The sequence below is a fragment of the Acipenser ruthenus genome, chromosome 7 (genome assembly GCF_902713425.1).
Source record: "Acipenser ruthenus chromosome 7, fAciRut3.2 maternal haplotype, whole genome shotgun sequence".
Taxonomy (NCBI): Eukaryota; Metazoa; Chordata; class Actinopteri; order Acipenseriformes; family Acipenseridae; genus Acipenser; species Acipenser ruthenus.
In genome coordinates this window covers 2684726-2967500 of record NC_081195.1, presented here as the reverse complement: position 1 = coordinate 2967500, position 282775 = coordinate 2684726, and the positions used below count along the sequence as shown (strand labels likewise).

The window sequence follows — 282775 nt, the reverse complement described above, 5'->3', positions numbered from 1 at the left end:
CCACTCCTCCTATTTTTGTGTTGTCTGCAAATTTAACAAGTTTGCTTACTATACCAGAATCTAAATCATTAATGTAGATTAGGAATAGCAGAGGACCTAAAACTGATCCCTGTGGTACACCACTGGTTACCTTGCTCCATTTTGAGGTTTCTTCTCTAATCAGTACTTTCTGTTTTCTACATGTTAACCACTCCCTAATCCATGTGTATGCATTTCCTTGAATCCCTACTGCGTTCAGTTTGAGAATTAATCTTTTATGCGGGACTTTGTCAAAAGCTTTTTGGAAATCTAAATAAACCATGTCGTATGCTTTGCAATTATCAATTGTCGATGTTGCATCCTCAAAAAAATCAAGCAAGTTAGTTAGACACGATCTCCCTTTCCTAAAACCATGCTGTACTGTGGGTGTTTTCAGCACATTTTCAACCAAAGAATTTCCATTTTTTTTAACAATAGTACTGATTAGGTTGTTCTGTTAAGTAACCAGTACAGTAAATCCACAGGCAGTTGGTAAATTATTGGTATTAGATGCCTAGGTCTATCTACAATGTTTCACTGATTGCTTTAAAACAATTCCTGCCTAAGTGCATTGATTTAAAAGTAGGGCCCCCTTAAATGGTCTTTAATGGCAATCAAATGGCACTATAATGAAAACACAATGGTTCTGTACCAAAGGGCCATAGGTAATATGTTCATATTTTGACATACCAATGGTATGCCGATGCTATGAACACTGGTATAAGTGTGCATCATTGCACATACAGACCCTTCTTTTAAAGTTCAAAGCACCATAACATGGTATGAAAAATAAAAAAAAAGTTAAAGGAAATAAATCTAAATGAACATTTTGGCAAAAAAAGTCAAACATATTTCAACATGCATGAACAAAATGTGCTTAGAACCGATAGTTACTTTAAAGTATAAACAGTTATATACAGTTATATACACATAATGGAAATGTTCATTGGATGTCTCCTCCAAAAAAATTATATTTGATTAAAACAAATGGTATGAAAACTAAATCTAGACCGTTTATGTCAGCAGATGCTGGATATTGTCTAAGTATATCTGGCCAAATGGAATAACATATAGGCCCCAGATCCATAGCTCAGAACCTTCATGACTTTAACTGTATGTACAATACATCTATGGTTGTGCCAACTGTGATCAGAGCTGCGTGCCATATTGTTCATGTGCAGGGTTGTACAGGTTTGTGTAAGAGTGGCAAGTTGCTTGTGGCGATTTGAAACATCAGGTGGTACCATTTCCCCTATTGTCGTGGAAACTACAGTACTGCCATTGACATCCAGTGCATTAAGTAAATTGCTTAAATGATTTATTGGGTGTGAGTTTCACTGGGAGAGGCTTCCTGGGGAAAAAACCCTGCCCTAAATCCATCATGACAACATCAGATAAGACTGATAAGACGTCAGATAAGACTATCAGAAACGAAACTCATTAACTTCCATTGGAAAACGTTCATACAACTCATGTGAGCTCCAGCTGCACATGTTTGCAGCTAAACTCATTATTCATCATTGTTTTCCCAAATGAGCTTTTAAAAACCCAAATCCCTGTTTTGGCATTTCTGATGCAGATTACTATAAAAAAAAATAATAATAATTAAAAAAAATACAGACTAAATTGGATGCAAACCTGCATTCATATTAAAAGAACTGCATAGGAGTTTAACAATGAATCAGCATCTGAAATGTGAATGCAGTCTGAAAAGCTACATTCAAGTTATATTATTATTATTATTACTATTTATTTCTTAGCAGACGCCCTTATCCAGGGCGACTTACAATCGTAAGCATTTTATATCATCAAGATGGTGGTATCTTAGTTGTATTTGTGTTCAGATCCAAAATGCATACAGCTACAGCAGTTCTCTCTCTTATTGTCTCATTATCCCAAAACATTTTCAAGAACTATATGCTTTCTCATTATAAGTAATCCATGTTTTACTGATTTTTTTTTTTTTTTTACTGAGTCTACTGATTGAAATTAACAAATTGAGTTTTCAATGATTTCTTTTAGGAAAGCAGTGATGCTGCTGAACCAACATTTTGACATTGGATTGATACTGTGGTCAACAAAAATGTGAACTGTAACTTAAGCATACAATTCAGCTAAAAGTAGAAGAGTGGGGAAAACATCCTGAAGTCTCCAAGCTGTTTGTTTGAAATGTTCACTGTAGTCCACTGAAAGAGCAGTGAACGAGTGTCGCTGTGAAGTAAACTGTGGTTTTAGACAGGTGTCATCAATTAGGGTTAACTTCTCCATTACTGAGTTAGAACAGCTGACCTCGAAAGAAAACAGTGAGAGAGCAGTGTCTGCTTGTGTATAATACAATTTATAAAACTGAGCTATATATATATACAAATACAAATAAACTAAAAACCAATTTGACTTTAAAATAAAGATGACTGTATACAATTACCCAGCAGTATAATATGATTTTTTTTTTCAAGAACAATGTAGAAATACTGAGGATTATAATTAACACAAACACACTACAGTAAAAGATGCTGAATTTCTATAATGATAGATATTTAATATCTTGTGCTTAGGACATATTAACTTACAGATCAATATTACTTTGCCTCCAGCGAGAACAGCAAGCTGGTTTTTACCATGTAAGTAAGTTAACAAGCCTGAAACACAATTTGGTCCTAGTGACATATACAAAAAAAAACTAAACAATGATACATTTAACCCATTAAAACATTACAGCACATACTCCTACCATGGCAATTATTATTTAAGTTTTAAATATTTAGATATGCTGGTATGTGTTTGGAAAGTACCTCCAAAAGAAGTCAAAAATTAAATATATTCGCTTGGTATTATATTTGTACGTAGTTAAAATGACCAACCAATGAAAGAGAGTCATGCTGGGAACAAAGCTGCTCTGGCTGACTGTACCTTAAGGATTTGCGTAAATAACATTTTCATTTAAAGTTTCTTTGGTATCTGCACTGGAAGCACCCAGCTACCTATGTCCTTGTTAATTACTCTGCATCACTGAGTGAAACACTGTAGAGACTATTTAGAGAGCCTTCTAAAGGCGAGTCTTGTTTCATGCAAATGGTTTGTAACTGCTATACTGAAACTAAAGCAGTATGGTCGGGTTACAGCTGACACTTTTAAACTGGAGCTGCTGAGGTAACGTGAAATACAATTCATTGCACTGTATTGTACATTAAACCAGTAGGTGAGCGACCTGAAGCAGTACCACCTCTATATTTAACAGCACTCACAGTTTAACAATGATCATGTAAAGGATTTCAAACTTAAAACGCAGCAATCCAACCAGATTCTTTACAATACAATACATATACCATAACAATGAAAATGCAGGAGGGATGTCGAGGTATTTTGGCAGGATTACATCAGCTAAAAAGATGATTTAAAGACGGGTATTACTGTATAAGAGTATTCTGTGCTACATAGAAAAGGAGCAAACTTGTACACTTCTCAGATTTATAACTATGTGATAGACAAAGAGAAGGAGATGTAATACATTTTATTGGACTAACTAAACAATAAACTTTCATGCCGTTTAACAGTAGATCTCTTCAAATCCATGAATGATACATAAACTTCCATAGCTTTAACCATGTGAAACACAGCATGCGTTTTAAAAAAGGAACCGCGCGTTATTGTCATGGTTTATAACTGTCAGGCAGTGTGTCGCGTTGATTGCTAAAGGCGCCGTCCTTTCAGTACCACAGCCAGGCCTTCTGTCAGTATAGAGGGGATTTAATTACCGCAACACAATATAATGTACAACTCCCCATTATTCAACCTTAAAGGGAAAACAAGTGTTGTACATCTAGAATATCAATGTCCTTTTATGACCTGCCTTGGTTTCACATATCTTACTGGCTAAAGGAAGGAGCAAAACGAATGGGTCGGCCTGCAGTATTCAAAAATGACAGAACAAGTGTAGTAATGCTTTTTCACTTTTAGAAAGGTAACCTAGCTATGTCATACAGATTACAGCATCTAAACAACAGTTGAAAATCTATTCATGCGCTGTTTATTTGTTAATGTAAACCGCATCCGTCTGCGCTTCAATCTTATGAACTGTTATTATAATATTAACAATAAAGACGCACCGTTCCAAAATACATATATCCTGGGCTCCAATCATGACCAGCAAACGCGCCAGACACGTGCACGTATAATGTTAAAAGCCCTTAGTACATGTATAAAAAGTGTATTGCTATAGAATTATGCATGGTAATTTTTGATCAAACAAGGAATTATTGAAGTGAGGTTATTAACACTTGTTGAATACAAAACTGTACTGCATAGAACATAATATTATATTTGTCAAAATTGCTAAAATAAAGTAGGATATTGATAGTGCCAATGACTTAGTGAACACATCTGTAAATACATAAATACATAAATAAATAAATAAATAAATAACCTTTCTGCTGATTCGATAGCCTGTGGAATCTGTTCTGGTGCCCTCTTTGCAAAGTCGGGATGCTCGAGACGCTGTTGCCCATGACTTCACTGGAAGATGTTTCAGATGCTCGATCTCCTTAGACAGCTGCTCGTATTCTCCTCGCTCGCAGACTTGCGCTTTGGTTCTGTTCGCTCCTAATCCCTGATTTCGTAATTATATCAGTGCTGTTCTCTGGCAGGTCCTTTTTCTCTTTCTCGTCCCTGTGTCTATTCCAGATAACCTCCCCTCGAACTTTATCACAACCTGTTCGAGCATCAGTGTTCTAAATGACGAAAAAACTAAACTATTACATATGCTCTGTTTTTTTTCAGTGCATGCAAACACAGCAGCACACACCGCAGACTCACTTTATTTTCTCGCTTATGTATTTTCTAATTGCATTTTAAACACCTAAACCAAATTTATGCTGCCACTCAGTGTGACATTTATTTTTTATTTGCCTTGTTTATTTTATTTTATTTTTGCAATTATGATTATGTTCTTGCACACACAACTATCCAGTGCAGGGATAACATCTAAAACTGCTTGCTTTGCTTAACTAACTCACTTTCTTGAGCAGCTGTTACATCTTCAAGTACCCCACCCTACGGTAACTGTCTGAATTCAAAAGACTCGTTTTGCCTTTGCCTAATAATATTGAGGCTCCTGATTATGCTATCTCATCTGTCTCTTACGTAGTCATTTTAGTTGCTATGGTGACAGTTGACTGTTAATTATTTAACCCAGCCCGAGCCACGTGAGCTTGCGGTGAGGGGGTGTGCAAAATGTGTTGAATTACTGTGTGTGTTGATCCATTTTGATTTACAGCATGCGTAGTCATTTTAATAACACAAAACTTACGACATAAGACAGAACAGGGCAATATAACTTTACACCCTCATTGTGAGAAATTAGTGGTTATTAAATTCCCACCAAGTTTGGGGTTAAAGATGCAATGTTTATCTGCCTTTTCCCTACAAACAATTCCAATTTGAACTGGCTCCCTGAGCACACAGCCAAACACAGCAATAGGTTGCCAGGAGACGCTGCTCATCTCTCAAACATGATGTCAAGCATTCAACAGTATGCAATAATTTACTGCTATGTGTATGGCTTTTATTAGCTTTGTTCCTGTTAATCATTTTAAATGTTGTCTCCATATTTACACTATACATTCAAGCAAGGACAACATGAAAGGCACAGTTCAAATGTTCATCAACACGTGAGCCAGAGGAAGATTACATTTAAAACACAATTAATGCGCCCTCTAGCGATTTAAAAAAAATATTGAAAGCAGTAACACCAGCGCAAGAAGACCCCAGAGCTCCCTCCCTCCATTCGATTTCTACAGACTCACTTATCCACACAAATATTTTGGCCAGCTCAAGAAACGTATGGATAATGTGACTGTGTTGGAATGATATGATCTTCCACATGCTGGGAACTGGACTAATGGTGATTTTAAGCAAATAACTTCCTATATTTAGCTGCCAACAATGCCAAGCATAGTATTGGGGAATTAGCACAGAGCTGGCAAATGCTGTAGACTGTCACTTTGGACTATGGAGTGAAGCTACACTAATGTGAGACTGCAGGGAGTAAAGCACTTTGAAAAGGAGAGGAAGTCAATTGGTATAAAGCTCCAGTACACGGCTGCCTAGGCTACATGCTGCTAAAGGCCCCCACCCTCCTCTTTCTTGTTTCCAAGTTCATTTTACTGCAAATCCGTCTCAAAAGGTTGCAGCAGATAAGCATGCATTATTATGATGCATACTGGACAAATCTGCATTCATTTAAAACCTGCCTACTGTAACTTCCAGTTATTCAGTATCATAATAAAGTTGGGTATTCATGTCCTCCGTTGTTCTTTTCTTTTCTTATCATTTATTTACATTTGATTTATACTTACCAGGCAATTCATTCCAGTTATGTAAGTCAGAGTACACAATAGCCCTTCTGCCAATCTTTTTAAGAGCAGTTGCGTTACACAAAATAATGAAAGCTAACCGTGCATTTTATATAAACCTGAGTGATTTGTTTCAGTATAGGTATTGGTAATAAATGATATAATAGAGTATATATTCTGCCATCATCATCCACACGAGTAAAAGAAGCTGCTGGATTGTAGCTCGAGAATTAAAGCGAGTTTAACTTTTTGCAGTGCTTCCCATTTAGTAAGCATTTAGTCTAATTTACCATATTGCATCCCAAGAGCTTATGAAGGTGCAATTTGCCTACAATTTAGTTCAAATCTCAATGTAGTTGATATCAGATACTGAGGGAAGATGCCTATTGTTTTCTAAAAATACCCCCAAATGCCCCGGGGGTGATTAAGAATTGGGATATCAGACTCTCTGAGTGCTTCCTATCAGAAAGTGTTGTCAGAAGTGAGGCTGAAAGAGGAACTATTTCGGTGACAAATGCTGAAAGGTCATGAGATTCCTGAGGGTTATCTTGGACTTCAGCAGATTTCCAAATGGAAGAGCAATAATGATGTCATGCATTGGATATTAAACCCTCCTGTGTTAATGTGTGTCTTCTACAGATGAGACTGCTATAGATCAGTGCAAAATACCAGCATAAAATCTGTAGCAGCGTAATAGCTTAGCCAACTGAACCCATATATTGACTTAATTTAATAAAACACATTTGAGACTCTGGTACAGAAATGATAAATGCTGCTATGCAATGTGTTGCAGGAATGACCTGAATGATTTCTGATTCCACATCCAATTAAGAGATTTTAGAGGTCTTGAAAGCTAGTGATTTTAAATCACGTAGGAATGTACTACTATCCTAAATATATTATTCAATACAAAATAATAATTCAGTAATTTTCCTAAATATTTTAGTATCTCTGCTATATTCCAAACCACATGTATCTTTCTTCAGCTACAAAGCCATAACTAGTTTACTTTCAAAACCTGTCTTTATTATGTGTTACCATGGGTTGAGAGAGAGAGAGAGAGAGGGAGAGAGAGATGGATACCTGACAGACCCGCTGTGTTTTTTGTAGTCCACACCAACAACCCAACGAGGAAACTCATACATTGTGTGAGAACGCTATATTTTATTTGAACAGATGGCTAGAGTTTGCAGAGCAGTCTGGTGAATTTTAAAGACATTTAACCAACCAGTATACTTTCACTGTACCGTCACCGTGCAGTGTTTTTTTTTATATATATATATATTTTTTTTTTTTTGACACTGTGTGGCCTTTTTTTTTTTTTTTTTTAAACATGGAATTAGAAACCAACAAAGAAAAAAGAACGACGGAGGGAGGGTCTTTAAAAAAAAAGGAAAGTACATGACTAGTTAGTTTGACAACTAACTATTTCATTATATTGCAGAAATATTATTACTACCTTGTGCACTAACTATGCACTAAATAATGTTGATGTTAACTGTTTAGGAAATTGTATTTGAAAGAGAAAACAAATTAAATAATAATAATAATAATAATAATAATAATAATAATAATAATAATAATAATAATAATAATAATATTATAAGAATATGTTACTGTACCTGCCTAGTCATCCAGAGATTTACTCTACTCATAAGATATGGATTAATAAGATATTGATATAATGCAGATGTATATATGAATTTGTCTGCTCGCAGGAAAAGGCCCAAAAGACAGATATTGAAGAAAATGCTTTTGAAACCCTGGAAAGGGATTTCCAGGAAGTTCTCCACAAGCTCATGGGAGATAAAAGCCTGGAGAAGTTTTGGGTTGAGTATGAGAAGCTCCACAAAGCCTTGAAGCGAAAAAAGACTCATGTCAAAATGTAGGGAACTGAATTCCGAAATAGTATCTAATTCTGTCAAAGTAGCAACAGAGTTGAAATCATTAATGTAGATTAGGAATAGCAGAGGACCTAATACTGATCCCTGTGGTACACCACTGGTTACCTCGCTCCATTTTGAGGTTTCTCCTCTAATCAGAAATTTCTGTTTTCTACATGTTAACCACTCCCTAATCCATGTGCATGCATTTCCTTGAATCCCTACTGCGTTCAGTTTGAGAATTAATCTTTTATGCAGAACTTTGTCAAAAGCTTTCTGGAAATCTAAATAAACCATGTCATATGCTTTGCAGTTATCCATTGTCGATGTTGCATCCTCAAAAAAATCAAGCAGGTTAGTTAGACACGATCCCCCTTTCCTAAAACCATGCTGACTGTCTCCCAGGATACTGTTACCATATAGGTAATTTTCCATTTTGGATTTTATTATAGTTTCCATAAGTTTACATATAATAGAAGTCAGGCTTATTGGTCTGTAGTTACCTGGTTCGGTTTTGTTTCCCTTTTTGTGGATCGATATTACATTTCCAATTCTCCAGTCCGTCGGTACAACCCCTGTGTCAAGAGACTGTTGCATGATCTTGGTTAGCGGTTTGTAAAGTACATTGTGTAATGTTTGCAAAATAATTATGAATACGCCTGAATTGAATCCTGATATTTTAACAGGAGATAGAAAAAGCTTGGAAAATGGTGGATGCAGCTCATGAAAAGGAACAACGTGCTAAAGATGCCATTCTGCCCTGAAACAGGAGATTGCTAACCTGACAAAGCTGGTTGAGCAGGGGGCTGGCTTGTCTATGGGCCAAGAACACAGGTAAATCCACTGTTCCTCCCAGCCAATAAAGACGCCTGCTTAACAAGGATTCTGACTGTATAACAAAATGAGGACAAACATAAAATAATTAACAAAATGTAAATGTTCTACTCTTTTACCCGAAGATGCTTTTCATTAAGTTAATAATGTACAGCTTATGTTGTCTCTAATTGTATCAATCCTCTTGACTAGCGTATCACAGTCAACTTGCCCGCCAAAGTTGGGCAGTTGTATCACCTGTGGTATAGGACATGATTTCTGGGGTGAATCATATTCACTCAATATGTGTCCATATCTATATCTATCTCTATATTTATATCTGTCTTTTACAAGTAACATTAAACTCTGTTTTCAAGTGTGAAGGACTTTCTGAAAATACAATCTAACAAAGGAAGGAGATGAGCTACTGACGGTCGGTCTAACCCAGGCTACAGCAAAGCAACAAGAGATTCACTGGAAAGAAGACGTGTCTGAGAATATGACCCAGAGTAATACTGAACAAACCAAAACTGTATAGACCAGTAAAAATGCAGTATATGTCTACTGTGTCACAATACAATACCACACAGCAGGGCATACTTGAGCGATTTTTTTTTTTTAAATGTTGTGTGCGAGGAGATAAACATTCCGAATTCTAATAAAGCTGTGTTCTTTATTGTAGACTGTGTTTATCTCCATCATCACACAGTTACTTTAAATGAGCTATTCTCCACTCAGATACTCAGATAACTCTTTTAACTTGCTCTTTTCTGCAGTAGTGTACTTTTTTCAACTCAGACAAGATTAATTTTACTCTATTAAAAAGAGTAGTGCATCGTGACATAACATACTACAACTAAGCTTGGTTAAATGGTTGTCATAGTGTATAATACAATATATTTTTCAGTTAGCTTTCTTGTTTTAGGATAGGGCTAGTGTTAACAGACAGCACACCCACCATGTTGTAAGTAATAAATGGCACGTTCCCATTGTAAACTTTATTTTGTAATTGAGTGTTTAATGTATCTCAGACGCTCCACAGTTCAATTTGTCTGTCTTTTCCTTTCTGCAGCTCCAGCAGGACATCCAGGTAAGCCAAAATGAATGCTCCCGTGAGGCTTGAAGAAAGGAAAAACTGGAAAAGGAGATAAAGCAGATGCAAGCTGAACTGGACATTAAAAGCAGCAGAGGATGGAGCAGCAGCTGCGGGAACAAAAAGTACACTGGGAACCCAAGACCCTGGTCTTACTGTGCACAGCACCTCCGTGGGGTCCCAAGTACTTCTGAAAATAATAATACTGTACCAACAAAACCAATACAGTACATCTAAATGGAAGCATACTTATTTTAAAACACAGTCCTTTCAGATATGTATTTTTGATATTGTCTGTTTTTCAGGGAACACAAAAAAGATACAAGAGTTGGAACGGGTCACAATTAAATAATCAGATATGCATCACATGCGTTTAACCGTCACTGAAGTCAAAATTGTATAGGGTCGGATATGTGAGTGCTGACTATATACCTTTCATTGTATAAAGTTACACTGCAGTATGTATGAATAAATAACATTTTATTCGACTGCAACAGTTTTTATGTCCACTAGGGGGCAGTAGATGAACACGGGAGCATTGACAGACAAAATGTTCAATATTATTTAGTTTTTCCTTAGCACAATTGTATTCAAAAGCAGGTGCAGAGGACTTAATCTACCATCTGTGCTGTCATGATCAAAGGTGGACAAAATTAAACTCTGTATTAGTAAAATTAATTTAGCTAAACTGAATCACACTGTTTGCAATTGCATTTTGAAAAGAAAGTTTTGCACCTCATTCAGGTTAAAATTTATCATAAGAAATTCATAACCCCTGTTTTTAAAATGTATACCACGGGTCTAGTCTATAAACATACAAAAAAGTTCATGTTTCTTAGTAGTTCAGGATTCTATTATACAAGTATAATAGATTGCAAAGAAGAAAAAAATTAGCTTAAACAAACGTACCATTAATTTCGAACAGAAGAGGAGGTGACTCACATGCGGCATGAGATATCCAAACTAACCAAGATGAGAGAGGGCACCCAAAGGAAGTTACATCAGATAGAAGATCAAAAATTAGATGTGGAACAGCTAAGGGACATGCTGAAAAACCAGAACACTGGGCTGGAGAGAGGCAAGGAGATCTGTATTTATTCCATGCCGCTTTTCCACCAAAACTCTGAAAAGAGTTCATTTATCTGAACCAATTTCACCTTAGAAACTGCTTAAAATGAACACAGACATGTTCAAATTAGCACAATGGGGTCTATTTAATTGATCTGAGAAGCGTCAAAGCTAAATATCATCACTGTTTAGATAATTCAAATAGAGCTCTTTGGATTCTAAGGCTGTGCAATTCAAATATCAAAGAAGTGCATGAGAACTCTTCAGTGGTTAATGTCTGTCAAAATTAGTAAATGCTGGTAAGGGTCGTCTAATGATTGACATGATGATAATAAGCCATTCGTCACTGGGCTAAAAATAAAAATCTCTTTAAAGCATGCTTTATGTTTTAGAATTGGAATCCAAGAAGAAACAAGCAGAGACTGATAAGAAAGCAATAGAAGAACTGGTGCGAGAAAGAGACATCTTAAACAAGGTAGGCTTGTGGTATTTGTCTTTTTAGATACTAGTAGATGTATCTTTACAATATTGCACATTTATGTTTCTGTTATAATATGAAATGGACCCTGCAATATTTCTAATTTTTATTTATTTATTTATTTATTTATTTATGTATTTATTTATTTTACCTTATTACAGAAAAAAAAAAACCTCCAATGTTTTGCTTGGAGACTAAGATGTATATTTAGTACAATATCTGTCACCTTTATTTTTAATTCACAGACACAGATTTCTTAGTCAATTACAGTATGTTCAGATACTTTTAAATGTGTACTATCCATTTGTTTAACTGTTCTCTCCCTCTGGGATTCATCCCTCTATAGAACATGATGAAGGCTGCAGGTGCCACCCAGAAGCAGTTAAACCTAGTGAAGCTCCACGAGCAAAGTAAGAAGAACCTGGACCAGGAGATCCAGAACTACAAGGAGGAGGCCCAGAAACAGAGAAAGATAATTTACCAGCTAGAGAAGGAGAGGGACCGCTACCTTGTTACAAAAAGGATATTGCTGCTCTAGAAAGAGTGCAAAGAAGAGCAACCTGAAAAAAGAAACAAGGACCAGAGGTCACAAATGGAGATTAGATAAAGGGGCATTCAGAACAGAAAATAGGAGGCACTTTTTTACACAGAGAATTGTGAGGGTCTGGAACCAACTCCCCAGTAATGTTGTTGAAGCTGACACCCTGGGATCCTTCAAGAAGCTGCTTGATGAGATTCAGGGATCAATAAGCTACTAACAACCAAATGAGCAAGATGGGCTGAATGGCCTCCTCTCGTTTGTAAACTTTCTTATGTTCTTATCAAATGAAGCGAGTGAACTAACACAGAAGGTAAGGCAGGCAGTCCACGAAAGATTTCATTATCAGAATACATTGAATAAAAGTTGCTACTGAGGTGGCTTAAGTGACCTAAAACCATATCAAGTTGCTAAAACAATTTGCAGACTTTTTGGGGCAAAAGAACAGCTAATTCTGGAGGTAGTGATAGTGCTAACTAAAACCAGATCCCCTAATACATTACAAGGAAGCTATCACTGGTCGCTGAAGCTAAATTCATTTTTTCACTTTCATGGTTTAAATATTAGTTTGCTTGTCTGAAAGTGGTGCTGAATCTGGGCCACTGTTTTGTTTTGGTTTCTGTCAGGATGAGATTACAGAAATGAAGAGGAAGCTGAAGATAATGAACCACCAGATTGACCAGATGAAAGAGGAGATTAGCTGGAAAGAGGCAGCCCTGGTGAAGGAACATATGGAGCACCAGCGTGTGGAGAAGGAGAAAGAGGCACTCAAAGTACACATTAATATCTAGGTTCTTTTTGCAAAAAAAATGAAATATCATGAAAAGCGGTTTATTTGGATAAACAGAATAAATGCTTAATTTGGGATGAATATATATATATACAGCCAAGAGTGCTCTGGAAAGATACATGTAGTGGTTTCAAAATAATGACACATTGAATACAAAATAAGTAGACCAGCATAATTACAGTACCCTACAGTTCATTATGCAGAATACTACAGGCAAACTATCCTCAGCTGATTTTCCACACTAACCCTACAGTGGTGCAGTGGCCATTGATGCGCTCCCTGCTCATTCCCAGCCAAGATGAACAACCTGGCACAAGCAGAATTCAAGCTTGCATGGCTCAACCTGATCTCCAAGCAGATATGCATTTACTAGGCAATCCACCAGGGAACCGTCCAAAACATTATCTTATTAATGAGCAGTCTGTATCCTACATGCCCCCTCCAACTACCCATCTATTTTTTTAATACTGTTGTTTTTATGAAATTACACTACAGGATAATTAAGTGGTAGCCACATATGGTGGGACTTGCCTGGTGAAATATCAATCAGGGATTTGTCCTTCCAAATTTATTTTTAACTGATCATTGATGAATACAAAATGAACTGGATACATTTTTAAAATACTGTTAACTGTGACTCTGAAGTTCAACAATTCTTGGAAACGTCTGCTTTTAGAGCATACACAGCGACATGCACTGAGCTGTCCCCAGAGCAAGGCACTCAGCAGAGCTTTTTGAAAAATATGGTTGCATGCAAAAAACTTACAGAAAATCAGGCCCCTGAGATGTACACGAAAATGCCCTCACTATGCCAGTGTTTGGACTTTCCCTGATAAATAGTCCTGAGACTGAGATTCATGATGGTTATCAATCACAAGATTTAAGTTTAAGTTATTTTAAGGGTGCTCTGTTGAAAAGTATCTGCAGCAATTAATATATTGTGAAGAACTGTAATCAAGTAAAAAGTGTAGAAAATGTATTTTTGTAAATATCTTTGAGGGAAATGCTTGTGTGTAGACATCTGCAAGCCTGATATATTTGGGTCCCATGCCATCTATGAAATGCACAAATATATATATATATATATATATATATATATATATATATATATATATATATATATATATATATATATATATATATATATATACAGTGCTCCCTCGCTATAAGGGTCTCGGGGGACACACAATATGAGTGTTGTAACCGAAGAGCGTTATAAGTGGGGGAGGGGGTGGGAGGCGTCGCGGGACACATAACAACACAGATCTGACTAAAATACTAAATAAATTAACTTTATATAAATTAACAACGCTATATGTTTTACAAAAAAAAAAAAATGGTAACATTCCCACTCATGGTATCATTTTAATTAGCAATTTTTAAACTATAAATATCCTGACTAAACGAGTTCAGTTTGAAGCAGCAGACAAGCAAACCAAGTGAGAGAAGGAGAAGGTCGGGCGAGGGGAAGAGGGAATGGGCTCACCCCAGGTTCGGCTACCGGAGCGGGGCTGAAGCGAAGTTGAAACGTCTCGTCTCCCAGAGAAAGCTGCAGCTCCTCTCGCAGCAAAAAAAGTAAATACATTAGGAAAGATAACCACTTAATATATATATATAAAACTGCAGTGTGAAAATATTTTTTCTTTTTAAACAGCTGAAGAAGTGCTTTTGGCTGAAACATCCTGAAAATAAATGATTTTTTTTAACTTTTAAACCTTTTCTTTCATGTGCCTATATATACTCTGTGTGTGTGTGTGTGTGTGTGTGTGTGTGTGTATATATATATATATATATACTGTATATATAGTACACACACAATGTATATATGTAGTACCACATCACTATCTACAGGCAAAAATAACTCCCTTTCCTGATTTCTAGAGCAATAACATCTACCCACTCTTCTGGAGTAAGCCCCAAAAAAGCATAGAGTATGACAAAAACAGTGCCTCCCCTGAGTAGATATATAGACATATAGAGTAACCATACCACGAGGCATCTAAAATTACCTTTGCTGTGTTTTTGAGCACACATTCCTTTGAGAAAGCACCATACCAAAATGCTGGAAAGTATTTAGTATATGGAGTTTATGGATTTCCTTATGGAGAATATTGCCTTTCCCTAATGCGCTTTCTTATTCAATGTTCAGCCATGTATTTACAAATGAGTGTTGGGTGAAATCAAATCTATTCATGAAGTGAGTAGTAAATAAGACCAATAACTGAAAAATTGCCAGTGTTGACGTGAGCCCATAGTACTTGGGTAGCAGTGCCTGGAGCCATAGCTGCAATGTTTATTGTCATTTCACTTTGGCATTGAGTCAGTGGAAGCTCCAGTTAACGAGATTATGTCTCCATTTAAAGAAGAAAAAAAACTTATTTCCAATTAAGGCTTTATTTTAAAACACTGGAACATGATACACCAAACAATTTTAAGGGCATTCATCCATCTCTTCCTAAAACATAATTTAGTCAAACACTATATCCTGAATATTACACTATACGCTGTATTTAATGCTTTGGTTTTACTGCCCATAATTTCAAGTTAATTAGACTTCTTTGACTCTCCTGATAATGACAGTAATGAGTTTCCTTTCCCCTAGAAAGAGAGAGTGGTTGCTTTCAATTCATGATGATTTAAATCTGAATGACCTCTTAAAGATCGGACAAGCTATGTTCAAAGTCCTTTGTTTTCTTTTTTCTTTTTTTTTATTTTGTTTAACATTTTCAGGGAATTTATCAGTGTTTTTTTTTTTTTTTTTTTTTTTAAAGAAAATGAGTGCAAATAATTAATTCCACAGTTTTATGGGTAAATATCAGGGATACTATTGGGGGACAAGAGGATTATTAGAGAAAAAGGGAATTAAATAAAGGCAAAGGTAAAATCAGCTTAAAGCTGTGGTGCTTTTCATCAGCTGTATTTAGTTGCTTTAATACATAGCATTACTAGATGGAACCCAGACCTAAGGGAGCCGAAAGACGATAAACGGAATGTAATGTGGTTCACTGTTGAACTTAAATTGAACCCAAAAACAGCTACTGTATGTGAGTTTATGAAAGAATTTCTCTCAACAGTTTATGTAAAATGTTGGCTTTTCTAAATATATTTGGTATTTCCTCATACTTGAGTGGTCCTTAAAAACAAATATTGTCTTTTGTAAAACCCACACATGTTTTTTGGTATACAGTCGTAAAAAAGGGCCTTGACAAGTTGATGAGTTAATTCTGGTAGCCATGTATTTTAGTTTTTTAGCACACTCTTATTTTGGAGTTTAAAGAAATCTAAGTTTAATGTTCCAGGAAGATAGAAGGCATCACATTTTAAAGAACGTTCAGCACTGGACTACATAGACCAGCTTCTCTTTCTTTTGTTGTTAATTCTCCTTTGTTAAAATGCTTTAATATGTTTGTGTCAAGGGCATCAATTTTCCTTTCTTGTGTTTTTGTCGCCTGCCAGATCGAGTCACTCTATATCTATCCTGTCACTGCACCTTTGAGTAACTGTATCTTTGTGTGCAGGCTTAAGTTCTTTATCAGTTGTACCTCAAGGCAGGACATCCCGGTTAATGGGAAGGTCAACTTATGTATTTTATCTTGTATATATATATATATATATATATATATATATTAGTCTTAATGGCACATAACTAAATATCCTATATACCCTCTTCAACTACCCATCCATTTTCGTAATATGCTATTTAGCCCCAACACTCATAACCTAGCTGGTTATATAAATGCATGAAACAGAGCAGATTCACTGTACCAATTTACTTAAACAGGCCACTTTTGTACTTTCTTTTAACACATATTTTTTCTCTCGGCTTGCCTCGTACAAACACTATTGGCACACATATGCCTTACTAAACCTTGAAGCTAATCTAATAGCTCTCATATCCTACAATACATTTCTTATTTCAGCCATGAGATGGGCTACATGCATCTCTCTCATTTAACACATATCCCTCCATCTGTCTCTCTTGGTTGAAGAGCTAATTGAATGTCTTCATCTATTACAGAAACAGTAATCTTGCGTAACACAAGACATCCCTTCTGCATGACCACTACTGTACTGAACCCATATTTTGGCTTTACAAACCATGCAATTTCTTCATGGATTTCATGAGGATTACTCAAAAATGCACTTGGTAGATTGTTGATATATGATGCTGTCCTAAATTTGCTGCAGAATACCATGGTAAGTTTAGTAAAGCACAGTGAAAGTAAATCTCAAAGAGGTATAGTAAAAACCAGTATCACAGTACATACACAAAATAAGAATGGTAAAAAGCCTTGTAAACAGTAAAATGTTGCTGTACATATTCACCATGGTAAACTTTTATCTGGATGCCAAGAAAGCATGTCATCATGAAAACCAGGGCGTGAGAGATTTATGGAAAGCATTGGCTTTGAGTGCCACTGAAGAAGAACTTCTAAGGCATCCCACTCTGGCAAGCCCACCCAACACTTGCTGTTTAGTGAATTTGAAATGCAGCTAAGAAGGACAGAGTGGAGACAATTGGAAAACAAAGTATGAAAAATATTGTCTTTAAAAGGTCATCCCTCTCTTGAATGAGCATTAAAGAAAAATGACTGTTTCATGCATTTATATAACCAGCTAGGTTATGACAGCCGTTTCCATTAATTTTCTAGATATGCTCTGTCAACTTCTCTAGTATTTAGCCATTGTCAGCATATTAGGATATGCCAGGATATCAATAGCTCCTTGGGAAAATGGTGACAAATGTGTGCTCGTCTACTGACCTGATGCAAAGCTGTCATATCATCCTTAGACGATCCTCTTGCTGCCTGATTTTCAGTGTACTACCTTCATTCTGTCATATTCCTTTAGCATCATCCACTCTCATTCTGATGTCAGCTTTGAACGCTTCACTGCTGTACCTACTCAATTATTCCGCAGCAAGGTTACCCCACAGGTTGAAGTGATACTAGTCACACCATATTGTAGCATGACAGCCTTCTACTCAAACAATTGCATTTTGACTGATTGCTGGAAAGATTTTTGATATTTTTGTGATTTAATTTGGTGCTCTTGACTTTGAACTAGCTATTGCATACTGCATGAGATGTTTTTCTTTGTAAATTTTGAGTACTGTATATTTTAAGATCTCATTGACAAGCGTTATCTGTCAGCAGTAACAGGTACAAACATGAAGTCAACACAATACAGATATTCTATTAAAAACAGTCTGAATTATTCCCTAAACGGGGGGACCAGGAGTTACACGCTAGCTTTAAGCCTAAAAAGAGCCAAATTTATTACACTTTGAATAAGGATGAACCTCCCCTCTATTAATGGCAATACAGGATTAACCACTCACTAGATGAATGCGAAATCTGTCAGGAACTGTAGATCTTACATTCTCTGGCAATAATTTAATAAATGTACTATTCATAGTTAGTCTCTCACTGTTTTATCATATTCTTCATTGCAGGGCATCTAGCTGGAACACCACTACCTAATAAAGGTATATTCTGAGAGAATCATTAATTAATAGCATGTATATTCACTCACAGCCACTGCTTATGTAATTTTTGAGCTTTTAGTGAAGGTTTAGTTTAGGTTTAATCTGGATGTACCCACTCTCCCTGTCAACAAAAAAGATTTACTCCCATTTACAATTTTCCAAACCATTTTAAATTTTTCAAACTTCTGTGCTCAGCAGATGTTCATGTGCGGACTATATTAATATCACAATCAAACTGTACACAGTATATGCATGTATACTGATATGTCATATACAGCTGATGATTAGCGATTATTATTGCCACCTACCCATTACATTCATTGTTTTGATCTGAAGGGAAATGGTCCGTTTTAAAAAAAAATTCAAAGTATATTAACAGCAGGTATCACCTCTTGAAAGGGGGCAGAATGTTGGCTGACAAGAAACTGGTGAAAATATAACAGAATTGATAAATGTTAGCACAGTAGAAGCTTGATAATGATGTTCCTTTTGGTGTCTTACATAGTTTATTTCCTATGAGCTAGAAATGTGTTAACAGTACAGGCTATCACAGTAACCTTATGTAAAATAAAATAAGCATCAAATTAGTTTGCTGATGGTGCTGAAAGTGAATTCAGTAGCAGCTACTAATATAGCTATTCTGTAGATAGGATAGTACATGCACTACTGTTTTCTAGATGTAACAAGGCCTCACTTATTGCAAAAACAGTAGCACACTCTTTTTAACTACTACTGTCTTGTGGTTTTAATACAGAAATGTACTGTATTTGCAATGACAAAAACTTAGAACACAGAAGTGGATTTTTGATAGGGCAATGTAGATTCTCAAAACCTAGAGGGCAAGATTCTCAAAGAATGCTACTTCAAATTAAAAACAAATAAATAAATACATCTGAATGGGAAAACACCAATTTCAAATAAAAAAAAAAATGTTCAAGCCCATAAATAAAATGCCTTGTTCTGGCTTGGAGTTGTTCTTTTGTAAAACAAAACCAAAAACAAAAAAAATCGAATTGTTTTCTCAATCATCATTTTTGCTTTTTTAATAAATACAATACAAACCCCAATTATACAAAACATGACCATGGATAATAATAACAGTTTCTTTGGTTTCTTCCGGTTCCCATCATAGAGGTTTGGCTGATTATTACAGGGCAACAAACCACCATTGATTCTGACAAAATCTTATTACATGCTTCATTGCTTGCCTTGATGGGTTTGTTATTGAATAAATACAATCTTGCTTTAGGACACAAATGAACTTCCCCTATAGGGATTAAAAACATGTAGGAACTCTCTCTTAGCACAGAGCACAATGTGCTGTCTTTTGTTCTGCTTTAGTTGGCTGTGGTTTCCTGTTTAAGATGGAGAAAAGTAAAGGTTCATATCAGTACTAATTCATGCTTTATTACAGCGGTAAATAGTTGAAAAGAAGAGCATGCTGTTAACATTACAATATGCTTAGTGAGGAAAAAACCCACCCACTTATTTCATACTATACAGAAGAAAAAGTGCTTCCTCATAGTTTTGTTTAGTAAATAAACAACATGGGGATGTAGTGACACATTTTTTTTTCTGAAATATCAGTTACCAGTAAATACATTATGTGTGGATTTCATTTTGTTAAAATGTCAACAAACCCATAATAGTAGAGCATTATGGGGTATTCTGGGAGTAAAGCTAGCTTGGATGTATCTGACCAGTATGTAGATGAAAAACTTCAGCCTCCAGTTATTATCAATGTGACACATTTCACCAGTCTTTAAACCGACTGTAACCACATAGAAAGGATCAAATAAACTGGCCATGCACAATTATAGACATTATGCCTATGAGCTTTCAAAGTAAGCGCTACAGGACGTATTCTCCCTGCAGAGAAAAAAAAGTGCTCTCCTCCTTTGCTCCTGTTATGCACATTAGGCCACATGTATTTTCTTTCTGTACGCTGAGCTGCAGAAGATGAAACAGCAGGCTCAGGAGACAAAGCAGTTCATTGACAATCAGGAGGTAGAGGAGAGAAAGCTGCTCAAGATCATCGCTGATGCTGATACTGAAAGACTCAGACAGAAGAAGGGATTGGATCAGGTACGGAAGTGGGTTCCTGTTTTAATTAGCTCACTGTTTACAGGAAGACAAAAGGGCACAGCTTGGTTTGATTCCAAGTTCATTAAACCCAAAGGGCAAGCTTGCCTTCAGATGAAACAGGGATCATTTGCCTCTTAAAAGTTACATACACATTCAGTTGATGTCTTCAAGACACTTAACTTTAACTGGGACCATATTCACTAAGCATTTTCTGTGAGCGTACATTATTTTGATTCTTATGAATCTGTTTTGGTCCAAATAATTCAGTTGTAGTTTGATCCACTACCCTATAACATATTTGGAAAGCAATGGTGTAGCTTGATGCATTAACAAGATTGCAGTGTAGTGTGGTGATTTTAATGTGAAGTGACAGCAATTCTCTGATATTAAGATAATGTTCTTGGCATTATCCCCTGCCATGCAACTAAAAAGTAATAAGGCTTTTAAATAATCATTGCAGTTTTCAGCTCATTGATATGGTGGATCATCAGAACAGGTCATACTTATATGGCTATAACACTGGCTAGGTCACTTGTACTCCATAAGTTTGGGGCATAAATTGACCACAGCATAAAGAGATTCTGTCAGAGGGTAATGAGGCAGATTGAGCCTATAGATGAGGAGCCGTGCTACCATCCAGGAAATGTGCAAATGGCAATAGCAGTTTGAGAGCTTGGTTATGTTCTCTTTGTAGGTCATTAGTGAGTGGGACATTCTAGGCACAAAGCTGGTGCGTCGCAATGATGAGCTGCCCCTGCTCTACGAGAGGATTAAAATCCAGCAGTCCATGCTGAACAAGGGGGAGATCGAGTATAACCAGAGGGTAGAGGACTTTCACCTGCTCTAGTTTGAGATCAAGAAGTTGAGGCAAGAGAAGGGCATCTTGACCAAGACTGTGGCTAATGTGGAGGATCTCAGGTAACAATTTGCTTCTGCTCCTATTACCTATACATACAGCCTTGTTCAGTCATTTTAGTTCACACATCAATTTTTAAGGCTTGAAGATTTTAACCAGGAATTACAATATCATTATTACCAAGGTTTCTGGCATGTGGATATTACACAAAGAATAGCCTACATGCCCTTGAATGGCACACTTCTACTAGAAAGCTTTATGATTATAATTAAGGTTTTTTTTTATTATTCATTTTTTGTAAATACTGTAGTTCTATTAATAACCATCTAACACAGTTTCTAACGTATTTTATACCACACTGTTTCTTAGGTACTTGGTATTAAGTAAATGTTTGTGACCCTTACAGTTTCCCAACTTAGTTAGAAATAAGAATAGTCAATATATAATGACTAAAGTTTTTAAAGTCCTGAAAAAGTGAATTTAGGGAAACATTCAATATGATAAACAGACACAACATTTAAAATCTAATTTTTCTGATTTGACAAATATTATTATTATTATTATTATTATTATTATTATTATTATTATTATTATTATTATTATTATTATTGCCAAGAAAAAAACCTTTGAATTGCTTGTTAATACAGTCATTTTGAAATATATGCTTGATTTTGTGCAATGCCTTCCACTGAATTTTAATGCATAAAACCTGAATGGAAAAAAGGTAGTTTGTGAGATTTTGCATTTATTTTTTGGGACGCCAGAATCACCGTCAAGCCCTCTTGAGGTGTCGTGGGCAAGTCGACGAAACACCAAGGATGGAAGGTGCCCACTTGAAGACCCCAGAGATGTACCCTACTAAGCTCAATCCAGACGGTTGTCATGCTGATGCGCTGGGGAGACCGCACTGTGGTTGATCCCCGGAGCCAGCATCGCAGCCGTTGTGTGTGCTGATGCGCTAGGGAGGCAATAAGCTGATCCCTGGAGCCAGCATTACACTTCAGCCATCAGCACCAGACAGAAGGATATCTACATCATCATATGGAAGAAAGCGCAAATGGATGGAGACACATATGGATCTCATTAGTTTACTGTAAAGCTATGTCTTAGTTGGTGCTTATCTTGGCGAGAGCCGAGTTCAAATCAGCATGAAGTTTTAACACCTACTCTCATTATACTACTACTTTGATCTCAAAGTAGAAATTGTACTGTATAGATCATTTAAAACTTGTGACACTCCCTGTAAAATGTAAGGATGCACCATCCCGGAGTAAGGTAAACCATCCCGGAGTATTTATTGCGTTGCAATAAATAAACATGTATCATGAGATTCTGTAGAAGGCAAGTAAGGAGGTAAGGTGTTATTTTTGTATTTGAGTGTTACACTTATTTTAAAGTAATTAACCTATATTGTCTCTGTTCCTGTTTCACACACCATATATGCACATCAATGTTTTACTTACTTTAAATAAAGTATAAGCTAAGAGATGTGCATTGAAATGCTTTAATTATGTGTTTTCCTTATGTGCTTAAGGCTAATGAGATTTAATCATTGGTATCTGATTGTCCTTGGCACAAACACATTTAGGAAGAATTGTCTTTATCAGCCTTTTCTTTGTGTTTATTATATTTCACCCTGCTCAGAAGTAGCAAAATTTGCTATCCTGCAAAGAACATCTGCAAATCACAATGTGAGCCTTGAGGGTCAGCAAGTAGATTTTCCCTCCCTCACGTGTATTAACAACTTTAAATTACTTTAGGCCAGTGACCCGAGCACTTACGAGCTGATCCAAAAGATTCACGAGCTGATCCAAAAGATTCACTTACAGAAGAGACTGATTACAAAGACTAAGGAGGTTGTGGAAAAAGAGTTACTATTACAGGTAAACACTATACTGAGTTACATTTGTCTAGAGCTATATGCAGTATAAGACTTGTTTCCCCTGGGGTTGTCTCAGCTCAGCAATCTGTAATATTTCTGGTTCTTTCAACCCCAGACCATTTTTCCATTCCACATACTGTTTAAAATTAAGTGCATTTTTTGTTTTTGTTTTTTAAGGCAAGGGAGACTTAGACTATGATTGGTGCATCCCAGGGTTGATGGTTTGTTTCTCGGTGTAGTTAGTTAGGAATTGTTTAATCATAGAGTTTTCAATGAGGCTTTGTGTCAGGATGGCTTGAGTGGTAATGTTAGACCCGGAAGAAACTCACAGTACTGAGGTTGAAATGTGAATGCACTTGCTTGCGAAGGTTAAACAGAAAATAAAAGGTTGAACAGACAAAACACAGCACTTTGGGCCAAAATAAATAGACAAACAAAACGAACACACACTAACAAATAGACCGTGGACGAACAGTGAACAAGTATCGTGCTGGCCCTGCAGCACAGTAGCAGTTATTATACTTTCAATTATTATTATTTTTTTAATTTAGTAGTTGCCAGTTGTTTTTATCATTTTCTCCCCAATTTGGAATTGCCATTTATTTTTAGGCTCAGCTCAATGCTACCACCCCCGTGTTGACTCGGGAGGGGTGAAGATGAACACACGCTGTCCTCCGAAGCGTCTGCCGTCAGCTGACTGCTTCTTTTACACACTGCAAGCCCACCATGCAGCCACCTCAGAGCTACAGCGACAGAGGACAACACAGCTCTGGGCAGCTTACAGGCAAACCCGCAGGCACCCGGTCAGACTACAGATGTCGCTAGTGAGCTGAGGACACCCTGGCCGACCAAAGCCCTCCTCCCCCCAGGCGGTGTTCGGCCAATTGTGCGCCACCACCTGGGAGCTCCCGTCGACGGTCGGCAGTGGACCGGCGACGTCCAGGCTATAGGGCGCATTCTGCACTCCACGAGGAGCGCCTATACCGGATACGCCACTCGGGAGCCCCAATTCTTATTTTAATCTCCTCTCCACACCCGTTCTCCATTCACGAACACACGACCCTTATTTATACAGCTGTGCTGGGATTCAATTACTAATTAATTATTCACTTGAACCCCAGCACGTGGACTAATTTGTGCATTCCCTGTGCTCACATATTAATACGCGTTATCTGCACGTGAAGTGATTGTGCAATCCCCGTGCCTAAATACATATTTTAACAAGACTGCTAAATATCCCACATTATATCCTGTGCACCAATATATATACACCAACATTAACATCACATGCAACAGATAACACATAATACACACATGGGCGGGGCACACTTCTACAGGCTTTTAAAATGATTAGTGCCTCTCGCACTATGCAGAGAGTTCCATAGCAGTACTATGACTCTGTGCTTATAACGTTGTTCAAAGCATAGGATTTGTTCTGCAAAATGAATATGCTGTTCCTAAACTGCTTCTCCTTTTGACATTAATGCTTCAGAACATTAAAAAATACTGTTCTGTAAATAATACATCACAGCAGCACTTACTGTAGCTAGAATTATAAAGACTCACTGTACAGAAGTTGTTGCAGACCAATTTCTTAATGATCTTGGGTTGATTTTCATTCTTTCTTTTTTTTTGCAGTACACAAACTATCTAGAATTGCTTAACCTAACACGTTAAGAAAACCAATTTTTTCATTGTCAGTCATGATTTAAGATCTTCTAGAAGTGCTTTGTGGCTTGTTAAATGTGTTTCACTGATCTATATTCCCTGGGGATGGGTTGCTTGTTCAAAATACTCAAGTAGGCAAGTAGGACAAGGTGTACGATTAGAAAAAAATCCTGCTCCATAATAGGATGGGAATATTTTTTGGGTCTATATTGACTCCCCCCACCACTTCACCCCAGGGTATTTATTGCATCTGAATACTTAGTTACCATCTTCCCTCAAATGTCTTGATGCGACTCCCTATTACTCACCCACTCCCTCCCTCCCACCATCTGCCCTACCATGTTGGCCCAAGGTATTCTTAGATGTCATCTAAATATCTGATTTGTCTGCCTGCCCCTAGTCCAGAGAACTGTATTTAAAAAAAACAAAAAAACAAAAAAAAAACTTTTTTATTTTGATTTGTATTTTTCTGATAAACATTAAAAACAGATAAATGGCATAATGAAAACCTTTGCAAATCGTGTTTTTGAAAGTTATCCATACATATATACTGCTAAATAAGGTCTGTAGATGGCGCCAGATAATCGGACTGCAGGAACTAAGAGTTGTTTTCTTGAGCACCAAATTACAATTTTAGTGTAAGTAGGCTATATGGCTTTTTTCTCAACAAATTAAAAAAAAAAAAAAAAAAAGCAGTAAAAACATTGAAATGCCCCATATTTCTTTCTGTGATCCAGCAATGAATCAAATCTGACTAGAGGAATACATTGTTAAGTATGCATACTGGTTTTTTTTGTGGGTTTTTTTTTTGTGCTATGTAACCTTCAGCATGATTTAAAACTGTTCAGCGGGATGCTCGTCTCCAGGAAGGGGGTCATACGCATCATACACATGGGAGGAGTCATACGCAAAAAACACTTATTATCATATAACAGACGTATCCCCCTCAACTCAACACGACATGACCATCATGACAGTAAAAATAGACATAATGAAGCGTTCTTACCTTTGTATAAGTCAGTGATCAGCAGATGTCTCAGCCGCACGAAGAGAACTGGGTTTGATTTTCACTAACTCTACTGTGCAGAATAAATGAGATTTTTTTCTATGGGTAAATATCAGGACTTTCTTCCTATGCATCGGGACGCGGGACATTTACTAGGAAATCAGGACTGTCCAGAGCATATAGGGACTGTTGGCATGTATGAACAAAAAAGAAAACATTGAACAAATAGAAATGTATTCTGTAGATCTTTTAAGGGGTAAATTGCATTTTTAGTTGGCAGATAAGTACTTTGTCCTACCTTTTAGGCCGTGTTGGGAAGCTAAACATTTTCCATAGTTTCATTTGGTTCAGGGGTTTACAGAGTGCACCTGGTTAGGTGTAATATAATATCTTTATCCAGGCCTCCCTTTGGGTGTTAGTAGTCTGACTGGAAACGGTTGTTGGTATGTTACAAGCAATGTAGAGCTTTTGTTACATCCTGATTAATATATTATTATGTACTGTCCTTAATTACACTCTCCCTTTCAATGTTTAAATCATTAACTATAATTACTTTATGTTTTAAGTAAACCACCAACTCGATATATCGTGGGTGTCGGGTTCCAATATAAACCCTCTATATATCGAGGGCCGCGATATAGCGAGAGACCCACAGAAAAACAAATAGGCTAACAAATACTGTACACCACACCATTTAAATTCATACAGCAGAGGGTAATTGCTTCTCATCAACTTCAGTCTCCAATTAATTTCAGGAGTCTTCCTCTTCTTTTTCAAATTCACAAACCCGCTGCATTGAAAGAATCCATTCCCAACATAGGAGGCTTGTTGCTAGGGAGCTGACGTCACTGCCTTGTGACTTTTGCTAGTGCATTGCTGCCACACGTGAACACCTCGTTGACTAAAATAAAAAAAACACTTCAGCAAGTAGATATTTAATTTGCTTTGTGTTATTGTGCAATACGTGTGTATATGATAACAGCCGATATTAATGCTTTGTTTTTAATTGTTTTGTATATTGTTTGTGATGTGCAGTACAAAATAAAACAAACAGTAATTTTGTAAGTGCTTATGTATATTGCAGCTAAGGCATACGCAGTTAGACCGTAAAAATTGGGAGCCAACTCCAGGACCACGATATATTTGAATCTGCAGTGTAGCGATGGGCGATATAACGAGGGGTGGGTGTATTTACTAGAAAAAGGCTAATTAGAATACAAAGGGGATACTCGTGACTTTTACGATAATTGCTGTTCTCAACTGATTCAGACTTTTAAAAGGGGCATTAAGGCTTTGACTCAAGTGTTCATACTGCTCTCAAGTTAATCACAGCCTCCCCAACACTCACTTATAACATAAGCAGTAAAGATCATGTAACGAGCAAAGCATCATCATCACCATCATGTGTCCATAAGAGAAATACATTGTTGAAGAAAGTGTTTTCAGTCGAAGAAGCGCCTTATCTGACTCCAGGCAAAAGCATGTAAATGGATTATCGAGTCATAGAACAGATTTCAAGCACTGAATATCCTCTGTAGAACAGTTTACCTCTTACTGAACCTGCAGGCAATTGCATTATACCTCAAACAAAGACACTGTTCTGAGTGATGAATCATTTCAGATGCTGCTGAACAGAAGATTTAGTTTAAAAATTAGGATACAATTGAAGGTAAGACCACTCTGAGGGGCGCTTTCGTCTAGCCATTAAAACAACAGCACTGGGGGAGACTACTGCACCATGGTATGGATGTACATTTTCTGACCATGCACCATGGAATTCCAGAGATGAATAACACAACCTCTCAGTAGACGTTGATAACTCCGGCATTAGATCAGGCTAAATGACAAATTATTCCACAATTAAAACTGCTAGGACAATGTTGATAATGTGTTTGCATAAGAGTTGCACAGTCTTACAAGTGCTTAAGGCTAATGAGATGTAACCATTGGTATCTGATTGTCCTTGGCAAGAACACATTCAGAAAGAAGAGGGAATTTATCTCATATTTCTTTGTATGATGTATGATGTATGATTCAGTTTTAAGTACAGTTATGGCCAAAAGTTTTGCAGCACCTAATTTTAGAATTGAGACATAATTAAATAAAAAAAAATATATGAACATAATTGATATATTTTATTTATCATGTAACTTTTGGCCATAGCTGTATGTCAATGCCTAAGGTTTAAACGTTCATAAAACGTAACCAAAATGCATGTCCCCATATTAACTTATTAAATAGCTAATATTAAAATACGTTCTCATATCGTACATGAATGTTCTCATATCTTACATGAATATAGACTCATATTCATTAACCAAGGTGTATTCTTTATTTTTTTTCCTGAAAACATCCAGATGGAAAACTATAATCATTGGTTTAAATAAAGCTTAACAGTTTTATTTATTAGAGCGGGGCAATGTGGAATAACACTATTTGTCAACTATTCATACCTTACAAGTTACAAGAACAAAGTTTCACAAGTTTGGATGCTTTATCTTGTTTACAGATCACCACTTTTTGCAGTCTGGTCTTGGAAGCTATGTGTCTGTCAGCTTTCTTTGGATTTCTGAGAGGTGCAGAATTCACAGTACCATCACTATCCAGTTTCCCAGCCATAGGTATTCGTTCTTGTGACCATTCAATAATTCCTGAAAATCATTTCATTCTGTTCCTTTGCTCATCCAAGACTGACCAGCTTCGTCAAGGACAATTTATTCAATTATCCAAGGTAAACTTCCATCTCTGCCCTTATGCTTCTTTGTCCAGGTTCCTATTTCCCAAAAAACCCTTCAGTCCCTTAGATCCCCTGTTTATTGATTGTTCCCGTAATGTCATTACAAGACACAAGACTCATCCTGATGTGGCAACAGCCCCAGTCGGCCACAGTGTAGCTGCACTAGTGATCATGAGCTACATTGGTAAATATTGAGTAGCTCTTTTTATCAATCACCATTTATTTCTACATCTTTTAGCCATTCAGGGACATAACATACCTAAATGTTTATTATTAAACGGATGTGAGTTTAAATTATTAGTAAGTGCACACGTTTCGATATGAAAGCTGAACATTAATATCAGCAAAGAACAACTAAGTTACACGTTTTTAATGAAAAACCAATTGTAGCCAACGTTTTCACTAAAGTAAAATCAGGCTTGTGTGATTGTAAAGTGCCACTTTTTGATATATTTACTACTGCTTAATCTAAGTTAAAAATAAAAGATTTTGGTGGGAATTTAACTTGTTCATGGCCCCGCGGCAACATTACTTTATTTTTGATTCTAAAACCCTACATTATTTAATTTTTAATAACAGTCTGATACTCTCTCTTCCTTACCTTTTTTCTTTTAATAATGGTCTTATTCTCTCTTTTCCTTTAGATAGACGGCTATGTAGTATATAGTTTACAGTCATAAATGTGACATACATATTGTATTTTGTAATATACAGTAACTTTAGTTCAATAACGTGTTATAAATATAAACTTATGTTTAATTTTTTGTTTTTATCTGCTGCATTCATAGTGAGAAAATGGCCATCTGTCACCTAGAAACTGGAATGATTGGCAATAGACTGAGGGCTATATGTATGGATTATACCTGGGGGAGTGGGTGTACATACATACATCGCTAATGCTATGTCTTTTGCACTTGCTGTTTTTTTGTTTTTTTAGGTTTTATCATCAGAGCTGAACATGCATGAGTCTCAAACGTAGTATTATAAATATGAAATTGAGAGATTGGCCCAGGAGCTACAAAATGTCAAGAAGACGTATCTCATTCAAAAACGCAAGGAGCAGCAGGAAAGGTGAGAGCGCTTTAACGCGAACTGAATTCTGTTCTTTGGCTAACCTTATTGGTGTCTGCTTAGGGGTTGCAGGGAGTTTATATAGATAACATTACTTAGTATCAGTAACCAGCATCTATCAACCAGGAGTTAAACGTAACTGTACCAGACCATTGCTTGCGGGCCCTTTTAGTAGTAACATTTTGGGGGTTGAAAATCTTACATTTAGTGAGACAGTGTATATCCAAGAATTAGTAAGTAGTCTGTTTCTACAGTTTTTAATTCTTCCTGCTTAAGGCACAACGCTGCCTAACCACAAGGTGTTGGAAGTGAAAAACTGGTGAGGGCAGCTAGAAAGGTAATGACTTTGAACCCTGTCCAAGTAAAACATTGCCTACTGAAAAATCATGCCTCTAGTTCCTTTCCATATGGGCAAGCTTCCTAAAAATACTGCAACTTATTGTAAAATAAATAATGCAGGCCCATTTAATATATTCCACTTATGACTTTATAATGAACTGTCATTGATGTGGGATTCTGGAATAATATTTTACAATTCCATTACAAAACAATGGGAGCCTGTAGAGCAGGATCATGCATTACAGGCGGGGTACACTCTGTGCTGCCTGTATTATTATTATTATTATTATTATTATTATTATTATTATTATTATTATTATTATTATTATTATTTTACTTACTGTTATGTATTTATTTAGACATAATAGAACCCATTACTGTTTCTCACAGTAAAGAAGTAGTTCATTTACCTAAACTGCCCGTTTATATAGAAATGGAATTGAAAAGCTCTAAACCCTCTCTCCATTAAGCCAAAGCGCTCAGAAACCATTTGTATTCTTTTTTTTTTTTGGTAACTTCTGAAAAAAAAAGTCAATTTGTTATGGGTACAGCGCCTTTTGAAAGCAAAAACAAACAAAAAAAAAATCAATAAACTATATAGTACATTTAGTCATTGAAACAAAAGTTACTGATTTCATTTAAAAGACTTGCAGATAAAATAAAATATATTGTATCAGCTTTTAAAATATGAGCCACAGAAAACTCCTCGATTTCCATGGATCCTTTGAGTGAAAGATGACGATTGTTCAAGTAGCACTACATATACAGTATTAGCTTCTCTGCTGATACTGGAGTGAATTAAAATCCTTTCAGAGAATGTACTTCCCATAAATATTACTTTTTGGGGGGTTTAGCACACCTATGGTATAAATATAATTTATCATTAAAGGAACCCAAAGCTCTGGTGGAAGCTTAGACTTACACTCAGGGGAAAATGCTAAGTGGTTTGCAAGTTTAATTATATGTGCCTGATTAACATAAGTTGGTTGAATGTCATTCTTACTAGATTCTTAATCACTGGGTCATTTGAAGGGCCAATTCCAGCAAAATCAATGGCAAATTACAAGTTTTAGATGAGACTGAATAAGTGTAATGAATTAAAAAGGAGGATGTATATAATGCAGGATTTAGATGGATAATGACATTGCAAAAATGCACTATTCAGGAATTTTTCTTATTCCTAAGAGCACCGGGTGTTCATTGATGCTCATTCTAGTCAGCATGGCATGGAGAAGCAGCTATTTGTTTATGGCTACTTAAACATGTGAATTCAAGGGTGTGGGCAAACTTGATAATTCCTTGTGGTACCATAAGCAGAGAGAAGGAGATGGGGAGACAGTTCAATAAACTGTATGTAAATTAGGCCATGGATTACTGCATCTGGCATTAACTGAAGCTCTAGCCATTTCTGCAAGCTTTGCTGCAAAACAAATGTAACAAGAGGTGACCAAGCGTAACTTGATTCACAGCTCTGTGCAGAAGGATCGTTTTTGCTACATGTACCTGTCATCTTTAGACAGTGTACTTTAAACAACATGGTCAGGAGTGAATGTGATCAAGCCAGCCAACTACACATAAATTTACTGTATGTTAAACACAGAGACTTAATCTACGAATCTAAGTGCCAAATATCAAGAACTATGATAACTGTGCAATTATTTACTGCTAATGTTTCATGAAATGCCCATAACTACCTTTATTGTTTGTTCTGTTATTTAAAAATAAATAAAATATATATATATTGTATATATATTGTATGCGCTTCAGTTGATTTAAATATTAAATACCTTACGTAATACATTTTTAAATAACTTAAAAATATAAAAGATTCTTGAATGTTATAGCTTACAAAATGAGTACTAAGAACTGTATTAGCAATGTACAATATAATCATAGAATTTCTGAATGAGCAGGGATCTAATACCTGACCATTAAAAAGAATTAGGCTTTTCTGATTTGTCTAAACTTGACATTCCCTGTCCTTCCTACAGTAGGTATTTAAATAGGCTTAAAGGTTTTATCCCACCTACTGGGAAAGACTGTTCAGCAATTGATTCTGGATCACATACCCTTGAATAATTCACTGAAAAGTAAGGATCATTTCACAGATAAAGTTAAGAGTTATAAAGTGAGTTTAAGAAGTGTAAATGAAAAGATGCATGAGTGTATCCCATGTTTAAGTCCCTTTTATTGGGTGATTGATTGCCTGCCTCTACTGATCTGACATGCCAAGTGAGTTGACAGGACATTTATAGATCTGAGGGCTGTCATCTTTTTCTGTCTGATAAGGAGTATCAGTGTATGGCAAAGCAATGAAGGTAGTCTGTTTCATTTCTAGAATGAAAGAAGGACACATTTCTTGGTTCTAATGCTTTGTATGAGGGCTTTCTTTCTCCCTCTATGCTGACTCTGACAGCAAACTTTCATGAGCAATACTGTAGCATGGAGACAGCAACTCGATCACAAACATTGGCTACATTTGCCATGTAAACATTTTGAAGTTCAAATTAAAGACACTATTTAATGATTGAGTTAGTATGCCTGTATAATGCTTTTCATTAGCCTTTTCATTTTTATAATTGCAGTTACATTTATAGTAGTGCAGTGTATTAATGCTGTAGCACAATGTGGCATTGGTGTAGTGGATACGCTCCATAAACATATTGTCCACCACATCTTACATTTGCACTTGTCTTTACCCATGAGGATGGTTATACTCATGGGCTAACATTTGAAATCAAAGGCGTAACTACATGTTCACAATAAAACAGCATGCACCCAATTATATTCTAATGAGGCTGTTTACGTAATTATACAGTAAACAGTAGCCTTTTAAACAAACAAACAAACAAACAAACAAATAAACAAAAAAGTAATTTACTTGCCCTTCAACATCAAACAGAATGTTTTAATTTGTGCAGTAATCAGGAACACAGCTTTTACTCCTGAGCATCTAAAGAATAGTTTGGTTTGATGCTGAAGAGGGTAGAAGAAGTTACTAAAATGTTAGTCTAATTAATGATTAGTTGGAAGTGGTTGGGTGGCTGTTAATATTCGAGAGGTACTGTCTTACATTGCCACCTTAAAATATGTATAACTATTTTTACTGCAGGCTGATTCCAAGGTTGTCAAAAGCCATTAGTTTGAATTGATGATGGTGTCAAAAGTAATTTAAATGGAGGGAGATCAAAGTATAGTTCACACATCTCTGGACTCAGCATATTGGAGATCTTGGAGTCAGCATATTTAGTGCCTTACTCAAAATGTGTTTAGTAACTAACTATGATTTCAGTAGTTTTGTGTCACTTATTGTATTTGCAACAACTTTACAAGCTGCTAAAATTGTTTTGTTATCAAACTGTACTTTATAAATAAAAAACTAAAAAAATAAGAAACATCAATGTTTCTAAAGCTGTTAGAAAATAAAAAGCCACATTTTTCTATCATTGTGTTTCTACAGGGAGAAAGAGAGGGGCCTGACTCAAGTGGGACCACCTTTAATTCAACCTCAGCAGACAGACGGACCACACTTTACAGGGGGAGGTTTCAGCCTCAAGCATAGCAGGAAGATACCAGCACAAAGCCCTCCCTGTCATCCAGCTGTGTCTGTCAAATTAAATTAATCTCTGTTGTAGTTATCAGAATGATTTTAGCATAAAAAAGTTTAAATTAGATTTACAGCGGACGTGCTGATGTGATATATTTTACACTAAAGGGACTGTAAAAACATGGTTATCAAGATGCTTTGGCTAAATCGGAAACAGCATGCCAGCCTCCAAGTATCTGGAAATGTTAACGCTCTTCTGCTCAGGGCAGCAGTGTGGAGTAGTGGTTAGGGCTCTGGACTCTTGACCGGAGGGTTGTGGGTTTAATCCCAGGTGGGGGACACTGCTGCTGTACCCTTTAGCAAGGTATTTTACCTAGATTGCTCCAGTAAAAAACCCAACTGTATAAATGGGTAATTGTATGTAAAAATAATGTGATATCTTGTAACAATTGTAAGTCACCCTGGAGAAGGGCATCTGCTAAGAAATAAATAATGATATTCATAGAGGATTGTCTCTCACAGTCTAGGAATTTAGATTTTTCACACATCTCACTGATAAGCTTTGGAAAGAAAAGCTGGGTGTTCCTGTACAATGGCATGGCAACTCAGCTGATGTTGCTCTTTCTTTCTTTCTTTCTTTGGGTTTAAAGTGAATTAATAAATTAATTTCTCAGAATGTTAGACCCTTCCATTGTTATCTAGCAGCATGCAGTGCAGAGTTGTTTGGCATATAGCCAACAAAGATGATAGCAGATCAGACAATACCTTTGATGGTGCTGCAGTTACTCCTACTGAAAGTACAGTGTATTCAACCCCAGTGAATAACATACTTTTGGAATTCATTGACCCTTCTTCAGACAAAGTATAAGCAAGACAATCCTCAATTCAAAGGATGTCACTACAATCCACGGTTTGGCTTTTAAAATGGCTGGTAATGTATTAATTCCTATATGGAATGTGAACTTTAACCCTAAGGAAATAGCATCCACTGGAGAAACATGCTACATGGCATCATATGTCAAATGAACAGTGACAAATAAATAGGCTATTCAAAGAAAATACAATTGTAACAATATACAACTATCAAGTTACAACTTATTGTAGTTGCAAGAAGGGACAGTTAAATATTCTGAATAGTTTCTTGCTAGTTTTACAGTGTTCAAATTTGTCTTTTATTTACCATCATCTTCAAAAACAGGTCCCACTCTGATTATCTCTTTTTAATGATAAACACATTATTAACTTAACAAAAATAGAACATATCTAAATAATATAATTTAGTGTTTCGTCAGGTCTATTTCTCATTTTATACCTTTATGAAGAAATAGTATCCATTGAAATTTAAGTTGCTTAAAAACCATACGTAGCCTTGAGTGTCCAGCAAAAAATAGAAATAAACATGCATGGAGGATAGCATACAGCTTAATGCTGTTATTTTAGTAGCCAATGTGATTTTTTAAAATATTTGTAATAATTCCCGTCCAAATGACTCATGCTTGCTAAACAAAATGTACGTAAGTGTCTGTGACCACTCCTGAGACAAATGATACATTCACAAACTAGGTATTAAAAAACCAAGGTGCTCCAGGCCTGATTTGAACCCCATTGAGAGGAAAGGAAGTTTAAACAGAGACTTGTTCCGTATAGCAGGCTGCAGCTTTGAGTGAATTAGTATTGTACCATGAGTGAAGTTTCATTTACTTTTTTTACTTGAATTAGATTTCCTTCAGTATACCAGTAATTTAGTATTGAATATTACAAATAATTGTCAGGTATACTGCTTTTCTAATACCTAATTATGAATGTCCTAATTTATAATTAGGTATTAGTTTCTAATGTTCTCATATAAAATTAGCTAGGTAGTCCAATATTAGTGCAATTTTTGGGGTATGTGTGAAACCAGACGATTGTGTTACTGTTGTGTTTAATCCTCAGTAAAACCTCACCCCTCAAAAACCCAAATCATACCAAATGTGTCTGTCCAGATGCTGGTTGTTGGCTAAACTCACTGCAGCCCTGTCCTGGCTGACATGATTCCTGCTCTATCTGCGTGCTTGGGAGGGCCAGTCCATTAAAAAGTGTGATCTTTTCCTAGCAGTGGTGTGAGATGGCTGTCAGCACTATGGAATGACTTGCCTGAAGAGCAGACATTGCTTTCAGCATTACCTGAAAAGACAGGCTGGGCCCACTGCCAGAGCACTGCTTTAAAATAGGATCTGCAACAGTGAAGCCAAAGGTACAAAATTATTGATTTTTTGTTTGTTAAAGGGAATGGACAGGTTCCAAAGGGAGTATTCTATGTGATACAAAGCTAAAAGATCACACCTTGAGCTGAAAGCAGATCCCAAAGTGAAGCAATGGCCCAGTCCCAGGGGACTGCAAGATAACCATGTATTAATGCCGCTCCTTTTTGATGGTCAGTCTTTGCTTTACTGTAATGAGCTCTGCTGTAGTTCAGCAAACCTTAATTTACTGTTACAGTTTCTTACACTTCTGTGTTCACCTGTATTTATAAGGGCAAGTCCATTAGGTATGAAATAAAAAAAATCTCATAACAATACACAAGCTACCTTGATTCCCGGTGCATATGCTGTACTATCACATTCACAGGCAGTCTTGAATTCCCTTCTGACACTTGTGTGCATTTGTCATTGAAGAGCCTGGTATTTCAAGCTTTTAAACCCTCAGGATAGAAAGAAACCAGAAAATGTGTAGTCAAACCGTACAATCTCAGCGCTTTCTTGATGTAAAAATTACTCAGTCACTTTCAGTGCTAAATGGCCTATTTGAGGCTCTACATATTTTTAAACCTAATCCTCAATGCTCTAAACCAAATCTTTCTTATTCTTTTGAACAGCGGTACAATGCATGTTTGAACAGTATCTTTGATGTCCAGCATTCCAAGGCAGGCACTTTAACCTTATTGTAAATCTCATTTCACTATCAAAGAGAAATCTTTTGTTTCTTGATGAAACAGTCCCCATCGATATCGCCAAGCATGCCGAATCTCAACATGTGTCAACTGGACCAGTGCACCATAGTGAGTTTTAGTGACCAGAAAATGGGGTCCACAGCTAAAACTGCTACTAATGCTGGTTGTGACATGCAAAGGGACTGAAGATCCCAGATATTCATTCCCTCTGCACAACACAGAAAGGGGATGCATGCACTTTCCCAGATGGTGCGAGTGGCTTCTTTCTCTTGGTGTCAGGAAGCAAGAATGATATGTTTGATTAATCTGCCTTGACTTCTAATGTCTCGTTCAGGTCCTGTTTTATTCAAAAGATTAAGTTAGCTGTAGTATTAGGTCTGCTGAAGAGTGGCACCAAAAAGATCCTGCACTTTGGCTTGATTGACTAGTTTTCATTAATGAACTATTTTACAACACTCAGCTATATGTAACATTCTAAAAGTGTGTAGGGCCATGGAGGAACACCACCTACGCATGTGTGTTAAAAATAGATCCTCAAATGAAACTTCAAAAGAAATAATCAAACATGTGGAATTGGTTGGTAATTAATGTGGTTTTCAAAAAGATGCAGATTTTTTGGTTTATTTAGCTCTTAATTAATCTTTAATTATCACTAACACCTGCATGGGATTCTCGCCAAGAAAAAATTAGGATTTGCAATAGTAATTCTAGGCATCATCTTGATAAATTGCAATCAGTAAAGGACCCTTAGCCAGCTGTTGTCCCTTCAGCTGGTAGCATTAGAAACTTTTACAGAACTGGTGTTACAGAAACAGCGGGTTTTACAGACCTGTTAACTCATGTAATAGTTAACGTCTGCTCAATTGGGATTAACTGAGACACATTTATATTTCAATACTTCTATCGTCTTTTTAAAGTTACTTAATAAAAACAAACAGCCTTTTATTTTCATGGCCAATTATAATATTGTGGATAGTAAATACAGCAAAATGATATTTATTCTGTACAAAAACCCTTGAAAATGTGAACCTTTCTGCCCTCTTAAATTGTAGCTCCTGTCTCCTTCGACTGTTAAAGCTGTGCAACAGACAGGCAGACCCTTTTTATTTTTAAGTGACATCTCATGTGCCCCTGCCTCTAGTTTCTGTCTTTTCCTTTCTATCTGATGGTCATTAAAGTCATTGGCACTGCCAAGTGGATTTCCTTTGGCGGTTCACTGAAGTGTGGAAGCTAACAAGCTCTGGTTCAGACAGTTCACTGAACACTTGGGATCCGATGTGAATGCCCTGCAACTGCTACACATGTGCAAGCGGGGTTCATAGCAATATTAACGTTGTTTTCATGTTCTTGAGCTGATGAGGGTCTTAATTTCATCAGTACCTTGCTTGAATTCTGAAGCCCAAGTCAAGTCTAAAAAAAAAAAAAAAACAGTCTCAATAAAAGGTGTTTCCCAAGATGTCAGTTGTACCTATGCAGATACGTGGAACAAGAACAGAGGACTAGATGCTAATTTTAGAACCTTAAACAGGTTATCCTACATGTGTTACAAAACGTTATTTCTGTTTGCACTAGTTTGCATTGAAAATAAACAATTTCACGTGTAGAAGCCAGCAATAAAGAACTGTGGTGTAGGAAGCAGATTTTAAATTACCATTAGAAAATGGATCAGAGATTTCCTTCAGCCCGATTGGTCAATATGATGTCCCTGATCGTAAATGACCTTGAATGTTATTTTTCAAACTATGTTTAATCAGTGTTCCAAATCAATCTGTTGGAAAATACCTACATATAGTATGAATTTATGCAATTTACCTAGCTGTTTTTTAATAGTTTTTTTTAAGTGTCAGGGGTTCTAAAACTGGAATCCGGGTTCTAAACCTGGAACCTGGGTTCCAGCGCTATATGCTTCAGTGGAGTAGTGGTTAGGGCTCTGGACTCTTGACCGGAGGGTTGTGGGTTCAATCTCAGGTGGAGGACACTGCTGCTGTACCCTTGAGCAAAGTACTTTACCTAGATTGCTCCAGTAAAAATCCAACTGTATAAATGGGTAATTGTATGTAAAAATAATGTGCTATCTTGTAAGTCGCCCTGGATAAAGACGTCTGCTAAGAAATAAATAATAATAATATACTGAATGAGACTATGCAGGCAGTGCAGTCCACCCACATGGTACTGTACCTTCTGAACCCCTGCCACATTTCCTTCTAACAGCATGACATAGTCCCCATCATGCTTCAGTAGATGGGACAATGGTACAGGTACGCATGGCTGCACTCACTATTTGATGTATAAAAGTGAAAATGTAATTTGTATATGTTCCTTTGTCCATGAAAATCATTCCTAATATCAAATGTATTCTTCGTATAGGGTAAGAAAACAAAGACTTATACCAGGGACGGTAGTAGAAACACTAATCCATTTTTGCCTGTCTGGAAAACTGGATTAAAAGAGAATAAAACTGCTTTTCACTCCTCACAATAACAGCCATTACATTTAGCCTAAGGTATTTTTTTTTATCAATCATGAAAAACATAACATTTTGCTATAAATTGCTGTCAACCAAGGCACACAGTATGTCTTCCTACAAATAATTAGAAAGCCTTCTGTGTTTGTCTCCCTTGTGTTTACAGAACCTCTCACCAAGTGCTGTTTGTGACAAGGGGTAGGTGTCCATCTGTAACACTTCAGCAAACGGTTATAATTGTACTGGTTTTGCCTATCTCTATACACCCAAGTATTTTATGGTGGACTGTCCAATAAGAATTGTAATTATCTATCTGTAATAAACTTATTGCTTTTTAATACGGTATCAACTGGCATTTGTTCTATGGAGAGGACTTGCACTGAAACCCCCCAATTAAAATAACTTGTGTGATTATATATATATATATATATATATATATATATATATATATATATATATATATATATATATATATATATAACCCTTATCAATGTGTGTTTAATAATTCTGGGACTAAAACCCCAATCGCGCAGTCGGCTACAAAGCACTGTGAATAGTTTATTATAACTTTCTCTAAGTGTTACACATCACAAAACATCTTCACTTACAAAGTAAGCCTTCCCACATTACTAAAGAGTACAATCCACAAGACTTGAGTTGAATCAAAGTCCTCAACATATTGGAAATCTAGGGCTTCTGTATAGGAGATTGAAGCAAGCCTTAGTTTTGCACTTATTCAAATCAGCAGACACCTTTTTTTCTTAAAGTGTTCCCAGAGATTCTTCAAAAAGGTTTAGGCTCATTGGTGTGTCCAGGGTTATCACTGTTACTGTGCAAGTGAAGTGACAACAAGATGTTACAGCAAGTAAGAACATATTTTGTTAAATAAAATATGAATTTAGACTTTTGTAACAACTGAAGTTTTTTTATTTTATTTTTAATTTTTAGCCTGAAAAAAGGCAACAATGTTTTTGATCATAATCTCTTTTTTGTTTTCACCTTTTAGAACTCTTCTTTGCTGGTCTTATCCAGAACCTGCTGCTTTGTCCTCCTGCTGAAACATAAAAATGAGTTGTTTTCGCTGTGAAAGCTCTCTGCAAGCAGTAATGACTTCTTTGTAAAAAGCGGGATACACCCAGATGCTCACTATCTGCTGTGTGGAGCCTTTTTACTCCCCTTGCTCTCTTCTTCCTGCTATTTAGCTGTGCCACTATCCCAGAAGAATGAAAGATGTGTTTAATATTAGTCTACCAAGGCAGTCTGACAAATGGAAATAATAGTTTGTTTTTGCCTTTAAGCATATTATTGAAGTTGATTTCCTGGAATATGCATATAGAGAAGGCATGCTTTGCTATAATAAATGTTTAGCATACAAAGCAGAAGGTGCACCTCACAAAAAAAAAAAAAAAAATCAGCATGGTCATTGTTATCATTTATAATATTTCAGTCACTGGGTGATGTAATGTTTTTACAGAGTTGAGGAATGAATAAATACATAACATATATAGATTTATAAAATCTCTTATACTTTAAAACACTTAGGGCACAATTTACAGAGCATAAATGTTTGTCAGTTTCATTTATGTTAAGTGTCAGTTGTGTCTTCATTTTCCTGTTGGCATACGTGTTCATTCATAAAGGTTTTACAACTTAAAAGACTCGCTTTACTGTTGTGGTCATAACCTCCTATTGGTGTTTAATGCATCTTTCAATGCCACGTTATAAAAACATATAACAGCCTACCTGGTTAATACACCTGCAAAACAGGTACGATTTATGGAAATATTTTGTTAGCTACACTTACTAGTTACCAGTCGGTTGCACCACAGTCATCTACTATTGAGGAAGAAAACTCTTTAAAAGAACAAAAATATAATGTTAGATTATATTTAATATACTTAAAGATGGATTGTCTCTGCTATTATGTACCTGAAAGCTGGAGCTATTGAGCAACTTAGAAAACAAGAAATAAAGAGTGCACCAGAGATTTGAGGACTTGTGACCTGACATACTCCCATTGAGTCGAGCTTCGTTTCAACTTCTGTGTGAAATCAAAAAAATAAATACAAAAACACCAAGCTTTCTCCATTATAAAGTGTTATTGAGCCAGCACTGGAAAACTAATCTAAAAGTTTTAAAAGGTTGCCTTACCCAATTAAGGGGATGGTGAAAAGGCCACCATGTTGTAGTGATGTTGTGAAGGCTTCCAGGCACCAGCACTTCTGGGACTTCAATTTAAGCGGGTATCTTCCACCTCAATTAAGTCACTGACACTGTGTTACCATTTATCACTGTCCACAAAAAGACTAATGGGGCTGTGGTGTTAAATATAGTCTCCCCATCCCCCATTTGTTTTGTACAAAAAAACAATAAAACCTGCTAAGAGTACCCTGAGAAGACTCTTACTTTCTATGACAAATCATTTACTCTCCTTCCCCTGTCACTTTATGTTAAATTAGCCATGGTGGGGTGCAATCAATTTAAATACAATAAACATTATTCCCCACAACCTACCCAAACTGATAGCAGTATTAAGCAATAAACTGCATTAATCGCAGTACCACAGGTTTACATATTTGCTTAGCTACCTGCATAAAGCTAGTAATTCCAGGATATCTACATCAATACACCACTCTTAAATCACATACATACTAGTCCTTTAATTCCACTTGGGATAAATCCACCACTTAATCCCAGCAGTGTTCCTCATTATGGTAAAAGGCAGTTATTGCTTTCAATACAGTATCTGACCTGTACAGAAGCCTGTAAAAAAATGCAGCTGCGGGGTAAATAGTGTTAATTTATTTGAACACCATTAAGGCCAGCAAATGATCAAGAATGATTGTACAGTTAGGATACCGTTCTACAGTTACATTGCCAGTGTGTTTCATGCATGACTCAATACATTAAAGTGTATTAAAGTTTAAACAGGATTCTCTGCCAAGTGCAGGTTTCAGTACTGTACTGTACATAACCAAAGATCCATGTCTCAATGATCAAAAATCACAAGATTTGAAGTGTGACACATTACAGTTATTCAGCTTTTATACTGTCATCATCTACAATACAGTCAAGGTAGTTAAACAGCACTGTGCTGCTATATAATTAACATATAATAAAACAAAGCTGACGTACCATGAAAGCATACACAATAGTATATTGAAACCAGATACACAAACACACACGTAAAAATTGCACAGTTCAGTGTTTTGCTGGGGGTTTTGGTAACACTTTAGTTTAGGGATCCATCATAAGTGGTTATAAACAACAGCAAAAACAAAACAATGGCAAAAGTGTATAATAACTGTATTGCAAAAACAAAACAACCCCATACAGTTGGTGAGACAGACGTATAAAAGCAGACAGAGAGACAGACAGACAGACTGCCTAGTACTTGTAGCACTCAGAATATGTGTGAAGAATATAGTGTACCTCTAAGATTTGATACGGCTTCAAGGCTGAGTGCTGTCAGGTAGGAAGACAGGAGTTGAGCAGTGTAATTTATAATACTATGGACTGCATCATTGTAGATCCACACACAGGGATGTCTCAAGGCCAACCAACTGCATTCCATGCTCCTTATGGGTTCCTAGCCAAAATCAGCAACTCGGCACCACCGGGATTTGAACAAGCAAGCTCCCAATTGCATGACCTATATTTCCTTGACTATCAGAAACTAAGTTTCTATAATCAAAAGTATAGATTATACAGCTGATTTTTTCTACAGTTGTTATTCAACGACCTGAAAAAAAAGAAGCTTCTGATGACAAAGCATTCTGAAATGACATCTGAAACTCCTTCCATTAAACATTTCTATATCAAAAGCTTTCGTGTTGGGATCTAAAAGGGAAGAGCTAATCTTTTTCAGCACAAAAACATGAGAAAATGTACAGTATAAATATAAATGAAAAACAAAGCCATTCAAGTAATGCCTAGAAAAAATAAATACAGTTGGATATTGGTTAAATGGATATTGGTATCATAAAGATGCCTGCCAGCCTCTGGCAAGGAAACCTGTTAAAAGAACAATGTTTGAGTCAGCTTGGACCAACTCCAACTACCCCTAAGACTGCCTGTGTTCAGAAATCATATAATAATCAACAGACCTGCTACTCACCAAGCTTCTCTTTCCTTCTCTTGTGCAAACCTGATTTAGTTTAAGTGTGGCTTAATTATGATATTACTTTGACCACTCTGCCTTGCTGTATGCAGCAGGGGGTAATAGTGATGGTGGTAAATGCAATCTGCGATGGTGTTTATTCCTGGGGTTTTAGTAATAACTTCAAAACCACTGTATAAAATTTGAAAAGGAGAAATAAATCAATGGATACAGTGACAAGGTTGCCTCGCAGTATGTGATTTAATACATCACAGCTAAGGGATCCAGATTAGTTTTTGAGTTTGTTTCCAAAGAACACTTGTTTTAAAAAAAAGCACAACCATGCAACTGCAATATAAATAGACTATGGTCCAAACAAACAACTTTATTAACCAATACACTAACCTCCCCCCTTTCATTTGTGTGCCACGGCTAACTGTCAACAGAAATCGCTGGGAAGGAATTTACAATGAAAATGCAAATAAAATTACACTATATTAATAATAGGCGTATGCCAGAGGGTGAGGCAAGACCTCTCTCAGAAGCAATATGCTTTAAACAGTCTAGGTTTGAATTTGATTGAGAAATGATCATCAGATTGTTGTAGGCAATAAGAATGACATTTTACCTGTAACACATACAGTACAGCAGGTGCCCAAAAATGTATTACCTTAAGTATATTACTTACGCTTTTTAAGTGGCTTTAATTTAACCATTTTTACTCCAAATAAAAAGTAATTCGCCATTCATCTCACAGCCATTTCTATCAGGCTTATACTTTGTTCCATTTATATAGTGATGTAACTTTAGTAACTATTAGCTGAAATCATAATGAAAATTAAATTTCTGGTAAAACTAAATTATTACACAAGGCTGTAAAATATAACACATGGCCCCATTACAGAAACCTGACACCTCAGTGCAATTAGACCTCCATTTGATCATCTCCTCAAGTTCTGTATGAATACAAACTTATGAAAAGGAAACAGGGACAATGCATGGCAGTAGCTTGAGAGACATTATACTAATGTCTACCAAATGACTGGACTAGACAGGCACTCTGTCCAACAGAAACACATTCAAGGTTTAACAACCCATTTGTCTTGCCTACATTGTGGTTTTCAAGGGTTTCTATTTTTATTGCCAGCATGTACATGTACAATGAAACATGTCCCTGTAACAAATGGCTTTCAAATTAAGAATGGTACTTCACAAATTCAGTATTTACATGACAATGACAGACATTGATTTCATGGGTTACATGGGTTACAAAAGACCATTGTTTCCACATTGCATTTCGTGGAGTTAAATTGATTTACATTGATATTACCAGTAAAATAGTCAAATTATGATAAATGACAAGTAAATACGATATTCATGTGAAAGACTAAACAGCTGAACCATTCATTATTTGCTTGTTTCCTTTACAGATTTCTATATTCATTTAAAAGTACTATTTGGCAAGAAGCATTTACTTACTTTGGAAAAATACACCTACAGTTACAGAACTGCCCGTCTGACTTTCTCACTGCGGCACAGAATTCTTGGAGGAGTCCGTTGAGTTAGTGAACATCATATTTATTTACATCGTCGAGTTGGATTTGTTTGAATTTTAGTCAGAAAACAATAAAAGCCATTTTGCTTTGTTGTGTGAAGAGAGGAAGGACGTTCAGTGTGACGATGTAATTTGAGATAGTTCGTGTAAAAAAAAACAACTATTGACCGTAAGCAGTGTCATGGGGGGCAATGGTTGGATCTATTTACGATCATGTGACGAGATTTTAACCAATCACATGCCATAATTTCTAAGGCCTGATTATATATATATATATATATATATATATATAGCTGGTCAATAAATAACTGAAACCGCACATCTTTGAACAATATGTAGCCTACCAATCTGTAGTGGATGTCTACTGCAAATTCAAGGCACCATTTCTTTCAGCTCACTTTACACAATATAAATCAATAATAATTAAGCGTTTTTGAAAATGATGCACCTCTTGTGAAGGTTTGGTAAGTGGTTTGTAGACAGTGGTGCTCATAAGTACAGACATGATATGGTTTCAGACACTATGTGGTTGCAGACACTCAATTCATTATTTCTAGCTTAATTAAATATGTAATTTCCTTTCAATGACAATGTATATCAATATTAAAGCAAAGTAAAAATGAACAATATTATGTAATGGAAGTCGTGCTCTTAAGTACTGATACCCATTCTATGTATCTTTATTAGGCTCTGGAATTGTCACAGCTTCTAGATGTCTTGTCATGGCGTCTACAGGCTTTTTTCACAAAGCGGGAGACTCTTGCTACTCTTCTCAGCAGATATGTTTCAACAGTTCAAGACTCTCTTCTCTTTAACTCAGGCCCGCACTGTGTGCACCTGTTACCTTATGATGCTTAGTGCAGCAAACACCATGCGCGCTGAGTGCACCAAGCACAGTGCCCAGGTAGTGTATGTCACCGCGTGCACCGAGTACTGATCACCGCGTGCACCTGGTGTACCAAGCACCAAGGGCACTACTCGCAGGGAGGTGCGTGCACTGTGCACAGTGCGCACCACGTGCACCGAGCACCGAGGGCGCTGAGGTACTTAACACCGCGTGCACTGTGCGCACCACGTGCCAACTGCACATAAGTAGCTGGCGGAATCGCTCAACGGCGGGGTTACAGAGCCTAGCCCCGCGGAGGAACTGGGTTCTCCCCAAGAGTGTAGGCTGAAAAGACACACACACACACACACACACACACACACACACTCCTCTAAATCAATACTGCACAGGCAGTCGCACACAAACAACACAAGAAAGCCTGCAACGCAAGCGAGGCAGGCTGCTGAAGAAAGGAGAATTTAATTTTTTAGACTCACTGATTCCACAAAAGCGGCAAGCCAGCTTTCAGCATGAATGCTGGGGAACTGCAGTCGACCCAGAAAAGTTATTGTAGTATACGCTCAGTTGTCAACACCGAAGGTCTTACCTTACCCTCTTGAGAGGCAAAGAGGAACGGCTTCCGTGGGTTGACTATTTTGATCCCTCGGTAGACGGGACCGAGGATGTCACCCCAGGAAGGGGCCTATGGGCAGCTGTGATACAGAGAGCTCAGTAATACCTACCAATAGGCAGGCATGTCCCATAAGTATGTTGTTGGTCGTCTTCGAATTGAAAGGAAACTAAAACGTTTACTCCCAGCTCCTTTATCTTACTTGAAAAATCTCTGCTGCAGTAAAGTGTGTAAAAAAGCATCTAATGAGTATTCCTAACAAGATTGCAGCCGACAGACATTAACCATTTCACTGCTCACACCGAGTGCATTGTGAATACTATCTCTATACAATAAAGGATAGCCTACCTAGTCATCATTTCTAATCTGTTTTTAACTGACTGCTGCTGTGTATCTGTGTTTAACTACGTTAACGTACACAACTACCTAGCCTATTATCTGTTATCAATACGCATCCAATATCGTAAAATAAATAAATATAATAAAATTAATACTCTTGTTTACTAGCACAAATATCTAGTATCTACGTATCTGTGCAATTTAGGGAGCTGTTGGGATTATTATTATTATTATTATTATTATTATTATTATTATTATTATTATTATTATTATTATTATTTGTAGTTTAGAGTAGCCTACATGTAGTCTATACAGTTACCAGACTGTGACATTCGCCCTAAGTAATGCTTTGCAGTTGGCATCAAGCTGGCACAACTTTAATGAATAGGGGTATTTATTATTCGTAAGAAAATAGTATTAACCAGGCAATTATTGTTCAAATGCAGCATCGATGCGCGCTTAGTTACAAAACTGCTCCTGCATTGTCTCTGCTCCGTCTCTCTCCCTCTGTCTTTGGCAGCTTGGCATCCCCTCAGCTCCTCCCCCGTGTGGTAGCTCACTTGATCAAATCCTTGAACGTGAACAGTTTCGCTGAAAAGCACTTTTTTAAAGCCAAGACTACAGCAGCAACGACAACACTCTCCCTAACTTCCAAGGAGTCGTGGGCTCCCTAAACGTTAAGTGGGAATTGCAAAGAATAAACCCCAATTCCTAGTAAGCGATGGAGAGGGGGGCTGGCTCCTGCCCAGGCTGGCACTCCGCTCTGTGGATCTGCTTTCTGATCTCCGCTTGTTTTCTGATTATTGCCAAGGGTGAGATAACTTGCACATCGTGCCCATCGCCGGCGACACAGCACCGGAGGGGTGTGTTACTGGACCTGCAGATGGACGCGGGGAAGTCGGGGACAAGATTTCTAAAGAAGCATTTGAAAAGGTCCGTGGAGCCATATTATTCTGGGCTAGGGGTTGCGATTGCTTCGGATGTAACGGGTGTTGCCGGGGATGTAAAGGCAATGGGCAGTGGCGTGATAATACCCCAGTCCATAGCCGAAGCAGCTAGTTCCAAAGTGACAGGTCCTGGTATAGAAGAGGCCGGGGGCAAGGAAAATATGGTGCGGGGGCAAGAGATGATCGTGGATGTGGAGAAACCGGGTGATTTAGGGCAGGATGGTGGGGAAGCAGTTTCAGATAGGGGCAAATTTGTACATAAAGACGTCAAAAATCTGATATACGGTGACAACTTGCTGAGAGCAAAGCGGAGCAGATCCAGCACCCCACTGGATGGAGAGCAGTCTGGAGAGAGGAAAACCGCTCTCCCATCACAGGACGGACAAAGACTGAGCAGAGCTGAGCTGAAATGGACCAGAGATGACGGGAAAGTGACCAACTCCAGGCAGGAAGAGTTGAAACTTACCAGCACCACATTCGCACTGACAGGGGATTCTGCTCATAACCAAGCCATGGTGCACTGGTCAGGACACAACAGCAGTGTAAGTTCAACCATTTAGTACTGCACATAAAATGTACTATTTCCATAGCATGGAGCACTTCTGTTATCAATTCATGAAATACCTCATTTCATCGCAGTCGTTTTTCCTCTTGCAAAGTGCGTGTGTTTTCTTAACATCCTATTGAAACGACACACTACTGTACCTTAAAAAACATTGTGTTGTTGCTGGCAGTTTGGAACTGGTGATGGTTTATGCACTTTTTTTTACACTATTTTTATGCAATGCGTTCTGTGTTTGCTACGACCAAGCAAAGCTTATTTATTGCAGTATAGTTGGCTCTGATGGCGGCCCCTTTTCCAACTAATTCAACAATCAAATTATGCTCATTAACATCAGAATACCAGGATAAGGCCAAATGTCATTTCTATAAACAGGGCAGTTTGTTAGTATGCTTTAGCGAGATTCACTGGCAAATAATAAAATGGTTTAAATGGTAAGGATATTGTTATTTTTATTTATTTATTTATTTATTTATTTATTTATTTATTTATTTATTTGTACAACGTGCGACTTTATATCATAAACTAAAAACTGAAATAACTCCTTTAAATTTTCCATTCACGAGAAAAACGAATGACTTTATTTATTTTAAAACGGAGTCAATTGAAATCTTCTTTAATGTACTCCCTGACAGATTGGCTCTGTTAAAAATCAACAATTCTATCCACAAACTTGTAAAGATCCTCCATTTTCCATTAAACTGTTTGATTGAAGAGCACTCGGTCTCCCAGTCTCAAGCCAGGTAATGGTCAAACAGGGAATAGAAAATGAGTAATGCGTTGTTGACCAATGACTGGTGTTTTAGCAATTCTTGTGTGACTCATTATAATGACGAGAATAAGACAACAGCTACACAAAAGCAATAGCCTTGTGTATGGGCTATCAAACTGATCATGACAGACATACATTTAATGCAGTATCCTAATACATGTACCAGACTAGTAATCAGTATTCAATAGCATATTGGTACGTTTTTTAGACCCCAATACACACCAAAAAACTTTCTCGCTTTTATTTTCAAAGAATAAGGAGGAAGGACTAAAGGAGAAATCGACCAGTTACCAAAAAAACGCACCTTTCGATTACCACTATTTTCTGACAAATAGGTGCTAGAGTATACAGTAAGGTCGTTATCAAAAGTTAAAACGTCTTTCTGCTGTATAAATAATGTTCACTATACTTGCTTAAAAGTGTTCAGTTCACACACACACACACACACACACACACACACACACATATATATGTTGTTGACCCAAAATAATTGGTTGCATTGCTGTGTTAATGGCGAAATTTAAAGACAAATTACTTTCGATTAAAACGAATGTTTAAAGATGAATCACTTTAATGTTGCTTCTGTTCAATGTTGTTTCTCCAAGTGGCTACTGGTATACAATTAAAAGCGTGTTCCACATCTCTGCGATGATTTCACCAGGCATGATAGTACATTAAAGATAATAGACGCCACTTTCAATAGAAGTTTTTGGGGCTTTTGTAGCCATTCTAAAATTGTACAGTACAGCAGCATAGTCCTAAAACAGCTGTAATTTGTTTCAAATACATTTTGAGTGATCTACAGAACAAATGCAATTTCTGAAAAGCAAACCCGGAAGGTTAATTCTGACTGCTTTGTTTTTAACGTTTCTCAAGCAGGAATGGCGTAATTGCAATAAACAATGAATACCAATGCTACACAGCATATATAGTCCCCCTGTTTGTTATTGACATGGTTTTGCATTGTAAATACGCTGTTTTACCAAAAGGTGGAGCATTTTTGTAATCTTCAGCAACCTATGGATGATATTTAAATAAAAGGGCTTGGCATTAGGAGATTTACAATATGAAGCGCTTTGCGAGAGAAATACCCCAAGCGCGCCTACAACAATGCTCTAGTTCAATCCAATGTCGTTGTTTTTTTTATTGGTATTTTTTTCTTATAAATTAAATTACATCACATTGCTATTGGTTGAATTGATGCCCGCAGTGTTTTTTCACATTGCGTTTTTAAAACATATTCCAATGTTCTCATTTACAATAACAAGCTCAAATGAATGTGTTGCAGTGATTTGGGGTTGCCCGGTACTTTTCAAGCAAGATGTGTTGGTTTTTAAATGCATTCTTTTATTTCTTGCAACATATTATTGACAACATGGTTGGAATCAGGAAGGAATACGTACTATAAGGAAATTTGAACTTATTAAATCAATTTGAATAAAATGTACAGAAAAGGTTTCAGCCACAAAACTCTTCTTTTTTATTATTACTACAACATCTATTCCTTTGAAATAGTTAATTAATGAAAAGTTTAAAAAGCAATTTATGGATGTCTGGCTCCTGATTTACTGTAATATGCTTGACATTTCTTGCTATTGAACAATAATATGAATACATTTCAGAAATCCTACATTTAAAAAAACAAACAAACAATTGCCAGTCCTCTTGCCTTTCATGTGAAACAGCCTTATTCAACTGTTTATCTATCTTCACTGAACTGTCACATTTGCACGGTGGGCTGCCTTATGTCTTATGATGAGTTACAAATTTACTTCCAAAACTTCATTTGAAATGGTCTCACTCAGTTGTTTGGCACGTTAACTCGTTATACTTTTTTTGGGGGCTTCTGTGGTGCGGCACTGATCATCTCTGGATACTTAACAAGAATCACAAGGCAGCAAGACACACATGCATCAGCCATTAGATCTGTGCTTTAGTCTCACAAGGAGCTTGCAGACCAAGCTGACCCCTCTCTTTGTTCCTGATGCAGTACTTTATCTTCATTGCATTTGTGATTTATTAATTGCTTGTGAATGGTGCGATGGACCCTGAAAGTCCTCTTTTTATCTGAGAGGAATCAGGGAATAGAGTAGCTTTCCTGCACACTGCCGTGCAAATGGATCTCTACGGCTGGCTGGAGGGACCACTCTCCTGGGGGAACAAGAAGATGGGTTTAGCTGCCGTTCCCATCCAGTCATTGACCTCTCTTGTGTGACTGCTTTCAGAAAGGCCAATCAGTGTCAATAGTGATAGTGGTGTTGTGATGTCTTACAATAGGAAGCAGAGCCAACTCATTTAATATAGGGTTCCAAAGCTGTTGTAAGATGGTATTGACCAGCCTGGCTGCAGTTGAATTGGTGACACAGGGGTCGCATCCAAAGAGACACCTCCTCTTATTGCTTTGAAAGATCTAACAGTATACATCAAAGAAGATGGGGGTTGATTTCATCAGTTTATATCCCAACGGAATGTCTCCCCACGATTTTATTAGAGGTTGTTACAGCACTGGAAAATCCCCCCCGGATTTCATCTTCCACCTATTTTTATGGGTAATCCAAGGATAACTGAGGATACATTTAGTTGGTTTATGTGATCCAGGATTTCTTTTTAGTACTTCTATGTAACACTGATATAAGCCATAAATACAAACCATTGCCCTCCCGGAATCTAAATGGAACCATAAAGAAATACAAGAACTGTCACAGATCAGGAAGACTTCTGAAATCAGTCCTGAATCATTTGCCATGTTTAATATAAAATGGATTCCACTGTTTATGTTGTTATATGATTGTATGACAGCTGTTGCCAATACCTAGTCCTGCACTAAGCATCCAGGAACATCTACTGTACCAGATACCAAAAGATCCCTACCAACTTATCAATTACACTGCAAGGTTCTTTACTAAGAGCCCAAGGTTCAAATAGCAGCCATTGAGCACCATCTTTGAAAGGATAAACTGACAAGCCCTTTGTCTGTCTCTGTCTTTTCACATTTAACTGCAGGGAGCTGAGACTCAACTAAATCTACGAGTATTGGGAAAGCAGTCTGGCAGTGTACAGAGAAAAAAAAAACTCTAGAGACTTCTTGTATTAAAGAAAAATGGAGCTGTTTGTCATCAGCATCCAGTATGGCATCTAAAATCAGAGCTTCTAAGCTCTGATACATTTTCCTTGGTCAGCCACCCAAGATTAGAAAAGAATAATCTATAGGCAAATCAGAAACCAATTAAAATAAAAAGGCATTGAGTGGAAGACAAGATATTCAACTAATATATGGCCCCAGAAAAGGCAAGTCAAAATATGTTATAAGTCAAAGCATAGGCGTTCCTGAGGGGCTCATTGTGTAATAGCATGGCGGTGCAAAGTCGCTGGTCTTCACTTAGGATTCCGGAAGGAGCGTTGCATTGGTGGATTCCTAGACTCAAAAAAATGATGTTCCAGTATGTTCATTTAACAAGCACTGTTTATTATGTATATGCAATTCCCTCAACTTACCCCCCCCCCCTTCCATAGACAAAACTACTGTGTAAGCAACTTTATTTTAATCCTACTATACTTTCCAGAGAATAGCAAATTGGTGCCTGTGGCAGTCCACTCCTTGTACCTACACTGTGTTTACTCCTTAAATTTGTTTACAGTAGAACTCTGAACACACAGCATGGCACAGTCTCCTGAAATACATTTTAAATAAGGGCATGGTCATTTCTGCCAGATTGAAATGTTTAAATATATTCAGTTACTAAGCAAACACATTGTTTTTGTTCAATTGCATTTTAATTATTGATGCCATTGTCAAGGATTTTAAGAATGCTCTACTTAAGCAGAATGATACAATGAGGAGCACAAAAACCAGGATGGCTTTACATAGAGCCTTCTGAATTATTAAAACAACCTGTCTGTAAAAGACCTGCAGTGCAGTGCAGTAGACTGTATATCTAAAATATGCTTTTCTGTGATTTATATGGTGTAAGCTACCAGCGCAGAATATTTGGTTGGTTTAAATGGAGAATGTATTATGTGCTGAAATTGTGTGTAAGGAATATGGTATAGGTTACAGACAATTAACTTGTTTATTGAAATACTCAATAATACATTTTGAGGTCAAACTTAGAAGAACTTCCAAAAGATGCCCCTTAGTTTCTTATAAGTTATTATTATTATTATTGATGATGATGATGAAAATGTGATTCTTGTGCAGCAGGTCTTTCTTGTTTATTTCTGTGAGCTGTAATGTTTTAAAGATCCAGTGTAATAATGTAACCTTTATTGTGTTGCACATGCATTCTTTTTCAATTCTAAACACTTCTACCTTACCTGAACAAGCTGCGTTTTCCCGTTGTCTTGTTTTCCTATTTTGGAGAGACCCACCTGGTATACCTGAGCGAATCCTTCATGCATTTTCAATTAAGCTCCCTCAAATCATGCTGGAATTTCGTTAGAATGCTGCTAAGTAGTATACGCAATAGCAGATGCCACCATGTTCATTTTTAACCAATGAGAATGCAGCATTTGGTTTTGATCAATGTATAAAATGTATTGAGTTGAAAAATAAAATACGTTTTGAAAATAAAATTAGCAGTAAAATGTTAAAAACAAGGTTACAATGCGTGTACTTAAAAATGAAAAACAGTTAAAAAGCAGAGAAATGTTAAAACCTGCAGAGAACAGAGAACGGGAATTGCAGTAATCACACACCAGACATTTAATTCTATAGACATTAAAGGTTTGCTGACATAAGGGGGTTTAACAGTAGAATACGGGAGAAAATCTGTCCCGGGAGATGTCCTGGAGAAGGGTCCAAAATACGGGAGACTCCCGGTGAATACGGTAGAGTTGACAAGTCTGGTAATTACGTGCCCTTCTCTTGAAAAACATATCCACCATAGATTGCTTCATATTTTTTGTGCTTTTCTCAATGCATGCTGCTTCAATCTTTTTACCGCCTCACGCCTGTTGCCATGGTTGCAGTTTGTGTGAAGATAGCAACAGTTGCATACGTCACACATGATTCACATTACAGTAGGTTCTTGCTGCTTGGATCGTTAAAAAAGGGGGTTCGTTATAAGAAGGCTTCGTTATAGTGACGTTAGACTGTATAACCTATTACTGATTGCATATTGATTTAACTAACAGCTTCTTTCTCTGTGCTTAAACCACCAAAGCAATTATAAGGACACGCTTTGCCTTCTAAACCTGTGCTTATACATGTCACATCTATATGCTGTGCTGTATGAATGAGAAATGGATAGGACTGCCCCATAAAAGGGCCAATTGAAAATTAATTTATTATCTGACAGAGGAAACCTGAGGTCAATATTAGTATCTAAGGTGGCAGCGTGCCTTCATATGCTTACAGTAAGTTACTTTTGGCATAAGCCTTTTCTAAACACTAGAGGGAGTCTTGCGATTAAGAAACACATTGAAAATGAGGAGAAAACTATGCTTCTTGGAGAAGCGTGTTGCTGTTAGCTTGTCGAACTTCCCATTTTATCTTTTGGGAGTATTCTCAACAGAGTAACACAGTTATCATTTAAAAAAAAAAAACAAAGAACAATAAAGTGGTGATATTTGTTTCACAATCTTTTTTATACAACTTAATTTGAAAACTGTGTTTCCTATACGTTTAAAGTTTGTGTGGTTTTGAGTGTGTTTTCTATACGTTTAAAGTTTGTGTGGTTTTGAGTGTGTGTCCTATACATTTAAAGTTTGTGTGGTTTTGAGTGTGTGTCCTATACGTTTAAAGTTTGTGTGGTTTTGAGTGTGTATGCAGAGGACGGTTTAACAGTGTAGATATAGATATAGTGCAGATGGGTACTTCAAGTGTTGCATGTTCTGGTGTCTGGATAATTGCTTTTACATGTGTGATAAAGCTTGCTAAGGACCTTCTTTAGTATATGTTAATATTTGTAGGTATATGGAGGCTGTCATTTTAACATCTAGAGAACTTCTTATATAATTGTAATGAACAATTATATAAGCAGTACATGTACACCCCCCATTCTTAATCGGGGGGGTGTACTCGTCCTGTCTGTCTGTCTAACTGCCTCTGTCCAATATTCCATAACCGTAATCTGGGAGGATCATATGAATGCAATATCTCTGGATGTGAAGGCGCGAGAGATTTCTGTTTGAACATCCTGCTCTTCAACATATTGATGAATCGTGCTGGCTCGTGCTCCTTTAAATTGAAATGAAAGTGCATTAACCCAAGGTACATCATTGATAGTAGTTAGACTGCAGTTGAAGTTCGCTGAAAAAATGCATAACGTTAACATTCCTGAAGTACTGAACAATGCAATGGCAACTAAAGACCTGGGCAGGAGTATAGCTTAACATCGCTAGCATTGCATTCTTTAAAGCCAGTCTGGGAACAGAACGATAACAAAACAGTACTGAACCGACCTCCTGCTACCAGCTGTCTCAACCAAAGGGAACAATCAGAAAGAAGTGGAGACAAGCTGGCAAGAGGCAGATGAATACATTTTAAACATTTGAATACACTGGGGCCTGGGAGCATCATTGCTTGCTCTGCTGCTCTGCAACAGTGTGGCAGAGGTTATCCAATGGTGTGTGAATTGTTCCATCTGGAAACAGATGGAGCTCACTGTAACAGGGCGAGGAGCTCTGTTCAGTTATTGTTTATTTATTTTTAGAATGGGGTCTCCCCCTCCACCCCTTATTTTGTATTTGTGTTTTATGATTTATTATTGTATTTATGTGTACTTGGCGGTGAAGTGCCGCGGGTTTTGTTATTGTTTTGTTATTTATAAATGTGTCGGCGTAGCCATGTGTTTTGTTATTGTATTGTTTAGTAGCATGGATGGGTAGCCCCATCCACAGTAATTAAAAAACTTGTGCAGATTGTGGCCGAGAGGTAATAGAGTAATTATTAGTAATTACTAGCCAGTTAAACCCGATATATAAACCTGCAGCTGCCTGCATTCCGGGTGGGTGTTCAGAGGAGGAACGAGAGCGAGCGGAGAGAAACAAAACAAAACTAAAATCTAGGAACAGTGAAGGCGATTTGCCCAGCCTGACCTGGATTATTTGTTATTTATTTGTGTTTGTGATTGTTTTGTTTAAATATTTATTTTGCTCTGTGAGCACTGTGTTTTGTGTTTGAACCTTTTATTTTATTTTTGCATTATAAAAATAAAACGGCGCAAGCGCCTTTGCATCGTATCTGCAGTACTGGTGTCAGTTTTTTCGGTTCCTGCTTCTGACCTGACGTCACCACTCGTCCACCCTGCCACACTCACCAACTCAGATTCTTCTGTACATAGTAATCTCTTGAATATCAGTAGTGAGCTTGAGGGGCAATTACCGTTTCAGGTTTGAAAAATCTTTTTAGAAAATCCAATAAATATTTAAATATACTTTTAGAATAAACCTCATACATCATAAAATGACCTATAACAAAGCAGAGGAACTATTTTTTCATTTGAAATGCAATGTATTCCTTTTTTTCTGTTTTTGATCCAGTTTCTACCTAATTCAAACTTTAAAACGAACGTCACATTGCTATTTACTCTGTTTAAACAGTGTGGTTCTACATTCTATACTTGTCATGAAAAGCAGCACAGTGGACAGGCAATACATATGATTGTTATTTAGAAGCTGGCCTCGTGGGTTTGAATTTAACTGCTGGGCTCCCTTAGTGGAGACAAACTTCTACAGCAAAAAGATGAGATGTTTGTGCGTGTTTAGATAGGGACTGTATCTGTGTGTCGCTGAGGGTCAAACGATTGAACAGCAATACGTATCACCACAGTGCTCATTAGGTGGGATCTGAGGGCATCGAAAGACATCGAAGGAATTGCAGTCTCGTCCCACAGTGCTCTTTACAATCCTCAAATCATCATGTAATGTTTTATTGCTCAAATGAATGACAATCCTCCATTCTGCCACATGTCTTTTCACTCCAAGGTTTCTATATGTGTCTAGTTTCCTTTGTAACTTCTTTGTTGATTTTGTTTTATCACAATCTCCTGCTGATCGAAACAAACAGTAGCAACATATCATTATACTGGACAATACTACCTGGGGCACACAGTCTGAATGCAAAGCCACTTAATCAGTCTGCTGCTGGTTATAAAATAAGGGTCTGACTTCGGATGAAAAAGGTGTTACTGCCCCCCCTCTCAAATAAATCCCTATGAATGATAAACTCAATTCGATTCAAGGTTTACCATAGAGAGGAGTGGTGTGTGTGTGTCATGAATACATGTTCTTATTTGAATTGAATAAGTATTTCGAAGGGCCTTAGCATGTGAATTGTTCACAAACTTTTTCTTTGTCATGTTAGTTTATTATATACACAGTGCTGTGGATTTTCTATTTCCAGAAGTGCTTTAGAGACTGCATTAGCTGCTTCTTATAAATTCTATAAATTATACAAATAGAAAGCAGGGCACTGCGAATGACCCGTCCCATTACTATTGATTTACAGGGCAATGCTTTGCTTTGACCCTGAGCGTCACTGCTGTTCATCCCCAGAGCTCCACATCTGGGCAAGCTCTTCAACCCCTGGTTTAAATATTTACCCAAGCTTAAATAGACCGTCTCCCTTTATGAACTTCACTGCACTGTGGTATCCGTGGGTCTGAACAGCTGAGCTGAATTGTTCACATGCAAATAGAAATAATTAATGACAACAAAATGTCAGTACAGTAATTTAAGGCTTTTGGTGTAGCACACAGAAATGAAGTGAATGATGTCATGTCAATTAATAGTGTGGTGCCCAGCATGATACCTTGAGGACCACTTATTGATTCAGCTTGATGCTACAGTACAGATTTAAAGTTGTGTTCTTTCATCTCAGTCCGATCTTCAGCTAACAGTTTTCAATGTCACACGGCTACCACATAGCTTGCTCAGCTTGTCGTCAGTCCAGGCTCAGAAGAGGCTCAATAGATAAGATAAACCATTTCCATAGCCTCTTAGCCTGCTTGACGCTCCTTGGAAAAGCCATGTGGGAACACGTATCACTGCACACACTGCTGTTGCGGGGCTTGGCATGCTGAGAGAGGTCCTAGTGAACAGTACATGATGCTTAGAGACATGCTTTGCAGAAAATCAGGAACACTTTCACACCAATCATGTAATTAATCAATGATCTGGCCTGACACCACACTTGTTTAACTTTTCTTGGAAGCTGCTAGTGGTTCACCAAGGTTGTCATTTTTTATACAAATGAGGTGAAGATAAAAAAGAGCTTTGTTTTTAATTAATAATAAGGGTTCCAGGATGTCTTTGGCAGCTGACACAGTTTGCCTGCAATTTAATTAATTTCTCTACACCAAGAGGAGTACAATTACTTGGATGGCTTTTTTATATTGTATATATTATAGATAAATGGAGGTTATTAGCTCACCGTGTATTAATTATACCATACACAAACTGGAAGCTGGCTGTGATATTTACTGAGATTTATTTTAACCTAGCATTGTTGTCCTAAAAATCGTAATCATGCTTAAAGATATAACACTAGACACCCTTCACGTATTAGAAATAACTGAAACAAAGAGTGTACCCAGGAACTACCAATAAACATTCAAAAGTGCTGTTTCTTTAACTAGCATTGTGCCGAGTGTTCTATGCATCTTTGACATTGACAAATCCTTAACGATGATTAATTGATTTTCTCATAAGTTCCACTATACGACTTCCACTGATAGTGAAATAATGAGGGAGCACTATAGTGAAGGACCCTTACGCACTGCATGTAGAGTTTGCTGTCACTGTGGCATTCACTGCTCAACAAGGGGAAATGTATTGATATGTTATGTTAAGTACAATAACAAATTAAATTAAATAAAAACTGCTGATATGTTTTGCTGTAATGTCAGGTTTGAAACATAGGTGGCTGATATTAAAATGTATTCTCCATAACATTTCCTTTGTCTCATCCATCTGTTTTTGTTTCTTTTTTTTATTTAAGAAGATCAATTGCCCATATTCTTCAAATATAATCCATTAATATGTAACAATGTCATATTGTTAAGCCAACCACAATGTTCGTATTTATATATGGATACCAACATGCCAAAGTGAATACGTGTTGTAATTCTATATTTACTGATTATATATCGGAGTACATTTTCAAATCAGTATATATATATATATGGTTGACTAAATATGGGGTTAAAACCCTGGCAGCATCAACAACATGTTTTTTTATTTATTGTCTGGGGCGCTTTCCTCTCCCCTACTAAAAAAAAAAAAAAAAACAACATCTGTAGAAAAGGTTGCCAGCTGGGAAATTATATTGAGAAGTATTAAGCATAAAGAATAACCTATAAGCTATTTGAAATAGTAATTACAAATGGGCATTTACAACCTTTCTTTAAATTGTATAAAGCCTGTATTGCTGTATATTCAAGTATGACCGTCTTTAATAATCAATCTGCAGGCTGGCACAAAAAGCAGCCCTTTATTTACAACTTCTATACCGTTTCTTTAAAAAATGTACCTGAATATTTCATACTGTGAATACAGAACACACCACAATCTATTTACAAGTTCAAAGATATGTAGAAAGAAAAGATAAAACCAATATGGGGATTTAGGCAAGATTAGACAATTATTAATTATTAGTTTAATCAGTTTTTTAGTTTAACTATTTGAGCTCGCTGAATATTATTAAAGTTAAACTTGTGTGCATAGTTGGGAAGACAACATATTCTAGATCGATTGGATACATACCCTTGTGACAGCAGCTTCTACCATACTTTCAAGTGTTTCCATTTGTTTTCTTTTTCTCCCTACAAAAGCCATTACTTTATTCAAATGTCTTTCCCTTTTATATTGAATATCCAAGGCTGGTTAATAAGGCTTTGGCAAGCAAAACTATCTTAGAACTCAGCCGAGTGGCTTGAATCTCACGAGACTGTGATTAGAGGCTCAGCAAGAACGGAGCACAGATCTCCCTGCGACTGTAACGAAGGGATGCTAGTCTTGCTTCTCTGAAACAGTAATAAATAATCATTCTCAGGGGCGCCCTGAGGCTGTCATCTAGATTAACAATCCTCAAACTCTGCCCTTGGTAATTGGCATCAGCTGATATTTTGAAATATGGTAGCTGGTTAACAGAAAGGGTGTTTGTAAAAGACTGAACACAGTTTTCTGTTGAAGAGTTTCAGCATCATTTGCTTCAGAGCGTTCTTTTGTGTGTTTATGGTTCAGCTATGAGGAGAGGGGGGCTTTTATTTAAAGGAAATCATTACCCTGCTGGGTATTTTAAGGCTAGCTGGAACTGGACTAGACCCAGTACCCCACTGATGTATAGAAAATAAATAAAGCTTTACAACAACCAACAGTATATTTTGAAAAAAAATGGCTGTAGATTCAGCAGGCAGCGCTCTGCTGTGTGACAGATGTACTGCTATAATGGTACTGCTGCCCTCTAAAGAAGAGGTGAGGTAATGAGATATACCACCGCTGTTGTACCAGGGTTTAAGTGCTTGCGTTGGGAGTGTGAGATAGCCAGTTACCACCCATGCTCTTTGACGCATATGAAAATGAACCAGCTTTAATGTTAAAGGAACACATTTGCCATATTGCTCCCTGAGTGAAAATCAGAATAACTAGTTTCATTTCTGAAAATGTATGGTCTTTCTTACAATTCATTATTATCAAATATATTGCTCCATTTACAGTAGTGTAAAATATAACTACAGAAGTAAAAGCACTACTTTTTGTATACAAAATGAATACATAGCACATGCTACAAAATCCGATTACATTGCAGCCATAAACACATTCATCATCTGTTATAGGATTTTGATTGTATTATGCATAGATTACTGGATTACAAATACATGTATTTTGAATAGCTGGAATAATGCATGGATTACGCTTTCCTGTGCTTACCTGGTAGGCTCACACTAATTCTAATGAAATCCTTTCCCAAAACATAATCCTAACATCGATTCAAATGAAGATAAGCCCAGTCAATTATTACTGAGTATTTTATCAAGGTGGATTTGGATGACATAAATGTAAGCAGACACATTCAACTAGGGACATTTTATTTATCATTAAGAGCATAATGCAGTCCATTGTTAATCCTAAAAAAAATAAGATTTGTTTTGATGATGAAGAAAGAAAAGAAACCTGTCGATTTATGGTTATAAAAGTTACCATGTGCTCCACTCCCTGCTCTCTAGATAAACCCTATAGGGTGGAATTGTAAGGAATCACCAGTTATCACATACAGGGACAAGAGAGGCAGCATCTATACATGTGGGGAGGTGGGTGGGGCGGTCAAATTCCCCAATTGCCCAGGTTCAAGGGGCATTTAAATGATCTTATTTCCTGTTTCAAAAACGATTAATCAGAGTGAAAGTAGAAACAAGTAGTTTGCCTTCATTTCTTAACCATCAGTCCAGCACTGCCTGCCTCACAGAACTACTTTTGCATCCCCCATCTGCAATTCATGTTTTCTTGCCCGGCAAGTGTACTAATTATAGCTATTATAATGTGGATCGTTAAGGCACTTTTGACATGATCATTCACCAGAAAGATAATATGCCACTCGTTACAACATGAATACATAGGAAAAGGCCAGCAACATTATTTCTAGTTTCTACTGAAATTTACGCGCATGCTGACTGCATTGCATTCGCCATCAGCTAGCCGCAGCCATAATAGCACATTTTAATTCCCTTGACACCACTACTGCTTGGGTGCCTGTTTTGTAATGTGCTAATGTGCAGTTTCCTGTAGGAAGTGCTACAGCTAACAGGTCATTAGTGTTCCTAACAGCTACACCATTTTTAACCCTACCTGCTAATACGTTTAGTAGATAAGACCTTCCACGTGGGATGATGACTGGAATTGTGATCTTGTTAAAAGAGGCCCCACACAAGATATTAGGGATCACCCCCCCCCCCCCCCCCCTCCCCCCTCCCCCAAAACACACACACTACAATTCTCTCTATCACTGAGCTCCAGGTTTGTTAGCTGTCTGTGTATTAGATAGATGCTCTTGAGAATACTGTTTGCAATTTAAACTTCCGTTGTGGCACCTATGGCAGGGGTATTCAATTACATTCACTGGAGGGCCAGATAAGGCAATGATATGATTTATGATTGCCATTTAATAATACAAAGCAAATATTTAGCACTGTAATGCTATTAAAACTGCATGCTAGTAATCTTAATTTTATTAAAACTATTAACTAAATTCCTTTTTGTCTAAAATTTTGACATTTGCTCACACCGTCTTTGTTTTTCGAAAAATGACTGCACAACAAGCTTGCAAGTTCAGTAATGAAAGCACGTCGATCAGTGGCGGGGGCAGATTTGCCATGACAGCAGCACCAGACTTTCCATGATGAGGTGGAAGGGGGGGGGGGGCAGACAAAAAAATGGAGGGGGCTGCACCCCACTGTGTGCGGGCATGCATAAAATACATTACAATATTGTTCAGTGTCAGAAGAGGACCAGGGTGAAAAATAGAAGCTACAGGAGAGTCATTATCTGAAGAAGTGAAATAATAATAATAGTAAACAGTAAAGTGTTGTAAACAAGGAAGGAGAAGGGTTATTACCAGGTAAAGTGCAGAGATAATTTGTTGCTGTATTATTGCGTGTTGTCAATAAATATCGCTTGTTAGGGGACACAAGCACCCTGTAGATAGCAGCGACCTTTCAACCGTGTGGATCAGCAACTAGCATTTGTAATGAAGGACAACTACTTTTAAAAAAACCTGTCTACTTCTTCCCAAAAGAAACCATAATAAAAAATTAAAAAATTAAAAAGCATGGCCCAAGGACTGAATTTATCATTGCTGTGCACCAAGTTCTGTGCAGTTGGATGTCTTTGAGATCAGTGCAGTTTGTCGATCTGTCGTCTTTGACGATCTCAGACAATAATCCACAGTGGAAATGGCCGTGTGATTTGCCACTAGAAACGCTAGTTTGAAGTGGTAATTTATTATCTGTGAACAAGCAGCTTTCTAATATATTAAATATTAACTTTTTACAGGTTAGTAAATATAACTTGACTATTATTATAATATTTAGGATTGTTGTTTTTCTGTGTTTTTCCATGACGTTTTCTTCCCCTTTAAGAATTTGTTTGATCCCTGCTAGCCCTTTAGTAGTGGAATTGGTTTAATGTACTTGTTTTGGTGCATGCAGAACAAAGAAACTGCATGCAAATGTGGGTGCAACATTTTAATAAGCGATTCATTTATAATTTAAAAAAGAATAAATGCAGGACACACTTTATTACAATCACTATTCGTAATTGTATTAACATTAATACAGACTAGTCATTTATTAAAATGTTGCGCTCTCATTTTAGCGTTCTTCATTCTGCGTTTAATGAGAAAGTAAAGACTTGGACGATTTAAAAGCCTATTTAGTTGTTTTACATTAAACCCCCATAAATGAAAGTGATTTTCTCGCAAAACTTAATTAAAAACAGCCACATTTTGCGGAAAGACCGCACAGTTGGCAGTACTGCAGCTGACATCCGATGGGCCAGACGGAAGGCTCTTGGGGGCAGCCAATTGAAGAACACTGACCTATGGAAAGCATGGCTGCACAGGTACATTTTCTATTCATAAAAGGGCTTGGAAAAAGCAAGTCATTTTCACGTCTTGTTGGAAAGAATGAGCAGATGCACAACTTGGATGCTAACAAGCCACTTCTCACTACATCACAGCACTCTCTAATCCACAGTCTCCGACGAGCACCATTGTTTAAATAACACTGGGATGGGCTATTTCAAATGCATTAACATTAACAGCAAACAAACATAATGACAGAAGATTTTTTTGGTACTTGTAGTTTTTTCCTTGTATTTTCGATCTTTTAGGGTTAGGGTTAAGGTTAGGTTCAGAGAACAAGCCCTGCACTGGGGCCAGCACTTCACTGCCACTGTCCTTTGAATTTACTGTCTAAACGACAACCAACTTTGAACTTTTAACAAGTAAGGCAGCAATGTGTGTGTGTGTGGGGGGGGGGATTTGATTTTGCCCTGCAGTCAAGACAATAAGCCATTTCAAAGGGACAGGTGGCACAGCCGAATAGTAAGCTGTCCTAAGCAGCTCCTAGTTATCAATTACCAAACAAGGTAGATGTGTCTCAACACCATTCTGCGTTAATCGCTCTAATATGTCATCATTACATTTACAAAGCTTAAAACAGTGCTGGATAAAGTGAGTTCTACTCTGTGCTTTGATTTAGAATAATCTGCATTGATTATGTTGGGATATAAAATGGCATAAAAATAACAACCCCTGATTGGTTAAACAGCATCACATGACTGTGCATATAGCGTATACACACGGCTCGCATACTAATGAACTGCTTCACACTGTATAAATCAATAGGCACAACGTTATAAAAATTCCATGACAAACTTCCATGACCAACTATCATTTTATTTATTAGCTATAAAACCACTGCCACAAAATGGGTGACATTCCACCTATTTTATTTAATATATTTGGGGATGAAACTCCAGAGAACTGATACAGCACCAACTTTCCTAGTAAAGACAGTAATCCACCTGAAAAAAGTAAGTGCTACAGAAACTGTCAACAGTAGACACATAAGATTACGAGGCACAGCTAAATGAAATAGAAGAAAACAAAGATAAAAAAAACTAAAAAGACTACAACATGGGCTGTTAATGTCTTAAAGAAAAAAAATATGGACATTCATTTTAAGGAAATAAGTCCAGAAAACCCCAGCAACATTTTGAGGGAATTTTATGCCAGTCTAAGAAGTTCAACCAGCGAAAAGTATTCAAGTCTCCAGTTTTTTAACACTGAGACCCCAGTTGTTCGGCGCAGAGCTTTAAAAAATATTTATCAAAATGCCCTCCCGATGTAACAGCCTTTTACCTGCACCCACTCAGAGCTCCTCAGCAAATCCTGAACACTAGACTCTACTGGCACTCCCATGAACCGATGGGGATACATTTACTCAGCGAAATGATGCCTAAACTAAGCAACAAAGCCAGTCTCTCACAACGCTGCTTGAGAAGTACAGCGGTACACCTACTTTTAGAAGACAGGCTGGCATCAAGGGAAATAATGTTTGTAAACGAACATCGATCTGAAAGCAGTTTGCCAAGCAACTGGAGTCCAACAACAGAAAAAGTTCAATTTTAAACTCACCTCTAGTCCGACTCCAGCCTCCATTGCAGCCGCGCCATTTTCTTCCTTAGTTTTGAGAAACTCTGCCCAGAAAAACACTTTACCATCTTGTACTCTGCCCTCTACTTATGAAATGCCGCTTTCAATGCAGAAATTCACAGTAAATGGAAATGTTATTTTAACAACTTAAAACGAAGTTGTAAGTACAACTTAAAACGAATTATTGAATACAAATTAAATGTTTTGTCCTTTGGGACTATATAACACAGCGGATGTACACATAATGAAAATGTATTGTTTTATTTAAAAAGGGTTTTAATTATTTTTCATCCCTCAATGTCAATTAACTTTGAAATAGCCATTTTACAAGCGTTATAAACCAGGCATGTGTGTATTTCATGGGAACTGCCCATCGTGGTTTATACCTTACATAAGTCACAGCTGGATTCTTTATAGCATTTTACAGTACCAGAGAATCCACTTATTTTTAGGGGTTAATCCAAGGATAACCACAAAGAGCTGGTTGATGCAATCCAGGGTGATTCCCCTGTGCTTCAACCCCTTAAGGTACACAAGGGGTGAGTCAGGTATTACGAGGAAACTGACAATTTGGATGACCAGATCCAACCTGTCAGTAAATTTGAAACCCTGTTTCGCGCACCTCATTGCAAAAATAAGAAAGTTAGCATAATTTGTATTTGTTGGACACATACTGTATGTCCCTTGTAAAGGGTTAAACAAAGCAACTGTGGTTAACCTGATAAATATAAATTCCAATAACTTATAGTCTGACATGATAAAACAATAAGTACATTTTATTCAAAATGGCTAGAAGCACACCCAGAGGAACACATAAAAACCTGTCTGAGCAGGCTAAAAATAAAATAAACGTAGGAGAGAAATGACTGCAGATGAATCCAAGCATACAGCATGGGAGTGTGATCTAAGAGGTGAACTCATTTAATAATACTGCTGTAAGATAAACACATACATATTGGAGAAGAGAGGAGGAGGAGAGATTTCAAGCAGTTTTGCAGGAAATTAATTTATTCAGTTAAGATGCAATGCACAAAGATAAAAAACATTTGAAAAAATGATAATTAGAAATGAGAAAGAAAGGGACCTGTGGCCTAGCGTGACTCCCAGAAGTTTCAAGCACTTAGATGTCTAAAATAATACCTGATCAGCTAATAAACAAAATCATTGCATTTATATAAAATTTAAACTTTCAACTCCTCAGTAATGTTGTTGAAGCTGACACCCCGGGATCCTTCATAAAGCTGCTTGATGAGATTCTTGGTGTGTTCATTATCTGGGATGGCAGGCATTATCATCCTCACTGGGGATGCATATCCCAGGTCAAGATGCCCATATCTAACTCACACACATTCAGATAGAGCTGCTTATACAGGTGTGATTAAACTTGTTAAGGATGTGCCATGCCCATCATATGATTAAGGTGGATTTGTGTTCTGATGATTGCGGTTTCCATCATACTACCTGGTGGCTCTCATTCGGTTTTTGTAGCTGTGGCGGGGTGGGCGGGGTGGGCGGGGTGGGCGAGGTGGGCGGGGTGGGGGTGGGGGTGGGGGTGGGGGTGGGTGGGATTATTATGAACAGCTGTGCTTCTTACAGTGCTTTGAAACAATTCTAGCTCATAGGGTTCCATTAAGGATGTTTTACAAATGTAATCGTATGTGAAGCTGTATTTTTACAATAACAAGTGCTATTTGACCAAATACAAACAGTGAACCCCATTTGCCATTTGTGATGTGAAATGGGATTTTTAAAAACACCCAGTCCATTTAAAAGACCACACTGATCCCTCATCAATTCCCAAATCCAGACGATTGCTTTTTTTAGGAAATGGATATAGAATTGTTATGGCCTTACTTCTTTCTTATCTGTGGGAACAAAAAAGCCAGTGCTGAGAAGATGGCCAGCTATATGAAGATTATATTTACAAGGCTGCTTTTTATTTCAACTAATGGTTCTATTAATTGACTGAAGGTGTAATTTCAGTACAATTGTAAAAAAATGTTAGTATAAAGTTGTAACATTACTGTAAAATACAACTAGAAAGCAGTAATTGTTATCTCCCACTAGTGTTGCATATCCACAGAGAGCTAGTGTATAGATGGGCTTGTGTACTGTGCATACTGCACACATGTTACACTTTAGAGTTTTGCATATATCTGGTCCAATTGTGATGAAACTTGCTAATTACTTTATTTGGCACACTCTAGCTAACCTAAACAGAACACCTAATGCATACCAATTCTAATTTGGGACTCCACACAAATGTCCTTTCTAGTAGGTGCCTTCAAATCTGGGCTGGATGCTCTGGTTGATGAAGTATTACCAGAAACACAATCCATCAAATTACAGTTCCTTCTTTGTTAATAAGAAACAACATCTTAATGTTAATGTGTATTCTGCTCACATGCCTGTAATAAAGAAATGCGATATACAAAATGCATTCAAAACCTTCTATAAAAACAAATGTGTTATATAATAATACTATTAACAATAATAATAATAATAATAATAATAATAATAATAATAATAATAATAATAATAATAATAATAATAATAATAGTTATTATTATTATTATTATTATTATTATTATTATTATTATTACTATTATTATTATTATTATTATTATTATTATTATTATTATTATTATTATTATTAATAACAGTAAGATGTTTGGGTTGAAACCTAGCTGCAACCAAGGTATAAAGTTAATCAGCCCATAATTTGCATCCTGATCAGAAATGTGAAAGCTTATAAAACCTGTGGTTTAGAATAAAGCTTTCACAAAGTTAAATTTGTGTATGGCCATGAGGAGGGTAGGTTTTCCAGCTTGTCCTAAATTAAATGTAAATTTGGGCCTCTTTAAGCATTAAAAAAGATGCCAATTTATTACTAGAGTTGGAATCAGGTTGGAATCAGATTGTAAACTCCATGCTTTGAAAGTGAACTTGGCATGACTTTGTGAATGAGATGTTACAGCTCTGCAGTGCTTTATCCTGGTTACCAAACTCAATAAATACATTGTCTTGTGAGCCCGCACAAGGACACAGCAGGCTTTGGTTACCAAACTCAATAAATACATTGTCTTGTGAGCCCGCACAAGGACACAGCAGACTAGTCTGTATTAATGTACAGATACAGATACAGCCAGTAAGGGCATGCTCTTCATTGTATGTTCTAGTTCTTGTGCTCTTGTCTGTAATTTAGGAATACAATAACAGGGCAGTTTTCTAGCAATAGTTTCATGCCCATATCTGCTACGCATTGCATTCTGGGTAGGAATCTTGAAGAACAGAGTACCTGAACATGGGTGCAGAAAATACATAGCATGACGCTTTGGATTTAAATATTGAGTAGGTGGCAACTGTGTCTACTTAACATGGACAGTCAGCTCCTCATTTTAACCTCCCCGTGTTCCTGTATCAGCTATTATAGTTTACCGTGAGGAAGAGTTGGGATGGCCTTCATTTTTTGGTTTTGCTTTAAAATTGATTCAGAAGAAATTTTTACCAACAGTAAATAATAATAATAATAATAATAATAATAATAATAATAAAAGTCCCTACTATTTGACCTTTAACCCCAGCTGCCATTATAGGAGAAGTGGGTATTGTCCCTGGCATATAATACTATATTACCACAAACTCAAGTCCACATAAAGCCCCCTAAATAACACATATAGTATGCTATAACTATATTTTGGTTAGTAATTTAAAATGTGCTTTTAAGCCATTACAGAATATGTTTGGGAAAAAAATAAATAAAATCCTTAGCATCCTTACAAGGTCAAAGCTTTGAGAAGCACTGTTTCCAAGTCGTTGAAGCATGAAGAAAAGTACTAACAGCTTTGCCTAGGGCCAACTTCGACCTTTTTTTCACACAGACAGGAGATTTCTCTATATTACTTGTGGTTTATCAGCCCCTTAGGAAAATATATTAACAGCAAGCATCCCACTTTGAGCTTGCCTAAGTAAAAGGGGAAGCATACATAAAGGGATTAACATTATTTTTTAACTAAAATAAATTAAGAAAATAATTATTAGCTAACTAATTAACAGTGCTTCATTTTTGTACAAAATAATACTATTTCAAAGCATAATCTGTTTTAGCCTTTGACTTTTGACTTCACGCTCCTCACAGAAAACAAAAATAAAAGTACTGTAGCATTGTGATGGGCAAACTTGACAAGAGAGTGTGGCTTTACCCACCCACTTGCCTGCAAATGAAAACCTCATAAAAAGACAAATTGTTGCTAAAGACAGCCCTGAGTTTGGTGTGCAACTACCCAAAAATGAATTATTTGCATATATTTGTACAATATTTACTGCATTCTAAATATGAACAGGCATGATTTACATTAATTATGCTTGTTATTTATTTTATTTATTGGTTTTCATTATAGTTAGGAATTGCACTTTGTATGAGAGTGATTCTGCTTCACAAACCAAGGAAACCCTTTCCTTTATTTCACTGCATCTTTTCAGCTGTTAAGTTCAGCAGTAAAGTTCCATACGTACCTAGCCAGGCTTAGCACCAGAGAGTTTTTATTGATGTTTAATTTGACTGGCGTTCTTTAAAGGAATCTCTGTAAGAACATGGGTTTTTCAAACTTAAGTTGAACCTTCATGTCTGGCAATAAACCCATAAAACAAAACACCACCAAAATGTTTTACATTTGAAAGACTAATTGCATCACAGAGTTATGTTACTCTTATGTGATAGCAATATACACATATAATAATGAAAAATGAGGGCGCTAAGTACCTCCATATATAAATTCTCCTCTTAGTCTAGGACTCACCTAAACAACATTCCAAAGCCGTACTTCTGTTACACAAGACTTTTTCAGGGCCTACTAAAGATAGCTGCCTCAAATCACCCTGAAGGACATATATCCTTGTTTAGTAATAATGCCACCTACCCTATATTCTGGATAAAATTGGTTAATTGCATTAAAACTAACATTCTTAAAAAAACTGAATTGTCGATAAACAGAGAGGGCTAGAGAGACAGAGATGCAATTCAGGCTGCAGTACAAAAGGATAATCTGATGCGATGCGGACACTGATTCTGATTGATTCTACTGCTCCCTCCTTCTGTTTGACACATTTAGGTTTCAATTGTTTTACAGCTCAGAATTCCCAGCCCATGATGGTCGCTGCCAAATCACGAGCTTCCCACTGGTAATTTCCTAAGCAATCGTTTTGGAGGGCAAGGATTAGATAGGGTTCAGAAACAAGAATACTTGATGGGAAAGTGGCAGTACGATCAAGGAGGGAGCTGCCACTATGACTGCCCATGCCACGCTAATTTCTCTGTAGACAAACTCTAACCCTTTAACAAAGCTTGAATAAAAAGGTCCCGAACAAACATTAATAACTATTACCCATTAATAATGCAAGTAAAAGATTCCATGTGTTTAATGCACAGACCATCCTGTTAAATGTAGATGCCCCAAACTTTTCCAGTAAAAAAGTGTTGTCTTCTTGCACATATTTAAAGACCCCAGCCAGTATTAATCCCTGAAGACAGAGTCAGAAGTTTTAATTTTAATATTGAAAAGCAAAGTTTGCAAAGCTAAAGATTGACACTACTGTCTAGTGGAGGCGATGCTTAAGGTTTCAATGAGGTATTAGAATCGGGTCTATGATTCCTCTAAAATGAGAAATTCTATCTAGCAAAGCTGCAGACAGGGACTAATCTAAGAACGCCAGTGGCCACCTCAAAATTACGATCGTCTTCCAAAAATGAATTTAGCTTGTTCCGTCACCACCAACGCTAGGCACCATAAATTACATTTTATGCCCATGGCATTCAGGCCAGAATATCTATTTGAATTATCAATTTATAACAGGAGGGGTTGAGGGTGGGGGTGGGGGGTTCTGTAAGTTGTTTTCCTAATTCTCTTAGCACCCTTCAGCAAACCTCTGTTGGTTTTTGTAGGCCAAGGGATGGTTATGTTTTATCGTTGTCACCTGGCTAAAGGGCAGAAGTGCAGTGAGCTGTCCTGCTTGATTTGTCTAAATTCTGTCTGTGTTCAACTTGCATGAGGCCTAATTTCACAGTGCCATGAATGACCAGGACAGTGGTGCCTTTGCTGCTATGCTGTCCACTCAAATGAGCATAAGGACATCTCAGCAGAGCTGCAATATTTTGGATGTGTACATGTGTTTGGTAGGCAGGGCTGTGTGTGTGTGCGTGTGTGTGAGCGTGCATGCGTGTGTATGTGCGTGTGTGCGTGTGTGCGTGCGTGCGTGTGTATGTGCGTGTGTGCGTGTGTGTGCTTGCTACAAGAAACAGGTTTAGTCGTTTGGGGGTTACACTATTATTTCTGTTAGGTTTGCTTCTTGTAAACTATATAATGAGCGTGTATACAAGCATTTTTAAAAGCAAGGGCAATTAATCTTTCTTCTTTCAGCTTCTGAAAGGGATTGTCTGTGTTGTGTCCGTGCGCATGTGTATATTTGTAAACAGAATTTGAAAGTTGGCTTTTCCTCCTTGAGACATTTAGAATCGTGCCCAGCTGGAAAATGAAACACAGTAAGTGGAAAGCATTCTCTCTTCCAAAACCCCACTCATCTTTTTTAATATTGCATTTTTTCCTATCACTTTTACTAATAGGGTATGGAATGTTTTGTCCTTTGAGATTAGAACTTTATGTCTGTGAAGTTAGAATAAATGGAATAACTAACGTAAAGTGGACCTGTAAATTGCAGAACCAATATAAAGATGCTGTGGTTGTGGCTCCCATTTCCTCTCGCACTTTCATTCTAGTTATAAGGCCTCATAACTACTAGGGCTCCAGACTTTAGGATTATTAAGGGAAAGCAGAGCACTGTATATTACTTGAACAGAAAACACTAGACAGACTAATGGGGTTGAGATTGGCCTGTCTCTCTCGTTTGTAAGTTAATACCACAAAAGTGCTGTGCAATGTGTTAACTCAAGTACATTTATAATAGTATAACCATGTATCATTCCTATGCAAGTCAACACCAGTGTTCAGAAACAAAAGTTAACATTTAACAGGTTTAGAAAAAACAAATCTGAACTCAGCTGAACCCAATTAGCTAGAATAAGAAACAATAGAATTACTATCTGCAGTATTATACAGGCATGCAGTATTATATAGAAAGGTACTGTGCTGACTTTCCTATTATACAGACATGTGCAATTAATCAATTGTGCCTGTTAGCTAGAAAAAGGGAGAAGAGCTACATTTTGAAACAATGCATTATAAAATTAAGTGGCAATTAGCAGAGTGGGCATGGTTAAAAGTCAAAATGATTAAGGTATTAATATACTTTGTGGATATCCTTGTACATTATTGTGGCTTTGGACTCAGGCCCAGTTGTAGTGAGGGGAATGTGTTGAGAAATATGATTTCCCTGCATTAATACAGAGCTATTAGCTTGTGAAAATGATTGATACCCTGCATAAAAAGGACACGACTAAAATTATTTCTACAGATCCCCTAAAGGCAAAACTCTGCATTAATAAAACATTAGAGTGCATACATACACGCTTCCAGGGCTCTGTAATGCTTCATTTGTGTTATTGTATGCATACCCAGTTGTTTAAATCCGTAACATTTGATTGTTATATATGTAGAACATGCTTGCATGCCTAAACCTCATATATTCACTGTACGTTACTAAAAGTGTTAGTGTTGTCCGCAATAGTCTTGGTGGAATGGTAACAATTTTATAGATAGCAGGCAGTTTTAGAATGTGAAGCTCATTCAGTTTAACACAAAATGCAAATCTGGGGAAATATGGGGAGCACTTGATTCCAGTGTTGAGTGTTCAGTGGTAAGCCACTAGGTGGATTTGCTGTAAAGCTGGAATACGTGACAGCAGTCCTCTTCGTGTGTTTTTGTTAATGCATGGTTCAGCTGCTGAGCTCAGCAGTTGTGTGTGCTATTGAAGGTGTGGAGGTCTCTCTACTTGTTGGGAACTGGGGAGTAGTGCTGTTTTCTGAAATATGTGGACATCTGGAATGTGAGGTAGATATTCCCACAAGGACTTTCTTTGATAATTATATTGTGAGAATAGCATGTAAATATGGAGTGTTGTCATGCACCCAGGCATTATATGAGCTGTTTATAAGGACCAACTGGCACTAAGCTTGCAGAAGGATATTTTTGACTTGTTCCCACAATATTATATTTTAAAAATATGAATTAAAATACAGTATATGCAAAGGACTTTGCTGCTGTCACTTCTTTTTTTAGGCTTTTTGAAGAGCTTTTTTCTTATTATGTTCTATGCCAATATTATGTTGGGTTGGCTCTTGTAAAGCTACAATTAGTAGTTGATATTTTGCCAAAAGCAAATTCTTTGTACAGAATATAAAGTATGGAAGAATTATTTTTTTATTACAATTGTAACACACTGATGAAGCTGAACTAATGCAATATTCAATACCAAAACTTGAAATGACCTCCAATCTAAAAATCTAAACACCTAGTCCCTTATTGGTAGCAGCCACAAAAGCAAAGACAACTTTATACTAACTGCTTTACTTGCTGTGCTGCTGGAGGCGGGGTACTGGTCTCCCCTTATCAACTTTCAAGCCCTGTATAAACCTTTACAATAACAATACCACCATGAATTATACTGTATCAATAAGCATACTAACAGGAGTTGTTACATAAGGGTTAAACTGTGACAGAAACATTATATATATTATATATATATATATATATATATATATATATATATATATATATATATATATATATATATATATATATACACACATATATATATATATATATATATATATATATATATATATATATATATATATATACATATATATATATATAAAGGTTAAACATACTAACCTAAGACTTGCAGGGATTTAAGATGAGGAGTTAAGTTATATTAATAATTTATGTGAAACAAGCTCAACTTTTGAGGTCTCCAGCCTCCAGCAATGTTCTGTTTACTGTGAGCTGGTCTGAATTTAAAATGAAAGTGAACTGCTGTGAGATCATTCAAGTTGAATGGATCTCCTCCAATGTTTTCCAGTGGGGTATGACTTAGAAACTCATCAATATTTAGAAAAAAAAAAAAAAAAAAAAAAACTATATGCTATGATAATAAAGTCTAGGGGTCCAATTTTTATCACAGGGCAAGGCTCTAACACTTAATTCTATTTTATGTTTTTATTTTCATTTGATTGTATTTCTTTTTTTGACACTTTAGATGTTAGTTGCATGTCTTTATGTTTGTGAAATGTGAACTAGGTTTTTTATTATTTTATTTTGGTCAGACTCTATTAACAACTAAGTGTCGTACTTGCACATATCATGGATTGGTTATTGTGTTTATTTTATCTCTCACTACAAGCCTAGATGCCTAAACATGGCATAAGGTTTCAGCTTTTAAAGAAAAGAATTGGAATTCAGAAGGATCAGTATTCTCCTAATTGGCCAGGCACCACACTCGTGCTCATTCACAGTACACCTGACCTTAAGGTATTTCCAGAGAGGCGAGACATAATGTACTCCCCCATGATAATGAGCCCTCAGCCGGAATGATGAATTATTTAAATGGATACACACATTATTATAACTGCCATTCTTTATTGTGCATTCTGACAGCTTTATTAACCCCTGTCAGGTTCCTAGTTATAGAATGTCAGGGCTAGCCAGCAGGACTTCACTGAAAAAGACTACCAGGAGCTGCAGCAGAGTGTTTGCTTTGCACATTGTCCATTTTATTTAAAGTGTTCTTGATGCATAAATGTGCTGTCGCTTGTATTTGGTGTGATAATGATTGCTGTCTGTTAAGTGGCTGTCCTTGTGAAATTGAACTTCTGTGTTGCATATTTTCACAATGGTGCTAAAATACTTTAACAAGGTAAATATTCCCTTTAGTTGTAAGATATACATTTCATTTTTCTTTGGGCTGTTTAAATTATGAAATTCAGCAAAACCGAATGATTAGATTATTAGCAATTCCTTTTTGATTTTAAACAGATAGGGTATAAGTATAATTCTATCATTATTTCAGAATGAATTTCAGCATTTTCTGTATGCACAGGTCCCTGGTGTAGTCCTCAGAAACCAAGCAGTGAACACTTCAGATTGTGAATCAATCAAGCTCATTAAGCAATCACAAGGAGGTGGAAGTTTATTTATGGGAACTTTTTCTTCTTCTTCTACTGAGTGCTACTAGAAGGCTGGGAGGGATTTACTTGAGGGCTCCAGTCTGGGTAAAAAGCTAATCAGAATTTTAAATTTAAAACACTGACTGAGTTTGGGAGTTCCAGAGATAAACCCGTGGTGCTGTTTACTGGCTAATGAAAGACAGCAGTGACTTAGAGAAGTGAGCACTTTGGGGGAGGCTGAATGTCAGGCAGCAATTGTTAATGAGGTCTAATGGTTAGAACAAATCCCAATTTAGACACGACCTGCAATGACTTTATGCTTCAGTCCCACAAACTGGAAAACTGGGGATAAGCAATAACTCACTTATAATGCAGTCTACAATGATAGCTTATGATATATATATATATATATATATATATATATATATATATATATATATATATATATATATATATATATATATATATATATATACATATATACACACACACAATGCTCCCTCGCTATAAGGCTCTCAGTTATAATGCGCCTCGGATATAACGCTCCTACAGCATGTCCCCCAATTCCCTATACTAGTGATTCATGCAATATTTCTACAGTAAATACAGTACCGGCGTTGTTCAAACTGTAAACAACTTCTCAGTCTAACTTCTGTTTCTGTCTCTCCCTTTTGATACAGTATCTGAACTGAAGAAAAGCTGCGCTGTCACTTTGTAACACAGACATCTTATTCAGCATTCGTTTTATAACTAAATAAATATTAAGCCTATTACGTGGTTATTTTTCCTAATGTATTTACTTTTTTGCTGCAAGAGGAGCTGCAGCTTTCTCAGCGAGATGAGATGCTTCAGCTTCGCTTCAGCCCCTGCTATACATGGTGCTTTGTGCACAGTTAATTCACGGAACGTCACATTTGTGCCTCACTATATGTACATTATAAAGCGGGAGTTAATTTATTTTGTATTTTAGTCAGATGTGTGTTGTGTCCCGCAGCGCCCCCCACCACCTCCCCCGCTTATAACGCTCTTATTGTGTGTCCCCCGAGACCCGTGTTATATACACATACATATATAAGGCTCCCTAAAAAGGTTGGATTATTGCAAATAATTTGAGTAACTTTATTCAAAGTTTTAATAAATATGTTCATACGCACTGGGTTCGTTCAATGTTGCCTTGGAATGGACTTTTCCATGCCAACAGTGCTCATGTCAAATATCTGTTCAATATACAGTTGCTTTTTTATTATTAATTTTTGCTGTTTCATTGTATTTGGTCTCATTTGGATGCAGTACAATATATCATGGGCAAACTGATGGAAATTAGGTTCTGAAGGTCAGGTGGATTTTGGGCAACAGTCAAATAAGGATCCTCCTTCAAAGTAACTTAACCCCACACTGTAAAATATACCGCCTATTGATTTGGAATTAACTTTAGGGCATACTGTCGTATTAAATAGACATCAGATTAGAATGAACTATACCTTGCCTGTCATAGCAATTCTAGTAATACATGGAAGTGCAAAACCATGAAATAGCCAGTTGATGGTTTTTCGTTGTTTTTGTTTAAAAGATTCCTTTGATGCAGAGCCCCAAAGAGTTTAGTTTGAACTTAAAGGGCATCAATACATGCTTGAGACTGGACATTATAAAGGGGAAATGGACTAGCTGACATTCTGAGAATCATAATATATAACATGAACCTTCGAGAGAGTTTAAACACTAATATTTGTCAGAAGCTACTTTTTTTTTTTTAGGTGTTTTTGGTGGACAAATTAGATAATTTTCTTATGAGGCAGATTGGAGCCTGCCAACCATGAAGTCATTAATTGCCAGTAGCTCCCTATTTCTCAGGTTAGTTTCTGACTCAGCAGAACTCAGCGTGCCATTCAACTGAGCAGCACTGATTCTCCAAGTGAGAATGTACCTGAGCGACCATGTGATAGATTACAGGAAGGGAGTTACAAGGACATGTCCATGCGTTAACTGAGATAGTGACAGGAAGCTGGCATGCGATGAACTCATTACAGATGGGAGACGAAGCTGACTTAGTGCTGAGGTAAGCTTCTGGCACTTCTGCTGTGTCCAAAGCATCACTTGTATAACTTGTACTCTTTAATATGTAATACCACAAAAAGTATATATACATACAGTTTTACACTGTATATTTACAAGAACTGTTATCTGATATAAACCCATGTAACAACGCTCGTGTTGTTTCCTGTAAAAGTAATACTATAACTAGTGACATTTGGAAGGTGATTTATAAAGATCAACAACAATATACATGTAGAACAGTTTTGTGAATATCAAACTGTATTTTATTCATAAAAAAAGCTTCATGAGTTAATTGGTCAAGCAAGGATCTGAATCTGTCGTTAACATTTGGTCTAATTTGTATACATAGTCTTGTAAACCATTTGGAGATCCTGGTAGGAATGATGCAGTGTACCAGCTTGTATTGCTTTAAGCCTGTGCAGCTTCTGATAAGAGCATCATGTGTTCAATTCCCAGGATAGGCTAGCTGAGGCTCACTGTCTATCTGCAGGATAGGTTAAGCTTTTCTTTATTGTTTTAGTTCAGATATTCAAATTGCACGAGTAGAACAAACAAAAGCGTGTTTTGTAAACCCACTGGGATGAAGATTGCCCACAATTAATCAAGTTGCTATACAATAGATAACATCTGGGATCTGAACTGTAACCTTTACCATTGACACAATCTTGTCAGGTATTAATGGGGATCACCTCAGAGTCATACTGTACATAACTGTTCAGATACATCATTCAGAACTCATGGATCATGCTGCTAAAGCCGGATTGTGAATGCTGCCTGGTGTCTTTTTGCAGGGAGGAGACATATCTCGCAGCACTTAAGAGACAACATATTGAATTTTTAATTGCATCTGATTGTGAATTAAGCTGCAGTATGTTATTTGCACTGCAATGTTCCATTTAAAAAGCTATTTTCTTAGTTATCCTCTGTCGACATAAGGCTCCTCAAACTTAATTAAAAGTTTCAGATACTGCGCTGAGATAACCACCTTCTGTCACTGCTTCACACCAGAAGTTATGGTCAATAGCATATGGGCATATGAAAGTGATAAATGTTGGTTCATCCTAAGGGAAATGTAGAATTTACATAGTAATAATGTTGATTAAAAAAAAAGACTTTGTTAAATGTAAACTTTGTTAAGATGTAATAATGCCTCAGGGCAATTTGGGCTTTAATGTTAATCATTTCTAGAGCTCAGATAATCAGCAACATTTGGGCAGGTCAGAGTAGCACAGATGGTATATCAAAATGAATGATACAATTCTTGATCATTCTCTCATTTGATAAGGCAATACATCTGACAGTAAATCTCTGTACATCCCATTATATACAAGCAGAACTACACGAGAGAGATTGTATACAAACCTTGACAAATGCTGGTTTTCATTTTGCCTATAGAACAGGTGACAAACCTATTACAGTCATGCCCCACTTTAGGTGTCTTGTTGACCGCAGAGCTTGATCCTACTGCAAATACCACCAGTTGGGAAGATGAGAGGGAATCCAATTAAAAACAAATACAGCCCAGTCCTACAGCACTATTAAACCGTGATATAGGTGGATGTAACATGGCAGAGGCTGGGCACAAATCGGTGAACATGTACACCCCAAACAAGCTAGGCTTATTTGCACAAGTAGTTACACAGCTTTTAACCTCATCTCAGCAGCACACAACACAACACTACACAACACAACACTACACAACACCCCTGAACACAAGCTGTGATTTTAAGGAAAAAAGACAAGGAAGCCTTGGGATTTATCCCACAAAAATTTAGTATAGGAAGTTTTCTTTAAAAAAAACAATCAAATTTTAACATGGCAAATGTGAAAATAAAATGTTTGGCTTGTCAGACAGTTTGGCCTGTGTTCATCCTATTTGTTATTGGTCTTTGAAATCATTTTCTGGAAAGAGCTCTGTTTTGCATGTCTCTGAATTGTCTTTCATCATTTTACCCTGGTCTATAATTTATGTTGAATTAACACAGATTTATTTTGAAAATTGTGCTTTTATCCCACACTATAATGCCCTATGATAACTCTTCTAATCTCTAATTCTCAAGTGAGAGCTAATCATGAGCCTTGTATTTGGGATTCTGCAACTTTTAGCAGGTCAGAGGTGGGACTGTGAAACAGGAAGCACAGGGATGGGAGTTAAAGATGGTTTAATTTAGTGTTTTCTAGAAAAAAATAACAACACTCAAGAGCCAAGAGAAGAGTTTCAGCAAAACCATCTATATTGAATGCAACATTTCACCCGAGGTTTGTTGTAAACCGAGGCAGTGTAAACAGCATAGCATATGAAGACAGAGATTGCATTTAGATGGGGATAGCTTCAGAGGTTAGGATGGTCAGCCTACAGTTGGAGTTATTTTTCCTTTTCTTGATAACAGAAGGTATCTTGGGGGTTTCTAAACAGTTGGGCTTTATTCATTCTTGACAGCATATACAAACGTGTGCTTATAAACACATTAATGAAATTGGTTTCAAAGTACATATACAACTGTTTAAACATCTGCTGTTTGTTCATTGGGGCTCTTTTGCTATTTTTTTCAGGGAAATTATCATTTCCCACCCATTAGAAATATATTTTGCTCTGCATTCAATAGTCTTCTATAATGTACTGTAAATGAATCAATAAATCAATATAAACATGTATTTGACTTAATAAAATAACAATACAATATAAATTAGGCTTATTTAAAAGTAGTACAATATTGTTTATATTATATATAACACATGTCTTGGAAATTGACTCAAAATAACTTGCAAGCTATTGCAACGAATAAAAGGTATGACTGCATAACATGTAATCATATAAATTAAGATGCTTTCCACATTCATGTTCTATTTATTTATCTTAAAGTGCTTTTCACTTGTATTATTACGTGCAGAGATCGATTGTTTCATCTCCCCATCAATCTTTATGTGGAATAAAAAGAGATTAAAGTGTCACCATCAGAAAATACATTATCATTTGAAATGCAACATTTGCATGACGTTGAATGAAACCTATCATTGAGAGGACCTGTTTCAAGAAAGAGCTGTATCAAATGCATACAGTGTGCCAGGTAGAAAGATGTAGGTGTTTTAATTGAAGACTGGGTGACCTGTTTGTTATTCATACCATTACCAATACCTGTTCTTTGTTTAATGGAATAGGCAGGAGTTGTGTGGGGTCAGTGCATTTAGATGAAATGTCTGCCTACAAAAAAAAAAATCTATTTTCAAAGCCAGCTCTTCTGTTGCTATAGTAACAGTTTGCTGATCAACTTTCTGTCGGTAGGGATTGAGAGGCTCCTCTTCCAGAAGAGCAGGATGCTGCTGCCAATTATGAGTGGTGAGAAATCACCAAATTTAGCTATTGTCCTCTCGGTAGATAAAGAGCATTAGACTCTTAAGACATTGTATGGGGTGAGATACATACTGTTATGCAACTTCAAAGCCTTAAGTAAAGCTGTTATACACAATACAGCCTTGGCAAGCATTTAAATAATTACATTCTTGTGATAGGAGGTTGTGGGTAATCTGACGACAGAGTGGAAAACACACAACACACTATATACACATGCGCGGGCCTCAGTCCTGGTACGAGCATTTAAAGGGAAATGGGGACCCTTTGTTATAGGATGAACACCCAACATGATAAAGCATTCCATCAAGATGAATAATTCTGTGTTTTAAGTCCTTTACATTATCATGTGCACATTTACTGAATGTGCTTCATTTGTTCATTCGCTCAACCATGTGTACATTATGTGCTGTACTTCATACATAGCTATAAAATACACAAAACCATACAATTAGAAACAGTTTTTTTTTAGACCTTCCTTTGTCAACTTAATTATAACCCAACCACTGACAAAGATTGGGTTATATGATTGGATATGTGGGAGAAATCGTGACTGACATAATTTGTACAAAGATTGACTCAATTTTAAAAACCAAAGATAACTGAAGAAATGGAGAACCTGTTTGATCCACAAAGCAATCTTGTCTCTGTGAAAAATCATCTTCTCGTTTTTCCTAAATAAAGCAGTTTCACTTGAAAATAAGTCCAGAGACTGTGCTCCCAACATTTCTCCAGGATTAAAGGATCAAACAAAGAACAATCTGATAACGTAAAGGACTTCTTAATTTATAGGAGACTAGACTTAATGACTTCAAAATCGATTAGTGTATCTCAAAAGAACTAATGGCTTCTCTAATAGCTTAATCAATATCGGAGCACAATCAATTACCTTTTCTTGATGCTCTTAAGTTCTAACTGCTACGTTTTTGGAACCAGATTTCAAGGTAAGCATTAAACCTACACCAAACCATTATTTTTGTCTTATTAGAGCAATTAATTATTTGCATAATCTAGGTGTACAAGAGTAGAGTGCTCACTTTCAATATTGCTCAGTAAGTATGACATGAACCTCTAACACCAGACAGGCACTCCCACTTGACATTTGACACAACCTTAAGATGGGAATGCCTGAAAAACAGACCCCCTTACTCTGTCTACCCATACAGATAGAGAAGGCCCTAACTGGCACACTTTAGGTGGATGATCTAGTCCTTTGTTTAATATTTGTTTCAATTTTAATTAGAAATCAGTCTCTTGAGGACTTGATATATAAACAGAACTGATACTTCTATCACTAAAAAAATCAACAAAACTTGCTGATAATAAACTGCTACACCCAGGTCAGACCAGCTTATGCCATTCGCCTGAAAGAAAAAAATAGATTCTGGAAGACTGCGTGCAATTCTGGTGTGTCAGCCTTATCAAAGATATGCTGTTTCGCAAAACCATAACATTATTCTCTAGCAACGCCAGCAGCTTGTGGATTCAAGATGGCTTAAAACCTACACTTGGGCAGAAAGGGCTTGGTGAGAATGTAGGATATAGATTTCTTGTTCACCAAGGTGGAAAATCTTAATTAATGACAGTTTTACAGTGTCTATAGGCTCTTGTCTATATGATAAAAAGCTCAATGCATGCAGCATCAAAAGCATTTTTTTTTCTGAAAGAGGCTTTGTAGAAAGAAATAACATACCCTTTTTTTGCTTACCTTTAGAGTGTGCATCTCAATAAGAGTACATGGAAGACTGACAGTGCCAACTCGTGTTCTTGTGAGGTACTTCTATTGTGGATAACTTAAGGGCTTTAGGGGCTGATGTAAGGATAGGCACAGTGCAAACAATTGCGGCAGCAAAATCCAAATTGCCTAGCGGAGAGCAATTATTTTGAGACAAGGGAATCGCATCCAAAAATATTAAACATGTTTAAACTCTGCGAGCCAACTGAAATCGATTGACCATTCCTGTAAAATCGCATCGAAAAGCATAACACACTGTCCAATGCGACTGAAAAATTGCGTCACTATTAATCGTATCGGTCAGTGTGCCCAGTGAGGTGGGTTAGGAGTACAGAGAGCAGCAGGTGCTGTATGGGATTTTTGGAGCACATCCACATCACAGCTGACACTGGGAGATGCAAGCAGAGAGGACAATCCATCCCAAACAAAGTGACCCTGGGTTAAATATACAGGGTCTTCTCCGTCTTGCCCTTCTCCTCAACAAGAGCCAAGCATTGCCGCATCAAGAAGTGCACCACAGCAGCCATCCTGAGGCCAATGACAGGTCTGAAGGTGTGTGGTTTTCTATAGCTCATAGTTACTCGCTTCTACAATGGTTTGCACCTTGTCAAAGGAGGTGCAGAGTTTTTGAAGGGTCAGAAATTGCTCAAGTGGAAGGCAAAAACATCTCATTATAATGTTTGCGCTTGCTTAGTATTCCAGATCCCAGCTGAATTCCATGTTCTTTTCTTCATTTCAATACATTTTAATATCCTTTAAATGGATTAATGGTGGCAAAGTGCTAATTTGATAGCAGGTGCAGAACGGCAGGTGAAAACCATTCTTTACATACGCAGCACTTTTAGTGACTGCTAAAGTCCCACTTTACACCAGCTAAACGTGTTTTTTGGCAGCAATATGGGTGTTTTGCAGCCGCAAATCACTTTACACATATCCTTACATCGGCCCCTAAGTCTTAAGTGCTGTCTCAAAGAACATTTGTGCCACTATAAACAAACACTGGAAGGATAACGGAAGACATGGCTGTGTGTGGTACATTGGAATGACTCAAAATGCAGTTCTCATTTATCATTCCTGAAAAATGGGGACACACATAATGATATAGTCAACTTGCACAACTATGGTACAACACCAGTCTATTTAATTAAGGCACAACAAGGATATGATTCTATAAAGATTGATGAGTGTTTTAAACCTTAGGAAAATAAGCGTGTTATTAGAGACTTAACAGATCCATTTACAAGACATTTTAACCAGGGTTTTAAGTACATTGTGCAAACACTGTATGTAGACAGAGCTGGTGATGGGTTGCTGATAAGGCAGGATTGCAGGACTTGGCTCTCAGAGAAGTATTGGTCAGTCATCAGTTCAGTAAAAGGGATCACACATCTCTGTTCCTAATAGACATGTCTCCTTGATGCAGCAAAGTAATTACTTTGGACTTGACACATCTCTGTTGGTCGTAAGGCTTTATCACACTTGGATAATGATAATGACAACCTCTCTCATCTCAGCTGCATTTATTTTAATGTTTGCAAACTCATCATCTGGTTTAGTCTTGGCCAAGTTACCTTTGATTGGAGAAATGTACTAACTCATTGTTCTCTCAGCAATTTCTTTTGTTTTGTTTTTAGTAATTAAAAACAGTACTGAGGTTCCACAGTGGGATTGTTAATTAAATGAATGTACAATACGCGTTGCCCCCTTCGAACATTTTAAAACTTCAAGTTAAAGACATCAGTTAAATGGTCAGTGGAATGTTTCAGATTAATCAAGCTCCTATGATTGATTATAAGGTAGTTCTGCATCGGGTTGGATACCCGCGGGTCGGGTTCGGGTGAACTTTTTCACGGTTTGCAGTTCGGGTACGGGTCAAAAAATATAATTTTCGGGTCAGACTTGGGTCTGAATTTAATTCACCAAAAACATTTTCTGTCCTTTCAGCGTACTCGTCTGTAACCCTTTCCCAAATAATGTATTAGAAGGTAAATGTACTGGTATTTCCTGCACTAACAGGAGGATATTAGGGAGGAGTCAGCTGACTAAGCAATGTTCTCAGTTTGTATTGCTGCTTGTTTGATACGTCGCAAGATCCTTTTATCATGTCTGCTTGGTTATATTAAAAATGCCTTTGGACGAGATGAAACAAAAGATAGCGCAGGGTTTATATCATGCAGTGGATAATAGTTTTATAAATCAGAAGTGTGGAATTCTTTTGGAATCACGAATGAAAATAATGAACATGTGACTGGATTCATTGCTTGTAAAACCTTTTGTGTTTGTGTATGACAGCCACAAAACTTCTTTCAAACTTCTTCCAAACCTCAATGCAGGGGTTACCAGGGTGATTACAATTATAAACAAAAAGAAATAACTAGAGTCAGTAGTGATTGTCTGTTGTATGCCATACACAAGCAACAGTAAAAGACCATAAAAAAAAAATCTGCTTGTTACCTTTCAATAAAGTATCACAAAATCTCCAGTTGTGATAGAGTTCTGATTTCCCCTGAGAGGTGATGCCTCTCAGATGTGTGTCTGTGTGGCATGTTTCTGGCAGTTTCCACATATTGCTTTTCTCGGTAATATTGTTCGCAGAAGCCCAGTGTGGCGGCTTTCCAAAACTTCATAAACTTTTCATTCATTTTCCAAATCTACAGTAGGTGCAGCAATAGAACAGAGAATCAGGCTTCTATAAAATATCTCACCTTCCTTATTACTGTAGATGCTATCATGTTATTTGTAGTATGAACTCTCATATAACAACACCAATACTCACAATGATATTAAATATGGGGCATATTTTGCAAAGTGCGAAGCTAAAAGGAAACCTTCTGAGTGGAATAAAACAATTTTAATAGTAAAGGATGAGCAAGGCACACCTGGAAGGAGCAGTTCAATTATTGTGCTGGCTTCAAAATGGGCCCCGGATTCTGATGGAACAGCACTTAAATGTTTTGACAAAAGGGTGTTATTGTAACTACTCCAGAATTCAATGACGTGCAATAATTCCAGTGAATGTAAGGCTTAAATGAAATCTAAAAATCAAACTTATGAAGCCTCAATTTGTGCTGTGAACGTGACTATAAAAATCTATTTATTTTATATGTAGGGGGATATTTTGGAATCTCTCTTGATCTACCCTGTGGAATCTGCATTATCCATAACAGCTTTTATAGATAGACTCCCAAAACATCCTTGCTGTGGGTTTTTAATGTATTTATTTAAACATTTTAAAAAATGCTGTTTCAAACACTATCCAAAATGATTTCAGTTTGGAACAGATTTAAGGCACAAACTGTGATGTTTGTGGTCTTTCATTGCTTCCTGATATCTGGCAGCCTTAAGTTATCTTTTGGTTCAGTGCAGGGACACTGTGTCATTACTAAGTGGGGTTCTTTTCCTGTTTTGCAGGTGATTCTCATCCTGACGAAGCTCTATGACTTTAACCTGGGAAGTGTCACTGAGAGCTCTTTGTGGAGGTAAGATCAAAGTCCAGCAAGTGCAATAAAGTACGATCTACTCTCGAGACAGAAGTAGATTTTGAAACTGTCACAGACACCGCAGGTCCTGTCAAAGGCGGCACTCGGTATGGCTTCAACATCTGTTGTAGCTTTTTAAAAAGGTTTTAAGCAGAGTAACATTGCAATGCATAGTGATATGCAGAATTGTGAAATGTCTATGGAACTGAATTACTGAAGGTGCAGTCCATGTACAATTCACAGTCAACGATACCATGACATATTGAATCCCAAATTAACAAGTGAACAGTGTATAAGATAGGTAAAAAAGGTATTACAATCTCCCTTGTTGTTATATATGTTTTACAATGCTACTTCATTACAGGCCAAAATATAAAGCATGGGGGACTAGAAATCCACCTGTATCAATGTGCATTACCATGTATAGAGCTAACACAGCAAAAAAGAATGTGCACTACTTTCTCTGGAGGATGGCACAATGTTTCCATGTATATTGTTGTGCTAGGGATCCCAGTGTGGACAGTGGAAGTTGGAATGATTGTATACACAATGGAACTCTCTAATACACTGGTATGTTTTTCTGTCACTCTGCAGCAGAGTCTTGTCATTGGTAGCACCAACTTCATTACATCAGGGGTCTACTCAATTGCATCAACTTGATCAGAGCACTGACTTTGAATTTCCTGGGCTGTTTTAGTGTATGTGCTTTTGAATTGAATTAGCCAGAGCCAAGACTTTCAACCTGCGTTGGACATCAGGATAAAACCTCTTTTCATGAGATATTTATGTAAAAATACTGTATATGCATAGGCCATCTTGTATACATCTTATATAAAGCAATGCATATCCAGCAGTACAGTATAACTTATACAATAAATCATTTTTTACTTAACAGACGAGAGCGCCCCACACAACTACCCCCTTCTAGCGCACATCATGTTCCTTCGAGGCTTGCATTCAAAGCTCTGACCAAGCCCAACCTTAGCAGTCTTAGCAGATCATTGCTGTCGGGTTAGAAGCAAATCATTTGTGCCTTACCATAGATCTGTGTACCTGCCTTTTAAAGGATAACGTGAAGAAATAAATAGTGTAATGTTTAATTCCACCCATGTGCACTGGACTGAAAGATAAGCACTCAAGGTAAAGTATATTTCAGGCCTGTGGACGCTTTTACATACATTAAAGAATTACATCTTTTGAAAACTTTTCAAAGCACAGTGGCCACGCAGCTAGATAATAAGGTTATTAAGCAGGATTTGACAAGGCTCAGGTCCATAGGCACCATGCCCAGTGCTATGAGTTTTTTGCCAGTCTGGGCAGAGGCAAGATCAAATGAATTCATTCTACATGCTCAGTCACTCACTCAATCTTACAGTTACCATGCTGCTTGATGGGGTGGTGTTACATGGGGTCAACAGGGTGATATGAATCCTATTGTTGCTTAGCGAGCTGGTAATGTGTGTTTGTCCTTTCTGTCTGGACAGACAGAAAGCCAGCCCACATGAATCTAGATTGTCACAGAACTTGAAAAAGACGACTGGGTGAAACCCTTTTTATGAACATTTCTCACTGAATTTCGGGGCTAGCCCAGGCGAGTCTAGTTTTTCGTCCAACGCTTCAGAATCGATGCTGGGCGAATTTGGTTCACCCATGCCATTAATTTGGGCGAGTCTAGTTTCGTCCAAAGCTTCAACATCGATTTTTCCAAACAGTACATTAGAGGTAGCCTACCTTTTCCTGCAACGGAACTTTCCACAGCGACACATTTTTCGGTTGATCATTTTATTTTGCATCTCCATACTTGAATATGTAGAATATCTCTTTCATACACGTATGTGGATTTATTATTAATTGATTTACTACGTCACAACGTTCGCCCGCTTGGATTCGCTTACATACATTACCAAACTCTACCTATTTCATGGCCGTGAAAAACGTCACATGGACCGTGAAATTCATTCTTCATTGTGAAAACTGTCTATTTTGTGTACTTTTACCCTGCACTTAAATCCAATGAAGTTATGTGTATCGGTCCAGGTTCCTGATGTGATTATAAGCTTGTTTCTTCAAAAAGAAAACTGGACAGGATTTATTGATTGACACTTAACAGCAGCCAATAACCACTTTGGGCGATCCTCACTGACTGGTAGATATGGGCATCCGGGGCGGGTTTAGTATCCTAGGAGATCTCAACTGGTATTGTTAAGCGAGTGTCCAAAATGAATTAAAAAAATAAAATAAAAAACTACTATAATTACTGCAGCGGATCGTGTACAAAAATTTCGCATTCTACATGGTGATGGTGGGAAACTATTTTGTACAACCTGCATTGTTTCATAGCATCACATACGTCGAGCTAAGATCCAGCGACATTTAGACAGCAATGAAAAATGAAAAAGCTGCAATAATTGTAGTTTTCTTTTTTTATTCATTTAGTGCATTGCTTCAAAACATTAGAAAAGGTTAAAAAAAAAAACAGCACATGACAATATAGTAATGTTAAATATTATTAGTTTTGCTCAAGACAGACCGCTACAAATGGGACTGATTTAAAACAAAATAATATGTATAAAATAAATTAATAAAGCAGGTGACTCTTGATCTCTGCATCATCATCCTGTATTTGTTCACAGAAGCATATTCTCAGTGACTTTTAGAAGCAACAACACAGATTATGTTCTTGACAAGTTAATATATACAAGACAAGTTTTTAATTTCATGGAATATTCAAGTTCATTAATATATTATCGATAGATAATTCGATTATTATCGTTATCGTTACAAGCCTACTACTTACCATATTTTTTTTTTTAACGGCACGGTTGAAAATAACTTTTTTATTAGTTTATTGTGATGGCTAGGCCTCTCAATAAGTGTTGTAGACTGGCGGTATCTTCAAAAACACAAAAGCAGTTTTGAAACTTTAGACGTTATTAGTGGTTCTTAACTCTTTAAGTCTTTCCACAATTTGGCAATCACAAGAACAACCATAAGCAGGCACTGAAACAAAAACTGAAAGTAGGACGTTTTAATTTCCCAGTATCACATCTGTGTGCCTACTTAACAGTAGGCCTGTTTACCAAAGGCAATTTGGAATGAGCAAACCCGGTTCCACTCCTAGCAGAGGATAACTAAGCTTAGGCACAGGTCCTAAAAAGTACTCTGCAGCAGGTTTGGCCCTAGGGAAGGCACTGTAAATCCTTATACTTACAACACAGAAAGAGTGTCCCATAAATGCTGCAAGGGAAAACCTAAGCAGCGAATGTTGCCAAGCTGCTGAACCTTGCAGGCTGAAGTTCAGCTTGACTGGTCTTCAATTTATCTGGAGGGGTTCCTGTGGTGCTGTTAGTTGAACTAACCCAGGATGATTTATCTCCCTAGCCCATGGGAGTAAAAGGGACAATGTAGCTGTCATTTTGGTTTCCCAGACAAGATCTGCAACTTTACTGTTTTTTATAGCTTTTAAATATCTGTAAACTTAGCAAAGTTTCCATGCTGTTTATTTAACATACATTGTACTATATGTACATTGTAATATTACATCCCTTGACAAGTACAATCTAGATCTTCTATTATGTCATTACTGCAGCTTGTATTGACTCACTAAAGCCTCTCAGTTGTATTGTGCCCTCTGTGCTTCTCGATACGCTGATCTGTAAATGTGTCATATTTGTGGAGGGCAAGACAGAAACAGACTAAAACCACATGTAAACAGATTAAAACGTCATATACATCATATTAATGAAATTCATTTCTACTGTGCAGTTGATCAAATGTAGCACAACTTATGCTTGAAATAATAGTTCTCTTTAGATGGTTGATAACTGTTGATAAAAGCAATAAGGTTACACTTTGTGAGCTGTATAAAGATATAACAGTGAATCCTTGTGTATTTTCCCTACTCTATTGTGCTTGAACACCATAGTCTAATTATTGTATGTCTATCCAAAGAAGCTCTACCATAACACAAGCAGCTACAAGCACATGTTCTGTTCATTAAGCTTCCCCAATCTCAGATTTAATTATCTATCATTTATTTTAATTTTTACAAGTAGTCTGTGCTTTGCAGCATAAACAACAACCTTAAAAAAGGTAGGCTTTCTGTGACATTCTGATTACATTGTTAAAGTAATGATACCATTGTATGTAATCCCAAAAGACTGGAGATTTATGTCACAGATAATTGCAATTAGAATGGCGATTTGCAGACGTGGTTTTATTAAATCCAGCTTGCTACCTTGCTAAATAAGACAGGCTCCTCCATTGTCAGGTGTCTTTAAAGGTCCTAAAGCAGGCTTCTTGAGGACTTTGTCAGAAGCTAAAAGCCTTTTTTTTATTAAATGTGTTGTTTCCATATAGCAGTCTTTAATTAACTGTGTGGACAGCACTATACTTTTATTAAATGAGCAGACGAGTCATTACCATATATAGCAGTCTTTAATGGACAGCACTATTCTGGAATGGCCTCACATTTAACCCTTACAGTAGCCCTGCTGAAGAGCCAGTATTGAACTGCCAGCACACATACGGGTTGATAGTGCCGACTTCTTATCATTTCACATCCTGTGCTACAGGGAATTTCCCTCCAATATCCCCTCTATCCCCTCTGGCATAAGTTTAGACAATAAATACAAACACTGACTTCAGAACGGGTAAATCAAAGCATTCTCTTTCCAAGGACAGGTGATGGTCAGATGGATAAATAAATAGGATCAACAGTTGCAGTCTCAGTTGAAGCAGCGAATCCAAAAACAAATATCTAAGAACCTCAGGGAGCTTGTAACTGTCTTCACCGAGAAGCGGTTTGGTATAGGATTGATATATTTCATTTAATTGTATCATGTCCTTTTCAGTCGAAGGAACACATACGCAAGCACAGGCAGAAAAAAAAGGTTTTATATAAAACTAGTCACAACCGAATCCTAATACAACAGACTGTGGGTTTGATGTCTGCATGCAGCGTTTCAGGGAATTCAATTTAAGATTTTTATTATCTCTCATGAGCGATACATAACTCAGTTCCCTTCTCTAGCAGTCGCAATAGCAGAATCAGTCCTATACACATAAGCGTTGGAAATACCGTCTCTACATCGATAACATAATAAAGGAGGAATGGAGCAACACAACATGAGTCCTGCATTTACATCGAACTCCCTCTCTCTCCACCCTCTTATTGGACCTTTAGTCTCACAGACAAGGCACTGTCAGTCACCTGCCATTTTTTATGCAAACAGCTATTACTTATTTTTGTTGAAATATAATTTAAAGTCTAGACGAGGCATTTTTAGTACACTACAATGGATGCTTTTAATAAATTGCTAGTGAACAGGGTCGGGTTACCGACTGGTTGGGATGAGTGTGTCTAAAGCATGTGTGAAATAATAACAAATAATTGCTTACGGAGTGGAATAGGGTACAGCACCCAGTGCCAGTTGTTTACTTCTACCTTCCCTATACCTACTTATACTCCTTTTTCCTTTGCTTCATGTTAAAGACACTTCATTTGATCGTATTGTGAAACATCTTCTACATCTCATTTCAAAGCTTTTCAAAAATGGATCACAGGTGAGACTTAATGAATCTGTTGAATAAGACTCTTGAAAAGAAGTATACAACAAAATGCCGGGATGTGAATATAAATAGAATAAAACATTGCTGTCATCTTTTCTGTTAGGAAAACGTTGATATCATAATATTTCTACTGCAGTGAAAGATACCACGTGCCAGTATTAGTTTTCTAACACTTGTAAAACAAATTCACCACTCAGGTTCGTTGCCCCTTTAAAACCACGACACAACACACAGAAATTAGAGGTTCAGCGCTTACGCACACTTTTAATAATACAAACAAAACAAAAACCTAACTCCGTTTTGGAGCGCTGACTATACACGAAAAGTCCCTGCCTAACTTGCAGGACGGCTAAGCCGTTTACCTGCCACCACAACACAAACACACAGGTTCACAAAGATCACTTTTTTTTCAGACTACGCGGAAGCAGAGCACCTCATCTGCCTTCTTCTACACAGCAGCCCCTGAATAAACGGACTGCTCCCCCTTTTATACCCTGCACCTGGCTCTAATTTAATAATAAGCACCAGTTGCAGGCGATAATTAAGCAATGAAACAATTAACAAATTAAATTAAACAATACAGTAAAACAATTAAACAATAAACCAAAACAATTAAACTAAACAAATGTGCATTCTGCACATTTTTTCCTCCAGGGAGGCTTTAACCCCCTCCCTGCTGTCTCACACACTATAATGACAAACAAACAAAGAAATACTTACTGAGGTCCTCAGTTGAATTGTATTTGTTTCTCACATTGTGTGTTTAAATTTATTACCAAATGTAATTTTCGGAAAATGTTTAGAAACAGCATTTGCCAACATCAAATATTACATCAGTTCCTGTTTCAAGTTGTTGCATCCTGAATTCTGCAACAGCATGACATGCGGGTATCTGGGACTCAACATTATTAATAAAATAACTTGGGAATTATGCAGTGATAGACACTGTATCTTGCATATGTCTACCTGTTGTATTAGAAAAGTCTGTATAATTAGCCTTCTGTATGTAATAAAAAACAAACAAATCAAAGAATAATGAATGAGCCAGATGTACCATCTGGCTCATTCATTATTCTAATGTAAGGCCACTGGAGTTATCCATTACAGAATAAAGATTTGGTATGTTATTTGATACAATAAATGTAACATGTTCTTTTCTTTTTTTGTTTAAGGAAGTACTGACAGCATGTCATAATCAATATTTTAAAAGGTTTGCTTCTGAACAAACTAAGTTGTTTAGTGGCTTCCTTGACCATTGGCACTTATCAGGGTAAAACCGCATGGCAATGCCCCACGATGTTCTTCCTACTGTGAGAGGGTGGCAGTTTACTGATGCATAAGGTCTTGTTGCAGATTAGATGGAAATAGCGGTATCCCCAGTTGCAAAAAGGCTTTTGGAATTGAAATGAATGATTAATAATTGGATTTGTGAGGCAGAACTTATTTGCAATTCCTTAGTGGTAATTTCATGTTATTATTATTATTATTATTATTATTATTATTATTATTATTATTATTATTATTACACAATCAGAAAATTAGACTGTTTAGGTCAAGACATTTATAAGCAAGATATACTATTTTTTTTATGTAGGTTTTGTTTTACTTGCCTTTTACATCTGGAATTCTGACTTTGGAAACCTGTGATATAAATGAATACATTGTGTGTGGGATCTGCTATTGTTATACAACATCTCAGGCAGTTTGGACGTGAGGGCTGTGAGGAAAACAGTAAGCGACATCCTCCTACGCACTTATTATAAATCACAAAAATTACGATTGTTCTACTAAACGCAAAACACATTTATTGTTTAACTTTAGAATTGTGTCATATGTTCTATGCACGGGATTACATCTATACACAAGATAAGAAGTACTGCAATGTTTTTTTACTAATCCCTCAATCCCTCACAGTGATTGGTTGATACTGTATCTCACGGGTGCAATCGTGCAGTCTAAATGTAGAGTGAGAACTTATCATACGAATACTGTCATGTTGTGCTGTAGGGCTAAATTTGAGATTAGCTTCATATTAGCATGATGAAAACGGTGTACATGTAGTTTACAATTCAATGTGACAAGTTCCCATTCAGAATGATATTTCTCATGATGTTATGCAAATGAAGGAGGAGCTTTGAAGATGAATATGGGGTCATAATAAATTAGGTTTTCACACTGCATTCTAAATAAGACTTTACATGAGTTATTCAGCAGGAGAATGTGAAACTAGCAAAGTACAAGACTCATGGTCATTAGCTGTGATGCATGTAATAAGCTATCGTGCTCAATTTTAATGATTAAAACAACTGGATAACTGTGACAGAGAGTGAGTGAATCCAAGTCGTAAATCTCCCTTCGACCTGTGAGGGCGTTGTATAACAGGAACAGTGTGCCCCGGCCTGGATGGGTTGGCAATTCATTTTCGGGAAAGTCGGAAGTCGGCCATCCAGAAAGGGGGTGGAGTCACAATACCAGAAGTCATCGCCTTAATGTGGTAGGCGATGTGGCAATCGCGGATTGGAGGAAAAGTGATTGCACTCGCTACTGAAGGGGGCGTGACTGAGGGTATAAACTAACCACGAGTGTTCTGTGTTGTTTTGTCTGTCTATTAAATTGTCACGTTTGTCATTTATAGACGGCTAATATATCCGGGAGCTGTCGCTTAAAGCCAGCACCAACCCCGGACTACACTTCACTACTGTTGTCACCGTTATTGTGTAAATTCACCACTTACACTAGGAGCCTCACTATTGGACTTGTGATTGTGTGTGTGTGTGTGTATAAAGTGTGTGTTAATATTATTATTTTGGGACTGAACCCTGTGCTGATTTTTTAAAATATTGCAGTCTGGTCCACCAAAATAAAAATATCCCAACAATATACATGCCATTTTAATATTATTGATGTGTTTGCTTAAAGTCTTCTGGAATAGTAGTTTATCTGGTACACGCTGAAAGGTGTTTCCAATCAGCAGAAATGAGGACGAAAACGACAACTTCTCAACAGCATGGTGGCTTTGTATTTAACTTTCTGTCAAGTTTTAAAATTTGTCCTACCGTTATGAAGGATTTTTTTGTTTTTTTCTGGTCACTTTGTATTCAAAATCTCCTTCAGAATATTGAATACAAAGCCAAATTATGCAATTTCCATTATTCAACACTTCACTCATAATCAAGCACACAGTAACAGGGCTTCAGCAGGGGTGGGAGGGCACTGAGCTGCTCCTCCAATTAAAACCAGGGCGTCACCTGTCATTGCTAGTACTGTGGTTATAGAGATAGGAGTTTATAACAAAGACTTGCCTCCTCTGAGGAGCCAGAACTGCTGTTAATATAAGAATATTGAATCAAGGGTTTTGGCTAAAATTTCACTTTTTCTTGCATTTTAGACAATATTTGTATTGAACAATCTATCTATCTATCTATCTATCTATCTATCTATCTATCTATCTATCTATCTATCTATCTATCTGTCTGTATATCTATCTATCTATCTATCTATCTGTCTATCTGTCTATTTAGCAGATTTCTTGGGAAAATTGGGAAATGGAGGAGTCACTGCGAAATTCACCTCTTTAAGGGCCAATGAATAATGGAGAGAAACAAAGAAACTTAATTTAAATGAACTACTGCACACCGCAAGCGACACAAACTATGTATCTTAATTCTGTAGATAGGCTTTTTTTTATTGTATCCCTTCGCCGTCCTGTATGCAAATAAAAAAAAATACAATTTTTTTAAAAAAAATACTCCAAAGCGGTTAACTTTCTTGTTTAAATCAGCCTATCAGTGCTTCGGTACTGTTTTTTTTATGACCTGTACTGTACAGTAGGAGGTGGGGCAAAGTCAATATTGCATTGTTATTTTGATTTAGGTTGCAAAAATATAGTTTTCAACATTAGAGGTAAAATACCATAAATGGACAACAAAGCAAAAAAAGCAAAGTATATTTCGGCCAAGGATGCTTACTTTTTAAACGCAGTAAGAATTGTAGACCCAAATAGACAAGTTTTCTTTCTTTTGACAGTACTAATAAAATAAATTCCTGGATGGGACAAACAACATGACAATGACCATGCTGAATATATGGTCTTTATTAAAGAACGCCAGATGCCCTTGGGTAACCAAGTTTTGGAACTGTTTCTAATCGTTTTCCACATCTTATAACTTGGCAAAGCTTTGCCTTATACTTCCAACCAATTAAGTGGATGCAGAAATGTTATTCTATAACCTACCTGGGAAAAATATGTAAATTCTCTGCAATTTAAGTAGACCCCTACTTATAGCTGACTTATGCAACTTTGATAAATTAGAAAGCTGCCAAGAAATTGCTAGACCTACTGCACACATACTTTGAGCGAACTAATTTGATTATAGGGTAAATGGCACTGCCTTACAACAGCTCAGCCTCAGTGACTAGACAACCCAAATGTGCCTATTAATATAATGGGAAGAAATTGTTAATGAAACAATATTATTTCTGTGACTAATTTTATTTGAATGATTCAGTACATTAAAGTTGTACTGTATATAATAATGTGGAACTCGACTAACAGTTTGCATGGAGCCTATCCTCACCAACAGAGAGTAGTGGAAGAGTTTAACATATCTTAATAGAACTAGGTAACACTTTACATGAAGCGTCTCTAAGTACTGTGTATTTACATAGTAGTTAATTAGTAAATACATGTGTAATTACACACTATTAAAATAATATTATACATAGTTACAATGTACAGTTCGTAATGTGTACATTTTTCTTTTGCATGATATAACCCTAACCCTAACCCTGACTCTAAACCTAACCCTAATCCTTTTCTGATACAATTGTGTACATATATCATGCACAAAGATGTACACGTTAAGTGCATTGCAATTATGCATAATATCATTGTAATTATGTGTAACTACTACCAGCTATTTGGATGATTAAAACTTGATTTTAAGGGACAGGGCTTTCTGTTGACAAAAGAAAAAATAAATGCAGTGGCGAGTCAGGAAGCATCAGTGCTACAGTGCGATGTACCTTTCCTGAATGCAACACTGAGTCTGTGTGAGTGCTTGAGTAATACCTTCTGAAATAAGGTGGCAGGGGGGGATCCTGCAGGCAGAGTGGGGCACTCCAAGCTGCTTCAAGGGAGTGCCCCCTGCTATTCTTTTAATTCACAAAACTCGCCAAAGAAGTTCATTACCAGGATGTGGAATGACATCCTTTCAGATTGTATGAAATGCCTTGTAGGCTTGAAGCCAATGTGAATTTTACAGGTCAGTGGAAACAATAAGGCTGGGATCTTGATTAAAGCAGCAACCGATGACCGATGTGATGTGTGTAGTCTTTATACAAATAAAACAACAGCCCTGTTAACAAGCAATGCAAAACGACTGCAATCCCATCTCCATGCTTTCACGATTGTCTGGATCCCAAATGGATGTTTTCTTTTGTTTCTTCTTTTCAATGCTACAGTAATACAATTACATTCTCTAGAAATCTGTATTGAACCCTGATCTAGGTATATATATATATATATATATATATATATATATATATATATATATATATATATATCATAGAGAACATGTCTTCTTAAAATCCAAACCCTTGTTTTACCCATATGGGATGCCTAGTTGTGATAGAGCTATATGTCAGCATAATGCAATTCTGTACGGTCAATTTACCATTTGTATTAGATTTGTACAATAATAATCATTATCTGAACACTTAAGGAAAGTATGAAGTAACAGCATGGATAATTGAATGAGGCTGAAAACAGTTATTTTTAGTGGCAGATTAGGATTGCACATGCACTATAATGAATCAACAATGCCAGCCTGTAACATTTAGAAGCCTTTTCTTAAACAAATAAAGTTTCCTAATGGCTTCAACATGTCTTTACCAACATTTCGCTTAATGTCTAATTCAGCAGACACTCAACCGATCTTGTCGAGAAGTTTAAATTGAGCGTTTTACATTGCAGCATGACACCACTTTAAAGCATATTGAACTGCTTAGATAACTACACACCAATAAGACTGGCCCTTTAAACGTGTCCGTAAACTTCTCTGTTTAAATTACTACTAATAATGCTTTAGAAAATCCATGAACTCTAAGCTATCAAACCATCTGACAGGTCTGTATCGTTTATCTCTGGCTCATTTTTGTATTGTGTTCAAGTCCATGATTAACCCACCCAGCCTTGTTTCACGCAAACATTGGCTGTACCGTATTTTTATTTACTTGCTTGGTGTTCAGGTACCGATAAATCTGCTTCTGTATACAAGCGTCCAAAGTGATGACTCTGAGACTCACATGTGTGGAGTAGAAAATAGTGAGATCTCCTTGCTTGGTGCAATGCAAATTTTCTGTTTTTCACTTTTCAAGTTGTTTTTTAGTCTAAACTGAATTTCTGAAAAACAGCTCATGTAAAAATGTAGTAATAATAATAATAATAAATGCATAGCACATTAATCCTAAGGATTTTTGTGCACATGCTTTTAATTATCTTATCAAAAGAAGGACTCTGCTCCCCGGTACATTATGTCGATGTACTGTATGCAAACTAAAGTTTATTAGGTATTAAACACATTGCCATTGAATCCTCTAGATCTGACTGAAGAGTAGGTGGGTGCTCTTTGCTTTTCAAACCCTTTGAAATGCTCTTCAGATTAAATCACAAATGGTGCCCTGGTTTGCCAGGTGGCACAGGATCAGATGCACACATATTTCCCTGTGTTTTTCTTTCTCCTTGATTTTGTTTTGGCTTTTGTGACTGATGAGCTGTAACTGTAACAAAGGCAGATCATGTAGAGATGTGTTGGAGTTTTGGTTGGGTTTTCAGGTGCTAGTAGGACAATTGCTAGACAGCTGGTTTCCCAATAGTGTGTGTGGCTGTCTTCTGTAACACAGCCTATCTTTTTGAAAGCTTAGATTTCAATGACTCTTCTGATTTATATGATTGTGTTTTTTTTATTAAACCCTGCATAGCCAGTATAGCCAGCATGGGTTCTTAACCACACTGCCTCTCCTTTCCAGCGAGCTGATTTCAAAAGTGCTGTATTTGGCACAATCTCCTACAGAGAGTAATATTCATATAATGTGTAGCTTAATTGTGTTATTCAGAGGTGAGGACACAGGGTAGACTATAAAAGCAACCATTGTATTGAGTTTGTTTTGATGCTGAATATGTTTTTAATTTACAGACAGCATGGAGGCTTAATGCACTTATTCACAAAGCCAAACACATTCTGTATTGTGACTTTGGGAAACTGTGTATGAAACTTTACTTGTTCAATTAATTCATTAATGTAATATTGTATGTGCAGGTGACTGAACCAAACAACTTTGTATAATATATATATATATATATATATATATATATATATATATATATATATATATATATATATATATATATATAGTAGGACACAATACAAGACCAGTATCCTATTCGGGGATTAACTTCTGTGTGATTATCTTGAACAATAGAGTTCCTGGAGGAATGGTAACTATAGTGGCATGGAGACTGACAAGGGATACAGTCTGTGCGAGCATTAAAGATGTAATAAAGTAACAGCTAGGTTGTCAAGTGTGTGAATGGGACTGCTGGTTCTGCCTGGGGTTATATGTGATTGCTCAGTGCCTCTCCTAATTAAAAACTACATTATCTTTTTTGAGAGCTGAGAACAAACAGAAGAAAACTTGTCTGGAGAGCTCCAGGGTTAGGGTAGAGTTTAAGTCTTGCAGGACTTTTAGATTTATTATCTGCCCTCCTGTAACTTGAAGGTCCTTGTCCCAGGACTGAGGTGGTGGCGGGGTTATCATTCCTCTCCTAACCCCCTCCACACTCTTCCCTGCACAAACGTTGCTTAGAAAAAACTTATGGTATTAGCAGATTTCCATATCTTTGTTAATTATGCAATTATTTGAGATTTGTGGCTCCATTTGTATACATTGTTACAGTGGGTTAAAATGTTCAGAAAATACATACAGTATATATCTTCAGCCTCTGTTTGGCAAGACACAAAGTGATTTATTATTAGATAATCCATCTACAATAGCATTTCATTTTTCAGGAGAAAACAGAAGACTATAATGCATGAATGTTTTTTTTCTTTTTCTTGTGGCTTAAGATAGCTACTGTTTACAGCAAGCAAGATAAGTTGAAAGATAGGAATGCAAACTGCAGTTTTTAAGATGAAGTAAGAGCAGGTAATGATAGTTCAGAGACCGTGTTTTGCTTACCTGTATAGCAGATATAAAATGCATGTACAGTACTGTATCTCCATAGTTAATCTCTACAGTTAAGAGGAAAAATCAGTGAATGCAGCAAAGCTTTCAATAGTTACTGTGGTATATAATGAAATAGAAACATACCAGTGCCAAAGGTACTGAAATTAGAAAAGAACAATATTAACATTTTACATTATTGTTATCCCTAGTTACAGGGTAGTATGTAACCCTTGCTCCAGATTTAACATGTGGCCTCAGACAAGCGTAGATTGAATTGTATAAGTGATGAAATCTCCCTTCCATGCATTTTACAATATGAATACTAGGGAGGATTTATTTTGGAAAATGTCTTCCTACTCACAAGAGGTGATATAGTGAATGCTTCCGTTACATATGCATATTTCACACTTTAGAGTTCGGCATACAGGATATCTGACTTTTCATGAGCAAGGTTTTCAGTGTATCTACTGTAGGAGTTATGGAGTCTGCCTGTCTGTATGTCACTATTAATTGAATCACAATTGTCTTTTGGGGTTAACCAATGTTGTCTGTCTGTCCTTCTAACTGTCTAACTTGTGTGTCACTTGCATTTTTTCATGTCTCTAGGTAACCGCTTGTTCAGTTGCAATGAAACTTTGAGTGGATTTTTTTTAGAAAAAAAATAAAAATAATGAGCCTATCAGAATATGGGGACAGGAAGGCTGTCTATCTGCCCATCCAGTCAAGACAAGCTTTTCCTATTAATGTATTCTATGTGTAGGAACAGAACTTGTTTCACAAACTAAACAGATTCTGCATGTTAATGCAAGGACACTGCCAGCCTGGATGGTTCCTTGAAGCTCCTCAGTTAACAATGAAGGTTAGCTGCAGTGCAAGCCTGTCCCTCCAGGCATCCTTCCCTCTCACCTGTTTATGAGACAGGTAATAATAACAACATGTGGCTGTGGTGAATCATTTCTGACATGTGAATCAAGTGTATTGAACTCTGCAGAGTGGTCTCTTTTCTGAATTTATCTTCTTCTTTCATTTTTCACATTCAGAGACAGAATTACCGTACGAATTGCACTGTTCCGAATGACGCAGCTTTTCTATGCAAATTCAGAGCTTGATCTAAGGAATGTAATTCTCCAAATTGAGTTGCTTAATTGAGGTTTAAACATTCTAAACAAACATTCTTTACCATGCATTGCAGAATACTCCATGGACATTCACAGGGTGCTGTGCTTATTTCACTCATGAAGTTGGCCATAAACAACCCTAATTTAAACAGGCAAGACCAATTCTGCATTCATGAAAAGCATTTGAAAAGCCATATGGCACTATGGCAGCTAGTCAACTGAAAACATCACTGACCTTATTGCACACTGGTGTATGCTGTATTACATCTTAAACACTTACATACTTTCTATCTTGATAAAACATTGACCAGAACAAATAACACCTTTCTCCTTCAAGACAATTTATTTCTGGTTGCATTTTAAGAATCCTAGTATTGAAAATACTGCTGCTTCTTTCAGAATGTGATGTATACTGTACATGACTTGAATTCTGATTCAGAGCTGAAACATAATCCTATTTGCCATTTAAATTTAGGGTCTGAAAGCAAACGGATCAAACAATGAGGTCTATTCAGTTAGTCTAAACAGTGTCTGATCTAACTACAGACACCGTTTAAATATCAAAATGCGACCAAGCTTGGTATTTACCTTACGTTACGCATACACACATTATTAGTGATGTCAGTGTTAACAAAGCCCAAGAAACCTTTTAACTATTTAAACTACAGTATAGTTGAATAATACATCAGCTGAATAGACTCCAATGTGAGTGTGATAATCACGAACAATCTGTGCAGAAGATAAATCTCAAGTTACTATATATTGTCAAGACAGACTTTTTAGAGGGTCTCTTTGCGATGTGATGGCTATAAAGGGAAAGTTCACAGAGGTTCAGTATATTGCTGTTTTTATACTGCCTGGCAGAACAAACAAACATTTTCCCAATCTTAATTTAAATCTTCCGTAAGCCAGAGTTTGCAGTATTTTTAATACGATGGTGATTTTTTCAAAAACAAATTAGATGAAAAGAAAATCCTGTTCATATTTTTTATCTAGTGATTACACTCTTGCCTAGTTAATGCACAGGCTATTTTAAAGGAGGTGTTGATATCTAATGCTGAGTTCCCTTCTTTTGCTTGTCACACTGCATGCCCCAATATATTACAGCTGCTTGTTATTCATATACAAATTGGGGGCCATCATTGGTATTGATGGGAATTCTTAATTTAATAATCAGAATATTTAGCACTTGCACCTACAGCAAAACAATATATATATATATATATATATATATATATATATATATATATATATATATATATATATATAAGAGGGAATTAATTATTGTGTTATGCTTATCTACAAAGCTTTTTCCTGCTGGAAAAAAGCAAAGAAGTTTCTTGGATATCTTTTTTGTATTATTTTGGTATCTGTCATGTGATCTAAAAGTTGTCAAAGCAGGGTTGGGAGTTTTAATTAAAAAAAAAAAAAAAAGCTATCTGAGATAATACCATAGTGATAAAGGAAACTCTAAAATACTGCTAATCAAAATACAGCGAGTCACTGACCAGCTGATGCTAATGTGCAGCACATTTCTAATAGATCTTGTTCAGGGCCTTGTTGGTTAAGATCATATAATCACAGCTGCAGTGAGATTGTGCTGTAACATCATGCAGCAGGCTTGTGGTAAACAGCAAACAATGCACCCCTGCCGACATAATCACATACATAAATAGCTTGACTGCATTTTCTGACCAACGGGATCATCAGATACCAAAGTAATTAATTTCAAACTCTTTTGAAGAACATTCCACCCATCATCAGAGGGCACACTTTGATGCGTTCTATGAGTAATCGCATACATAATGTATTCAAGAATGAAAGAATTGAAATAGACCGCTGATGCTACTGTTCCTACGGGATTATTTATGTATGCATTTTTTTTTTTTTTTATCTCCCTTGGTGGCATAACATGAACTGCAGACTAACCTGCGTTTAAACTGGTTATCCCAAATACACAATGACAGCAGAATAGGCCACTGAATTATTATATTAAACTGTGAACCTCACTGAACCCCAGTCTTTCCAAGGCTAAGAACTGCATCTCAGTTGGACTCTTTACCAAGGATATTTTATAAAAGGCAGAATTATACCTGAATGTTTACATTCTTTGAGCCTGATTCTGCTATGTCACGCCACTCACAGATATAGTTCCACTGCTTTCAAATATGTTGACGAGTTTAATTTTTTTTTTAATTTAGAGCGTCCAATTGTTTCTCCCCTGATTTTATCCCCAATTTAGAATGTTCAATATTGTTTCCCCTCCTTTACTGCAACAATTTCCCACACAGCTCACACAGTGGGCATCCTCTGATCCCATGACCAAGCGAGTTTCCTCTTTTACACCCAGGAACTCAAGAGCGGATGTCAGCCAGCTACCGGCCTCTGGAGGACAAAGGCCAGCCCTGTAGGTGTCTGCCTGAGCTCACTAGTCACCTGACTGGTAGGGTTCGCTATAGCGCAATGAGGAGAAACAGTTCCTTCCAGTTTTGCCTCCCTAACCCATGGGAGCACCAAGGCCAATACAACGCTCCCTCCAAAATCCCCAGCAAAGACCGACGACTTCCCACAGCCAGGACTTGAACCTGCACTTCCATGAAATAGTGTTCTACCTGTTGCCAGGTCTAACTTAGAGAAGTGAGTTTAAAGGTTTTAAATTACAAAGAAAAAAAAATGTACTCAAATCTTTGAAAACAAGCTACCTCCTGACTTTTATTATTATTATTATTATTATTATTATTATTATTATTATTTATTTATTTATTAGCAGACACCCTTATCCAAGATATCACGTTATTTTTACATACAATTACATTATTTTTTACACATTATTTTTTACATAAAATTACCCATTTATACAGTTGAGTTTTTACTGGAGCAATCTAGGTAAAGTCCCTTGCTCAAGGGTACAGCAGCAGTGTCCCCCACCTGGGATTGAATCCACAACCCTCCGGTCAAGAATCCAGAGCCCTAACCACTGCTCCACAGTGAAACTCAGGTCATGGCTCAACATACTGTATACTGTAGTAGATGGTTGGCTAGTGAATTCTGAGAGTATTGTATTGGTAATCTCTTTTGACAGCATGCTAGATCCACATCAGACTGAAAATAAGCTTTAACAAACCCAAAGCTTCAAGCACAATCTCTGCAGCCAGAAGGTTAATTAGGTACTGTTTGAGGGTGTAGTAATATGGTAATAATAAAAGTCTTGGGTATCCATTGATTTGCCTTGGGCATCCTGCATGAAGATGAAGATGCTCTTGAAGATGTTTATTCAGACTGCATTTGCATTCCAGAATGTAAAGGTGTTGTAGGAGACTCTTTCAGTTTTCTGTATTGAGTGTTTATTATTGCTTGGGGGGTGAGTCAGAAGTCAAAAGTCATCACCTTGTGTAAGGGTCAGACTGTTCCCCAATATTTGTTGGGTAGTTTATGCAGTATATCTGTTTTTTGTGTGGTACAGGACTCATATGAAGTGCCAGGTTTGTCCTGACAGTGTCTGGGCTCAGAAACTAAGTGTCACATTTTGATCCACGTTTTGCTGTGTCCATGACAACCACAGCTATGGTAATTCCTGCAGTACGCAAAGACATAAGTTTATAATGGTTATAATAATCCCACATTTCTTTTATGATATTCATGTATGGGCTGTGGATGTCAGCTGTTGATCTTCAGTAACTTTTTTCGTTTTAAATTAATTTTCTTTTCCATTATTATTATTATTATTATTATTATTATTATTATTATTATTATTATTATTATTATTATTATTTCTTATCAGATGCCCTTACCCAGGGCGACTTACAGTTGTATACAAAAAATACATATCAAGAATTACAGTACAATCAAGAGTAAGATACAAAATGCAATGACTTCAGTCCTAATAAGAGCAAATACAAAACACAGTATGATTTGATATCGGGGCAGTTCAAGAGCAGATAACAGTGTTGATAGTTACATCAGGGTTAGATACGACTGCAAGTGAAATACAAAAGACTACAGATTGGGTTTAGTGCAGGATTAAATACAGTAAAATAGGGAGCAGATAAGTGCAAGTTAAAATACATTAAAGGCAGAGTGCTATATTGTCCAGAAGGGAAGAGTTGAGTTTTACAGGTGTTGTCTGAAGAGGTGTGTCTTGAAGAGGCACCAGAAGGTAGTCAGGGACTGGGCAGTCCTGACATCCGTCAGTAAATTACAGAATCATATTATGAGATAGCGCCCAATCATACCCTGCCTTCCTGTAAACAGAGCCTCACGTCTGTGGGTCTGTGTTTTCGCAGTTAAGCAGATAAGCGCTTGGTCTGCTTGTATGACACAGAAGGCTAAAGCTACTGTGCAGAGATAAGACATGCTGATGGTAGGGGAGATCATTAAAAGTTGTATTTGCTGCCTTTGTACACTTTTCAGAATGGTACAACTAATTATCAGCAAAAGAGTTTCATAGTCATCATAAAAGTTTCAAACTTGGAAGTTATAGTGAAGAAACGATGCTAACAGTACAGAATATGAAAGAGAAGAGAGAACTTGAAGTGTACCTCCACTGCATGTTTTGTCACATTAGTCATTAGGGGCTTATGGTGATAGCCTGGAGGGCTTCATCTAGCCTGAGGGCTTCAGGCAGGGGAGTTTCTGCTAATCTTGTATCCCTGTCAAACAGCACACCAGCAATAGATCAACTGAGAGCCTTTTCTCGTTTACTCCCCCTGTTATCTACCCCAGCATGTTTGAATCCGCTTCTGGGAACTCAGAACTAGCTATGCGTGGATTTTGCTGAATAACATGTACTCTGCAGAATTATCCATCAAAACACAGCAGGACCAGACCAGTGGAGATTCCTATAAATCCCTGTGCTCTATGTTTTAGCCTTGTGTGTGTACGTGGCTCAGAAGAGAATGGGGTGGAGTTGAATTTTATGGTTTTTGTTTTTTTCTTATGTTACTGTAGTTACCCTTTAAGGGGGCTCTGTATAGCTTTAAATACATAGCATATTTTGTTCTCAATAAAATGGAGGGCTTTTGGCAATGCTGGGTAACAAATCTGCACTAAGACAGCCGACATCTCATTGTTCAGTTGCTGAAAGCAGCCTGCATATACAGTTCTGGATGGCTTCTTGCTGTTTTAATGGAAATAAGGAGATGAAAGACAGTCTCTGCTGTCTCAGCATGGCAACATAGAGCTGTTGACACCAGTCTTACAGGTCCTTGGTTCAAATGCCTGCACCCTGGAGTGATGTAGAAGGTGTTGGACTTACTTACTGTAGGTCTCAACCTCGAATGAGCGGTCCACCCTGTACTGAGAAAAATAAGTCCTTCTTCTCACTCTATTTTGGTAGTACTTTCGGGTTGTGTGTGTTTCCATGTAGTTTTCTTTTAGCCAGAGAAATTCTTGATCCAAATGCAAATAACCTAATTAATATTAAAATATGTGAGGGTATATTTAAATGTTTGTGTCTGAGTTCCAATTTGACCTTGCGTGACTTACTGATATCATACAGCTTTCTTAAACTGGGTTTCCATGAAGTTTTTAGGAGGTCTTAAAACACAGCCAAAAAAAAGCACCAAATAAAAAGCACAAATTAAAAAGCATGAAAAGAAAACTTAAAAAAACAGACATACTGTAGTCTGTAGCATTACACAAATAATAATAAAACAACAACATTCCATAAGAAAGTGCTGTGTACTATCCTTGTATTATTTGCCAAACATGTTTTGACTGCATATATATTTATTATAAACCTATTATACACGTTTCCAACAGAACCGTAGCTTCAGCAATTCTGATCGAACAGAGCTAAAATAGCAGCATTTAGGTTAATGATATAAAAATGATCCATGTTTAGTGCAGGACATTTTTTTAAATATTGGTAGTATATCTACAATAGACTACACTACACGCCCGCATTTCCCACTTATAAAGATGTTCTTATTAAAACAAATCTTGCTCAATGAATTAGGCTCAAGTTTATTTTGTCGGTAGCCTGCAGCAATGACACATCTATGCTAATTTAATACATATTTTGGTACAAACGTCACTTTTTCCCCCCTTGGTAAGGTACCCATGTATATGCTGCTGAAGGCTAGAGTACAATGAATTGCATCTTATTGCTAAGGGACAGAAAAGTCTAGGCTAAAGCAATCAGCTATCTGATGACCGATCACAAAGATAACAAAAAGTAAGTGTAAAGGACTTCCTTCTTTATTTATGTGTTTATTGCAAAGGGTATTTATTTTATTTGTAGTAGCTTCAGTACTACAAAAATAGCAAATATGTTAAATGATTACTTTTCACAAGTTTTTACAAAGGAGGATATGGGCAACATGCCCCACATGTCGACCTGTTCCTATCCAGTTTTAAATAAGTTTAGCATAACAGAGGCAGAAGTGTTAAAGGGACTAGGAGCTCTTATTATTTAATATTATAATTTATTTCTTAGCAGACGCCCTTATTCAGGGCGACTTACAATTGTTACAAGATATCACATAATACATTATTTCACATTATTCAGATATCACATTATTTTTTTTATTTATTTTTTTTTACATACAATTACCCATTTATACAGTTGGGTTTTTACTGGAGCAATCTAGGTAAAATACCTTGCTCAAGGGTACAGCAGCAATGTCCCCCACCTGGGATTGACCCTCCAGTCAAGAGTCCAGAGCCCTAACCACTACTCCACACTGCTGCCCTATAAATAAATAAACAAATAAACAAAACGAATCCCTTGGGCTGGATGAGATCCTCCCAATAGTACAAACCACTAACCAAGATCATGCAACAGTCTCTTGAGACAGGGGTTGTACTGGCAGACTGGAAAATTGCAAACGTAATACTGATCCACAAAAACTGAGACAAAACCAAACCAGGTAACTACTGACCAATAAGCCTGGCTTCTATTATATGTAATCGTATGGAAACTATAATAAGATCCAAAATGGAAAATTACCTGTATGGTAACAGTATCCTGGGAGACAGTCAGCATGGTTTTAGGAAAGGGAGATCGTGTCTAACTAACCTGCTTGATTGGTTTGAGGATGCAAAATCGACAATGGATAATTGCAATGCATATGATATGGTTTATTTAGATTTCCAGAAAGCTTTTGACAAAGTCCTGCATAAAAGATTAATTCTCAAATGGAACGCAGTAAGTGATTCAAGGAAATGCATGCACATGGATTAGGGAGTGGTTAACATGTAGAAAACAGAAAGTACTAATTAGAGGAGGCGTCTCAAAATGGAGCAAGGTATCCAGTGGAGTACCACAGGGATCCGTATTAGGCCCTCTGCTCTTCATAATCTACATTAATGATTTAGATTCTGGTATAGTAAGCAAACTTGTTAAATTTGCAAACAACACAAACATAGGAGGAGTGGCAAACACTGTTGCAGCAGCAAAGGTCATTCAAAATGATCTAGATAGCAATCAGAACTAGGCAGACACATGGCAAATTACATTTAATATAGAAAACTGTAAGGTACTGCACGCAGGCAATAAAAAATGTAAATTATAAATACCATATGGGAGATGCTGAAATTGAAGAAGGAACCTATGAAAAAGATTTAAGAGTTTATGTTGACTCAGAAATGTCTTCATCTAGACCAGGGGTGTCCAATCCTGGTCCTGGAGGGCCGGTGTCCCTCCTGGTTTTTGTTCCAACTGTGTCCTAAATTACTTAATTGGACCAATTATTACCAATTATTGTTCTAATTAAGTAATTTAGGGCACAGTTGGAACAAAAACCAGGAGGGACACCGGCCCTCCAGGACCAGGATTGGTCCAACAAAATGCTTGGATATTTAGTGAAAAGTGTTGAATTTAAATCAAGGGAAGTAATGTTAAAACTGTACAATGCATTAGTAAGTCCTCATCTAGAATATTGTGTTCAGTGCTGGAGATTCGATAAAGAGGCATTCAGAACAGAAAATAGGTGGCACTTCTTTACACAAAGAATTGTGGGAGTCTGGAACCAACTCCCCAGTAATGTTGTTGAATATCGAAGCTGACACTGGGATCCTTCAAGAAGCTGCTTGATGAGGTTCTGGGATCAATAAGCTACTAATGACCAAACTAGCAAGATGGGCTGAATGGCCTCCTGTCATTTGTAATGTTCTTATGTTCTTATGTTCTTATTTTTTATAAGCTTGTTTATAAAACAACTTAACTATAAAGCAGTTTTTATGAGTCCAATGACAATAATCTGAAACGTTGAATAAATGGTGTCACGTAAAAAAACAAAAAAACAAAAAACAAAACACTAAGCCCCTCGTACTGTATGCTTATTTTTTTCCTATTTGGTCAAAAAAGCTTGCCAATAGGATTGCTTGGTACGGCCTTCAGTTATAGTAGAAAGTTGCGCGAGGTTATGTCACAAACAAGATTTTCACTGCTTAAGTCTCGTAAGCATAATATATGACTTCTGATATGTTTCCACGCAAAAAAACAAACAAAACAAGCATGGTATGTGCGTGCTACGTACGCCCACTTTCTATAACATGAGGAATGTGCGTGGTATGTGCGTGCTACGTACGCCCACTTTCTATAACATGAGGAATGCGCGTGGTATGTGCGTGCTACGTACGCCCACTTTCTATAACATGTGGAATGCGCGTGGTATGTGCGTGCTACGTACGCCCACTTTCTATAATATGAGGAATGCGCGTGGTATGTGCGTGCTACGTACGCCCACTTTCTATAACATGAGGAATGCGCGTGGTGTGTGCGTGCTACGTACGCCCACTTTCTATAACATGAGGAATGCGCGTGGTATGTGCGTGCTACGTACGCCCACTTTCTATAACATGAGGAATGCGCGTGGTATGTGCGTGCTACGTACGCCCACTTTCTATAACATGAGGAATGCGCGTGGTATGTGCGTGCTACGTACGCCCACTTTCTATAACATGAGGAATGCGCGTGATATGTGCGTGCTACGTACGCCCACTTTCTATAACATGAGGAATGCGCGTGGTATGTGCGTGCTACGTACGCCCACTTTCTATAACATGAGGAATGCGCGTGGTATGTGCGTGCTACGTACGCCCACTTTCTATAACATGAGGAATGCGCGTGGTATGTGCGTGCTACGTACGCCCACTTTCTATAACATGAGGAATGCGCGTGGTATGTGCGTGCTACGTACGCTCACTTTCTATAACATGAGGAATGCGCGTGGTATGTGCGTGCTACGTACGCCCACTTTCTATAACATGTGGAATGCGCGTGGTATGTGCGTGCTACGTACGCCCACTTTCTATAACATGAGGAATGCGCGTGGTATGTGCGTGCTACGTACGCCCACTTTCTATAACATGAGGAATGCGCGTGGTATGTGCGTGCTACGTACGCCCACTTTCTGTAACATGAGGAATGCGCGTGGTATGTGCGTGCTACGTACGCCCACTTTCTATAACATGAGGAATGCGCGTGGTATGTGCGTGCTACGTACGCCCACTTTCTGTAACATGAGGAATGCGCGTGGTGTGTGCGTGCTACGTACGCCCACTTTCTATAACATGAGGAATGCGCGTGGTATGTGCGTGCTACGTACGCCCACTTTCTGTAACATGAGGAATGCGCGTGGTATGTGCGTGCTACGTACGCCCACTTTCTGTAACATGAGGAATGCGCGTGGTGTGTGCGTGCTACGTACGCCCACTTTCTGTAACATGAGGAATGCGCGTGGTGTGTGCGTGCTACGTACGCCCACTTTCTGTAACATGAGGAATGCGCGTGGTGTGTGCGTGCTACGTACGCCCACTTTCTGTAACATGAGGAATGCGCGTGGTGTGTGCGTGCTACGTACGCCCACTTTCTGTAACATGAGGAATGCGCGTGGTGTGTGCGTGCTACGTACGCCCACTTTCTATAACATGAGGAATGCGCGTGGTGTGTGCGTGCTACGTACGCCCACTTTCTATAATATGAGGAATGCGCGTGGTGTGTGCGTGCTACGTACGCCCACTTTCTATAACATGAGGAATGCGCGTGGTGTGTGCGTGCTACGTACGCCCACTTTCGATAACATGAGGAATGCGAGTGGTATGTGCATGCTACGTCTCGTTAATAACGAACGTGGAGAGAAAGTGACAACTTTCTAAGCTGCATGGAAATTGGGTAATTGTTGCAAGTGCAGAGAGAGTAATATTTAACTTTAAATGCAAAACGTAAGTAAGTTTTCATCTGTCAATGCTAGTAAGGATTTTCATTGGCATTTACATACGCAAAATCTTGTGCTGGTTCCATTCATTTGAATTTGGGATTGATAAAGTTTAATTCAATAGAACATATACAGACATACCAAAACACACAAATGAACCTTTAACAGTAAATGTTACACCAGTACAAATCTCACAAATTGATACATTCATATGAATCAATATACAATACAAATTATAATACTGAGCCATGCACAAAACAAACCCATTGATTTAAAAAACAAAGAAAGAAATAAAACTAAGATAGAAATAAAGCAAGAGAGAAAAAGTACTCAATTGGAATTGAGGCTATAAAATGACTGCTAACTGTAGACAAACAATTAGGTTAGACACTGAGAGCAGTGCTTGTAGGTTGAATAGAACGTGGAGTGAACAATTTCGAAAAGTTAGGGTTTTTTTTTTATTTCACAAGTTAGACACAGAATATCACACACTGAAGTTTATGCAGATGTAAGGAGCAGAGTTCATTCCAAATTGTGGATTCCACATAAGACAATGATGGTAAGAAAAAGAAGAGAAATGCTAAAGGATATACAGTGTAGTTATACAATACAGCACTATAGTTTACTCTTAGTCAAAACATGTCAGCTGCTCTCCTTGGGTTATAGGGTTATAGCAATTTACAGCCTATATTTCCATTGTGGGCAAATTGGAGGAAAATTGCCTACTCCACAATGAGCAGTTTGTCCTTAGTGGAAAATCAGGCTGTGAACAGGTGGATTGCAGTGCACAGGTGTAGATAGTGCAGTGCGCAGGAAACACACACACGCGACAGTGAAAGTTCAATGAAACAGCTCCTTTATTTGTCTGTGTTGCGGGCTCGCAGCTCTTAAATAATAAGTACCTGGCTCTACACAACGATGTGTATCGCACAGGTAATACATGAAAAACAAACACGGTCACAAGGCTGGAGTGAGTGCTTATTAGTGTACGTGGTGAAGTACAGTGAATGGTGAACAGTGGTGAAGTGTTGTCCGGCCGGCCTCGTAGCCACAGCTTCCGATGGTTAGCCATCTCACAATGACAAACAAGTAACAATTATTAGACAGACAGAATACAGCACGTAAACTCACAGTTCTCTTTTACTCCTTCCTGGTCCTTTCGTAAAACCATAACAAAGAAACAGATCGCTACGTCACATCCCCTGAAATGCCCTTAGTCACGCCCCCTTCAGTAGCGAGTGCAATCACGTAACCTGCAATCCATGACTGACACATCGCCTACGGTATTAATGCGATGACTTCTGATATTGTGACCCCGTCCCCTTCCTGGATGGCCGGCTTCCAAATGACCATGGAATGAACTGCCAAACCATCCAGTCCGGGACACACTACTCGGAAGGGAGATTGATGACTAGGATTCATTCGCTCTCTGTCACACAGGCCCATTGTGTTGTGTTGCATTTTACTTCTTTTGGACAAGGAGCTTGCTGTTTTCAAGTACAGAAATGGTCGAGAAATAAGCCGAGAGAAACTGTCCCCCAGCATTACAATTGCACAATACCTCAGTTAAAGAACAGCTGCTCCGTGTTGACTTTCATGCGAGTTGTTAATGAACTCTTCAGAAACAAGGGGCATGTATTATACAGACTGTTCCTTTATTTAATACAAACTTTAAATAGGGTTATTAACTCCTGTTTGTTGTGTTTTGCTTTTGCAGTTCAGTCTGCTACAACCCTGTGTGCAGACTTAGATCTTTTTCTGTTAACGGCTCTACATAGTTATTTTTGTAGTTCCCCCTGCCAGGAAAACTATTACTAAGAACACTTTGGTTATACACTATCGCGAACACCATTAAAGCATTAAGTGACACAGCACATCCCCAGGACAATAGACAGGGTTCATGTTTTATCAGGATTGGTTTGTACAACTGCTGCAGCTTTCCTGTTATATCACTAGGAAAATTGAACACGCACCGCATTCACTTACTTTCTGCTATTATATTTTGTAATCATTGGGCTCTCAGAAACTAAATGGGAAACAATCGGGAAAAAGCTGGAGTGAGTAAAATCTTAATGTGATTTTTTAAAAAGCCATTACAGCTGCTCTGAAATAAAAATAAAAGATGGAATGCTTCACCTGTTACTCTGGTGTATGTGAGAGGGGCTGCAGTGTACAAATATATATTTTACATTAGTAAATCATTTTAAAGGTTTCTGTTTTCTTTGGATGCTGGAATGACATGAGGCTTGCCTGGGCAAATACCACTGAGATTGTATTGTGTTACATTACAGTACTAAACACATTACTTTCAGTTCCTATTTGGTTGGAATCAATTATGATACAGCAGCAGAAAGTAGCAAGCAGCCCATTCTAGGTGGGCGACGGGCACTAAGTGCTGAAAGTCAGCATGCGGAAAAGGTCTTAGTACTAATGGATACACTATACAGGGTGTGGCACAGTACATACTGTGGGATATCTTTTCAGTGTTAACTCCAGTCTTTAAATAACTCCTATTTTGATTTATTTTTTGAAGGAAGAAAATATGTTAATTGTATAAATCTAGAACCAAATAACTTAAGTATAACTGCTATTTATGGCCTTTTCTGCACATTAAAGCTTTTTGCTTCTCAGTTTGATATAATTTACAGAGAATTTCCTCCTTAAGGACAAAATAGTAGTTATTTAAAGACCGGAGTAAACGCTTTGAAAATATGGCCCTACAGTATATGTAGTAATTTCATATGAAAAAATAAATAAATAAATTTGAAAAAAATAAATAAACCAAGTAGTTTCTGCCATAATAAGATGATGATGATGATGATGATGATGATGATTCATTCTTCACTAAACCCCTAAACTTCTCTGAGTTTAATATCCATATTTAATCCTGCTGGACAAAACCTCCAGCTGGCCAGTAAATGCAGACATTTATCTGAAACAATTTTGATTTAGCAAGGCTGTCATTACTGCATCTTCCAGCACTATTTTGTTTCATTATCAGTAGCATAAGAGTGATGCCTCACAATAATGAGGCTTAAACTGAAGCAATTACTTACAGCCATGTACTGTATACCACCTAGGTATTTGGTTTATACAGACCATGAATATAGTTCTTAATATGGATCTGTGAATGTAGCCAGAACAGAACTAGGGATGAACATTTTATTGATTTGGCAATCCATCACTATTCTTTGAGGTCTGAAGGTGCCAGGTACTCGCTGCAGCCACAAGAGCTGATTGGGGTTCTGATAAGGGGTTTGAGTATGTGCTTGAAACAATACACACATTTTCATTATATTATTCATTTGTATGCTTCTCTTACTGCATCAGAGGCATAAATCTACCAAATATCATTTAGACAAAAAAGAGCTCCCTTAAAACCAGATTCATTCTTTATTGCACAGGCTGTCTATGTTTGCTTTTTTATCTGGGAGATTCATTGCTATTGAAATTAATATTACATATTGGAGATGAAATGTTATAGCTACTACAATGTTTGTGATATTGTATGCAGAGTAAGACAACGAAGCATTCAGGGTGCATTAGGTAGACTACAGTGAAGGCTCAGCAGAACTGTTTAACCATGAAACTTAACACTGAAATGCACATGACATTACAATGTATTGTAGACTCACAACACTTGTGTGTTAAACATCATATTCTGAAGCTGTGTCCTCTGTGAATTTAAACCTGTAAGAGAAACACTGAACCATTCTTACTCACTGCCAAATGCATCACTGAAGCACTAGTTAAAAGTAAGAAAACACTGAAACATAATCTTAAATGAAGTGACTGGAAAAAAAAAAAAAAAAAGTATGTCTGTAAGGTGTAATATTAATCAAGATGTTAAGGGACAGACTGCGTAACATTGTCATATATTTGACTGTGTATCTAATATTGTTTTTCATTGTGCTTTGGGAAAGGCAGTTTGCTTTCACCTTGGTTACAGTAGCCCAGCTAACTATTACAGTCTGGAAAGTTAAAATAAGATTTCAAGGAAAGGAAATCTCAGTTAATATTCAAATCAGATGTTTGCATATCACCATTTTAAAAAGGTCAATATTACAGTAAAGGCAAAGTCAATAAAGATTAATCTCAGACACAGTGGGGGGGGGGGGGGGGGGGGGTTTGGTTGTATTCTGTCAGTTCACCCAACGGTTGCAAGCCAGATTCATTTGCTGGCACGCAATCCACAAAATCTATACAATATGATGCTATTTTGATGCTACTTATCCATGATGCTGAACTTTTGTGAATAGGTTTTTAGGATTATGACATATACAGTGCTACACTGACCCAGATCCTATTACTAATATCACTGAGTCACAGCCAATATCTTCAGGCATTGTCAATCAATCAGTCTTTATTTTGTATGGTGCCTTTCATAGTGGACCACCATCACAAAGCAGTTTACAAGATACAGTAATAACAAGAAATCCATAATACTTTAATTATAGAGAAATGCATCATACATGAACAAAACAAAAAAAAAACATAATACATGAAATACAGTGGAAAGTGAATAATACATGACAGTAACATAATACATGAAATGGTAGCAGCAACACAGCAGCTAATAGCAGATTTCAGGCTTAAAGAGCATGGAAAGCAAGAGAGAACAGGTGGGTCTTGAGAGTTGATTTATAGTGAGCGACGGTGGTAGCATCATGCACCAAAGCTGGGAGAGAGTTCCAGAGAGTCGGAGCCATGAAGCTAAACGAGCGTTCTTCAAATGTGGTGCACTTTTGCTTGGGGATAACCTCAGCTTGCAGGCAGGGACATAGCGGGTCAGCAGGTTGAGGAGGTACTCGGGACCTGTGTGATGAAGGGCATTGTAGATGAGCAGGAGAGTTTTGAAAATAATCCTGAACTTTACAGGTAGCCAGTGCAGCTGGGCAAGACAGGGGGTGATGTGATCACGTTTTTTACATCTGGTAAGGATCCTGGCAGCGGCATTCTGGACTAGATACAGTAGTTTTATGGTGCATTCCGAGAGACCACCATATAGAAAGTTGCAGTTGTCTAGTCGAGTTGTAACCTCATTTAAATATTTGTGTTCCATATTTACAGATCAACTGACTATGGGGCTACTTACGAAAAGCTGAACGACAAAGTGGGCCTGAAGACTGTCTTGAGCTATCTGTACGTCTGCCCAAGCAATAAAAGGAAGGTAAGATACCCACAATGATACTACTAATAATAGTAATAATAATAATAATAACATATGTGAACCTTGATTAAAATCAGGTGTTAAAGGTAATTCAATTATGATAAATCATAAATGTGATTTCAATCATAAATTATAGTTGTTTTTAACATTGGTAGTATAGCACACTTAAAAAAAAAAAAAAAAAAAATGCTTTGATTTCAAATCTTGTGTACACTTAGCCTCTCTTCTTCCCTGGCAGCCTGCATATATCCCCACTGGTTTATAAAACCCTTTTTGTAAGAAATATGAAAAATGTAATTATGGAAAGCACTTTGCTAGCTTGGCTCAGTCTTTGAGGCAGCTTCAAAAAGGAGCATGCTGAGCTAGTGCTGAACTGTGCTTTTATATAAATACAGTACACCCTCGCGATAACAAACCTGTCGGGGTCCAAGCCTTTTTTTTGTTATATCGAGGGGTTCGTTATAGCGAAAGGACAATCAAAATGAAAGATAAACTGTTGGAGTAGTTCTTGAGATGAATAAAAGTAGAATTCCATGTACCTGTTTGTTTCATGCATGCAGTATTTCTGCTTTTGCTTTATCCAATTCGTTAAAGAATTAAAACACAGTACAAAAAAAAGCACAAATCCCGAATTAAAGCTGAACTTTTATTCACAATCAATCTAACATGATTCGATTCAAAGTGCACCAAATCTTAATCCAACATGCAAGAATCCCAAATCAACTCGACATGAAAAGTGAATCAGATCCTCAATATTTCTTTCGTTGTTTTTTTTTTTTTTTTAATTTTGCTTTGCTGCATGGTTGCTGAACAAGCCAAAAAATGAGTGTTTTTTGACAACCTATATTCACGACAGAGATATGCCTGCGTTACTACATTTTTTAAATGATCAGTATAGTTTCCAGCTTTATTACAACATAAAATTATTTTCGTTTTGGAGGCAGTTACACAGTGCATGTTTCTTATTAAGACGAAAGAGTTGACTTCACTGCAGAGGTGGCACGATCCCACGTGTACAGACCGGGATGTTGACTGTGTGTGTATATTGTAACAACAATCCTTAACACTATAAGAATGAGCCTTCAGTCGATTCAGGGCCAAACTCGATCTTATTACACTAATAAACAATTAAAGACAATCTGCCAATTGTTAACTAACAAGTAACAGGTCGCTGTGGGCCAGGACCTACGCCACTAAATTCATTTTTTAAAGGAATCTCAGGGTGGAGCTATTCTGTCTCTGTTTATTTGCTTCTCTCTCTGCTTCAAAACAACAACAAACACTCCACCTGGCCCTTTTTTAAAAAAATTTAGTAGTTGTCAATTCATTTTTTGTTGTTTTCTCTCCAATTTAGTAGTGTCCAATTATTTGGTTTAGCTCAGCTTCCACCACTGCACTAACTCAGGAGAGGTGAAGACGAACTCACGCTGTCCTCCGAAGCGTGTGCTGTTAGCAGCCTGCTTTTTTACACACGGTAGATTCAGCATGCAGCCACCCAGAGTTACAGCGTCAGAGGACAATGCAGCTCTGGGAAGCTTACAGGCAAGCCCTCAGGCGTCCAGCCTGACCACAGGGGTAGCTGGTATGCGGTGAGCTGAGGACACCCTGGCCGACCTAGCCCGCACTCCCCTGGGAGTTCCCGTCCTCGGTCGGCAAAGGAATAGCCTGGACTCGTACCGGCAACATCCAGACTACAGGGCGCATTCTGCAGGCTATGCGAGTACTTTTACTAGATGCGCCACTCAGGAGCCCCCAGTGGTCTTTGACTTTAGCCCCAGTTAGTCCCTAATCGATGTGAAACATAGCCCCTCCAACTGCACTTCACAGACCTCACATACATTACAATATTATTTTTTTTATTTGGGGTCCAGCAGCCAGGTTCATTATAGCCGAAGGTTTGTTATAATGTAGGGCGTTATAACAAGGATGTACTATATATATATATATATATATATATATATATATATATATATATATATATATATATATATATATATATATATACTGTATATATATAGTAATGCCTCAGAGGTGAAAGGCTTATATCTAACTGACAATCCACTGGGCAATCTATCTATCTTTCTAATGTTGTGACTATGAAGTCCCATTGCTAGGTCAGCTTTTTTGGGGCCTGTGACAGGATGACTGACGAGGTGACGTCAGGCCAGAAGCAGGAAGAAAACAAAGGAAAAAATATTGCGGTGCAAAAAGACGCTGCAGCGCCGTTTATTTAAACACAAAAATAAATAAAGTATTTAAACAAAAACAGGGCTCACAGAGCCAAATAAAACAGGTATACAAAACAAAATCACAAACACACAATACCAACACACAGGTCACACTGGGCAGATTGCTTTCACTGATCCTATGTTGATTTTAAAAAAAAAATATTTTCTCCTTTTTCTCCTCGCTCTCTCCTCTGAACACCCACCCCGAGTGCAGAGATCTGCAGGCTTATATGCAGGTGACAATCTCCCGATTAACAACAATTAAAGAATGAATTAACTCGGGAGATGGTCACCTTCTGCACAAGGTTTTTAATGTGGATGGTGCTTCCCATTCGCGCTGCGAAACAATAACTAAATATACGACTCTGTCGTCACATTTATAAAACAATAACAAAACAAGACTACGCCATCATATTTATAAATAAATAAATAAATAAATAAATAAATAAATAAATAATAATAATAATAATAATAATAATAATAATAATAATAATAATAATAATAATAATAATAATACAACAAAACAAATACAAAATAAATTGCACCGGGGCGGAGAGGTACCCCGTTTTAAAAATAAATAATACATTTATGGCAGGGCTTTGCCCCGCCCCCTTTTCATGTGCAGAGCTCCTCGCCCTGTCACAGGGCCTTGAATTTGATTGCAGTTCCTAATTTAACCATGGGCATTTTCTTTGTGTTTTATTGATGAATACCTAGATATTCATTAAAAAAAAGAGCAAAAAAGAGGTTCTGCTGTGAAATGCCAAGTGGAGTACTGTCAAAATGTGAATTCTATTTTGAATCCCCACTGTGAATTCTTCTGTGGGATCCCTTTTTTGTAGACGGCTGTTACACTGTTAAGATCTCTCATTGAATTGTCTTTGTTTGCCTTTTCCTGTCAAGACCATGACCTGGGAAGTGACCACATTGCACTTGTATTCATAAAGTATTTATAAAGCAAAAGGCATTGCAAGGCTATTGTACAGCACAATGCAACGGCATGAGGTAGGATGGGAGGGGAGGGTGGTCGGGCACTTATTATGACTGATAACATAAAGAGCTGCTGATAAATCATAAACCTTTGAATTTGGCTTGAGAACCCCCTGTTGGGACCAATCAGAGGGCTGATCAAGATTTTTGTCTGAATGTTTCATGCAATTCTGGCTTCTCATATATACCAGGTGGAATGATGTGCATGAGTTCATTTTCAGTCTGCATTTTCTCTGTGGGGGACCCCATTAATTTTCAGTTTCTGCTTATTATATGCTAATGTGAATCGAAACTGCTGTGCTGTGCTGCTGTGCTGTGCTGCTGGTCCGTGCGCATCAGCATTTCTGCTGGAAGAATGGAGGGGAATGCGTGAAAGAGATCGCCTTGCAAAGCAATCTATAGCTGGTTGTCGCAACAAGAGATAAGCCAGCTTCTTCCAGCAATTGCACCTGAGCTCATTAGCTTTGCAGGGTTTCAGCATCAAATGAAGGCAATTCCTGGCACTGAAATGTTGGAGCTCAGTTATAGTAAAGGAATAATAAGTCAATAACAATTGCAATGAGTGTTAAGGCATCGCCTTTGCTAAACATGGATTTTAAATCTCTGTTTTGTGTAATACCAAAAAAGGCTGAAGTGGAAATAATTATTGCTCCCCACCCCCCACCAACACTTACATACAGAGTGTTGTTTTTATTCACAAGTTCCACATTAGTATTGTTGTGCAATTGTTATTGTCCTCTCTAACAAGTATAATACAATGGGAGACAGATGTGTACATTAACTTAGCAGATGTCAGGGTTCTATTATTTGTTTTATTATTCATTTTCTTGTCAACACAGGTTTGTGACCCTAAATTAAAGTCTTTAAGCAACTCTACTGAGCTTCTGTAGCATGACAGCATACTAAAACATCGAGATACTGTACATACGGTAGGGACATGTTTTCAAAGTCTTTCATTACCGTTAACAAATTTTGAAAGAAGGAAACTCCATGTAAATGTTACAAAACCATTTTTTTTGTTATTCACAGTTCTTTTCTCCTTCCAAAATGTAATTTAAGACTGAAGTAAATGCTTTGAAAAATGTCTCGTACGACTCACACGTGACATGTTACTCGTTATTTTATAGCTTCTGACCCAACACGTCACACACACGATTAGATGCTATTTTAACACTAAAACCGCCGTGATTATACTCATACAAAAAACTGCTGCCGGCAGTCATTATGACGGTTACATTTTAGACAACATCAATATTAACATGAAAGACTATCAGATACAACTCAAAAGTTTTATTCAAGCACATCATATCAAACATCTGCGCAGCCGCTACGCCATATTTAAATGAACAGTTAAACATAAATTTAATTACCACATATACAGCACTACTTCAAAAAATGAAAAAAACTATAATAAAATAAACATTTCAAAAGAAATTAGTGTGTAAATAGGTATATGTACATACAAAACTGTAAAAGAACTAAAGTAACATGTTTTCTCTTGCATGTGTGTCACGGTGCAGCACAGAGTCCAGGTTGAGCTGCTGCAGCCTGCTGCTTTGCAGTTTTCTGATCGAAATGTTTCTGCCGAGGAGCTGTGACTAGCTTCAAGATGAAATCTCTGCTACTGATATTTTCCCCGGTGCATTCCTTGTATATAACAAAAGAATTGATGGCTGTCAGGTCCAGTAGAGATAACAACAGGCTTGTATATAAAAATAAAATAGAATATTGTAGGTTATACAGTCAGCACTCGGATATACGACACTCAGATACATGTCAGTTGCATTTTACCGCCCTTGTATTAAGAAACAAATCAATCCCCATTATATATATATATATATATATATAACAAATTATTCCACTTACCTCATCAGGGTATTTAATACATGTATTTAGGAAAAGTCAAGTATCTTTTACACACGCAGAGTGATGAAAGTGAAAACCGTCAAAATGACTGCTGTGGCAGTTCTAGTGCTACATGCCAACCAATATTCACTTCTACAGTACATCTAAGAGCTGTATTTTTATTCTGGAGATGGGTTGGACCTTCAGCTGGTAAGTAATGAAAATAATGACATAGTTAAGTGAGAGTAGAACAGCTAATACATTCAATGTTACCTCCTTCTGATCCCATAAATCAAAAAAGGAGATTTAAAGAGGTTTGGATAGTTAATGGATAAAAGTCATTCCCCCACCTCATCCCCTCTTTTCCAATCAGTTCTTAGGGAAATTTAGTAATTACAGAAAAGCACATCTCTGAAGTAGTTTGCCTTTAATTGTCAGTTGGATGCTTTGAAAAACACATTCTCAAGACATACTATTCATGAGGACTGAGGGGGCTGAATGTCTTATGGAAAAAAAGGGCCATCAGTGTGGGTGATAATATCGCCACAGTCTTCATTCAGGGACATTTCTATTTACTTTATATATCCTTATATATCACAGACTCTGTGAGTAACAGCTCTTAATTCAAGACTCTGCAATACCAATAGCACTTTATAATAATTTCCTTTGCACCTCTGAATAACAATCCAAGGATAAGTGGCTCCACTATCAGTGTGTACGCGAAAGGATTCCAACTGAAAAGCAGATATACAATCCTATTCCATAACCGTATTTAATACGTTCATATTATAAACATTTATATTATGGGCCCTATTAAAAAGAAAAAGTAATGAAATGAAAATAAATAAAATAAGGAATGTTTTTTGAAAAGTGTTTTTAATTCTCTTGGATTAAACAGAGCCGTGGAAATGGGAATAAACTTCTAAACCGCTCTGCAACAGCTTCTTAAAAATGAGCTTTAACCAGTCCATGGACATCCAATACTTGTTATTACAAAAATGTGTTTAGAATCGAGAGTTTATTAGATTATATCCAAATAAAATCAAGGCAGTTATCGTGTTCACTGTGTTGATTGTAACAGAGAGACGGACAGATTAGCCCACAAGAGTCAAATTTTTTAATGAAGACCCCCCAAAAAACTTTAATATACGTGCAGTAGCACTAGGTTACTAGGGATTCATAAACATGTAACAACATAGTAATAACTGGGTAACTAGCAATTCTTCCAGTGCTTAAATGGTGACTACTGGTGGAATAAATGTATTATATGGAAATGGTCTGTGCCGTGGTGTTACCTTATATTTATATCAGGTAAGAAAAATTCTGGTCATAAGTTACTTTCTATGTAATTGCACATTAGTAGTTATGAAATTAACTATCCAGTTATTACGATGTAATAACATGACGATTCAAGGGAGTTACTTGCTGAATGGCTGGTACTGTGTCATTATCTTGTGTTCCTGGACCCTGTATGACAATACATTGCAGACAAGATACCAGATATAAGTGTGCCATACAAATGTTCTGTACACCATACTAAAATCAGTTATATGTGTTTCTTCTTACATTCCTCTTGTTCTACTGTAGGAGACCTGTTTCTTAAATTGATCAGTTGTGACATGACTAATTTTCAATTAAGTTTCCCATGCGTTTTGCTTTAAATAGCCCGTGCAGTCAATCCCAACCTCCCATCTGAGAGTGTGCAGCCTTGTTCGCAGTGGAGATTAGTTCTGTATACCGATCCCAGTGGTATATGCTGCTGGCAACCTCCAGAGGTCATCCTTCAAACCAATATTGATTTCCCACTATCACTTAACTCATTCCCTTATTCCTTAAAAACACATTTCCCTTCAACTGTCAGGGAAATGCTACAGCAAACTTAATTAACTCTTGATGCTTTCAATAATGCCTTTGTCAAAAGAAAGTTGTAAGACTTCCAGTGGGAGCCCAGTAGCTGACCAAACTCAATGTAAGGCATGATGTATATCATGCATAGTGAATCTTTAGAAAGGTATCATGCATCCAGATGAGAAATAGTCCTTCTGATTTGATCACAATGAGTAACCAGCCAGGACCAGTGGAATCAATGTTTCAACTCAATTATCTTTTTTTAGATGAAAGGAAACATTAAAGGAAACTATAATCCACATTGATCGTGTGTTAATGGAATCCAAATAAATGTTAATTGCATGTACTTAACATCCCCCTGTAGCTAAAAAGGTCAGTTGAATTTAGCCCTATGTCAAAAGACAAAGTCAAAATTAACTCTGTGGACACAGAGACAAAGAATTATTATTATTATTATTTATTTCTTAGCAGACGCCCTTATCCAGGGCGACTTACAATTGTTACAAGATATCACATTATTTTTAACATACAATTACCCATTTATACAGTTGGGTTTTTACTATGAATTGAATAAATTAAAAGGTGCTGTGCATTGTAAATAAAGGTACAAAGGAACTGCTGTTGCAGTAGTTTTGAATTCTGTGAAAAATGAAACGCGGATACATTTTGATGACAAGAAACACTGCAGTGTGTGTCAACAGTAATACTGTAACAAGATGTATCTACAGTGTTGCTACTTTATCAGAGGGTCTGGATAAAAAACAACACATTTAATATAAGTAAAAAATAAAAACAATAACAAATTCAAAAGGACAAAGGATACATTATAAACCGGTTTGTTTTTCAAAAGCATTATCTTGATGTATGCGTTGACCAGAGCCAGCTTCATATTTTTTGTTAGAGCCAAACTGGGAAATATTATTTCATTTGTTTATTACCCAGCAGGTGTATTGTTCTCCTCGGAATACCTGAATTTGTTTTTAATACAAGGGCTTTTCTTTTGGTCTTTATGAAATCTCACATGGGCTGACATCCCATGGAAGCATGAACTGTGAGATTGACAATTGTATTGCCAGCCACTGGGGCTCTGGGATTTGCAGATTAATAGGAAGCTGGGCATTTCTTTAGAATTCCTCTTTTTATGTCAGTAGCTCACAGGATGTGTTTGCTGTTCTGTGACACACTAAGAACAGTGCTCTCACAGCACAGGAAATACACAGGTCTGTGTAGATCCCAAGGGTCCTGCTAGCTTTATAATACAGATAGAGAGGCCGATACAAGCTCATTTTATTTAGAGGCCGATATAAGATCATTTTTCATCATGCCAAGTCCACAGAAAAACTAAAAAACACCAAATATAGTTTGTAACATAGACAGGTGATGCACAAGAGTTATTCAGAAGCAGTTTAATGTACAAGATCTATTCAGTAATTAAGATAACAAATATAGATGAAAGTAAATCCTTTTGTTTTTAAAGCGATTAACCTCCATTGGGACCAAATGTAAATAATTTGTACTGGTCATAATTTAAGAATGGGAGATTTGTGAAAAGGACTACAGATCAGAAGTGGCTGGGTTTGAATACCAGCCTCAGATTCGGATTAATTTGACCTTCATGAACCATTTTTCAAGGAAGTGAAAAGGCAAAATCTAAAATGTTGGCTTGCTGATAGTGTTTCTTAGAGCAGGTAGGGCATTATGTCTTCAAGTGCAATCTCGGAGTTACATTGATATCAAGTGCTTGATCTAGTTTTATACTTAAAGTATAACACGAATTTCTAGTGTAATTTGCAAAACCTCAACATTGTTGTATCATGGGACAAATACGCACTTTAGAGTAAACTAAAGATAAGTGTCAGATGTTGGACCGAGTCTCTTGAGATACCATAGAGGAGAATTAAAGCTCAGGGGCAAGTAGTGACAGGCCAAATTAATGCCCAACCTGGCAACTTGGCACATCAGCAATATATTTGGTCTATAATCTCTAGTGTACTCTGAAGGACTTTTACAGTGTTTCCACAAGTGCGTGTGGAACAGAGGCAAGAGAAGTAAGAAAGTAAGGTGAAATGTGATTTTCCTCCATAATAAATGCTGTCACTTGCTCCAATATTATACAAAATGATTAACCTTAAAAACCAATAAATTACATCTGACAAGTCCCACAGACATTGAGTGGGAGGGGGTACTCCTGCCATCCCCATAGTGATAATGAATGGCAAAATAGGAAGCCCCAGAGAAGAAAAACTGGCTCTGAATCCACAGTCTGTTTATTGGCTCCTAATGAAAAACGATTCATCTAAATCACCGCCTGGGAAGATCTGTTGCTGCTGCTCGGGAAATAGAGGTAGCATTTTAGCAAGTGACAAATGTGCTGCTGTTTTTCTAATTCAAATCTTGTTGAGCAAAGTAAATGCAGCCCTTTGTGCTTGTTATACTCACCTGCACCCCAGCGCTGTCATATAAAGATTGTACAGCAGAATTATATTATTATTATTATTATTATTATTATTATTATTATTACAACAAAATTATTGCTCAATACAGTACAGTATAACAGTTTAATTTATTTTTAAAAAAAATTATAGAAAATTTATATTTATAAAATTACATTCTGAGTTGTTTCTTCCTGGTTATATAACATTTTACATTTGTTTTTCTCCTAGCCAAAATAATGGAGGCAATGTTTCGCTGGTGAAAACCCAAGAACATGATTCAATGTTTAGAGATTATTTCTTTGTTTTGGCGCAAGCCAGATCTTTTGGACTCGGGCAACAAAAGCCGTTCTCCTTCTTCATGTCTCCCACAGATAATGCTACTGAGTGATCCAGAGATTGAAAGCAGTCTACTCATCAGCTCAGATGAAGGGGCCAGCTATCAGAAATTCCGTCTCAACTTTTACATTCTGAGCCTGCTGTTTCATCCAAGATATGAAGACTGGATTCTGGCTTACAGCCACGACCAAAAGGTGAACTGTCAAGTTGCTATTGGGTACTAAATTATAGAAAATCTGCCATGGAAAGGAAATATTGATTCCCTTATGGAAGACACATGGGGAATATTATTCAAGTTATTAGTGGGTTAACATTTCTGTGATCTTTACTGTTTAATATATATATATATATATATATATATATATATATATATATATATATATATATATATATATATATATATATAATTCCTTTATTGAGTAATTAATATGCGCTTTTTTGCAAATCAAATTAAAAAATAAAAAAATAGCAGTATTTCTGCTATTTTTAAATTCAAACACTGAGATACCTAGGAGAGAAGCAGGGGTTTAATCTCCTTGTTCCTCAGGTGAATGGTGCCATCATGAAAAAGGATTAACTCTGATACTTGTCTTTCTCAAAAAATACTTTAAATGCTTGCCCACAGTAGCAAAAGGACTGCCTGTTGGAGTGAAAGGTGAGTCATGCAACCAAGGTTCAAATCCTGTTCATTGCAAATGGACAAACTTGGCTGGGTGCTAAAGGGAGGGCAGGGTAGGGTGGAAAATCGGAAGATCTTCAGTCCTTCTGAATCAGTAAATAAGTTGCAGTGGTGAGGCAACATTCAAATTGGGCACGATAGATAGAAAAAATAGAACAAGAATATGTTTTTAGTAAAGTTGTTAACACATTGTGAATCTCAGAAATAATCAGTGTGATGAGTGTATATACAGTATTGTGGAGCTGTGGAAACAGTAGTTACCTTGAGGGACACACATATACATCATGAATGGTAAAAGAGTGAAACAAAGCCGAAGCAGTTGTTTTGATATTTTGACTGTAACAGCCTTGTCTGTGAAGGTTTACCTTCAACTACTGGGATAAAATGGAAATGGGAATAACCATGACTAACCTAAACCTTATTTGAACCAAACCTTTGTCATCACTTAAATATACATATCCTCTAAACCCAAACCTTCATCTTTCTGCCTATTAATGAGGGTATCTATATCTGGAGAATATTGTGAAAGCCAATATGGTAGTAACCTGTCCACTATAGGCTGGTTGATTAAGCAGTGTTGTTGTTTCTAATAATCCAAGTCAAAGCACACAACAACTAACCATTGTGCTATATGCTTTAAAACAAGTCTGTTAAATAGACTTCCTTTATTTTAACATGCTGTGAATATTCTTTGGTGAATATGAATGTTCTAGGAAGAATAGATGTGAGACTGATGTCTACTGAATGTAACTAGAAAAGGTTTCCTCAAGGAATGATCTCTATTTAAAGTGTACAGTAATTCACTCAGTTGTTTCAGGGACTCTAGGGATTGTAAAGATGACAGAAACTCTTTGTCTCCTCTTGTCCTCATGGCACACTCAATTATTCCTGACTCCTTCAACACTATCAGAGCTGTTTATTACACTCCCTCCAGTTGCATTTCTGGGTTTTATCACTGTATTTCAATCTGCAGCCCCAGGGTTATGGTATATACTCTCAAATGGTAATTGTAGCCCTTCATAGTCAGTGGAACTGTTTGTTGCTTTTTTCTGCTTTTAGTTTACTATTATGATTTATTTCTTAGCAGATACCCTTATCCAGGGAGACTTACAATTGTTACAAGATATCACATTATTTTTACATACAATTACATTATTTTTTACACATTATTTTTACATACACTTACCCATTTATACAGTTGGGTTTTTACTGGAGCAATTTAGGTAAAGTACCTTGCTCAAGGGTACAGCAGCAGTGTCCCCTACCTGGGATTGAACCCACGACCCTCCGGTCAAGAGTCCAGAGCCCTAACCACTACTCCACACTACTCCACTTTCTGGTACATCCTGATTAAAAATATGTTGTTTTTTTTTTATTTAAAAAGGTTGATTGATGTTTTTTCACTTGGGGTCGCTCACTGAGGAGTTATTACATAACATATTTAGTTGTTGGCTTTAATTTCCACAAAATTTCACTGACAAAATATATTTGATGTGACGCAGTTGTTACATTTTATTTACAGCCTATCTGAACGCAAGCGGTGTCTCTCTCTGGCTTATACTATGAAACATTGTGAATGAATTTAAAACAATCTGTGTGTAACTTTCTTTTTCTTTTCATTGATAGTAACATTAGTCGTTGTTGTATCGACCTGTGTTTCATGATATTAGCTTTGAAGTAACATCTGATGTTGATGTGACGGTAGACAAAAACACTGTCTGCTTCTGATTAGCACCATTGTAATGTATCAAGTGTGTGGGAGGTACTGTAGTTGGAACTTTTGTTCTTTATTTTCTGTCCACTGGTGTAAATTCAGTGATCACTGGGTAAAAATTAACATTAGGAACCACTTTTTTTTTTGTTTATAGTTACTGTGAGACTTCTTGTGTCTAGTTGTGTCTAGTTCTGTTGGGCTAGTCAGTTTGAGAATACGATTTAATTATTTTATATATTTTTCGAATATTGCATTGTAATTCCTTTATTCATCTTTCTTTATAATTTTATATTAGGTTATATATTTTTTCACCAATTTTTCTCTCAGAATTCAAAGTGGTTATTAAGGATGGACATTCAGCCTGAGCCCCTACCAGAACAGGACAGAGTAGCTGGGCCTGGACCAGGGGGTGGTAGATTTCACTGGACCCCCCTAACAATATCCACCCTCAAAATCCACCCTTTTCTGGCACACGAGGTACCAGGGTAAACACAAATGGATTTACTCCAGTTAACTTTTTCCAGTTGTTCATGACCTTTTTGAGTATTTGGTTACTCAAACCAATTTGTGTGCGCAACAATTCATGGCACAACATGGGGACAACCTGGGGCCATGTTCTAGGATGCACAATTGGGTCCCCACTAAAGTAATCAAAATGAAAAAGTTCTGGGGTTTATCCCTTCTGATAGGACTGGTGGATAAACCCAGAATGGATTTATATTGGTCCACTAACCCTATCCTTCTTACCCAATTTTCCCCACTACAATGACCCGGGACAGGTTCCAATTAATTTTAAAATGTTTACACTACAATGATAATTCTAAGGCTCTCCTGAGGGACCATCCTGAATTTGACAGACTCTTCAAAATACATCCCCTTATCGACCACCGAGAAAATAAATATGAAGAAACGTATATCCCTGGCCAAAATATATCTGCGGATGAGGTTATTTTTTAAACAGTATATTCCCATGAAACATCCCCATTATGGGATTAAAATGTACAATACTCATGTACCACATGGTACATGAGTATTGGAAATCAACTAAATAAACCACCATAAACACTAATGTAACCAAAAGTTGTAAAAGTTACTTGTTTGTATGTCATGCAATAAATCAACATTTGATGTCAATGCCTTACAAACTATGTAAAGGTGCACATATTTGGTATTTCTAAATTTGGGACACTAAGGGGTAATTCGGAAACACTTTTAACAGTGGAACAAAAGCTGTCAAATTTACAGGTCCAAATATAAGGAAAAACAAGGGACATTTACTATATAAAATTGCATTACCTCAAATTGCAGAAGGATTATGGGTAACACCCCATAGACATACAAGGTCATGTTACCTATTTCTAAAATCCTTATTTTGTGCAGTTTTGGAAAAGGTATACTTTTGTATACTTACCTCATTCTTTGGTGGCATAGTGGCCATTTGAAATTAGGGTGGGTACAAATTACCCTGGTGTCTGTCTAGAGCATGTAAACCCTCCAAAACAAATGCAAATATTTCCACATAGGCACAGACACATCCAGCAGCTTAAAAGTGTTTGCATTTTCCACCAAACATTCACATTATAGTGACTAAATGTGATTCAGATATAATACATTTTATGAAAAAGCAACATATTTTTTACAATAATAGATGTATTTTGTGGTCACGTGACCAAATAAACCACAAAAATCTGGCACCAATACAAACTTCAGAGTCTGACAAAAAAAAACAATATATGGTTTGCCAGGGGTTCTGAAAAGGAAAATAGAGTAGTTTTTGATGTAAAACAGGATGGTCACAAATTTACAAAATGCCTCTAGCACAGGGAATTACCAGGGCCTTAGCACAGAAGGGGTTAAGAAGGTTTTAGCCTCTGTGGAAAAAACTGTCATCTCAGTGCCAAGTTGTACTATAACTATTTGATCCATGCACACTGAAATTGATTATTCTGGACATGTTTGTACATGAGAGGGTCACGATTTTTGGAGGGTAGCAGCTTGGAAGACTTTTCCATAACTTACACTATTGGCTGAATCCAATTACTTTCATGAAGGACCATTGGGACTTTGTGTATCAGATTTCTTTCAGCCTGTTTTTTTCTTAACAAGTAGGGGTTATTTTTTTTTTCATTAAACTCTTTTCTGGAACTAAACCACATAAGCCAGTTTACATGCTGTGCTTGCCAGCTAGCTTCAATGTATTAATTTGTATATTGTTGGAGAAGGATAATATTTTTCCTATTTTAGAAGTGTATCTTTTATTCCTGAGGAAAATGTGAGAGTGGCTCTCTATAAAAAGCAAATGTAAGCCTTCTTCATGGTACTTAGCAATTTAGCAAGGACCCACTACGACTACGACTACTACGACTACTTCGACTAATAATAATATATCTAATTAGAAACTTTCTTTATCAATGTCTGTCATGTTAATGTCTATCCATAGTGTTGGTCAAGAGGGTATTAGTCATCTTCATGAGGAAAATGGGGACAAGTTTCTCCCCACCATCGTCAAACATGGTTGAGTCCCCTGCAGATAATACAGGTTTTTGATTTCTTAGTGTTCTGTGTTTATTGAATTCTAAACTTAATACAGGTTGTAGATAGTTAGAAAATGTCTCTAAAACATTATTACTGTCTAGAGCTCTTTATATTGTTGTGTGTAGACAACAGAGAATAAATGCAGCTCCCTGGGTTTAAAATTAGTTATTAGGCCCTCTTGATACATAGCACTTCAGTAGAAAAGTAATATGTTGCTGTATGTCAAGAGGAAAGTCTCCAGGCTGAGCATTCCTCATGTTTTGATGTATGAATCACAGACCCAGGCTGTAAAAGGACAGAGCAGAAACTCAGTGTAGTTCAATCAGATATGCATGAGAATTGAATAGAAATCAAACAGGGAAAAGCTCTTTGATTCAAATACAGTGAAATAAACAGATGGACAAGGCCTATGCCTATTTAAATAAATTACAGAAACTTTACATTAGGTATCTCTAATTACTGTGTATTTACACATTAGTTACTTAGTAAATACATGTGTACTTACACAAGTACAATGTACTCAATGTGTACATCTTTTTGCATGATAAAACCATTTTAAGATACAATTGTGCACTTACATATATTGTGCTAAAAGATGTACACATTAAATACATTGTAACTATGCATAATAACATTGCAATTATGTGTAAGTACACATGTATTTACTAAGTAACTACTATGCAAATGACAGCAATTAGAGACACCTAATGTAAAATGTTACCTAAATTACTTTATCTAGCATTGGATCAAAAATTAGATTTATGTATAAATGGATACTCAAAAACTTTCTTTCATGTAGTTTGGAATGATTAGCGGTCAGAGGTGAAAACTAGTGCTGGAGGTCCACCAATCCCCCAGAAGGGAGATATGGCGGTGAGGATGTGGAGGAGAAAGTAGAAGGTTGGCTTGGTCATTATAGGAGTGGTGAGCCAGTAGGATTAGTGTAGCAGGCTGAGCCTCACTTCTACAATTATTGTAAGCCTCCACATTTTTTTCTACCCTTTGTCTTTTCACTGCGCAGTAATATTCTTTCAATAATTTGACACTTATTTTCTGAAATCGATGTTTCAGGACCCTATTTATATTTAAGCAATAAAGCACGAGAGGGCATGGGTTGTGCTGGATATTGTCACGTCTTGGTGTGTTGTTAGACACGAGACGCAGTCGAGTACCTGCAACCAACCAAGAAGTGACAATATCCAGCACAACCCATGCCCTCAAGTGCCTTATTGATTTTATAAAACACATTTATAAATGTGTTATAAAAAAGGAGAAATGTATATAGTTTCTAAAGATTTATTAACATTTGAGGTATAACCACAACAGAAAATAGTCCCTATGAATTAAAAACAATATTCAAGTAAAACATTTTCATTTTGTTTTGTTTCAGTAAAAGCATTTTACTTTTAGACTTTAAACGACTATAAAAACCTTGCTTAGATGTGTCTCAGTAAATTGTTCTGACTTTAAATAACTATTAAAATAACCTTGCTTAGTTGTATATCTGTGAGCTCTTCCTGCATATTCTACATAACATTGTTGCTAGATAATTCACTCCCATTGCCTCTAGTGTATACCAAACAGCACAAGAGTTTAAGGTGCTTTGTTGGGATGAAGATGGTTCATTATAAAGTAATTAATTTAAAGTCAAATTGTATTATTTGTTTTAGAAAGCCAGTCATTTAAGCATTTAACAGCCCAAGTTGTTTGCTTTGTGGTATTAATTTAATTTCTCAAGGTTTTTTCTCAGACTTTTGTACCTGTAAAGAGAGTGAGTATGCAGTAAAGGGGAAGAGAGACAGTGAAAAAAGAAGAGAGTTGGATAGTTAAGACATTGCCTGTAGTAATGTAAATACTGTCGAAAAATATAAAAATATCCACAGTTAAAAATTAATTAAGTCAGTTTCACAAAATGACGCCTGATACCAACTAGAGGAAAATAAAACGGAATATCTGACAACTGGATCCGACCGAGGATACAGAAAATGAATGGTATGTACTTAAAATAAAATACCAAAACAGCGTCTTGTTTAAAATAGCAAACTGGTTTGTAGTGCAAATTAATATAAACTGGAAGATATGACAATACACCTTGATGTCTTCAGTATCTTCCATGACAGCAGGTATTTTGACAGGTATTTTCTTTGATTTTGGTGGTGCAGTGATACGTGGTTAGCACATATGCAGTGATTTGCCTTTGTTCTTAAGTAGTTCCTAATCGTGACATTGTGCTGGATATTGTAAAGGTTTGGAACTCTGATGGACCAATCAACTTGCAGCATTCTAACAATCCGTTTTATAAATAAGCTATGAACTGGCATCTTTAATATTGATTTTAAAAAGTTAGATTTGTCAGTTTATACTTGTTTGATTTTGAGTGACATTTCCCTACAATTATTTTTAATGCCAGCTGTCTTTTAAAACAGTGGGATATTTAACAATGACCAGGAGGAATCCTATACAAGCACTGTGGTATTTTGTCTTGAACCTGACCTTTTATGTCTTTGTTTGAGAGCAGAAGGCCCAAAAGGGTGATATGTGTCAAATACCCTTTATCCTCCCAGGAGCTGATTGGCATTTTAGTGTGTCGAGCAGTCATTTGTTCTGCCTTTTGTTCATTTGAAAGGAGACCTCATTAGGACTGAGGTATAATTTGAACTATGTTAAATTGTGAACATTTTCCATTGTTTGGCACAAGATTGGGCATGATTATTATTGGTATTCAAGCTACCAGGATAGATGCGTTTCAAGAATTCACAGTTTGAACCTTTCCAAACGAAGAACACAAACATAATTTTATATAATAGTTTGAAAACAGCTAAAAACAGTATTGCACTCTAAAGGCAGACCGGGTCTACTCCACACTGTTGGAATAAAAGGCCAGACTGTTTGTGAACACCCACAAGTCCAATATAAAACAACGGATATGACAGCAGGAAGAACAGCAGACCAAACCAATGGCCATCCTCCACCTGGAGGAGCCTTATACAAGGTGGAAGTAGCAGTTTGCTGGTGTGAGGCTACAGCCCTGTGTTTATATTTTTAATGACAATAAAACCTAATTGGGTCCTTATTCCACAACATCAGCCTGAACAGGACTGGAGGTTCCTACTCCCAGCCAGTAGAACACACTTTTATCATTTTACTCTGCTACTGACAGTACAGAGGCTGTTTTCATTTGTGGATGCAAATATCGATATATTACAGTAAAGTCTGCCTGTTTTGGGTGTTAATCTTTAGTCCCTGTCCCCCCCCCCCCCCCCAAGAATGAGCTCATTAGTAATGAATAATATTGATTTTAGCTTCTAGGCTTTGGCCATTTTGCAGGTGAAAGACAACAGCTTTATATTGTGTGCCAATGTAGCTAAAAATTAATAAGGATAGCGTATCGCCAAACTAACACTTCCTTGTTAATAGGGTCCCTGAGGCAAAGAAGGATTCTGCTATCCGAAGTACAAGAAGATTAAAATCGGAATTACAGTTATCGCAATGCCAATGTGAAACAGCAAACAATAAATACTGCTCCGGGTGAACCTTGAGAATGGTAATGAGGTTCTTGTTCAAAGAGATAAGCTGTTCCAAATAAGTGAGGCTGTGAATCTCTGAATGTCACTGTGTTGGTGATTAGGGGATAATTACCCTATGTGATATTGTATACCAGTAAGGGCTTAAGACAGAAAAGTAAGTGGGACAGATTTTATTAAATAAAGTAGCATTATCCTGTTCAAGCCAGTCCTAATCTTTCACAAGTTCTTAATACAACACCAGGAATTTAAATGTGTAGCTTAGTTTTTGGATAAAAACTTGATGCAATTAAGGACATGTTACACCATTAGGGGAGTACAGGTGTAACTGACAGCTTATGGTTTAGCCTAATTGATTATTAGACCAGAGCTCTGAATACCACAAGGTGACTACACTACTGACTACAAATACTGCTGTTTTAATACTCCTCATGTTTTAGAGTATTCTTATTGTTTTTAGAAGATGTTATAGTTTGAATTAAAGAAGCATGGGCACTGCAATGCTGTTCCACAGCTCTTTCTACCACACTGCACTTGCCTTCAAACACACTTCCACGTTATTTATTTATTTATTTATTAATATATTTATTTTACTTTGTGTATTGAGACTAACTCTGAAATGTATTTTACATTCTGTATTGCGACTAACTCTGAAAGTCTTACATGGCTTAAATGTTGAACAGACAGCAGTAAAAGGGTCTGTGACACGATAGAATAATACAGTAGAACCCCATATATAGCCCAGTGATTCACAACCGTTTTCAATGTAGGGACCACCACCTTGGTGTTTGGATTTTTCCAACAGACTGCCAGGCATTTTTTCACAACAGCATTTTGAAACTTATTAGTATGTATAAGTACATGTAGAAAGTAAAGTACTTATATACCGTACTTAACTTAATCTTCGTTACCAGGTCAGCAAGGAATGTTGTCATTTTGCGCATTGAAAGTTCCTATCCCTTTTGTTTAAAATTGTTTATTTATTTCACATTCTGAATGCTTTGTAGATAAACTGCGTCTGCATTTTGCAGGTTTAAGAGTTTTATTTGACAAATCCTCCTGACACATAATGCACTGTGGCTTGGGTCATCCTCGGACCCAGTAAATGTAAATACGTGCTGGAACCCGCAACCGTTACCTCGTGTAGCAAATGAATCAATCCATTTCTTATGTAATGTATTGCACTCACTGATCGCCAACTTCACTCGATGTACATCTAAAAAACATCGGAATATCAAGATGAGCTGGGTGAGAAGCAATTTGAAAAATTAAATAAAAAAGGTTGGAGAGTGTACAGGATGTTACTTACCACTTGTGGTGGGCTGAAACGGGATTGGTGACGCAAAATCGACAGGATTTATAGCATTTTGGTTAAATATGACGGCGTCAAGAACAGACTGTACACATTATTTCCAGAAGTAGTGTTAATAGAATTTCCTTTTGGCATATACATGGCTGAATAAACCCATATAAAAACGGAGCTGAAACTGATCATTCACACTACGATAGAGTTTACAAGTCAAGCTACAAATATAACCTCTTTTTTGTTTCGCATTAACTTATATTACTATATGCAGCAAACCTCTCCAAAACTGTATTGAAATAATGGTATATTCGGAATTCCTATATCCCTGGCAACACTGCAGCACATATATTGTTGAAAATGAAAAGTACTAAAACTGTAGTTTTCGTGTTTTATTTTTTTTATTATTTAGTTATTCAAACCGAGTTTTCAATGCAGTGCGCTATTTCTATGCTGAGCGAAAAGGCTGGGACAGCCAGATTATGTTTTTTATTTTCAAGTTTTTTAAGTTCAGTGAACACAAGCAGTAGAATGAGCACCAATTAGAAAGCAGTGCATTTATGTGAATGCTAGATGTAGATTTCTTTTTTTAAATAATGCCGGCTAAAAAAAAAAGAAGTCTGTGATTTTGACAAGACAAATGTGCCTTCATAATGTGTAACAGTTATTTAGTTAGCATTTGTTTCACATTTGAATGCTGTTTCAGTTAATGGCGGCTTAGAAGGCGAAGTTTGGTATTGCATCAAAGGGAGCTACATAGATCTTATAATTATATATCACGTGGTTAAAGCTATTTGTTGTGTTGCTTAGTAATGTTAGTAGCACAACGTGTGATTGTGTAGAAATTGTTTTATGTAAGAATTGTGTAACCGAATTTTGTATGTGGACCACCTGGAGTTTACTCACGGATCACAGGCTGGGAAACACTGCTATACCCTATTATACCCGATAACAGGGGTGGCCAAAGTGGGCCCTCCAGTCCTGGTCTTTGTTCCAACCTGTTCTAAATTGTTTAATTGGACTGACTAAACCTCCATCCAGACCATGAAGTAGTTAATTATCTCAATGTACCTGTTAAACCTGGAGTGGAATGGCCCTCCAGGACAGTGATTGAACACCCCTGTCCTGTAAGCAGGAATTTATTGCAAATTGAAACTGTGAAGCAGTGCCTTTATTGTCATTGTAATACTTTAAAATCTTTAATTTACACAATGATTTAACTTTTCAGTGTTTTGTTTTCCGTGTGGCTCACATTTTTTTAAGCTAGACATCCTATCTGAATGTTCTGTGGTTATCTGCAGTGGGGTGGCTTGGAATAGAGCTTCCTGATTGATGGAGGTTTCAGAACTAAATATTATCAATACTTATATTCTTCACACTTCTCACATTCATAGTTCATCTCTTATATTACACCCTGGAGCTAAAATTAGTCAGCTCTTTAAAAGGGGCTGCATTCTTCCACCACAGAATCATTACAAGATTAAAACTGAATCCTCCACTTTAGAGTTGTACTGTGAGCCAAATGCTTTAAGAAATTGTTATAGAAAGTCAAAAGCCTTGCATTAAGAGAGCAAAGAAATGGTACTGTCGATGCAGTGGAGAGATTCTGAGGACTGGTGAGATTAATGCATCAAAGATAATGGTTGTGGTGATAGCTACATCTACATGACAATGAATATTTCAGCTCTGTAAATCAGTTTAGCCAATATGGCAAGCCTTGACATGTTTTGCAGGTCATGCAAAGGTTAAGGAATTAGCATTTTAAAGTCCAATGTAAAATATACTGATTGTTTTATTTATTTCTGCATTTATTTATTTGTTATATAATTCTGTAAAGTAATGCATACACAAATAACCTTAGCTGTCCAAGTGTGTGAATTTCATGCTGGCTTTCAAAACCCCCAAACGGACACTAGGTTTTGGGTCTGGCGTCATGAACCTTGAATGAATATAATTGGGAGGTAGTTCAGGGTCATATATGTCTGATACTATACCCTGCTAATTGACTTTAGTATGTTTACACAATGTGAAATGGAGCCAGTGGAACAGAAGTCTTACACTGACAGGATGACATCACAATGCCAAAGGCAAGGAATACAAGTAATGCTCTGCCGGTGGCAAGCTGTGATGCATTTGTTTCACAGGCCTCATGGCATTTCATTTTGTAGGATTTCTAGAATAGTACAAGCGCTATTAAATGGTCACTGTCTTTGTTCCAACCTGTTCTAAATTGTTTAATTGGACTGACTAAACCTCCATCCAGACCATGAAGTAGTTAATTATCTCAATGTACCTGTTAAACCTGGAGTGGCATGGCCCTCCAGGACAGTGATTGAACACCCCTGCCCTGTAAGCAGGAATGCACGATAATCAAGTTTTATAGGAATTGCACGATAATCAGGTTTTAGAGGTAATGCACGATAATCAGGTTTTACAGCGATTAGAAAACAGTAAACCAAGCCTTTATGGTAACACTTTACATTAAGTGTTTCTAATTACTGTGTATTTACATAGGAGTTAATTAGTAAATACATGTGTACTTACACATAATTACAATTATATTATGCATAGTTACAATGTACTTAACATGTAATATTTTTGCACGATATATAGTACACAATTGTATCAGAAAAGAGTTAGGGTTAATGGTTAGGTTTAGAATTAGGGTTAGCTATATTGTGTAAAATAAATCACACATTAAGTACATTGTAACTATGCATAATAACACTGTAATTATGTGTAAGTACACATGTATTTACTAAGTAACTGCTATGTATCTACACAGTAATTAGAGACACTTCATGTAAAGTATTGCTGCCTTTATTGATATTATAACCATTTGACATCTTTAATTTACAGACTCATTTTTCCTTTTCAATATTTAGCCCTCCTTTCATTTAGGCAAAAGTGTTAGGATTAGGATGTTGAGTGTTGGGGTATAATTAGCATGCCATGTTTTAGACTATGAGCTAAAACATCTTAGGAAAATTAGAGACAGACAGACAAAAAAAGAGACAGACGAAAAGGAGAAGTGCATAGTTGTGCTGCTGTTCTACAGAATCTTTCATACTCCTGTAATGAATTGTAATATCTTTCACCTTTCATCTTAATTCTAACCTCTTTCATCCCTTCAAGTCATGACCGGGGGGTACTTATGGATATAAATGTGTTACTTTGTGTGTATTTTATTTCCCATACAAATTGATTGCACCTTAAAAGGTTTAATACAAATGTTTCCCTCCAGCCAGGCTTATCCTGCATTCGCTCCAAAAACAATGAATGTTCTCACGCATCACAGACTTTGTGATCAATATTCGAGCAGCAAGAGCATGTGTAAGAAAATACCTGCCAACGCTTGTTTATGAAAGGAAACGTAACTGAGACAATGCGTTCTCATGTTTTGAACATGCTGCAGAATGCCTGGTCACTTCTTTTAAGAACTGTACCTAATACTGGGTCGGACCACTGTTTGTCCTAACCACAGCCTTGACACAAAGTGGCATAGAGTTGTTTGGATTAAATCTCTGTTGTTTTCATCAGGATAAGAAGAAAACATGCTTAATCAATTGAAACTGATAAATAATAACAATACTACTACGACTAGTACTACTACGACTAGTACTACTACTACTACGACTACTAATAATAATAATGCATAAAACAGCCAATGCAACTCAATGTATTTTCCACTTCTTACTGTACTCTTACAATTGGTGCAGTTTAAGGTTATGTTAAAAGTTAGGGTTATGGGGTGAGTTAGGGTTAGGGTTAGGGTTATGGTTATATCATGTTAAAAAATTACACATGAAGGGCCTCATTTACGAAAGGGCACTAAATGTAGCTGTAACGTGCACATGAAGTAGTGAGCCTAACGTGCACCATAAATCTAAATGTAATGTCCCTCTTACTAACAGAGAACACATTCATTTACATGCACATGTATTTACTAAGTAATTACTTTGTCAATACACATTCATCAGAGGCACCTAATATAAAGTGTTACTTAGACCCTGCTTTGGTAATGTAAATGTTGTTCCTTATTTGCCCATTTTACTTCATAAATAGACACAGCTTTAAAATCAATCACATCATTGCTTTTAATCACAATATCCTCGTCATCAATAGTTGATTAAAACCATATCAAAGATTGTAATGGCCTGATGGACTCAGGCTGCTTGTGGTGCCAGTTCATTTTTAAAGTAACATTTTTAAAGACACAGGTTAACAACCCTTCAATAAAATAAATAAACAGACAGACGGAACACTGACCATACAAAAATAATTTTCTTGTTATTATTGAGTTACAGTAAAGGAGGGTGTTCCATTCTTGTGCAAGAAAGGAAATTGTTAAGACCAAATGCTGACCACAGAAGAGAGGATTTTTAACTTGCTGTACCATACTTTGTTTGGGATGATTTTGCCTATGTGTTTGCCTTGGGCCTAATTCTGTTGGAGCAAAAAGAAACTGAGGGAAGCGGTAGCTCTGATTTTAGTTTGTAAACTCTTGGGATAAGCTGCTTTATCAATATACTGGCTGTTCGTGTGCAGTGTGGACATCTCAGGTGCTTAATATACTGAGCAAGTTCTCCAGATGGTGCATTTGTATGCACTGTAATACATGTGTTTCCCTGAAGGATTACAACTGCCAAAGTCACATTTATTCTTGCAACACAGTAAATCCCAGTGTAAATGTTGATATTTTGTTAAACAAATAATAGGAATGGAATGCGTAAACACAGAGTATTGATGTTTGAACAGTTAATGAATGAGTTTTAAAATAAGAATTTAAATCAACCCTAATGCGCTACAGCTGCCACTGAATAATGACAGTTAAACATCTGAATTTTTTTTTAAATTTGATTTCGTTGGGTGGTATTTTAGAATTCAAATTAGGCGCTGCTTTTGTCAGACCTTGTTTCTGCAGCTTTAGAGGCTCCAAATGCTTGCAAAGAGAAATTTGATTATTTCAGGAACATGTGGCAGCTCTATTAGTTCCTTTCATATGTAAACCAGGAGTCTTGAACATTGCTTGTTTTCCCCAAAGAGCAGACATTTTCATTGACGGCATTTACATGGACAAGTTATGACAGTTTTCCTCACAATGTTTTTGCCGTACTTTTCAGGAAATGCGTTGCTATGCTGTTGACCGTGCTGTTGAAAAAAGTTGACCGTACCAATGCAGATTACTCAATTCATAGTAATTTAGGGGAGGGGATATTTAAATGTCCGTGTCTGCCTAGTAATTAGGAAAAGAACGACTCTGAATATCGTGAGGAGAGCTTCATGCGTTGCCATGAAAATTTAAAAAAAATAACATGAGAATAGAGTTAACTTGTTGTTGCACACATTCTGAATTATCAGCATTACTTGTTTGTGTATTGTTACCTTTCCAACACACACACGCACACACATAGTATATAAAATAAAACTTCTACTAAGTTTTATTTACAGCATCTAAAAGTTTTATTTGATTAAAGTAGTCTATAAATGTATGTGGAACATGTGGGAACACAGGGGGTAACACTACAATACAATAAAAAACAGTATGATCCTTAGGCCTATATGAATATAAGATTGAGAACAGGAGGATATGTAAAAATACATACAAGGTTCCTGAGCAGCTTCATGCACTGGCAGTTCTATAGGTGGAGTACCAGGCTGAGCATCCTAATGTTCCTGTACACATCTGCCAGTCCCTATACCCTGTCTCTGCTCCAAGAAGCCAGTGACTGCTGGTCTGCAGCTGCGGTAGAAGTGCCAGGCGCAGAATCCACTTAACACACACACACATTATAATGAAATGTGGATGTCTTGTAATATTATAAACATTCAAACAAAAGTGAGCCACAAGCACGATTCCTGCTCCTGTTTACATGGGTTTTTACATCAATGTTATCACGAGAAAGCGATTGACCTGCCCTTAAAGTCACACTGAACAAAGGACATTCTTTTGTCACACAGTCACAACTGTAGAGTCTATTTTCACGTGCATGTAAACCCAGCCATTGTCAGTTAACAAATTAAAACACATAGTGTGTTTTGTATACCATTTACAGTAAAAAAAAAAGCTTTAATTTGTCAAGTGCATTTTTCTTAAACAATATATTGCAATTAGGCAAATGAGATACAGCTTTAATTTCAAGACATGATGAACATTCGAATAGTAAATATCAATGATCCTTTAGCCCAGAAATTTCACGCAGTCCAACTCATTTGAAATTTTAATTGACGGCTTGATTAGCAAGGAGCCTTACTCCATAGCATTTTCAGTTAAAGAATGCTACAAGCAGATGCAATGCAGAGCTCTTGTGTAGTCGACTGTATGAAAAGAGGTTTTGCCTTAATTAGTGACATTGAGTGGTAGAGAAATATGCTGTACCTCTGAAAGTGACTTAACAAAAGGAACTTTTCAAAAGGTTGTATGGAGCCTTTCAGAAATCTAAATGCCACAACTGAAACTGATATTAGAAAGTTAAAAATAAAATTGTTTTCTTTTTTAAAACAGGTCATTGGAATACAGTTTGACAGTTCATTTGCTAGAAATTGCTGAAATTCAAGGATGTAATAGGCATGGTGACAGAAGGACCCTCTTATTCTATTAAAAGGTTGTCCCCTTAGGACAGCACGTGGGAAAGCGTGGGTTTTTTGTGGTTAAAATCGCGAAACATCATTTTCAACTACTGTCAGTTTTGTACCATAAACGAGCAGTACGTTTGAAATGTAATTTAAACAGTGAAACCTTCAATCTAGGTCTTGGGGGCCTTAATGTATCTTAGCACTGTATTAAGAGTGGTGTGCATGTATAAAATACAGAATACCTATTTCTACAGGAAGTTAATATAAACATACAGAGCTGATTATAATATCTCATGTAGAATCCACTTCCCAGAGTTATGGTACTTGCAAGCTGTTTCAAACTATTTGTAATACCTAGAAAATAACCTTTTAATTTTTATATATACAGTTTCAAGTTAATTTCAGTTTTATTTATATGGAACAACTATATACAGCGTACTTTTAGAAAGCACATCATTGAAATATGTGTTTTAAGATCACTGAGATAGACGTTACAAAATACAAAAATAAACTCTTAACATTGTTGATTCCGTTAACATTGTAAACTCTAATAGGCTAATGTGTTTCTAAAAAAAAAATAAAAGTACAGTAGGCTAATATTTGCAACCATGTACTGTACTACCAATGTCCTTAGAGAAAAATAAACTGTTCATATTGTACTTACATTTAATAATCAAGCACAATTTAAAAAATATTTGTCCAATGTTGTCTGCTTTTTACTATTCACCTCCTCCAAATGTAAATCCCTCTCAATTTTCCGAGCAGCTTCATAGCCATTTTCAAAGCCACGATTCTGGCATATCCTGCGAAAAGTGTCCACCGCCTGCAACTGTTCTTTCAGTGATAGTTGTGGTGCAGTATCCTCTTCTGTTTCTTCCACTTCTTCCACCTGTGGGTGCCTGTCAGCTGTTACTGCCTCCAAAAGTTCTGTGAGCTCATCTGCCATCTCATCCCGACTGTCAAACTCCACCATGGCCTCACAGTCCTCTGCTGTGAGATTGTCAGGAATGGCAACATCGGCAAGTGCATTGATATCAATCTGCTCCTCGCTGTCTGTGGCAGACATAAACCCTCCCATTCTGAAGCAGTTGGAAACAGTCTCGAGGAGAACAGCGGCCCAGGACTCTTTAACTAGGTGAAGTGCATCAGAAGCTTTCTCTTTTTCACAGCATCCATCGCTCGCAGCTGTGGGTCAGTATCCAACAGGAAATAATGATTACGAGACTGGTTGTTAGTGACAGATAATTAGGGTGGCATGAATAAGTCAGTTAATGCAGACTTGAAATTGCATGTCAGTCAAAGTGCTGGGGTATGGACTTTGCTTGGTTGTTGCCCAGCATGGACTCATGTGTACATAACCAGCCTTATTTAGCATGAGAGACCTTGTAAACTGTAGCACCTGCATACGATCCCAAGCATCACGCAGGGTGATGCGTAAGGTACAGTATAGCACAGCCCATGTATGGGACTATTGTATAACCTCTGTGTATTACAGACCATCGGTGGGGCTGAGAAACACTTACCTTTCTAAACAGTAGTTGTATCTTCAGTAAGCTTTAGTATTTTGTGTATATAGAAGAACACATACCCAGAGCGTAAACCCACATGTGAATATATTTAACACGATGTGTCTTGAGAGTCATGCCAATTATAACGTGATCTACAAAATGACTTATTAATACAGTATAACCTTGTCTGTAGCCATAGTTCTCCGTGGATAGCATTGTGTGTGTATGTAATGCCTTTCTAAACCAAAATTAATAATCTGTTATTGTCCTGTTGTTTGGGTTTCTCCCACTGACTTTCCCAATTATGATTTATGGGTGGCAGACAGTAGGAAACTATATAAGTTTCTTCATGACAGCAAAAAAGTTTGGAATTCAGGATGTCACAATTGTGACAAATAGTATCCAGTTGTAAGGTAACTCAGCAACACAGTCTGTCATTGTTGAGTGTGATGAGCAACATGGTACAATCTGAGAAGTAGTAGGACACTGTTGTGATGAATTATTTTTACATCATCATTTTCTAGGGGGCAAAGCAAGATATATTACTTTCGAAACACAAACAAAACCTTCAACCATCCTAAAGGCCCTCCAGGACTGGAATTGGCCACCCCCAGTTAATTGATTAACTTGAAAACTAATATTAACCATCTTTGGGCTTCATATTTGTACAAAATTGTATCGAAATTAGATAACCTACGCCTACTTTGAGAAGGCTCCTATTATTGATGGCTGTTAGATCATCTACACCTGAGAAGGCTCTTATTTTTGATGTATTTTCTTCAAACGCAATAGTAAACAATTGTGTACCTACTACAACTGCACAAAGGTTTATCCATAGTCAATCATTTGCCATTACCCCCTTTATAAATCCAGACCGTGCTCCCCTTAAAAATGAGTTGAACGTCTATAGGGGGTGCTGTCTAGCAGGCATGGTTAGCAGGAAAGCATATTTAAAAACCTGCTTGCACATCATGGAAGCAGGTCATTAAACCCTTGTGTCTGGATTTTCAATTTGCACCCTTGAAAGCCCACTAAAAGACTGTGCATCAAGATGCTCATTGTTGCCATCAAAAGGTTATTGAAAAAAGATTACCTGTGAGATACAAGCAAAAGTAATTTAATTGAAGACAGTTCTGTATACATTCTGTGAGTCACACATGCAAATTACTGATGTGTGGAAACTGAATTGACAGTGTCTGATTGCTCCTGTCTGGAGGTTTATTCAAAGTTGGTGTAATCACTCTTTCAATGAATAACAATATCACCTATGACAATGCATGGCACAGGATAAGTGACTTATGGTCAGTAATCAATATCTTGGGTTTGAACACTGATAAACAGCACACATTTAATTAATGTGCATACAGTTTCATTCATTTACTTTAAGATTTTTCAATAATTTCAAATATTTGTAACCTTTTGTGTCAACCTGTTACTTAAAATAATAAGAAATCAACACTACAGAGCTCAGCCTAGTAATAATTAATTACTTCCAAGGTAAAATATATGGAATTTTAATTTGGATAGAAAGAAAAATCAGTTTAATAGCTCCAGTTGGGTTGCCTACAAATGTTTCACATGTCTAAATTGCTTATATTTTTTCTCCTGTTTCAGTTATACAGTTCTATAGATTTTGGAAGGAAATGGCATCTGGTACATGAGAATGTCAACCCCAACAGATTCTACTGGTAAGTCTTGCATTACATATTTTTGTGCATTTTTAAGGTTTAGATTTTTTTAATCAAAAAGAAAAGCTTTGTTGACAGGATTTACAGGGTGCAGTCCTGCAGTCCTTTCCACAAAAGAGCTGTTGATCTGATGGGAAGATGCTGATGAATTAAAACCATGCAACTGTGTGTGTGTGAATTTTGACAGCAAAAGGCATTAGCATCACAGAGAAATGTCATTTAAAAAATAACAGTGCTCAAAATCCTGGCAGCTCTTGGAAGGGGCCCTGTAGCTTTGCTCCTTACCAATTCATGTTAATAGCAGTAGAAGCATTTATAAAGTAGAAGCTATTTAATAGCTTCTGGTTGGATTCCTTTATCACCTCCTGTAGTTTAATATATAGAAGGCCGTGCATTAAGGAATGTGACTAATTCACTGATCTTTATTATTTGAAGCCATTTATGGAATAAAAACTGGATTTCTCCAATGGCAATTCCATGTGTTATGCTCCCTTTGCTTAGAAGGGTATGGTTACAGGCAAACCCTGTAGTCTGTAATCACAAATGCTTCACATTTAGGACAGCCAATCACTGACAAGGATTGAATACTAGCTTCCTGTGTTCAGAAACCAGCAAGGGGGGGAAGCCTGCCAGAGGAAGAGTTTTTGTCATTTTGTAGACAGAAGAGATAATCTACATGTTTTTAAAGGTAATATGCATAATGCATGGTGCTGATATGCTGCAGTGCCCTCCATATACATATTCTGTTATTGTTAAAAACTGATAACACACCATGATGTAGATCATCGAGCGACATGGAACTGGCTTAATCTTTTAGCAATAAAATTGCTGTATCATTCCCCACACAGGAAAAATTGCTGTAACATTCCCCACACAGGTTTTTCAAACTTTTTTTTTTGCAACAGAGGTACTGAAAATGATCTAGATGGCACAGAATTAGGTTTCTCTAGATCCCAGTGTAAGTGGAACACTACAGCACTATATACTTTTGTATAGTCTTTATGTTGGCACAATAATAAATGTAGTTTCCAGCATGCTACCATCTTCTTCTTGCTCTAGGCTTTTGGTATGTTAAATGCACTTGTAATGTTTTTACCAAGGTCTCCTGGTCCATGGACCCTCAGGCTTCTATTACAGATTATGACATCATCCCTGGTGAGAGGTTAAGTCTTTATTGGACTTTACAGAAGTGGCTCAATGCATGTGCCTAAGTGCGTCAAACCTTCATCATTCCAGTGGCTGGAGTTCAACTCCCTGTGACTGCTAGAGAATTTCAGGCACTCGCTTTAGGGTGACTTAACTTATACTCTTGGAGAACTATATTTAATTTATTATATTTCTCTTCAGACACCCCGAGTTCAAGGGAAAAAATAAAAATGATGAATAATGAATAAGGGACATTGAAAAGCCCATCAATGTGTTACATAGAGTTATGTACCTGCTACTTTCTACTAACCCATTATTGCTCATAAAGTAGGAGCAGATACACACAGCTGTAGGTGATAGCTATGTTTCTCAAGTGAGGGGACATCATGAGCTATATGCAAGCAAAATACCCATGGATATCAACTACAGCTGTGTATTTGGACTGTTACCAGCATGTACATTTCTCTCAGATTAAGCAAATCTTAAAATAAATATGTAACTGCCCTATGGACTAAAGTATTGTACATTCAGAGGAAGCCTTTTACATTTCTCTATATTGATTTCACACTTTATCACTTCATTGTTTTAGATATTTTCCAGGATTTTTCCAGGATTGCTTCAATCAATCATTCAATCAATCAATCTTTTTTTTATATAGCGCCTTTCATAGTGGATCATCACAAAACGCTTTACAAGATGCAGTAACTACAAGAAAATCCATAGTACTTTAAATACAGAGAAATGCATCATACATGATATACAGTAAAAATGGGAAAAAAAAGAAAATGCCTAAAACAATGCAGTGCAAAATGCATAATATATTACGTGCAGTGGAAAGTGCATAATACATGATAGTAGCATAAATAGTACATTAAATGCAGTGGAAAGCATTATGCAACATTGCTTGCAGTTCTTTCTTGTAAAGAGCAGATAGTGTAAGAGGCTTTGTTCTGACTGAGGCTTTTCTCTTCTACACTAGTAATCTATTGAAGTACCATGACAGCATATCAGTCCGACTGCAACGGGACCATTGTGCAGTTTGTGTCCCAAATCTATTGTGTTGCCATTGCTGATACATACACACACACACACACGCATGCACGCACACACACACACACACACATACACACACAAACACATACACACACACACACACACACACACACACACACACATACATACATATGTTGTAGGTTTAATATGAACCAATCAACAACAAACTGTCAAGCTATATAAGACAGGTATTGCTGATTGCTTACTGTTTATTAGAAAACCCCTGAAGATCACACGGATTGGAAGATCACTCTATACTGTATATGTATTTGTTTAATCTTCCGCTGGTTTTTTATGCTTCTATAAATAATGATCCCAGCAACTGTTTCCAAGGCATGTAATGAACAAATTGAAACTGATCAAATCAAAATTGAGCGTTTTATATTATTATTATTATTATTATTATTTATTTCTTAGCAGACGCCCTTATCCAGGGCGACTTACAATTGATACACTCATGAAAATCTAAATGAAATAAATCTGGTGAATGGGTACTTGATGGAACAACGCCAAATTGGGTGCACGAAACACCACGAATAAAAGAAAAACAGCAAGTTTATGATTGCTTTGTTTTCCACAATTTATTACAAAATAAATGCTTCAACAGAATTACAGTCCCGTCCCCCCCCCACTTTGAGTGTCTCTGTAATGAGAATCTATGATACATTACTGCCAGACAGGAGGTATAGATTACATTTAACCAAGAGCAGCTAGAAAGTCAAGTGTTTGCAGATATGTTCAAGTGGAGACAAATAAAGTTGTCAATTACCGGGGCTGAATTCCCCAAAGGCTATTTGCCTTATTGTTTGTTCTCCTTCTCTTCCATCCCAGGTCAGTAATCGGCTTAGACAAGGAGTCAGATCTCATACACATGGAGGCACGGACTGCGGATGGCCGTGAGTAATTCTAAAAGTACTTTCTTCTCCCATCATAATGCATGAGAGGTCAAAGAGGGAAACTAAGAATCCATTTTGCTTGAACTGTGTCCCAAGGGTATGGCACTGGATAAGACATCTGATAAATGTACTGCTTGATTGTTGATTAATATGGTATCTTTCTTATTCTCCCTTATGCTGTGTATTGAAGTGTCAGTATGACTAAGGAGTATGTCAGTACCATCAAGGTCTGTACAGTATATCATATGCAAGGCTATCCAAGTCAGAAATAATTGGCTATATATTAACATTGTCCATACTATTAGCTTGATGATTATACCCAAATACAACCAGGTTCACATATGTCAATTGATTATTCAGAAAGAATTTCTATAGCTTTAGCATTACAATTTCAATCTTTGATTAACAGATGGTGTAATGTACTTAATACAAATTAGGGAAACAATGACCCTAATGGGTAAGTAGTGTTAGCCACAAGATACTGTATATATGTTCGGTATTGGAATTTTGCAAGATTAAAAAGATGCTAAAGAAAACAGAATGCTAAAAAAATATATACATGTGTTTTAAAATCGCATTGAAGAAATATAGTACAAACCCTGGAATGCAGCATCCATGCAAATTAAAAATCCAGGGGGAAATGGTTTTATTCCTTATGACGTGCCCTTTTTCAAACAAGATCAGCAGTCCAGTAAATACTGGCTACAGGTGAGAAAGCAGAGCTGTCAAAACAGCTTAGTGTGACGCCAGAGGGGCGGCAACATTTGTCATAATTTCCCACTTTCTGCATGCACTGCTTTCAAGTCAGGGTGCTTAACATAATTCTGAGAGGAGCGGAAGGTTTAGACCCCCTTACCCCCCGGAGAGTGATGGTGCTAATATTTATTAGAATGCATTGTACCTTTGGACCTGTGTTTTTCTGGCAATTGTTCCCCACAAAGTAGGTCAATGCCTCTGGATCCCTGTCCTTCAAGTCTTGAGGCATAATGTCATTGGGCAAATTAATGAGATGCAAACTTAAGGGACAAAAAAGCAATGTCGCTAGAGCTAGTTCCCCTCTGGAAGCAACTATACCACCCAAGACAGTGCACCCTGTAACTCACTATGTTAGTATTAAAATAAGAAAACAATACAACGAATATGCAGAACAGCATTATTTAATTGTAGGTTAGAGATCCTTTATAAAATAATAATTTATGAAACAACTGTTGAGCAATGTGGATCACTAAAATGTGATTAGGCACTGTTATAGCTGGGTTTCTGTCCATTTATTGTGTGTGTTTCTCCCACTTGTTCCCTTTAGAGAATAAGCATTTTCCAAAGTTTTAATGTCTCTGCTTGGGAGACTTTCTTCAGAAAGTTCAAAGCAGGCTGCAGACCCTTTTTAGCCAAAAGACCAGCTCAGCATCAAACAAGATAAAATGTTGATTCTAGCTGACAAGATTTTTTAAAGGGATTTGGCTACCCCTATAACATCTAAGCAGTGAAACCCCAGGCTTTGAACCTCCATGCTTGAATATCTTGTTAAATCTGATAATAGAGGTTGTTCTTTTGACTTCTCTTGTTCTCTGCCCAAAAAGAAAAGAGCACTGAATATTTTTTGTGTCCTCCTTGTGATGTTATCTCATTAGATAAAAACATCTTCTGCAATTTAAGGAGAAGTTTTAAAGATACATCGTGTTACTCCTGTTATAAAACTACAGCTGGTCTAGAAAAAGGAAACAGTTTGATTCTGTATTTTTAATTTCCATCTGATCTGCAGACAAAATCACAAATGTTAAAAATGCTTTGTGATGTTAGTAGTTGAAAAAACTGTGCAAGCCATCACATCATATTTGTTAGCTTTTTCAAATCCTTTTTTTTTTTTTTTTTTTACAAATTCCGCAATGTTCAGTTTGAATTTAAGCCACTGTGAACAGGTGTAATAGAGAAGAACTCCATCCCATAACTTTATCCCATGAGCTGAGGGATCAGCAGTTGTCTCTTGGGGCTTTAGAGGTACAGTACGGTTGCAGGACTTGACGACTTCTGGGAGCTGTCAAGGGTTCTCAACCTTTGTCTTTAAATAAAGATATAGGGATTGATCCATGAACAACCTCTTTTTCCCGTCTATTCCATATGGTTAAATTTTGGGGATAATGAAGAAACTAAGGAAACACAATCCATTTGAGCCAAGTCCTCAGATTTCCATTTATTTGTGGTGTAATTTATAATAATAATAATAATAATAATAATAATAATAATAATAATAATAATAATAATGCTATCCAAGAATAGTTCAATAGATACAATATCTTTAACTGAATGGCATTGATTACATTTGCACATCTGTTAGATGTTTAATTTCCCAAACCTTGGTATTCAATGGGCCCATATTAATTATCTTTACAACGGTAGGCTGCTATTTAGATCAATTCCAATTGTATTGAGAATATTTTTAATTGCCTGTATCTTTTCTTTTTTTTTTAAACAGATACTCGATACATTATCTGCAGGATTCAAGCCTGTTCTGAGCTGGACAGAAGCCACCCTTTCCCTGGATTCATTGACACCAGTTCCCTCGTGGTTCAGGATGATTATATGTTCATTCAGGTATTGCACTTGATCAGAGTTACAAATATAAGCCACAGGGGCGAGGAAGCAGAGTTGACTTTCACATCTGAAAGCCTGGGCTTGAATCCAGCTCAGGTAAAATAATAATAATAATACAAAAATGTGGGTAAACAAATGATATAGTCGTGGAAGACAGGCTTACTGGTTTACTGCAGACTCAACTAGATATAGCTGCTGACCTCTGTACTGTAAGTGAATATACACAGAACACTATTACATTAATTACATTCTGGGTATATGCTATTATTATTTATTTATTATTATTTATTTCTTAGCAGACGCCCTTATCCAGGGCGACTTACAATTGTTACAAGATATCACATTATACATTATACAGATATCACATTATTTTACATACAATTACCCATTTATACAGTTGGGTTTTTACTGGAGCAATCTAGGTAAAGTACCTTGCTCAAGGGTACAACAGCAGTGTCCCCCACTGGGGATTGAACCCACAACCCTCCGGTCAAGAGTCCAGAGCCCTAACCACTACTCCACACTGCTGCCCTGCTTGCTGTCTATCATAAGCACATTTTAACTGGCAGTCTTTACTTATATACCAAACAGATACATTATTCCCACAAGTTCACAGCAGGCAGCTGACACAATGTTATTAAACACTTCCTTAGGAGAAATACTGAACCATTATTATTGAATTACACAAAATAATCACAGTCTAACTCTGTGCAGACCAATCAAAATAACTTTGTATTGTAAACCCCAGATTCTCTGCTTGCTCAGTATTCTTTTTTAGCTTATTGTGCAAGGCTAGATTGCTGACAGGCCTTCTTTTCAGAGAACTAAGAGATTGAGTTTTTAATTTGAATAAAACACAATAGTGCTCTACTCATTATTTTATCTAATTTCTGTAATTAATAATCTGCCTATTCTTCCTTTTACAATAATTCTTATTCTAAGAGCCTTTAATACATTTTTCTTTTTTTGTATTTTTCCCAGAACACAATACTGGGTTATATCAATGCATGCCAAAGTAACTTTCTTTTCAAGAAATCAGTTTTAATGTGGTGCTAGCCTTGGCGGTCACTATTTTAAAACCCATTATGTTGTGTAAAATAAAGAACACATCTCACCCAGTCATTCTGCATTGGTAGTAAATTAATGGAAACTATGTTATGTTTCTAAAAGGAGGATCTGCCTCTAATAAAAATAACCCATAAAGAGCCCTTTGCCTACGCCTCTTTGTCATTTATTTGTTTGATCCTCCCCCTCCCCTGCCTCCACCTTGCAGCATACCTTGTCCAGGGTGCCTCTCACTGCCCATTGGCTATAGTTGCCACTTGCCCTGCCACTGGCAATAACTGTCAATAATCATTACATCACAGGCCCAGAGTTCAACTAATCCTGTCCCTGGCTAACTGTCATTTATCAATAACCATTACATCACAGTCAGCCAGTACATGGGGCGGGGGAACTTGTCCCAGAGTGCCACTTTACCTGCCCACTGGCAATAGCTGTCATCAAGCAATGATTATTTATCTCACAGTCAGCCAGCACGCGGGCAGCTTTAGAGCTCCACGGGCTAAAAAGTATATAATGTTGCTCTTGGTCCTTTTGTCAAACGCAATAAAGAATTGGTCTAATGAATCTTGGGTGGATATCTCCTTTCTGAATTATAACATTGGGTACAATTGCACTTGGGGACTAGTTGTGATGTTTTTTTTTTTTTTATTTGGCACTACCAAGATATTTACAGAGCAAATAAATGTGTCATTAAATGACCCACCTTCATTAATTCTATATTTATTCATCTTTTGCACTTGCTAGATACATTAGGTAATTATACACACAACTGCAAACCTTTTTTTTTTTTTTTTTTTTTTTTACTTGTTAATTCATAACCATCAGCTTCAAGTCCTGTATTTTGGTCAGTTTTTTGTAGACAAACCAACAACAACAAACAGTCCTTCCCAAATGGGCCTCAACCCCACCTAGAATTACTAAAACTCTGGACCATGTGGTTATATTACATTGAAAGATTCTTGTAAGAAAAATCAATCATCACAATTTATTTTTAAGTTCAATTGTCTGGTTCTCATTGATTTTTATCTTCTGCACTCGATCGTATACAGGGTTATTGTGGAAGACTATCCGGCATTAAACATAACAGCCTTACATTCATCTCACATTATTGAGCAATACATTAACAGCACATTAAGACACAGCTAATTGAATCAGACAATACATGATGAACCTCTTTTATCTGAATGTTCCAAAGCCGGTAACTTGATATTGTTCACAAAGAGTTGTGTACTAATGGTTTTAGTAATTTTGGCAGATGTGAATCCTCAATCCTGTGTACGCTATCCACCAGCACCGTAAGATGTTCTGTGTCAATAATGGTGCTGTTCTTCAAATGGGACTTGAGTTTCTCTTTGTAGGGTTTCAGAGTTTGTTTGACAAAGAAGAAGAATGTTGACTCCAGTGTCCTGCAAAAGTCTTCCTCTTGAAAACCTGTATTTCTGTTCAGTATGACTGGATAGAAATGAATATGTTTGTGGACAGTGATTCATATTAATATTTGACAAGGAAATAACAGTCCTACAGTACCTCTTCCTGCTGGTGAATATGTACACTGAATAACACCATGGAACTGCACTGTCAGATACATGCATTCAAGATTGTAGTTGCTATTACTAAGCATTTGGTTCATCCAGTCGCCTCTTGATCTTTTTATTACATGATCAAACCTTACTAACTTTTTTTGTTTCTAGGTAACAACAGGTGGGAGGGCCACTTACTATGTGTCCTATCGAAGAGAGACTTTCATTCAAATCAAATTACCGAAATACGCACTGCCAAAGGTAACAACAATGCTAAATTGTATTTATTGGTTCATTTTAACTATTTTAACGCTGCTATGAGCAGTGACATGAATCATTCTGTAAAGGTTACTGTAACACTAATTGTTAATTTATAAAACAAACAAACAAAACAAAACTGATTGTCAGTCAACAATGGTCTGGTTCTGTTAAGAATTTGCTTAACAATGTTGCTGTGGTGAATGCTAGCTTTGGTATTTCATTGAATTGTATTCTGTGCTGCCCCAGTATCTTGATGCTCAAGTAGTTCCAATGTCTTGGTTAAGTGGTTGCTTGTTTGTCTGTTTTCCCACACTGCTCTTGACTTTAAACAAGTTGATTCAATTGATAACGCACGCCTTCCTTTGACAGGACATGCACATTATCAGTACGGATGAGAACCAGGTGTTTGCAGCTGTGCAAGAGTGGTACCAGAATGACACCTATAACCTGTACATATCAGAGACACGAGGGATCTACTTCACTCTTGCATTGGAGCATGTAAAGACCAGCAGAGGACTGGAGGGGAACATCATGATTGACCTCTATGAGGTATGTGTTTACAGCTATCTCACAGTGCTGCACAAAAAGTGGCTCACATAGTTGTCTCTGCTCAGGGCTGAATGCCAGGGGGCGTGTGGCAGGATAAATGCACAAACAAATCATGTAAATCATAGAATACAGCTATTGGTTCACTTCCAATAGTGGCAGCACTGTGGTATTTTGTGACATCATTTGTGTTTTTTTTTTGTATGGAAAGCCACATTTGTTATGTAGAGTTAACTGGCTTTTAGATGCTTTGTTGAAGAAGCTAATTTGATGTGACCTTTATAAAAATCAATCTGATACTATCTTATTATATCTACTCCAAAAAAGTATTAGAGGTGCAAACCACACACATATAATCAATAATGGCCACAATTCAAATTAATAAATACACATCAAATTCGGATATATGTTCCCTCCAAATGCCAAGGAAACAAATAAAAAAAGATTATTAAAAACAACAAATAGTGCCAGATTAGTTCTGGCAATTGGCAAAATGAGGACTTTCCTTATTTATCTATCTGCTCTAATGATAGCAGGTAGCTTCTGATGTATTTTTAACGTGGTATTTTTTACAGCCCAGCCTTTGCAAAGCAACTCTCTTCTTTTTTTGCTGCCTATATAATGTATATGTATATGTATATTGTGATGTAGCGCCCCCTGTCATCTGGTGTAGGAAGGCACTTCGGACACAATATTACCATCTTGTTGCTTTCAAAATCACTCCAGAGGCTCAAGATACTGTTAAGTACTATAGCACACTTTTATTTACATTATTTACATCAGTAGATAACAAGGGTTCTGTCACTTTAACGGTGTGTAAAACAAAACAAAACACAAACATAAACCTACTTCTCTTACACCCTCCATTCTTCTCTCCGCTAACAATCTGAAAGCCTCATCTTGTATACAGTCTGGAATCAGGTGCAGCTGATTCCAATTACCAATTGAGGTGGTTAGGTGATTGAGATGCTAATCTGCTCAATCACCTCAGCCACCTTGCCCATACTTCTTCAGGAGAACCCTGGCTTCATCTGCCCTTACCAAAGATGGAGTGTATACTCCCTATGCCCAGGGTCCTAATACCTGCCCATATAGGTAGGGAACATGCGTTGATGTGGTAAACTTACTTTCTAATCACCTTGTATATATTTAACTGTGTCCATTTCTCCTAGGTAGCAGGGATAAAAGGAATGTTCATTGCGAACAAGAAGCTTGCAGGTCAAGTGAAGACCTACATCACGTACAATAAAGGGAGGGACTGGCGTTTGCTGAAGGCACCTGTCACAGACCTGAGGGGAAACCCCATCCATTGTGTTCTGGTGAACAATGTTTTCTAAGCTGCTGTACATATTAGCTTTGGCTGTAGTCCCCAACCTTCTTTTCCCAAAGCCTATCTTAATTTTTACAACCCATTCAGAATACTCTTCGCTTGACCATGATTCCCAGTACTACGTCTGAGTTGGGCAACAGAACTCTGTGCTGTATTGTTGAACTGTCAAGCAGACAGCTTGGGACATCATCTCCTAATACGCCAGGCTGTGGAGATGATGTTGCATATTTACTATATATATATATATATACTCAAAACCCTCTTTATTAAGTTTGATTTTACAGTAAATTTTAGAGGATGAATTTGCAGGTAGCCTCATCTTCGTGCCGTTTAGAGTTCTTAAAGTATTGATGGGACATTAAAGTCGCATTTACCAATATATTTGTAAAAAAAAAAAAAAAAACAGGACTGAAAGGGTTAAGGGAGGAGATCTTCCAGCAAATAAAGGTTGTGGCGCAGCATTTTTAAATGGCAGCCATGGCAACTTGTAATTTGAAACTGCCTGTCTGTTCTTTCTTCTGTTAACCTTCATGTTACCCCATTTAGATGACTTCTCCCTTTAGACCCCCTTCTTTCAGTTGTTCATTTTTCCCTTTTAAAAGCTTTTCATTGATATTGTGTGTAATGGATAACAATTAGAGAAATAATCTGGAAGGGTTAGTAGCACAGAACCATTTCAATTGAGGAGACAATTGGAGCTGGGAAAGAAGAACTAAAGATTAGATGTAATCGTACATTTATTTGACTATAATTACACTTTACAACACTTTAGTTTAGGTATCTGTTATAAGTGATTATTGACAATAGCATAAAAAAACAATGGCAAAAGTGTATAATAACTGTATACTATAATTGCAAAAGCATAGCAGCCCCAAACAATTGGTGTGACAGACATATAAAGATAGACAGACAGGCATTGAAACACAGACAGGCCTGAAAAGACAGGCAGACAGACTATATCTGTTATCTGGGAAAGTGATTATAAACAATAGCAAAAAAACAATGGCAAAGATGTACAATAATAGACTAATTATTTCTTATCCTATTCTATCATTGTTAATAGCATAATAATTAACATGTTTATAGATTGTTTATAATTGGATACCTAAACTAAACTGTTACCATGTCATGATGTTTAATGGCCTTCCCTTAGTTTTATTGTCAGGGTTCCACCACTTTGTCACATAGGTATTGCTTTTAGTATTGTTTATTAAAGAAAATATGAGTGTAGGTTTAAATGTCAGTTACTTCCTTCACTGTACATGTAGAATAGCACAACCTACAGGGTTTGATATGAAACAATAGCTAACAACATAATTAATGTGGCTCTTTGGAGTTTGTTATTTTTAATTGAATATTGCTGTACAATATTTGAAATGAGTGCCTTTAGTCTTTAAATACTATGAAATGTATGCTTTACAAAACTGGCTTCAATGTTGCTTGTAGGCATGGACCCCATGTGGTGGAATATAACTATCTTACTTTTTTTGTTTTTTTTTCCATAGCCATTTTGTTCCCTGCACCTACACTTGCAGGTTTCAGAGAATCCATATACTTCTGGAAGCATCTCAAGCAAGGCGTCTGCTCCTGGGATTATAGTGGCTACAGGTAACTGAGCTGTTCTTATACACTGACACATATCTGTCTCTCCTCCCTGTCTTGTAACCTAAAAAAAACATTTTAGCTGCTTATATATTTTTATTGTTTCTAAAGAAACAACCCTTTACTTTTTCAGTCGAACATTTTAATTTTTTTACGAACTGCACTTTTATTTTTGAAGTGAACTTACTGATACATTTTACAAGACAGCTGAGTTGAATTTTTACAAGGCTTTGATGGGTAAATTTACTCCCTAAAGGTTGAAGCATCATGTAATTCCTGGAAAAATGGATAAACACCGCAGTATACACTTTGTATCATATTAAATGTGTAAAAAAAGGTAGTTATGAGAACCTTTGTATTACACTGTGTAGAAATGTATAAATAATTAACAAATGCATGCCAATGCTTTTTTTCAAAACGAAAGTTCCCTTTAGATAGACATAAAAGCATTATTTAGCGATGCCTGAGCAGCTGCTGAATCGTCCATGTCTTTGAAATGGTGAGATGAATCAGGGATGTTCTAGCTTCAGAGATTCTGATTTAATAAACTGGTTCAGAGTCATTCTGACAAAATGAATCACATAAATCTGTGGGCGTAAACACATAGTATTCACACATTCACCAGCTGGCAGACCACATATTGTTCACAACCTGTGACTGCTCGGACATTTATTTTCCTTTGCAATGTCACATTTTACACATCCTGATTTAATTGCTGGAAACAAACAAACAAAAACTATAATACAAACATGAAATCATTGCGTGACTAGAAATTGATTCTGATAAAGTGATGATGAAATTAACTTCACTCTCAATTTCCACAGTTCATTGTTAAAGTACATCAAAATTGGAACTGTAATGCCTGTCAAACTTTGTTTTAACCGGGCTAGAGGTGAACTAGCAGTAGCCCCCAGAACTGTAACCAGGATACCATTTTTACTGAGGTCAATGTGATTTATATACTGCACAGTAATCTGCATATCATCGATCCCCCTCTTCAATATTATACATGCTCGTCACCTCTGCTCTTAAGATCAATCCTACAGAAAGACAAAACTCACCGTAATCAGAATATTACAAACATTCTGAACACTGTCACAAAAAACAGATGGACAAACTTTAGAGGAGAAAAAAACAGATTTAATATGAATAATATAAATTGGACATGAATGCAAATAACATGTGTTTAATTACCACCATTTATCACAGTGCTCAATTTAAATGCAGGAACTTTCAAATGCAGAACATGAGAAATGAGACCCATCTCATAGATGACAGTGATACAACACTGTATTAACTCTACATTCCCATATAAAAGATCTATGTGCTGATCAAACGCTCATGTGTTGTGGATGATGTATTTAATAAACCACCAGTGGATAGTATTCACAGTGTGCCAGTTCAGTTTCAAAGGTTTTAGGACTAGAAAAAACATGTTCTAGTTTATTAGATACATTGCTTTGCTTGAATGGCTACTGCAGTATTTTATTGTAGTGACTATTAATGAGAATAATCTTCCCCCCCTGCGTTTGTGCTAATAATTAATTCCATTTAACTAAAAAGAATGCTTATCATTATTCCTTAATGAACCTCAAAATAAAAACATTTGTAAACTCGTTTCTGGGCGTTTTGCCATTTGGGGTGTAATAAAACATAGACATTTGCATCCTAAATATATCGGTACACTTTTGTCATTCAATTCATGGAACAGGAAAGCGTTTTTTATCTTGTACATGTTCAGTATATAGAGTATTTTCTTTTTTTTATCATTTGAAAATGGTTTAATTCTCACCTGTCAGATAAAAATGTAATGGATCTGGGATCAGGTGCAGTTCCTGAGTATATACATTTTGTATGTTTTTCTACAGGCAATATAGGCGCTGCGCTTACCTTCAGCGATGTTGGAATGTTCATAACCACTGATGCTGGGAACAGCTGGCGACAGGTGAGATTGAGGTTGCTGTATTGTGGGGTTTTATCATTATAAGAAACTGAGATCTTTCTGGAATGCTGATCTGTAACATGTAAAATTGGAAATCATTTTATCACCCGTGTGATAAAAAAAAAAAAATAGTTTTTCTAGTACTTGACAATTGCACATCGTTTTTTTCCTCTGAAACTTAATGACATTTTTTTTTAAATACTATGTTGGAGGGACTCAATCTGTTACAAAGGGTCATAAAAGATAAGCTTGCAACATTGCGCAGAGCTGATTCAAAAAGGCAGGAGCCTATGTCGATTCCTTCAGACATCCCACCTATCAATCCACCAGAATGCCAAATGGAGGACTGTGCACCTAAGTGGAAAGAAGTAGAGCGAACTGTGAAAAAAGCAAGGGCGTCATCATCTCCAGGGCCTAATGGAGTTCCGTACATAGTATACAAGAGTGCTTTTGGAGTTCTACGAATCCTGTGGAAATTGATGAAAGTGGCATGGGAAAAACAGGTTGTACCAAGAGCATGGCTCAGAGAAGGTGGAGTCTTTATACCAAAAGAAAAAGATTCTACAAGCATCAGTCAGTTTCGCCCTATTTCCCTATTAAACGTAGAAGGTGTTTGAAGATTTTCTTTAGCATTATTCCATAGAGATTGTCAACTCATCTATTAAAGAACTGCTTCATTGACACTTCAGTACAAAAAGTGGGCATTCCAGGTTTCCCAGGATGCTTAGAACACATCAACGTGATTTGGCAACAAATTCAATCAGCGAAAAGGAGAGGAAGGAGCTCCATGTGACATTCCTGGATTTGGCTAATGCATATGGTTCAGCGCCACATTAACTTCTTTGGGCAGCATTTGATTTTTTCAGTGTACTGATGACAATAACAAATTTAGTGAAAGCCTACTTTGGAGATTTGCAATTTTGTTTTTCATCTTCAGACTTCAGCACTACATGGCAATGCCTAGAAGTTGGATTAATGGCAGGATGCACCATTTCTCCACTGGCTTTTACCATGGCAATAGAAGTAATTATTAGGGCATCAACATGGGTAGTGGGTGGAGAGCGCTTGCCTTCTGGAATGCGACTACCACCAATTTGAGCAAACATGGATGACATGACAACCAAGACTACAACAGTAGCCTGCACTAATCGGTTATTTGGCAAATTAACCAATAACATCGAATGGGCACGAATGCAATTCAAGCCCACTAAATCAAGGAGCATCTCTATAATTAAAGGTAAAGTAGTAGATAAAAGGTTCTACATTAATGGTGATGCAATACCATCAGTGTCTGAGAAGCCAGTGGAAAGTCTTGGGAGATGGTACGACGGGAATCTAAAGGACACAGTTCGTGTGGGAGAAGTTAAACAACAAGCAGTGGAAGGGTTGAAGAGCATAGACAGCAGAGCTTTACTGGGCAAACTGAAACTCTGGTACTTTCAGTTTGGTTTACTGCCAAGGCTGCTGTGGCCACTGACTGTGTACAAGGTTTATTTGACAACAGTTGAGAAGCTGGAAGCTTTAATCAGTTCATACGTCAGGAAATGGTTGGGAGTTCCATGCTGCCTCAGCAGAGTGGGACTTTACGGTAAAGGAATACTGCAGCTACCAGTCTCTGCTCTAACCGAGGAGTTTAAGTGCGACAGTAGATTCACGCGACAAATGCGTAAGGGAGGCAATGCCTGTGTTGAAAACTGGAAGAAAGTGGGCGGCAAAGAAAGTCGTGGAAGATGCAAAGGCTGCCCTTCGAATCGGTGATATTATGGGGCAAGTTCAGCATGGAAGAGGGGGTCTTGGCCTCAGTTCAGTTCCTCCTACATGACACAAGGCAACCCCAGCTCAACGGAGGAAGCTGGTAGTCAATGAGGTGGAAAAGCAGGAGGAAAGGACGAGGTGTGTAAAGGCCGTTTCCCAGGCCAAGCAGGGAGCATGGATGAGATGGGAAAGTATGGAACAACGCAAGATCGGCTGGCAAGACCTATGGACAATGGAACAGAGCAGGATCAGTTTCCTCATCAGATCAACATATGATGTTCTCCCATCACCACAGAACCTAAACCTCTGGGTGGGTGAGGATCCCTCATGTCCTTTGTGTTCATCACCTGCAACATTAAGGCACATTTTGACAGAATGTAAGGTGGGTCTTAGCCAAGGATGGTTTACTTGGCGCCATGACCAGGTGCTGCAATGTTTGGCCTTAGCATTGGAAGACAAGCGTAACATGACCAATAAGTTGCCACCAGTTCCATCAAAGCATTACATGCAAAAGACAATATTCCTCCGTCCAGCAGAGCAACCACCAAGGAAAGGTGTCAAAACCAAGCCGCGCCCACGACAACTGGAAGCTGCTAGAGACTAGAAAATGCTGGCAGATGTTAGTAAACAGCTTATTTTTCCACCTGAGATTGCCACTACTAACCTTCGACCAGTTAACAATGCCATGGGAGGATGCTGTGGATGAAGCGAATGAGAGGAAGAAACTTCGGTATGCTCAACTAGCTGCTGAAGCAGAACAGCGAGGAGGGAGAGTCTGGGTTTACCCAGTGGAGGTGGGTTGTCGAGGATTTGTGGCACACTCTACAACCCGGTTTCTCAGAGATGTCAGGTTCAGTGGTCAAGAGTTGCGTCGCACAGTGAAGAACTTATCTGAAGCAGCAGAAAGGAGCAGCAACTGGCTGTGGTTGAGATGGAAAGATTCTGGTTGGGGATCTCAAGCACAATAGAAAGAAAGCAACGCTGATGTACGGGTAAGTAAGCTGGGCTGAGTTGAGTGAGGGACGGAGGGGGGTGATGCTGGGATGCCAGAATCACTGTTGAGCCCTCTTGAGATGTTGTGGGCTAGTCGACTAAACTCAGAGGATGGAAGGTGCCCACTTGAAGACCCCACAGATGTACCCTAATTATCTCAAGCCAGATGGTTGTCATGCAGATGCACTGGGGAGACCGCGCTGTGGTTGATCTCCGGAGCTAGCATCGCAGCCGTTGTGTGTGCTGATGCGCTGGGGAGGCAAAATAAGCTAATCCCTGGAGCCAGCATTATACTTCAGCCATCAACACCAAGCAGAAGGATATCTACATCATCAGATGGAAAGAAACGCAGATGGATCACATTAGTTTACTGTAAAGCTATGTCATAGTCGGTGCTTATTTTGGCGAGAGCCGAGTTCAAATCAGCATGAAGTGTTAACATCTACTCTCATGCAATGGAAATCATTAGTGTTTTTTAGTTATAGGTTTATAACAAATAGTTAATAGGTTAACTAAATACCATTAACCTAGTCTTAAGATTAGAAAACATAAAGCATATTTCTTAAACATGTATTTAGTTAACCATCGGAATGAATTCCAGTTAGCTGATAAAATAATTGATATTTGTATATTGTATTCATTTCAACTTGAGAAGATGACCGTTTCTTCATTGAATTACACATATACATATCAAACTGGAGTCGTGACATACTTAGGTGTAACATTTTACATCATAAAAAGAAAATAATTAGTAATCTGGCTGGTAATGTATGCTGTGCTTCATGAAGACATGTTTTAATATATTTTAGTTTTGTACAGGACAGTAGCAGGCTGTTTGAGTTTAAAGTGACAGTGCTGCTTATGTGGAAGCAGCATTGATAAGATTATGACAGGAAGAATCACTTGAGCAGGCTTTCTGCACTCCAAACACTTCATACAAGTGATAAATCGAGCTTCCCTCTCAATTTAGTACTTTTGCATAAGTTAAAGTTTCTGAAGTGTTCCTGTGTGTCTCCTAGATTTTTGAGGAAGAACACAGTATCTGGTTCCTGGATAAGGGTGGAGCTCTGATTGCTGTTAAACAGACATCACTGCCTATCAGACAACTGGCGTAAGTTCTACATTATCCTCAAATGAACTGTTACATTGAATGCCTTTTAACCCATTAAATGCCACTGTCCTCATTTGAGTACAGACTACTTTGGGTTTTTTTTGGAGCTATCTACCTTATATCTAATTTTCTCTTTAATGATATGGCTAGGATAACTTACTCTAGTTAAGTCTAAATATAATGTGTCAAATAGCATAAATCCAGTTTTTTTCAATCATAGAAAAATTAATTCCATACTTAATGGGTTATGTATAAAGACATGTATATTAATTTGTTATGGTTTTTACTAATTCTGAGATATTCTGACAAATGCTGTTCAAGCACTGTAATTTTAAGTATAAAATGTCTCTCCAATGTATATGCGGCACCCCATGTTTAACACGCATTACTGAGTAACCTTGGGTTACAGTCCTTGTATAACATGCACCTCTTTATACTACTCTAGTAAAAACACCAGTGTACTATATAGAATATAAAAACCTTGGTATATAATGCACTAGTTCTATACAACACACACACACACACACATTATTCTTTATAATTTAAAGAGATGTTTGGAAGTTTCTGAGCTCTTTATTGTCTGCCCTGGATGCCCTTCTTCTCTCAATGCAAGGTATTGCTGGAAAGAAACACTGCTTTTATTTGGTAGGCTTGGAGTTTTTCTCGGTGGAGTGGGACGTTTGTAGTCGTCTTTCTTGTTTACAGTTCAAGAGCAGTGCTGTGGGCACTTTGTGGTGCTTGCTGTTTTTCAGCTAACGTGTCTCAGAAAAGGAACTGTCTATCCTCCAGCATTCTAGGCATCAAAGTATTCAAACCTAACATCCTGTGAAAGAATTAATGTCAACGCTTTGCAGTTTGACAGTTTTTCCTTGTGCTTTTTGGGAGATAAAGGTGAATATTCTTTTACATTTTTAGTGATTTTTTTTTCAAACTTTCATACTGTTCCAAGGACATTTTATGGACAATTATTATTATTATTATTATTATTATTATTATTATTATTATTATTATTATTATTAATAATAATAATAATAATAATAATAATAATAATAATAATAATAATAATAAAAATCACAGGACAGGAACAAGGGCTGTGTGGAGGAAGAACCTCAGGAATTGCGAATAGGACAGAAGTGCTTTGTGACTTAGGAAGGACCACAGGGTTTCCCCTCTGCTCACGGACCGGTCGGCCTTCAAGGCTGGGAAGGGGATCCCAGAGGGTAGAGAACAGGGAAATGGAAGAGAGTTAGGACAGGTTTGGCCGGGGGTCTCCTCTGGCTAACCGAGAACCTTCCTGGCAGACCAGCATGGCTGGGCCTCTGAGGCTGAGAAGTGAGCTTCACTTGCCCCCAGAGGGAGACCATTACAGAGGTGGTGCAGTATAGTGGAGGAGGAAGGTAGAATGAAAAAAATAAAAACACAAGACAGAGAACAAGGGCATGACGCGGGGATTTAAATAGGGAGATTGCCAGGACAGAACGGGGAAGGAGCCCTAGCTCCTGCCCACCGAACCACACTCAAGGTTATAATAATAGTAATCGTCATCGTAGACTTAGTATTGGCAGTTGATGTGGTCTTAATAGTATTTATTTTTATCAATAAAGGCATGTCATACTGCTCTCAAACATGTTAAGATATACATTACTATTGATTTTGTTCTCATTTCACACCAAATATAAGATCAATGTGCATTCACACAAGATCTGTGACTTACAATTTGTAAGACCAGTCTTTATTATCTCCTGCTGGGGATTCATATATTTTACGGTGTGGATATAGTGGAGGAGTCTGTCCCTATGTGTGTACCCTAATAATTAACAATCAACTGGATGCTGACGTAATTGATATTTTGACTTGTGCTTGAACGATTGAAAATACAAAGTTATTTTATTTTTTATTTTTTATTTTTTTTAACAGGATAAGCTTTGATGAGGGGAAGCAGTGGATCAAATACAGCTTTACCTTGGCCCCACTGTTTGTAGATGGAGTGCTGGTGGAGCCTGGAATGGAGAGTCAGATAATGACGTACGTGTGCTTTAAATTATAATAATATTCTATCTTCTCACAAATTCCTAGTTTATTTCTTTAGATGAGTTCTGAAGTTGTTGTGCATCTAGGGAAAAAAACTGATTTGGGTCTATTGGTTTAATTATAGGTTGACAATCATCATAATGTGGAATTATTATATTCTGCATGCAAATAGAATAGCAGTACTTACATATTAAGCATTGCAGTATTGCCCAATGCAGCAGTCATTACCTGCAAGATAACTGACCATGGCTACAGTTCAGTGAGTTATCTACAGGTTATGACCATTGTCGAGGATTTGCTATTATAAACCAAATAAGTCTCATGTGCTGGTAAGTCACTATCTGAAAGCAGTTTAATTGCTACAGCATCTTCGGTAGAGACAAATATGTGTTGTTCTTTTTCCGTCTTTTATTTTAGGTTTTTCGGACACTTCAGTCATCGCTCTGAGTGGCAGCTAGTTAAGATTGACTACAAGTCTATCTTCAGTAGGAGGTGCACGGAGGGAGACTATCAGACCTGGCATCTAAACAACCAGGTGAGGATAGTATAGTGTACTGTTGCCTGACCCCATATGTGTACTCCATTTAACAAATCATAATGGCAGAACTTAGTAAAGTACTGGGAAACCCTAATGCCAATGAGATTGCAAGGAGGCAGAGTTGTGTGAGAGACATCCAATCAAAATTGTAGCCGTTATTTTGTGAAACTGAACTGATATGATTTGGCAAACCATTCCTCTTGTTTGGTGGAACGAGAAGTTCCAAAAACCTGTTTCTGTTCATATCGAACAAGCGGAACATGTCCGGGTCTGTGTGTCTCAGAAAATTACACCTTTATTAAGATCATGACTGCTAAGCTATTGCTTGTATTCAATTTACTGACCTGCAGCAATTATACATTCCTCTGAACATAGGCAAATAAATAAATAAACAAATAGGAAGCCCCTAAAAATGTGTCCCTGCAAAACCAATCTTCGAAAAATGAGAATAATCTTTGAGCGTGCTCTAAGATAGAGCTTAACAAAACCTTCCTTAAAAAAGACCTTAAGTTTTGTGAATAGGGCCCATAATGTTACCACTTTCATCATGTAATAACAGTATGCCAATTCATACCAGCAACTGTGTGTTTTTTACCAGGGTGAACCTTGTGTAATGGGAGAAAAGCAGATCTACATGAAACGCAGGCCAGGAAACCACTGCATGCTGGGAAAGGACTACTCCAGAATGTTGTCTTCAGAGCCGTGTATCTGTGCTGCCTCTGATTTTGAATGGTAAGCGAATGAACACATTGCCTTATAGAATGTGATGTGACTAACTATGCAAACTTGCTTTGTCTAGATAAAGAAATGCATGCATTTGAGGCATGGGTTCACTGATGCGACAATTGACAAAGCAGGATGGCCAAACATAGCAATTCCTATCTCATACCACCAGGTTCAGGGATTTTCAGAACTGAATATTTCACAATGCAGTCTCATTACAGTAAGCTGATTCCAGCCTCATTATATGATATCATCAAAACGTAACTGCATTGAGGCTTAATTATAGAACACTGAACATTGCTGTTAAGAAAGTTACATAAATGGCTTGTAACTATAACTGTGTTTTACAAGTGTCTAGTTGTGGAACTTCAGCCGGTTCTATCCAACATTTTCAGAAATGAGAATATGGATTCTGAAAGGTAATGAGACAATGAAGGAATAACAATATCATGCGCCCTGTGTTTGTGTTTTACTCCCTGATACTGATTTATCTCCAGGTTTTAGGGGTGGAAAATAAATTAACTTAACAAAACCTTTCCTAATTATGTTGACCTAAGTAGAAAGTCCACAAATATGTATCTAATGAGTAATGCAGTGTAGCACAACTGGTATGCCTCAACATTGTACAGGTAGTAATTATATTTGGCAGTGTTCTGGATTGAAGAGATTCTGTCCCTTGTTTATGACGTGCTGTGCAGGAACTGGGTTTGCCCAGGAAAACAGATGGCGAGAATTAAAGTTTCTTGGCATCAACTTCTGAATGACTTCTTCCCCTACCCCAGAGGTTACCATAAGCAGTCAATTCAAGATTACAGAGCAACCACTATGCCATATGCTTCCCTTCACAGCGTATTTTACAACTTTATAAAAGCATTATCAATTTGGACCACTTTTTATACTGATATTTTTGAGAGGGACCTGTTTTTTTTTTTTTACCAGTACTATCTATTCCTAAAATGTACAGCCATTTAAAAGGTGCCTTGTTCTTAATGGGAACCCAAATTAAGAGAAGACATTATGGGCTGACAACAGGGCTGATTAAAATGGGGGGTTGTCCTTGCCATTTTGCCCAAACAGTTTATAAATGGACAGTTTTATAACTTTTTTTTTTTAATGGTTATGTATTGTCAAGGCTGGTCTTTCTTTTTCACTTTCCCTTTCTCTGCTTGGCAGTGCCTTCAGTGAAGCCCCTTCTCCCTTAAACAAAGGATATGGCTCCTCTTTTAAAGCATGTGGCTGGGTTTAATTGATCGCTGTGGGAGGGTATTGGGTGGAGCTTTAGGGAAGGACCAGAAATGACAGCACACAGGAGCTGGAAGTGTCGTTTAGTCCTTGGAGCCCTGTACCATCAATGGTACAGGCAGGATTTTATTTTAACAAACAAAAATAGAACAGTCCAGCATTGCAAAAAATAAACAAGAAAACCACCTGGAATACCAGCAATGGTAAACTCAGGTTTCAAATAAAAAGAATAAACAAAAACATCTCGTTACAAAACAACAATAAAGGAAGCACTGGGTTTCTCCGTGCTACTGCAGTGGGTTTCCTCTCACCGCCTCTTGGCCCCCTTCCACGGATTACTGGCTTGTCCTGGGTTTCCTCCACTGCGGCAATCCACCAAAGTTTTTAAAGTTTCAAGCTTCTGCGAATTACAGCAGTTTGATAAAAACAAAACAACAACAAAGCACAGCACGTGTTTTCAGTTCAGGACAGGGGGGCCGAATGGCAAAACCATACTGCTTAAATACTGCCAAGTCCCACCCCTGCAATCAGCACGCTGCCTCACGTCAGCCAATCAATGAGAACAGCACAGCTGATTGCAATGACGGGACCTGACGGCCGCATGGTTCCACCTTGGTCCAAGATGGCCGCCTGACCCGGAACTTCCTGAATGGTCAGATTTCAGCCTCCTGACCCAATCACGGTCAACCCTACACAGCGCTGCCGGTGGTCGGGAGGGTGAATTACAACAGGGACTCCTTTCAATCCTGTCACAATCGCCAATTATTAAATTAAGCCTCAGCCACATTTTGCTCCTGGATTTGGCAGAGATGGGATTTTAACCCCATCCTTGCCAAATTTAAAATTCAAAACATTTTAAATTTTATTTACACAACTAAAAATACAAAAACCGTTTACATGTGCATACATGCCAACAGTCCCTATATGGTCGGGACAGACCTGATTTCCTAGTAAATGTCCCGCGTCCTGATGCATATGAACGAAGTCCTGATATTTACCCATAGAAAAAAAAATCATTTATTTTGCACAGTAGAGTTAGTGAAAACCACACCCAGTGCTCTTCGTGCAGCTGGCACATCTGCTGATCACTGACTTATACAAAGGTAAGAACGCTTCATTATGTCTATTTTTACTGTCATGATGGTCATGTCGTGTTGAGTTGAGGGGGATACGTCTGTTATATGATAATGAGTGTTTTTTGCGTATGACTCCTCCCATGTTTATGATGCATTTGACCCCCCCCCCCCCCGCCCCGGAGATGAGCGTCCCGCTGAACAGTTTCCAAATGTTGGCAAGTATGCACGTGCAGGGCCTCTTGTCTGTTGCAGTACGTTCTGTTATGGCTGTGTGGTCATGTGGTTAAAGAAATGGGCTTGTAACCAGGAGGTCCCTGGTTCAAATCCCACCTCAGCCACTGACTCATTGTGTGACCCTGAGCAAGTCACTTAACCTCCTTGTGCTCCGTCTTTCGGGTGAGATGTAATTGTAAGTGACTCTGCAGCTGATGCATAGTTCACAGACCCTAGTCTCTGTAAGTCGCCTTGGATAAAGGCATCTGCTAAATAAACAAATAATAATAATAACAAATAATATGAAGCGAGCTGCACTTTGCACTCCTTCTTAGACTTATGTCTTGAGATATATTGTTTTCACTTACCATCCTGTAAATGCCATCACTGATCTCACATTCGGGTCTTATGCAAAGTCTTTCTACTTTATATGGGAGTGCAGCTGTTTTTTGGGGGGGGGGGATTATGGTTTTTTTTTCGGTCGTCTGATGAATTGATTTCTAGTTTAATACATAAGCATCCAAGTATTTAACATCAGAGGAAGTACTGTAACTGTTCCTTACAGATTACTAATAGAGTATAACTGACTGATTTTAATTTTACATTTTTTTCAAAGCTGTCAATATGTAGGATATTATAGTCAATACTGATATTCCATTAATAAAATGAATGGCAATTATAATACATTCTTATTCTGAATGTCAAAATGTCTTTATAGATAATATGTTAACCTTACGTGACTAATCTGCAAGATGGCTCTTAATAGTTTGCAAAACACCAAGAAATGTCAGTCAAGCTCAAATCTCTATGTTAAATAATTGTGATCTATTTAATTCCCAAGAAAAAAGAAAAAAAAAAAGATGTCATATTTTAAAGCCTTTTTTAAAAAAAGATCAGAACTAAAGTGAAGTTATTTAATTAAAGTAAACCAGATATTGTACAGTGGAAGGTTGTTTCAAATGTGAAAGAAATAATTGTATAACCAGATGAAATGCCGAGTCCAGTCTGTAGATATTTTGTAATTGTTCCATGCCAAGTGTAATCATGCTGTGAACATTAACTTTCCACGGAATTTCTATTCTGTAGGCAAATGTACTTTTTTTTATGTTCTCCTTGAATTAATGAACGTTCTGCCTCTCTCTGTGGGTGAGGGCACATGATAGTGTTTCATCAGATCTACTATGCTCCAGAATCTGTGGATTTATTTAAAATGTCCCTTCTTAGGACAGTCAAAACCCCCCACTGCCTGCTCCACAGGGGATAGTAAAATTCGAATTGAAAATGATCTATCCATAGGGAGCTTGGCATTACCTTCAAAAACAAGGCTGTTATTAGAATCGGTTGTGCAGATTTAGTTTAGAATATAGATGATGTCCAGCATTCATTTCGGGAGGATTTTACCACATTTGCACCTCTCCTCACAGTCTGACTTTACTTCACAATGGCACTGTTAACCCACCAAGCACTTGGGTTGGTAGCTCATTCTTGGTATCCATGCACTAATTGGTCAGCCATCTGTCTACAATTTTGCTCAGAGCCCTCCCACACTCACCTGAACGAACCATCATTACTGACATTGACTGAAATCACGATCATAAGATCATCCCAATTCCTATGATTAAATACAAAAATGTTTTCTTGCACTTTTACCCAAAAAAAATTCTTAAGGGCAGTCAGCTATATTCTACCCTGTCATTTCAAACTATCCATAAATGACATGGGGCTTTTTTTGCTTGAAGGTTACAAGCATGTCTGCACAGATTCTAATGAGAATTGTACTCATGAGCACAATATAAAAAAGCTTGAAAAACTTTGTTATCCTCTTACATGTCACTCCATTGTCAAGGCTTGTTATGTCAGTGATCTAATAAAAAAAAAGCCTCTTTGTTTCAGTTTGCAGATGCAGTTACCCAGCATAGTGCCTTTCATTTGTTGTGCCGATGGCTCCTGCTCAACTCTGCTGCATTCTAAGGCAAAACAGCATGGCCCTTTCCGTAATTTGGACCCAAATCCATATTATAATTGGAAATCCACACATAGCTTAGAAAACTCATATAGGGCCTCATTAGCAGCCATGGTCTGATCCCTTTACCAGCATCACCTATGACAAACATTAACAATGTTACCAAATTGTCCATGCTTCCTATCAGCGCCTTGTGAAACACGTATTATAAATTACTTACCAAGAAGTCAACCAGCTCCATATACAGCTGCCTCGTAATCTTCATATATCACAGACTGTCTGAGGATGTACAAGTTGTGTGCTGCGCCAGGATAGCTGGTGACCACATCAAGAATCCTCAGTTTCGCATCACACACCATTTGTACATTAATGGAGTGGTAATGCTTCCTATTACGAAATATATGTTCTATATCCTGGGGTGATGACAGTGCTACGTGGGTGCAATCAACAGCCCCTAATACATTTGGAAAGCCAGACACTTCGTAAAATGCCACTTTTATATCATGGAGAGCATCTGTCTCACTGGGATAATAGATGTACTTCCAGGCGCGTTTCAACAGCACATTCAGTACCTGCTGTAAACACCAAGGAAAACGTGGGTTGTGATATCCCACCAATTGCTGACACAGTTGTCTGAAATGACCCAGATGCTAAATAATGTAGTTTGCACAGCAATGTCACTACACCTGGCACTGCATGACTCTGTAAGTGGCTCTAGATCAGATTTGATCTCCTCATATAAGGCTAGTATGATCTCTGAGCTATCTTCCTCACACAGCCCTAAATGTCTGCCTGGTCCAAAATACTCTCTCCCTGACCCTTCTCGCTCTCCTGTGCAGATCTACTGCTCTCATTTGCGCTCTTCTCCTGGTTCTGTGACACAGTTCCACCTCCATGTTTCACACACACACCACTATCAGTAGTCTGCCCTAGGTATTTTGTGACATAATTTGCATACAGTTCCATCCATTAACATTATTCATTATATTTAAATGACTCGAACACGATATTTTTTCCACGCATTTATTTCCACGCACTAGGTTGACTGCCACTAGTTAGTGAATACAGCAGGTGTACAAAGCATGCAGTAAAAGGGGCTTACTGCGTGCAAAACAACGTTACCGCTGTTTAGTGAATGAGGCCCAAACTATGTTAATAGTTCAATACATTTCTTTTGACATTATTGCATTCTCCTTTTGAATTGTCCAAACCAGTGATTATGGGTATGAGCGTCATGGAGATGGGAAGTGTTTGCCTGCATTCTGGTTCAACCCAACTACTGTATCCCGAAGTTGCAGCCTTGGACAGAGTTATCTCAACAGCACCGGGTAAGAACAGATGGGCACCAATACTTTCATAATGTTTCTCTTTAGGTTTTCTAAGTATAACTTCAAAAGTGTTGATAACGCACACTGTGAACATTAATTTCACAAACACAGAAACTGGTAAAATAGCTCTGATAATGTCAACCTTCAATGACTTGGAATAGATTAAAATGTTTGCAGAAGGATTGGCCAGCACACCACTAGAGTGGTGAAGTGGTAAATTGTAAATTGCATGAACCATGTTACACACTGCAGATCTGAGCCTGTATTTATTCACAAGCCAACTACTCTCATCAACTTCAGCAAAAAATAAAATAAATAAATAAAAATAAAATAAAAAATAGTCTGGAGTTTTGAGTGTGTAATCTGATTATTGGAATTATTATGGAATAAAAAAAACCTTTAAATATACAGTACTGTGCAAAAGTTTTAGGCAGGTGTGAAAAAATGCTGTAAAGTAAGAATGCTTTAAAAAATAGACATGTTAATAGTTTATATTTATCAATTAACAAAATGCAAAGTGAGTGAACAGAAGAAAAATCTACATCAAATCAATATTTGGTGTGACCACCCTTTGCCTTCAAAACAGCATCAATTCTTCTAGGAACACTTGCACACAGTTGAAGGAACTCGGCAGGTAGGTTGGCCGAAACATCTTGGAGAACTAACCACAGTTCTTCTGTGGATTTAGGCAGCCTCAGTTGCTTCTCTCTCTTCATGTAATCCCAGACAGACTCAATGATGTTGAGATCAGGGCTCTGTGGGGGCCATACCATCACTTCCAGGACTCCTTGTTCTTCTTTACGCTGAAGATAGTTCTTAATGACTTTCGCTGTATATTTGGGGTCGTTGTCATGCTGCAGAATAAATTTGGGGCCAAACAGATGCCTCCCTGATAGTATTGCATGATGGATAAGTATCTGCCTGTACTTCTCAGCATTGAGGACACCATTAATTCTGACCAAATCCCCAACTCCATTTGCAGAAATGCAGCCCCAAACTTGCAAGGAACCTCCACCATGCTTCACTGTTGCCTGCAGACACTCATTCGTGTACCGCTCTCCAGCCCTTCGGCGAACAAACTGCCTTCTGCTACAGCCAAATATTTCAAATTTTGACTCATCAGTCCAGAGCACCTGCTGCCATTTTTCTGCACCCCAGTTCCTGTGTTTTCGTGCATAGTTGAGTCGCTTGGCCTTGTTTCCACGTCGGAGGTATGGCTTTTTGGCCGCAAGTCTTCCATGAAGGCCACTTCTGACCAGACTTCTCCGGACAGTAGATGGGTGTACCAGGGTCCCACTGTTTTCTGCCAATTCTGAGCTGATGGCACTGCTGGACATCTTCCGATTGCGAAGGGAAGTAAGCATGATGTGTCTTTCATCTGCTGCAGTAAGTTTCCTTGGCCGACCACTGCGTCTACGGTCCTCAACGTTGCCCGTTTCTTTGTGCTTCTTCAAAAGAGCTTGGACAGCACATCTGGAAACCCCTGTCTGCCTTGAAATTTCTGCCTGGGAGAGACCTTGCTGATGCAGTAGAACTACCTTGTGTCTTGTTGCTGTGCTCAGTCTTGCCATGGTGTATGACTTTTGACAGTAAACTGTCTTCAGCAACCTCACCTTGTTAGCTGAGTTTGGCTGTTCCTCACCCAGTTTTATTCCTCCTACACAGCTGTTTCTGTTTCAGTTAATGATTGTGTTTCAACCTACATATTGAATTGATGATCATTAGCACCTGTTTGGTATAATTGTTTAATCATACACCTGACTATATGCCTACAAAATCCCTGACTTTGTGCAAGTGTACCTAGAAGAATTGATGATGTTTTGAAGGCAAAGGGTGGTCACACCAAATATGGATTTGATGTAGATTTTTCTTCTGTTCACTCACTTTGCATTTAGTTAATTGATAAATATAATCTATTAACATGTCTATTTTTGAAAGCATTCTTACTTTACAGCATTTTTTCACACCTGCCTAAAACTTTTGCACAATACTGTATATTTAAAGTAAAGTTAATGGTTTTCTTTATTGTTGAAAGTTTGCCAATTTCTTATTGCCAGAAATGTAGTGTTGTCTCAACCAGGTCATCTATATCTATATCTATATATCTATATCTATCTATCTATCTATCTATCTATCTATCTATCTATCTATCTATATATATATATATATATATATATATATATATATATATATATATATATATATATATATATAGTAGAATGTCGTATTTGACCTTTCATGAAATTTCTTGCATCAATACATGTGGGTCAGATTATGGGAAATCTTCAAGCTTTATCTGCAAGACACTATTTGCTGTTACTGGAGGCTGAGCAACACACTTTGAATGCAGGTACCGGAAGGTGGTGTCCAATAACTGCACTGCAGGAGTGAAGGAGATCTACACAGCCAGGAAGCAGCAATGCCCTCACCGTGCTCCCCGGGGCCTCCATGTTGTCACTAGCGATGGCAAGCTGGTCTCTTCGCAGGGGAGCAATGTTACCTTCCTTGTCTTTATGGAGGACGTGAGTCAAGCGTAAACTTTTATTTTGGTTTATTTGACTCTTAGTCATAAGATAGTGGTACAAAGAAACATTCAGCACCCAGACATTGATAAACAGTCAACGAAACGTTTGTCTAACTGTATTACAAATTAACTATTTAGATCCTAGAATACTTGTGGTCACAACCTTATTTTGTGTAGCAAGAGAAACAGGCTAACATGTTATAGAAGGTAGGCCTAATTGTATAAAGAATCAACCAATTAGCGTCTATGTCTACTTCCATTTCTCAAAACTGGGAGGGCCAAAAAACTGAAAAACCCCAAAACAAGGACAACTTCAAAGCTGCCTTTCATTCAGACTTATAGACATTACAGTTCAGAGGGCATACAGTATGCCCCTGATTTCTAGTGACAGGCTATGTCTCTGGACAACAGGTATAGTACTTAAGTCAAGTAGAGAACTGCTTATTGGTGTAGTTACACTGATGAAGGCACTAGCCTAAACATGTGTCTACTTGAGTAAGTTTCTTATATATCGCACCAATGTCCCATGTGCAGTTTAACACAACAAACTCCTCACAGTGACAAAATCAATGCAGTGTCATTTAACAGATGAAAAAAAGCATACCACAGGCCTACCATATGAATGCCCTTGAAGTCTTAATGTCCACCCCTTGACTTGTATTGTGTCAGATAACTCTTAATGCAGATTACCTTCTAGCGATTTGAATCATTAAGTTGTAATGAGCAGCACATTGTTTCCTGAAAATGTAGCTTTTCCACAGAAAAAAAATAAAAAGCTGGAAATTGACAGCCTGACATGTCAAAACACCCACACCAAACTGTTTGAATCACTTGCCCTCCCACCTAGACCCTGTTATTAAATAAAAGTGCTGCATATTGCCAGGGCATGCTGCTCCCATGTGGTGTTATGCTCATCTAAATTAAACCAGAGGAACCTATTCCAGTGATGTTGCAATACTTCTCAGACTGTACCCTTTCTGTGCTGTGCAAGTGTTTCCCTCTTGGGTTCTCTCTGTGGCAGATTTGTCATATTACTGCGTGATGAGTTACGGGATTGAGGCCACTTTCATTCCTAAAGAGAAGGGTGCCATGATATAAAAAAAACCTAATAGTCCTCACACTTGCAGTCCTATGCATCTGGAAACTCTCCAGTTGATTTGAGCTTTCATTTATATTCATGAATCCAGAGATGGTGGCAATACGTGGGCTGAGCTAATGGCCTTAAATATTTAATATGCGGTTGGGGCTGTCGGGGCAGATTCTGAAAATGTACATGCAGTTGAGTAGCAAAGCAGAGGCGATAAAAAGCAGCTGTGTCCTGCAGTTTTATATCAAAAAGTGCAACGTCAGTAATGAAATGCAGGTCTTTTTATTTCAACAGAAACATTTATATATAAAACCTTATTGTTTTAGTATCATGTCATGTCATGCCTGTGTGGTAATGTTAAGGAAAAATAAATAAAGAAATGCTTAGCCGATTCTTTTCCTTTTTGTTCTTCTTGTATATGGATTCAAGTTGGCAGCACAGTAGACAGCACACACTTAACTTTTGAGCTAGACAGTAACAGAGGTGACATTGTATGCCTATCAGCACTCCAGCTCAGTATAAAGGGTTTAGGGTGCTGTTGGTGGTGCCCTCCTTTCAATGTGGTTAACCCCAGGTTGTGTCTGTTTTGTGAAGTTTAAAGATCTCATGATGCTTGTTGGAGATTATTCACTCCCCCTGAAGCAGGCATTGTGCTTTGTTTTTTAATCACTTTCTTTTTTTTTCTTAACAAACAAAACAGGATGAAAAGTCTCAAAGCCACCCATGGCAATTCACACATGTTTTCGTGCTTCATAGTGCTTGAAAGCCAGCATTATGTTTAAAAAAAATAATATTTGCATTTGTTATAATGCAGTACAGCTTTTGCTTGTTAAGGCAGTGTTACAAATTAATATCCCAATCGGATTGTGTTGCAGTGTGCTCGAGGGAAGACTTAGATTTGCAAACTGGTTCAGAGGAGCGGGGATTTTCAAGCTATTCCAGCTGTGACCACCAGTTCCTATGCTTGTGCTCGGCTAGCAGATGTAGCCCCAAGGAAGGCTGCAAATTGCAAGAATTCATTAGCAGTCATTGCTTTAATAACTTGGTGCATTGAGTTACTGTACTGATGTGCTAGGTCTCTATCTGTATACTTTACACAGTCCAACCTATATAAAAGACCACCTGCAAAGAAGGACCAACACCCAATAGCGACCACTGTGAATAAACAGAACATTTAGAAAGTTAAACCACCCGATTTATATTCTTTATATATTATTAACAGTGTTGTCTTTGTTGTATTATTTTAAATAGCTAACCACTGTTGCCATACAGAACAAACACCATGGAACAAAATCCATTGAAAGCGGCTTATGTAGGCTCTAGTGATTCCAAAGGCTTTCAGTAATGAATCATAATAAGTCTGCCATTAAATCATTAAATTTATCTGCTTTTATTTTTTTCCCAGGGCGACTCTCTTAGGACAAATATTCAGTTAGATTTTGGAGATGGCATTGCAGTTTCCTACTCCAATCTCAGCCTGACAGAGGGTGGGATCAAACATGTTTACAAGACTGCTGGCATATTCCGGGTGGGTGCTCTGGCAGAAAACAGCCTGGGGTCAGACAGCGCCGTCCTTTACCTGCACATAACATGTACGTATTGCCATATCAGAAGAGATAGGTCTAAAATATATATATATATATATATATATATATATATATATATATATATATATATATATATATATATATATATATATATATAATTCTCTTGGTGAAACAGATCAGGCAGCTGTAAAATGATGCCATTGTGAGGTACAAAATGTTGCTGTTAGCTAAACCTAGTCAAACATATATTACATACATTTCTAGCAATGAATAGTAGAAATGGATGAGCTTGCTTAAAGGAATCCTAGCCAAATGTTGTGCTGGAAGCTTAGCTCCAGTAAAATAGGATGAACAGTAAGAAGGAGCGGATCCAATGTTTGCCCCACGTGGTTGAATATTGTCCTTAAAGGTGATCCAGAGACAAGAGTTATCATTCTCTCCGCTCCTGGAGTGTGAATATTGCTCTGTGGTACAAGCGATTTACACAGTTTTAAACTTAGACAGAATATTTGGTCACAGCTCCTGATACTTTGTATGCTAGCAAGTAATGGTTTTGACACAGGAATAGCCGTGTTTATTTATGAGTTTGTTTTGTAATGTTTTTGTCTTATAATTCTTTTTGCAGGTCCAGTGGAACACATTCATCTTTCTGTCCCAATCGTTGCCATAAAGAAGAAAGAAGTGAACCTCACTGCTGTAGTATGGCCCAGTCATTCCAGAACAATTACTTATTTCTGGTGGTTTGAAAACAATACTGAGGTTAGCAGCTTCTTTAGGATGCCAATAAGCTGTCACTGGTGTGAAGTCTTCTGTGTGGTAACAATTGCTTTAACTTATCTTCCCACTTAATAATACTGAAGGAGGAGTGTGTCCCAATTATTATTATTATTTATTTCTTAGCAGTTGTTACAAGATATCACATCATTTTTACATACAAGTACCCATTTATACAGTTGGGTTTTTACTGGAGCAATCTAGGTAAAGTACCTTGCTCAAGGGTACAGCAGCAGTGTCCCCCACCTGGGATTGAACCAACGACCCTCCGGTCAAGAGTCCAGAGCCCTAACCACTACTCCACACTGCTGCCCATGTGTTTTCTAAACAAAAACAACCCCTGGGCCTCCAGTAATACATTGAATTTTATCAGGTTAAAAAAACAAAAACTATGTTATTCCTAATTGTTTTTTATATGAATTGCCACACTGTTTAGTGTCAGATTCCACCAGTCATCAGTGTTCAGGCAGAAAACTCATGCGATAGATTATTAAAAACAGACTAGACAGCACTACTACAATATACATATTTTAGTCTACATTCTTTGGCCCTTAGCCTTGCCTTTTGAGTTACCCCTGCTCATAAATTAGATCGCAGATAGGTAGAGAGGCTGGCTGCATGAAAGCCATGGGCAGGGGGCAGGATAGCTCCCTTCCCATGTTAGATGAAGCCAACAAAAGCAGGTGGAGGCTGGGTAGGAGGAGGCGACCTCTGGCACACGGGGGGCGGGGCATAGTTGATCATTGGACATATTGTTTATCGAAGGATAAATAAAAAACTAGCTATTCGATTGACAGTTTAGTCTGGCATTGGAAACACCTAAAATATGCTTGATATTTACGTGATTTGATCTAAAGTAAAGTGTTCTCTACCAGAACCATCGCTTTTCTTAATTTCTGTTACAATTTCATTGCACCTATTCTATTCCAGCCAGTGATCACCCTGGAGGGAAGTGTCTCCTATACCTTCACGGTGGAGGGAATGAACACTGTCACAGTACAGGTCTCTGCTGGGGATGCAATACTGCAGGACACAAAGACAATCGCAGTCCATGGTGAGGATTCACTTCAACATGCAGATCCTATACCAATCTAACAATTTACCGATAGCTATTGTATTACCATTAAGGTTTGCACAAATACCATCACAATGTTGCTCACTCATAATTTGGATGTCTCAGACCCAATTCCGCTGTATAATTTTACTGGCAATTTAAGGTCTGGTTGGGTTAAGCAGTAGAAAGAATGTATTTATTACTGCACAACAATAGAGTCCAGTTTTTAGTGTGTGTGTGGGGTGGGTGGGGGGGGGGGGGGGTTGGAGGGGGTTGGAGTGAATAGGTAGGGGGTAAAGTACAATAACCCTCACATGCTCAGCTTGATAAAGTAAATGAGAGACAGCTCTGTTACCACGATTAGGGTCTCTCGTGACTAATTTTGTCTTCTCAGATTGAATGAAGGATTGGTCCAGATGTTACTTAAATTATTATTTTTTTCAATTAAATGCTGACATAGGGATCTAGTTGTATCCCTTGATTTCACAGCAATGATGTTAAATAGGATTCATGGCCAAGATGATCCACAGCTGAAATAATCTTTACTCAACAGTCAACAGTGTAGCACTAGTTTTTAATTATTATAATGTTTGTTCATAAATGCAACTGTTAACATCAGAAATCAAACTTTTGAAATTTTAATTTTTACAAAACAGAAATATTGAAGGATTACAGATTTGTCAATACAATAGTGTAGATATAAATGAAACAGGTAACTAACATGGCCTGATAACAGGACAGGAAGCGATTTAGAACCAGGAGTGTTGGCTAACAGCTATAAAATACAAGCAAAACAAAAAGATTTGCAATGGAAGATAAAGAGGACTAGTGTAAATATTGGCAATGATATTGACAGGTAAGAAAATTATTAGCACTCCTCAGTCTCGCTGTGGTTAAAGAAACTTTTCTTTAACCACTGTGGTCCAGTGGTTAAAGAAAAGGGCTTGTAACCAGGAGGTCCCCGGCTCAAATCCCACCTCAGTCACTGACTCATTGCGTGACCCTGAGCAAGTCACTTAACCTCCTTGTGCTCCGTCTTTCGGGTGAGATGTAGTTGTAAGTGACTCTGCAGCTGATGCATAGTTCACACACCCTAGTCTCTGTAAGTCGCCTTGGATAAAGGCGTCTGCTAAATAAACAAAAAAAAAAAAAAAATTTGAATTGGTTTCAAATCCTGTTACCATGTTTTTATTAATTAGTTAATTATTATTTTATTAATTAGTCATTTAGCAGACACTTTTATCCAAAGAGGCTTACATAGACTAGAGGGTAAACTATGCTTCAACAACTGCTGCTGCAGAGTCACTTACAATAAGGCCGGAGCACGAGGAGATTAAGTGACCTGCTTAGGGTCAGTGGCTGAGATGGGATTTGAAATGGGAACCTCCTGGTATCAAGCCCTTTTCTTTAACCACTGGACCACAAGCCAAAAATCTACACATTTTGTATCCACAGAATTCTTCAAGTCTCTGCTGTTGTCCTTTTCTCCCAATCTTGATGAGTATAACCCTGATATCCCTGAATGGAGAGACGATGTTAGTAAAGTCATTAAGAAGGCTCTTGTACAAGTAAGTGTGCTAAACAGCAGATTTCACAAGGTATTGAGGTAACCAAGCATATTTTGGAAGTATATTAACTGACAACTACAGCTCTACTAGCTTTCCATGGAAGAGGCATAGCTTTGTACGTTAAAATTAAAAAATGATGAGATGCAACTACTGCATGAAAGGCTTTTACCAGCATTCTCCGCTCTGGACACCAGCTCAGGGGTATTTGTTTGCCTTCGCTGGCCTCTACCTGAAAATTCTGCTGTGCAGAGCAGCCTATTACATGCAAGGGTGAGGAGGTCAGTCCATCCCACTGGCAAACTAAACCACATTCAGAATGGGGGTTTTCCAGAGCAGAAAATGTTTCACTCTGTCCCTTTGTTCTTTAAAATGCATGTTCAAATTGTGACGGTCCACATTCACTCTGTTGTAATTTCTTTTCAGGATGCAAACAAAATGTAATCTTTTTCTGGGCTGTACAGTCACTAGCTATTGTAAATGCTGCTCAGAAAGCTTGCATTAATAGATCAAGAAATGTATTTGGCTACATGTATGCAACTCATTCTGGTGCATTGTTCTAACATGAAATTCTAGTCCTATGATGGAACAAAATAAATACAATTTGCACCCAGAGTAGCGAAAACACAGATCAGCTGCATTAATTAGCAAGGTATTTACTGTAAATCTTCACTGTTTCCATTTTATAATCAGCTATACTGGAGCCTAACACAGACTTCAAATATAAACCCTATCAAATGCTAAACCTAATTCTATACCCGTGTTTAAGTACAGTATGTTTACAGATTAAGTAAAATTATTCATGGGATTAATTAATTGGGATTTTTCTAAATTATCGGTTCACATGTATTTCTACTACGGCTAATGTGCTGCAAATGTGTGTAATGTTGTTTTTTTTCACTTTAATGGTGGAATGGGCTTCTATTTTATAAATAAATCAACAAAAGTCAATATAAAACAACCTTAAAAAACGTCTTGGGTTATATTGTATATGCTTTTTCACGTCTCAGATTTAGATTAATTTGGTTCTCTTTATTACAGTGATTTTTCCCCTTCCCTGGTATGTTTAGCAGCAGGCACCAAGGGAGTAAATAGATAATGATCAGGGTTTCCTTCACAGTCTAGTCCCCATCTACACCAGTGTCACTCAATATTGATCATGGGAATATTTTAGTGTTTCCACTGAAGTGGCTGAGCACTTCGACCTCAAGTTAGTCTCGGAGGTGATTTATTTTCTAATTGCCAACACTGTGAAGAGCAATTTATGAAATAAACACTGCATTTCAATCATTTGACCCAGGGGTTTTGAGCTGACATTGCTAGCTTCTTAAGCCACTTCTTAAGTCTTGTTAACTTTTAAATATTTGGCTAAAGACACGTTAATGGTCGCCCTCCCAGGCCAGCCAACATTAAAAAAAAAATAATAAAAAATAAAAAAATTACATTTTGCAGTTTGAAGGCATTTAAAAAGAACGAAAAGTGTCTGTCATGACTCCAAGGGCGTGAATTGCACTTTACAGTACTACAGTACATGCTCCTCTCTCAACCTTAAAGTAGTTTATTCCTTTTATTTAAGAAGGATTTATTGTATACCTTTTTGTTGTGATTTCTGTATCAGTCTGTAATTTTTTTTTGAGTGATATTTGTGAATGTAATGCACATCAAATATTACAGATTGATACCACAAGTCTACAAGGGGCTGTTCAATTAGAAAATGGCAATCTAAATATGTCATGTAGCAAAAAAAACATAACATATAGCAAAAAAGATATCCCTAAGTGGTTGTTGTGCTGGGCCTGCACAAGACGAGTACACTTCTAAGTGCAGTTAGGACTGAATCAGAACAAAATCAATTCATATGTTCAAAACTTGTTTCTCAAATCTAGCAAGTATCCGGTGGTACATAGTCCTAGCTCTAGAAGACAGAAATGAAATCGGGCTTGAGTCAAATGCATTTGGCATTCACAGGTTATGTGCTTAGTGGCCCATGCTATAACAAAACAACATAACTCAGAATTCCTTGAAGTTTTTCCAAAAGGTCTGGAATTGAATGAACACCTTTAACCCGCTGTGGTATTTGGTATACAGAAATAAAGGTTTTGCTGAAATAGTGTGATGACTCTAAACCTGGGGACTACACCTTTTAAGGAACATGAGGATAATTATTTTACTAACATGTTCATACATGTTAAGAAATGTGAAAAAGGAAACCTGATGTGCATTTGATTGTGTGTATTATATATTGCCATTGATTCACAATTGATTAAAAATATATATATATAATCACCAATTGATGAAATATACAGTATGGCTAAAATAAAACATTTCAAGCTGTTTAGTTGGTACACTAGTAATTTTACTTCATGACCACTGTTAGCTAATGATAACGACTGTAAGTGCATGCAACTAAATAAGGAGCAACTTTTAACGCAATGGCTCCAATCTTGCCTTACCCAGCAGGTATTGCTAGTCAGGTTTGGAGCTTTCTGGAGGAAAGGAGTAAATAGAGATGACATTATATATAGTACTAAGAAGGATGTTCCTGTTGTGTTTTTGCAGGTGTCTGACTTTCCAGAAGAGCAGCTTTTAGTTGCTGTACTTCCTGGCATCCCCACTGCTGCTGAGCTTTTTCTTTTACCACATAACAACCTAACAGAGGGGAGGAAAAAGAACGAGGCTGATTTAGAGCAAGTAAGCAGCAAGAATCATCTAATGCTTTCCATTTGGAGATCCTGGGTGGGTGTTTTCTGTTGCCTTTAGTAGAGGTAGCCAATACATGTTCATCCTTTAGATGATACATAAAGCCTATTGTAAGTGACTCTGCAGCAGCAGTTGTGGTGCATAGTTCACCCCCAAGTCTCTGTAAGTCGCTTTGGATAAAAGCGTCTGCTAAATAATAATAACAATAATAATGTTATGCACACCTACAGCTATGGCCAAAAGTTTTGCATCACCCTATATAATTAACTAATGTTGCTTTAAACCTGCTGAATAAATATTTATTTACATACTGCTTTGTAGTTTTCTATATACTTAATGAAAAACTGACACAAATTGAAAAATGTAACATTTCAAAATCTAACATGAAATACTGTACTACAATGATGGCTTCCGGTAGACTTCTGCGATATCATTTTGTAGTTTCTTTGATTACATGATGTTAAATGAAAGATCTTTATTATTCTCATATAAAAAAAAGAAAAAAAGTTGTTTCAATCCTAAAATTCTAGATGTTGTAAAACTTTTGGCCATCACTGTACATGGAGCTTAATCTGAAGAAAACAAAGGTTCAGTATTAAAGAGATTTTGCATTACAAGTTTGTTTCCTAGTGACCCTGAATGCATTGTGTATGTTAACATAGATTTGTTCAATTATTCAAATGACTTTTTCTTCCTAACAGATTTCAGGAATTCTGGTTAGCGCCCTGAATCAAAATGTGGTGGAGTTTAAGCTGAAGCCTGGAGTTGGAGTGATTGTTTATATTACACAGCTGACGTTAGGTGAGTCCTAAAATGACAAATACCAAGGGTGCATTTGAATGACCTAAACAGTGTTGAATAAGGGGCTTGAAAAAGATGAGCAGGACTACAGAGCTAAAGATCTGCAACTAAATAGATCATTAAAAAAAAAAAAAAAAAAAAAAGCCTATGGAATAAAACGTAGGATAATGGCAACATATGTCTTAGATAAGAACATAACAAGTCTGTGAATGTGTGAATGAGAATTGGCTCATCGAGGCTCGTCCCTTGCTAGTTTAACATTAGCCACAGGGCAGCATTTCCCTTGAGAAAGATATGTACAACATTTCGAAACGTTGGGCAGCTAGCTCTTTGAGCTAAATATATATATATATATATATATATATATATATATATATATATATATATATATATATATATATATATATATATATATATTTATATAATAACCCCACTGTTTTAGCTGCTGCAACTTCACCTTGTAAATAACTCCACACATTTATTATTCTATGCATGACAATGAGTCTCACCTTCTGTTCTGAATATGTTTCCATTTATGCCCTTTCTTCCTACACTGAGTGAAGTTTTAAATATTAATATGGATTAACTTTATCTGTGCCATCTTGGATTCAACTTTTTTTGTCGTCTGCTTTCTACATTGAAGAGATTTTAGTAGTTATCTTGTTCTCATTGCTCAAACTATTTAATATTGACTGAGACTAGCCTATTTCCCATACTAACCTCTATTAGTGATGTCTGACAACTGAATTATACACTCGGTAACACCTTACATTAAGTGTCTCTAATTACTGTGCATTTACACTGAAGTTACTAAGTAAATGTATGTGTACTGACACATAATTGCAATGTTATTATGCATAGTTACAATGTACTTAATGTGTAAATCTTTTTTGCACAATATATGTAAGTACACCATTGTATGAGAAAAGGGTCAGGGTTAGAGTTATATTCATACAAAAAGATTTACACGTTAAATTCATTGTAACTATGCATGCACTTTGCACCGGTGATTAAGGCTGGCTCCTCATTGGTCACGGCAAATGTAAATCAGCCAGCTCTGCTGCCCTATGATGTGGAAGGATCTCCCGCCCCCACGGTCACATGCAGGAAAGGTGGCAGGCTGATATCCCAGAAGCACACAAGCAAATAGAGGCAACACTAGCTGCAGTGTTGCCTCTATAGGACATAGAAACCTCCAGCTATCAACACCACACAGTTTAATGATGCTCTGAGGAGTGCACCATTTCATATAGGGATATTCTGAGAAAGTATGTTTTGTTGTTGTGTTTTCTCCACTTAAGAACATCCCAACCAGAACATCACACAGTCACTCACACTGCCCAATCAGAACATTCATTGAAAGTGACTCACCAGAAGCATAGTTTACCCCTAGTCTCTGTAAGTCGCTTTGGAGAAAAGCATCTGCTAAATGACTAAATAATAATAACATTGTAATTATGTGTAAGTACACATTTATTTACTCAGTAACTACAATGCAAATACGCAGTCATTAGAGGCATTTAATTGTTACTACTTTTTTTTGCACACAACAAACAAGTTTTTAGTATTTTTATGCTGTTGGTTTGTACAGTTTTTTTTTCCATACAAACCATCTGGCAGTTAGATCATTATTGTTTTTTAGTCAAACCCTAACACTTTGTTGGCATTGTACCTTTTAAACAAAATAAAAAGCTTTTTGTACAGCAAATGTTCAGCATTCATGCAAGCTTTATCATATAAACGTGGGCTCCATCCAGGTGGTTTAAAATGTAATACAAAAATGGTAAGGGACATTGCAGCTGGTTCATAACCATAATGCACTCTGGGTAGACTGTGTGGATTATTAACAAGTCTGCCATTTGCCATTGCAATATGTGTAGCTGAACTTGTGGATTGATCCTAATTCTGTTTTTTTCAAATCAAGCTGAACATTAGGGTATCTAGGCTGCATGTGTGTTAACTTACACCTGTACAGAATTAAACATGGGAAATAAACTGGAAGCTAATTCTAGTTTGATTTTCTTGTACATTTTTTATTTGTGACTGCAATGAAGCTGAATCAGTTTAGGCTTGTCTTTGTCCTTTGTATATTTCAAACAAATTCATTTACATTTTGAACCTGCATAGCGGCAACTTATTTTGCTAAATTCAATCTCTGAAGAGACCTGGTACTTAGACTGTGTAAACATGCATTAAATGTTAAGGCTGGTACATGTGTCACTGGGATTGCTTTTTCAGTACGTTCTAAGTTCAGGCCTAATGCCAATGGCACTCAAGTGCACCAATCAACAACAAATTGGCACTGATTTCCTAAAGTTGGCAGGCTTGGTGCATAGAATAGACTGCAGTTTGTTTTTATTTTAAATAAATCTAATTAGCATTTCTCCTAAGAAGTTTTGACAGGAGTCACGATGCCCCATGAACATTATTAAGTGTATTTCAAGAGCCTACATCAACGGATCATCAGCATTCATGTGTAACACGGCAGAGGCTGCTGTAAACAACAGCTCACTCCCTAAACCAGCCTCTTAACCACTGCACAAGCCAGGCTCATGTGAAGAAGCAGATGAGAATATGAGTCACGACACCAATGCAACAGGGTTGAAGCGGGGCACAAACCCAGCCATCACATACTCTCGAGTGTCTTAGCCGCGGCACAAAACAGCCAGGTTCATCTCACCAGCAGGAGTCCAAATCCCGATGAACGTTTAATAAAAAAATATGAAATGTATTATGAATAAACTTTCTGGTGTTGTTAATATTTGAGTGAGGAACAGTCGAATGATTTGGGAAGCAAAAACACATTTAATCAAAGCTGGAAGCAATTGATAAAAACTAGAACTAGAACATTGTCCTCCGAGCAGTAAAGGGACGCTCCATGTGTTATATGTTTTTCGGTTCCAACCATACCGGAACCTCTTGCTCTCATGGGTATCTTGCTCCCAGACCGCCGAGGAAGCTCCTCACAGTTCTCGAGTAGTGAATGTCTGTCCTGTCTGTCTACTAGTTCTCAGCCCTTAAAGGCACCCTGTGAATGCCATTCATCTCCTGGACACGGCAACATTAAAAAAGGAAAATACAGAAACTATCCACTTGACAGATAATATTCTTAAATTCAGCAATTCTTTTTCTTTTTAATGTTTGTCCCCAAACAACTATGTAATATGGAGAAGACAAATGCGACCGGCTTCAACTGTGAGGAAAAAGAAATACCCGAACAGTGTTTTTTTTATTTTTTTTTAGCTATAATTAAATATAATTTGTTTCTTTATAAACATATAAACTTATAAACATCAGTCCTATTTCCAGGCTTTTAATGGATTTTAATTTGATTCCGCAGAAGAACTGGAACAAAACTTATTTAGCTTCGTTGCTCAGGGACATTGTGCACTGCACATGGTGATTTCACTTCTTCTTCCTTCTGAAAGCTTTTGAAAACTAGAAGCAGATTCAAATGCAATGACATCCACATCCACAGGGGTGGAATTAGGTTGGAGAGCTCCCCACGGCTTGGTTTAATCATCACCTAAAAAAAGCTTCCCTACCGTTGAACCCCATATTAGAAAAGCATTCCTTCCTTCTGAAAGGACACCCCTTAAATTCCACAACATGTCCACTACTTACTTGTGCTGCATCATGTGGGGTATGTAAAATGCTAGTGATATTTTGTCCCGAGAGAATAATCAACCGGGGGATTGTTAAAGAATCAATTTCACTGCATAGCAATCAGAAAAAAATAAATCGTTGTGTCTTCTAAATTTCATATTGCCACATGCTGTGTGTATATAACAGTCCTTTCAATTACAGCTAGCAAGTTTCTTTAACTGTGCCTAGCAGCCCATTAACATTTTGATATAATATATATATATATATATATATATATATATATATATATATATATATATATATATATTATGATCTTTGGCAAAAAATGACAATTGATTTAAAGTACACTAGGCAGGATAATAAATACAATTGGAATTCTACTGCTCTTCATGGGAAACCAGTAAACATTACATAACTGAACCCTGAGCAAGGTCAGCAATGCTGTGTTTAATTTTTCGGTTTTTCTTTCTGTTTCTTCAGCTCCCCTTGTCGACTCCAGTCCAAGACTCAGCAGTTCTGCTATGTTGATGTTGCTGTCAGTTGTAATTTTGGGTTTAGCAGTTTTTTTAATCTACAAGTTTAAAAGGTATGTGAAACCAACACAGTTAAAATAATTAATAACTCAACTGTACGTAGTAAGGCTGTAATTCGATTTACGGGTCCTGGAGACTTGACTTTCCATAAGAGCAAAGCTCAGTTATTTTAATCATATCTCGATAAAGATTGTGGTGTTTTTTTTTTAGTTTTTTTTTTAATGTATTTACTTTGACTGCCATAGCGTTAACCTTTTTAGGTACAGAGGACATACAGTATGTACCCCACAAATACAAATTATGCTAACTTTCTTATTTTTGCAATGAGGTGCACGAAACAGGGTTTAAAATGTTCTGGAGGGTTGGATCTGGTCATCCAAATGGTCAGTTTCCTTGTGATACCCGAGTCACTCTCAAATGTAATTTAAGAAAACGTTTGAACAACTTCTAAATTCCTTGTGTACCTTAAGGGGTTAAACCATTGCAGGGCCCAGCTTTGAGAGACAGGGTCAGGTGATCTGATTTTCATACTGCTGTGTCTTCAAGTAATGGGCAGTCATTTTGAAACTTTCCTTTGAACAGAAAAATCCCCTGGATAAATATATATGCAGAGGTCAACCATGAGAAAGAACAAGAGATGATTGGCTCTGTCAGCGAGACCACGCCCACACTTATACTAAGTGAGTTCACGAGTCGCGAGCAACAGCTGGAAAAGAAATTAGAGACCAGGGTCATAGGTAATGGTTTTATATATTTTTGTATTTTTTATAGAACTTCTTGTTTACTAGAAGCGTTTCAGGATGGTAAACAAGAAGTATGGTACTATTTATGTCTTGTTATCATTAGCATTATCTTTATTAATACTAATATGCTTACATGCAGTACATACATACACTGTACACATTTCCACTCTTAATATCATTGAAATACAAACAAAAGTTTTGCATCACCCTACAGAATTAACTAATTTTGTTTCATAAAGTCGATTGGAACATGCTGAATAATGTTACGTTTTCATATTATTATTATTATTATTATTATTATTATTATTATTATTATTATTATTATTATTATTTATTTCTTAGCAGACATCCTTATCCAGGGCGACTTACATTTGTTACAAGATATCACATTATTTTTACATACAATTACCCATTTATACAGTTGGGTTTTTACTGGAGCAATCTAGGTAAAGTACCTTGCTCAAGCGTACAGCAGCAGTGTCCCCCACCTGGGATTGAACCCACAACCCTCCAGTCAAGAGTCCATTGAATTACGTACTGCTTTGATGTTTTCCATAAACTGACAAAAATTGAAAAATAAAACATTTCAAAATCTTACATGAAATATTGTACTACTATTGTGGCTTCCGGTAGACTTTTGCGATATCATTTTGTGGTTTCTTTGATTAGAATTATGTTCATATAGTTTTTTTTTATTATTATTATTATGTTTCAATCCTAAAATTCTAGGTGATGGAAAACTTTTGGCCACAGCTGTATATTCTTATTGCTTTTCCTTTAAAATAATAATGATGCTTAAAATAGGGTGTGCATTGTCATAGTTTCAAAACAAACATAGGGTCACCTTCAGGGAATTTAAAAGTGAAAGACACAGACATTGGAAAGGAAAGCTTTGGTGAGGGAATAGATCAATAGACTATCCTGCTATTCAATTATTAGGCTGTCTGGTTATTATACGATTATGTGGCCTGCAGAAGAGTCAATGCATCCTTGATTTCTCTATAGCATTCCAAGCTCTAGACAGGACCATTGGAAATTATGATTAGTGTTGCTGACCTTTAAAAGCCATTTGCTCAGATTGATTTTTAGTGCAGTCTAAGTTCTCATGTTAGGGTACAAAGACAGCTATGGATACTAACAGTTTGGTGAATTTAAGGATTGTTACATTATATTCTGAAAATATTTCTTACCCTAAAATATAGATGATTTCCCCTAACCTTTGGGGTCCAACATGCATTATTATTATTTGTTTATTTAGCAGACGCCTTTATCCAAGGCGACTTACAGAGACTAGGGGTGTGTGAACTATGCATCAGCTGCAGAGTCACTTACAATTTAAAAGACGGAGCACAAGGAGGTTAAGTGATTTGCTGAGGGTCACACAATGAGTCAGTGGCTGAGGTGGGATTTGAACCGGGGACCTCATGGTTACAAGGCCTTTTCTTTAACCACTGGACTACACAGCCTCCTTAAAGAGTGAATATATCTTACACCCCAAGAGCAAGACTGATGCGTTTATCTATACGTGTGGATTGACATTTTGACACAGGTTGCAAATCCTTTTTTCCTGAATACACAGTGACACCTACAGTATTGTTAAGTCTAGTTTAGCAAGCTTGCAAGTTGCCAGTGAGTGCAGTCAGTTCCTTATCATTGAACAAAACCAGGTTTGGAATGCAAACATATAACAGATGAAGGCCAGGGGTTTAGTGTGTCATTAAATTCCCTAATGTATTCTGTTCAAATTGTAGAGCTATTTCAAATGAAAATAATAAAGAACTGTTTTTTTTTTTTTGTTTGTTTGTTTATGTCGTATTAATTAATGGAGGTTTCCAGTTCTTAAAGATCGCGATAGTGGCAAATGAAGGAAGACTACAGTACCTTCCTAATTAACAGCGAGGAACTTGAATGTCGTGCTGTTGGACTCATCCCTTGCTTATTCCTGCTCTTTTTTGTTTTTTTTTGTTCTCCAGGAGGAACTGCAACAGTTGGTGAGAGCGAATGCACAAGGGAAATTCCAAACTGCACTAGCGTTTAAAAAACCTACGATGCAACAATGTGTACATAAGTTTTGAGATTGTGGAGTTCTGTTTTGTAATTCTAAAACACACAGTCAATGTTAATAGTTTTTTAAGGGCCTCATTTATAAAGTGTTGCATGGGAGTGACTTGTTCACAAGATGGATTGTTCTTAACCTAGTTAGGGAAGGTTGTTGAATTCACAAGGTGTACTTGGGGGGGGGGGGGGGGGAGTGTGTGTATATATATATATATATATATATATATATATATATATATATATATATTATTTTTTTTCTACTGAAACTCTTTTTGAACTGCAGAAATGTGACTCATGTGGCCAGGCATTGATGTATTGTGCACCTGCAGCCTGCCTGGTGTGCCTAGAACACAGCTCACTGTGGTTTATTTTAATGATCTAAAGACCAATGTAACTTTGACCTCTTTCTACTGCATTTCCACTTTCACTTGTATTGTCTTTAGTGGTGTTATTAAGGGAATCATTATATTGGTAAAGGAGCTTCCACAATGTATAATATCCATGCCCCAGTGTAACACATTGGGCTGTTTACTTGCAGTATAAGCAACCATCTAGTCTAAGGTAATGGAACAGGATGGATAGCTATTCATTCCTATATTTTCTCTGTAAATAGTTCAACTGAATCTCCCCATATTGGTCTTAGCAAAAGCACACCAGAATACAATCATTTTAGCAGGGTGGGAACACCACATTACCTTGTAAATAGATTTATAAATGAGGTCCCGGACTTGTGCATGGTAAGACTGAAGACACAGATGGTATACTGTAGATAAACAAGTCTGTTGTATATAGATTTTTTAAATTATTATTTCTCTGAAAAACACAACTGTTAATACATTTACAATAAAAAAGGACTTTTGTCTGAGGTTTACACATTTAATCTTTAAAGGTGTTCAAATGTTTGCCCTGGTTTTAATATTATATTATTATAAAATTATTTAGAGCTCCAGTTAATTATAAAAACATTTATTCATTATATAAACTGCATTAACCTTCAAAAAGATTCCCAAGGTTGATTGACTGGTTTTCATGTTTTGATTTATAAACCTGTTGTAATGCATATTTAAATATATTTTTCATTGAAGTTAAATGAATAAATAACCTAAAATATGCAAATAATACACATATAGAAATAATACAGTGATAAATATATATCTTTGTTTCAGACTGAAAATACAGGACCCTTAGGACAACTCAAAAGCCAAGCAAAAATAAAATAAAATCAATTGCTGCTTTTAATGTTTTAGCTGCATAGCCTGTAAAGGTGGTTTCAGATGGTTCATTTCTGTTTGTAAAAAGTTGCTAATTGTTTGCTAGGGGGTCATTTTTGGTGTAGAAATGTATTCTTTAAAGATACTCCAATTTACTGACACATGAAAAGTAGAATGGGAAACAAGATTCTACCAACGTTTGCTGAAAATATCCCGCCAAGATGAAGTGAAAACAGCAAGCAATGTTGATTAATAGTTCTGCTTAGGACCAGCAACCACCAGATGTGTTTTTACAGAAGATGGGAGAATGTCATTACACTGACTGCTGACAGGTAATGATGTGACAGGGAGGAGATGCAATAGCAGGTCTGGTAATATCCTAGCTGGGGGGAAAATGCAAAGGAAATAGCATAGCTTAGCATTAAATATAGGTGTCCATTGCAGTTCCATTACAGAACAAAAGCAAAATCAATCTGTTCTGTCATGAATCTGTGCTGGTTGTGAGCCCCTTTTTAGCAACTGTCCGCATACATTTTATAAATTACAAAGAGCCAACCGGCTAACCAGAACTCAGAATAAGACCTTGTATATTTAATTTATCCCTGTTACGTCTTTCCAAGGACTCTTGACGTTGCCAGATTGCAACTCATTAAAATTGCATTTAGCAACCTTGGAAATCAACCTCCAATTATATCTGCTGCTTACTCTGCATAGCAGGTGGAAAAGCCTGATTCTCATGGCTTTTTACTGTTTTGCATCCGTAAATAGCAATGTTCATCCCCCTGCCACAAAATGGAAAAAATGTAACAAATACCCACGTGAGGTTGTTTGTGTTTCATTCTTCTGAAATTGTTTTGGCGGGCATAGCAGATATCAAAGCAGATTGCTGTTTTAATAGAGATTTGTTTTTGAAACAAATCTAAAGATGTATTAGAATCCTCTGTGTGCAGCGTTCTATATACTAATGCTTTCACACCCCCGTCAAGTTATGAAAGGTAGGTTGCTCAAAACCAGTTTAGATGTCTTAAAATCCAATCATTTCTGTCACCTTAATGACTGTTTGCAGCATTTTTAAAAGAAAATTAAATACATAAATAAATAAATAAATAAATAAATAAATAAATACACCATCTTTCACTCCTCTAATCTCTCTTTGAAAAGGATTTGCAGATGCAGGGAGAGAGAAACAGGGAGCTCAACTGTGCAACAACAGCACATCTGCTGTTAGTGCTGCTGCTGGAATAATGAAGAGAGATAGGTGGATGGATTGGCAAACTTCCCAATGATTTACATCTTTGTTTCTGCATGCAGTAATTTCACAATATGGCATGCTGATGTCAGCATGTAATTACATGCACAGCAGTGCAAGAGAGTGGACGCTTGCAGGTGTTCAGTTTCCAGTTACTCTGCTGTATAATATTTTTGGTGCTCGCAATTGGAAGCTAAGGAGCAGGCTTGTAAAGTACAGAATGGACACACAATGAAATGCTGTGTCTCAGATGCAGTGGAAGATCTCATTCTCTGATAAATGTCTTTTTGTCTCACTGGTCGAAGATCTCCCTCTGAAACGGTGGCCTTTTTGTTTTCATTATAATCTCATTGACTGGTCCATTGGTACCAGAACCAAAAGAAATGAGAGGTACGAGATGAGACTTACCTTAAAGTGTGGGTCAGATTAAATGTTGCACTCTGTTGCATTTCTGGAACAGAACAGAGATGTTTTCTTCTTTTTCTTTCTTCTTTTTTTAATAGAATTTAGCGTTTTCTGAGCTATCATCATTAAAATGTTGCCGTATTAAATCTAAACTCAATATAAAAATCAGCTTGGTTTTAGTCGTCGCCAATCTTTTTATTTTTTTTTACCCTGGTTTTCTCCCCAATTTAGTATGCCCAATTATTATCTGTATCCTCGGCTCACCGCTCGCAAACCCCCCCCCCGACGACTCGGGAAACGGCGGCTGGAACACGCGTCATCCGAAACGAGTTTCAAATGACAAAAACATGTTGCCAGTAAGGTGGTGCCATCTAACCTTTCATTGGGCACAAACTCGGAATAGCATTTGGCACTGAAGATACTAACTGGGTTGTGAATATTATATTGTCTGGCTTTCTTCTTAGTTCTGTGAACCTGCTGTTTTTGATGTATCACACTGACACATATTGTATTGTTAATGTGCAGTACGTTGTGTTTTTCCAAATTTAGATCTATAAAGGGATTTGCAGAACACCACAAAGAAAACAACCACAGGCAAATAATATTTCAACACTGTTACTTTACTGTAATGAAAGAGTAATGAAATGATTTTCAGCAGCTGCTTTTACTACAGCTTCATGGTTGAAACAATGGGTCTTGTGGGCAAACAATTGCAACATTATTGTGCACACAAACAACTAATGCATGCATCTTCATATGTATTGTTATTGAGGTTCTTGTTTATTTGGATATTTCTATTGTAAAGAGATTGTCGTTTTGAAATTGTTGAAAATAAATGTATTTTTGTACATCAGATGGTATGCTGTTTGAATTTTTTTTTCCCCATACAATTTCAAAGGACCCTTCCTGGCATTTTACAATTTTTTTTTACAAACAGAAATGCAATACAGAGCACTGTCACATGTTTGATTTTCATAACTTTGTTACACAAATTTGAATTATCTCAGACTTTTCTTTTTTTAATCAATTGACTACACCCCACTAACTGTTAATTCTAGCTAAAATACATGCATTTAAGTGTAATGAAAATAAAATGGACATTTAGTAATACAATATGTAATAGAACTACATGAGTATATACATTATAAAGGAATAGCTTCTATTAAGAGAGAGCGGCCCATTAAATATATATAGGTATGGACGGCAGCACTTTTCTGAAGAAATTCCCTTTTTCCATTGATCTTGTGTCCCCTGTATCAGGACAACTATTGCAATTTAAAATCAATATTTGATTCAAATCTTACTTTCCATGGATGTTCCAGTTTGTTTCAGTGGTAACTGACTGAAAATAAAAACCATTAAAGTTATGAAGGGAAAGGGAGGTTGTCCTTCATATTAAGTCGCAGTTATTACACAGATGGGGCAGGATTTTCAAAAGGTTGTAAATGATAACTCTAGTGTTAATCAAGAAATCAGTATGTAGTATTGATTTTGGCATTTTCAAGCGGTCGTTATGCCTATTTCGTTATTAAATAATCGTCCTAATGTAATTTCTGAAATTATGTTAATTTATTAAATAATGTTAATATTTTAACAGGCAGTGCTTCTTGCGACTATTTATTTTGTTTGCGTGGGAATTTAAAAGCAAATCCGTATTAATTGTCATAATTCATCAGGAGTTCATTTCCACTTGGAAAAGGAGGGTTTTAATTACCGAAACAGTATTATAACTCACCTTTAAAAAGAAATTTAACAGACCGTGGCTGACGATACAGAGAGAGTACAGGACCAGAGTTAATTTCTTTCAGACAATCTAGATAATTCAATATTTGTAGTTATGAAAATAGCCTCATCTATACTTGTGGTTATAAAGGCGATTTATTCACTTGTTTTAACCTTATGGAACGTTTGTCGCACTGCTAATATATTTGCACAAAGTGTAATGTTACTACCAAGAAATTATCAATGCAACTGTAGCTAATTCTGCATATGTACATTATATGACAGCTGACCTCTACTGTAGATTGTATTTGAATTACATTGTAGATTAACAGAGAAAATGCATGATTAGAAGATTCACAGAACAATTAATTATAAACAAATTGTGTATTGGGTAGGGAGTTATATCGTGTTACATGGTATACATGTATAATATAGCTAGGGCTTCTGTTTTTCGGATTTTATTAATTGTATTTTTCGTTGCTTATTTTTTAGCTATTTTTGAGTTTTATGTAAATCCTTTTTTGGGGGGGCTTTCATTTTTGATATACTGTATGAAATTAGTGTTATCGGTTACTTTCCAAAATGCTTGAGCGTTTTTTTGTTTTTGTTTTTTTTGTGTGTGTGTGTGTCAAAATATGTATAGTAACTTGACAGTACTTGCACACTTAAGTTGTACCTTCTTCCTTTGTTTTCCACAGGGAAATCCCTATGGTCATGGGCACATTCTTCTAGTTTTTTTGTGTGTAGGCATTTTTGTAAATTTTGCCACAATTCTATTTTAAATCCTCTGTGTCTTAACTGTAATACATCTTTAAATCCTGCTAACAAGCCTCCATCCTGATTGTAATCTCGTTTTAAGTCTTGCAAGCGGAGTCTCCAATAGAAATGTAGGAATGCGCTGTCACTCAGTAGTTGGGGCGGGTTTAAAGTATTCAGAACAAATCAATGATAGATACAAGTCAGGGAGGCGGGACATTGCCCAGCAGCACAGGGAAATGTATTTATTATTCTTTTTTTTAGTAGGTTTTATTTTTTAAATGTGAAAAGGGTAAAGTCAATGTGAATAGATTAACCATTTCCACAGTTTTTATGGTGTTTTCCGGTGTTTATTGGCTATCCATCGATTTAATTTTTTTGTATCGGGTGTGTTTTATCAGGTTTTATTAGTTAAAACCGAAAATCAGAAGCCCTAAATATAGCTAACAACTACAAACACAAATGACACTTCAAACATATTTATTTATAGCCTACAATTGTACATACTAAAATACAGACACAGGTAGATGTCAACATAAGAAAATAAATTCCAACCAATATACATAGATGGCTTACGGTATTTTATTTTTCTTTTTAACAAAAAAAGATTGCAAAATGCACATTAAAAGAGTTGTATATAGTAAGCTGTGGCACAATATCCCCTGAAAGAGGGTATGTGATTAGTGGGATTTAATTTCTATTTATTTATTTATTTACTTATTTTTAGATCTGTGCCTTCCGATTTTTACCGACACTCCAGATAATCGTAAATCAGCATTTTATATGTGAAGTTATTTAAATAAATGTACATTCTGCATGATAAGATGCACAATTTTAAATGAAGTTTACAAATTATACACAACATAGATATTCCCTTTATTTTTTTATTTCCATTTGGCTGCTGCTCGCTGGTGTGAGAGCTGCCTCTCTGTAAGCTAGTTTCCATAACAGCGAATTATTCTTCTATTCATCTTTCTTGATCTCGTTAACAATATGCATTTTCATTAATGAGTTCCCCTTATCTAGTCGTAGAGATAGGAAGTGATTGGTGACATGCAACAATTAAGCTTTTTAACGAGAAATGTGTTCATTAACGACCTCATTGACTCAATTTCAAAGCATTAAGGGATTGATTTAATTCACACATTTTGTTTGAAAATCACTTGCTACTAAAGCTCTCGTTACTATACCACAAGTTTGATACAATAACTGTTTTTTTAAAAAATCCTGTCCATGACATGTAGTTATAATTCAACCACTTACATAATTACAAAATGCATTTTATTTATCTTTATTAACTGATTGTACTACTTGAGCAGCAAAACCAAGATCCACAATATTAACTAACATGTGTAAAGATGCATTAAAGGGGTTACTTATAGCTAATAAAATAATTCCATAAATCATACCTGTTGTGCACTTCCATTTGATATGTGGGTGCAATTTTGCAAGAATGTTACTTCAAACATGCGTTTTCATTTTTAAAAATGATATCTGGAACCATACCAGGTCAGGCAGTCTGCTACATGGAATCTTCCAAGGTCATTTCACCTGAAGAGAGAAATTCAGAACACACTTTTAAGTCTCATTTCAAATCCTTTCCAGTCATTATCCAACCAGCTGCTTCCCCTAATGGTGACATGCTTTGCAACCTGAATACATTGCTGAAGTGTGTTGACCAAGAACATCCATGCGTAGAAGACAGACAGACAACCTGAATGAAAGACATGCTAACTGTAAGCTTTCTTTAATCCTAGTGTGGTGTCACATATTTTCTAATATGCATTTACTGTACATGGCTAGGGGGTGAAATATGCAGAGTCACTTACAATTGGACCTCGGTTTTACACCTCATACTTAATGGATGCTGTGTTTCAATGGAAGTACATGATATTGTTCTAGCAGTATTTCATGAGTTATAATAACACCTTTATTAATTATCCCACCAAGATCACTACTGTAGAGTATATGCGGTATAAACAAGCGAGTTTGCATGCTTTTACAGTAGTTGTGTGTGTGTGGAGGGGAGATGAGATTGAAAGTACTAGATTACTTTGCACTGGGGGAAAGGAATGGCTTCAGTGCATTATTCATTAAAAAAGCCAACCGTTCCTACTGTATCTGCTTATCCTTATCTCACGGCTGCTGACATGAAAATGAAATTCCTGCTGATGAGAATTGCTTCAGAAGCTTGCAGTAACACAGAATTCACAGCATGAGGATTCCAGAGAATGTCTGGAATTAGAGTGAACTGTGCTAACTGGGATTATCTCTTTGGTTTGAAATTTTGCTGGAAAGATTGGAGCATTGTCATTTCAGAGCTCTACCCACTGGACTGTGTTCAGCGGCTTTGAAAGTAAATTCAAATTGGCTTTCTTCAATAGCACTTTATTTTACTTTTACAGAATGGTTAGTTGGCAGATGAGATTCCTGCATGGAATGGGTATCCCGGGATGCACAGCGGCACAAACAAGGGCATTGCTCTTTATTCACCAGGGAAACCACAGAACAACCTCATTATGCAAGGGGTCAGATTAATTTTAGGCCCTGTCTCTCCCTCTCACCCTGGGAGCTGGATTCAATGCATTGCAGGTGTATTGGAATACTCGATGCATACTCTAACACATGGCCTGTGCTGAAAATGACTGATAGACCTGTAATCCACTTAGAGAATCATTGCATGGGTGTGGGGGGGGGTGTGTGGGGGGGGGGGGGGGATGCTGTGTTCTAATGGGATATCAGGACACGACTTAAATGTCTTTTCTAACTTTCAGTGGGATGGAGGTGATATGCTTCAGAGGTCATCAGTAATGATAGAAGAGTGGAAAAAGTGGATTCTATATAGAAATGCTGGATAATGTCTCATCATAGCCCCAGCACCCTACCCCATTTCTCCATTATACATAATAATGACACTATTATCTTAGTTTGAGTCTTGTATACCCAATGCATACTCTTCAAGTACATTATCCATCCTCTACCCATTTGTTTTTTGTTCACGTACAGCACTTTATCTCAATATACTGCACTTTACCTGCAGGTAAAAGCTGCTATTTATACTTGTGTAATTGACTCATTAGATTTGTGATGTATTATGAAGGTAGTAATTCTAAAAATGGCACAGCTACAATACAGTAATCATTTGCCAGATGTATTGTAGGGAGCTTGTATTCTATTCAAAGTCCCAAAAGGTTTTCACCTAAAACAGCATCTGAAAAAAAAACCCATGAATTCAGTAGTTCTAACTGTTGATGATAATTAATATAAAATATATAGTTACTGTATCAATAGAAAAATAGACTGTAGTTTTTTTTTTATATCTTTAAAATATATACAGTATATATATATATATATATATATATATATATATATATATATATATATATATATATATATATATATATATATATATAATTATTATTTTATTCATAATGCACCGCCATAAATGAATTTTACTAAATATTTAGCTTGTGTTAGGAAAATGGTAGCTTTAATAAAACATTAATGGATAAGGAAGTGAATAATTCAACAGTGGGATTTGGCATAATGAACTTAATTATTTTCATTAATATCTGCTAGCATGGGCAAAGGACAACAATGTAAAATGCAAGTGGTCTGGGTGAGTTCTTTTCTGTAATGGATTTTTAACAGTTAACACGTAAACCTGTGGTAGATTTAGATTTGTTATGTGTTTGCTTAGAATTCTGTTTTTTATTTCCCAGCAGATTCCAGAGTCTCCAATCTTTACAATTAACCTTTTTGTTTAAGCCTGCTGCTAAATCGCTAACAGTAATACAATGCTACTTTCCTTGGCTCCCTGTGCCATTAAATCCTATTAAAATCACTTTTGAGATGCTTAGTCCTCCATTATAAAACTAGAAGGCAGGGGTTTCAAGGGCTGCATTATAAAGAAGGGCAGTATGTACATGTGTATTGTGGAGAGGAATGAATGGGGGACCAATTTAAATACATTGTCAGCCTCTTTTCTTCTTTGAACATGTCAAAGCCTAACAGCACTGCGTGTATCGTATACATACAGAGTATAGGCTATATCTAACAACTTGAAAACAACATCTCATTATAGACCCCTGGAGGAGGAGGGTAGATGCAGTTATTCCCCTGCTTTAGTACATGGGGATAGACCAGGTCAAGGCCTTAGGGATAACTGACATGGCTAATAAACATGTAGTTTTCATGGTTGCCATGAAGATACTATAGTATCCCGGATCAGGAAAACACTTCAGTTAATTAAAATTATTACCATATATCATTCACAGCACACAACAAGTGGATAGCTACAGTATCTGGGATTGCTTTCCTCATTAGCTATAGCAGATATTTAAACTAGAGCATTTCTTTGTTTAACACTTTTCAGTTTGTCTGTTGTAAAGCAGATTTCTGAAAAACAGATCATGAATTAAAACTCGAAATATAATTTTGTTTGGTACTTGCAAGTAGTCTTTCTGCATCATTATTGTATTTATCTTGCTCTTAATTGTATTATTACTTGTACTGTGATACTTGAAATGTATTTGTTTTCGATTGTAAGTCGCCCTGGATAAGGGCATCTGCTAAGAAATAAATAATAATAATAATAATAATAATCATTATTGCAATGGCTACATATTCCACTTACAAGGTGGGGCATGGGTGGAAGTATCTGTGTGCCATCATTTGAGTAAGAACCATGTTTGCGGTAGTATAATGCTCTCCATAAATTGAAAGTGCATCATACCTTTTGTTAGTTACCTCTGAGGATGTTCTTTGTAATGGAATATTATTCTACAAGGGTTATCTAGCTACATAAACAGACACAGAGAATATTTATTCTGATCATTTGAGTATTATTTTCACAGAAATAATAGCTGTACTATGAGTTGTATGGTTCAGTAATCTAAGATAAGAAATGGTTCCAATCATGAAGTGCATCCTGTAATCATCTTTATTACTGCTTCCTTTAAATGATTATGCAACTACTTCAATTAAGGGTACCATATAAATGATCAATAGACACTACACACATCATTTATTTCCCACAAATAATGCAGAGATTAGATGCTGCATTGAATCAGCAGTTAATAAACCTTTAACAGATGACACCATAGCTGTTAATGGGGAGCATTTTCATTAACATACTGATAAATGGTACATAGCTTATAAATCATTTTTATGGAACCCTTAATATACAAATGCTATCACAATTCTAAAGCATTTCTAGGACTAGCTACATTCCATGTTCCTTCTATAGAATGTCTGAATGTCTGCCACACAACAATATACCTTATTTAAAATATATATATATATATTTATTTCAAAATATGCATATCTTAAATGATCTGCAGTTAGCCTACAATATGTAGATTTGCTCTATTCTATCAAATATGCATTTGATTCAATTTGATTTGACTGCATTGTGCTAGAAATTGCCTCTGGATGGATGCATCTGCTGAGTGAGTCGATTAGCTCCATCAAGTGTCCCTTTTCTATTTAAATTTCTACCTGCGGTGGATTACATGATCTCAAAAGATGTTGTGTGGATTGCAGAGGAAACTTAAGTCCTTTATTTATTATGAAAGTTACAGAATGGGCACTCAGTGCATGGTCTTCTCCAAGGGCTAATTGCATACATATGGTCATTGCATGGCTATATTGTGGGGCATGTTTCTCAACTGGTCAAAGCACATAAGAAAGTTTACAAAAGAGAGGAGGCCATTCAGCCCATCTTGCTCGTTTGGTTGTTAGTAGCTTATTGATCCCAGGATCTCATTGAGTAGCTTCCTGAAGGATCCCAGGGTGTCAGCTTCAACAACATTACTGGGGAGTTGGTTCCAGACTCCCACAATTCTTTGTATAAAAAAATGCTTCCTATTTTCTGTTCTGAATGCCCCTTTATCTAATCTCTATTTGTTACCTCTGGTCCCTATTTCTTTTTTCAGGTCAAAAAAGTCCCTTGGGTCGACATTGTCAATACCTTTTAAAATTTTGAATGCTTGAAACAGATCACCACAAAGTCTTCTTTGTTCAAGACTAAATAGATTAAATTAGTTTAGCCTGTCTGCATATGACATGCCTTTTAAACCCAGGATAATTCTGGTCACTTTTCTTTGCACTCTTTCCAAAGCAGCAATATCCTTTTTGTAGCGAGGTGGCCAGAACTGAACATAATATTCTAGATGAGGTCTTACTAACGCATTGTAAAGTTTTAACATTACTTCCCTTGATTTAAATTGAACGCTTTTCACTATATATCTGAGCATTTTGTTGACCTTTTTTTATAGCTTCCCCACATTGTCTAGATGAAGACATTTCTGAGTCAACATAAACTCCTAGATCTTTTTCATAGATTCCTTTTTCAATTTCAGTATGGTATTTATAATTTACATTTTTATTACCTGCGTGCAGTACCTTACACTTTTCTATATTAAATGTAATTTGCCATGTGTCTGCCGTACTGTCACATGTAAATACACCCTCACCCATGCAGTTATGCTGCTGAATTTGCAGTTATAACTTGTACACCCTCAATAGCTCTGCATGTATACTGTAGCCCTGGATGAAACTTGCATCTCAACTGAATTAGACCCACCTTATGTGCCACGGTTCAGTTCGAACACGGCTCATCTCAGCTTTAGTTACTAAAGTTTTATATGCAGTGCAGCGCCGTCTCCTTAATCCTGAGCTTGCAACATCTGCCTTTTTTAAAACTCGCAGATCGAAGGAATCGTACATTTTTAAATCCAAAGCATGCATAATTTAAATAGTCTAGACACATCACCTGGTTACCCCAGGAATGATTACACTTGGGCACTTCACTCAATAACTAGGCATTGCTGCTGTATTATCTCATATGTCTACAGGGATAAACATCCAATGCAGGGGGTTATAATAATAGGAAATCCCGAGGAAGAATTAAGTAAAAAATGAACCTCTCAAACACTCATCCTCATATGTTAAGCGGTAAGTAAATAATTGAAATGCTTTGCATATCATAGACATTTTGCACAGCTTGTATGTGTCTAGCTTCATGATGCTAACATTCTAGTGCACTGAGCTACTTGCAGCAGTTAGTTGAGAATTTATTAAGGTGAATCAGTCTCTCTGTAATCGAGCAAGTGACACCAGGAGGTTTTTTTTTAATTCAGTTTGTTAGTAAAGAGACCTTGATGAGCTACTTCTGTTTACTTGAGGTCCACATTCATCAAATTGAAAATGCAATTTGTCACTGAAAAATTTACATCAAAAGAATTACAGTAATTACAACACTTTAGTTAACAGTGTGCAACCAGTTTTCTTTTTACATAAACTGCCCGCTGTATGGTAACACATTCTGTTTACTATATAAATAAGAGACTGAAACGTCAAATATTCTCAGTGAAAAAGAGTGTGCTTATCATGCCTTGCAAATGCTTTTTAAGGATGACACATTTTAGTTTATTCTTACTTCAGTCTATGCCATGTTTTTGATTGAAATCAAACAGCATTCCAGAAATAAGTTACCTTTGTCTTGTTAATTGCATTTGCCTTTTATTTTCTAAATTAAACTTGACTTGCATTTTGTTCCACAGTCTTAGCACTGATCACTTCTTGAAGAGTCATACACATGAATACAGGAGACAGTGCAATATAATGGGATTTCAGTGCGACAAGATAAACAAAAGCAATTTCTGTTTTAGCATAATTTGTTTTTGTTTTGTGCACAGTTATATGAAGACTATAATAATCTAGTTACATTCTTTGACATTTCGATTAGATGTCTTTTTCAGAGTCTTCAATAGTGAAATGAAGTTGTGTTTGTGTTCTTAAATCATAGGGTTTAGTTAGGCTGCACATCCAGGTGTTAAAATGAAAAGTACGAAAAAATTGTCATTATGATGAAATTGTTTTTATACACAAGCATGATTTTTGGATGGGTATTTTAATGCCTTAGTAACAGCTCATTGATTCCAAACACCCCCAACCTCATCCAATCCCAGGAGCGTTAGACCAAAGTGACCTACAAGTGCTAATCTTCACCATTTGCCAACACATTTTTTCTTTCCATTTAATTGTCTTTTTATTTTTTAACCAAGTCTTTATAGGATTAAATAGTTGTTGATGGTGATCGATATTTGGACAGTGGAATTGACAGCACACAAACTGTTGGAATCAATGAGATAATCTGTCAAAACAAGATTTTTATTTAAAATAATCTGTGCACGGTCAAGTTTCTTATGCCTATTTAACACTTTTGTCTTTTTTTTTTCCTCCCGCTGTCCTCTGAACCATTTCAGCATTACTGTTATTCAAAGCATGCAGTCCTTGCAGTTGACTGCACAAGGTCAGAGTCTTTACCAACCATGCTTTTCAATGACACTCAGCTAACTGTTTAAACAAAGTGCACCCTAGAAGTAATAATGAGATTATCTGTTCCCTGCAGTTCCTCATCTGCTCTGCAATTCTGCAGGGGCACATTTTATTTGAAGATTATATATAATAACTCGTTCAGTATGTACTGTATGACTAGTAGATAATTCCAGGTCTCTAAAGCACTCTATTTAAAAATATAAATAGTTAGAAAAAACTGCTAAAAAAAACTGTTAACAAACAAACATGCTCTAGCCATGTTGCATCAGTTTCTTCTCTACCGCTGACCAGAAGAAAAAAAGAAAGAATTCAAAACATTATTTAATGTGGATTATGAATCAGAACCAATCGCCTCCAGAAATATGAGTTGACTGAAGTGGGGATGACAGACTGAATAGTCTTTTTACAATAGAGACAGTGTCAAATGACATTTACTCATGTTAATGATGTTTACATTTCACTGCTGCAAATGAAAAGGTTTTCCAGTTTGGTAATGTGATTTTAATACATTATAGACTGATATTACCACTCTCCTTTGGCTCTAGCTTGCAAAAAATACTCTTTGCAGGTCCAGTGCTTTTTTTATTAGAAACTGCTCCCCACCAGATTCAAATGAGTCCACCATCTATTTAAAAACATGTAACAGACAATCTCTAGATGTGTTCTTTATTTTACACACTCTGTGGATATGTTAACCAGACAAGACTCTTCTTGTTCTTAAATTTGGTATGCTTATATGGTCTTACGTTGCTACTGGGTACCACTAAAATCCAAAATAGTTTTTTGAGGTATTTCAATATGTTAAAAATATTATGAAATATTTAAAACAACTCTTGAGTCCTAATTTCAGATAGAAGAGCCTAGGAGCTATTTCTGATTGACTTTCATTTGTGAAAGTGAGGCTGCTTTTCTCTGAAACTGTACCTAATTACCACAGGCTTCTGCTAAAACCATGCATTTTACTTTTTTCATTCAATTCACATTTATTTTGCATTTTGGTAAGTTATAATATAAAGCCAATGACAAAGGCAAAAGCAATGCTCCCTTTCTGAAGACTCGCATGGGAATAACATTTAGAGGTACTTAGTTATCTTTGCAGATATTATACATTGTTCGACAAATATAAAAAAAAAAATGGAATAAAAAAACTTGTGCACACAAGTTCAATACTTTCAACGAAATATTCCACTTTTTCAGAATTATTGAAGTACTGTACAATGTCCCTTTTTTTGAATAGTTGGAATTTGCTTTTACAGTCTCAGTGACTGATCTTTTTTTTTTTTTTTATAATAATTAATAATAACAGGGAGCCATCACATAAAAGATGTCTTGAACTGTTACTCACCAGTGGCACAGAATTTCCATTACAGAGCATGGGTAATTGAAATTATTAAAGGCGCTAATGCACCAGCATTTCTATGCCATTATACTAATACATTTTATTTCACCCAGGGCAATGCTCATTTACAAATTGATGCTTTGTTAGTTTTGTTGAAAATAGAAATAAAATTAGTGATTTTATAAAATAATAGATTCTGTATCTCCAAAAAGAAATATATGTCTACTATAAACAACTAAGAGAACCTCAGCATCTCACTGAAGCATTATACAAACTAATAAGTCGTAAACGCTCAGGTATAAAAGGCTAAAACTATATAATTTCCCAGTGAACTTCTATAAGCATAGCTAAATGTGCTTGGGTGCAAACATGCTGAAGTAAGGCTGGTCTTCTTGGGCTTAAAAAGTTTCTTAAATGTACCGGAGACTGAAAAAGATAAAGGCAAAATGTAATCTCTGAGTACAGAAGCAAATTATTGTTCCTAATTTGTGTATATGAATATAGTAAATGACATTTTGTGACAACAATCTGATAACTGTAGCTTGTATTTCACTTTTTGGAATTTTATATTTATATTTTATATTTCATGTTATATTTAAAATATACAACCACAAAGGGTGGGCTATTTCCCAAATGATGGTTGTTAAGCATATATGTGAAGCTTTGTCTTTGCAATTTGGTGCTGCTACCTCTATTTCCACATTTAATTTCTCATGAACCATCAATGTTATGGACCCTCCTTGGCCAAAATCTAAAGTACCCTTTGCTCTGATGTGTTAACTAATACGACTGCTATATTATAGTCAAGGGACCTTTTGGTTTCAGGATGATAAAGACCTAATACTTTGAGATGCTGGCTTTAATGTTCCGCACACCACTGTATGTACTGCACAAGAGTTATCATACAGGAATTCTACTGCACAGGAGTTATCATACAGGAATTCTACTGTATAGGAGTTATCATACAGGAATTCTACTGTACAGGAGTTATCATACAGTAATTCTACTGCACAGCAGTTATCATACAGGAATTCTACTGTACAGGAGTTGCCATACTGGAATTCTATTGTACAGGAGATATCATACAGGAATTCTACGACGCAGGAGTTGCCATACAGGAATTCTATTGTACAAGAGTTATCATACAGGAATTCTACTCTACAGGAGTTATCATACAGGAATTCTAATTTAGAGGAGTTATCATACAGGAATTCTACTGCTCAGGAGTTATCATACAGGAATTCTACTGTACAGGAGTTATCATACAGAAATTCTATTGTACAAGAGTTATCATACAGTAATTCTACTCTACAGGAGTTATCATACAGGAATTCTACTGTACAGGAGTTGCCATACAGGAATTCTACTGTACAGGAGATATCATACAGGAATTCTACGACGCAGGAGTTGCCATACAGGAATTCTATTGTACAAGAGTTATCATACAGTAATTCTACTCTACAGGAGTTATCATACAGGAATTCTAATTTAGAGGAGTTATCATACAGGAATTCTACTGTAAGGGAGTTACCATACAGGAATTTTACTGTACAGGAGTTATGATACAAGAAAAAGTGTGGTTGTGTTTTCAATTTCCATTTCTGAACTGGTGGTGTCCAGTAAAAAAAATCACATTGTACTAACGACTGGCTACACATAACATACAGTACTGGCCACACATTTTGAGATTTCTAGTTTTTTTTATTTGTATTTGATAGACAGACACAACTTTTTTTTTTTTTAAATGAAATGACTCAGGTACAATAAGTTCTTCTACTCCATACTTAAATGAACAATAGCATTTTTGTAATCCATTTTGGAAAACAGATGATGGGTATTCCTGAACATTTGGAGCACTTAAAGTTTTTAAATTGCACCTGAAATGTGTTTTACCAGGAAAACTAGACGATGAATAAGACTTGGCATTTTTCAACAAGTCAATGATGGGTTTTGTAAGTAGGCCTTTAAAAGATAATCACTAAATAACCACTTCAGATTCAACCTAATGTCTGCACTGAAACATTATGTGAATTTTCTTGATTGTTCAGCTGCTGTACAATCTCAACTTCATCTGTCTGCCAATATATTTTTTTCAAGCTTGAGGGTAAATTCAAAATGTCTGTTCAAAAGTGTATCCTGGCATATCAAAACAACAAATACATAAGTATATAAGATACAGAAAATATCTGCCTTGTCTGAAATTCATTGCATCAATAGATATGAGTAATTGTCACTGATGCATGGCTTGACCTGGTCAGATTACTGACATTAAACCTATGGTACACTGGCCCTTTTTTAATGACATCATTTAAAAAAAAACAAAAAAAAAACAGGAACAATAACATACAGTATACTACAAAAACGATTTTTGATGTATAGTACATATATTTCATACATGGGCACAGCAACTACAGGCCTGTTCCTGGTAGTTCTAACAGGGAGTGAACCCTATGCTTGCTGTGTTCTGTGCAGGGGAAGGGAAATTGCAGCTGATTCTTGAAGTGTGTCTTTGGGGGGGGGAGTAATAGAAAACGGTAACACTTTACATTAAGTGTCTCTGATTATTGTATATTTACATAGCAGTTACTTAGTAGATACATGTGTACTTACACATCATTACAAGGTTATTATGCATAGTTACAATGCACTTAATTTTTGCATGATATAACCCTAATCCTAACCATAACCCTATCCTTAGCACTAGCCCTAATTCTAACCATAACCCTAACCCCCTAAACCTAACCCCCTAACCTAATCATAACCCTAACCCGTTTCTGATATAATGTATACTTACATATGTTGTGCAAACATATTTACACATTAAGTACATTGTAACTATGTGCGGAGCCGTACCGAGTGGCTCAAAGATGTTCTTTGCATGAAGCAGGCACAAGCAGAAATTTCAGGTTGCAACCAGCAATGTTTTATTTTAAAAAGAACAAATAACAAGAAAACAACAAAACCTGGGAACTAAAAAATGTATTCCCTATTATGTATTCCCTATTAAAAGAATATAACAATTCCTGAAGCAGGTAAGTTAATTGTGTGTATCTCTTGTAGGCTCTTACTATGAATATCCCTATCCTATCCCTCCAGCCTTCTCGCTAAAATGAGCCCCGGCTACCTTTTAAACCCTCTGTCTCTCCAGAATCAGGTAAACACTCTATCTCTCCAGAATCAGGTAAACCCTCTGTCGCTCCAGAATCAGGTAAACCCTCCATCTCTCCAGAATCAGGTAAACCCTCTATCTCTCCAGAATCAGGTAAACCCTCTATCTCTCCAGAATCAGGTAAACCCTCTATCTCTCCAGAATCAGGTAAACCCTCTGTCGCTCCAGAATCAGGTAAACCCTCTATCTCTCCAGAATCAGGTAAACCCTCTGTCGCTCCAGAATCAGGTAAACCCTCTGTCGCTCCAGAATCAGGTAAACCCTCTATCTCTCCAGAATCAGGTAAACCCTCTATCTCTCCAGAATCAGGTAAACCCTCTGTCGCTCCAGAATCAGGTAAACCCTCTGTCGCTCCAGAATCAGGTAAACCCTCTGTCGCTCCAGAATCAGGTAAACCCTCTGTCGCTCCAGAATCAGGTAAACCCTCTATCTCTCCAGAATCAGGTAAACCCTCTATCTCTCCAGAATCAGGTAAACCCTCTATCTCTCCAGAATCAGGTAAACCCTCTGTCGCTCCAGAATCAGGTAAACCCTCTATCTCTCCAGAATCAGGTAAACCCTCTATCTCTCCAGAATCAGGTAAACCCTCTATCTCTCCAGAATCAGGTAAACCCTCTGTCGCTCCAGAATCAGGTAAACCCTCTATCTCTCCAGAATCAGGTAAACCCTCTGTCGCTCCAGAATCAGGTAAACCCTCTGTCGCTCCAGAATCAGGTAAACCCTCTATCTCTCCAGAATCAGGTAAACCCTCTATCTCTCCAGAATCAGGTAAACCCTCTGTCGCTCCAGAATCAGGTAAACCCTCGATCTCTCCAGAATCAGGTAAACCCTCTGTCGCTCCAGAATCAGGTAAACCCTCTATCTCTCCAGAATCAGGTAAACCCTCTATACTCGACTATACCAACTGAGAGCAGGTAACTTAAAACCAAGCACTTTAAAAGATTCTTCCTTATTTCCCCACACAATGTATCTTTATGCCAATTACTATATTATATATGTGTATTCATTGATACATATATACATAAACCACAACTACTTTTACATTTCATTAAATTGTCTTAAGCCAGCATTCCCAAATTTCTACTCCTCTCCCCATCTTTTCCCCACTAATTCAATGGCCCACAGGAGATTTCATAAGCGCCCTTCAACAATATGGCCTCACTTTGTTTTAGTTGTTACAAACATTAATACAGTCAATAGTTTCACAATTAAAGCAATAAGCATTATTACAACCTACAGTCTTTGGTTATTTTTTCTACTTATGTGTTTTAATTTTCCCTTTCGACTGTTGCGGCACCATCTGTGTATCACCCAGGAAATGTGCACCTTTCCCTGATGAGCACGTCTTTCAGTACTGGCAACCAGGGCCATAACCACAGCTGACATTCTATCAAGGTCAAAGACTGGGAAAGCTGCAAAACATAAAAAAAATAAAAAATAAAAAAAATTCTCCAAATGCAGAATTGCACACTATAATGGCCTCAAGGCAAACCCTGTCGACCTAGTTTTCTTAAAGTACAGATCCTACAGGATTTCTGTTTTCTTTTAATGGCCAATCAAAAAAACACAAATGTCTGAACATGGTTGTTTTCTGTGGCATCAAACCTGGAAATGAACATATTCAGTCAGACTTTAGGACCTTTATCATGTGCAGTATAAGATGTGTATAATTTCGAAGGTGCTTTAGGCACCGGCCATATTTGAAGAGGAAGTTGCATTGCAGAAAGCTAATGATCGTGGCACATTTGAGTCACTTATTTGTTAACCTCTGCCTTCAGGAAAGCTACAAATTGCAGCAGCTTCTTTGAAAAAAAAAAAAAAAAAACATCATGACCGTTTTCCTTTATGTCTGCACCTGCCATTCCGAGCAGCTCTTGTACAGGTATGGAAAGTAACAAGTTAGACACAAATTGAAAGAGCAGCACACAAATGAAAACAACTGCGAATTTGATATTGTCATATTGGGGCATCTCTGAAATTGAAGCGAGAGCCAAAAAGGTCAATCTTGGACACATGCCTGCTGGGAGCGTCAGTGATGCTAGGGTTACATTGATTTATAGTGTCTGTCACAAAGACGGCCGGAGTGGGTGGCGTCAGACCAGAAACAGGAACACAAACGACAGAGAGATGGGGTTTTGGTGAGGCTGAACGCGTGATCGCGTTCAGCATTTAATAAACAGAACAGAAAATAAAAGGTTGGAACAGACAAAAACACTGGACACGGCACTTGTAGCCAAAAGAAACATATAAACAAAACGGACTACACAGACAAACGGTGCACGGACAGACAAACAGACAAACACGGTGAGTGAAAACAACTACTAATTCTTACTCTTTTCATTAACATTTACCTCCGCTCCAATCCCGTTCTCCACTCACCGAACACCTAACCCCGACTGAGTGAAACTGTGCATCTATATATACTGTTGTGCTGGGATTCAATTACTAATTAATTACTCACTTGAATCCCAGCACGTGAATTCATTACGTGCAACCCCGTGCCACACATTATACACATTTTATCTGCACGTGAAGTGATGTGCCATCCTCGTGCCTAAATATAATTATACACTTTAAACACACGTGAAACACAGACCCGTTTATATCCCGTGTACCAATCTATACACCAACATTAACATACGCACGCATATACACAACACAGAACACACAAATGCACACAGGGCGGGGCACTTTGCCACATATACCCCCCCTTGTGCGCAGCACACATGGCCTCAACGGCCACCTCCCCCCTTAAATACCCAGCAGTCCAGGCCAAAGTCTCGGGCTGGGAAGGGAGGCTTTAGTGGGCCCATGGCTGGACATGCTGTCAGCTCCCCTGCCGGTAGTGGCACGGCTGACAGCATGCTGGTCCCGTCCTGCAGCGAAAAAGCTGCGGGGGCAGGTGGTCCCCCGACCTCCCCCTTCTTCATAGCCGGCAGCTCCCTCCTGTGGGGCTCCGGCCACAAGAACTCCTGCAGCGAAACTGCTGCTGGGGAAAGTGGTCTCCAGACCTCATCCCCCTTCTTCGTGGCCGGCAGCTCCCCTTTCTGGGGCTCCGGCCCCCGTACTCCCTGCGGAGGTACGGGCAGCAGAGGCAGCTCCAGCTCCTCTGCTCCAGGCGGTGGCGGAGGCAGAGGCAGCTCCAGCTCCTCTGCTCCTGGCAGTGGTGGAGGCAGAGGCAGCTCCAGCTCCTCTGCTCCTGGCGGTGGTGGAGGCAGAGGCAGCTCCAGCTCCTCTGCTCCTTGCGGTGGTGGTGGCGGAGGCAGAGGCAGCTCCTGCTCCTCTGCTCCTTGCGGTGGTGGTGGCGGAGGCAGAGGCAGCTCCTGCTCCTCTGCTCCTTGCGGTGGTGGTGGCGGAAACAGAGGCAGCTCCAGCTCCTCTGCTCCTGGCGGTGGTGGAGGCAGAGGCAGCTCCAGCTCCTCTGCTCCTGGCGGTGGTGGAGGCAGAGGCAGCTCCAGCTCCTCTGCTCCTGGCGGTGCTGGCTCCCTCTGCTGTGGCGGCTGGGCATGTGCGCGCCGTGCTGCCTTCAGCAGCATAGCGAGAGGCTGCTGGGGGACACCAGCATCCTGCCCTTCTCCCCCCAAAAAATTTTCAGGGGGTTGAGCCTGTAACCCCTCCCCTTCCGGCTCTTGGGGCTGAACCAGCAGGCATTTCCCCTCTGCTGGTGGCTTGGGTCCCAGAGCTGTGGAAGCCCCGACTTGCCTCCCTTTGGGCTGTGGACGCACCGACTCCTCCCTTTTGGGCTGTGGACGCACCGACTCCTCCCTTTTGGGCTGTGGACGCACCGACTCCCCCCTCTTGGGCTGTGGACGTTCGGCCTCCCCCCACTCAGGCGTAGGACGTTCGGGCTCCTCCCACTCAGGCGTAGGACGTTCGGGCTCCTCCCACTCAGGCGTAGGACGTTCGGGCTCCTCCCACTCAGGCGTAGGACGTTCAGGCTCCTTCCGCTTGGGCTGTGGACGCTCAGGCTCCTCCCGTTTGGGCTGTGGACGCTCAGGCTCCTCCCATTTGGGCTGTGGACGCTCAGGCTCCTCCCATTTGGGCTGTGGACGCTCAGGCTCCTCCCATTTGGGCTGTGGACGCTCAGGCTCCTCCCGCTCGGGCTGTGGACGCTCAGGCTCCTCCCGCTCGGGCTGTGGAGGCAAAACCAGCAGGCATTCACCCTCTGCTGGTGGAGATGGGGACAGCAGGTACTCACCCTCTGCTGGTGGAGATGGGGACAGCAGGTACTCCTCTGCTGGTGGTCCTGCTACCTGGGCTGCTGTTCCATTTATGGTTGCCACCAGGTAGCTGAGGACAAACTCCACACCTTCCTCCAAGGTGTTTGGGGTGTGTTCCTCCTGATATGCCTCCCATCTCTCACAGTCCATCATCCACAGAGCCCGGACGACCATGGGCAGAGACTGGGCCTCCAGCCCAGCATTCTCCAGGAACCAGCCCCGCAGTTTGATGGCGTCTTCTGCCATTGACTCTCTTTTTTTCTTTTTTTTTTTTCCCCCCAAAAAAACTGCGGTTCCCGCTCTGGCCTGAGCCCTGGAGGCGCTGTTGTCCCGGTTCTGACACCACGTGTCACAAAGACGGCCGGAGTGGGTGGCGTCAGACCAGAAACAGGAACACAAACGACAGAGAGATGGGGTTTTGGTGAGGCTGAACGCGTGATCGCGTTCAGCATTTAATAAACAGAACAGAAAATAAAAGGTTGGAACAGACAAAAACACTGGACACGGCACTTGTAGCCAAAAGAAACATATAAACAAAACGGACTACACAGACAAACGGTGCACGGACAGACAAACAGACAAACACGGTGAGTGAAAACAACTACTAATTCTTACTCTTTTCATTAACATTTACCTCCGCTCCAATCCCGTTCTCCACTCACCGAACACCTAACCCCGACTGAGTGAAACTGTGCATCTATATATACTGTTGTGCTGGGATTCAATTACTAATTAATTACTCACTTGAATCCCAGCACGTGAATTCATTACGTGCAACCCCGTGCCACACATTATACACATTTTATCTGCACGTGAAGTGATGTGCCATCCTCGTGCCTAAATATAATTATACACTTTAAACACACGTGAAACACAGACCCGTTTATATCCCGTGTACCAATCTATACACCAACATTAACATACGCACGCATATACACAACACAGAACACACAAATGCACACAGGGCGGGGCACTTTGCCACAGTGTCCCATAATGAAACCCTTGTAAAGCAGTCCAACAACCACAGAAAGTTAACTCAACACAATGTTAAACATGAATGGATAACAAAACACAGTGCATATTGCATTTTGGTGTAGATAAATAATAAATATAGCCCATTAAATTGTAATACTAATACCTATGTATGCATAGACATACATGCATAAAGACACAGTAATTAGAGACACATAATGTGAAGTGTTACCATGTATCCTGTATAAATCTGATTGAGTTTTCATCAGTATATTAAAATCGCATTTACAACATTAAAAGTAATCTCATTTTGAAGGATCTGAGAGATTACCCTACACACCTATACCTACTAACCTACTGTAGTGACTGTATCCTGTGTTCAGCCTCATGCTTCAGTCTGTTTCTTCTCCAATTGGTCGTCTCACATCTGGTAAGCCTGAAATCAAAGGGTGTAACTAAACAAGGGCCCACATCACCAGCCCACCAATACTGTCTGCGCTTGCTGCCATCCACCTCTGCAGTGCCAGCTCAGAAAGAGCCAACAGAAAGTGAGACGATGGAGAATGTATCGCTCGTTTATGCTGATGCAGCAGGAAAAGCTTTACTTTGCTGAAGGTGTGCAATGTCACCGCCCTGCTTTTAACCTTGCTTTCGATTGTGCCTCTTCACACCTTTAAAAAAAATACATGCATAATAAGAAGAAATGTAAGTAAAATACACCACCCACTCAGTACAATATTTAAATCTGCTATATACTGAGTGCTGCAAAGTATTGAGAAAAAACTGCTGTTGTACGGTATGCATTTAAATGCACTCTACATATAATTACGATATACAGTATGCCACATGCCAAATCACAAAATACCTCTTCTGTCGAAAAAACAAAATGCTGTACATCTAGTACTATTAAAAAGGTTCAACAGTATTGGATGTGATGCACCAATCACTATCACCAAGCATTGAATTATCTTCAGTTCATTTGGAAAGCCCTATACCCCCATGTGCAGGCGAGCCTGGCTTATTTGCATAGTGATTAAGATGCGCACCAGTAGCCAGTTCATGCCTAGCTACCACTCTGCTACAGAACATCACACTTAAATAGTGCTAAAGAAGACCTATACCAAGTTTCTTTCCAAATGGACCATTAACCATCCAAACGGTAATGCAGATAGTCAGATTGGGCTGTGTGACGGGATACTCCCCGCCCTTGTGCATATTATGATTTGTATTTTCTTTTTGTTGTTTTATTATGTTTTACGTTTGACAGGACGAGCGAGGTGCCGTCCGCCATTATGTGTTATTATTTTAAAATACCTTGTGAGAATGCGTGACTGATCAGTTACTGAGTATATAGCTGACAGTCACGCATACTTAATAAACTCGTGTAGACTATGGCTGAGGGGTTAATAAGATAATTAATAGCCAGTTAATCCCTCAGCCATAATATAAAAGACCTGCAGCTCTGGCTGCATGGGGGTGGAGTGTTCAAGAGTAGAGAACGGGAGTAAGAGGAGGTAACATAATTATTAAAAGAAACAATTGCTATGTGTGCTGGTTTTGAACAAGCACGATACTTGTTTTAGTTATTTTCTTACCTGTCTATTTTGTTTGGCCAATGGGACATTTTGTTTTGTGAGTCTTTTGTTTTGTTTACAACCTTTTATTTAATAAAAGAAAAACGAGTGCATTTGCATCTCTCACTCCGTAATACAGCCTGTGACTTCCGTTCATTTCCTGGCCTGACGTCACCACCAGTCAGCCTGGTCACAGGCTGCCATTAGTCGTATGTAAGGTGCATTAGATTGAGCTAGTTTACTTTAACACCATCTAAAGAAGGACACTAGATTCACTTAAATTACTTGACTTAAATTATTCGCCCACAGTCAAATGGAACAAAATTTATGAAATGTAATTTATAGATTTAAATGTTATTAGTCTCTCAAAGTGCATCAGCAGATGACAGGTTTGTTGTAAAGCAATTTTCTCAGGGGTTGAAAAACTGAAATATATATTTAAGTACACAATAATGTGAACACACACAAGAATAGAGAAACAAAGTATCCATTATTTCTTCATTTCAATCGATTTACCATTTACCCCAGTAATTTTGTTAATGGCCCTCTAATTATGGCCACATTTTTTATCTGTAAAATAATTTTAAGTTCTGAATTGTCCTTTATTAGAAAATCAGGTAAGGGGTTGTTAAACATTTTTGAGAACATATCAATCACTTCACAAAAGTACATATAAACATTTTTTTTAGAAATGAAAATTCAGTCCAGGGAAAGACAATATTAACCCTTTGCGGTCCATTGTCGGACTGGGTCCGACATTGCAATTATTCCTCACAGGTCCTTTGTCGGACTGGGTCCGACATCATTATAGCAACGCAATAAACGGGTGTTTAGTCGTTTTTTCTCCGGAAAAAGCCGAGAAAACCATTCAATTGCCGAGTGGTAGCGACAGGAGCCGAGACAAGTCGGAAAAAAAAAAAAAAAAAAAAAAAAAAGGCGTATTTCATGAATAGTCATACATGGTATCAGGTATCAGATAATGGGCGTCCATAGTAAACAAGCTGGCTAAGTGCGTCAGCGCACTGAGACTATCATGGACATTTGCAGAGCTTTTTTCAGATGTTATAGTAATAAAATAATGACTTGGATCGCATTATTGAGGAGTTTGGTGATAAAACGAGTGATCTGGAGATGATCGATCTGTATGAATGACTATTTTTATTATTATTATTTATTTCTTACACAGCTGAACGCTATAGCAAACAAAAGGCTGGGGCGGGGCTGGAGATGCCTAGTGTGTGCTTTGTTGATATGCAGGGCCATTTAAACCCGTTTGACTGTGAAAAAAAATACTTTTAAACACCGCGTATAAAATTAACTGCGCGTGTGAAAATTAATTAGACCTGGCGTGCCTGACGCGCGATTAATAAATGGACCGCAAAGGGTTAACACTAAAATGACCGCGTTTATACGCATACTTAGAACAACCATAAGTGGTCAATTTGACCGGCGTATTAAAAACAATATAAATATTATAATGAAAGGACAAACAATTGAATATAAGTCGTAGTTTTATTCAGGAAGGTCATATAAAGGTCATACTGGCTACATCCCAAATGAGACAGACACCGTCAGCTGACCTTGTCTCGTGTATGCTGGGAAGCGCTGCGCTGGAGGATTCAAGCCTTTCACCTGCGTGAAGGTGTAAGAATGGGAGTGATCCACAACCGTCAGGTGGTGACGGCAGACGCATCCAACTCGGTTTGGGGTGCGATCTAGGCAGGCAGAGGAATCCCTGGGTCCTGGACATCCCTGCACATAAATGCGCTTGAACTGCGAGCAGTTCACCTCACTGTCCAGTATTTCCTTCCAGTGCTCCAGAGGAGACATGTCCTTGTCCTCATGGACAACATATCTGTAGCAACGTATGTCAACCACTAGGGAGGACTTTAGTCCCTGGGGTTGCACTGCATAGCCTTTCGGCTAAGGAACCTATTATCCCTCCAGGCTGTTCATCTCCCTGGTGTGGTGAATTGGGCGGCGGACCCCCTCTCGAGGGAGGGTCCTCATGGCATTTCCCAGTCCTCTTTTTCTCGTGTGTTGCCAGTTGTGCTCAATGTATTTTTGAGACAAACACCCAAGTACCTAATTTTCACTTAGTATACTTACAAGCCCTGAAAACAAGTTTCTATGACATTTCTGGTCTTCCCAGTGTGTTGGGAGCAATAGACTGCACACATGTGCCACTAACCCCTCCAGCTCATTCTGAGCATCTGTATAGGACCGTAACAGGGGAGATCTGTGATATCTGGTGCATGCATGGTTCTGCAGGAAGAGGGCAGCAGCCTCATAAGATCCGCCTGTCAGTCATGGCGGTGACACAGAGAGATGGGGAAGAAGGTGTGTTGACTTTCCCTCTCTCTGAATGGCTGAGAGGCGGGCATTGGGGGATTGAATAAACCAGTCAGTTGCAAAGGTATCTGGAAATGTATCCTCACAAACAATTATGTTGTATAGATGTTCAGTATTCAATTATTTATACTGCTAAAAATCCTGCATGTCTGCATGATTACAAGTTTGCAATGTTTCCTGCCTGCTTGTCCATTAAGCTGAAATCTACATCATTTCTATTTTAGCAGCTGTCTGATGCACAACCCCAAGCTTGCTTTTCTGAACTCAACTTAGTAACAATTTCTGACAGAACTTCTGGGCATTTACCAGAGGTCTGCTATGTCTTAGTTCAGTCTTGTTTCCTGACATGAACTGTTAAATGTTTAATACATGTTAGTCACAGATAGGTATGACGGCCTGACCCAGATTGTTCCACATCAAGAGAATGCTTCAGGGTGTTGAATTGGCCACGACACAAATTGCTAAGTAGCTTGTGGGAATTCATTTTGTTTTCATAGACTGTTTCTGTAGAATAGAAGGGATGATCTCTTTGTTAATGACTGTGGTCAAGGGGTGTCAGCACTCATCGGAGGTGGTGTGATTTCTTATTGATATCTGATTGGGATATGTCTTGCATACTGTACAAAATGCATTTTTTTTCTGCAAAAACTCCCTATGCGTCAGTTCTTTACATGACATTTTTACTACTCCGTGGTATTCCACTACTCATTTTCACAGCAACATTGTCTTGTAAGGATTCCTGAAATTCTGTATGGATTCTTCTGTGAATATTTATGTCATTCACAACATGGCAACTAGGACTAACTATGCACCCATTTATTTTCTTTTTTTTTTGTTTCTAACCAGCAGTGTGAACTGTGATTGGATGGATTGTGAATTATTGATTGCCTTTACAAAATACATATCTTTGGCGATGAAACAAAACAAGGAAGTGAAGTGAGACAGTGTGTCTTTGAAGGCTTTACTATGGGATTTTATTTGATGAAACAAACTGAATTCTGGACATAAAAGTGAACACAGAAAATGCAGCGCTGTTAGAATGAAATGCAAGTGGGTGCTTTGTTACTCCATGACTTACATACAGATTCAAGACGCTTTGAATAGGCACAATGTCCCAGAGGTATTAACTCAACACCTGTCCTGTGTTTTTACGCACTCAGGACCTTATGGAGCTTTATCAACTGCATTACATTTGACTAAATTATTGCTTTTGTGCACAACAGACCTGTGGTGCTGTTACTTCTTAAAGAGCAAGAAGCTTCAAATGTCATGTTTATTATTATTATTATTATTTATTTCTTAGCAGACGCCCTTATCCAGGGCGACTTACAATCGCAAGCAAATACAAATACATTCAAGTGTTACAATATAAGTCATACAATAAGAACAAGAAATACAATAATTCTCAAGTGTGACAAACCACAATTCAATAATACAGCAGATAATAGTGATAGTTACATCAGGATATGATTAAGTACAAAATACTACAGATTAAACACTTGGGAGATTACAATATTCTGAGGTACAGGATTAAATGCAGTAAAATAGGGGGCAGATAAGAGCAAAATAAAGCATATTTAAATGAAGGGTGATAGTGTCCCAGGATACAACAGAGGAGTTCTACAGGTGCTGTTTGAAGAGGTGAGTCTTAAGGAGGCGCCGGAATGTGGTCAGGGACTGGGCAGTCCATGTTTAAATATTTATCTCCAAAATGTAATTATTATAATGTTTCTGTAAAATCCCCCTTTACTTGGCTTGGACTGTGCCTGTATGGAACACCCTTTCTCATTCCATTCAAGTCATATGAAAATATGACCTATCAAGTGTCAGCCCCACCTACACTATCTCTATGTATATTTAGAGTAGCTTAAAGGTCATTTTGTCATATCATTATGAAATCTTCAGCCAATCTAAAAACAAGCCCCAAGACAGGTAAAAGGGGATGTAGAGAACAATGGTATTAACTCAACATTGGTTCAATAGAACACAGAGACACTCAGAATTATTGCAAACTGCAATAATTGACTGGAACGTATGTGTATTTTTACCACTGTTGTCATGCAAGACTAAAACCAGAAGTGCTCAAAAAACAATATGAGTAATTAGACTTGCACTTGAAAAAGCAGCAAATACCGTTACAAATACCTGGTACTCGGGACACCCCATAGCAATGCGTTTATTCTAAACACTAAACACTGTTCTCTAGCACTTTAGTAAGAGAAAGACTGGTAGCCTGCTGCTTCTGTTCAGGGAAGCTAAAATGCAGGAGGCATATGCAATTTTATTATATAACAGATGTTGTGCAATAATAAGGGTGTGCTCTACCGCAGTCCAGATGAAAAGATGTACAACTAGTTATAAAACTGCTGTCTAACTTAGCCTCTCAACTTGCTAGAAACAGCTCTTTTGCAAAATCTGATGAACAAGAGAAATTCCTTCGCATACCTCCTGTATGGCAATTTCCAGTACATATTAATAATGAACATTCACTGAGGGTTCTGTCCCTCAGCTAGATAGGTGTAAAAACAATCATCACAATGTAATGATCAGTTTATTTCTATTCAGTTTTCACTTATATTATTTCTGCTGAGGATTATGTTTTTTAAAGACTTGCACTTCAGCTTCTGCCCATATCACAAAAACCTATACTTGTACATGAGCTAATCATACCTCCCTCGGGGTGTTCTTCTAGCTGCTCGTTGGGTGTTGACAGGTCTCGTGGATGTACTGCACTGCAGCTTGTAATCTGTTCTGTGGTAAGTTTAAAAAAAAATGCATAACAGCTAAACTCTTTGCATTTCATGTCAGTACATAAAAAAGTTAAATCAATTAAAAAGCCTTTGCTACTTTACCTTATTTTTTTTATAGCTGATAGGAAACATTTTGTGAAATACTGTTAACTTGTGAAAGCCTGTTTGTAAGTGCATTGGTTGCATAGATAGACAATTAACTTTTAACATAGACTAGGATACAGCACTGCATAGCCAATTCAACAGTTTGACTTCCATATACATACAAGCGAGTGCATATATTAACTTAAATAAATATATAGACATGTAAGAAAATGAATAGTTTTAGTGCCGTATCATCTCATTCAAAAGACTTGATGTGTTTTCTTTGACAGGTTTCCAAAAGCTGCAGATACTGTCGAAAGCGATAACACTTTTGAAAAGTAAGTGAACCGACTTGCTTGATACAAGATTCCCATTGACAGCGATACAGTGTAGAGGTCAAATACAGAGATAGCTCAGGTATGCTATTTTACACACTGTGTTGTTAGAGAGTAAGGTATTAGCTGTAAGGCAGGTGCACTATTCAGTGTATGATAGCAGACTTATGCTTTACAGCCCCACTGACTCGTTGGAGTACGAAGATAACATTTCAAGAAGACACTTTTCGGTTGGTGCCTTCTTTAGTACACAGTAGAATTTTAACTGAGGGTTTTGATGTTATGAAGGGAGTACAGATATGACAGGGTTGAAGGCACTCAGCTTGTGATCCTGCAGTTACATCGAAAGCCACGAGTATCCTTTTGCTGCTGCTTCAAAAAAAGACAATAGCAGGCTATCTGGATAACATTTTTGGAGTGCAGTGGGTGCACTCTGAGCAACTAGCAACCAATGCCTAATAGTGCAGCGAAAGTGCAGTACCAATCCCTTACTTAAATCCCTGCACCAAACTTTAGCCTTAGGAATCAGAATGTAGCTGATTGTTCTGAGTGGCAGGCTAAGCTAGTTCATCAAGAGGGCCACCTAGACCTATTACATGTTTTTTTTTAGACATTTAACTAACTATTAAAGTGCTTTTTAACTTTTTTTTTTTATTATTGATTTTGTTGTTTTGTTGTTGCATATTTTAGTTTCTTTATCTTGGGGTTTACGCCATTTTTGTTGTGCGTCTTTGATTAAGACTCAGGAGCCGAACTTTATAGAGTTAGAACCAGAAAACCATCCTACTAATATTCTTTACTCAGAACAGACAGCAAACATTTTTTTTTCCCCCTGTATCAAATCCAATGTAATATGCTGCTGATTTCCAGGAGCTCCTTCTCTCAGAGTAGCCAGTTCAAATCATTCAGATAAATTAATTGACAAAATACATGACAGATGGCTGTACGCAATCATTAACAAAGCATGAATAACTATGAGCCATTCAATTGGAGCTATTTTATAATGTCCATAAATAAGTTGTGATCCTTACGTTGAAAGTTTCTAATTATTTTTACTTTTTGCCTAATATGAAAAGAATAATATGTCATAATCCTGATTTATAAACTTTCTCACAACAAACCGGTTATTTTTATGACTCTATATGGAAGACAAACTACCAAGTAATGAGATTTCTTTTATTTTATCACATATGAATAAAAAGTCTCAGACATTTTACATGGCTCTACATGAATCATGTTGAAAATGTATTAGAATATCTGCACACATCCATAGTTTATCAAAGTAGCTGTACATTTTTTGATCATGCACAGATCAAATCAAGACAACCACATATTAAATCACAGCAATCATAGAACCTGTCACTTAATGGGAATTCCTTTTCTTGTTTCAGTCACCCAGATTTATGTCAATCAATAGCACTCTCTGAACCTGAGGGGAAAGTAAAGTGCCTGTTAATTTATCTTAGATTTCAAATATAACTTCAAACCGATGAGACATAGTATACTCTGAAGCACATAGTATACTCTGAAGCACATAGTATACTCTGAAGCACACATAGTATACTCTGAAGCACATGCCAGTTCATCATGTTCTTCTAATACCAAGTCCAATTGTTTGTTATTCAATATACTTATTCAAAATTATTGTGTCCTATCTGTCACAGTCCGCATTGTGAACATGATAACTGCCTTGAATTTGACCATTGTATGTATTTTATCTTTAAATTTACGGCCTTGGTACGCCACTAAAAATGCCAGCACCCCAGACGAGAGGAAAATCACCTTCCAATTGGCTTTTCAAATTGCCATTGATAGGTACTCAATTGGAAACGTGAGGAAGACCACTTGTTTTGTTTTGAAACCAACATGTTATGAATGGATTTATAGAATCCCTGCTGATAAATAAATACTTCTTAAAGTTAATATGAGTATGAGTGTATTTTCAGTACACCCCCATTTAATAGCCTCCCCCCCCCCCCCCCCATAATGAAAGAGAATTTTCAGAATGTCAAACAGCTCACAGTGCAAAGATTATGTGGACCCACTGTATTCGTTCATACCTTTTTGTTTGTCACATACTGTTAAGTTTCAGCTGGTTTAGACTGGAAACCCATTCTTTTGATTATAATATTATACAACTGAGTTTGAACCCCAGGCTCTTGTCAGTTTGATTGAACTCTAATGGTTTGCTTAAAGAAAAAGCCTGGAATCTCTCACCGACCTCCTCATTATCAGTGGGGTAACAATGATGCTGGTAATAGAGGACCGGTATACTGTAATAAGATCATAGCTTACTGCGGTACAACATTCAGCGATGAAACAAAGACCAGGAACATCTCCTACGAACTAAGAATGACAAGTAATCTTGAATATAATATGTAATACAGTACTTTGGAGATTCCCCTTTATGTTCACTTATGCAGTACTGGGTTTTATTTGAGGATACCAAATGAAGCAAGTTCTGAACAAGTAATGTAATCAAAAACCTTGGGGTTCAAAGAAAAAGTGACTTTTATGTGACAGGTTGCAGGGATTGCTGTTTGTCACTGGGAACATTTTTTCTCAAGGCTTACATCTTTATTTCAGTAAACACACAAAAAATACCAATTTACTACATAAAAAGTAACATGTCATGTGGAAACAGAACATGAAAACAATGTGACATCCAAAAACATATCAATATTTCTTTTGTATACCGTACAACATCTAATAAATAAATAAATATGTTGGTATGGTAATAAAATATTTAAATAATTAAACACATTTAGCTTTCTGTTCAAGCATACTGTATGTAAAATGTATGCATTTTACATGACGGTAACTATAAAACAGCCACACAGTATATTAGGAAACAAATGGTAAAACTGTGCCCTCAATTAGCCTGTTTCTTCCATTCTGAAGAATGTGCAGCGTGTGAATATCCAAGTGATCAAAAAAGCCCAGCCTGTGAAATTGGCTTGCTTAAAATTCTTGTAAATGTCACTTTGAAGAACAGCCTTGCAACCAAGCAACAACTGGAAAAGTAAAAAGCAAGTTCAGATCATTAATTCAGGCATGTATGTTATTGTTTTTTTTCCTATAATTTACTGTATTTAAAATAACACTGTCACACAGTGTTGTGACGCATTTGACAAAATTGTCAGATTGTGATATACTGTAGAGTTGAATTTAAGTTAAACACACACACGTTGTTATATTACCGGCACAATGCTGTAAGGAGATAAAGCTTGTGACATCAGAGAAAGACCACTAATACAGCAACGTAACAGGTACTCTAACCATCATCCCCCATTTAGTGTCCTCGTTTGCATAATGAACATGGAGAAACCAACCAAGCCCACTCTTGTTGTCACTTGGTTGCATTGATATTTGCTGGCCTATGCAGTATCTTGTCAGGAAAGGTGCCAATAAATTATATCCCTCATAGGGAAATTATTTTGTGGTGGGTCTAACCTCCTTAAATGAGTGCTGAGAAATTCCTTTACTGCCTCTTTACATTTGCACATGCAGTAGTTGAACAACTACAAAGTATTCCAGCTATTGAGATCACATAGCCCATCATTTCTGATTCAGTTCAGTACAAGCCTGCACATATAAAACAGTGGAACAAGCTCTGCAGATTATATTAAACGATAGTGTCCATCTATGGAGCCTTCATCGAGAGAGCAATGATACTTTAAATCCTTGTTTTACCTTGTAACCTGTAACGATTCGTCAGGTACCCTTCCGCAAAGAAACGTTTTAGGAAAATAGTCCCGACATTTTTTTATAAAGGATAACATACATAATTAGAGAAACAAATAAATAACTTTATTAAACAGATAACTTTTTACTTGTCAGAATTGCTTGTAGTTTATCTGGACAGTGCCAGATATCTGATTGGAGCAATATTACTGAATTGTTCAGGTCTCGCTTTGTTGCTGTTATTGCTCCAGTCGAGCTGTCAGGCTGTGATTGGCTGACTCAGCTTTGCTGTTACAGGACGTTTTTTGTTGGTGGAAAGTATTGATTGGGTGCATTTGGTGGATAATAAAATAAATTTGGACCAATTTTGTCTTGGTTTAATATTTGTTGTCCAATAGATGTGAACAGTCAAAATGAAAGAGCTGGCACGTGCACGGATTGACTTTAAATTTGATTCACAGTTGCTGCTGTAACGTTTCAGCGGACATCTACCGTCTGATAGGAGCTGGAAGCTGATTGGCTGATGGTACTGAATCATTTTCTAAATAGTAACTCTTTGCTCAACTATTCCATTACATTTGCCAATTGTATCCTGTCCCTGCAGATCTCCCTTTTCAATGTTAATTTATATTCCTAATTTAAATTACAGTGAACGTACACATTAAAGCTGTATTATTCTTCTCGTGAATTAGTGAGCAGCACTTTGAGACTTTGTTATCTATGGTCACACTGACTGCGAGAATTTTTCCAGTTGATTTATCTCCACATCCATCATCGCTACTGAATTCCTTTCAAAATCTAAATTGAGCTTGACGCAGTGTTTAACTTTTAATGTTTGTTTTTCTCAGAAATTCAACTACTCAACTAAATGATTATTGTAGCTTACAATACAATTGCTGATGTTAACAAATTGGATAATAGTGTTTTACAACCAGCACTACTGTATATCACTCACGCATTGCTCCATCCCCTCTGTGTTGTCTCCATTCCGTTCCACTCCTTTTAATAAAAGCCTTTTAATGTAACTTAAATTGGAATTTTGCTTCCAAGATGAATAGAGGAAAGAATAGTCTGTGGAAATGTAGGGGGGGAAAAAGTAATAATAGCATTTATACATAGTTTATATTCACAAGAATGTTGAAATTAGAACAAGAAATCATAGCAGGACAACCCCCTGTCACTGAAATTTCAGCAGCAAATCAGTTTCTCAATTATAAACACATTGGTTCTTGCATAGACTCATTATTCTGCTGCCTTTTAGCCTGAATACAGTTCCTCAGCTCAAGCAGCTGACAGCTGTCATTCTTAACAAGATACCTGTGGTGCCTTGCAAAACAAGGAACTGCTGCAGACTCATGCATAGAGACTACAGTCAGTACCCCTGCTGTTGGACTGTAGAATTGCTGACCAATTGTCTTTCTTTTGATTGATAATATGTAATATTTTACAGATTTTAAAATATGTGTGCTTGCTTAGAAGGGGTTCACATGTGGCTGCATGTACAATAACAAAATGTCCTTAACGCTGACAAAATGCTGTTTTTTTTTTAATTTGTTTTATTGTTTTATTTTAGATTGTTTCATGTTTATACCTTTAAGGTTTGCTGGGCTTGAGCTGTGATGTGTCTGGCATTGTTGTTGAGAAATCTGAAGACGGATTGCAGAAAAAAAGCAATGCTGCATTTTTTTTATTTTGAGCCCAGTGCAGGCCAAAATCATTTGTGCCTTTTCTGACCTACAGTATATGTCAAAGTGAATGTAGCAAAATTGCTTAGATGTTTCAAATTAGTGCTTTGCGGAGCCTTTGAGCACACCCATGACCAATAAATCTGTGCACATACATCATGCTTATGTTAAAAGCATAACAAGGTAGACCACCTCAGTACAATTCCCAGTCACAGACTGTAAACTTGTCTTTCCTACCAGGCGACAAAACAATAACTGTATGAATTAATTTGTTACTAACTGTAGGCTCCTGTACAATTCACAACAGTTCAACCTGTGTTATCAAACAGATAGCTGGGACTTCCACTGAGCTTTAGTCCCCTATCTGAAAATGGTGTACCGCTTTACCTGGAGTAACATTTATCTCCTCTAACATGAAGCAAACATTCTCTTTTTGTCGTATCTGATTATTTACGAGCAGCTATTCTAGAAATCCATTCATAACGTGTTGATTTAAAAACAAAAAGGCTGTCTCCCTCATGCTTCCAATTGAGTATCAGTCAGGCCAGTTACCTTTAACCACCCAGCTGCCCATTTATTTAGGCAATTTCCATGTTAAAAATGCTCTTTTTTTGGTGCAGATTTTTTCATTCTTAGGCATCAAATAAGCATTTTGGACAGTTTTCAAAACAATTTTTGCTATATATTTTTTTAAATACACACTTTTTTATTGTGATTATGATAAACGGAAATACAGTATTTCAATATAACTTAAATAACAAAATAACAACAATGTGTTGAAGCATTATACTATAGATCACAACATAACATACTTTTTACAATGGCAATATTATAATAAACTTTTAATACTTGCGTCGTAAAATTTCAGTCACGTCATATACAGTAGCTTCCCCAGTATCAGGCACGGGTGTATAGCGCTGTTATATGAATTATTATCTGTGAAGTGTAGGTACAATAAATAAATAGGTCGTTTCGACCAGTACCAAACCTGACAAGGCTTCCTTACAACCTGTAACACCGACAAATAAATAAAGAAATCTCCTCGTTTTATTCTCTGTAGATACGCAGGCTTCAATTTTTCACTCTCAGCTGTGTGTATACAGATGGCCCGATCTGTCAATTACATTTCTTAGGGACTACTGCCATCTGCCAGTAAAAAAACAAAACTGCATACACTTTTACAATACAGTTTTCTTAGTTTTTCACTGAAGCACGTTAAAAAGACGTGTTAAAGTTTGCAGATGCACATTATAAGCACCTGCACGCTATTCTCATGGGAGTGACAAATTTGGACTTGCATGCGCTCCATGTGGAAATCACGGGACAAGCAGTTTGGTGGTTAATCAAAAGAGTGGTACAGGCCCAATCTACTAGTCTGTTGCCGCGGAAACTTTTTTAAACATGCGTTTACTACATTTGTGAAAAATCCCCCAAAGAACCGCTAGGTGGCGCTATTTTCTTTAGAACTTAATAAAATATAAATCCTGGGCAGACACCAGATAGTGTCATTTCACCAGCACTCCATACCTTTACAAGAAACAAACATTATTGCAATTGAAATTAACGGTAAAAAACTTTTGTGAATTCTTTGCTGAAAACCAAATGTATCATAAATATAGCACATGTTATGTACCCAAGAGAAGAAGGGGAGTATTAAACAAACCCTAAGCAGAAATCATCTTGTTACTGAACAATGGCATGTAGACCATTTATAAAAGCACCCTGGCACACTCTGCTGGAAAAAGGAAGCATTAGTTTAACACTTCAAGGTGCCGCGTGTTTACCCTTATACTGGGGACATTTTCCATGGAACTTTATTTCAGTATGTTGTATTCCTTTAATACAATACATAGAGTGAAGTATATTTGCTAGCAGTTGATGGGAACTGGGAGTTTAGCACACTTAGTGAGAGCACTGCATGTGGAAAGTTATAATGAGGAGAGTGCTGCATTGAAGGTGACTTTAATGTGGACTAGCGCCATTGGGGAACATCTGAGCATTATATCCCACAGAATAATTTAATGAGCGCATAGAATACTTCAACTGAAAACTTAGACATTATTAAACATATTAAGTTTCAGCGCAGTATGCAGTATAGCTAAAAAGGTTTTTACAAAGTGTAAAATAATGTACTTTTATAGTAATATTCTGATCTTCCTGCTGGATAAAAAAAGAAAAAAAAACATCTTTGTCTACAGTTTTGCAAAGAATAACGTACATGGTCAATAGTTGGAATTTTTGATCTCAACTATTCTGTTCCCTTTGAAAGGTCTCTTTGATTTCTTTTAGGACAAATTAGAGATCAGATGACCTGGTCAGCCCTTGGGGAAATGTCCCTGAGAAGAATGGAATGATAAAAAATACTGAAATTCACTGCAGAGGAAGACAGAAAGCCCACAACTTTCTATAGGGACTAAGAATTTGTATTGAGATATTATGATTATGAGTGTTAAAGATATGGAATTACCAATCAACATTGTTACTATTGGTAATTTGAGTATTTCAATAACTGCACATCCCATGATCCCACAGTGCTAATATATGAACTGATTCCGAATGTATACTTTATTGAAACATTATTTGTGGTGAATTTGGATCACAGATCCTTTTTCAACAACCCTTTCCTATGTCTGTCAGGATTTCTATAACATGAACATAGATGGAATGTTTTCAATTTAAGACTTTTTGAAGTAAAAACATACAAAAGACATAGCACCTAGCTCGGGTCCCCAGAGGTTTCCTCCCACCCAAATGTGCTCCTGTTTTTTTGAGGCTGCTGGCATTCTACCCTTCCTTCACCTATGTTCCAGAAGAGGAGTCGATGGGCCTAATGCAGTTATTTAACAATGCACTGTAGCAGCATATATACATTTTTCATTCATTGTCTATCCATTTTATTAACACATGCTTATTGAATCTGAAGATTTAGCACCATTCAATATGTATTAACCAAAACAACCTAACAATGTATTCATATATACAGTATATATATATATATATATATATATATATATATATATATATATATATATATATATATATATATATATATATACAGTCATAATCATAATTGTTGTCTTGTTTTGTACAAGGATTGCTGATAGTGTGTAACAGATGTATATACGTATTTGGAACTGGAATGTTTATCTATGTTCATTAAATTATTGCCAAATGTGTGTCTGCAAAGTTACTTGTGTGCATTGTAACCAGCTGTTGTAAAATCCAGCGTGGCGCATGTATCCTAACCAACATAATAAACTGTTGATTTAGTTATAAACCTTTTTTGTTTCCATGTTTGTGCATTGCTAATAATTTTGCTGTTTAGGGGTTACCCCAGAGTGGATAAACAGTACGTGTATAACTGTGCTGCTCTGGGCTTGTGTGACTGAGTTATCAGGTCCCTAAATCTGTTTTATTTGGGTAATAGGACAGAAAGGTTACATTTGTTAGATTTACTAAAATAAAAATAATATTAAAAATGGTTTTAACAAATTACCATTTTGCTTATTTATTATTATTATTTTTTTTTAAATATTACTATGCAGGACAGCTGCTATAAGATTGTTACCTCTAATAAAAATGTGCACAGATAAATCTACCAATTAATCAACTAATGCCCATAAATTAACCGTTCAAACTGTTTAATCGAGTGACAGCCTTTATATATATATATATGTGTGTGTGTGTGTGTGTGTGTGTGTGTGTGTGTGTATAACTAATTGCTATTTCAGGCCAGTTACATTTAATTGCATTAGGCCTCAAATTTGTTATGTTTGTGTTAAGTCTCAAAACGCTAATGTTTCAGATACGTATGTGGATATTACCGATTGATTTAAGACTAGTGCTTCAGATTAATTACATACATAATGTGATACATAACAATTAAATACATAATGTGATCTGGAATTCCCAAAGCCGTTTTCTTTTTTTTTTTTTTTTTGTTTAACTCATACGGATTGGCATGGCAATCAAAGAAAAAAGCATTTCTATTCTTAACAGAGTTCAAATGGGAAAATCAAATATTAAAACTGCAGCTGGGAAATATCACAGCAGAATGGCAGAATGACAGATGAACCCTCTTACTTGCAGACCATTTCAATGACATGTCACTCACCAGACTTTGTTTAAATAGAGTATTTCTGGGGTGAAGAAAACATAGCATTTACTGATATTCCATGTGTGCAATGTCCAAAGTAATAATTTATAATCACTTTTTTTATTATTATTATTATTATTATTATTATTATTATTATTATTATTATTATTATTATTATTATTATTAGGAGATGCCTTTATCCACTTATAATCACTTATACATTTAATATGATGCTAGTTGCATGTATACCAGTCATTCATGCATTCAAATGATTTTTCTTTACTGACTAGAACAAATATGGATTTTGTCAACCTGGTGGTACTTTTATATGAGCTGTACCTGCTCTTCAATTGTAGTACACATTTTGCAGCATTTCTCAAAAAGGAAATATAGTTTTAAAACTGACAATACCCTTTCCTTGGACCAAACTAGTCAAAACAAATAGTGATAAAAGCAGGTATAGTTATTTAACTTGCATGGCTGTGTGACAGGGTGAAGACCCTGCACATTAATATTGTATATTATTTTCTTTAGTTTTGCAGAGATCGGGTTAAAGATAAACATCCCTGAGGAAAGCCAGGTGAGGCAGGTGGTCAGGTTCAATTGGTTAACTGATTGCTAATTTCACCTGTCCACATGTATAGAAAGCACCTGCAGCAGACATTCAGGAAGGAACTCAGGGGAGAGAGGGGGTGAGTGTGTGCTATCTCCAGCCAGGAGACCAAGAGTATCAAGGCTCTGCTCATTGAGCTTTGCTTTTATTATGAAGTCTGTCTGTAGGCAACTTTTGTTTATTTAGTTTTATTGCGTTTAATTATTGATTTATTCTTATAACTAAAATTGCTCCAAAAGGGTTCCTGTCATAAAAATAATGTAGACATACCACTGTATTGTACCCTGTTAGTTCTGGCTGAGTCGCTTTGGCTCGTGACCCCTGTGAGGTTTATGCCAGGAGATTTGAATTTCTTCTTTAGCTGTATAGCCTTTTATGTTTGCTGCTGTTTCCCTTTGTAATAAATATTGCTTTTGCTTCTAAAGAGAACTGGCAGCACACATTATATATATTTTTTCAAAACACTCAACCCTGTTTTTTCACAAAGGCCTCATTGGAGATTTGCGCCAAAGTCATAATGTAATTGATATTATTAATCATCATCACAGACTACGTCCCCTTGCAACATTACACAGGTTATGTGAGATGCTGAAATGCCCATCTGCAGACTGTAATTCCGAGGTGTGGAATACAGGTCAAAATAAATTCTACTAATCACCCTTTTATCCAGCTAAAGGTTAGATTGCTAAATAATTCACTATGATTTTATCTCAATGGTTCTTAAGAGAACTGGTCCTTTCCTGCAGCCTTGGAAACATTATTTCCTCATTATTAGCCTCAAGTTTATTCACAGTTGCATAATTAACTTTTATTTTGACCTCTCCCACTCTATAGGACTGTTTCAATGTATCCACCTATCAATTTAAACATTACTGCTGTAGGATTTTAAACTGTTTGTGTAACCCCTCTTTCATTGGCTCCAATTTATATTCAAATAGAACATGATTAATTAATGCAGCTTACCCAACCTCCAAGTTTAGTTTGAGGAGGATAAAATATTCCACCCTTATAGTCAGACACCTCCATGCATTGAGATATGCATAGAAATATGTCAGTCTGACTGGAAAACAATGTAATCCTGTGAATAACTACACACACAATGCTTACAGGTATGGGAAACTAGGGTAATGATTGAAAGCTTATGAATATGACAGAAGCATATTGTTCAATTACATATTAAACTTGTCAACAATTCTTATATGTACTAATATGTGAATATATGTTGTTAAGGGTACATAAAGAGAACAAATCACCATTAAATAAACAGACCTTTATAATGGTCTTGTCTTTTAAATGTTATCTTTAAAGTGGGGTTCGGGTGCTGAAGCTAGGGCTCCGCCTCTCCCACTTTCTCCTGCCTATCTGCCTATTTAAGACACGTCACAATCTATGTTCTTTCTCTTGCGTTTGTTTTTTCCTTCTCCTCCCTACTTCTCTATATTTTAATTGCCGCGTTGCCTTTGCGCCGGTCTCCTCTATGGGGGTTAGTGAGTCTCACTTCTCCAGCCTCGAGTCAGCCGCAGCTACTCATGCCTTCATTCAAAAAAGGGGGTCCTCGCCACAGCGAGTCAGAGGGGACCACTGGCCACACTGTTCTTTCGCAGCTCATGCGCTATTTTCTTGTCTCACCCAGAGACTCTATTGTTTCTCTCTCACTGTACCAGTAAAAGCTGTAGATCTACAATCCTTAAATACTAAAGTTCAAATACTAACAAAAGCTATCTTTCAGATACCCCTGCAGGCGAACTCCAGTGCCTGGCCTTGGAGGATTCGCCTCACCTCTTTGACGGTGGATCCTGGAGACAGGGATTCTCTTTCCTTCCTTCTTTCCAGGTTATGGATCTTTCCGTCCTCTGGGGGCATGGCCCGGTCCACGAGGCAGCGCCTCCAGGATTCTCCGCAGAGTCAGAGGATTTTTCTGTTTTTCAGAAGGTCCCGGGGGCCCATGGGGCCGACCTCTGCAGTACGAGGTTTTTGCGGTATAAAGTCTGGACCCCATCCTTTGCCATGGCCCACAGGCCACTAACAGCTCAAACCTTCCCTGGCCAACAGGCCACTAACAGTTAAAAACAAGCACTCCTGGCCTGCAGGCCATCATCATTCCCTCGAGGCTAAGCCTCTAAATACTAACCTATATTCTTCACATAGCCCTAGCTCCCGCCCATGAATTATATAATGCAGGCTGTGTTATAAAACATTTTGTGGAATAAGCCAAGGGACTGGCTTGAGGCTTAAGGCACAACCTTAAAGGGAATCGGGTCTAAGTTTGTTCCTCTCTCCTCCCTCAGCTTACATTCCTTTGAAGGGGATAGCGTTTTGATCTAGTGACAGACCATGTGACATACACAAATGAAGTCATTAGATGCAACAGTTTCCTACTTTCTCTTCTTTCGTCTACAATGTTGTGCTTGACAAATGTAGTTGCACTCCCTGTATGCCTTTTACATAACACTTTAGGATAAAGGGAAAGGAATAATACAATGTCTACAGTGAATCCCAAATGAAAAGATAGAAAAGAAAATCACTAGTCCTGAATAATTACATTGGTTAGTCAGAAAGAAAGGATTACTATTTTTAATATGATTTTTGCACGACGAGTGAGTTTCATAAATAGCATTTGAGATGATAAAGTAGGAGATAAGAGTCTGTCTAGGAAAACTGATTACCCCCATCTTTCATGCTAAAAGCAATCAAAATTGTAATATTCATTCTAAAATCTATTCTTGAAATGTATTTTTGTTTACGACTGTAAGTCGCCCTGGATAAGGGTGTCTGCTAAGAAATAAATAATAATAATAATAATAATAATAATAATAATAATAATAATAATAATAATAATAATAAAATCTCTTAAAACAAGATTTCATTGTACCTATACCTACACCGGTACACATGTTCACATACAGTTCACAATACTGCTATGAACTGGATCATGAATGCAGCTTAAAACATGCATTCTTAAAATAGCTTACTGTAGCCGAAAGTAATTTCGCATGCAGCCTAATATGAATAAAATATGAGATCACAATGCAAGATAACTTTATTTAGCTTACTGTAAAGAAATGTGGCATGCATAAGAAACAAACTGAAGCCTGGAAGATAATGTGAAGCGACACATTGAGACATACAGTTAACCGCAGAAACAGGAGGTTAAGCAGCTTGAAAAATGGGCAGTCGAAATGTACTTTAACTTTAGTGCAAACACTTTATTGGTGTATCTCAAAAATACATTTTGGGTTCAATCTAGGAAAATACAAATCCATGCCACAATCAATGCATCCATTTTAATTTTGAAAGGTGTTGTCTCAATTATGTATTTAAATAAATGCTCCACTTTGGTACTCTTTTATTGTATGAATTAATATTTGGCTGAAATAAATTTTCCAAGTTAAAAGTACATTTGTAATTATATAAGTATACATCTCAGGGTTCATGTATGTAATATACTAATTAACCCTTTGCAGTCAATTTATTAAGTGCACGTCAGGCGCATCTGGTCCACTTTATTTTCACACGCGCAGTTAATTTTAGACGCGCTGTTTAAAAGTATTTTTTTTCCACAGTCAAACGGGTTTAAAAGGCCCTGCATATCAACAAAGCACTCACTAGGCATCTCCAGCCCTGCCCCACCCTTTCGTTCGCTATAGCTTTCACATATGCTAAGAAATAAATAATAATAATAATAGTCATACATACCGATCAATCATCTCCTGATCACTCGTTTTATCACCAAACGCCTCAATAATGCGATCCAAGTCATTATTTTATTACTATAACATCTGAAAAAAGCTCTGCAAATGTCTGTGATATTCTCTGAGCGCTGATGCAGTCACAGCCAGCTTGTTTCCTTATGGCCTCCATTATCAGATGCCAGGGGCAAGTATGACTATTCATGAGATACGCCCTTTTTTATTTTTTCGGCTTGTCTTGGCTCCTGTCGCTCCCACTCGGCCATTGAATGGTTTTCTCGGCTTTTTCCGGAGAAAAAACGACTAGAAACCCGGGTCCGACATTGGACCGGATAGGAATAATTGCAATGTCGGACCAGGTCCGACATAGGACCGCAAAGGGTTAATCATGCTATAGTTGTGCCTAGAGTTGCCTTTTGGATTGGATGTCGACTTTATGAATGGTAGTGTGTAAGGCGCTGTGTAAGGATGGTGGTATGCTGCCTCCTAGATGGGCCACCTTGACGGTCGGTGGAAACCAGAAGGTGATATTAGGGGGAGCACGTAGTTGCATGTACCCGGAAAGACTCTATTGCAATCAGCTGCGGGACGGCCCTCTATTGGAGAAACCATGGCGACGGGTTGATTGCAGGGAGGAGTTTGTGGGTACAAAGGGGAAGCAGCTACGTCAGTACGCCGCATTGTGCTGAGAACGTAACCTATGGCCGGGCTGTTTGTTTGTTTTGTGTTTTGTAGAGGAGGAGTAAGGAGCCAGGGGCTGCAGCCACGGAGTCAGCCCAGATAACAGAGCACTACCCTCACCTCACGACACCAGCACCTGCGGATTGAAGAGCACACTTTCATGCACGGGACTGTGGATTGGGGATTACTTGTTGTTGTTATTGTTTTGTTTGTGGCCTGCAAGCCAGCCGTGTTCCCCCCGATACCATTGCTGGTAGAGGGGCAGTCCTTTTTGTTCCTTTAACCCTTTGCGGTCCATTTATTCACCATGTTTCAGGTCCAGTTTATTTTCACACACGCAGTTTATTTTAGACGCACTGTTTAAAAGTATTTTTTTTCACAGCAAAACAGGTTTAAAAGGCACTGAATATCAACAGGAAACTCAGTACTGCATCTCCAGGCCCGCCCCACCCCTTGTTCACTGTATTTTTCACATACCTCTTCTAGTCGTGCATACCGATAAATCATCTCCTGATCACTCGTTTTATCACCAAACTCCTCAATAATGCGATCCAGGTCATTATTTTATTACTATAACATCTCAAAAAGCTCTGCAAGTGTCTGTAATATTATTTGAGCGCTGGATGCGGAAGCAGCTATCTTTTTTGTTTATGTCTGTGTTATCTCAGTGGTGCCGGGGCTATGTGTATTGCTCAGATCCGCCCCCTTTTTTTTCTGTCTTCTCTCGGCAGATTTCAAGATCTCTCTGATGATGCTTAGAACTCAATGTGAAATATGCTCTTGAGATTTTCTTCCAATTATGGGAGTGGCAGCAATAAATAAATACAGTAGATGCTGCTTGATTTTTATTATGAACATTTTGGCTCCTCTGTGTCTCATTTGTAGATAAATAAATGCTTTTCTGTTGTGCACGCTGTGAGTAATGGGTACAGAGAGGCTGGATTGCTCAAGATCCTGGGTATTTAAAAGCATGTTTATTTCCTTTTAATGAAAAATGTGCATAAATCAAAACTGTAGCTGTGCAACAGCAGAAGCTCTCTGTCATAGCATTGCAATAAAGTAATAAAGGTGACAGATGACAACATTTAGATTTGTATTTGTATTTTTAATAGTAAGGAAAGTTCAAACGGTGAAGGTGGTTTTACAGCTGAAATTTCCACAGCATAGAAGGTTTATAAAGTTGTCAGCAAACAGTAAGTTGGGGAATGATTTCTTGAAGGGGTAATTAAAGTCCATTACCATTGCATTTTTTCTGATTATTTGTACTAGGTGAGCACAATATGTATATTGCCATCACTTGCATTGTCCTCACTTACTTTGCAGCACAATGCATTCATAGTGTGGTGGCAGGATACAGATGGGTTTTACCCAAGTAAGAATGGGACTTGTGACCAAGTTGACACCCTACTGAGATGTAAGAAAGGCTTAAGGCTTGGTTATTGCTCCTTTAAAGAAAAGATTCAGCTATTTTTCAGTACAGAATTTTATACTGCATACAGTTGAATATTTACATGATTTCCACTGCAAAGGTTTGCACCAGCAAGGGAAAAACAAACTGTTAATATACCTAAAATGTGTGAGAACCCCTTAGGGATCCTTGCATTATCAGTGTCACTTTGTTGCACTTGGGGATCCTTGCATTGTCAGTGTGTTATGTAGTTTTGAAATAGTAACACTTTATATTACATGTCTTTAATTACTGTGCATAGTAGCTACATAGTAAATACATGTGAACTTACATGGCGATAAAATTTCACTGCGACACTACCTTTCACACCAGCAGCGATGGCACATTTTGCCCCCCCCCCCCCCCCCCCCCAAAAAAAAAAAATATATTAACAAGCGTTATTGATACACGTCAAAACAACAAAACAACCAGTGTTTGTGCGAGACAAAATGATTTAAAATGTATTCAAAATAGGTTCGGGTTTTTCAATATACTATTACAAATAATAACTCAGTTACATGTAAATACGTCAACATACACACACGCATATCTATGTATAACACATGTATGATAGTCCTGTTATACAGATAATAAAAATGTAGAAAACCTAATAGCTTTTCAGGATACTTATTTCAGTAAAGGTAAACAAATCATACACACCAGTTATATCTAGTTCCCAAGAAATTGACTCCCAGATGTTCTCCCACATTGCCATGTCTTTATAATTGTTGTTATACAGTTCTGGGTATTTTGATACTGCAAGAATTAACTTTTCTTCCACCATTGTTTACTGAAGGCACGCACAGGAAGCTGTTCCTCATTGGTCAGTTCCCTAGCTGCCGTGCGACAAAATCGCAAAAATAGACACCAATCCTATTTTTTTCGCATCGCTTCTGTGTGGCTTCAGTGTCGCCCGTCGCATTGCAGGCAGTGTGAATGTCTTGTGTTAAAAATACGTGTTTATTTTTTTTTGTGGTGGGGTGTGTCATACGACCCATTCGCTTGGCGCATCGCGTCCAGTGTGTTGAGGCTTTTAGGGTTAGGAATAAGGTTAGGGTTAGGATTAGGGTTATATCATGCAAAGATATATACACATTTAGTACTTTGCAGCTATGCATAATAACATTGTAAGTACACATGTATTTACTAAGTAACTACTATGTAAATATACAGTAATTAGACAATGAATGTAAAGTGTTACCCTGATTGCTTCCCTTTACAGTATTGTCAGTGGAGTATTGTACTTATTGTGCTTGAAACTACGCCACAGTACAGTAAACACTGTAACAGCTGGTTTGACAGACCCCTATTATCAATAATCTTGGATTATCTCACACAAGGTAACATCAGATAAAACGGATGCTAAACGGGGTCCATGAAACTAGCAGTACAATCTTGAGCTTACAGCAGCTATACCTGAAAAGAGCTGCGACAGACTATGTCGCTCTCCAAGGTGCTAAACTTGCATTTCAATGGCTCTATCAACAAGTCTTTTATTTATTTATTTATTTTTTTGTGGAAGCGTGCACAATTTATTTCTGAATGCAAGCTGTAAAGTTTTCTGGTGGCAACAGCCCCGGGATTGCTTCACACCTGCTGTATATATCTGCAGATTCGCTCACTAACTTGTACTGAGGAAGAACTTACAGACGGTGGTTATATTTTATGACTCGTATTTGAATAGAATGATATATGACATGGGGAACTGAATTCAGCCCGCAGTAATTAAGAAAACGGTTTGATTTAAAGGTCAGTTCCTCACAAGTTATTTGACAGTTACAACCTCAGACACGTATTTCATGATAAAGCTCTACATGCCCTGTGATAATTGTGCATCCTTCTTACATTTAGTTGCTTGTAAATATCATCTTGTGTGTTTGTTTACTTATTTATAAATACTGTATGCTGTGCGTTTCTAAGAAATACGATATTCTTGAGAATAATAAAAAAAATTAAAAAATGGGAACATTTTCTTTGTCATTAGAACAATATTATTTTTGTCGACTAATTATCCCAGAAACAGAAATGGTTTATAACATTCCATGAAGCAGAAAAAGGGATAGGGTTAAAAAAAAAAAAGGTCATGGCATTATAACTTGATAAAACATACTCACAGAGAAAACCTACAAATGACAAATCAAATACCTATTACATCCCAATGTATGCAACAAAGGGATGTGATCACAAAGCTTTAACACACAAATTATTTAAATACTCTACTGTTAACCAGTCTGTTCTAGTGATTTCAAAAACTGTCAGTGTTACTTAGAATGAAAGAGATTGCAATTATATATAACACTAAAGGCGGTAATCAATTTAAATGTAGGCCTCTTACTTATTATCATTTATTTTTATACATAGTCAATGCTATTCATCATACATCCTATTGTATATTGTGGATAGAAATTCAGGACTGTCACATTTAATGATTTGATAAAAAGGCAAACTAGCAAAGCACTTCTCCCAGTAACAGTATAAATATACCCTTTTTATAGAAGAGGTTGCAGAAAATAAGCATTGCTTTGTAACACACAAAAGCAGGAAGAGGAAGAAGAAGAAATGGCATACAACTAAAGTAAAATGGCACAATTTTGTCTGACCAGGTTGCCCTTTACTGCCCCTCTTTGTTTCAAAGAATACAAAGAATACACTGTGTTTTACACTGTGAACTCCTATCTATTATTTGCAGATTACTTGTGTCTGTTTGGCTCACATCCGGCACAATTCCACAGAGACAAACAGACTTCATGGTGGAACAGATGTGGACAAATACATTAATAAATCATATACACCATTGCATTTCTTCAGCTAATATTTTCAGAGAGGCCTGCTGTTTATCAGCCCCTCCTTGCATGAATTGCCTTAATTAATCATACATGCCACAGCAGAAAGAAGTATATTTTGCAATTCGTAAATGATACATTGACATGCTGAATCCAAGTGATTATCTTAGTATGTATATATATATACTGTAATGGACAGCCAGAACCGTCATGTAAAATCATTTTGCTGTCGATATTTTTATAAATGTATTAAGACCTTTATGAGCTTCTTCAAATGCAGTATTGTAATTGAAAAAAAAAGATTTAAGAGGGGTTTAAAAACATTTATGCTGCATTGATTTTTCAATGAAAAAAGAATGCTGGTGCTAGGCTGAACTTGGTGTTGATTCTTTATAACTAATAATGTACTCAGGCTTATGATTGTCAAATGATAAATTATGCAATCTAATCAAATTATAAAATATTAAGAGAAGGGGTTTTGAATGTGTTTAAATCATGTACAGTATAAAATACATTACTGTGTCACCTACTAAATGAAACAATACAAAGGTAGTGTGGAGTATCAAAACAGCGTGGGTCATATTCACAAAACAGTTAACATCGTGCTTTTGTAAAATAAAAAGAACAAACCAGAACATTTTACAGCACTAGCAAGAAACAACGTAGGTGCATGTAGGAGGTCTTACATTATTTATGTGGATCTGCACGGAGGTAATGCTTTGTGGACATGGCCCTCTGTATGTCCATTCAGTTTCCTATTGAAATTGCATGTAAAGGGTCCCTCACGTCAAATTTCAGGTCTTGAATGAGGACCCCTGCTTTGGCTATTCCACTCCTTCAGAGATATCACATAACATCGCCTAGCGCTTGTACCTTCTCGCACTTCATCAACCACGACTGATCAGGTGTACCTGTCTCAGGCTCTGCACTTTCTAAGTGGGTAAAGAGAGGCCACTGACAGCAGAAACAGTTACCTGTTGATCTTCAGTGCTCCTGATCAGTAAGTGGGATGCGGTGGTGTGGCGCCATTCAAATTTAGCATTTCAAAAAAAAAATATTGGAGGGAGGGGGGGCTACTGCATTGTTTTTCATAAAATACACTAAATAATAGTTTCTCATGAAGAAATACTGTTATTACTCATTGTTTTCTCATTTTGATTTTGCTTTGCAGACAGTTTTTTCTCTGTAACCCAAGGCACTTGTATTATAATTTCTTGCACAATATCCCACTCCGACAAATTCTTTAGTACTGCCATTAAACTAAACATTATAAACTGCAGGAAAGTATGTTGCTGGGATTGCAATCAGCTTCATGTTCTTTTTAATACACTAGGGACAGCTGTCTTGGGTATGCTTCATTTAGCATCCACCCGTTTTGTTGTGTTTATTAGGCGTACATGGTAATGCAGTGCTTTTATGTGAGGTACAGTTTCAATGAAAACGGCATGCTTTTTTTATCTTCTCAAGACCAAGACAAAAAAAATACATTAACAGCCTATGACCCCAGCACTAATAGGGGTGTCTGCATTTTTATAGGCCCAGGGTTCTCCATAATTCATTAGGTACAGTTGTCCTATGCACAGTCCATTTAGCTTCACTTGCCATTGGTGTACCAATAATGCCTCAAGTGAGATTAGCATTTGCACCATTTATTTGATGTTCTCTCACATTCGGCATGCCCAGTCTACTTAATGGTAGTCGTCTTGCAGCTCCTCAAAGGGACATCATGGTTCAGAACCTGGGAATCTTTTCATTGCTGTGGGCTTCACATCTTTCCATTGTACATTAAAGATACATTTGATCAGCACAAGCCTCATTACGCTCTATGTGACTTAAGAATCTCCCAGGAGCTGATGGCTGGCTCATTTCATATTGCACAGTCCAGACTCCAAACACAAACCAATAAAGCTCATGTGTCTAATATGTGATGCTGGTTTGGTGCAGAAAGGAGAATGCATTGCTTTTAAGACTTACAGTATTATTACAATGATAGCAGATATATTTATCGAGAAGGAGGAATGATAGCACACCATCAAAAATTATTAAAATAACAATATACTGTACTGTCTAAGCACTGTTAGTTTAGGATTATTCACATGTTTTAGACCTCTTGTGGTACCATTTGCTCCATTTATGGGAAACCCACAACTATCCCATTTAAAACATCATATATTACTGAGTCAAAATTGAAGGTTTACTATCTTCAAGTGAATAATCTCTTTGTAATATTTCCTCTTCTGAGTTAAGGTATGGTTGCACTACTGGAATCCCATCCTGATTTCATTAAAATAACCATTAATATCTTTGATTCAACAGTACGTATAGTCAATGCGGACACTTAGTTATCAAGTTAAACCCCCTTACAACCTAGCAAGTCAATTGCCCCCTTCCTTGGTAAATTGTTTCTGCTAGGAAATGGCTGAGTGGGTGCTACATATTTAAAGCTCTACAGTACGATTTTATGACTTTTATTTACTCTTTACCCCTGAGCCTTAAGCGTATGAGGAAACAAAAATGAAAAACAAGACAAAGGTGATGGGTAATTGGGTATAAGAAACAACAAATTCACTTATTTATTTATTTTTTTTAAAAAGCAGAATTAGAATAATCACAGTACTGTAGTTTGCCAAAACAAACCATGTGGCAAGTCAGCACTGAATGTGAATAGTATGCATATTATATTGCACTCCTTTCTCCTGGGTAAAATCCTTTCAGAAAAGATGCCCACTTCATTTGGTTTGCACATGTTGTGCTCCACAATACAGGCTTTGCTAAATGGAGGAAAGTGACAAGTACTGATTTCCTGATGTGATAATGACTTAAAGGTATATATAAAATGTCCTAAGCTCAGAGTAATTACTCTTGTGGATAGACTGATAAGGGAGCAATGCTGGCCCACACGGTAATGGATTTATTTGCTACACAATGTTGCTGTTTCAGCAAAAGAAGGATTTACATTTCATCAATAGTATCCTTAACATATTTTACAAGGTGATTCAGTAAGTGAGTTGACACGAGTGAACTGCAGATTTTTTTTTTTTTGTAATTATTATAGCTTTTATTTAGATTAGGTTATTTAAATCACTTGTGCTCAACATACTGAATGAATTAATGAAATAATTAAAAAGAGAAGATCTAATGCAGAGTCTATGGAAATCTATAGCAAATATTATGTTTGTTCCAGTAGAATCCTAAAGTGGAGTTGGATAGCCATACAAACAACGGTAACATGTTACATCATGTCTCTAATTACTTAGTAAATACATGTGTACTAACACATAATTATAATGTTATTATGCACATTTGTATTACATTATATAAACTCTATCCCTAACTCTTTTCTGATACAATTGTGTACTTATATCGTGCAAAAAGATGTACACATTAAGTGCATTGTAATTATGTATGTTCACATGTATTTACTAAGTAACTACTATGTAAATACACAGTAATTACATACACTTAATGTTAAGTGTTACCCAAACAAGAATGATCCATGTCCCAGGATCGCGACAGAATGAACTCTGTTAACTAAAGTGTGGCACTATTATGTCACAGCGGACATGCACTTCATTGTATTTTTAGAGGAAAAAAAAGTGTTGGAAGATTTTGCTGTTACCAGATTTGTCAGACCTGGTATATAATGTCTTTTTCTTTATTGCTATTTTATTGACACGTTTCTGTTCCGTGAATTCACTGGATAGTACAGTATACAGTAACTGAACTAAATGCATGTATGATGGATTTGCATTCACATGTTGATCCACAAAGTGCTTCAAACTGTACCATGTGAGTTAACAAGGTGAAATGATTATTCATTTCCCATGCACATTTAGCTTGTGGGTCCTTAAGAGAGAAAAAAAACAGCAAAGGACCTATAATAGTATGTGTTAGCTTGCAGCTTTGGCTTTGAAGACCTTAAAAGACTGCCCCGAGTTTGGAAAATAAGACAGAGATGGGGCTTTGGATCATTGTGCTGTATTTCAAATATGAATGTGTCATCCCCACCCCCAGGCTTTGTGTAGGTTGTGGCAGTTTATGCATAAACTGCTATTGTTCAACTTTTCTTGGAGCATTTTTGAGCTTCAGTATATGTAATTCCAACCTGCTCATCCGTTGCAACAGAAAGACTACCTGTTCCTGTGAAGGAGCAAAGACGTTCATCATTCTCAAATAATTTGAGCTGCACCTCTGACTGGATGACTGGTGATTTATTGAATGCTTGGGGCTGCATCTTGCAATCCTAATAAGACGAGACTGCGATGCCCCCTTCTCCAGGAACCTGTAGAGAATAGTTCACATGGTTACATATATACCAAAAGATGCTAAGCAGCTGTACTCATGATGGATTGCAATTAAAAATTCAATATCTTATCTTCTCCTGCCAGTGATTCTATTTGAATAAGTCGATCACTGCAGTGTCTGTCCTTTTAAATGGATAAACAGAAGTAATTGTTATTTTCCATCTCCTGCTTTATACTTTATATTTTATGGATCATAGCTCCAGCCCATTTCTGAGCTAATGTAATGGATAAGCATATTGTAGTCAATCTACAGCATCAGCACGTTTGCAAACGGTCCGCAAGGTGTCAATGGAGCCTACTCTAATGAGCTCTGCAACACACTCCCTTGTGTCAACTAGCAGTTTGGCAATTTTCAGATATCTTTAACTAGTGTAAGGTCTACTGGCTGCATTTTAAATTTGAGGCTGGGGAATCCAGGATGATTTTCATGTTTGCTTAATAACACAATAAGATGTGCAGCGATTGCATGTGTCATTTGTTGCAATCCTTTTCACTTGTGGGTCCTAATTGTATGCCTTCACATTCAGTATTGTTTCCTGAATGTTGATTTGCAAGTTTCTACTCTTCATTATGTATAGGAGCACTTACAACTGCCTTTATAAAACTGAACTGCACTATCATGGTGAAATTCAAGTATATAGTAAAAGCATGGTAATTCACAGAAACATACAACAAAGTACGGTATATCAGTATTGTTATTAACAGTTATGTCTGTTATCCTTGAGTTATACTGTCTTCGTTATGAATTCTGAGCCCTGTAGGTAAAGCACAATGCAGATGAGCCTCACTCATAGGACAGTCACTGTTTTGTGGTGTGTGTGGTTTCTGGTTCATGCCCAGCCTCCACCCTGCTACACCATCAATGTATTTACGTACAAGCGCTGGTATGTTTAAAAATTCATAGAGAGGCATACGATTTGCAATTAATTATACAAGAACTGAATGATTAGTGAAGCATATTATTTAAATTTTTATGCAGTGCATATTAAGTCTTTCTCAACTAGACAAAAAAGTACATTTATTAGGAGAAACATACAGTATGCCAGAGGCTTTTTTAATAGGGCAGAAAAAAAGGATTTTCAAGAAAATGCAAATAGATATCAATACCTTGGTTTGCTTTGTAAAATGTATGATTTCCACAACCTAATACACTGCGATTAAAGGAAATGTTTCTGCTAATATGCAATGACTGTTATGTGGAGTACGTAGAATTGCAATAGTAATAATGTGTGATGAATGTGGCAAATATAAAAAGTAAAAGGAAATTATGTAATGTATCCTGCATAGCTACAAAAAAATCACACACAGCATAGAAGTGCTGAATGTATCTGAAGATGGAGTTCCAATATCTTTTTTTCTTGTGAAATAAATAACAGGTAGTGTTATAGTATTTTTGCTTTGTGGGGTCAGAGGGAACCATCATAACTTTGGCCAAAATGCTAATATGGCCGGTTATGTGAAATGTATAGATTGTGTTTTATGTTGCACACTTCTTCAAATTTTGTGCAGCAGATCATGCAAATACAATTTGAAGTCATACTATTTCCTCTTATTAAAAAAAAAAAATACCCTAATGGTTGGAATAGATCCATTTAGCCCATTATGATACCTGTTTGGATATTTCATGTTATTTGCAAAAGTTTCCTATCAGGAAAGTTCAGCGCTAACCTGAATATAGTGATGCTAACTTGCATGCACTGTAAGTGACTTGAGATCTCAAGGCTCACTTTGTAATTTGCTTTTAATTTAAACTTCTCTTCTTACTCCTTTACAGTGCATGGTGCAGATAATTATCTGTATGTATATATGCATGTATGTAAGGACATCTAAATGTGTATAATACTTTTAAATGTTATCAGAGCTGATTTTTATAGGATTATCGCTTGCTATTTGGGTTAACACGGTTTACATTATTCAAGGATCAAATACCTGTAAATCTGTACTATTATGTTACCAATACATGTCTTTATCCTGCAGGTTGCATTGTGTTTCTTGCACATGAAGAGAAGAGATTAAAGCCCTACCAAACCTATTCCCAGAGTCTTCTGTGTGCAGTTGATAGTAAAGGAAAAATCAATAGAAAATAAAGTCTAAAATGTTCAGACTAAATTATAGTGATTGATTTTTCCTGCAGACACTTCACCATCATTGTCTAACTGCTGACAGTCCTTTGGGACTGCGATTGGGGTTAGGCACAGTATAGGGTTGGAGGAAATACAGATCTCACAATAATGCCTCATTTACACTGCGGGCCAGGGCTGGCCTGCACAAGAAAAATGTTCTTGTCCTGCATCAAAAGGTTACTGGGGGGTTGTGGGGGTATAGTATTGTGCTGTGTTTTAAAGAAACCCATAGCAGTACTACATTCAGAAAAAAAACTGCCCGAGCAGTTATAGCAAGCCAGACCAGAAAAAGCAGCCATGGCCAGCCAGGGATGATGTGACCAGCAGTGGAAATACCCTTTTTTAGGACCGGGGCCGGCAATGGAAACAGGGTATTAGATATGGCCTCTCGTGCCACTTTCACTGGGAATTCTGCATTTGAAATCAGTTTATTTGTTTTAATGGACAGCAGACCAAGATCAAACTGGTTTGAGTTTAAACTCTCTCAGCCCCAGTTAGGATTGCAAGCTGGCAGAAATCGATTTCTCCTTGATTGGAAATAGGTACCTAATGAGCATCCGATGCGAAGGACGCAATAGGTGGGTGTTAAAAAAAATGAATGGAAAGAATCAGGAAAACATTGCAGGTTGGTAATATATATATATATATATATATATATATATATATATATATATATATATATATATATATATATATATATATTACAAGCAGCAGACTGCAGTTTGATTCTGAGAGTTTTGAAGAGTGGTTTCATGATGCATTTGGAAATGTGTTTTGTTCTTGTCCATCCTTGAAGACAGACAGTTTATTGCATGCTGGATCCAAAGCTGCAGGAATCACACATGAAATCATTATGACCTTTAATGAACCTTTCATCATTGATGCCTTTGTCTTTTACTTTGGCTTTTTACATTTCTATAAAAGGGCAGACCTTAATATTTCCAAATATCAATACATATTGACTTATCCATTAAGTTGGAACCATCAGACTACATTTAGCTGCAGGCAAATCCATGGCTATGGTTACATGTTCCTTTTGTATAACTTATTGCTGACTTAATAATGTATGTATTGTACAGTATCTTAAGCTATTCTTTTAGATGATGGCAATGCTTTGAAGGAATGCTGCATAATGCCAACTGCTAGATTGTAAAGTAGCCCTCCCCAATTTACCAGATTTTGGGAGGGTAATGTTCCTTGAGGGAAATCATACTGATCAATGCATTTGATACCCCTCCTCATTTTCTACAGGAACCTTGGGATCTTAAAAATATAAAAAATATGTTATTTCCATCAGCTGAGTGCCCTCACACGCCTTCCCTGCTGATAGATATGCTATGCCAGATTACCCCAGGAAGTGTAGCCACAAGTATTCAATAAAAGTAAATTGAATCATGTCAAATAAGAGCATGCTCACTTATTTTGGAGCAGCAGCTGCTGTCTGGTCAAGGGAGTTTTAAGAAACAAGCCAGTATTTATTCCGTACCCTTTAAAAGTGTCACAAGGTTACTGCTAGTCTCCCCCAAGCCCAGCGCAATGCATATGAACCCATATTGTTATACACTCGGCTGCTCTGGGCATTCATCTAAATTTCAGCTGTACAAGCAAGGATTTACAATCAACACAGATTATTTATTATTATTATTTGTTTATTTAGCAGACGCCTTTATCCAAGGCGACTTACAGAGACTAGGGTGTGTGAACTATGCATCAGCTGCAGAGTCACTTACAACTACGTCTCACCCGAAAGACGGAGCACAAGGAGGTGAAGTGACTTGCTCAGGGTCACACAATGAGTCAGTGGCTGAGGTGGGATTTGAACCAGGGACCTCCTGGTTACAAACCCTTTTCTTGATATGATGCATGCACTGGTAGCTGAACTAAATTGATTCTAAAGGGGACCAGGGCTGAATCACAGATTTGCGTGGTACCCCAGATTTACTTAAAGCACTTTTTATGTTATGATTTTCACCATTTTGTATGTTATCCATTAATAACTTAATCATGAGTATGGCAAGTTTACTAACCAGTTTTTCAATAATTCTAAGGACCCAAACCCTGGGGTTATCAATACCAAAGTTAATAAAACATTAATCATGAGCCTGTTCTCAAAAACTGCTTGTTAAACTGTTCAATAAAAACATACTTTTATAAAAGTGTGTTTGTATATATACCTTGTATATACAACGACCTTATAACTTAGTTAATTTGACCTACAGCCACAAACACTTGCGTATTAGTTTGTAGTGCTTTAGGGGCAAAAACGGTGTAATGAACCCTTTCCAGGAATCAGGTAACCCACTCCACCATGGTGTTTATATGCTATAATAAAAACTGTAAGTAATAACTAAAGAAAATGTGCTTTAGAGTTGAGACCTATTTGGATTCAGTGCAGCTTGTCAGTGCACCTATTATTTTTTTGAGTTGGTTGATATTTGCTTCCCTTTTCAGTAAAACTTGAATAGGAAGAGTTATTTTCAATATTTGTGTTAAGCAAATGTTATGCAAATGCCTGGGTTTCTGCTTAAGGTACTGTAATAACCCTGAGTCGTCCTTGATATATTATTATATGATTTACATGATTTTCACCCCTATCAGATATCCTTCACCTTATTTTCCTTTCATGAATGTGACAACTGCACTGATTTTAGTTCACAGTGGTTTGTTTTAAAAGGGGGATGTCATAGCTGTCAAACCTGCAGCCCTTGTCTATCACTAATCAGCATCTCTTACCGCATCTTTTACTGGTACGATTCCCTCAGGATGTATAAGCCTCCTGATACCTTAACATATCTGTACATATCATTCATCATAAATCCATCATGTGCTTTAAAAATAGGAGATCCCTTTGGGCTTCCTCGTACTACGTGGTACAAGTTTGACGGTTCTTTCAAAATAACTTCTTAGTGCCAACCCCCCCCCCCAAAAAAAAACAAGCAAAAGTGTGATGTCTTTGACAGCATTAAAAAGCAAGGCTGTAAACTTCCCAGAATGCACCAGCCGCTGAATCAGAATGCAATTCCAATCAAGTACGCACAATTTCCAAGGCTTGTAAACATCCAACACTGTGAATGTTAAATGTTTAAAGTCTCATAAAGTTATGCTAAGCATTATTCAAGAGGGTGATCTAAGAATATGTAGAAGCTTTATAATTAATTTGGTTTATTTGGTAAATATCCAGGTATCCTCTGTGGTTAATTTAATGCTTTTTGAAATGGATGACAGTTCTGAAGATCTTAGATTGAAGTGCTCTCAAAGACAGGTGTAGCACTCACAGCGCTAATAGTGTGAAGCAAAACTGAATTCATAAATAATAAATCCAACTCTGTTCATATATTATTTAAAAAATAATTTAGAAATCTACAGACTAGTTTTACAGCATCCACTATGTTCAATAGGAGAATAATGTAAGATGTTTTCCTTGCAAGAAAAATAATCAGGAATAATTCATATCCGTCAACTTGTATTTTGGGAAGAGGCCGAGGATGTGGGGAAATAATGTTTTTGCCAGCTTGTGATAGTGGAGCCCTGTGTCTTTTTCTTTACAGCAAATGCCAATAACTCCTGTCTAAAAGAGGGGTTTTTCTTTCTCAAGCTCAAGCAGGGCCACAGTTCAGCTATGCCCCAAGGGAAGAGAAGTAACACTTTCCATGACGTGCCTCTAATTACTGTGTATTTACACAGCAGTTACCTTGTAAATACATGTGTACTTACACATAATTATTACGCATAGATACAGTGTACGTAATGTGTACACATTTTTGCACGGTATTACCCTAACCTTAACCTTTACCTTAACCATAACCTTCTTCTGATACAATTATGTACTTACATATATAGTAGATGCCGCTAATTAGCAACCTCTCGGTTCCAGCAGAAAGTTGTCATTAACCGAAAGTTGCCAATAAGTGAAAAGCCCCCGTTTGACCAGGACAGTGATATTTTGAAATTTACCTATTTCCAATGAGAAAACAGGCGAATTTGTATCTTTTCGTTCACATAAAGTCAGAAAAAAACAACATATGAATCCAAATTAACATGTATTTATACTAAAGTAATACAAAAATGACTACAAAAGATTTAGAAGTGAGTAGTTTTTCGAGATTTACGATTATACTGTAAATCACTTTCACGAATCAGCCCCCAAATGTAGTCTCCCATCATGTTCTCGTTATACTGTACTTGGTAGCGGCGTTCAAAGTCCAGTATATCCTGGTGGAAGCGCTCGCCTTGCTCCTCCGAGTACGCTCCCATGTTCTCCTTGAATTTATCAAGATAAGCATCAAGGATATGGACTTTGAGGGACATCCTACAGCCCATTGTGCCGTAGTTCTTCACCAGAGTCTCAACCAGCTCCACATAGTTTTCGGCCTTGTGATTGCCCAGGAAGCCCCGAACCACTGTGACAAAGCTGTTCCAAGCCGCTTTCTCCTTACTAGTGAGCTTCTTGGGGAATTCATTGCACTCCAGGATTTTCTTTATCTGTGGTCAGACAGCTTAGGGAAGAAGTCTTGAAGGTACTTGAAGGCTGCCGACTCCTTATCTAGAGCTCTGACAAATTGTTTCATAAGGCCCAATTTGATGTGCAGTGGTGGCATCAACACTTTCCGGGGGTCCCAGCCGTACTCATCATACTTCAAGGCGTCCAGCAAGGTCTTGATGCTGTTGTAATTCTCTTTGAGGTGCACCGAGTGAGCCAGGGGAAGAGACGGGTACTTGTTACCATTATGGAGCAGCACGGCTTTGAGGCTCCTGGATGAGCTGTCAATGAAGGACAGTATAACGAGAACATGATGGGAGACTACATTTGGGGGCTGATTCGTGAAAGTGATTTACAGTATAATCGTAAATCTCGAAAAACTACTCACTTCTAAATCTTTTGTAGTCATTTTTGTATTACTTTAGTATAAATACATGTTAATTTGGATTCATATGTTGTTTTTTTCTGACTTTATGTGAACGAAAAGACACAAATTTGCCCGTTTTCTCATTGGAAATAGGTACATTTCAAAATATCACTGTCCTGGTCACAAAAGCAAAGTTTGTGGGGAATAATAGCCATTTTCTATACTTTTGAGGCATAGGCAATTAGGAAATAACACTTACTACCCAGCAACCAAAAAAAAAAAAAAATTTGTTAAACGGTGTTATTATTATTATTAATAATAATAATAATAATAATAATAATAATAATAATAATAATAATAATAATAATAATAATAATAATAAACCTAAGGGTGGGCCTAAACCAGCTGAACCAAATCCTGATAGTTTGATTCTGATGCCATGCACAGCCCTACTAGATAACCAACATGCAGTACACTTTAAGCCCCTCAAAACCACAAAGAAGACAAATCAAAAGGAAAGGTCAAAACGAAATATCAAATTGAGAACATGCCAGAGAGCATCACATGCTCCTGCTGGATAGGCACATCAGTTGTTTCCATAATCAAGCAGAGGATGAGAGTGCACACACGCTGCCAACAGTCACTCTTTACAGCAGCATCCAGGACCCCTACAGGGTAGAAATCTGTCAGCCCTGTCTCCACGTTCACATCTGTGGATTGCAGTGTAGGATACCCCCATGCCGACTGAGCTCCCTCAGCAGGACCTCAGCCCTATTTGCTAGGATTATATGTATACCCACTACTGGAAAGACTGGTGTGTTACATTATATTTGACCTTAGCTTTATTCTTTGCTAAAATCAGCTTGGGGGATGAATAACAACATTCTTAACAGTGATTCAACTGTTCAGTAACAAGACAGGATCTGAACCATGGCATTTGGTTAAAAGGTTATTTTATTAGTGCAAAGTACGTTCTATTAATATTACACAAGTCATGATTTTCTGTCTAATAAATGTTTATGTCTTCTTCTGCAGGCGCTGGGATACAGTTCCTAAAATATGACCACCTTTGTCTGCACGGTTCCTTTTGACAATATACCTTGATTATTTTTCTACAAAAAACATGAACTTTAGTATTTTAGGACAATATAAAACAGTTTTAGCGAGGTTACTTCTGTGAGTTGCTACATTCATATTAATGACTAGCTTATGAGAGCTGGAAGGATGAAGATTATATTTTAGTCCTAACAAAATATTGCAAATAGAAAATATGGTTGTTATCAGTTTTTGTTCCTTATGAAGCTCTGCAAAGCTACAAAAAAGATCATAGTAAAGCTCCTGGTGGTACCAATTTCAGTAACATAATTATGTAAAATGATTATTGTGTGTAAGAGTGTGTGTGTGTGTATATATATATATATATATATATATATATATATATATATATATATATATATATATATATATATATATATATATATATATATACAGTGCCTTGCATAAATATTCACCCCCCTTGGACTTTTCCACATTTTGTAGTGTTACAACCTGGAATTAAAATGGATTTAATTAGGATTTTTACCATTTGATTTACACAACATACTTAACACTTTGAAGGTGCAAAATATTTTTTATTGTGACACAAAAGTTAATTAAACAAAAAAAAGACATTTGTTGGTTGCATAAGTATTCACCCCCCTGAGTCCATACTTGCTAGAAGCACCTTTGGCAGCAATTACAGCTGTGAGTCTTTTTGGGTAAGTCTCTACCAGCTTTGCACATCTGGATCCTACAATTTTTGCCCATTCTTCTTGGCAAAATTGCTCAAGCTCTGTCAAGTTGGATGGGGACCGTTGGTGAACAGCATTTTCCAAGTCTTGCCACAGATTTTCATTCGGATTGAGGTCTGGGCTTTGACTGGGCCATTCTAAGACATTCAGGTTCTTGCTTTTAAACCACTCCAGTGTAGCTTTGGCTGTGTGTTTAGGGTCATTGTCCTGCTGGAAGGTGAACCTCCGCCCCAGTCCCAGGTCTCTGCAGACTGAAACAGGTTTTCCTCTAGAATTTCCATGTATTTGGCTCCATCCATCTTGCCCTCAATCCTGACCAGTTTCCCAGTCCCTGCCGATGAAAAGCATCCCCATAACATGATGCTGCCACCACCATGCTTCACTGTGGGGATGGTGTTCTCAGGGTGATGAGCAGTGTTGGCTTTGCGCCACACATAGCATTTTGCGCTAAGGCCAAAAAGTTCAATTTTGGTCTCATCAGACCAGAGAACTGTTTTCTACATGTTTGCTGTGTCTCCCACATGCCTTTTGTCAAAATCCAAACAGGATTTGATATGGGTTTTTTCAGCAATGGCTTTCTTCTCCTTCAGAGTTACCATTGGCCTCTTGGTTGCTTCTCTGACTAATGTCCTCCTTACCTGGTCACTGAGTTTTGGTGGACGGCCTTCTCTGGGCAGAGTCGCGGTTGTACCATATTCTTTCCAATGGATTTAACGGTGCTCAGGGGGATGTTCAAAGTTTGGGATATTTTTTTATAACCCAACCCTGATTGGTGCTTCTCCAGAACTTTATCCCGGACTTGTTTTGATAGCTCCTTGGTCTTCATTATGCTGTTTGTTTAGATATGCTCTCTAACAAACTCTGGGGCCTTCCAGAAACAGGTGTATTTAATCTGAGATCATGTGACACTTTAATTGCACACAGGTGGACTCCATTCAACTAATTATGTGACTTCTAAAGGCAATTGGTTGCACCAGAGCTTATTTATGGGTGTCACAGCAAAGGGTGTGAATACTTATGCAATCAAGACTTTTCAGTTTTTTATTTGTAAATAATTTTGAAAAATATGTTGATTTTTTCCCCACTTCGACATTATGGACTATTTTGTGTAGATCAGTGACAAAAAATCCTAATTCCAGGTTGTAACACTACAAAATGTGGAAAGGTCCAAGGGGGGTGAATACTTATGCAACGCACTATATATATATATATATATATATATATATATATATATATATATATATATATATATATATATTATAATCATAGCTACAAATATAAATTATTTATGCCATCTATCTACCTGTTAAAAGGGTAAAATCAGACATTTACATAGTTTTATGAAAAAAGACTATTAAAAAAGATGTATGCATAGTTACAATGTACATCTTTTTGTATGATATATGTAAGTACACAATTGTATCAGAAAAGGGTTAAGGTTATATCGTGCAAAAAGCTTTATGCATTAAGTACATTGTAACTATGCATAATAACATTGTAATTATGTGTAACTACTATGGAAATATACAGCAATTAGAGACACCTAATGTAAAGTGTGACCCAAATGTTTTTTATTTTTACTTCACTCAAGTTGTAGGAACATCCTGAAGTATTGCAATTACCTTTGTCTGCTGCTACTATTTTTAAAAGACATTTCACAATATTACAGTAGGTGTGCATTTTCCCACTTTGAAAAACAAGATAAAGTAAAGGTTAAGGTCTGTGTGTAGAGGAAATACTGTCTCTAAGCATCTGACCTCTGAATTCATGTATTATACTTTTCTTATTAACCTTTTTCAAGAATACGATCAGAAGAAAACTGATGATGTGTCTCAATAGCTTTATAGATGTATAAATATTCAGAGATTGCTGTTAGCGTTTTATCAAGCAATGTTGGCAATGTTGGTTCAGGTTTTGTATCAAATTACACTATATATATATATATATATATATATATATATATATATATATATTCTCAACAGGTGTCTTAGAATCTTCACATACAGTAAGCAAATATGGTCTAGATTTTCTAGAACTGCATATAAAACAGAGACATGTTCAAATCATGTGGGTTTTTTACTAAATGAACTGCACATTGGGAGCTGCTGTTCCTATAGACCCATGCAAGTAAGAAGCAATGAGGCTATTACCACAGTACAAATCAGATTGTTTTTCTGAGATTTCACATCAATGTTATGGGTATTTATAGGAGCTCAAATCTATCAAAACAGTGAAGTGCATTTTGGGGGTGTCTGCTATAAATCAGTAACCATTACTTGCACAAGATTTAAAGTTGATATGGATGGCTGAAAGCATCTATATACCAGAGTCTGCTTTTTAGATATTGAACAGTGGGGTTGAATATAAATCTTACAGTGTAGAAAGTTGTGATGCATGAATAGTATCATTCTGATTGCTGTGGTATTGGACTTTACCTTTGTATGGTCCCTGTACCCTGCTGCTCATTTGTCAGTGTTCATTAATCCAAGAAGAACTGTCAGGCCCAATAGGAAATAATGGGACTGACAGTCGCTGGAGTTAAGCAGCTCTTCTATTGCACTTGGCAGCCACTCTCCAATGGCTCTAATGTTTTTATATGTCAGTTGGTTTTACCCGCTATTCTAAAGTGATGCCAGCTGTGTTCATATATAAATCATACTTACCCTTGGGAGTTCCACCACTGTGTATTGGAAAAGTAAATATTTTGCTCCACACTGCATCGTGTGTATTATCACTCTCATATAGAAACAAGCAAGCCACGTCTCCTATTGATGGATGGCCTTTTCATGGCTTCCTTTCTGTTGGATTCTCATTTACTCTTTATAATTGTCTGGTGTTTCATCTATTGAGATAAAAAAAAGCATAAAGTATGCTGACTAGTGTGGACTGTTAAAAGTTAGTCATATTCTTTTTGTAAAAAAAGGGCATAAGTTGATACGAATACAACACCATTGAAATAATTGGAGGCTGGATGAGAAATAGTATAGTAAACAAGACAAATGCTAAACAAAAGGAGCAGAAAATACTATACATGCACATCACGCATAGCAAGACGTTGTATTGCATTCACACTACATATGTCACGCTCTTGGGTTTTGAACTCTGAGATGTCGGAGTCACCAATTATGTGATGGCAATGTTATTTCACATACCACCAGAGGCTGTTGTGCAAGGTTGCTTTAATAGAAACCAAAACTCCCAAGATAATATAACATAATTGTATAAATGTGCGTGCTTTGAAATGTGTTTGATTGCTTTTATTGATTGGTTAAATATATTTGAATAGAGTTAGTAATGACAGTCTTCGTTGTCATTAGCAAGCTAGCTCATCGCTAATTTAAATCTTGTATTGAGATGTGCACGACATCTCTGACACTGTATATAAAGATTGTGGCATTGCATTAACTCCAGATAAGGTCATTGTTTAAAGAGTAAATTGGTTCCATTGCCATTCTAACACTTTTTTTGTTGCTGTCCTCTTACATCTATAAGATGTTTGCAATCATTCGGAGTGGTGCTGAGTGCCATTGCTCAAGTAGGGAGTTCATTCTATTCATAGTCTGCGTGACTGTATTTTGATTTCATGCCCTTGCTAAATTCACTTTAGACATATATAATATTAACTAAAGAGACAAAGTGGAGCTTATACCATCTACACAAAAATACAGCCAAAAAAAGGAGCACTTGAACAATTGGCCAAGCATTTTAAGAATATAAAAAGCGTTGTGAAAGAATACTACCTACACAGCAAGTTTACTATAATCACATGCACTGTTAAACTTGATTTATTCCTATCAGAGCATTTGCCATTCCCATTCCACTCTTTGCTTCCGTAAATTGTGCTCTTACTCTCTTGCCAGCGCTTCATACAGTGTGTATTCAGTGCACATGCGCATTGCATTTAAATTACTGGCACTTACAATGTATGCAACTTGGTCTCCTTAAACGTCAGTAAAATATGACCCCTGTGTTTCAGCTTGCCTTTCAGCAACCCAATTGAGTTGGATATTACACTACCACATCATATTGTACAGTGCTGTAAATCAGAGGTAATTTGTATGTCGTTGTGATGGATTGGTTCTGGTTGTAAAACTCCCTCTCGACCTGTGAGGATACAAAGTAGCGAAAGGGAAAGGCTTTGGACAGGTTGTCCTGACAGTTCATTCCCTGGGTTGGGAAGTCAATCAGCCTGGAAAAAGACGAGACTCCAGTGCGAGAATGTATTGACCTGGAAGGTAAACGAGGTAGCAGCTGCAGGCAATAGAGTCAGCTGTAATCGTTTACCAAGGGGTCATGCATAAAAGGGGCTGGAGAATTGTAAATCTTTTCCTTCGCTTGGGTCTGTGAGTGTTTTGTTTGTTTGTTTGTCTGTTTAGTAATTGTCTGTGTTTGTTATCACTAGACGGCTAAACACAGATCCGGAGCTGTCGCCAAGGGCCAGCACGAAACCGGATCATCACTGCACTACCATCACGAATAAACATTGTTATCAGCACATATTTCACTAATAGCACGTATTATATTGTACTTCACCACAAGCACTGAGAGCACTCACTTTGGAACAGTGATTGTGTGTGTCTAATTGTGTGTGTTTTGAACCGTGTCTATTATTTGCAGGACTGCAACCCTTTGTTTTATTACTGTGCAATACACATTGTTGTGTATTGCCAGCTCTTTATTATTTACTGGTGGGTCATCAGACCATTGGATTATAAACCATTAAAACAATCATTTTCACCCGTACTTTGTTGTCTGTGCGTTCTTGGAATTACTGTATCCGCACTGCACCTGCTATACACCTGTTACAACTTACCACTTTGCCACAGTCTTAAATGAGAATAATGAGCTGCATCTCTTCTGAGATTTGAAACTGTCAAGGCATCTATGTCAGATTTAAATAAATTAAGCGTATGTCAGACTAACTGATGAACAGAAATTAAGACAATAATATCCATCCCAACCTTTAACAAATGCAACATTGGTTCTCATGTTTGTTTCCTAAACTGAACAGCTATTTGTACATACAGCATACTGTAATAGAAATGCCTTCAAATGCAAAAGGCACTGAAGGCGCTGTAATGTCAGCGACGGACATTACAGCGCCGACCATTACAACGACTGCCCATAACAGCGCTACAAAATCACCACGCCGAACTACAGTTTCCAGAAGACTGCAAATTTCACAAAAGCGTCACTTATCAGGAACCCAGACACACGATGCAGTCAGAGTGGGGTTCACCACAGATTTTCTCATTGCAGAAAACTGTAGTTTTTTTTTTCACTGTTCCCATACAGCTCCATCATAACTAGACTGGTAAATACGATAAGTAAAACCTCCATGCAATAAAAGCATGTTTCCACAAGCATTTTTTATGTAGTTGGGCTGCATATCGATTTATTTCTGTTTTTCACTTGTTGCAGAATGATATTCAGTACATGTTTTGATATATATATATATATATATATATATATATATATATATATATATATATATATATATATATATATATATATATTGTGAGACAGCAGGGAGGGGGTTAAAGCCTCCCTGAGGAAAACATGTGCGTAGGCACGTTTGTTTAATTGTTTCATTGTTTTAATTGTTTTATTGCTTAATTATCCCCTGCACCTGGGCGGTAATTGGGAATTGGGAAAGTTGCAGGGTATAAAGGACAGGCAGTTAGATTATTCAGGGCTGCTGAGTAGAAGGAGGCAGATGAGGTCCTCTGCTTCCGAGCAGTCTGAAATATAGTAAGTGCTGTGTTAAACCTGTGTGGTTTTTGTGTGTGTGTTGACAGGTAAATGGCTTAGCCGTCCTGCGAGTTAGTCAAGGAATAACCTGTTTAGTAAGCGCTCCAAAACAGAGTTAGGTTTTGTTTTGTGTTTGTTTCATTTTTGTGTTATTAAAAATATAGCGCGTCAGCGCGAGAAAAATCCATTGCATGACGCTTTTATCCAGAGCGAGTTCGCTTTTGTTATTTGAAATTAAAATGTTGTAGTCAGATAATTCCCCTTTATATACTTGCTTGGCACGTAGTTATTATTATTATTATTATTATTATTATTATTATTATTATAGTATTGCTGTTAATCAGGGTCTGTACACTTTCCAATAAAAGGGTCTATTAAAAGACCCTTACAAATACATCACAGAGGTATTTACATCCGCTAATATTTTTGAATTGTCAAAGGCGCAAGCTTGATCCAATTCTTCCAGTGACAGTATGAGACTTGCAGCTCTTCCCCATTCCCCTGTATCTGAGTTCCGAGCAGAAGCTTTTATTATTATTATTATTATTATTATTATTATTATTATTATTATTATTATTATTATTATTATTATTTAATTGTGCATTCATATCTTTATTTGAGTGATTCTTCCACCCTCAAGGTCTCAGCGTATATTGCAATTGGCCAATATCCACAGTTGTTTGTCAAAGGTATCCCAATGTATGCTTCTGTTGCACACATTAAATGGCGATTTCTTGTTTCTTTGAAAATAAATTCATTCAGGGCTACGAGAGCACAACACAAACAAAGCAGTATGCAACTGTAGCAAGCTGAACTGTTTTTTATATTAGAAAACTGAAGAATTAGGGGGATTTTAAGAATGTACCATCTACATAAGGTATATTTACCATAAATAAATTGGGGTGTTTATAGGACTGTACAATATACATGTACTCAACATTAATTTTAGGGTGTTACACTTCCATAAATTAGGGTTTGTAAACTTTGGACGACCATTACATACTCACACACACACACACACACACACACACACACACACACACACACACACACACACACGTGAATATAAATCTATTCTCCAGCAGTTTACAAGATTACATTTTTAGGTGCTCTGCCAAATGGACAAACAAACGCTTATACATATTGTGGCAGCGGCGGACAAAAGAAACACACCAAAGACAGTCTTGGGGCCAATATAGCGGTAACAACAACCACTGTGTATTTCTTCCTTGAGAAATGGACGCTGTGAAACGGGTTGGGAGGCTGCTAGTAAACAAAGAGAAAACATACGCACATCCAAAGTCTTTCAAGGTGCAGGGTAGAAAGATTTTAAAGTTAAACAAACATAGTACCCACATACTTATATATTATGCTCCAAAGTATTTATATTTTTTATTATACCCAAGATCAACGTTTCGATCTGCAAGAGATCTTCATCAAACCTGGTATGCAACTGCTTTGCAATAGCAATACGAGTCTCACTGACACTGCTAAGTCATATTAAAACCTGCATAATGGGGGCCAGGGGGAGTTCCTGGTAATTGAGGCATTTGTGGACTTCGCAGAGTCTTCTGGGAATTGAATTGTAGTTCGGTGCGGTGATGTCGTAGCGCTGTTATGGGCAGTCGCTGTAATGTCCGTCACGGTGATGTTGTAGCGCTGTTATGGGCAGTCACTGTAATGTCCGTCACAGTGATGTCGTAGCGCTGTTATGGGCAGTCACTGTAATGTCCGTCACGGTGATGTCGTAGCGCTGTTATGTGCAGTCGCTGTAATGTCCATCACGGTGATGTCGTAGTGCTGTTATGGGCAGTCACTGTAATGTCCGTCACGGTGATGTCGTAGCGCTGTTATGGGCAGTCACTGTAATGGTCAGCGCTATTTTGCACTCGCTGTTATGTCATGTAACCATTAAATACTATGTAAATACACAGTAATTAGAAACATGTAATGGAAAGTGGTACCATTTTAATTAGGCACTGGTCTTGGCTTTTTTTCCCTGAACTTATCTGAGTGCTATTTGTGGGGACGAGATAAATCAGCTGAAGAAGCAATGTAATAAACAGACAAACAAACCAAAATACATACATTAAATACATTAATAAAATAAAGTGACAAACTCTACGACATACACAGCAACTCTTCATAAACCCTTATTTTGTCTCTAATCATACTGTATATCCAATAAAGAATGAATACATTGAACTGTTTGGTTTTTATGTTAAAATAAGGCATCGCTAAATGTTTGTCTTTGTAGTTGATCTTCAACATTAACTTGTTTTTTCATAAGAGACCAAAAGGACAAAACAAAACATTTGGTAGCAGTCTGCATTATAGAGCATGTATAGCCATGTAATGACATGGTGATCCCCAATACCTGTTGTTCTCTTACATGGTATGTATTAATAGCAATGATATAGAAACATATCATTTATGCTCTGAAACTATTGTGCACCTAATGTCCTTCACTGACTCTCCACAAACTGATATTCTGAAAAGCTTTGGAATGGTATGGCTGCCTTATATAAGATAAATAACAGTGTAAGTGAATTGGTTTAACAGATCATTGCTCTTAAAGTGTGTTGGCTATTAAAAAAAAAAAATCACCTTTATAATGGAACACAAGCTTTGTAGCTGCAAGGTGATAATTACAGGGCTTGAAATGCTATACTTATTATTCAAGACACTACTGTAGACAAGATGCTCTTTGAAAATGGTATACAGTTACGCAGAAACTGATATGATAGTGAGCAGCTCAACAGTGCTACTGAGGTCTGATTTGGTCTGTCTATATTACCATATAAAATAATTTTCAACCAACCAAGACATTTTGCTGAAGATCAACACACAGATGTAATGCATTCTCATCAGCTTGGTTAAAAGCCTGTCTAATGCACGGCTAGATACACAGCTATATAAGAGGCTGTGTGGTCCAGTGGTTAAAGAAAAGGGCCTGTAACAAGGAGGTTCCTGGTTCAAATCACAGCTCACTCATTGTGTGACCCTGAGCAAGTCATCTTCCAGGTGAGATGTTGTTGTAAGTGACTCTGCAGCTGATGCATAGTTTACACACCCTAGTCTCTGTAAGTTGCCTTGGATAAAGGTGTCTTCTAAATAAACAAATAATAATACAGATCGCATTCCTATCTGCATTTTTGCATGGAAGAGGCAGGCTTTTCTAGGTATCTTTGTCAGGATGAATATGGCTCAATGTACTCTTAGCTGATAGATAACTAGGATCATAGGGAAGGCTTGTAAAGTGCTTTGTGATGGTGGTCCACTATGAAAGGCGCTATATAAAATAAAGATTGATTGATTGAGTGATTACTGTAGCAGCAGACATGCTTTTTAACAATGAGCTGCAAAACACAGTTTGAAGAGGATGCATGAGTGAACAGGAACTGTCAGTTTTAATTATACATGGTTGGTGTCCTTTTAGAGAAACACTTAGATGTGCTGCATGTAAAATATTGAAGGAAAGTTAACATCTACAATATTAAGCTGGAACTTTAAATCTGGTAGACACAGCTGTCTTCAGGATACTATCTGTAATGCTATGTGAGGGTTATGATTATGTACTGGAATATTATTCACATTCCATATTAACATGCAGCTGGATAAAAATCATGTTTAAAATACTATACCTTGTCCTTTCTATAACCAACCCCAATGCACTCATGAAACAAAAAAAGCAATATTTTTTTCTGGGCAACTATGGTATGGATCAGTGAGTTAACACTCAGTTTATGGTTACCGTATGGGTACTGTGATATGTTTGGAAAATATTTGCTTTGTTATTTTAATCTGTAGACCCTAGCTATAATGGACCTATTTATTTGAGATAATTTTAATTATACTGTAATTATTTTATTTGCATGAATTTAGGCTATGAATGTAATGAATATGGTTTTCTACAATTTGCTGGTAATAGACTTTTTCGATTAAATTAAATTAAAATTTTTAAATTAACTAGTTAACTTATTTTGCTGTCTGCCAATAACATATACACATAAACACAGATATAGTTTTAGCAAGGTGTGAGTTACAGAACACTGAAACTCTTTATGTAATTAGTACTTCAAGCTGCAAAGCTTGGATTGCTTCAAGACTGATCTGCTTTTAATTAGCTGTGCAGATGATTGGAATCAATTACTTGTGAAACTCAGGCAGCCATAAAATGGAAGAAAAAACAACCTAAAAAACTTGGGGGTGGCATACTAGGACTATTTCTGTTACCTAGTTGTGGACACCTGGGTAATGATAAATAAATACATGTGTCAATGTATCCTGACATGGCTAATTAAGCAGCTCCATTTTTAACCTTGCACATCCATGGTTGTGTTTTTACCAACTTGAACTTGCACTGTTCCTTTTTTTTTTGGTCTGGCTTAAATCCAAGACAAAAAATAAGCAGTCATCCCCTATTCAGTTGCACAGAAGGCTGTTTGAACAATGCAGACAAGGTCATTAATAAATCATGAGTATCATTAAAATTTGTAAAGCCGCATTTTTCAGAGAAGCTGTATATAAAGAGATTTATCCTCGTATGAAAAATGTACTAAACCAAAACTAGGAGTGATTTGTTTAGGAGACCACAAAGGTCACCAACTGCGCCATAATGCTTAAAAATAAATAGTCCATTAGGTTCATTTAAAAATGTGACCCACATGCTATTTTGCTACTCATTCATAAAACATAATACCAAATGGTCAAAGTTCACTGCACCTGCAATCATACTTTACTTGAGAAAGGATATAGTAAATATTATTACATTTTACAGAGATTAGCAGTTCATATTCAAGCAATATAAATATACCTTTACAGCATGAACATACATACATACCGGCACTTCCTCCATATACAGTGTTGCAGCGTCTCCATGCGATTGAAATTGATGATTTGCTAAGTTTTGCACATTTTTTTTTATTAATGAGAATTTGAGTTTGCCAACAAATGATCAGACATCAGTTTGCTGCATGCACCAAATGACCCATGTTTACTTTATGTCTACATAATTTAACTGTAAGTGTCTTGTACTGCAGATTCTTTACAATTGCTGTGAGAATTTTCATTAATTCAGTTCTGAGACCTTGTTGTCACTTCAAGAGCTTTTGTTATTTTTTTTTCTGATAAAGGCCTAATTTCTACAGGAGATCGACCATCTGTCTCAGTCTCATCAGGGCCACTAGCATACAAATAGCCCTCCTGCAAATAACTAGAAATGAGGATAAAAAATAAACATCAAACCAGACATAAAGTGTAATATTGTGGGGATTTGCGCTACATTTTGCCAGCGTTCTGCGCTAAGATCAAATTAACTGTTCGACTAGTTTAAATTACATTCTGCAAGCCAAGAAAACATTTAGCATAGTGCTGTAAAGCTGATCTCAGTGGCTTTCCAGTTTTACTGCAATGCACTGATGAAAAGGAGGCAATGATTAGAGGTCCATTGCATTGCCATACAATGATTCACAAAGTGTGTTTAGTATGCAAGGAAAGGCTTTGAAGGTTCCAGTGCTCCTGCATAATGTTACATTAGAGTCAGCAAAATATCTAAGTGTTGTGCAGGCCAGTTGGGAAATGATGGGCTTTAAGTGTGAGAATGAAGCATTGACGAACAAGGAGCTGTTCTTGAGATTCCTGTTGGGTTATTGATGTCTCATCACAAGGCAGCTTTTTGATGGAAACAAAGTCCATGAAGAATCATAAAAGCTGCCCTTGTCCCCACAGGATAATGTATCTGCTGCTGCAATCAATGGTATTGATAATATGTTCTGTACCTGGCTAGGACCATAGCGATTAGTGCTACATTCTGTTTTAAATTCAATTTCATATGATTTCCATTTAGCATACTATAAGAAGCTGGTTTGATAATGTATCATGAACAAACTTTTTTTGCAGTTTATAAACGGAAAGTGTGTCATTAATATGTTGAGCTCCCTTATACCTTTTAATATATTTTTAAGCTTTCCTTAAAATGCATTGTAATACAAAGCTGATGAGCACCAGTGTTTCATTGAGAAGAGAGCAGGCAGTTAAGTTGCTAAGGCAGTCAGCTAGCAAGTCACACATTGCCTATGTGTCACGCTAGAATTATTTAAAGTATTTAATCAAACACACCAAGGCCATCTTTGTAATCCACATTGAGCAATATTAATATTCATCCAACCTTATTTTTGTATCTAAAACAGTGATTGTTTCATAAATAAAGATGTATTGTTATACCTTTCCATTCAGATAACATTTTAAATCTGGAGTTTCCAAACTGACACATTCCCTTACTGTGAGTTGGAAATACAGGTAAGGGATAACTGCCTTTGCTCCTAATGCTTCAGCTCATTATGATTTAAACTCAGATTCAGGGTTGATTTGAAACAGTCAAACACTTTGAGAGCCTGTCTCCTTGCTACAATTTATTTGAGTTAGAATTAGAATAAAACTGACAGTTTAGATTTTTTTCAAGGGTGTTTTTTTCTTCTGTGAAATGTAGCCTCTGACACTGAAATTAACCGTTTCTAATGGTAACCAGTGAATGCATGGACATTTTAACAATGTCAGAGAAAGGGGGCATGCTTTAAACTGTCACTCTTTAAAAAAAAACAGCAATGAATTCTGGAAGGTTACCAGGTCAATCTTTTTAATCAGCATCTTCAGATTAAAAACAGAAAGGAAATACAAGATGAGAGAAGGCAGGGGTACCTGACACCTTTGTTTAATGTATGAAATAATATATTTCTTGGATGAGTATTGAGCTCTGTTGCTGATGCAGTCCATAGTGATAGATGATAACTCATGGGGGTTTCAAGCAGTAATAACAATGGTCATGAGTCTTACCGTTTATTTTATTTATTCATTTTCACTGTATTTATAGTTCCATAGACGTACTAGAACTTTACTGACATTTGATTTATTTCAGTTAACACCCACTGCAAAAGTCTTTCATTTATTTATTTTTTTGAAATAATGTCTATATGGAGGATAGCTGGCCAATGGCTGGCTTGAAGGTATATCATAGACACAATAGTTTTGTATTTGTAAACACTGCACACGCAAACACCCAGTAGCTGATTTTTTAACTAGATGTGGATAATTTCAAAATCATTATTGTTTACAACTGACGTTTGATAACATTTCAATTATTATTAGTTTATTTGGCAGACGCCTTTATCCAATGTGACTTACAGCTGTTTCTTGCTGAGCCACATTAATATAAACTGTGATAGTCAAGTGATGACACAGACATGTGCAAAGAAAATACAATAGCCCAGTTTTATGGGGGAATATATCTCAATGACTCTGATACAATGTATTGTGAATAATAATCTTTTGTGATTTAATCAATATCATGTGGTTGTGTATTAATATATTGCATGCATTCTAGATCCATAAGAAAACTGGGTGGCTGCTTGCACAAAATACAATATAAACTGAAACATATAGTAGAGATATTGATTTATGGTAATATTTAATAAAAGAAAACACCTTTCATAATTTAATTTAGCTTTATAGCGTATGGTATTGGTTGCAAGAAGTGTAATTCAATCTTTTGTATAATGCGTTTGGATACCTTTATTTGCATATAATTGAATACAAATTGCTTATAAAAATATTGCTTATAAAATAAATTTAAAAAACCAACACGATCAGAAACATGTAGTTTTAAGAACCGAGCTCTTAATCCTCATCAACTAAATTATTCAATATTTAAAAGAAGGGTGCTAACATCTATAACGCCTGTAACACTGTAGCGGTTTGATATGTGCATTTCCCAGATTCACTGAGATATAGTCACCCATAAAACTGGGCTATTGAATTTTCTTTGCACAGATCCATTTCATCATGGTTTTGTTTTTATAGACACGTCACATTCTTTAAATTAAAGGGTAGCGGTTTTGACAGCAGTTCAGTTCTCTAAAAGCAGAATATGGGCATCACTGACTCAACTATCACAGTTTATATTACTGAGGCCCAGCAAGAAACACAGACCTGGCTTACTCCAAACCCCAATCAGGAAACAAAACACAGGGATTCAAGTTAGCAGGGGATCTTCTGATATTTACCTAACCACGAGTCAATGCCGATCAAACAGCCAGACAACTAACGCCTCAATACTGGGACTAGAACAGCCAAACACCCTTACACTCTAGCCACATAGGGACAGCTTCCCCTTAGCCTGCTCAATACATTGATACTGATGTATCACCTGTCTTTCATGCCTGTCCTTTTTTAACATGGACAGTTAACAAGGCAGTCAGGAAGCCATAGGAGGCACAATATATTCCACAATTTCACTTTCCGCATTTATACAACAGCTATATGGTGTGTAATGAAGAAGCAAGATGAAAAAACAAGACACAGGCCGAGAAAAAATATTTAAAAAATGTAAGGTGACACCATCAAAGCCTAGTCCCTTTCTAGCATCTTTTATATTTTTTTGTTTTCTGCTATATCTTTTAACATTCATAGCCAGTATGTCACATGCTGTTACTTTAACTTCCAAAAAGCTCTTCATAGAAAATGTTGATGTCATTAGTCTATAAAGTTTGTTTAGATACAAGGTCTATCAATAATCAGCACTTCATAATGGAATGCATTCTTGGGTTTCTGACACTTTCCTAGCATGCAGAGTAGGATTTGCTACAGCTTGCAGAAAAAAAACATAGAATGAAAGTTAGAATGACAGTAGAATTCACAAGTTGAGTGCCATCCTTATTTACAAAATGCTGTCAATTCTAGAATTCAATTAGAATGCTAATTGTTAAAGAATGCATTGATTTCATGAAGAGAATTACCAGAATTTAAAATGAAGGGTCATTCATTATACCTTAAAAGCTGCAAATAGATCAATAGCATTTATCATGATGACTATGGCGTGGCTTTTATCCTGAAAGGTCAAAAGTAGGAGCTTAACATTTTGAAAGTTTTACAAATCATTATCAAATTATTGGTAATATATTTTTATCAGAATAAAATACTACATACATACAAGATGTGTACAGTATTTTTGGAGCAGACCTTTTTTTTTCAAACTCAAGACAAATTACCTCCTTACACTCACAGGTCTGTTTCATTTGAAAGTCAAAATATGAGAAAAAAAATGATCTTCCTGACTGCTGAAAGTATTGAAAAACATTATAAAACCAGAGAAAACCAGATAAAGCAAGTAAATGTACAGTGTGAGTATGAGTGTGGAAGGCAGCACCCTTAACATGAAAATGCCCTATAGTAATGTACCACTTTGCATATTTTCTTGCAAAATGTCACACAATTATCAAAATGAACAAAAAAACACCTGTATAAAATAATAACAATTTAGCCAAAACACTGATATTGTATAAGCAATAAACCATAACAGCAGTATAAAAGGCTAACAATGTTTCATACAATAAATTGATACCAAGCTAAATTACTGTAGTTTTTTTTTTTAATTAAGCAAAATCTCTCAAAGGGTAAATACATGTAATGATATCTAAGTCATTTTGCACTTTTTTCCCCACCATTTGTCTCTGTCACCCAGCCCTGCAACTGCATGTCTCTCCGAGGGCCAAACGAAGAGCCCCACCCCAGTGTGAACCTCCTTAAGAGGGGCTATCAGGCAGACAGAGAGGGAGCCCTGAGCCAGTACAAGTCTGGATTTCCTGAATGCAATAACAATACTTGATTCATGCATTACCCATCGCATTTATGGTATGCTTAGTTACACACATACCAGAATCCTGGTTCACATTTACTGTATGCTTAGTTACACACATAGCAGAATCCTGGTTCACATTTACTGTATGCTTAGTTACACACATAGCAGAATCCTGGTTCACATTTACTGTATGCAACCCATTGTACCATTTATTGTTGTTATTCTTTTCACTCAGCTGCAGCTAAACGCGTAACTTAAAAATATATATATATATATATATAACAACTTTTATGATTATTGATGTTTCTTTTTTATACACCATTATGCGTTGTGTTAGCACATCCCCTTGGGGATGTTTGTTTGCAGTTTAAAATTGATGGGGCTTTTTCTGAATCTCTTGTATTGCAGCTAAATCCTATCTTTTTAATTACCTCAGTGTACTCGAGAAAGCCAAGTAAATGACAGCCTTGTAAATATTTCATAAGCAAAATGCAGTAAAATTGATTTTTAATAAGTGCAGATCCCTGTATGTTTAATGTTTAATAATTCAGCTGTTTAATGTAACTTGCTGCTGTTTACAGTGACAATACACATTAGCGAGTCATCTGATAGAAATACAGACATTGTGCAGCAGAGCATTTCATTCTGATCCCTAATATTTGGAGGAGTTCAGGATTTAGATTGTCTATCTAATTCAGTCTGTAGCCATTAACTTCCTGTTGCTCATCAGGGTGAATGCTATATGAGTTAGGGGGAGACAAGCTAACAGCTTTGTCATGCTGCTAGAACACAGCATGACAAAGCTGATTTTTGTTGTTGTTTGTCATTAACATCTGCATGGAAATATTGCTGTAATTTATGGGACAACAATACCCAACCTTTTAGTGGTGCACTGCAGTTTTAATAAAGATGAGAGAGTTAGTATAAAAAAGCAGAGAACATTAACAACATGGAATGCTCTCTAACTGTAAGTAACAAAAGGAAGCCATTACAATCCCGCGTTAGAAAACACAGAGAACGTGTCACTTGAAAAGAAAAGGGGGCAGCCATGAAAAGCATCATCAACATCTGTATGGAAATACTGCTTGTCAGCAAATGTCAGCCAAAGGACTTTAATATAAAAAAGTCATACATGGATAACATAAACAGAAATATGAAAAAAAGCAAACTTAATTAAAGAAAATAGTCTGGGATAATATCTGAAAACCTGCTAGCCTGGATGGAAATTATATTTATGAAAGCCTGCTTTTAATATTAAAAAAACAAACAAACAAATAAATAAAACAACAGGGAACAGGAAACTGACATTGCAGCACTGTACCATAGTATGTTTGAAGTGGCTTAAATGCTTTTTTAAGGTAAAATGTAAGTGTGCCTTTAGAGGTCATTATTATTTTTATTAACTAGTCATTTAGCAGATGCTTTTATCCAAAGAGACTTACAGAGACTAGGGGGTGAATTATGCATCACAACTGCTGCTGGTTTTACATCTCATCCAAAGGACGGAGCACAAGGTGGTTAAGTGACTTACATGAACCTCCAGGTAACAAGCCCCTTTCTTTAACCGCTGGACCACCAAGCCTCCTTATACAAACAGAACCTCTACTAGTCAGTGAGGAGTAATGACTACTGTAGCTTCCTCAAATAGAAATAGCCCTCAAGCCAGATTCCCTTTCTACAGTCTACATTGTTTCTAATGTTTGCTATTGAAATACATTCAAACTGTACTTAGACTGTGCCTGAGGCTAACATTCTGTGGTAGTCGGGTGATGTGGAACTTAGTTGCGAACTGAAAAGAAACATATAAAATGCATTTTGAATAAGAACCATAACAGCTGGTTTTACGGACCCTGATTAGCACTATTCTTGGACTAAATTAACAGTGGGAAGTCCAAAAGAGCCGCTAATCTGTGTGTTTGAAACCAGCTACATAAGTGTAACCCAACCCAATCAGGCCTAGAGGCTAATCTGTCCTTTTTAGAATAAGATCAAAGCCTGAGTTCTTTCAGAGTAGCAGCACAATAAGACATGATTTATGCTTTAGTTATAGACTGATATTAAGGTGTGCATTGGTTTCTCACTGTGCATCATCTCACCCTGAAACAAAAGCACAGACCAAACAGAAATGTACCCACACAGCCAGACATGGCTTCAGGGCAGCAGCCTGCATTTTTTAATACATTTAACTGTGATTTAATCTACTGGAAAAACTGAAAAAGATGCAAGAATCTATTGAATGTGTTGCTGTGGGAAACAACATGATTGCATTGAAGAGACCTTCTGTTGTTATAATTAGGCTTGCTACTTTTCGATATTAATCGGTAAAGCTTGCTAAACGTCGAATTCCCCAAAAATATCAGTTAGACTGAAATAAATTTATATACGATAAACGTCGGTAAAATCACTCACTATTTTTTATTTTCTTACCAAAAATAAACATTTAGAAATCTTCTCTAGTTTGTGTAGTTTTTATACTTGCTGTCTGTCCCATTTCTGTTCCGCTCTGAATGGCTGGAGGTCGCTGTCAGTCATCTCAGTGGTTCATTAGTACTGTATTTTCACCCTGTTCTGACAGATCTCGTTGACTGAAGCAGTGCTAGAATGCTCTCATTTGCCAGCTACAGCGCTTATCATTCAAAGAGCCTACTTTGAAATTAGCGGGTTAAGGTGTATGTAAGCTTTTGCTTTAGGTATACGGTGACTGTTTGAAAATGGGATGCAAGAAGAAAAACACTTAATGAATACTGTGCAGAATACCCTGCCCGATGGCTGAAGACTCCGTGGCAGGACGAAGCGGGCCCATCTGCCTTGCCTGTGACTCTTTGTCCGGCTGTGCTAAAGCAGGAGAGGGGGAGCTCAGACTCTGAATAATAAGTTAGTTCTGTTCAACTATCTAATGTTTTGTTGTGTGCATATTATTTTTACTAGTAAATTTATGCTATAAAGGTCTGTGTAATACACTTTTATATGCTGCGTTTACTACGGTTATGATATAGGGGTTTTGCTAAATGAGACGTTTTTCAATGGCATAAAAAGGCTGCTTTTTTTAAAGCATAAGGGGCGATTTCACCCATTCTCTGCTTGAATTGAATTAAAAAAAATAAACGTCTATATTAATCGTCGATTTGGCAAAGAAATAAAAATCGAACAGTAGCAAGCCTAATTATAATGCCAGCCCTTCACTTACCTGTGCAACTTCCTTGTTTTACTTTATTTCTTACCCACGTGACCAACAGTACCTAGCCACAGTTATCCCATTCATAGGGTAACACATTATATTAAATGTCTTTAATTACTGTGTATTTACATAGTAGTTACTTGGTAAATACATGTGTACTTACACATAATTACAATGTTGTTATGCATTGCTACAATGCACTTAACATGTAAATATTTTTAGGTTAGGAGGGTTAGGGTTAGGGTTAGTGTTGGCGCTAGAGTTAGAGTTAGGGTTAGGGTTAGGGAAAGGATTCTATCATGCAAAAATATTTCTGAAGCTGTTGGAGAGTATAAAGGCATCTCCGTGAAGCATGTATACTGTTAATTATAGACACTTTAATTATCAAACCAAACTTGGCAATGGTGATAATAATGTATCTCAATTAAAGTGACATGGTTAAAAGTTTGAGACAGTTATGTTACGATACCAAAAGAAAAACATTTTGGGAAAAGGCAACATGAAGCTTTTCAGGAACTTCTCCTCAAATGAAACGCAACAGATCCTGTAGATTCCAGTGGAATCTAGGCTACAATATATGATCTACTGTATATACTGATATACTACATCTTACAATCAGAACCAATTACTATTACAATTAATAGTAAAGACATTTTTTAAAAATATATAAAAATGAATGTTCTGTATCTTAAATGCTCACCAGGTCAGTTCCTCACTGATAGCTACTGGTGCATGGACAAAGAAAATTGAATAGCTGTTTTTTTATTTGTCATTCTGCCCCCTCAGTTGTTCTATCTATGACAATAATATTCTCTATACCTTTTCTGTTCTCAGCCTTTAGTTCTGTTCTCATACTTCTCAGCTGAGCTGATGGACAGTGATCCTCAGTAGGCAGTGCAGTGCTGTTCTCAGAGTAACAGGCAGTGTTGTCTGATACACTGCCGTTACTGATTGTGTCTGTTGTCGGTGAGATGAGATGAGATGAGGTTAAAAGCTCTAAAACCACAAATGCACCTTCGCGCCTAGCCTCTGCCATGTTACATCGCCAGTGCTCTTCATACTAGCACAGTGTTTGAGAAATGGAACCAGTTCATTTTTCTACCCTGCTTCCCTATTGAACCCAGCCTGCTCCCCTAGTGTATCAAGAATACATCACTAACTGGAATTCAACATTCAGTGGTTGCCTTTGCTGACAGAGACTTGTTTTACCACAACAAATGAGGCCAAACATTGTTTGTGCAGATCAGTGCAATTCTATTTACACTTCCTTTTGTTTTGTTTTTCCTGAAGCAATATAATAAGCAAGGAAGCCTTTTGTAACATCAAGTAAAAGGAAAGGGTTTAAATGTTTGTTCATTGTCCATATTTAAATACATTTTTTTCTCTATTTTCCCCATCATAGGACCCTGTAAGTGTGAATAAGATATCCATGTAAAATAACAATTGTTTATTGATGTGTTATATTTTTACACTGTCCACTCCACCCACTCCTAGAGCTTGGTTGCAGCACAGTACAGTACAGTTCAGCTGAGAAGCTGTGACAGTACAGAATGTCAAGATTGATGTAAGACCCAGAACACTGTCTGGAGCATGAAAGTATGGATCGTGACAAGGCTCTTATACAGTCAGTTTTGAGTACCTGTGTTTCTAAGGTTGCCAATGTTAACACATAATTATTGGTTTGTGTTGCAGGCAGTTTCCTACAAGAAAATCTACCACACTTGCATTCTTATAAGTTTCAGAGATTCAGAGAAATTAATAATTGTGAAACAATTTGGACATGTTCTTGATAAAAAAAATAAATAAAAAAAAAACTTTTTGCCAAACAAATTATTAATATTACTACTACAACTCCCTTATGAACGTTTACTATAGAAAAAGCATAGCATAGTGTAATAAAGCTTAGTGACAGCATGGTAAAGCATAGGTAAGTACTGTAAAGCCTATATGGTAAGCCATATTAAAACAAAAACATGGGAAATCATGGTAAATGCATAGTATAAACTGCATAATTACTGTACAAATTGACCATGTGTGGCAGAGCCAGAGCTCTGCCTGTAAATATTGTGGTCGTGCGTGTTTTGATGGTGGTTGGCAGGGATGGGGTTAATTCCTGTCCCTGCCAAAAACATGTGAGAATGTGGCTGCTCCTAATTGAACAATTGGTGCTAATTGGGAGCAGCCATATCCTATAAATGGAGAGCACAAGGCCTCCATTAGTTGAGAGGAGTTTGGTAAGTGAACCTGTGTTGTGGCTGTATATTGGGTTTAAAAGTTCAGTGAAGGCTCTGCCCAGTGGAATGTTTTTTTTTTCCCCATGTAGTGAAGGTGAATGCCCAGCCTACGTTTTGTGTTTTATTTAAACCTTTATTTTTGCACCTGTGCTGTTTTGTTTGTACTTGTGTTATTTTTGTTTATTAAAGTGTGCGTTTGCACTTTGTACTGCAGTTTCTTGGCTTCTGAGTCACTGTCTCGCCACTACCCTGTCACACCATAGTAAACTTTTACAAGGGCTGCTGCGGCTACTAACAATAATTGCAAATACAATGAAGCATCATGGCCCTAAACAAAGACGCAGCTTGCAGTCTGCAGAAAGCTATTACTAAGATAATACAAAGATGCCATTCCTAAACTGCAGTTTGTGCAAGCTATTCATGGTAGATTTCACAGATGGGGCTTTGGTACAGGAGATTGAGTTGTGCTCATAATGTATTTAAAATTCGAAGCATGAAGATGATGTTGCATTCTAAAAAAAGAATTCTAGCAATGGTTGGTAAGTTTGTTACAACCAACAGATGAGAATTAGAGCTCACGTTAACTGGTTTCTTACTGAATACCCCGCTTGGTTTATGCACCCCAACACAGGTTTTCAGCAACTAAATTATGTTAAGAGTGGAAGTAACAGTCATTTGACTTCAAAGATACAACACCACAATTAAGGGTAACACTTTCCATTAAATGTCTCTAATTACTGGTTATTTATATAAAATACTGTAGTCTAACATAATATTATATGTATGTAGATGCTTCTGTTTTAAAACTGAATTCATTTTTAAAGCTGTAATTTGGGTCACATACTCTACTGCATGTTTGTTTGTTTTTTTATCCCATTGTAATATGAGCTGTGCGTTCTTAGATATACTGTACATTTATTTGGACTTATCTGAAGATATTTGCTCCTGAAAGATTTAATAGATACACATTCAAACATTATACAGTACAATCCCATCACATTCAGTATTCTTTATATTTGTGATGCTGGTTTAATCCCTGTTTTCTGTATATCACTGACCCTATGAAACCACAGAACTAATGCTTGACATTTTCTTCATGGGGAAATTGGATCTGATGTCATCAATGTCAAGGCCACATAGTTTGTCAACAGAGTAGTTTTCCCTAATTTATTTTAATTACTGCTTTAAAACGTTATTCCTATAGTATTGTCACGGGTGACCCCGAACCAGATATTATGTGTAGTAAGACATTGGATCCCTTTGCATGGAGAATTCCGGTGGCTAGGGTTCACGGTTCAACGATTGATTCAGATTCAATAATATTAAGTCTGCCCACTGATGATGTAGAGCAAAACGTTGGATCAGGGGGCCTGTGGTGGTATTTGCCGAACCAACTCGAGCTGAACTAAGAACAGAAATGGAATCCTGCTGGGAACGAGCTGAAACATTGAACATGGACTGGATGATTTAAATATATTGATGAAATGTATGTGTTGTAACCATTTGTACTACAATGCATGTGTTGTAACCATTTGTAGTGTTTAATAATCTTTAGGCTGTAAAAAATATTGTAAAATGCTATGTATATTTTCTATGTAAAAAACCATGTAGTAGAAACAGGTACAGCTTGATACACTAGCCGGCCTCAAGCAGTCTCTTATCAAGATAGGCATGGCTCCCAGAACTGAGTGCCAAATCTCTGTTAACACATTTCAGCTTGAATATAGAAAGTTGCTGTACTAAATAAGTGTGTGTTAATATGTTTGTTTTAAGTAATACAAACTGTTGTTGTAAAAAGGACTAAAACATTTACAAAGGACCAGTACATTATTTGACTGGTTAGAAAATAAAAGCTTGTAATTTAGGCTTAAGATAGGTTTTTAAGAAGGGTAAACTCTAGGTGACCTGTCTTCTCGAACTTTCTACAAGCCTACCTTTGGAAAGATCATTGCTTGGTACAAGGAGGTATACTTGGCATGAAATGCGGGGATCCTCTTATCAATAAACTTATGGCATCAAGGCCAGAATTATTTCTTGTATTAGAAGAAGGGGGGTTAGAATAGAAATTGACTAATTCCAATATATATTAAAATAGTTAGTTGCCGGGCAGAGAAAAAGCACGTGGAGCAAAAGGTGTAGAGGTAGGAATCACTATTGAAATTGGCAAAGAGAGAGGTGTCTCAAGCAAACTGGTTTTAGCCAGTTTGTGAACTGCTAAAAAATAAGAAGTCATCTGAAGTTCAGCTAAGTTCAGGCGGTCAAGAGCTTATAGGAAATAAATGTTACAGCCTTACAACTTAAATAGAAACAATTAGATTTTCCATAGGGAGAAACTCTATACTAAACAGACATAGGATGGAAGTTCCCTATAATACCTGCTAAACACACACCTGTAAGGAGAGAAGGAAACTAATTTGAAAAGATGAGATGATATGAGGGAATATATTTTTAGAAGCCAGGTACATATAATCAGAACTGTTGGTGTTCAAACAACACTCATATATTCAAACAAAATTATTTTATTTGTAATACACATATAAAAAGTAGTAAGGTAACAAGGACCCTGTGAACTCTGCTTCACCTAACTTTTCAGATAAAGGAGGGGGTCGAGAGATGAGATCATGGTCACGTGTTTTAGACACGTGTTATTGGCATATGACTCCAATTAATTGTGAAAAGTTAGTTATTTGCCAAAATAGATAAGAACTGTCAAAAGCTAATTAATGATTAGATTTGATTAAGTCTTCCCATGTATTCGAATGGAGAGAGAATCTTATAAAAGCCTAGATCTCTCACAATGAGGTATCACAATTCATACCTTCTCATAGTAGCAGGGTGAAGTGGTCCAACTTCTGCAGACTTCCGCAATTAAACTGATTGAACTCAGTTTGATCTGCTCTTTGAAGACAGTTCTATTCTTTCAGTTACACTACTCTTCCTTGTAATAGGAGGTAAGCAAAATTATTAAATCAATGTATCTTACATGTATTGGTTGTATTGCTATTGCTATAGGGTGTTGAAACTATGTTTTAGTATTAAGAGAGTGTTATATTGAATGAACTAAAATATAGACGTGGGTGCTTGTAGGCTTTGTGCTTAGCTGGCCTGAGGGCTGCACAAATACATATAATTGTATTATGTTATTGAAGTATTAATGCTGAGCTTGTAATAGACTTAGGACTGCTAATTGTCATTACATGTTTCTGGGTTTTGGTGGTATGTGCAAACTACTAATCCAATATTAAAGGCATTTTAATAAACCGAAGGAGCGCTGAGGTTGCTCTGATTCGTAAAACTTCAAATAAATGAGTCTGAGTGATTTTCTTGGTTAAACAAAGGTTTTATGAACACGCAGCTCGTCCAGTGCATGAACATAAACCACTAGGAGATTATACTATCTCTGTCCTCCTAACATCTCCCCTGAGTTAAGAGTGTGTGCAGAATAAAATAAACAGAGTACGTAAAAAAACTTAAAACGTGACAGTATAAATTACATTTCAATCAAATTCTAGGGAAAAAAATAACTGGGAAGGAAGGTCTGAAGGCTAAATCAACTAATAAGATTTCTGCACAGCTGCCAATTAAGGCATTAGGAAATTGTATCTGTAAGGCATGCCATTTATGAATTGGCAGCAATTAGGTTGTTCAAATAGCTGGCTATGCAACCAATTACAATATCACATGGAAGAACTGGTCACTTGTGAGAATGGGAACCAGCTTGGTTCATTACAACTATTTCTGAGCCCCTCACATTAGAATCTGCTCTTTGGAGATTCTGTAACCAAGAAATTCATGCAAGAATTATGAAAGTTTTCTGCGAGATACTGTATGCACGAAATCCTTGCTTGCTATCCTTATATGATTTCTTGCCTCATATTTGCCAAGGCAGTATAGTGCCATAGTTGCTCACTTCTGCTTTCAACATCCGCTGATAAAGGACCCATAGAGTGTGGTGGAGTCAGTTTTCTGCTCTTAAACTACTGCTGAACTTGGGAAAAGAAGGACTGGTGCATTTCTTATGGACTATAAGTACTATTTTTTCCCTTATTAAAATACACATTCTGGAACATGTCCAGACAAAATTTAACTATAAGATTTATTTTATTGCAGTTATTTTTGTGTAGTTTTTTTTTTTTTTTTTTGTATGTGTCATGGTTCCATTTATTACTGGAACATCTTCATAAATCTTGCCCTTTTAAGTAGTTCCCCTTTCTAAAATGAAATGATGGAATGGGCAGGACTGTACAAGATGTATTGGCACTGCAGACAATTAACCACATCCTGCTAGTACCATTACTCACTGCCCAAAACAGGAAAGAAAGTAATAGTAGACGGGGTCCTTATTATTAATGAGATACAACTACACCTGTACTGGTTTCATGAGCAATAGGATAATTGTCTCTACAATTATATTATAAATATACCTTATTTCCTTGCCTAATAAAGATTCAAATTTAAACTTTAGTTTCACATACTGTGGGATTCAGCAATTTTTGTTTTCAAAAGAAAAATATGTTTTTTGGACTGTATAAACAAATAAACATCCAATATAACCATTGTGCTTTAAGTACAGAGGCTTGTAAACTCATCTATGCATTAGCTAAGGCAGAGGACTCATGTGGGAACACACTTGAAGGAATGATATGGTACCAGAACAGATCATTGTTGTTCACTGTCTCACAGCATCAGAAATACATCCAAAGCGTATCTTACTCACAGAAACCTTCATTGGGTCTAAGAGCTGTAAAAACAAAAAGGCTTTCCTGTTCCTCTCTGTATATACAGTATACTGTGTGCTGCAGAACATGCTTCTCAAGGCCTGTTAACTGCTGCTTCTAATAACTTTGACAGTTCTTAAATAATTGCTTTCCTGTGCCTTGTGTGTGTGATAAATAACCAACCCTGACACCTTTAAAGTGCCTGCCTGTTCTTGCTCACTACTGATCTCGTCTCTAACTGTACACGTGTTTGCTTTCTAGCTAATCAACAATATATAGGTACATTATAACCTATCAGCCCTGTCTTGACGCTAGGACAACATGTCAAAATAGATATTTTTTGACCTGCAATAGATAGGCTGAAAGTTTAGGCTGCTCTGTATAAAGCACTGTTATCTAATAAAGAAAAAATAACACTGTTATCATAACCTGGACAGCAATGTTCTTGGACAGTGCATATCAAAACCCCGACAGTAATTGATTTGCATTAATTAAGGAGCTTAACATAGGTTTAGAGCGTCTTCTCAAACATCTGCAGTGGTGGATGGAAACAGAAGCAATCCTCTGCACTCTAGTATTAAAACCATTACCATACTGAAAGTTTATATCACACTAGGTTATATGACATTTATTTATTTTTACAGTATGGCAGAAGTATAGTATTCCATATTCCTTCTTTTGTATTTAATGTACTCAATAAATCAACATATAACAAAGACGAGATGAATCTACTGGGCAATGCTTTGCCAGCCCCTCTGGTGACAACAAGCAGTGCTCAGTACTCTTCCCCTTTCAGATGTGCCTTTTTATAAATAGCCTTGGTAATCCCAGCTGCCTCCAGCTTACCACACAAAACAATTGGCTGTGGGGACAGCACATTTTTCACAGTTTATTTTCATAAATCTCCCTTTTGTTGCTTAATCTTTTTTGGCCCAACGAGCAAAGCAAAATGTGAACAGAGAGCACAGATCTTGCAGTCACGCAGACCCGCAACTGAACACTCCTGATTGGCAGAAGCAGGTCGTCATTGACATGTGTTCTGGAATGGGGACAATCACTATGAGTCATGAGAAAACTTGAATCTGCAGTATTTCAGAGATAAAATATCATTATACATTTATTTTGGTTTTGATGGAAGGGTTTAAGAGCTAATACTGGTGTTGTTGTATTTACCAGATTGTAATCTATACACTGTAACCTTGATTACTTTTTGATTACTTGAGCCTTGACTACTGTAACCTGGATTTCCTCAATACTGATACTTTTCTTGCTGGGATGGTATACCTCTAAATGAACTCTAAATAGCTCAGTAACTAAGGGCTGTGAAACACAAAATGTGCTTTTTGTACATTTTTGGAGGGATCAAGTGGTTGAGCCATTCCCCTTAGGGACCTGGGACACCAAAAACAGCAAAACCATCCAAACTTCACAAGCAAACAAAAGAATATAGCTTTCATTTTCTTATGCCCTATGCAGTCAAGATTGTTTGAAACCCCCTTGAACACATACTGTAAAGCCATAAATATTTGCAACCATAAAACCTATTTCACAACACACTTGCATTCCACTTAGTGGAATTTGATAGTTTTTATATGTGAAAAATGCATAAGAAAAGGCTAACAAATATTTATGTCTTTACAGTATGCATTATTGTTTGCAGATTGACACCCTGGTCAAGTTACTTGCAGAGAAAACAATGGCCTCTTGACTATAGGACTATGAACATGTGAAGCAGACAAGTGTATGCACACAGCAATGCTTACCGCAGGAATAATGTGTGTCATGTCTACATCTGCGGTACCGATTGTTAATCAAGCACTCTAAAACGAATTTAGTTTGACCTACTTATTTAAACTATTAACTATAAAATGTTGTCATTCACTGTTTTTCTGCTTAACTGTGTTATACTGTAAAGCATTAAGGTACATAAAACGAATAATAATAAAGTCAGTAAAAAAAAACCTTAATGTGATCCAGCCACCGATCCATCTGAAAAGTAATAGTGACATGTACTAGTAAGTACAAAACGGACCTCATTTACAGTTATTTTAGAAAATGATTTGTAATGGATGCCAAGCTGTTTTCTGGACTCCTTTAATAGAAATATTCTATTAATTACAATATACTGCATTTAATGTCTGGATCATGGTAGCTTTTTTGGAGTATGGTGATGTTAGTTTGATTTGGTCAGTGGTGCTACGTTTTAAGGGCTAATGGAAGGTGATATCATGAGGTCAGCAGTCAGCAGTCTAGACATAACAAAGTCATGCACCCCCTACCCACACATACTCTTCAAGGGAAGGTTTAGGGTGGTGGAGGATAAAGGTGCAAATGGAATAGTCAAGCCAGCTTCATTGAAGTTGAAACAAGTTTGGGGTCAATAGGAAAACCAAGCCCCTATGATCCCTTCTCTGAATCTCAGCTCAGTCTTACAATGATGCTCTACCCAAGGGTAAAGTAGTTCTGTACTGTATATGCCACAGCATCCTACAAATACACCGGACAGTTCTGTGAGGTGTACCACAATTACATCTTGACAGTTTAATGACAGACTTAACTGCTTACAATACAAAGGTAGTAACATTACTTGTCACAAAAATAGAGACATTTAATTGCCCATGAATTAGGGAAAGGCTGACCATCAGTCTTTGTAGAGAAAAAGGAAAACCTACAAAACCGACAGATTTGGAGAAACATCAATGACACTCAGCACATTAACTTTAGTGCAATATTATCAGAAAAGTAATTCAACTGAGGACATGTAGTACATTCTTTAAAGGCTACATGTTTACACATAGGTGCCAGCTATTGCTAAAGCTGGTGTCTGAGATCAGAAACACTGCTCTATTAACGATGTACTGAATTGGTTAATGGGGTGTGTAAGGCTATGAAACAACAACAAGAGCATATTCAAGATATCTTGAGAGATTCACATCGACCTAGGGAAAGGCTGACTCTAGAATCCGTGTGTGCATACATTACAGCTATAGTTTTGTTATTTAATTTAATATTCACAATATATACTTTTACAGCTGACTAAACATTTTAGAGAGTACACGCAAGCCAAATCCTCTCTCTAGGATAGAACAGTACTCAATCAAAAGTGATGGCCATTTACTTCATGCCAGTCATATTTATATCAATTCAAGGTTTTTAGACAGAATTACATTTTTTTTTGGAAGATAAATCACTGGGGGATGACAGCAATCTTTTCTCATTAACGTGCATACAATTTTAATGATGAACATCAGAAGAAACAGAATGTTTTGCAAATCCCGTGGCTCTATTAATAATTATCACAGCTTAACTGGAGGCTAAAGATCCCAACATTGCCAAATATGCAGATTTCAGGTTTTCAACCATGCAGATATTAAATATAAGTTTGTGGAGGTCAATGAATTAGCTACTGCATCCCCCTAAATGATTGATTGAAATGTGTATTTTTGTTTACTGACCACTTGATAAAAATAGTTCCATGTTCTTATGCAACCACTGTGATACTTTTGAAACCCACTGTGATAAAAATCAGTAAATCTATTTTTTGGGTAACATTTTTCATGAAGTGTCTCCAATTACTGTGTATTTACATTTCCGTAGCAAATACATTAGTACAATGTTATTATATATACAGTAGTTACAGTGAACTTAATGTGTACATCTTTTTGCATGATATATGTAAGTGCATGATTGAATCAGAAAAGGGCTAGGGTTAGGTTTAGAGTTAGGGTTAGGGTTGTATCATGCAAAAAAATGTACATATTAAGTACATTGTAACTATGCATAATACTAGTGTAAGTAGACATCTTTTTGCTAAGTAACTGCAATGTTAATAACAGTAATTAGAGACCCTAAATAAAAAGCCTTACCAGTAATACTCTCTATTTACTGTACATGATTGTGTATTTCAAAGTAATTACTATGTAACCACAATCACAGTGTA

At 37.2% G+C, this 282775-nt stretch overlaps 2 protein-coding genes and 1 pseudogene across 3 annotated transcripts in view; 2 read left to right on the top strand and 1 right to left on the bottom strand.

The window, feature by feature from the left end:
- Nucleotides 1–5062, bottom strand: part of LOC117415177 (E3 ubiquitin-protein ligase NEURL1-like) — a 62333-nt gene extending 57271 nt beyond the window's left edge. The window contains exon 1 of the mRNA XM_059026123.1: nucleotides 4442–5062. Within this exon, the coding sequence (XP_058882106.1) occupies nucleotides 4442–4523 (82 nt within the window). The 5' untranslated portion in view covers nucleotides 4524–5062. The remainder of the gene's footprint in view (nucleotides 1–4441) is intronic.
- A 4501-nt stretch (nucleotides 5063–9563) lies between these two features.
- Nucleotides 9564–23534, top strand: LOC117415655 (cilia- and flagella-associated protein 58-like; annotated as a pseudogene).
- Nucleotides 23535–47143: 23609 nt separating this feature from the next.
- LOC117414956 (VPS10 domain-containing receptor SorCS3-like) lies at nucleotides 47144–191261 on the top strand. Of its 2 annotated transcripts, none has more exons than XM_059026120.1 (27): nucleotides 47144–48045; nucleotides 85658–85725; nucleotides 115871–115970; nucleotides 125688–125846; nucleotides 145106–145179; nucleotides 148210–148274; nucleotides 150748–150866; nucleotides 153623–153712; nucleotides 154082–154261; nucleotides 155431–155577; nucleotides 157094–157196; nucleotides 159059–159135; nucleotides 162900–162991; nucleotides 164909–165016; nucleotides 165440–165557; nucleotides 166159–166292; nucleotides 171992–172105; nucleotides 174456–174627; nucleotides 177122–177308; nucleotides 177889–178022; nucleotides 178968–179091; nucleotides 180547–180659; nucleotides 183216–183347; nucleotides 184058–184157; nucleotides 188244–188349; nucleotides 188879–188976; nucleotides 191013–191261. In XM_059026120.1, exons 1-27 carry the CDS (start codon nucleotides 47278–47280, stop codon nucleotides 191075–191077), a joined length of 3747 nt encoding a protein of 1248 aa, XP_058882103.1. In that variant the 5' UTR covers nucleotides 47144–47277; the 3' UTR covers nucleotides 191078–191261. The 2 variants fall into 2 exon arrangements, with proteins under 2 accessions (XP_058882103.1, XP_033880713.2); XM_034024822.3 differs by having other exon boundaries at nucleotides 188879–189033.
- The last annotated feature ends 91514 nt before the right edge of the window (nucleotides 191262–282775 follow it).

Excerpts from the sequence above, each read along its gene's own strand:
- LOC117414956 (XM_034024822.3), top strand. The coding sequence starts at position 47,278 with ATGGAGAGGGGGGCTGGCTCCTGCCCAGGCTGGCACTCCGCTCTGTGG. Across the intron at positions 125,847-145,105 it reads CTTACAGCCACGACCAAAAG|TTATACAGTTCTATAGATTT; the intron begins GTGAACTGTCAA and ends CTCCTGTTTCAG. Across the intron at positions 189,034-191,012 it reads ATTAGAGACCAGGGTCATAG|GAGGAACTGCAACAGTTGGT; the intron begins GTAATGGTTTTA and ends TTTGTTCTCCAG.